Raw genomic sequence first — 252,760 nt, forward strand, 5'->3', positions numbered from 1 at the left:
CTGTCATAAAAATGGGTTACGGACATGATTTGCAATGCAATAAACTTAATTGAGTGCGCGTCAGATTTTAATTTTAACCCGTACCCCCGAATCGAAACCGGTTGGCCCCTCTATCGCAATCATCGGAATTCCCACCCATCGGATCGGATCGGATCGTATATAGAATGCACAAAAAACGGCTACAGCCGTATCTCGGAATAAGCCAAAAAGAACGAGCTGGTTCTAAGGCGCGAAGTCGTAAAGCGTTTTTGATGCCGTCATGGTTCCCTTTCGATACCCGCTTTAACGATGCCATTAAAATCTCCGACATTGTTGTCGATATATAGAAGACAGATTCGTTTTTTGGGATTTAGTTATTGCATTATAAAAAATCGTGTTAAGATTTCGTCGCCGTTTAAATGGCGCCAAATTGTTAATAAGCGTCGCATATTTCTTTTGGTCATCATTAACGTGGTATTTGTGACTTTAGTGGTTTGCTATAAATATCATTATAATGGCCATAAATCGAAATTGATTTTATGATCCGAGTGTTTACGTTTTTGGCAAATATATCGGTTTGTGTCATCTGGAACAAAGGGGGCGTTTTGTCAAAGACCTTTCACAACAATTTATAAATAAGCAGATTTTTTTTTAAATAAATATAAGCTTCAAACATATTAGTAATAACATAAGAGGGGCTATATCATCCTTAATACCCTCGGTAATATCATAATTTTTCACCTCCCCCCGTTATCTTGTAAATCAGCAACAAATTAATTTCCACCGCAGATGCAACTTTTCCTTTATGCAAATTTATTTAATTTGCAACAATTAAATTAAGATGCAAACTAATCCCGCGTAATTGCCGCCTGTCGTCAGAGTTGGCTTAATCTCCGCTTAAGCTGCACTTGAAAAATGGTTAAAAAATCAACATGAATATGAATGTCTCTAAATGTGGGGAAGGGTATAGAGCCGGCAAGACTGCGCTGGCATTTCCGTCACTTAAGCCACGGCTTAAAATGTTTCTTCATTAGAATAAGTGTCATAAAAATAAACGCATAAAAACATCTCTCCGATACCCGGCCATAAGCGGATCTAATCATTTTCCCATAAACAGCCGGCGATGCTCAACTAAAATCTGCTTAAATTTCACCTGACACGCTAATTTGGCTAATAAACATTCGACAACAAAAAGCTGAACCGAGAAAAAAATGTAACCACAAAATTCAAATGAAATTTCGAAGGCGCCAAGCCGAAAATCAACACAAAAAATGTATACACAAGAAAGTAATAAAATTATATACAATGCATAGAAATATACATATAGACCGACATTCCTAACCGACTTTGTTCATGTTGTTCTTGCACTTGGGTTTGGGTAATAAATTTAACTCAAAACCAGTGAGCTATCGACCGTTGAGTTATTTTGACGCCAAACCGAGATGTATTCTAATGCAAATTTCGAATTTTATTTGTTTGGGTTTTTGATATTTCCCACTTCCTTCCCCGCCAACCAAAATAAACCTGCTCGTCCACCCGGGAAAGGTGTAACTTTTAAGTGCCGGACAAAGCGTTAAACTTATGCGATGGGTGAGACAAGTCACTTTTTAAAGGTTTCTAAAAAAAAGTATGGAAAAACGTGTTGCGTGAATAATAAGTCACGAAAAAGTTCCGTGATAAGTGTACAAAAGGGAATTGTTTTTATATTTTGAAAACTCCTAGTGATAAATATAACAAATTGATAATGAAGTTAAAATTGCATTTTTTTTATTTTGCTTTTAGTTCTTTAAGTTAAATTTAATTAAATTAAATTGAAATTAAAATAGTACATAAACTGTAAAACTTATAACATAAGTACATATTCAAGATATTTTGACTCTTTATAAAGCTTCCCAGACAAATTCTCTTTAAACATACAAATTCCTCTTGCACTTTATAGCAGATAAATGTATTCTGATTGTTTCAGATTAAATTTAATAAATGTAAATAAAAAGTATAAATGGAAGATTCTCAATACAGACGTTACAGACCACTGCCCTTGGATCAAAACCCCATATAGCCAATGACAAATTCCCCGCTAATAAACCAAAGATTCTATCATCCATTCTACACATAAAACCAAGCCGTGAGAGCATCTCGATAGCCTCGTAGTCAGATCGCGGGCGCCTTACAAAAGTGGCAAGTGCTTCGCGTATTTAAATTTATTGCTTAACAAATTTATTTTTTGTTAAACAAATTTATAAATTATTGCTGCGAGAGTATAATAAAATTTCATTAGCGGCATTTGCCGACTCCAAATATGTGAATATCGGTCTAAGGCGTTGGCGTGGCGCGTTTCGTTTCGAGCTTTTTTTCATTTTTCGTCTTTTTTTCTTAATTTTTCGCTTAGGGGCGCGATCACAGACACGCGGCGCCAGTTGGCCAAGAGAGATCTTTGTTTGGGCCAGAGCTGTCGCAGTGGACGGAGATTGGCTAGCTGGACACTTCAAGCGCAGGTTGCTGATAAATCCGATCTGTGAGGCCTGAAAAGCTGGCCGAATTTGCATGTGTCGCTACGACACAGAAAACGCTGGTTAATTAATTTCAGACACGCCATACATCTCGGGTACTTTGCATAAATTAATATGAAATCTTTATTTATGATTTATGCGGTGTCAACATGGCCCGAACATCTATCAAATAGTTTCCACCGATCGCTGGAGATCACAGCACAAAAGAAGATGTGATGGAAATATTCGAAAATCGCCCACGCGTTTTGCACGCGACTTTGTGGCGACTTTGGCCGCCAGATAATTTATTGTTATCCGAACAGATTGAGGTCAGGCAGTCAGGAGATTTACACATTGTCACATTGTTGTAGATTCTTATCAATTGTTACACGATTTTCAAATTATACTTTGATATTTCTCAGTCGATTTTTTTACGATTTGCTGGAATGCGCATTTTGAATAGTCAAATTGGGTGATCACAAATATGTTGCCATAGATGTTTCCGGATTGCGAGATGATCTTGGGGGAAATATTTCCACAGACATCAGATGAGTTTTGGTTGAAGGGGAGAATCGTAAATCACGTCTTAAGGAAAATAGCTTGTGAATTCAGTAATGAAATGATATTTATGGTAATTATTTCTGATACCTAAAATCAGTTACCTTAAATCCCATATTATAGGTATTTCCAATGTTTTAGGTTCTTAATATTAAAATTACTTTACACAAACGAATGGTGAATGAGTTTGGCATCTTATCCCTTGAGTTTACGATTTAAGGAATGGCTGAAAAAAATCCCAAAAGGACCCCCACTATTTTCCAAATAAATACCGCATGTTTGTATTGTACTATATGTGTTTCATATTTATTATTTTGAATTCGTATCGTTTCATCGTCATTCGCAAATTGCTCATTGTAATTACTATTATGGTTATTATTTGTCAGCAGCCCATTATCATTATGATTCTGATTATCGTTAACAACATTAATATTCTCGTTAGGGTTATCAATATTAGGTTGTTGCTGGTGCTGTAGCTGTTGCTGTTGCTGCTGCTCGTGTTGCTGTTGCAGCTTTTGAAGGCCACGAAGAAGTTTCTTTAGAATCAGCCCTTCGTGCTTCTCGTCGTTCGAATAGCTATCGTCGATTATATTATTAGCATCAATATGATTGCGATTCTGCACAACAGTTTCGGTTGAAACTGTCTCTGTCTCACCTTCCTCGGTTCTTCCTTGATTTTCGGTTGAAACAAGGTCAATTCGATCGTTTAATTGCTTAAGATTATTGTCAATATTCTGATTGAACGCGCTGTGGCTATGGCTAGGGCTATGGCTATTTGGACTATCGAACTTAGTGCTATCGTCTAAACTACTAGAATCAGTCGTGCTACTTTTAGTATTCAAATTATAATGCTCGTTACTGTACAAGTAGTTGTAGTTTTTTGGCAAGGCAGGTATTGCAAGATTAACATTAGCGCTATTACTATCAATTAGTTGGTTTACGTTTAGGTTTACATTTAAGTTTAAGTTTAAGTTACTATTAACATAGGGTTTTGAGTATTCGTTTTGTGGGTGGCGGTCATCCTGCTCATCCTGCTGCTGCAATCGCTGCGAGGGTAGCTCCACCAGTTGCATATCAGCATCCTTGTTGCCCCTTGTGGCACCACCACCTGTTGCACCCGCACCACTTGTGGCTCCACCTGTCGAGCGTTTTCGCCTGTCCCGCTTGCGACGACTGGCGGCCATTATGGCCACCAGATTGAAGGCGCTGGGTGCCAACGAGGCGGCCGTGGCGGTCAGGGCCGTCGAGGTGGCCGTCGACGAGGAGGAGGAGGAGGACGAGGCCGAGGAGGTGGCCTTGGGCAGGTGCTCCACCCGCTCGCGTTCCCGCTCCCTGTCGCCCGCCTCCCGCTGCTCCTGCTCCCACAACTCCCGCTGCAACTTGTGCTGCTGCCGCTCCAAGCGGCGACGTCGGCGTCGCTCCATTATGGTGGCATTATTGTGATGATGACGGACCACAAGGTTTTTGGGCTGCGGTTGGGCCATCACGCCCACTGTGCCGTATTGCCGATGGCGACGGCGATGTTGCTGCTGCTGCTTCCTGCGCTCCAATCGCTGGCGGCGATGTTTCTGGCGATTCCTTTGCAGAATCACCTGTTGTTGCTGCAGGTCCAGCTCATTATTGTTGTTGTTGTTGCTATTGGCTTGGTTGTGGCTCTTAAGGCTATTACTCTTGCTGTTGCTGATCTTTTCGGGGTTATTGCTGTTGCTACTATCGCTATTAATACTTGTTGGGCGACGCGTCTTTGAACGCGTACGTTTTGTGACCGCCACTGGGCTTGCTGTTGTTGTTGTCGTTGTTGTGGAGCTGATTTTGGTAGTACTGGGTGGTGTTGTTGTTGTTGTGGTTGATGTAGTTGTTGTTGTTGTTGTTGTGGTAGTGGTAGTGCTTTTCAAAACTTCAGCCAAATGTGAGTTGAATTTCTCCTCACTCACAGGAAAGAAATATAGAATGGCCTTCTTCATCACTTTTGGCTTGGAAAAATCATTCAGGCCCATTGGCTTAAAGTTTCCCTTGAAACCCACTCGCAGCACTGGATTGTAAGCACTAGTAAAGTGCTGATTGCCCATAAAAATCCCCTCTTTAAAGTGACAGTCCTTTGTGGCGTTTCTCTAAAATATTACAAAAAAAAGAAGGGAAGAAGGAACTTAGTAAAAATGCAATTGTATTTATTTTTAAAGGGCGATCTTAAGAAATCTGATAAACGGTATTTGCATAAGACAGCAAATATGCATTTTTTATTGGGATTTTAAAAATATATTTAAAAAAAATCTAAAATCTATTAAGAAGCTATTTTCATAATTATCAATTTGTTGTTAAACTTCTAGCAACTATTAAGGGAAAATTACATCTATAAAAAAACTCACCTTTCCAACCAGTCTGCCTTGATGGAAGCACAGATAGTAGTCTACATCCGCCGAATAGATGGTGATTTTGAAGTCCAGGCTGAACACATCGTTGACAGCTTCCATTGTGAAGTATTCTGTAAAATAAAGGAGACATGGCAAAATCCAAAATTTAATTAATTATTGGCAAACAAACAAACGACGGCTATTGTGTAAATATTTAATGGAACTGGAACTCAAACTGGAGCCACTTGAAGCGCGTTCAGATAACCCAATTAATTGAAAAAGGTTTTTGATAAAGTTATGAAGGGGCTTTTGATTAGAACCGAGAAACTATGCGCCTTTTCAGTGGAACCCATTTGATGGAATCAGTAAATTACTGGCGCTGAGTCGTTGAACTCTCGCTTTCTTGGCGAAAGGGTTTAACCCTGAAATACTCCTAAGCCCAATAGCTTCCGATCGATTTGGCTGGGGTTACACCCCTTTTGGATTTGGGTCTTTGGGGAAAGACCTTCGAAGAGGCAGCAAATCGATCAAATTGCCGCAGAGGCACCTGCGTGCCGATAAGATAAAATGCCAAGCTGACAATTTTGTTTCCGTTTCCAATGGATTGTGCTTTAATTTACGCATAAAGGCGGTTGATCGGTAAAAGTCCCTTCCGACTTATCAGTGACGCAAGGCGGCGCCTGATCTTGTCACTTTCGCTTAGCCATCAACCCACAATGGAACGAGGGCTGCTCCTGAACTTCAGAGCTCCAGAGGCTCGCAAACCGCAGCAAATGAATTCCGAATAAATTAAGAGCGGCCGGACAAACAAAACAAAACGAAACCGCAATGGGCGCCGTTCGGCGCGGTTCATAACATCAATCAAATATTAAATTACCAATAATTTAATTAAGCACACAATATGCACAGCCACAGACGAAGACCCAGGCCCAGACAGAGTTCAAAAAGGGGGTACAGGCGAAATTGGCTAGCCTCGATAAAATTAAATTATAACGCAAGAAAAACCCTTAAATTATTATTAAATATTTTATTGATATTTATTTCTGTTCCTTTTAAGGCGGTCCCTCTTTATCTGCGGACATACGCATCCATAGAAGTACTTTTATAAATGCCAATTTAATTTAAATGCCAATGGTAATTGATGAACGCGAGTTGCATGAGTAAGAGCTGTCTCAGTTCGCTTCCAGATCTTTGTCTTTATATTTTCTTGGTGATATATAATACTATAAGGGGTACTTACGATATGTCCGCAATATGTTCTCGGCGGTCACTTTGCCGTGCGAATTGATGTGCAGCGCAAGTTCGCTGTGTTTGCTCAGTGTTAAAACATTTTTCGCGGCGCATGCTGGCCTCGGAAAAGCAGCCGCAACAATCTGGAAAAAGAGGGGAAGAGAACGAGAACCTCGATTAATGGTCGATTCATCTGCATTACGGCCACATCTGGCGACTAATCCTGCCCCCAACGCAACCCTTTTTGCCCCATAAATTTCCATTAATACGATGAGCTTTTTATTACACCGCCCCGCACATGCGACACGAAATTTTTATGGTCAAAGTTGAGCCCACTGGCCAACTGGCCATTAGGCGTGTTATGGTAGTCCAGGTAATTGGTTTCTCAATGGGATATGTTGTCCTAAGCCTTGACATTCTGCGGATAGTGGGATAACAGCGATGGGCAGCCGGTTCCCATGCATTTAAATTGGAAGAGCAAGTCGGCGGTAAATGTCCTATTACGAAATTTAATTGCTTGGGAATAGCAGGAATGATTCTGTAGCTTGGATTTCCTTCTTTAATTTTATAACTTTCATTTTGTATGGATTCCAATGCATGTCACCTGACAGAAATCTAGTTCCCCCAAATATATTTCACCACCTGACACGTTTTCGTCTCATGTCCACCATCATTGGCACGTTTTCGACCTTTGAGCAATTAAATTTCGAATGATATCACAATTATTCTCTGATAAAGAAAATATGCAAATCAGCAAAACAAGCGAATGGGCCAGACATATGACATCTATGGGCGTGGCGAGTGCAAATCGAGTATTTATCGAGGATTAGATCGAACCTTTCTCATACATCATGAAGTGTACATGAGGCCTATTCACCACACGGCACCACAGACGACCAGTAAGCATTATTAGCTATTTATGGGGGAATGGCCAAAAATAACGCTGGACTTTAGCAGGGGGCTTAATAGGGCTTTCGGCTGGGTAAGCGATGGGTTTGTATCCGCAAGCCAAAACAAATTGACCTAAGCACGCAGATCGACGCGTGCCGATCGATTTATCGGGGCTTAACCCATCGATGCGAGTTTCCCAAGTAGTGTTTACATTCTTCATATTTTCCAAGTTCGAGTTGACGTTGACACAATGTCAGTTTTCCAGAAAGATGGATGAGAGGAATGTAGGGCCTTCTGTTTGCACTTCTCAAAAAAAAAAAAAATAGAGAATGCCGTGCGACCTTTTCCATAGTTCAATGACGCTCCCCAGCGTGTATGTGTAACAATCATAATCATAATAATAATTATTATTATTTTTTATGGGCCGCCTCAAGTGGAGAGACCCCACAAAACCGAGAGCCACTCCAATGTACACACGCTTCCCATATCAAAACTCCGAATTGCTTCGCCCCCCACTCCGATTTCGATTACACACACTCAATCTCTCGAACGTATAAAAATATTTTGACATTTCTCAAGATAATTATTCAGAGTGTGTTGAAAGCAAGGCAGCTTTCGATTGAGATCGAAGATATCCAGATGCTTTTTGCCCGGCCAAAAGCCGAAATTGGAACAAGGCTTCGGCCTAAGTATTCTTGGGAAATACTAATTGATGCTAGTTCGATGGAATCCCCTACGAAAATTATTCATAACCCATAAATTCGCTAAAGCTTTACAACTACGTAGGTCGTTAAAATGCAAATCGTCTCTTAGCATAAGCACCCAGTAGTCACAGTGGGACAAAAACTCACCATCAGTGTAAAAATCAAAGTCCTGACATTGGGCAGCGTGAACTGTGATAACCTGCAAGTAGGCGAAAAATAAACGAAATAAGTATTCAGTATTTAATATTCAATAGTATTAACAACAAAATTACGCTAGCCACTATAAATAAAGAGTTGAGTGTGATTCAAAGGAGAAACATTTGCATAAATCTTACAGATTATTATTAATGATTATTATTGGTTTTATTGATTTGTTTTCAACTATATTCGTTTTGTTTTTTTCTGTTCCCCCAGACAAACTTCCGTCTTAAACAACAATTAAGTCATTTTACGGCCGATCGTGAGATCTCTAAAAGTGTATTTAAATAAAAAATTCGACACGTATCCATCGGATTTCCATGGAGAGCCCTTCCAGTGCCTCTGGCTCAATGTCACCCCATCACAAGTGACCACAAGTGGCCACTCGGAAAACGCCAGAGAAAAATGTGCTTTATTTTTTCCTTTTATTTTATCGATTCAGCCGAACAAGTCTTGCCATATTTTGTTGTACTTTCCGCACTGCATATTCTGTTTCACGACCAACTAATCCCCGGGCCCAAAAGGTCATTGATTTCAGCTTAGCACTGAACTGAACTGAACTACAAAAGCAAAGAGCAGCGCACAAGAACAGAACTCAAGACCCAGAAGGGTAGTTTCTTGAGACGAAGGTCTCGCTGTTCTGCGCTTGAAAAGTGAAAACGCAAAGAATCAAGCTCGAGAAATCAATATGCAGCGACCGAGAGTCAAAAGTTAAAACAGCCCCAGGAGGAGGCGAATTGGCAGAGCCTTTAGTCTCGAATCCGAATCCCTAACCCTCTCAGTGGGCAGTCCCGAAAAAGAAATAAAGAAAGAGCTCTACCAAATCAAATGCCTGGTGGCGTGCGATTTTTATCATTTTTCAATTTCACAGCAGACAATAACGTCCATTTAAAATGTGCAAACACACACGGGCATTCTAAACGAAATTTCACAATTCCCGCCGAAGGAACAACATTTTTTCAAACGTTTTTGTTTTCTTATTTTTAATTTTGCTTGGCAAGCAATTAAATCGACTTGAAGCTTTTTCAATTTATGCTAGCTGGCTTTCTGGGTAAATTATGGCTGCGATTTTCCAGCGAATGGTGAATCTACTGCTGACAGATCAATAGCAGTAGCTTACGAAATTTCAGTTAACTTAGGAAAGAAAAGCCTTTTTTGTGGGCTGGCAACCGCACAAAAAAAAGACAAAAAATAAAATTGAAACCGAAACTTTCAAAGTTGAGGAGTTCTCTAAGACCAGACAAAGGGCCCAAAGGTTATACACCCAGAAAAATATCAGACAAAAATCTCTACCTTATTACGATAACAATAATGTAATATTAGTTTTGGGTATAAAAAATGTATTTCCAAAAATATTTTTTTAGTTTATGTTTTCTTATTTAAATTTTTTTTAATAATTTCAGAAAAAGGATTGTAATGAAAACGAAATCCCCCCGATTTAGATAATTCTTTTTCACTGTGCACGAGCGGTTCCCATGTATGTAACTCGATATCGCTTCTATGGCCAGTCGCCTCTGTCTGTGCTTTACTTTTGTTCGCTTCTGCGACTCATAATTACCTTATTTGGTATGCAGACAGGAGCTCAGAACGGAGCCAGAAGGGTCTCTGCTGGGTCCCCAGTTTCCTTGGCCCGGCTTACGCAATATCGCAGGGCCCTACGATACCTCAGATGTGCCCTGAATACCGAATAGTTTTGTATTGAGAAGTTTTCCTTTCGAGCTACGTGCTCACATTTTTCTTGGACTGGGACCGGACCACCCGAACGGGGAAGCTTTTATTCACAAAGTCTGGGAGAAACAGTGGAACCTCCTTTCGAAATACCATCTACGTCACAGCGACCACATTTGAAATGTGCAATCTAATCGCTGGCGACATTTTCAGGCCTTTAATTAGTTTGTCCACTCGATTGTGCTGGCTTTCGGCCAACTACATATAAATCTGGAAATTAAAATTAAAATTAAACTCCAAGTGTTTTGCCCCGATCGCATCGATCGATAATATGCTAAGCACCAGGTCTTTTCAATTCCATTCGATTGGAATCGAATGCAAACTAGTTTGGGCCTCGAATCTCCGACTGTCCGACTCTCGAGAACGGGGCACGTGTTGGCATCTGGACTTTAACACTTGTTGCTTCCAACTCACAATAAATGGGTATATAGCCGCATAATTGTACCCCGTACTTCGTGTATATAAATGTGTATTTAAACAAAATAAATATGGCATCTATGGAATGCGCCGCCGATTAGATTAGGCCCCAAAGTATTTGGACAGAAAAATAAATTGGCAGAAAGATTTGGCCAGATAGTCGGACAAGGAAAGTGATAGCATTGAACTCTGATTGCGGGCACGTGTTGTGGGTAATCCATCATGTAATTAAGGTCCTGTAACTGACCGATTTTCCCTGTCAACTGCCACGTGCTCGGGTGTGAAATTTTATGCTGTCAATTGTGAATGTGATTGTAATGATGTTGATGATGATGATGATGGCCACCCCATATTTTCTTTTCTTTTTTTTTTTTTGGTTTTTTTTTTTTTGGCCTGCCCGGCTGCACTTAATGCAATTTTTTCCATTGTTTTAAGGGGTGGCTTGCAGGGAACTGACTGTTACTTAATACTCTTACATCATCCACCTTGCGCTTTTCGCCGAGCAACCCTAAACCTCATCCCTCGGAACCCCTCGAAATCCCTCGAAACCCCCGATATTCTCCGGCTGCAACTGTCCCGTCTTAATGAAGTTCCAACTGAAAGGGGATGGATACTCATATACAGAACATACTCTATGTGTACACAAGTACTCAACTGACTTTGACAGTTGCCAGTTTTGTGTTGCCATTGTTTTTGCAGCAGGGCGCCGAGCTGGTGGGCATTATGCGAAAATATTTATGTGTATAATGTGCATTTGCGACTGCAACAGGCAGTGGGAGTTGGGATTTGGTTCGGATTCGGATTCAAATTCGGTTTCGGATTGGGAATGTGAAGTATGCATTTCAATGCGACTTGAGATTCAGAACAATATGCAAATGTGATCAAGAGCCGCCAAGTGTTGGAGTGGATAATAGAAATAAGTAAGGCAAAAATTTCATACATTGCAAAAAAATGGAATCCTATGTTAAGAAGATATAATATAAGTTGCAAAATGCAATAAAATAAAGTTTTAAAATTCAGTACAAATACTTCGACTACAAATCTCTTCTGTAAATTTTCTTGGCTAATTTTTAGACAACTTTAATTAAAAGTTAAGACCCAAGATTTCTTCAAGAAAGCCAAAACAACTTTGCATACTTTTGGCACCCAAAGGGCTCTTTCCCATCCATTTCTCTTTTACTTTCCTCTCGGCCCAAGAACCTCTTGAAATTGTAGCTACCAAAGCAACGCCCCAAATATAATAGAGTAGGGAGCACCGCACCACCACAACGCTGGGAATGGGAATGGGAATCCGTGAGAGTTCAGTGTACCCCAGCGATAAGCTAATGTTGTTTTCAGACTGTTCAGTAGATATTATATAGGAGAACGAATCATTTGATGTCAAGGCTGCGGGGGAGATGGCAGCGAAAAATTCTGGAATGCTAAAAAGTTGACGTGCCGCCACACAAATCTGGCCTCATTAGCAGGCTGCCCTTCTCACCTTTGAATGCACTGAGCAAAAATGGTGGCGGGTTAGGGAATAAGAAATATTACAATCTTTTTAAAAACCGTTTATTGAAATAGATCTTATCTCAATAGCTGTTAACCAAAAGATTTTTAAAGATCCCATAGTTAACTGTTCATATTGTGTTTAAAATTGTTTTAGCACATTTTTTGCTCTGTGGACCACCCCCTTTTTGTCCCATTACCACTATAATACCGCTATATACCGAGGGGTTGTATCTAATGCGATTTTCGCCACCGGGACAGCTGCACCGTCGGAGGTGATAAGCGGCTTTCGGCGCTGCTCTCCCAGCCCTTTTGATAAGTCCGGGCTACTTAAGTGGCAGCGAATATATATATGTATTTTGTTAAGCATTCAGCAACTTTCCCAAAGTGTCAACACAGCTCGCAGACAGTGCGAAAGAGACGGCGGGAGGGCTGACGAAAGAGACGGGGCGACTGCGACGAAGTCGATGAGACGATGGCGAGTTCAGAGCAAACACGGCAAGTGCATCCCATTGAATTTGTCTAGGGACTTGTGCGCGGGCTACTCAAATATGACACCTTTTCTGGAAGTAAATAATAATTGCCTTGCACCTGAACTGCGGGGCGAAATGAAAACGCGTGTTTTGCCTTCCATTCCGGCTAAATTGCCGGCTTAAATGGCTAAGCAAATACATTTGATACGGTTTCAAAGGGAATCGGTGGGTATATATCGGAATCGAGCACCTTATCAGGCGATATGGTTCTATAAAAGCCAGTTTTACATTACTGTAAATATCTGATAGCCGTCGATTGTTGCCAATAAATCACCCAGACAATAAACCAAAAAAGATAAATCAATCGCTAAGCTGATTAGGTTTTTTTCGAAGAAACAAACTTTCTAATTCATCAAAATCTCCAATCGATGCGTTTTATCTCCGATGATTTTTGTCGTGGGACCTCCAAAAGTGGGTGTGTGTTTGTGGTTAGTTTTAGGTTTTCGATTTGCTTTTACGAAACACTAAGCCAACAATGACAACACCAATAAAACAGCCAATGCAACGCAGCATTTGTGGGTCAGGTGCAACGACAATCGGTGGGCAGTCGTCGTAATGCCCAATGCAAATATTTGGCATAAATCGAACAATTAATCAGCCCTCTCTGTCGCTCTGGGCAAATATTTCGAATTGCCCTTTCAAAGAAAGTGAACTACTCACTATCGACGTGGAAAACTTCATCGAGTTGTAAAAGCGGCCGCAGAGCGTAGTAAAATTTCATAGAGCCCTTCGAGGGGCCGAGCTTTGGGGGGTGGGGCTTTTCTGATAGGGTTTTTAGTACCACACTATGCGAAAAAGCAAAACAAACAGTAAACACTTGACGGCCGCATGGTTCTCTTTTTTTGGCGTATTGTTATTATTTTGTATACATATAGACACACACAAATATGGAGATATAGACCAGTATGTATGAACGTAGTACGCGTAGTACGCCGTGGCGTATATTTTGAACGTGTTCTTCGCTGATAAGATAGCGGAGAACTCGTTTCTTTTATTTTCCACCGGGGACGGGGCTCAGATCTCAGATCAGGGGATTATTGGGGTTGACTTGGCCCGATCTTGGCCACTTAGTCACTGGCATTGAGCCGGCCATAAAGGCATAAAGTCTCGTATAGACCGAAAATCGATTGCAAATCGAAGATCGCCAAAAAGGCAATCGAGATATAGGGGCTTATCGCATCGAAAGCTCCACTCCTCTCAGGTTAAACCCGCCGTAAACCAGACAGATTTAACTCGTACAGGTGGTAGAAGTGTGGCCGGAATGCAATAACCGAATTCTTCGCGCTATAAAGTGATGGTAATAAACAAATTCAGAGGCGACTTTTTGCCGACGGCGTTTTTGTTTATTTATAAACCCCTGATCCCAGCCGCCAATGTGACTAATCGTTTGATATACTCTATATGCCATACATCATTGTCGTTATCTCTGTAGCAAAAATAAAAAAAATGCAGGGCACTGAGGGACGTGCCTTTTGGGGTCGTTTCCTAATACCGATTTCCGATTTCTCGCTGTGGCGTCATATGTTTGGGGACCCAATTATTTAAGCCACTTTTTCGCCAACCCACTCTCCGTTTACAGCTTTTTTCCCAGCCGCGCGTAACCTAATTATAAAGCTGGATGTGACATTTTTTTCATTTAGCGGCTTTGGCCGCCAACAAACTTTTGTGGTTCTGTTAATTCCCACAAACTTTTATATATTCTATATGAACGTACCCTGAACCTTTCCGAATGAACCTGGAAACTGACACGTTTAATGATAGTTCAATATTTTTAATAGTAATTAACATAATCTGGTTGGGAAAATTCTAGGAACTACATATATATATTGGATTTTAATTATGAACTTGTTGACTTTACGACAAGTCATGCAAGAAAAGAGTGCAAGGTTGTCTGGCCTCCATTAACGGTAACAAATGAGGCGAGATTCGGTTTCTGGGCCTCTCGATTGCATTAATCAAAGCTGCACGAAAAATATGTGCCAAGTCACAGATGTATTTATGATGTTTTGGCATTTGAGCTCGTGCCTCTGGCCAAAAATCATAAATCTCAATAAAACACTCGAGGGTGTAGATTAATGTGTACATTTCGCGGGGCTCCGTTCGGTGATCTTCTGCCAATGGATCTTCTTTTGGGCCTACAAAATACCACTGCTGCTGTTCGTGCTTATCAATCGGTTTTGAACCAAGCCCGTGGGTTCTGTTTTCGGGGGTGTTATCTCAACTTATTTCCGTTTAATTAATAAAAGAAGCGAACAAATTCGAATTATCAAATCAAATATTGTCTATTTTTACAGGAAAACGCGTTTCTTATCGGCTCTCGTCTGAAAATATTTTCGATGGGGCGTGGCGCTGTTTGCCTTGTTTATGATTCGGGAAAAGGTGTGCGGACTCTGATTGAGATTAGGAGCAATTATTCTGAATTAGTCGGAATTAAAGGTTTTAGCTTGGATTTAGTTTTTCCATGCGCGTTTTGCAAGCGATTTAACCGAGGGTTGGCGCGTTTGCAATTGATTTATAACTCAGGTAAATGTCCTGAGATCAGAACACGCCACAAACCCTCGAAAGTTTTTCGAAAAAGGGGTTGTACACACACAGGAGCAAAGGAGCACGGGAGCGAGTACACACAAGCTGATTTATCCTGACAGTTTGCATGTGTTGGTGCCATAACAAGTTATAAACGGCAATTATGGACCTGAAACTGAACCTGAAGCTGAAACAGAAACACAACCGAAATCGAAACTGAAACTGAAAATGCAACCGAGACCAGACTCAGTCTTTGGCACATTTCGTACATATTTCTTGTTTCGAACATATAATTGTGCTTCTGATGTGTGTTTGAAAATTGTTTTTTAAGTGAAATTGCGTTGCGCCTGATAAACAGCCCTCCATTTATTATATATATTATTTTTATAGTTGCGTGTGTGTGTTTGTGTGGGAATTGTGCGAAAAGTAAAGGGAGCGAAGAACACAGGTCATGGTATTTGCGGATTATTCCTTTGATTGCGTATGGTTTGCCTTCGGTTTTCGGTTTGGGCATGGCGAGTTCCACTCTCTTCCCTTCGCACGTGGTTTAGGGATTTGCCGTTTTTAGTTCAACAGAAAATTAAGGAATTTTTTAGCCACGAAGAACTGATCTTAAAAATGTTGAGTTTTTAAATATAAAATATTTCAAAACTTTAAGATATTTTCATATTTATAATTAGGTATACTAAAAAATCTTATAAATCGATCTTATTTTCAAAAATTTCCAAAAGCTTAAAACCCAAATTAAACCTTATTTCCATGAAGCGATTTCTTTTTTGCTTGCGTATTTTTATTAATTTATCATTACCATAAATGTTTCTTAGGAATTCTCATAAAAATCCTATAAAAGACTGCCACGAATATAGTATGCGATTATCGAAATATTATGGTTTTTAAGAAGTGAAATTTTATCATGAGGATGAATAACACAGAAAACTGAGTCACTACTTTAAATTGAACTTAAAACTTACATCGTATACTTCTGGCCGCATTGTAGCCCCCAAATTTAAGGGTATAAATTATAATCCAACATGGGTTTGTGCGTAGTATCGTCGCGAGTCTATCATTTGACTGACGAAAGAGTTTTTAATTTTCTGCTGAGCTTGGGAGTCCGAGCGGAAATTCAGAAGTCAGAATTTGTAGAAACTCGATTATGCATATGGATGTGTACGGCGTATCTGAATCTGATACTTCGGGCAGAAAAGCAGCATCAACAAATTTACAACTACACCGCAAAAAAATGCAATCAAATCCGGGCGTGTAGATTTTATTTCAGTTTGGTTTTTTTCCGTTTTGTTACTCTTGCAATTTGTATTTCGTCAACCTCACTTTTTGTTATCTGCATGCCATATTTCGCCTTGATTTGCGTATTTTATTACTTTTGATTAACAATATGTAATTGGTTGTAATAAATATATTATTATTGGGTGTATATACTTGTATTGCACTTTTGTCAACAGCGACGCTTCGACGGCACGATATTCAGCTGTATTTTATTCGAATATATCTCTTGGGTATTTTCGCGTTGCACGAAATTTGATTTATTTTGCGGGAACTTCTTGCACTGGCACTGGGGCACTCGAAAATTTTTTTTTTCAACTGTGTTTATTTCCTTTTTTTAACTGGTTTCGGGTGTGCGATTTTTAAAACAAAATCAGTATCTGTAGCCGCGCAATGCACTTTTCACTTTAATCAGGCTCATTTGAATTAGTTGGTTTTGTTTGAGACTTGGAATTTTTCAAAAATATTTTCCAAGGCATTTGTTGCTGGCTATTGGCTTTGGGTATCCGTTGGATGCGATGTATAGCCGACGAAAGGTGAAAACAAACTGAATCTGAAACAAATCGTCGAACATCGAGCTATAGCGCTTGTCGTCGTCTCGAACCAAACCGAACCAGCCAGCCAAGCCAACCGCGTTCGTGTCGCGCTCGTTTATTTCACTCGCCTCGAACCGCCGCCGCCTCCCACACCCTCTCGTTTACAGTTTGTCGTTAATAAATTCTTGGAGCCGCAGACATGTCCATGTGGGTGATAGATGGTTCGGTGGAAAGGCTGGCCGGAATCGGAATTCCTCGCCCGCTTTGCACTTCCTTGCAGATCAGATCGCATTGGGTTGCAGTACAATCTCTCAAGTGACTTTCTGATGACTTTTTTAAAGGATCCAAATATGAAGGATCCTAGTGATCCCTAACCTCTCAAGTGCACCATTTCATACCTTAATGATTTTTTACTTATCAATTTAGAACTAGAAGTATAAACTATCTAAAAGTATTACCTACCAGCACAGTAGTTATAGCTCATTTTTACACGGCTGTCTTATTTTAAAATCTACGGATTTGAAAGAGAAATTTGTATCTAATTTCAATAAAAATGCTTTAATATTTTTTATAATATAAAATATTATAATATTCCTTATAATAAACTTCTAACAAGAAAGTGAAATTATGAAAGGTTAAGTGCATGAGAAAATTATAAAATAAGTAATGGTTTACTAAACAATATTTTAGTTCATACTTTGAGGTATGTCCTATCTTACTTTAATAAGAGGAAGATCTTGTACCATAAAATACTTAAATTATTTGTTTAGGCATTTCGGACTTTAAGTAACCAAGATACCTAATATGACATTGCTCTAATTTATGCTAATAATTATGTTATCATTTAAATTGATCTACCTGGGCAGAATTACTATGTAAATTGGGGTTTTCTTGCAGTTAATAAGCCGTTCTGAACACAAGCTTAGCCCACTTAGCTTCAGTGATCATAAATAAAGAGACCGGCTAGTTTGCGTTTGTCATTCCTTGAAAGTTTGCTCCATTTTTTCAGAACTAGGTCTCCCGGCCAGATAATGATCTCTAGGTGGCGTCCACCTGCCCCACTTTATAAAAAAAAAAAAACAGAAGTAGTCACCCACCCAGTTCCGAATTTCGAATACCAAATTCCGAATGCGCCGGGAAAATGCCAGACGATATTGGGCAAGGTCCAGTTGGCGAGCCATTAGCAAAGTTGCCCCTGCATTTTGATATTGATCGATTAGCCAGCCAGTTGTACCAGGCAGTTTTATTGATCATGCTGTAAATCAAATTGTGTGTGTTGCCAACGACCCAAAAACAAAGCACAAATCGTACAGCGATTAAATTAAGCAATGTTTATTTCGGTCACTGAAAGGTGAAATTAAAAAGTAAGCAGAAATATATCAATGGGGTTGGCTATTTTAATGTAACAAGAGGACAATATAAAAACTAATTCTTTCACAAACAAATGTGCAGAAAATGTTTTTGATTCGTAATCGGTTTGAATTTGAATTGCAAACAGAGGTGAATCATTGCGAGGATGCTGTCTAGTTAATAAGCAAATTTATTAATTTTCAGAAATGTTAAGCTATAAATACGTCAGCATCCAATGATCTGACACAGAATAACCCATGAGACCCCCGATTGTATCGAAAGGGAACTTCCCCCGAAAACGAGAACAACAGCCTTTGTGGACTTTGCTCATGTTTCAATTTCCAATTAACTCGTTACCTAGATAACTGCACAAGTTGTGTGATAGGTTCAATTAGAGCACTAGACTCTTGAGAAAATATCTGGCCATGAATGAAGTGAGACTGTTCCGAAAAATTCAGTAGCATTGCTCCCGGTTATCAAAAATGCCTAAGTGATCACGAATATTCGATAGTGTCAGCTATTTTGCTTGCGTTTTTTGAGTTATGCCAAGTGACGCATAATTGGGGGCGAAATTTGAATGCTCTAGAATTCCTATGATATGTGAGAACAATGATGAAATGGCAGAATAATCGAATAGGATCGCTCTATTTGCTTATCACGCATTATTTTCCACTTATGGCGCCCCATAAATCTGATGAAATTGATAAAGGGAATTAGCCATGCTTTTACATCCGATAAAGTCGTTTAAAAGTCAGTTAACGTGGAATTCGTTAGGAATTTTGATTTCCCACCGATACTTAACAGTTCGAACTTGTTGAGGCATGCTCTGTTAGCCAAGCTGCGTTTGTCAAGTAACAGATCTCTGTTATTCAGCAAGCAGTGCGACTCTTGACAAATCAAGCAGTGCCTCTCTAAGCCAGATGTTATTAACATTTTGGTTTGAAATCGAACATGTTGTGCAATATTATTTTAGGGGTTATTTAAAAAAATGTTAGCTCAAAAAAATAAAAAGATTTCAAAAATATTAAATAAAATTGAATTCACTGAGCAATAATTTTAGTCATGGCGGAATTCGTTTTAAAATATCAAGCTCTTTGGAATATTATAGTAGACAGTCAATCAAAATATGTGGCAATACGACCGGAGCCGATCACTTACCCAAAATATCCAAAGTTGAAAGCGCTTTCAATTTAATTTAAATTACGAATAGTAATTTAGTTGATAAGAATTTAACTGATTGGAATTTAAATTGTGTTGGTGTAGTAGATTCCCCCGACAGAAAGGGATGTTTAAAAATTCGAAGGATGACTACATTTATTTTAAGTTTAATTTTATTATGATTGCTTTACTTTGCCACAACACTATCTCAAATACATACTTGAAAAATAATAGAAAACAAAAAATACTTTTTTTGACTCAAGCCCATTTTAAAGGATCTATCTGGTGTTTTAGATTAATATTTTAAAACAAATATTTATTTACTATCATCTGTTTTACTTTAAATAATAAACAGTTAATTTGTCATATCTTTTCTTTGAGTATAAACCGACCTTGCCACTATCCACTCAACAAAAATACGGTTCAAAATTTTAATGAAGATTTATGAGACACTTTGCCGATTTGTGAAACAATGAAAATAACACAAAAAGAAAATTAGCAAGTGATAACGACAGTGATAAATTTATTAAATCAATGAGTTTGATGCGAAATTCCAGGCGTCAGTCTCAAGTGGTTAGGGAACTCAAAAACTGATAAGCAGTAAAGCGTGCGAACAAATTCTTGAAATGATTAAATATTTAAAACGTCTTTATTTTGCAGGTCACCTTTTTGGCTGGTCAAGGTCCGTAAGTCATCCCACCCAGATTGTGTTTATAGTATAAGAACAAATCCAACCGCACAGAGAATTCCACGTAGCCATAACTGCATAATCATAGATAGGATTCTTATTGTGCCAATGCGGTCCTTACTTTATTTTTTTGGCCAACACAGCGGGTCACAAAAGGCAGTGGCGCCATGTCGCGTCACAGTGAAAAAATGGCAAAGCGAGAAAAATGTGTGAAGTCTTCACGACTGCGGAAAACAAAGGAAACGAATTCAAATATTTATGAGGATGTCAGGTGTCCTGACAAGTCAATTTTAGGTTGTTTTTTCCACTCCTCCTTCCAGGCAAAATGCAGCTAGCTCTGATTTATGAGTCTGTGGGTGTCCTTTCGAGACGAACTTGTCATATCTGATGCAAATGTGTCACACTCACGACCAAGAGATAATTCCCCTTTTTTTCGTTGTTTGCCCAGGCTGGGGTTTTGCCCCTCCAAGCTCAGAGAAAATAAAAACCCTGAGAAATATTTTAATTAAAATTCACTGCCCCAAAAAAGAGAAGAAACGAAACTACCAAAACCACAGGCAGACAGGATAAACTTAAGCCCAAAGCCGAACCACCGCCGCCTGATCTCAACTGATAAACGCGAAAAAAACCAACAACAAGAGCGGCCCAAAGGTAAAATAAAGCCAACGGTGGGCGTTGGTAAAAAACGATCTGCAAAAAAAATAAGTAAAGCACAAAAAGAGGCAAATGCAGAAATGTGTATGTATGGTACAGGTATGACAAGATTTTATGCTCTTTGGTAAAGAATTTGTAGTATAAATTGGAAAGGAAATAAATTAATATCGTTGTCCTTAAATTTTTATTCTATAAATTTATTAAATAATTTTTAAATTTACTTTAAATGGTTTTCATATTGTGAGATGTTTCTTTTTAGTAAAATTTACAACATCGGGTATAAACTAAAAAATGAATAGGGGCTGTCCATATATTACGTAATCACCTAGGGGGGGGAGGGGGTCATTGAAATGATTATGTTTGATTACATGGGGAGGGGGGGGTCTTGTACAATGATTACGTAATCATTTTATATTAATTTTTTTATTTAAAGAATTTATTTAAAAACTTTTTTCCTTTAATTATATCTACAAACCAGGGACCAAAAATAAGTGTTATTGTACATTTTTCATACAAAAAAATCACGCATTGTAGTTTACAAATCCGTAATGATTTTTATTTTTTGATTTTTATAATAAAACTCAAAAAATAACTGTTATTTTTTGATTTTTATAAATAACAGTTATTCCCTTGACATTTTTGAAAAAATGAAATAATTAAAAAAAACATGATTCCCGTGTTTTATATAACTTACTAAAAATTTGTTAAAAAAGGCAACCGTGCATATTTTATACCTATATTTTTTTTAAATTTATTTTACCCACAAAATCGCTATAAATCAAGTTTGAGTTTTATTTTTGATCACGACGAATAACTGTTATTTGCCAACTTTTATTATAAAACTCAAAAAATAACAGTTATTCCTTGAGTTTTACTTTACAAATCAGAAAATAACTGTTAAAGTGTGATTTTTAAAATAAAACTTATAACAGTTACGGTCCCTGCTACAAACTTAAATAGGAAAGCAGAGAAAAAATTTTTGTAGTGGCTGTGCGGCGAAAAAAAGAATGTTTAGTGGTTCAATCACACGAAGGACGCGAAGACCTGGAATGGCTTGACGAAGAGTATGTTGGGGATAATATCAGCGTAGACGAACCGAATGTGTCATACCAAACTTCATTTATAAACAATATTAAAGATTGGGTTGCATCTCCGTTTGAATCCACAGATTAAAACAAACAAAATTTTATTCTGGGGATTACGTAATCATTGGGGGGGGGGGGGGTTGTTTTTTGATTGTTTCCGTTTGATCACCAGGGGGGGGAGGGGGTCAAAAATCACCAAAAACGTGATTACGTAATATATGGACAGCCCCATATTGATAACTTTTGTTTGAATATTTTTATTTATTTAAAAAAAAAATTGTTTTTCCTTATGATATTATTTTTTAATCGTAGTTCTAACAAAAACAAATAAAATAAACATTTAATAAATATTTCTGAAGTTTAAAATGTTTTTTTTTAACTGCAGCACAAGCAATAGTCCCCAAAATTATAGGGTATTAAAAGTGTAGATATCTCCGCGTTCCAGGGAACTGTAAGCGATTGTCTCTGGACGTGAAGTGGTGCCGAGTTAACCTCTCAACGCCGATGGTGTTGCTGATGGGTTAAGGTTGCTGGACAGTGCAGCTCCGCAGGATAACACATGATCAATCGACGGAACTCTCTTTTGAGGCCGATGCCTCGAGGGTCCCCCAATTTACCGCTCCCCATATCGTACGCATATCTCCTTTATTGTCTCCAGTTTTGTTTGCTTTCGTGTGCAGCAAATTCAATTAAACCCCGCAATATGCAATGAATTCTTTTCCCTTTTTTTTGGTATGGGAACCCGTTTTTAATTACCGAAAAAGGGGCACCCGTATTTCGTTTTCTTCGCAACTGGCCAACTGTCGCCTCGAATTGGTCACTAACAAGAGTTTCGTTAATGAAAATGTAGACAACCCCCTTTTCAGACAATTTTCACTTACCCCAGTGATCATTTTCCCCTAATTTATGCGTTGGGCATCATTGAGTTTCCATTTGAAGTGAAAGTGATCGGAACTTCTGTTAACATTAACGCGTGGCTGACTTCTGATCGAACTTGTCAAGGGGGTTGAATGGAACCCCAAGATCTGCGGTGGTTCCTAGATCCTTAATTCCGATCAAAACTACTTGGCAAATGTTAACAAATGAAGTGTACACAGTGAAGACCTCAAACAATTGTTGATCCCTTAAGATAACAAACGCGTTACCCCTATAATATGTAAAATTCCTCATTTGAAAGGGGTGGTTCATTTCACTTTCCGAAAAATTTCTAATCAAACAGGCTGACAAATTCCGAAATTTGTCAGAGTCTGAAGTTCCGCACCTGAGACACGTGTATTTGGGCAAATAATTAACAATCCTCCAGCTGCAAAGTGAGAAGTCCCAATGTGAAAACAATGGTGATTTGGAATTTGCGCAGATTTACAAAAATATATGTACTTACATGCGTACAAATTTATTCGTGTCAATAACGGATAAATAAAACAAGACAAAAATAGCTATAAGTTGCCAAATTTGAATTATAAAAACAATAACAAAATAATGTGCTCATGCTTGTCATTTCCCAAAAAATTTGCTAAATAAATTCCTGAATAATGCCAGCAAAATATAATTGAGAAGAGACGCGTGTGCCCCAAAATTGGTCAAAATCATATATCCACTTTAATTTGGAACTGGCGGTCTGGCGCCAGTCTATATACGTTATATTTATGACAGTTTACGACTTCTGTGAATCAGCATTATCAAATCGAGATTTGCGTTTTTAATATTTTCGCTGCGAATTAACGCTCTTTTGGCGAAAGGTTAAGGCCAAGGCGAAAAGGTTAATGTGTTTCTAAATGCCTCGCTAATTGGCGTGCGGTTTTCGCACTAACAAAGGGATTCTCCTCCAACGAAATGAACAGGTAAAATGATTTTATTAGAAACTTATTAAAATAGGTTTTTTGCTAAAGTAGGTCAGTTTTGAGCGGTGATCTGAAATAAACACAGCAGTGTCAAAAGATAAAAATATTTATTTAATGTTATATAATATTTATAATGTATTTATACTATTTAGAACTAACAGCTTACTACAGTAATTTATGCCAAAATTTTAAAATTTAAAAAATTCACTGGACAAAAAAATGAAATAATGCCTAAATTTTTTTACGAAATATTTTGTAAAACAAAAAAATAAAGATTTAACTTTGTTTGTTATTGCTAACCATTCTAGTCACCAGACCATTGATTTCCTGCTTGATTACCATCTATTTACGCCCTCTACAAGACATAAGAAAGTTATTTCCAAATATAGCTCGGAGATATCTCCGCCGGCCTAAAAATAAAACACTTCCTAGTTTGCATCTAAATATGTGGTAATATACACCTCCAACAGTGGTCATTAGCTTACTAGTCGCTTCATTACAAGGCCATAAAGGCAAAGATGCCACCAGACCGTGGTGATCATGCTGATGGCAATGCTGATGTCGCAGGCAAATATTTTGATCGGCACTTGTAATTTGATGCGCAATAAATCGGCGTTTCCCACCTACAAATAGAAACAGAGGCGGGTGAAAATACACACATTTCGAATATACAAGGTATAACGAAAATAACAAAAAGCGAAGAAGTTAGAGCCAAACATTTTCATTAACCGGACAACGCATGACACCCACAACTTCGATGCTGTTTGCATGCTCATAAGAAGCGGGCTCATAATTCATTGAGCCAATAGCTCCGAAAGCATTGGCAGCTGCTCTGGGCCAAGATGCCTAAAAAAATGCCTAAAACGCTGAATGAAATATTCGGGGCTTTGCCTTAGCAATTTTCGCACAAGTGCGAAGTGCCACAGCCAACGACACCGGATTATAAAATCTCTTCTCGCTTATAAATACCCCACTAACCGAAAACCCCAAGTCCGATAACCGAAAAAATCTCGAGCTGACGAATGTCGCGCTGTGACTCTTTATGATATTTAACTCAAATTTGCAGTCTGACATGCATTCCTCCTCTAATTAGTGAACTCTGATTACTGACATGGGAACTTCGCTCGAAACTTATTGGCAGTAAAGGTAATTAGCACCGAAAGCAAATATATGGAACAGGTGGCCAATGGTTTGGTGATTATAACTAAATCTAACGAGATTTTTGCATACTTTTTATAAGGATGTGAAAAGAAGAGAAAAGTGATGAAAGATAAAGTGCGAAGTGCTATGGAATTTGAGATCTATCCGGATTTAAGAAAAACCCACAAGATTATAGAGAAATAGTTTCGGTTTCGCAGAATTCATTAAGATCAATTTGCATATTCTGCATAATTTAAGATGTATTTTAAACACTGAATAAAATGAGATATTATATTAATAAAATATAACATGATTACAAATTTTAATAAGTTGGTGACTTTCACTATTCTGAACATTGAAGGGAAATTGTAGGTATATTTGTATACCCTTCTTAACCCAATGATAACGATGATCTTTCAGCATCGTAGACCGCCCCCACCTGGCAAACTAATCAACTCAGCTTGAAGTGCAACTGCATGTAGCATCTGGCCATCCAGTTAGCCAAGTTAACCAAGTTCAGGAGCCAATGGCCATTGGCCATATGAATGGCAATCGGTGGCCGTCTTTGCGGGGCAATCAAGTGAGAAAATTAAAATTACATGACCATGGTTTCGACTGGGGATCCTGGGATCCCACATTTAAAGGTTCATAACTTCCAAGTCAATTACGCGTTGCGCCCGCTGCGAGACTCTCGGCTGGATCTGGATACTGGATTCTGGGCTGTGGATTCTGGGATTCCTGGGATGTGAATTAGAAAAATTGCACGCTCAAGTGGAAGAGAGGACCTCTGGTCTGGTTTTGGTCCAGTCCGTTCTGTTCTGTCTGACTGACTGACATAACTCACGAGTGGCAGACGCAGATACTGATGCAAACAAACACAGATACGGCCTCCGCATTTAACCGCTGCTCCGTTGCAGGTGAACTAGACAAGCAGGAGCAGATCCTCAAGAGCACTCCACAAATAAAAGGGACTACTGTGGGAATCATTCCGATCTGGCCAGAACCGAACAAGACCAGCACAACCCAGCACAGGCTCGCCATCAGCGAATTAATTTGTGACGCGCGCTCTCCACGGAGCACCGCCGATATTCCCTTCTGGTCTGAAATACCCAGGGACTCCATACCCCATACCTTATACCCATCTTCATTTGCAGCCATCCCAGTCCAGTTCCAGGTTCCCAGTTGCAGTCGAGGAGCCATGGCCTGGAGGCAATTTACTCTTTTCGCTCGGTGGTGCACGCTGTGGTAGCCAAACTCGTGACTGCAACAATGCACAGTGTATTGGATTTAATAAGATCTGGTTTAATACGATCTTCTAAACACAAAGTTTATTTAAAATACCCCCTTACAAATGTAAAATTGCTTTATATAAAACTACAGACACTCTTAGCAGTTAAGAAACATATGGTCACACTTTAATTAAATCAAAAAATGTTAAATCATAAATAAAGCAAAGAAGGTGACATCAAAAATGGCTTTCAAAAAAGGTAAAGGATATTTTTGCGAAGCAGGATGAAAAACTAATAAAATGTATTTAAACATATTTTTTAAACTGAAAGAAAACTTATTCAGAATATATAATATAATAGATAAAAATAATCATAACTTAAATATAAACTTAATTATTTTAGAATCTATAGATCAAAAAGATAAAAATAGATATATTTTTTTGAGATAATTTCATAAGTTAAAGGGTAATTATAAAGTAAATTTTTTACCAATTTCCTTGTGTTTCTTAACCACTGTGCATCAACTTGCTCGTCTTCGTCATCGTCGTGTGGCAAGTGGCTGCTGCTTGACTGCAGTTGCAGTTTTGGCCTCTGCTCGAGCTTCATCTGCTTGAGCTTCGTTCTGCAGCTCCCTCTTCTGGGCCTCAGTCTTCTGGACCCCCGTCTTCTGGACCCTCTTCTTCAACTCTCTCGCCTTTTTGGGGCATCATCTTGGCGGCTTTGGCGCTGGTGTCAAACGTTTTGTAATCTGTCACGTCGCATCGTTTTAATATTTGTGCGCTCATGGCCCAAGTACGAGGAAATGCACTCGGCTGCGTGTAAAAATAGGCGTAACCCTTTGGTATTTATGGTCTGGCCGGCTGGATGAGCCGACTTTACCGACTTTACAGACTTGGCCGTCTCTAGAGTCTGCACTGGAGCACAGTGAAGCATCCGCGACGGCGCTCCCCGATCGTTTTGTTTGGTTTTCAGCAGCAGAATCAGATGCCTTTGGGGTCCTTCGTTGGTAGCAACAGGTTCAAGTGCTTCGCATTGCAGTTGGTCTGCCGCTTTGGGCCCCAGCTCCTTGGTTTCTGCCACTCTTTGATTATCTAAATCATTATTAGTTTGACCTTCAGCCCCCGGCTGGATTTGCGCTCGTGCAAGTGCTTTTCTTATCTTATTAATTATTTGCTCTTTATTGCAAGTGGAATGGGTCGGTGGGACTACTGTGCGGATGAGTCATCTGAGAAATGCCGATGCGAGGAGTGGGTAAACGGAGAGAGGGTGATTATAAGAAAGTTACTGGAAGGAGAAAGGAAAAACTAATTGAAAAGATTTAAGGCCTCTTAATATGATAATGATTAGTAGAGGATATTCTAAGTAATATTAATAGTTGGAATTGAATGTTGAATAATAAGAGAAGGAAACTTTAATTAATCATTTCATTTTATTTTTATTTTTCTTTTTAAAGATCTTTTGTGGTTTTTGAGGTGATTATTATCTATTTATTTATGCTGTTCATAAAGTATTTAAACATTAACTAAAATGAAATAAAGAAATACAAAATATGCATTTTAGTTAGGTAAATAAAAAATACCTACAAAATACAAAAATTTGTTGGCTACCTTAATATTTTTGTAAAAACCCCCCTTTAATTCGAGTTATTTTATTTTGACGTGTATTTATACGGAACCAGAACGCCAGAGATGAACGCAAAAATAAACTGTCTGACAGCTGGTTGTTCTCAGAGATCCTTCACCTTGTTCCGTTATAATTAGCCGTCGCTAATTACCACTTTCGCGAAGACCGACCACCCGAACATTGACCCACTGAACGGGCTCAAAAGCGAAAAGCCCGGCTCATTCAAATTCGATTCCCACCAGATGGCCGTGGGCCATGGGCATGGGCATGGGCATTCAGCACGCATCTCAGCGCGTCAATTTGCCAACCCTACTCAAAAGCTATAACCACATCGGTCATGCGGATCCCAGAAGATACAGTAGTTAGCCATTACAATGTCTGACAACCGTTAATCAGGCGCCACAAATCAGAAGAGAGCAGGCATATGTACATGTAGGGGGATTTCCCCCTGTTCTCTGATTGGATGGGCGCCAGAATGGATCTGCTATATTTAGATAGAGAGAAAATGGCGATGCAGACTTTGTGATTTTCCATTCACTCGCCGGTTTCGTGATGGCATCCGCTTCCCATGACTGCTCCTTTGTCTCTGCGCGAAAATATTGACACGATCGAGCCCCGATTTTGCACGCGCATGAGAATGGATAAGCTAAATACACTCGTAAATACCAGTAAATCATTATGTGTACCAGTAAAGTGCCCCAATTGCCGCCGAGGATGCGTGGGTGGGATCGTGTTGGGGTGTTAATTGCCCCAGACTCAATCAGGTGGAATGGAATATTTATGAGGTTGGGCAATCGATTAGACAAAGTCCATCCATGTATATTCATATCAATTGTCGGTGCTAATTGAGTTCGAGACTGCGAAAAGAACTGGACAAAGGCGGAAGTGATCGTGACTGAAACCGAAAATTGAGTATGAACAGATGTAAAAATATCTTCGTATGTGTAACATTATTTGGAGAATACATTATACCGCCAAAAAGTGAGAGATAAATTGGAGATATATTATATAAAGATATGCTCCAAGTTAAAAGTTTTAAGCAGATTACAAACTAATCATCATGATAAAACAATCCATAACTTATCATTCAATGCAATCAGATCTTCATCTATATACATCTTCGCTTTCAACCTATCTCTCTGTCAAACTATTCAACTTTCAAGTGTTTCTTTCCTCTATATATCTTTCAGATGATCTTTCAACAATCTGCAAAACCTCTGATCCTTCTGCTATCTATCTCATTTATGAGGACTCAAGGCCTTAACAGTATTATCAATGAGCTAAACAAACGCCTTCTCATCTCTAACAACTTTTTGTTCTGCAACCAAACCGACAAACTTTATGAATACGAGATCAAATATCTCCGACACATGCCACTCATGAACCTGATGATCTTTAGCTCGATTGAATCCTTTAACGTCACCCAACTAAAATATAATTTGGGAGCTGAAAACAAACTCTTTATGATCTTAGGTAATAACAATCCGCCCTACGATTTCTTTAACGCTTTGGACTTGGAATTTCAAGAATCTGAATATATTATGGTTATTGATGATCCCGTCTATTTGAAGAGGGACACCAACTGGTTGGTCTTTGTAAAGCACTTGTGGCGGCAAGGTTATGTGAATTTGCTTTTTTACACCTCCTTCGATGAAAAGCTCTATCACAAAATAATATTTCCCGAGACGGTGATAGAGGAGGCTTCCATAAAGCAGTACATATCCATTCGGGGATCGTTTAGGAACCTATATGGTTATCCGGTTCGCGTTGCCGCCTATAATAACGCACCACGCTCAATGCTCTATGTGGATCGCTGGGGTAAGAAGGTATTTGCCGGGTTCTACATGAGATTCATTCGAGCCTTTATTGAGTCACGGAACGGTAGCTTTGTGCCGATTCTCACGCCGAGCGATTCCCCCGGAAATTGCACATTGCACTTGCGCAATGAAACGGTGGATGTGTGTGCCGATGCCCTGGCAGCGAATCCTGCGGCCTTCAGTTTGACCCATGGATTCAGGATTGCCTCGGCGAATGTTTTGGTCTCCCATGCGAAGCCCCTGCACTCCTATCGATATCTCACAGCTCCGTTTCAATGGAGTGTGTGGTTCTGTTTGGCCGCCTACGTCGTCCTGGTGGTGAATTTCCTGAGCTTCATCCACTGGCTGAGGAGCGGAAAATGGGACTTTAGCAAGCACCTCCTCGAGGTCTTCAGCTCACTTTTATTCAGTGGCTTTTACCTGAAAGAGATTCACGGCAGAGAGAGATACATACTCTTCGGCGTGTTGTTCATAGCTGGATTTGTGTACTCCACCGAGTATCTGGGATTGCTCAAAAGTATGTTGATCTCGGAGGTGTTCGAAAAGCAAATTGACACCTTTGAGGCCTTGGTGGAGAGCAATATAACGCTGATGGTGGATCCGTACGATAAGTCGTTGTTCGCCAAGTACAACATGCCCAAGATACTGGAACCCATAATGGAGTTAGTCAGTTTTGAAACTCTGTTGGAGCACAGGAATCACTTTGATCAGGACTATGCTTACATACTGTTCTCGGATCGAATGGCCTTGTACGACTATGCACAGCAGTTTCTGAAGCACCCGAAACTTCTGAGGATTCCCATCGACTTTTCGTTCCTCTACACCGGCATACCGATGCGGAAGAGATGGTTCCTGAAGCACCATTTGGGACAGGCCTGGTATTGGGCCTTCGAAAGCGGTCTTACCAGGAAACTGGCCTTGGACGCCGACTTCGAGGCGGTTCGCGTGGGCTATCTTAACTTCCTCATCACGGAGCATGTGGAGGCCCAGCCGCTGGATGTGGATTATTTCGTCATGCCGGCAATTGCTCTCGCCCTCGGCTACATCCTGGCCCTCCTGAGTTTTGTCATCGAGATGACGGCCTGGCGCATGAGGGGATTCCTGAGATGCAAGATGAAGGCTGGGGACGAGTACCGGTTGCCCAGGAGGCGGTTATGTTGAAGTTGATTGAGTGACGGATTGATGTTGTGACGTCTGCTTTGCGTATTTTCTTACATTCTTGATGTTGTGAAGCCTTCACTAAAATTAAATTACTCCTCCTTGTGCGCTTACTCTGAAAATTAAAAAGGTTAGCAAAAAAATGTTTTTTAGATCACAAGGATTTAAAAATAAAGTAATGAGTTATGACAATCTAAACATAATTTAAAATATAAATTCATAGAATATTGCTAGCTGTTGTCTCTTTTTCTCTAGGTTGTCATGAGTTCTTAAAATTAGTCAAAAATCAAGATATACTAACTTTATAAGACCAGAAAAATCACAGAAACTTAGAACAAATACTAAAAAAAATTTAATTCATTTAATAGATTATAATTATCATTGTATTCCAAAAAACTATTATAAATTTTGTCTTCTTTATTTCAGATGATTTTTTATGCAAAATATTTAAAATGGATGCTTCTTGTAATCGCCTCAATGGTTTTAGTAACTGGACATAGTTTACCGAAAATCATAAACGAGCTTAACGAACGTCTTGTCATCTCCACGAATATTGTTTTCTGCGAGGACTTGGATAAATGTATCCCCTTCGAAAGCCCCATCTCCAGATTTTTGTACAGCTCCTTGGAAACTTTCAATATAACCACCTTCAGAAATCATGTGGGAAGTGATAATAAGCTTTTTATAATAATGGGAAATGATCCACCATACGAGATCTTGGAAAAACTTCAATTACACTTTCAAATGGCTGATTTTCTTCTAGTGATTGACAATGAAATCGAAGAAGATACATGGAAGGGTTTTATAAACTTTGCTTGGCGGCTGGGATATGTTAAAATCTTAATTCACTCCATATATAATGGAATTTCATATGATAAAATACTATTCCCCAAATTGAGGATTAGGGAAACTAACGTCAAGGACTATGCAGAATTTCGAAACTCCTTTCATAATGTCGATGGCTATAAAGTTCGAGTGGCTGTATACAACAATGTTCCGAGGAGCTTTATATATTTAGATGCCAGTGGGAACAGAATATATGCTGGATACTACATGCGATTTGCGCGAGCCTTTTTGGAATCTAGGAATGCTACTTTTCAACCAGTTCACACACCCAATGATTCACCCCAAAATTGCACTCAGTTTATTTTGAATAATACGGTGGATCTGTGCGCAGATGCTCTGGTTCGGAACTCGAATGTTTTTTCGGTCTCCAGAGAAATTCGAATTTCAGCTGCCAATGTTATTGTGCCCCATGCGAAACCGCTACTTTCTTATCGATATCTAACAGCTCCCTTTAAAACCAAAGTATGGTTTATTCTAGCCTTGTACGTTATCCTAATAGCCGGATTTTTGTGTCTGATACACTGGATGAAAAGCGGAAGTTGGGACTTTAGTCACACATTGCTCGAGGTTTTTAGCTCACTTTTATATAGTGGTTTTCATCTAAAGGCGATCCATGGAAAGGAGCGGTACATACTCTTTGGAGTTTTATTCATATCCGGATTTGTGTACTCCACCATGTATTTGGGGTTGCTAAAAAGCATGCTCATATCAGAGGTTTTCGAAAAGCAAATAGAAACATTTGAAGAACTGGCCGAGAGAAATATTCCGCTCCTAATCGATTCCTATGATGGATTTCTATTTAAAAAGCATCACATACCAAAGTCCATTTGGTCTGTGGTAAGAACTGTATCTTCAGAGACTCTACTCAAACATCGGAATAACTTTGACCAGGATTACGCCTATGTGTTGTTTCCAGATCGCTGGGATATGTTTATCCATGCCCAACAGTACTTAAGGCATCCAAAGCTTCGGCGAATACCGATCGACTTTTGTTTTCTTTTTGCCGGATATCCCATGAGCAAAAAGTGGTTCCTCAAACATCATCTAAGTAAGGCTTGGTTCCATGGATTTGAGAGTGGCATAGTGGATAAGATGGCCGAAGATGCGTATCGGGAAGCTGTTTTTCAGGGATATCTAAACATTCCCATCACAGAGCACTTGGAGGCGAAGCCATTGGGCCTAAACTATTTTATAATGCCCACGATTTCTTTGGCTTTGGGCTATTCCTTGGCTTTATCGTGCTTTTGTATCGAGCTTCTGACCTGGAAGATAAGGAACAGGAATTCAAAATGCTAGTAAACCTTTTATTTATTTTATATTTGGGCACTTCCAAAAAAAAGTCCACCAAGCCAAAAACCTTGAAACTTGAATAAAACATATTTCCACATGATTTTGCCCCGATATTAGTTTCTAATTAGTTGGATACTGAGCTTAACTACAAATTTGGAGTATAGTTTGATTATTTTTATGACAAACCCCACCAATATACGCAAAAAATCAGTTTTTGGCTATTTTTTTGTTATTTTTTGGACCTGTCTTCTGTTGTAAATTTATCCTATAGGAATGCTAATATGTGACATTTTTCTGTACTGAATGCTTCATTCACATGCTAAACTATTAAGTTAAAAGCAAAACATCCAGCAATTGAGAGATAGAGGTAAAGAAATCCGCTTTACAAAACAGTCGGAAAAAATGTCCCGAGCGACATGTCCCGAGCGAATGTGGTTGAAACTGCATAAAAAAAAAACGGCAAAGAATTTTAGAGTAAAACCAAAAGCATTTCACAGCGACATGTTTGAACAACATTTTAAAAAAATCGCATTAAAATATTCCATCAGAATTCGCTAATTTCTGGTGTTGTATGAACTTCCCCGAAATCCACTTCTATTTTTGTCCCGAGCGAATACGGCAGTCTTTTACCGATATCTTAAAAACTAAAAGTGGTACAAAATCAAGATTTTTACCAAAAATAGAGCCTGGGAAGAGTGAAAAGAAAAGCCCATAATTAAAATAAAAATCCATTGTTTTAAAATTTTTTCCAACTTTAAAGGTGTGTAAATGTCCCGAGCGACATTTTGGAAGTGCCCATTTGCTATTTTAAACCACGAAATGGAAACCACCCTGTGGCCGGGCCGAGACCCCTTCAAAATAAATAGCACTTGAGATATTTCCAAAACATTTGCCAGCCAAGTCTCTAAGCAATTTGCCCAGCCCATTGTATGCAGTCCGAATGATAACAGAAAAATAAGAATCAGGCCGAGAAGTAAGGGGTGACTTGTCCCAAAATGGAGCTGACTTGCACAAATATTGCCGAAAATGGAAATGGAATTTTCGGCCCGCAGAAGAGTGGATAAAATCCCGCCTCCTTGAGTGGGTGGATTTTCTTCGGAGCAAGGCATTTTAAAGTTCGTTGACACTAATGCCTGGCACATTTTTCGTGTGTTTTGTCGCTCCGGCGCCATTAAGTATGCAGCAGCAATGTGGCGACAATAAAGTTTATGCTACGGCGCCATGGCCAAATAAAAAATAGAAAGGAGTTGCAATAGCCAAGGATAAGTATGGATGGCCTGGAATGCACTCAGTGGGAGTTTCTGCTGAAGATAAGTCGGCTGATTTGGGACACCATTTTCAGCTCATCCAAATGATGGGCTATCTGTACACTTAAAGAAAAGAAACCCAAGGCCAAGTATTTATTAGTAATACAGTAATAAGTAGTTACACCCAAAAACTTGATATTAACGATGATAAATTTGATATTATGTAATATCAATTATGACTTTATATGCGGCATCTCAACTTGATATGCTCGAAATGTAGATAACAGACCAGTTCAAATTTCGAATGTGTCTTTCTCCCTCCAACTATCTCATTCTATTTCTTCTCACTCTCTCTTTCAAAGTCAGAGAATATCCGAAAGAGATAGATCAGCAAAATTATATTATTTTATATCAATTTGATACCGGCGTGTTTCTTTTTGTGGGCGAAGGAAAAAAATAAATTTGTGAGTACTGAAACAAATTTAAAATTAAATTTATATTCCATTTTTATTACTAAATAAAAAATACTGCGAAATATAAAAAGGTTTCATGGAAAATTGTATACAAAGTATTTGTAAAATTTCACATCATTGTTTGCTCTGTGTGGCACAGTTTCCAGACAATGGAGTTGCCAACCAGTTTTTATTCCCGTTTGTAGGACTCCTCTTAATGAGTGGGAGGGTCATGTGCGTGCCTCGCATCCATATCGCGAAAATCAACGATAAAGTCTCGCCCTTCAGCCGCTTTAATTGCCCAATTCGTGTGTTTTCAACGCGCTTCGAATCGAATCGAACTGAATCGATTTCGTGATTGTTCCGATCCGTATCGGCTTTAAAGTAAACATTTGTTTTAATCTGGGGGCGGCTTTTAATTAAGATTGCGTACGGCGATAAATGGCAAGTGTTGCAGGAGTCCCCTGAATTTACCTTTCAATTGAGGGTAAATAAAGGAAATTCACGGCTTACCCAACTTTTACTTTGTATTTAATTTTTGCGTGACTTTATGTCGTTAAAAACATGTTTATTTTATTTCTTAAATTTTTAAAACCAACGCAAATAGCGTTGTTTTTAGTAACTAAATATATAATATATATTTATTCAAATTATTTTTTTTTCAAATTTTAGACCGATATTATAAACGATTTAGGCGTTTTCTGCTAATTTTACTAATATTATGGTTTGTGGTATTTAATTTGTCGTATTCTTATTTAGGTCTGAAAAACATTTACTAAATTAACTACATATATAAATTTCCATTTTATTTAGAAAAGCATACACTCTATATTATTTTCTTCCTGTAATCTACTTTTTCCGCCATTTCTGGTATTAACTTTAATCCCGGTAGCACAGTATCACTTCCTTTCACCTGTTACCACACTTTTCCGAACGACAATTTCAATGCGTCTGCTCCTGATCCGTCAACTCTTTTATCAGCCAGACAGGGCGACACCGTAAATCAACTGGGAAGCAGACAAAAGGCCCTCGACAACAATTGAGAGCTTGGACTGGTCCGGCATTGATATCAATTGATTGACTCGCTGGATTCTGTCCCACCTATTGTTTTTTTTTGCCAGCTAATTGAAATGGCCAAGTTATTGTAGCTGGCTTTTTAAGCCTCTGCCATTTTCAGGGGTTGGTTGCTAAGTTAAACACTATTATTTAAATCAATGCCGCGCTTCCTTTTTTTCGCCGCATCGCCACATATGAGATGGCAATTTATGGGCCATGCCTAATTGTCCGTGCCGAACTTCAAAGTGGCCTCGCTCCTCGATCTTGGCCAAGTCCGTGGAATGCAATTATCGCGCTCCAAGTTATGCTAAGATAAATGGCCCCAAGTCCGGCACAGTCGGTGGAAATTGGCAACACTTTCCAGTCGTCTTTCCTTTAGCGGTCATAAACTAAACAAAACGAACGAGAAAAATATGAAAAAATTTGTGTGCTCGTTGGAGGCAACAAAAAAAGAAGCGATAAACCGCACACGCAACTGACAATTGGCAATTTTTGGTTGATTCAGCAATTTATGGCAGCAAAGGGGGCGGAGGTGTGTCCATGTCGTCGGCATGACCAAAAGACCCATATAATAATCAGGGGCACAAACTTGGAAAGAGGGACTTGTGAGAAAAGGACTTTTAATTTTTTTTTTAAATGTTTGTCTTTGATTTTTGAATGCATACTTTATGTAAATTAAGGAAAACTTTAAAATAAATATTTAGGTAAAATTATTTAAGTTATTATTTTAGAAATCATAATGTTTTAAATTTTATAACTTCCATTATAATAATATGTTGCATAAAATTCTTTGATATTTTTAAAATTTAAAATTTAAATTAACATTCTGTTATTTGATATTTGCATTATGTCATTTTACCTTGAAAAGAAGGAACCTCTTGAGGGATTATTAATTGGTAAATGTATCAAAATGAAATCCCTTGTACAATTATTTTAATTTGCCCGGGAGAATGCTTCATCATCCTGTTTCTTTTTATCCCCCAATCAACTCCTTATATTTCCAGGAAAAAGCTTCCTGCCAGTAATCAAATAAAGATCTTTGGACATCCCCTGGAGCCTTTGATGGCACTTTCGCTGGATGCCATTTGGCCGTGTCTTTGGGTCAGTCAGATGCTAAAAATACAGAGTGAGTAAAGGATGAAAACCGACCAAGGCAAACGAACAGCCGCGAAATGAAACGCTGTCCAATTAAGCGCAACAAACAACTTTACGCCACATGCCACACAACAGGCGTTTATCGGGCAGCCAGATCAGATCCCAAGCGATCGATTGGATCCTTGGTTCCGTGGCCACATCCCGATCCTTCTCCCCAGTTCCGTCACCCATGCCATTGTAATGGCCAACGATTTGTCGCTGTCCGAGCCTCAGACCCTGGGCCATAATGACAATCGTTGATCGTGAGGCAGCGATAAGATTGCACAAAGATAAAGCGCCGATATCGGAACCCGAGGGTTTCCAAAAGAGAAAAAGCGGCGATGGGCGGAGGCGACAGCAGCAGCATTTATGCTAATAAGTTGACATTTGACCACCATGACGAAATAATGAAACGATCAGGAGCCGTCAACGTGACAGGTACTTCAAAAAAAAATTACCATGGGCTAAACTTCGAAAACGAAGAGAACAATAAATATAACCATAACATATTGTATTCAGAATTAATTAAATTAAAAATTTATATATTTTTATAAGTCAAATAAACCCAGTACTTAGATCTAAATAGTTTTGTTGTTTCCTAAAATATGTGTTGAATGCACCATCTACAAATGTCACAATGTGCAACAGTGTTTGCTTAAATTCCAAATGTTAATCTTTTTTATTAAACAAAATTTGTTTTAGAGCTTGTTAATATTGAAACCTGATTACACCCATTGTGCATATAAAGCGATTTGCCCGGCAATCCTGACATTTGTTTTGACACAGGAGCATACCCGCCGGCACCGCTTGCCATGATGATCACTAATTTCCTGGAATTTCGCGCGCTCTCCTCGCTTATCGAGATGCAAATTTTTGCCGACTTTTATTGTATCTTCACACGATCTGAGCCGACTGCTTGTTAACTACCATTATGTGGTTTTAACTTGATCGTGTTGCAAATGAATTTTAATTGTTGTACTTGGTGTTGCAGTTAATTAGCAATAATTTACAATTTGCCCAAGGTGCCATTGGAAATTTATTACAATCTAGTTTAGGGATTTTCTACAAAGTAAAATTGTTAAATGGAACTATGAAGAAGAAGCTAGCCTTCATCGTTGTAGCTGCGTCTGCTGTATCTTCTCGAATCGTCCCGTTGATAATTTTGATAATGGTTGTGTTGATAGCCTCTCGTTTTTTGCTGATAGCCGCCTCCTGATCTGTTGCTTTGAAACCGGTCTTGGCGATGCTCTCGATCCTGTCGATAGTTGCGTGAATAAGACCAGCCACCCTCATGGCTATCGTCCTCTCTAGGATAATTTCTTCCCGAGTTCCGCCAATCTGCGCTGCGATCTCTGCTGTTTTTATAGAAGCTCTGATGATTCCAGCGATTATCTCTTGAATGGTAGCGGTCCGTCGAATAAGATCTCGAACTTTCGCTCCGCCAGTCACTTTTGTCAGCATGTCCGTAGTTCTGGTGGTCTGAAATTCAAGCATATCAAGCATTTGTATTGCGCTAGGGCTAGTCCTTAAATTCTATTATTTGTTAAAAAAGTTGTTAATAAATCTAGAAATCGGAGTCCATTTGTTAAATTTAAATTAATTATTAATTAGATAAATCGTCGATAAATTGCAAATTTTAATTAATTAATTTTTACTTTACTAAAAATTGAATCAATTGTCAAAATATTAAATTAAACTGTTAGTATACGTACTGTAGCTAGATTTTTGATAATAGCTTCCTCCTCTTTGGTAATGCCCATCTTGCCGGCGGTAATCTTCATATTTCTTACTGTAGTGGTGCCTACTGTTAGACTCATAGTCCTTGTAATCTTCCGTTACCCCTACACTTGATTCTTTTGATGCTGAACGCTCCTTGTTCGTACGTCGATTCGGAAGTGTCTTCAAGGAGTTCAAGTAATTCTGTCGCTCGATTTCATGTCCTCGGGCAGCAGAAAAGACTGCGGATCATATATTATTATGAATGATTAAACTGTATATGTAGGATGAAGATCAAGTCCAGGACCCTACGCACTCTTTATCGCCTCATCGGGGGATTTCTTCATAACGGAGATCATAAAGTAGCAGATCAGGTATCCAGTTCGATTTACTCCGTGCGTGCAGTGGACTCCAATTAGTTTATCTTAAATAGGGAAAAGGGAATTTGAAATAATAAGTAAGGACATTTTTTTAAACATTTTCTTAAGCAATTAAAATTAAACTTAAATAAATCCTAATACTTTAGTTACGTAACTCAATACTTCGAGACTTGAAAAATGTCTAACCAATTTTGGTGATATTTTTTCCCTGTTTAGATGCAGTGCCACAGCCTTTTTGCTTTGCCGCATGTAGCTGCAAATTGCTACAAATTTCATTGCAAACACGGCCACAGGAATGTCCCTCTCCCCAGCCCCAAACCCTCCAAGTCCCGCTCCATACCCATTTGGTAACACCCACGCGGCGAGACCGCAACAGAAAAAACCGGCCTGGCAATTTGGCATAAAAGCAGAAGCGACCTGAGCTAAATCTAGAAAACAGCGCGCTCTGCCAATAATAACATTGGCTATAAATTTCACAAAAACATGTCAGCAGGAGGGATTCGCGAGGGGTTTCCCGGGGGGGGGGCATGGACAACCCACCAGGTCGCGGTGGCCTGCCTTTGTGCACTATGCGGGTGCTTCGGGTTTTGGCCTGGCTTTGGCCTGGTTGCTGGATTCCCTGGTCATTGGCAGCGGGCGAAGCTGCCAGTCAGTCAGTACGTCATGTTTGGCTTGCATTTAAGCCAACTTACAGGCAAAACGAATAACGAAATTAAATTACGAGAACGCGCGGCGCATCCTTGTCAATATGCCAGGAACAGTGGGTATAGTTTAATATATTTAGGAAAAATTATATGGTTGAAAAATAAAAAACAAATTCAACTGTTGACTCCAAACAAATTTAGGCAGCCTTTGAAATAGAAAAATACTTTTTGGAAACCTTATAATCTAAGAACATCTAAGAATAAAAGTCTTTAAAATAAATTTAAATTAAAACTAATTTTGGGCAAAACTTATTTATGAAATAAGTTTTTTGTTTAAATATTTTTAAATTTGTGGGAAATGTTATTACTGGACATTGGATTTTAGGTGAAATCGTTTCTTTTTTTAATCCAATCTTTAAGCCACGTTTGATTTTGTACAATTTTTTTGCATTAAATCAAAATTAGATTTAAACTCAACTTAATACTGGTTTTTTTGTAAAAAAAATTTTAAACCAATTTAATGTGACTTAAAATCGTATTATTAAGCAAGATGCGAATTAAAATGACTTTAAAATCTTTACCACTGTGCTGAGACAACGGCTGTGCCTTGTTTTCGAGCCTCTACTGCCTCATTGGCCGTTGACAAGTTTCGACCACCTCGGATTTGACTTATTTTCGTGATTTGTTTCGTTGTAAATATGTTGGCAGCCTTCGTGTATTTATTTATTGTTTGCTCTACGCGACTATCCGCGGCGCCAGATCTTGTTTTAATTAAGCACTAAGACGACATCAGAATCAGCCAAGGCATTCTTGCAGTCATTTTTGCATATTGTAAGCCAAATCTGTTCGCACATACATTAGCGCCAGATGAAAGGGCCTGCGAAGCATTAGGCGCACCATCGCCCACTTTTTTTACAAAATCGAGTAAATGATTGAAGTTTGAATACTCTAAATGTGATACCCTAAGGTAAAGCCAGTAATGTAACAGATATACGACTTTTAAATTAAAGCAAAAGGGCAAAACTCGTAGAGAAGATTCCAAAAGTAAGTTTTTCAAAATTTTAGGGTATTCTGTACTGTAATAAAATTGTAAGGTATGTGTTTAAATTTTTCAGCTATTAAAATAATTTAAAATTCAACCATTCAACGAATTAACTTTTATGAAAGTCGATTATTAACAGAACATTTGATTTTTCCCATTTTTTTTTGTACTGTCTACATGTACTCGTCATTAAATTTAAAAAATATAAATGAAAAGCGGCCTGCGGATGGCTTCGCATGCCTTTGTGCATAATTGGAAATACCTTTTCCCCACTCGCGCATGACTAAGCTCCGTGCTCAGTAAGTGATTTGTTTGCCCGGCTCCCGACTGGCAGACAGCCTCAACCTCGGGCTCTCCTCAAAGGCCAAAAAACTGACTGGCGGACTGACTGATTGAGTGTGTGCGCGCCCACACCTGTGCGCCAGTTGGCTGCTAAAGGGTTAAATAGAGTATTTCTCTTGCCTGGCACTTGGCTGCGCGCACATTTCACCGCTTTGAGCCATGTTTGCTGTGCGCTTGCCGGCTGATAGGAATCTCTGGAGGCAGTGCAGCCAGGGATTAGGATACGTGGTAATTGCGGGTGCCCCCTTTGATACGATTTGTTTGCATATTTTGCGGCTCTAATTGTGCAGGACAGATATGCATCTGAATCTGCATTGTTGACGGGAAAGCGTTTCCCACGGCAGCATGGCCCAAAGATCAAGATGTGTGGGATGATTTGTCAGCACTCACCATTATCCGCATTGCTCTCAAGGAAGTCGGCCACAAAACCACAAAATCTGTAATGATATGAGAGGGATATTGATCAGTTGAAATGTGTACAATAATCTTTCAGATCTAAAGCAAAATTCGTTCTTAGCAAATGTGGGCTTAAAGTAGCTCTTCCTTTTAAGTAACACCAGTAAAAATTTCTCTGACTTTAATTAGATAGTTTTTTATAAAATATGCATGAAAATAACCTTTAGTACACAAACTTTTTCAATTATTAACATGGAATGTATGGAATATTTTGACTAGTATAAAATTTGTTAAGACATAATAACATAATATTCAATAGTTATTTTTTTAAATTCTATGTCAAAACTTAGATGTTTAATGAAACAATTACTTGAAAATATAGCAAAATTAGATTAACTAAGATTAAATGTTGTTCCACCAATATTGAGATAAATTTTGATATTTCCAAATAAAATATTTCTGTAGTTATAATTACTTTTCGGAGAGCTGTCGTGGCGGCGTCTGTTTCCCGGGGATCATCAGCTTCTGGTGACGCACATCGTGGCTGGTCAGGGCACTTGGATGGTAGTAGCGGTTCGTGTTGGTCAGATCGATTATGAGGCCCAGATCGGGGACAGATTCCAGCAGGGATTCGGGCGCCAGGCGGAGATTCTCCTCCACTCTGGCGTTGACATGCTGCAAAAAAAAACAGGGGAACAGAGCAAATACACGAGGCGCATTACAATGGGCGGCTGAAAATTGCTCAATTTATGCAAAGTGCCCAGAGGGCAGGCAATTAATAAGGGCCGAGGATCCGTGGCGTTATTTAATTAAGCAAAAACAATTTAATTTAATATTCATGTGGGGTCCATGTTCCAGTTGCCACTTTTATGCATAATTACAATGCACAAATTTCGTCGTCGTCCGTTGTTATTTATACTTTTAGAGGGCCACGCAAAGTCGGTGGTCCTGGGTCTTACACATCCATCAATTGGCCCTCCTGTCAACCGGTTTCATTGAGCTCCCATCTCCGATCTGATATTTGTTTTGGATGCTGGGGGGTATTTTAAACTCACCTGATGCAGCGGCACCTTGAATGCTATAAAGCGAGTACCCGGAACACGCTCTCCAATGGGTTTGTAATTCAACCATCTGTAATTGCCGAAACAAAACATAAATAAACCGAAAAACAAGGGGGATTTCTTGGGATATCTACCATCCTGTATCCCCGAACTATACTCACCGATCTGGTATGGCTTTGGCCATTATAGAGTCTGTTTTCCAAACGTTATTACCTAACTTATAAACGGAAATTTTAGAATTTCGTTCAAAAATCGTCTAAAATGTGTTGTAATAAAAAATGCTTGTTTCGAGAGTTGCCAGATCCCGCGAAGGTAACATATGCTGTAGAGATGACACTGTTAGCGAAACCGTGACTTGTCACCGTTATTTTTAAAAAGCAGTTAAGGAATAATGTGTTTATTAATAAGTCAAATGTTTAGTCAAACTCTCGCTTTGTCGAGTAAAGTGTATTTTATTTATACCGTCTCCAAAAGTACAGTTTACAATTTTGCGAAAAATATCTATTAAGAAATGAAAATGTATTTTTAATCGGGAAAAAAGAAATCTATATGTTTGTAATAACTACTTTTCTAAGTTCTTTGTTCTTCACTTAAAATGTAATTTTTAGATTTGGATTTTTGTTTGGTTTGTCTTATGATGGTTTTAGATTTATTTACATCTTTAAACTAAAATAATTTTGGTCTAATCATCATTTCAACATAGATAAACGAGATCGTGTTATTGTTGCGATAGTGATACCAATTTATTCCTGATTCGCTTGGTGAAATTCCATCCTTATAAAATTTTCCAGTAAGAGGGCTGTAATTTATATTTAAATTTATTTAAACATTTTTATTTTTATTGCTTATACACACCCGTAACTACAATTGTCGTACCACCAACCACCGCCAGAGCGAATTTGAGCACAATTTTCCGAAGATCTACCGTCATTATCTCGATCAATTGTGGTAAAGTGTTTGTCCTTACTGTAGGTTAGGGAATCTCCTGCGTTACCAGAGTATGTCCCAACCGAATCAAGTTTATATAAACTTTCCTCGTTGCTAACTTGGAAGTTATCATAGCGAGCGTACCCAACATCTCCATTTACATCCATAATCTTGATGTAGAGTTCGTGAGGCTTTCTCTTAGTCAAATGGTGTAGTTTCTCCAGCCCAATAAAAAATTCGCCTGTTAAGTTGCCAAAGCCATCCTTATATTCCTTCCAACTGCGTTCAAAGTCTACTGAACCGTCTTGCCGCCTCAGAACAACAATCCAACCAGTAGAATTGCAAGGGACTTCCATTAAAACATTTCCGGGAACTTTTAAGACGTAAATGCCACTTGGACCGCTCCTGGGACATTCATCCGTTCCATTATACTTCAAAAGTTCTGCAGAAACCGATTTAATCTGATTGTTGAGCCCATTGATCTGGTTATCCTTGGTCGTAATCTGTGCACTCAGGTCCTCAACGGAGTTACTTTTTATGATAAGTTCGGCTTTGTTCTTGATCTGATCAGATTGGTTCTTTATTAGGTCTTCGTTGTTTTTAAGGTGTTCAGACTTATTATTTATTTCCTTATCCCTTAGATTTATGGCGTCTTCTTTGATTTTGATTACAGCCTCTGCATTTACTAGCTGAGTCTTTAAGTTGTTAATAATTTCTGTCTTATTGTTTATTTTTTCATTATAATATTTTATCTGCTCATTTTGATCCACCAATTCCTTATCTTTTAACTTTATTATGTCGCTTTTGCACTTTAATTGTTCAGTTTTTTCGTTTATTTCCTTATCTTTGACGTTTATGAGGTCTTTAATTTTAATTTGGCACTCGGCGCTCGCCAATTGGATTTGCAAGTTGCTGAGAGCTTCCTTGGATTTCATTTGAACATCAGCAATCGCCAATTGATTCTGCAAGTCTTTAATATTATCTCCAGACACTCGATCACTTAAATCGCTGTTGGTATCGCCCGCTGATTTTGGTTGCACAACATTATCGAGGAATGGCTTTAGGACCGTAAAGCAATATCCTTTACACTTTGTTTCCAAATTTTCCTGCGGCAAATTGGCAGCGTCTCCAGGAGATGGCCGCTCCAAAATCGAAATCGTCAGAAATATTACTAAAATATCGAGTTTCATTATGTTAAAAGTGCAATTGTTGGCACCGAAATTAAACTGAGCTTAAACAGAGACGCGTCTTGAATTTTTATACCCAAACTTTTCTATATGATTGCAAAAACAAAGCAAAATAAGTGGAGCCACCGTTTTTGAGATAAAGAATATTTAGTATAAATTGACGTATGTACACTAGGGTGGACTTATTTTGTATGAAATTTCTAAGGCCATGCTCTCACCCCTTCATATATAGCATTTTTGTATCCTTAATCCATTAAAGAAAGAAAAAGTAAAAAATAATTAGTTTTAGGCGGTGCGCAACGGCTTTAAAGTTTATTACGCATATTTCAGATTCATCTAGATGCCGTAGACTTAATTTTATACATTGACAGTATTTTAAAAAGTATCTTAATCACATTCCCGAGCTTTTTAACAAGGGATGAAGTCGTTGATAAAATTCGAGTCCCTGGGAGACAATTACAACTTAAAAATAACAATAATAACGAATAATCAAGGACTTTTAGAGTAAAACTTATAAATATTACGGTCTCTGAAAAATAAGAGTCAATATCGTTGTATCCTAAATGCTGGTTTTCTTTTTTGACGAAAATTATTATTGGCGAACGCAAAAGTGATAGTTAATCTTCAAAATTGTAAAATAGACTCTCTATTTTATTGTGAGTCACAAAAAAAAATGATGAGTCGGGGATCGAACTCGGTTTTTTTTGTCCGGAGACAGAAGCTCTACTGGCTAGGCTACGTCCAACTGTTAATATTCATGAAATAAATTTCTACTTGACTCTTTTATTCGAGCGAAACCAAAAAGTTCACATGATAAAATCTGACAAGAAATGGAATGGGGTAAATTCCTAGTTTTACACTTAATTTTCAGCGAAACTTTAGGGCCATTGCGCACCGCCTAAACGATGAAATACAATTTTTCTGTTTTCGCATAAATTTATTGGACACAGAAACCTACCATTTAAGATGCTGAGCTCAGTTGACCTTAAAGAAGTCCACCCTAATGTACACAGAGAAAAAAACGGAACAATATGGAACTAATATTGTTTCATATCAATTTTTCCATAACAAAATGGTATGTTTTCATATCAATATGGTACAAAATCATATGTTTGGAAATATCATTTTGATATGAAAACAGATGGGACCAAAATTTATATAAAAAAATACCCAAAGGATGACTATTTTCGTACTTTTTTTTCCTCTGTGTAGAATTCGGGGTTTTTCATGCTGATTTATATTTTCGAACGACTGTGGGAATTTCCTTCGGCACCTAGACTGTGCCGGGTACAAGATCAGATTTTGATGACCCAAAGACCATCAATTTTGTCTGCGCCCAATTCGAATGCGATTTAAAGTCAAGGACAAGACTCGATCTATCTCAGTGACGGATTTGCTATTTAGTTTTTGTGTGGGGGCTTTTCACGAATAAATATTTCTTAAAACACTGTAAAGTAGAAATGTTCGACCCCGTAAAATAAATATTCAGTTACAATATGTCAGTCAATATGTCTTTCCGTTTAAAACGGATTTTCGGCGGATTTTCCAACGTATATTATTTTAAAAGTCACACTTTTATCTCAAGTTCCTTCTGTTAAAAGTGTCCATTAATAACAGCCCCCGTCTGTTAACTTAGAGCTGTTGTGTGTGTGCCAAAAGGTACCAAAAAACGGCAAACGCTTGAATCTTCAGGAAACCTTTGGACTTTTCTGTGATTTTGTAGCCAAGGTAAGAGTTTTAATTTAATATTAAAAGACTTTAATTAATCAAACAATATTTCTGCATTTCGTGGACAGCTCCAACTAGTAGCCAAAATGTTCGCCAGCAATACGCGTAATCTGATGCGCAGCAGCCTCGTAAGTTCTAAAATAATTATGAAGATAAAAAGGCGCAGGCGCTGATGGCTGAAAATTAAATAACAATTTATTACCTTTTACAATTTGCAGCTGCAGCGATGCAAGAGCACTTTGGTGGTGGCCGAGCACAACAATGAGGCCCTTAATCCGATCACTCTGAACACCATATCCGCGGCCAAGAAGATCGGTGGTGACGTCACAGTTCTGGTGGCAGGCACAAAATGCGGACCTGTAAGTCCCAAAGAGTCTCACATTAGGGTGGTTCCATGTGGCGGGATGTAGAAAAAACCAATGGAGATCTATAGGATTCATATTTGGGTCGGCATTATAAGTTTTTGAACAAGACACCAAATTTGATCTGCTCATACAGAAAACAGATGCCGGCAAAAAGTTATATAAATACCATTGTTTTTTTGGAAATATTGTATTCGAATTTTTGTAGCTAATACTAAAAATATTGGTATTTAAGGAAATCTCAACAAAAAAATATTATAATATTTTCAAAATTACTTCATACTAATATAAACCAAAATGTAAAAACATTTTCGTAGCCCCTTAGATATGTAAAATTTAATTTAGATTTTTCATTAGTTGAGATTCACTTATTTCATTTATATTAAATATTTTAAACCAAATCTTTTAAGTTGCTAAACGAAATTAGTCTTGTGCTAATTTCATTGATTTTTAAGACATCGAAAAAGAAACCATTGAACCACCCTAATCAAAATAACTTCTATTAGTAATTGGTCTCTTAGTAAAGCCTTACATAACCACTCTCCTTTCTTCCAGGCATCCGAGGCTCTTTCCAAAGTAGAAGGCGTGACCAAAGTTCTGGTGGCCGAGAACGCCGCCTTCAAGGGTTTCACCGCCGAATCGCTGACTCCCTTGGTCCTGGCCGCCCAATCTCAGTTCAAGTTCACCCACATTCTGGCCGGAGCTTCGGCTTTTGGCAAGAATGTGCTGCCCCGCGTGGCGGCCAAACTGGATGTATCGCCCATTTCGGAGATCATCGATGTCAAGTCGGAGGATACGTTTGTGCGCACCATCTACGCCGGAAATGCCATCCTCACCCTGAAATCCAAGGATGCCGTGAAGGTGATCACTGTGAGGAGTACCAACTTCCCGCCGGCAGCCACCAGCGGAGGAAGTGGAGCTGTGGAGCAGGCCCCAGCTGGAGACTACGCCAGCAGCCTCTCGGAGTTCGTGTCCCAGGAGCTGACCAAATCCGATCGCCCTGAGCTGGCCGGAGCCAAGGTTATCGTTTCCGGAGGAAGGGGTCTGAAGTCCGGAGACAACTTCAAGCTGCTGTACGATCTGGCCGATAAGTTTGGAGCTGCCGTCGGTGCCTCTCGTGCTGCCGTGGATGCTGGATTTGTGCCCAACGATCTGCAGATCGGTCAGACCGGTAAGATTGTGGCTCCCGAGCTGTACATCGCCGTGGGAATCTCCGGCGCCATCCAGCACTTGGCTGGCATGAAGGACTCCAAGACGATTGTGGCCATTAACAAGGATCCCGAGGCTCCCATCTTCCAGGTCGCCGATATTGGCATCGTAGCTGATCTTTTCAAGGCTGTGCCCGAACTAACCGGAAAGTTGTAAGGCGAGATTGTCACGTGTTGTAGTATAAAGATACGATTATGTACCATTGAATTGATAACTGTTGCATTTATTTGAATTTTTACATAAGTCCCCGGAAGATTTTCCTCTCAAATTTTGTAATAAAACAAGCCGAAGACCTATTCTATGTGAAGATTGTACAGTCTTATCAGTTGAGAGGGATTGTGCAACTGTTTGAGGTGAAATTTACAGCCTTGAAAGATGAAAACTGAGTTAGGGATACAAATATTGTATCAGGATTTAACCTGATTTATATTTATCTGTTAAATAAGATTCTTTGGTTTCATTATCAATTTCGCATCTTATGTTTACTTTTTCAGAAGCTTTTATTTAAGCTCTTCTAATTAAACAAATAAGTCTGATAAGCTGTAGAAGCGGTAAAAATATTAAAGCTAAAAGCTTGCCGTCGACATGTGACATTTTATTCAAATATGTAGAGCCTATCAAATACTTCCTTTTTATCAGTAGAATAAGGATTTGGAATCTATCCTTAAAAGACATAAATTCTTCAATTTCACTTCGTAAATCGTTGGTATATTTTCGGAATAATCATGTTAATTATAAACCGCAAAACCATAATAACTAAAATAAGGCCGAAAACTACTCCTATAACCAAAGTGGTCCATTCCAAAGGATTCAGGCTGTTGGTAGTGGGTAAAACATGAGTGTTGATGCCGCTCTAAAAAGGAACAGTTAAGTAATATCTTGCCTAAAAGGAAATAATTGGAAAACACTACCCAGCCGCCATTCTCGTTGATCCATGGAACCAGCTCATCTTCAATCACCTCCGAAACACTCTCCATTAATTTGGGCAGGTATTCCGGATGTCCTTGGCGCACACAATCAACAGATAGCCCGCCGGCGATGGCAAACAACGATATCACCTTACTCCAGGTAATCTCCACCCGGAAGAGCTCACGACCCACGGCTCCCAGAAGCAAACTCACAGCATCCGGAGTGTGGAACTCCCCGCCAGGATTACGGCAAATCTGACGAGATACGCCGTTGTAAACCCGCGGATGCATGCGCTCCAGTTCGTCGCCCAGCTAAGATAAAGTATTTTTAATTATTACAAATTTTTTTCCATAATTAATATTTACATATTCAAGATATCTTACCACTTGAACAGCTGGGAAAACATCTCTTACAATGCCCATGGAGGTGGAGCCCATAATGCTACGTATGCGCTGCAGTCCTAGCTTTTTATTGAACAATCCCGATCTTCTCAGCCGTCGCTTGATGTAGTGGCCACAGAGGCATCGACCCTGCAGTAGAAATATTTCAATTATATCAAAAATATACCTTAAATTTCCAACCCACCTGTGTGATGATGTCTTGCGCTGGAATCTGGGCCGCCTTCCAACCGATGGTATAGGAGAGTTTCCTGGTTACCGCATCGCTGACATTGCTCAACCTCCGCCGAGTGGTCTCCTTTGGGCCACCACTCACTTCCAGCAGGGAGGCCGAATGGAGTGTGGCAGGAAAACTAAATTTTCTTCGATTCTGGGCCTGCAACAGTCGCTCACTTTGTGTGGTGGCCATCGGAAATCCGTTGCTGAAATTATCATTATTCGTGGGATACGAGGTGCCGGGCATGTTCCGCAGGCGAGATCGTTCGAAATCCTGAGGGAAATCGCTTATAAGTATGGCAAGAGGTGGCAGATCTTAACTCATAAATCAACTTAAAGCTAGTCGAAGATCCAGTTATAGTTTGGCAATAGGGTGCCTTGTTAATTCAATTAATTGCATTCAATTTGGCAAATCTTCCGCTGGGAATCATAACCAGCTGCAAGAAAAACCAGTTACATCAAAAATAATTGGCTCAATACATAAATGTCATGTTTAGCTGATTGAAACACCATAAATGTAGCCCAAAAACATGTGAATGAACTCTGAAATGGGATTACAAGTAAAGAGAACTCTTCCCACGTGTACAAGTACTTAAAGATCGTAGGTGCACAGAGGAAAATTTGTATACTTCAAATATTCCTATTATTTGTTGCCCTGAAAATGAGGATAATCTTAATTTAAACATCGAACAATAAGGATTTTATTTAAATCTCAAAAAGTAATGATATGATTGTTTTTGAACCAAAGAAGATAGAACGCTATAGTCGAGAACTTCGACTATCAGATACCCATTACTCAGCTGAAGGGAGTGCGAGGGAGATGGAAATATGCAATATAAAGATCTGATCATAACTTTTGAATGAATTGTCCGATTTAAAAAATGTCTTCTACATTTTGATAGGTATTTTTAAACACAACAAAATTGCATTTATACTTTTCTTAAATTTTTAAAGTTGTTATATATAAAAAAAAATATATCGACGTAACTACATAAATTCTAATAAAATATACATAAATTCTAATATAACTGATTGTACTTATTTAAAAATGATCTATGTTTTTCTCAGCTTAGTTTCCATTATGACGCTCCACGATGACTGTTTGCTTGAGTCTGCCCAAAATGGTCACATTAACGGACAGATTGTCGGCTCGTTAGGTTTGATTGGCTTCTGGCTAACAGCGGTCAGAAATCCGCAATATGGCCAAAATGCTGCTGTGTCGCAGCTGTTGTCATTAGTTGTCCACAAGCGAGATGTCAAATGGCAAATGATTTGTGGGACAATCTAGCTGGCGCGGCAAGTGAATCGAAGATGGAACCGAGCTTGGATCAATGAGTTACTGGTCACTTATTCCCCGGAGAGCACTTCGCAATTAGCTTTACATAACCTGACCCACTCAACGCATTTCGTGATCAAGGAAAGTCAGTTGGAACAGCAAAGTCGTGTGTCTCTTCGGCTTTCGGGGACTCGACCATTAAAAGTGATAGCTGGGAAAGTGCGAGCTCCCAGAATAATTTGGTTTCAAATTAATCCAGGTCATAGGAGTCACGCCTAAGCCAATGCCAACGGGGAGCTTATAAAAACCCTATCACTTGGGACCCAATCAGTCAGTTATTGGTCAAAATGTCAACCAAGCGGATCGTAGCCCTTTTGGGACTGTTAGCCATCCAAAAAACCCTTGCGGATGTGTCGCACTTTTTTGCTTCCCCCTTGGAGCAATATGGAAACTATCTCCATGGCCAAGTGCCTTTTCAAGTGGGACTATCGCCTCCGAATTTATATGGACCGCCGCCTGCAGCGCCCGTAACTCCTGCCCCAGTGGCTCCCGTGGCCACCACCGAGTTTAGTCTGCCGGAGATCATCGAGAATCGCAGTGTCAAGTTTCAGGGAGCTGGTCATGGCAGCTTTATACCTCTAAGTCAGCATTATCTACCGCCGGCTGTGGAAGAGCGACCAAGCTATGAAAGTCCCAAACCAAGGTGGGTTTTAACTACAGGTGCTTAACCCCTTAAAAAAGGATTACTTTAAGACTAGGACCATATTATCTTTACAAAGTGTGTTTAGGCTTACATATAAGTATAAAATACACTTCGAGTATCGGTTCCAATTAGTTTACTAAAATTTGAATTCAAGTAACAAAAGATAATATTACCAAAGTATATCAAAATAAAAAAAAATGGATTTTTTCTATTTTAAAACTAATTAAAATTTTGTAATATGTTCATGAAATGTATTATGTATTAATATTTATCTGTTTTCATAGTGAGGAGACCTATCCAGCTTACTACTATCCCCAACCGCCTGAAGGCAGCATACTGAGTACCTCTGCACCCACAACTACCACTACTTCAAGACCCATCATTGTACAAGATCCTGGAGAGGATATTGAGACTATACATCCGCCTGGCTACGATTACCATGCTCCAGTGGCTGTTCCAGTCTTCCCGCTAAAGCCCTCCACACCGGCTCCAGTTTATCTGCCACCCGGTGAAGGAAACCAGGATCAAAATCAACTGAGACTCCGGCTCAAGGACATGCGTTGCCTTTCGGGGGGTTATTTTCGGGCTGTTCTCAAGTTGGACAGCTTTTTAGGAGCAGCACCCACTGTGGATCAGGATAATGATGATCAACTGGATAAGCGCTGTGAAATGAAACTCTCGCGAAGCTTTCTGCTCTTGGATATTTCTGGCGAGGATTTCGAGAGATGTGGCGTGAGGACCTGTGGCCAGGATCTTTGTCTACGCTTGCGTTTTCCCGCCATCAGGGGGTTAAGAACCAGTGGAGATTCGATCTTAACCCTGCATTGTAAGACTCAGGAGAGAGTGGCAGTCAAGACGCATGCCTTGAAAATGGGCGTGGCTAATGATGTGTAGGATGGGATTTTATTTTTAAGGATTCAATGATTATTCAAAGATTTTTTTCAGGCAAGCTCGCAATGGGGGTAGCTACGCCCATGGCGGAAATCAGAATGCATTTCGGACTCACGTGGAACTGTTGAGAAAAGGCAGCACTGGATATACCCGACATTTGGAGAGCAATGGAGCAGTCCAGTTGGGCGAGGAACTACTCCTTAGAGCCCACGTTTTGGCGGGAGATGGTAAATATGAGAACAATGATTACAGATATTGAATATAACAAATCAATCTTGCTGATTTCTTAGGCTGGAACTACACCAAGCTGAGTGATGTGCAATTGCAGAGGATTGCAAGTGGAGGAGAAGTACTCAACACGGTTCAGTTGGTCAGTGCGCGGGGCTGTCTAAATCCCGCCATGCAGGCAATCTGTGCCCATGCCCCCATTTTGGAACCTCCTCTCGGTCAGAGGCTCCACTTCAAGGCGGTCATGTTTCCAGGGATGCGAAGTGGCGAGGTTTTGGTGATTTCTATGCGAATCACTGGCTGCTTGGAACGCGAGGATTGCCAGGTGACCGCTCAAGATTGTTTGCCATCCGTGGGCCAACGGAGACGACGGAATGTTTCTCACGGAAATAGTACTGAAGTTTCGGAACTATCGCATCTAACCTTCCGGGTGATAATGCCGGGTGAGGAGGATATATCTCGAAGAGAAAGCGATGTGGATGACGAAATCTCGGGAGTCAAAGAAGTCTCCAAATCACTGGCACTCTTTGGCAGCTTGGGATTTGTGGTAATGCTTCTGGGAGTTGCCATTGTGGCTTTATATAAATTTGGAAAGTAGTCAAATGAAAGGAACTTTATATTGTTTTCTCTGAAGTCAATTTGGTCCTTAAAAAATTAAATACTTAGAAAATTGTTTATTTATTGCTTTACCAATTTTTACGTTTAAATTTTTTTAAAAATTTCATAATTATAAAGAAATTAAAATCCTTTTAGCAAACTTTAATTTGTTGTTGCTCGATATTTATTGCTTTTACTGAATTCACATCCAATCATTTTATGAATCCAAAAAAATTATACATAGTAAGAAGTTTAAATTTAAATTAAAATTTTTAAATTTATAACTACAACTTTATTTAAAATTTATTCCATGTTTCCTTTCTTTATTCCTCCTCAAACTCAAACCCTTTTTGGCCAAATACTTGTACATTTATCCCCTCATGTTGACGTTGACCCACCCATAAACTCCATCAATATCAATGGTATCTAAGGCGCCAATCTGGACCTGTCTCTTATCCATCTGTCTGCCAAGCAAATTGACTTATCGCCCCTGTGGAATCAGCAACGAACCAATGTTTGCCCATTTCGAGCTTAAAACAGAAATTAGCACTTAATAAAATTTTATTTATGTTCATGTCGCTTGTAATCGAACGGGCCTGAGAATAAAATCACAAAAAGAAAAGCTCAAAAAGCCAGTAGGCAAACCAAGTGACTTGACTGATTTCCAAACTGCGCGCGCAATTCGCAAATTGCGATCTGCGATTTAGTTATGGCCAGATAGTTGAAACCGAAATTTTATCACGTTTTCACGCTTCGAGCGCGGCTAATGAAACCTCGCTCACAGGCGACTTTTGGCTTTGTTATTTGGTGCAATTTGTTGTCGGTTTTCGTTTTCGTATATGATAATCCATCCATCTGGTGGCTGACAGTTAACGCTTAATGGGCATGAAAATCGCAGCCAATTAGCCGTTGATTTTAGCCGCTTTTGCACATTGGGTGGTCAAAAGTCTAGAGTTACAATTTAATTACTCTCTGGGGTTTGAAAATATACGTAGATATTTTGGAATTTTTGTGCTTGCTTCGGGATAAAATAAACTTCGTTTTTTTGTTGTTATTCGGAAATCATTTTAAAATAATACACTGTTTTAATAAAAACAACCAACATAAAACAATAATATGTAAAATATGTGAAAAAATGTCTATAAAATATTTATTTTTTGGGATATTTTGGTGATTTAATAAATTAAAATTTAAATATTCTCAATAACAGGTTCTTCTTCTGTGATCTTCAGCTCACATCCTCATACCGAAATTGGCTAGTCCTAAGAAGTCCCAGGTTCAATCCCATTGAGTGCAAATGTGTTGAAATGCTGAAACCTTTGTGTTATAAAATAATATTTCAGCTTATGTATTTTTTTTTGCCTGAAAAAGTATCTACAATTTTAAAATCGTTTTAAATAATTTTCTGTTTACAGATAAAATTCCCATAAAGCATTCTGATCTTTTTGCATTTAACGCTGACCTAACCTAACCCAAGCGGAAAACGCATTCCCTCAGCTGAGGCTTGGCGAGATGCCCCCAATTGCATCCCCATCTCCACTTTGGGGAATGTGGCCCGATGTTTTGCTGGCTTCCACCGGCGATGTTGGCTAATTAATAATCCCGACACGTTCCGGCTCGAACACAAACAGAATCGGGGAAATCTTGGCCAGCAGGCGAGGCTACTTTGTCTTTGTCGCCTAAATGGCAGGCAAAATGTTTGCCGAACATAAATTAATGTCGTCCCCAACTGGCGCTTAAGTTCGTGTTCGGTTTAGCTGCAATCCGTGTACTCCGGTCTATAAAATGAAGTGAAGTAAAGTTGAGTTCAGTCTACCCCCTCCCAATTCCATGCGAAAAAGTACACTTACCGCGGCAATTTACACTTTTCATTCAGCAGCCAAATCGGACGAATGGACCGACCGGCAGTGTGGACCTGGCCTAAACAATTTTCATGTCGACGTCTGCTTAAATTATCGACTACTTAGTGCCCGGTTTAGCAATGCCTAATAAATATTTATGAGCGCACTTCATTTTAGTCAATTTTCAATGGACAAGCAAAACGCAGTTCTATGAATGGATCGATGTTCATGACTGAAATCGGCAATTTCGTCGATCGTTAAAGGAGGCTGGTAACTCAAAAGGTTCGAAAAGGGAACAGAGCTAAAGCCTAATTAAAACATTAAGTTTCTTCAACGCGATCGATGAAGTTAATTATGTAAATTAAGAGAGAAAGAAATTTACAAAAAAATAAAAGGAAACATAAAATTATTAATTAACTAACGAATAATAAAATGCAATATCACTTACTTTAAAGCAAAAATTTGATATAAATTAAGGCAAAATATTTCTGTATTGGACTAGAGTCTTTTCTTAAATTAATTTAGACAATTCGCGTTTTATAAATTCATACAAATAAATTATTTTAAAACACACTGAATATTTTAGAAATTTTGTTTACAAAACCAAAATTAGATTAATTGAAATCTAATTATGATTTTGTTAAAATATCTTTTATCTTTTGCTTATAGTTTTTTCTCTTAATGATCTCCCTCCAAAAGGGGCTGTAGTTAATTGGAAAACAATATGAAGTTACAGAACTGTTTACTTGGCTTTTAAACAAATACAGTTTAAATGGTTTTTTATTTAATAGATCCTATACAGAAATTCTAAATAAATATACGTAACTTTAATTGAATTACACAATCACTGATTGATTTATGCACAACACCCATTTAATAATGCCCTCCCATTGGCCGAACTCCATGAAAAAATAACTAAATCAAGATCTCGGAATCAGCGAGTTGCTCGCACTCATTAGCAACTTTTATTAACCAAAAGTGTCAAATGTTTTATCTCGGGTTTGGATTGGCCCAAACCGAGTTGCCTTTAAAGCGTCGCCAGGCATTTCATTTCATTTTTTTGTTTTGCCAATTTTATTGGTTGTTCGACTCGTTTTTGTGGGCTGCGCTTTTAGCATTGTGAGCATGTTAACATTTGTGTTATTGATTTTTTACAACATTTGACAGTTACGCAGACTCAGATTGGAATTTCGTTAATTTTTCGTATTTTTCCTTTTGCCTCGAATTCGGAGCGCATGACAAACGATTTGGAGCAATTTGACTTTCGATTGGTGATTGGTTAATCAAATCAGAGTTCATTAAATTGCCATTTTACATTTAATTGCATATTCGATCGCCGGACAGACTTGACAGCTCGGAGTAATATTATATCTTAAACGACACATAAAATGCTTGAAAATACTGCAATTTATTTTAGCCGCAATCTTGCGGTTTTGCTGTATTATTATTTATTTGTTATACCCTTGCAGAGGGTATTATGATTTCAGTCAGAAGTTTGCAACGCAGTGAAGGAGACGTTTCCGACCCCATAAAGTATATATATTCTTGATCAGCATCACAAGACGAGTCGATCTAGCCATGTCCGTCTGTCCGTCCGTCTGTCCGTCTGTCCGTCTGTCCGTCCGTTTCTACGCAAACTAGTCTCTCAGTTTTGAAGCTATCGCGATGAAACTTTCCCAAAAGTCTTCTTTCTATTGCAGGTAGTATATAAGTCGGAACCAACCGGATCGGATAACTATATCTTATAGCTCCCATACACTCATAGAAATTTTTACCCTAAATCGCCCTAAAAAACTGACTTTTCGCCCGTGGATTTAGAAAATCGCCCATAAATCGTATCCGCTGGCGATTCGCCCGTGTATTTAGAAAAATTTTCTAAAAAATCCCGATGGAAATTTGGTTTAATTTAGGGTGATTTTTCTTGAAATAAGAAATATTTTCCTGTTTTTAGGGTGATTTGCCCTAATTTTAATGTGTATTTTTCTAAAATTAAGGGCGAATTTTCTGTTTTTATAGGCAAATGCCCTAAAAAATTAGACAAATTAAAAAAAATCGTGTTTGAGCATGCTTAACTGAATTTGGGAAGCATGTTTTTTTTTAATCGTCTATATTCTGGGAACTGGGACTGCTTTAATTAAACAACACCGGCGGAGGACACCGTTTCATATTATTGTATTGGTGTGTAGTTTATATGGGAGCCGGGTTAAGAGGGGGGCCCGATCTATACAGCACAGCCGTTAGAACTGAAAAATCATGTTTGTAAATGAATTAGGGAAATAAATATGAGGAGAAAAAACAACTTACTTTTTTTGGCCATGGCGAGAATCGAACCCACGACATCTCGGTTTAGAGTCTAACGCCCTACCGCTGCACCACAGACCCATCGCGCAAGACGACGAACAAACTCTGCACACATCTTATTTTCTTGAGGTCTACGTTATAATATGACTAAGGGCCGGTTTCTCGAGTGCCGGCTAACATTTCTCGAACAGATAAAGTCCCTGCTAAGGCATTTTGACTTTCTCGAGCATAAATGTGAGAGCTAACTTTGACAGGGACTCGGAGTCCCTGTTAAGCGTTTTCGGCTCGATAGAATGACAGCTGATTTCCCAAAGCCAACTAAGAATAAGAAACGAAATCACAGCTGAGTTTTCCTTTGAATTATACCCAAACAGCTGATGAAATAATCGAAGCACGCCATTTTTTGCCCTTCACAGCACAATTCTGTGCGTTAACAGCACTCTGTAATTGTTTCTCGTTCAGATAAATTAAAGCAGTCGAGAAAGCGGATTTGCTTTTACGAACAGTTTATCTGGTATTTAAGTTTTTCGAACAGATAGCTATCAGGGACTTTGACAGGGACTCGAGAAACCGGCCCTAAAGGCAACTAAACCGTATATTTTTTTCCTGACGACTGTGACAATTAGTCCCGTTTTCTTGCCCGCAAACACAAAGTATGCTTTTAACTCAGAACTCCCATACGTTTTTAAGGTTTAAAGACTACTTTAATTTAAAATTCGGACGAAAAAATGTCCTCAGTATTATAATGTTTACAAAAAAAAAAAAAACATAAAAATCAAGTTGAATCACACAGGGTTCGAACCCACAACCCCACGACCTTAGTCCTCATATAGCAAAGTTGAAAGCGCAAGTGATTAGACCGCTGGGCTACCGAATTTCACACTTTTGGAGTGATTTTTAAGGCGAATCGCCCTTGTATTTAGAAAAATTTTAGAAAAAAAATTAGGGCAATTCGCCGTTGGATTTAGAAAAGGTCAAAACGAAGCAAATCGAAAAAAATCGCCCTAAATATTAGAAAAATAGAAAAATTAACCCTAAAAATATTTTTTTATGGTCACCTGCCTTAAATTTATGGCAAATTTGTCGTGAAAATAGAAAATTTTTCTCAGTTCAAAGGCGAAAAATTTTTTAGGGCGATTTTCTAAAATGTAGAAAATTATTTTTATGAGTGTAGGAACGAAACGTTAAAAAAATTCTAGCTTCGGTGTTTTTTGAAATAAAACCTTCTACTCTTGGAAATATTATTTTTTAAATATTTCAGAATTTCGTAAAAAATATTTAAAAAATCGGACGACTATATCATATAGCTGCCATAGGAACGATCGGAAAATGAATGGGAAAGTTACACAGAAATAAATTTTAGCTTTTTTGGTTTTTATTGTATTCTCTTCTACTTTAGAACATGACTCTTTTTAAATATTTCCGAATTTCAATTTTCATTTTATCAAAATCGGACGACTATATCATATAGCTGCCATAGGAACGATCGAAAAATTAATGGGAAAATAATTGGAAACAAATTATAGCTCCGTTGGTTTTTATTGTATTCTCTTATACTTTTGAATTAAATTTAACAAAAATCGGAAGACTATATTATATAGCCGCAATAGCTGCAAAATCATATTAAAATAATACGAAATTTAAAATTTTTGCGATTTGTAAGTTAATAGGAACGATCTGCAAGGGTATATAAGCTTCGGCTGGCCGAAGCTAGCTTTCTTTCTTGTTTTTTTTTTCATTATACCCTTGCAGAGGGTATTATGATTTCAGTCAGAAGTTTGCAACGCAGTGAAGGAGACGTTTCCGACCCCATAAAGTATATATATTCTTGATCAGCATCACAAGACGAGTCGATCTAGCCATGTCCGTCTGTCCGTCTGTCCGTCTGTCCGTCCGTCTGTCCGTCTGTCCGTCTGTCTGTTTCTACGCAAACTAGTCTCTCAGTTTTTGAGCTATCGGGATGAAACTTTCCCAAAAGTCTTCTTTCTATTGCAGGTAGTATATATGTCGGAGCCGACCGGATCGGACAACTATATCTTATGGCTCCCATAGGAACAATCGGAAAAAAAAAACTTTAAAAAATTCTAGCTTCGGTGTTTTTTGAAATATTACCTTCTACTTTTGGGGATGTTATTTTTTAAATATATCTGAATTTCGAATTAATTAGTTAAAAAATCTGACTACTATATCATATAGCTGCCATAGGAACGATCGGAAAATTAATGGAAAAGTAATAGGAAATAAATTTTAGCTTCTTTGGATTTTATTGTATTATCTTCTACTCTAGGATATGACTCTTTTTAAATATTTCCGAATTTCAATTTTAATTTAATCAAAATCGGACGACTATATCATATAGCTGCCATAGGAACGATCGGAAAATTAATGGAAAAGTAATAGGAAATAAATTCTAGCTTCTTTGGTTTTTATTGTATTATCCCCTACTCTAGGATATGACTCTTTTTAAATATTTTCGAATTTCAATTTTAATTTGATCAAAATCGGACGACTATATCATATAGCTGCCATAGGAACGATCGGAAAATTAATGAGAAATATTAGAAAATTGAACATTTTTGCGATTTGTAAATTAATAGGAATGATCTGCAAGGGTATATAAGCTTCGGCTGGCCGAAGCTAGCTTCCTTTCTTGTTTTTCTTTTATTTTTGTGGCCAACTCAGCTTGAACGAGAATGAAAATGGGAAATTAGTAAACGTAAAAACGCCTCTGTTTGGCATCGCTTGCAATTGGAAATTTACACCACCCTCAGGCGTTTCAGGTAGCAAACATTGTTCAGATCATTAACTGTTGATTTTGCACTTTTTCAGCCACCAATTTGCGTCATTCAAATCGAACGTGAATAGCGTTAAAACATGGGGTTTTAGGGTGTTTAAGGGGGGAAGGCAAGGTGTTACAGGTGCTTTTCGCCAGTTAATTGCATTATTTTTACGGTCATTGTGGTATAGGGTATTATATGATCTTGTCCCACATCCTTAAAACACTTGTGCTGACAGATCGTAAATGGGTTTTTGTAATTTTGTATGGTTTTTCAAGCATATAATTAAAAAGAGAAGTGCATAAAATTAGTATTTTAGAAAAATGTGAAATGGAAAAAAAATATTTAACAGAAAATAATCTTAGCATTAACATTATAAATATTTTTAATCAAAAATGAGATATATTTGAAAATTTCAATAAATTGTAAAAATAATATAAAATAATCATTTTTTCTGTGGTTCTGTTTATAGATTCTTAGAATTGACGATAATAAATATTATTCATTGAAATTTATTTCAATTGAATGGATTACAAAATGTATGTCATATTATAATCCTGAGGCAGTGAATCATTTCTTTTTTAAATAAAGCTAGACCATAAATCTCTATTATAAACCTTGCGTAATTACAATTTTCTTGGTGAGCTATGAAAATTGGCAAAACGAATCCGAGGTTTAGAAGGTTGGAAATTATTTATAAATGGCAAGAATGCATGATAAAACAATTCGACATAAAGTTTAGAAAACCATAATATACAAGAAAAATTCTCATATTTCCCAACCAGACCTTTGAAATACAGCACCTTATATAATTGCAGTTGTGGCATTAATTTTAGCTTACAACCGTAAATAATTTCCACCGAATAGACCAACCAAATCAAAGTGTCCAACGCCTTTGTCAATAAACATTTGTCGTTCCGCTAATTGCCAACGTTTTTCGCCGCTCGACAAACAAACAAACAAACACACTTGAAAAACAAATCGAAAAGAGAAAAAATAAAACCGAAATCATTTATGGCAAAGTCAATTGCGCTATTGCTATCTCTTTCGTCGATGTGGGTGGAAGCATTACGTTGATTATCCAGCAAAATCCAGCAACAACAAAAGCAACATCCATACGCACACATTAACCGAACACGCACACAAAACAACGAAATTTAATTAAATTAAAATTGCTGTTGGCCTGTTTCGCCTTCAGCTGTTGCTTCTTAATTCCAGTTAAAAAAGGGCGTTCAACCGTAGGTTTTTTATTTTACAATTATTGATATTTATCCATATTGCTTTTAACACAATATTGCCATTACCGTATGACATTTAATGTTTTCTTTTCGTGGTTATACGTTTATTTACTCAAGGAAATAAGAAATATTGCTTTAAATGTCGTTATTTTTTATTTTATTTTAGGTCTATTAGAAACGGTTGTTATTTTCAATCAGTTACACTTGGATATTTCGAAAAAATTCAAAGTATTATTTTCAAAATAATTTCTTTATTTTATAAAAACCACTCTAGGAATATCTAATATATTGACATTTATTAAGTAATACCGCTCCTTTTATCGGCTTATCACATATTTGGCAATGGTTCGCATTGATACGGATGTTTATCTTTGATTGTCGGATGCGCAATTTGAGCTGATAATGATAATGGGTCGTTTGTTATTATCTTTTTTTTCAATTCCAGTTTACGATGAGCGAATAATAAGGGAGAACTGTTAAATTCCGGCTGAGCGGCATGGAAATTACTCAATTATTTATGCGGGGCGCGTTCTGGTTGGAAATGGAATCGAATTCAGGTTGCTGAATATTCACGGTCAGCTTTTGTCAGTTGAAGGTTTTCTTTTCAATAATCACCGGAAACCACAAATAATTGTTAATTTTTTTGCTTGAAACTAAAAACTAACCGTTTAATTTTCACAGAATGCAGAAATTTGAGAAGCGTGGCCGAAAAACGCTGCCGCAAACGTTCCGAGCTCGCCGAAGGCTAAACATGAATTGAAGTGAAGTTGAAAAAAATCTTAAAGCCAAATCAAAAACAAACTAACCGCCTTATCGATAGAAACTAGGCGGTTATCGAATCAATGTCATCGCTAAGTGTGACCGGAGGACTCGATTGAATTTTTCTATTTACTCTGGTGTGGCAACATTGAGCAAAAAATAGACGAATCACCCTGTGGGGATGTTTTGTTCGAAATTTTTGGCGCAAAAAAATAAGTAGTTTAAGATAGCCCAACTGCAAAACCTTTATAGTTTATATTAAAGAAAACAATTTTAAAAAAGATCATCAGTATTTAACAAATCATCATTTTCAAATGCCTTCCACCGTTTCTTTAAAATTGGTGATGTGACTAAAACATCGGTGTATCCAAAGAAATGTTAAAACATCGATAAATCGATATTTTCATCGAAGTTTCTCCACCTCTAGTGGCTACTGTTTGGCTCGCAATTGTTTACATTTATTTTTGGCATATTTTGGCGAATTCCCGAGATTATTCGACATGGCTGACGATCCGGAGAACTCAGTGGACAGGCCCACGGAGGAGGGAGATGCCAGCAAGCCGGAGAAGATGTTCACCCTGAAGAAGTGGAGCGTCGTTGCGATGTGGAGTTGGGACGTCGAGTGTGATATTTGTGCCATTTGCCGCGTTCAAGTTATGGGTGAGTTCATATTTATCCAAATATTATATTTAATTACTATTAATAATGCCGAATATACCCCTACATATGTCACAAGATAAAGTTTTCCCACAGGCAGAAACTTCTTCCAATTCAAGCGTTGCAAAATCTATAAAGACAAAGGGAAAGAGAAAGGCAAACCATAACAATCAGCGTTTTATACTCTTTCCAAAAGTAATACAAATCTTAGCCGAAGTTTGCCACTGTTAAAAGCAAGAATTTTTAAAATCAGAATTTCAAACAAAGACTAAAAATAACAGTTATTTGTAACTTTTATTGTGAAATGCCAACTTGGTTTTAACCTTTGTTTTTATTATGTTTGATTTATATGCACTTAGTAGGCTAGGTCAAGTTATATTGTATCCCGCATTAGTTTAATTGTGCATACTTTATGGACATATTTAAGGAAAAAGAGTGATATTTTGAACGTTAGTCTTTCCATCATAAAGGTTACAAAAAATGTTGTTCTTGGTCCCGCTTTTGAATTTGAATTTTAAGATTTAACGCTCTCCCTTCCAAATTTTTGACTGTTAAAACATAATATTATTCAACACTCTCAATTAACTGACAGCTGAATAGAAATATGTTTTTTATACATTGATATTACTATAATAACTAATCTCCCTTGCCAGACCTCCTTTTAAGGATCTTATAAAAGTGTCCTTAAATTTTACTCAAATTATTGGCAATCTCTTGAAAATTATTTGCATAAATACAAATGCCTAGTTTTTCATTTTTGAAAGTTTTATAAACATTTGAAAAAACATAAAAATCAAGGCCGCTATTTAAAACTTTATTAAAGGATTAAAATTTAGGTGGACGACTATTCATCTGATTAATATTAGAAAATACATTTAAAGCCCGCAAATAAATTTAAGCAACAAGCCTAATAAAACAAAAATAATAATAAATGATCACTAATAGCTAAAAATAAAAAAATATATCCAATTCATGTTGAGGAGTGTTATAAAAAATATCTTTAAAAGTCGCAATATGTGCTAGCCTATAAATGTTTGGCAGATAATAATAGTAATGATTTAAATTATGAATCGTAAATTGTTAATAGCAACGCTTTATCTTTAAAGGTGTTAGGCAGTTATCTGAGTTAATTAAGGAAATAGGGACCTAAAAACGTATAGGCGTTTTAAGTGTTTAAAAGTTCAGATTGCTGTTCACTTATTCCGTCATGATGCAGTTCATTTGCGTCATTTAAAGTTACATATTATTGGTTGACATCTTCCCTAGATTTATTTTTAAACTGACATAGTGACTGAGATAGTGAGGTAAATTGCTGAACATCTGATTACATTACCAGTTTCAACTGACCCAATTAATGAAAGGAACTGAAATCGAATACAATTTATTTATTTAAATATGTATAAGCATAAATACTATAGTAAATTCCCCAGAAGAGTAAACAATTTCTAGAGCGACTATCACTTGATCGTCCAGCCGTTACACGGATGCTTCTTTCGCAATTGTTGATTCGATTTTGAACTCGCTTAATTGCCGGCCGATAAGACTCGAACCTGAACCGTTTCAATCCGATCCGCTGCGAGGACCATGTAACGCTCTTCCTTATCGAGGCGATTCAGTCGAGTGTCGGCAGCTTGATTTTTGCGATGATTGCCAGTGCAAAATCGAGCAAATGCGTTTCTATATTTGCATTTCATGTGCCTCTGGAATGGCCATCTAGCCGATTGGTCATCTAGACATTCAAATACCTACATATATGAATTTATTGAGCACCGAGTGCGGGGATATATTCAGAATGAAACTCACGTTTCAGAGGCGCTGACATTGTTCGAACTGTAAACCGCATTCTGAAGGTCGTATGCAAAGCGATTTTCCCACTCATTCTAACCGATTTTTCGTTGAAAGTAAACGTAACTTGTGTTTGGTTTGAATTGTATTTTTTTTTAAATTAGTCTACATATAGATACACTTAGAGCTTAGGTATAGTACAATATATATTCGATATATAGCCGATTGGTGTATTTTTCAGGGAGATTTTGGTGTTTTCGGGGTTTTATTTTTAACTACGACTAACTACGATTCATGTCATTTTTTTACACCGATAAATTCACGCAACATTTATCAAAATGTCAACAGATTAGTGCTAAAAATCATAATTTACATAATAAAACTATGCACTTAATGATTATAAATAATAATAACAATTATGCGTGTAGAAAGGAAATTCTTTTGCTAAGCATTACAAGTTAGCTAGGACTAACAATATCAGAGCGCCTGGATGGGGTCCTTGTAAAATGTAGGTATGTTTCTTGTCAGGATCACCCACTGCGCCTACACACGTTTCTTAAGCACTAAAGGCACTAGTCTAGTATTTGGTTTGATCGCATATTCAGATCCTGTGCAACACGCCGTTTACATGTTGAAGGACAATGGCTTGATGTTGGCCACCGAGGACATGCGGCGCACACGGCCCATCATTTTCCGCTCGATGTCCTCCAGCGTCTTGCCCTGCGTTTCGGGCACATAGAATATCACAAAGAACAGGCCGACGAAGCAGATGGCACCGAACAGCCAGAAGGCTCCATGGGCGCCCATAGCAACTGCAAAGAAAAAATTAAAATCTCAATTATTAAGCAACTCTATTTTGTAGCTTTGAGCTAGCTGAACTCACCAGTGAGGTCCTGGAAGGTCTTGGTCACCACAAACGTGCAGGACCAGTTAAAGGCCGTGGCCACCGAGGCAGCCGAGCCGCGAATCTTGGCCGGCAGGATCTCGCCCATCATTAGCCAGGGAATGGGTCCGAAGCCCAGCGAGAAGCCGAGGATGTAGATGACGAAACAGCTCAGTGGCAGCCAACCCAAGTGGGTGACATCCGGACCATGGGCCTTGCAGTAGAAGAAGCCGCCCAAAACGAACAGGGTCAAGATCATGGCGATGTTGGAAACATACAGAAGGATCTGAAAATAAAGGGAAATATATAAGGAATGGTTTCTACTTGAAATTATGATTTGCAAACCCACCTTTCTGCCCGCCCGATCAATCAAAACGATGCCTATGAAGGTGGCCAAAAAGTTAACCACACCGACAATGATCGTGCAGACATTGCCGTCGATGGTGGATCCCGCATCCTTGAAGATCTGCACCGTGTAGAAGATCACCGCATTGATGCCGCTCAACTGCTGGAAGAACATCAGACCCAAAGAGATGGACAGCGGCTTCAGGTTGTTGCGCTTCAGCAGCTCCAACATGGTGTTCTGGGTGGCCTGGCGATCGGCATCGGCCTGGGATCGCATCAGGCCCTTCAGCTCGGGCTCGACGTCCGCCTCCTTGCCACGCAGCCAGGTCAGAGCCTTCCGGGCACGCTCCTCCCGTCCGCGGCTCACAAACCAGCGTGGCGTTTCCGGGATCAGGAACATCAGTATGAGGAAGGGAACGGGCAGAGCTGCTCCCAAGTAGGCCAGCATGGACCAGTTCATAAAGCTGCCCGCCACGAAGCAGAGCAGGATGCCAATGTTACCGAACGCCGTGGGCAGCAGGCCCAAAGTGCCGCGCACCTCTGGCTGCACAGTTTCGCCCAGATAAACGGGCAGTGACAGCGAGGCAATGCCCACGCAGAAACCCGCCAGGAATCGTCCACACAGTACCATCGCCACATGCTGGGCACAGGCGATGAGCAGCGAGGAAACGATGAAGGGCACCGCTGTGGCCAGGATCGTGTTGCGCCTGCCCAGGTATTCAATTAAGGGTCCGCCTGCAACACCACCTGCCAATCCAGCCAGCGGCATGATGCCACCAACCCAGGAAGCCTGCAAGTAGATAGGAATTTTGAGTGATTAGATGGGGTTTCTTCATAAAAAGTATCATTATGAAATTGGTTGAGAAAGCTGAGTCAATTAATGCTGGTATTTTAATATAAAGGTAGTATTATTTAAATGTTCAATCTATGTGTTTGAACATTTAAAAAAAGATTTTTAACTTTTATAACATTTTTTTTAATTTTCAAGTTACGGTTTTCTTTAGCCAAAAAATCTACTGAAATTATTAAAGTTGAAGAATAAGATTTAAAAAAAGGATTTTTAACTTTTATCAGATTTACAATCTACATTTTTTTTAATTTTCAAGCTACGGTTTTTTGTAGTTTTTGTGTTAAAGTTGAAGAATAACATTCAAAAAGCATAGCATTTTAATAATATTTTTTTAGTTTACAGAATTTTTAAACAGTTTTAGTACAGTTCTCATACGAATTTTCCTGGGAAATTTAAACAAAGACCTCAACCAATTTCCACGAAATAGATTCTTTCTTATCATTGTACTTACAGCATCCGGGGTGACCTCAAACGAGGTCTGATTCCTATCGGTCATCGATACAAGAGCAGGGGAAGTATAGGCGCTGCAAAATCCGACCACTAGGGAGCCCAACGAAACGCTCAAGGCGGCCAGGACCTGATAATATTAGAGATTATTTCAGTTAGTAAGGAATACATTTTTCTGGGTTGCAAAAATGAATGGGGATTTTTCTGTGATGATGTAAAGCAGGCACCTGGGAGAAGGTACAAATCGCCTTGGGCTCCTCCACGGGCACGGAGAAGGACACATGGGTGTCCGCTCGCATTAGGATCTTCATCCCGCAGCTGTTTCTCTGTCTCAGTCTCAAACTAAAACCGTTTTTGGCTGGCAACGAGGTTGCGGATATAGCTGATTTTAGCTAGGTGCTTGCTGCCTTTCACTTTGCTCCTTGGAATGGAATGCTTTCGGCGCGTACGCTCGTCAAAACTCAACTGAAACTTGTCATTTTGCCCGACTGCAGTGGCAGTTGCAGTTTTCGCTAGTTTTCAATTTTTCGAGAACAGTTTTTGCCGTGATTTTACGAGGCTCAGGCACGTACACGAAGCCACCGAGTGCTGATCAATATCGCTAATGTGACTGAGAGATTCTGTTCCCAAGCGTTTGATCAAGACCAGGCTTATCAGTTTGTTTTCCTGCGACAAAGACAAAGGCGATACGCCGGAATTCGATTCTGAAAAGCGGTTTGAGGCTGTTTCAGCGAACGTCGCCAGCTCGAGTGCGAACTGCAACTGCAAAACATCGGCCAAAGTTGCAGGTTCAGCTGTCAGAGTTTACCTCTCAGCGCACACACAATCTATTCCGATCCGATACGATCCATCCATCAGACGGCAAGCGATATTTTTAGTCCGGCCATAACTAAATGCGTTAATTTCAATTAAGGCAAAAGCGACTCCGACTCAAACGCGGAGGCGGCCGCATCGTGCGAAAATAGCTCAAATGGCCCACACGCTCGTAGCTCAATCTGGAGGCCCCTTAAATTGCTCAACGAGTGCTTTATGGTCGCATTAGTGCCATTCATAATCTCGGGACCCGGGAGGCGCCAACGAGCTTAACGAGCGGACAATACATGTCCTCCACCGCCCCTGGATTTCGCTAGAGCAGCCCAGAGGATACACTCGAAAAATTGTAATCCTATTAGTATTTTAAAGTCTTGAATAAATGCATGGGAAAGCGGAGGGATAGAGTTCAAACCCTCAGATAATTTTTATACCCGTTACTCGTAGAGTAAAAGGGTATATTGTATTCGTGCAAAAGTATGTAACAGGGAGAAGGAAGCGTTTCCGACCCCATAAAGTATATATATTCTTGATCAGGATCACTAGCCGAGTCGATCTAGCCATGTCCGTCTGTCCGTCTGTCCGTCTGTCTGTCCGTCTGTCCGTCTGTCCGTCTGTCCGTCTGTCTGTCTGTATGAACGCTGAGATCTCAGAAACTATAAAAGCTAGAAGATTGGCATTTTGCATGCAGATTTTAGGAATTCCTACGCAGCGCAAGTTTGTTTCAAAATGGTGCCACGCCCCCTCTAACGCCTACCATCGCTTAGATACGATTTTAAAAATTTTAATATTTTGGAAAAGTAAAAATGCAGTTTTATTGTGTTTATCAATACCTATCGAAATGTAGAAGAAATTTTTCAAATCGGACCATTCGTTAAAAAGTTATGCGTGATCAACGTTTTCTATCTCTATCTCCATCTCCCTCGCACTCCCTTTACCTGAGTAACGGGTATCTGATAGTCGGGGCATCCGACTATAACGTTCCCTCTTGTTTTATATTGTGAAATTTTGTTTGGATAATTGTTAGAAATAACAACTAAAAATTGAAAAACTAATTTTTATCAAATTATAGCATTTAGCAATCAAATCTTATGTTAAAAAAAAGAAATTAAAAAAAAAAATTTTTTTTGTCTGAATGTAAATTATTTAGGTTGCAATGAATGAATGAGATTTTTTTCAAGTGCTTGATGTTTTGACCCACCTGTGTCCATATGAAGATGGGATTCGTGGTGGGACGGTAGACCTCCAGCTTGGGCTTTCCATCCTCGGTTATCTGGCGCACGAAGGGCACCGCATGACGGATGTTCTCGCCACGTTTGTTGCCCATCTCGTCCATCTCGTACAGTCGACGGCTGCGGGTGGAGAAGGTTGCAAAATTGCGTGTCAGTTTTGGATTGGAAGGTTGCGTTGGCCAACAGTCATTTATTGTCCAGCTGGCTCATTGCGTAGGCGCGTGTACGGCGGATTAGCCCGAGCCGGAGATACTATAAGATCGCTCAAAATAGTCAAAGCAGCGTCAGGGGATCCCAATTTGTATGCCACTTGGAATTGAATTAATCAACGAAAGTGCGCAAATAGCTTGAAAGCGAATCTTGGGCACGCAGAGAGCTAACTATTCAATTACGCAGATTGTGCACTATTTACTATGATTTTATTTGGAGTAGCTTACTATTCAATCATTATTATTTTGAGCCATATTTACTATGCTGGACCTTGTTCAAGTTAAATGCGCCAAAATAAATAAACAAGTACTATTCACTCTTTTCTAAGTAAAGCTTACTGCTCTAAATTCTTTATATACAAAATGTTTATTATCAGCATTGAGCAAATCGTCTTTAATGATCTTTCTTGGAATATTATGACTCCATTTCAGAGAACTTATCAGTTCCTGGAAATATTTGATTAATGACAGCTTTCTATATCTCATGTTATTATATACATATGTGATAATGAAAATCGTTAACTGATAAGTTTATATCCAAAGTTCATTCAATTTTTTTCAAAAATTTTCTTCTGAAAGTTGTATAGGTTTTTTTCGATAGCCCAAAGACATTGCAATAATGTTAATTTCACTTAATTTTAGCTATATAACAAAGTCCAGCGAAATGCAAAAGAATGCGGAACATAACCCCTGTCTCTGACCTATCGGGGGATTCCAACACAATGCTATCGACCTACTCTGCGCTCGGATTCTTGGGATTGGGGATTTATGATTATCAATAATTTCCTATAGACGAGAACGACACTCACCTCTTGCGGGAATCTGTGCTGATGGAACGCTGCTGCTGGAAGTGCTGGCGCGAAGTGAGGAAGTCCTCGTCGCTCTCGCTCTCCAGATCCTTGAGATCGATGATCACCGGCTTGGTGATGTCCTTGGGGCGATGGATGAGGCGCTTGTGCTCGGCGTCTTCGCCCTCCTCGTCGCTGTCGGTGCTCGAGCCCTGGAGAACCTTGTCGAGTTTGAAGGTGACGCGTGGATCCAAGCTCTGGTGCTTGCGTCCTTGGAACTCGCGTCGCGTCTTGTGGAACTCCTCCTCGGAGGACGATTCCTTCAGCAGATCCTGCAGGAAGCGTGTGCCCTTGACGTCCAGGGAGACGTGCTTCTTGGCCTGAAACTGGCGCCGGTTGTCGTTGGCCAAAATGTGCTTCAGGTCCTTCAAGATGCCCTTGTGATCGACGCTCGTCGCCTTCTGCTGCTGGAAGCCACTTCTCTTCTCCTCGAAACTGTCCTCGTCACTGCTCTCGGCCGCCTTTAGGTTGTTGGTATTGCTATTTCCGGTATCCCTGCGCTCGAAGGACACTCGCGATCCCTTCAAGCTCTGCTTGCTGCGCTGCAGCTCGTCACCCTGGGCACCTCTCTGCTGGCGATCGCGATGCTCGCGGATCTCCAAGGAAGTGGGCGGTGGTGGCAAGGGGGTCAACTCCAAACTGCCGCTGGCTCGCAGCGGAGTCCTCTGTTGCTGTTGGTTGGTGGGTGGTTCGTTGATGTCGTCGTCCTCCAAGAGCGGGCGAAACGATAGCGGTGGCTCGTCCTCCAGCAAACGCTGTGTCCTTACGGTCTGTGGATGTCTCTGCGGTGAGACCTGAGGAAACAGGAACGGATCCTCCGGGAGAATTGTGTCCAAACTGGTGGCTGTATTCGAGGTGGACAGATTGCTCTCCACGCGATGATAGCCCAGCTCGTCCTGCAAATCGAATCGAGTCGTATCGACAGACAGTCGCGAATTAATTAAATCGAATCATAAGCATGGCATAAATATGAAGCCTCTCCATCATCCCATCATTAAACCGCCGCAAACCGACCGTAAACATTGCGATTAAGTCGCCAGATATGTTCTTGAACACCAATCTCAAAGGTTGAAAGAGGTCCAGCATTATCATCCGCCATGTGCGCACTTGATGCTGCTTTCAAAAGCCTTGTTTTTGGCTCTTATAGGAAGTTTTTATTACCCTAACGTATGGCAAAATTAATTTTAATTTGTTAAATATAACAGATCGTAAAATCATTTTATAACTTCCGGAATATAATGTTCTAGACTATTTTCAAATTTCGTGGCTCTATAATTTTTATGGATTTTTTTTAGTTTGTGATCGATTAGTTAAAAGTCTCCTTTTAAAACACTATATTATCTAGCAGTTTTTAGAATATTAACAAATATATTTAACTTTCTAGAACAAAAAACCATATTCAAATCGATATTAATCGTAGAATATTAATTTCAATTGATGTGAATTTGGATTCCAGGCTCGTTGACTACCCCAATATTATTTCTTTTGAGATACTTACACCTACTCGGGTTAGTTTTTCCTTGAGCTTGCCCATGGCGCTGCTCAGCGGTTGATGACCGCCGCCTCCGCCGCCGCCGGCTCCTCTGTTGTCGCGTCCACTCATCTTATCAGCTCTATAGCTTTATAGGTGAACTTGAACTAGTGGGTTTTTCTTGGGGAGTTTGTTTTTGTCACAGATTTTCACTTGTTTTGGTGTCTTCCACTTGGCCAAGTAAACAATTGTTTCTTCTCTGGATTAATTGGTTTTTTTTGTCTTTGCTGAAAGTAAAAATAGGAGATATTTATAGAGCGTTGCAAATTATATAATACTCCGATAATAAAGTTAACCAGTAGCTTTCCACTTTATAAAGTGCATTTATCAGTAGTTTTAATTTGTCTGATGTCTGGTCGTATCGTATTGCTTTTATAATATTGTTTGATAACAATTGACTACTTAAAATGCACAGATATACCGCAACTATATATACCTATTACATATAATGTCATTAATTGGAATGGTCTGATGTCTGAAAAAATATCGCCCAAAGCCTAATAATAGTTGGGTACTTAAAAAGATAAATGATAAATGCACTATATCAGCTGTAGCTTGTCGAATTAAAATCGTCTGATGTCTGGTGCTGCTATCGCCAAGAATTTATGGGTTGGGTTTTAGATAACGCTCGAGCCCCCTTAGCACCCAACACACCCACTTTCTGTAGTCGAGTGTCCTTGATTTCCACATGTGACCAACTTTATAGCCACTTTGGAAGCAGTGTTTTCCTCAACGCATAGTTGTTTTTATTTACTTTTCACGAAAATTTGTGTGTTTTCGCTTTTTTTTTCCCGGCAGCTTTGAATTTATTTATGATCTTTTAAATTTGGCATGCGGCATTTGGGTATAAAATATGAATATAATACGTATATTTTAAAAATTTTCCACCCACTTTCCTTTGTACATATATTAGCTGATTAATGACCGCATCGCGGAAAAAAGGGAAATATTTTCATTTGTTTGGTTTTGTCAAATTTCGTTCTACTCGTTTTTTGTATTTATTTTGACTTTTCACTTTGCGTCATGTGATGCCTGGGAAAATGTGTGGGCGCCATGACGTCGACGACTTGTCTGCGTTTTTTTTTTGGCCACCGCTTTTCCACCCATGCCCTCCTGCTTTTCTCTTTCATTCTATTACTGGACAAGTGGGTGTCAGTATATTTTGCGATTCTATTCTTTATTTGGAATTTCCTGCAAATATCAGCAGGCGTGACATAACGCTAGTAAGACTCATGTATGAGGGGGCGCGGCATCCCACCCAAAATGTTTAATTGCGACACAGGGGAAAATGTTCTTAAAATTTGTAATACAGTTTTAAAATAATTTTGTATTTTTAATTAACCAAAAAACTTGTTGTAACCAATAACTTGTTGATTCAATAGAATACATAATTTTAGCAAGAAAGAAATCGAAAAATATTATTAATCTGTTTTCTATATTTTGGTATTACTTTATTTATTTCTAAAATATTTATATATTTTCCGTGTGTGGTTTCCTCTAAAAATAGTTAATTTAAATATTTTTCCGCGTGACTCCCATTTAGTTATCCATTAATTGGCTAATGAACGTGTTGCGCTTTTCGCCAGCCTGAAACGCAATTGCAGCGCCAAATTCTTTCGCGAAAGGCGCTAAAAGTTGCCATTGACCTTGAAGGCCGCCTGTGTGAGTGGGCGGCCGGGCAAATGACACATATTTTTGGGGGCCTGCGAGGCGAAGAGATCGCAGCACGTTTCGCTGCTCTCGCTGGGCGCTCTCTTAAGCCCAGGTTGGGTTAACTCAAACCCGCTCTTTAACCAGCTGTCGCGTGTCTCTCTTAATAAAAACCAACTCACGTGCCGAATGAACCCGCTCTTACGCGGTCGAGACAAACACATTCAAACCCAAAACCCACACAGGTGCGAAGCCTACGTCAACAGTGCAACGTTGCGATTTTGTATTTTGTATTCGTATTCGTCATGATCTTGTGGGCATTTTATTTTTAAAAAACGTTTTTCATGCTGACAGCAGATTAACAGAACCGTAATCGAAACTCAAATTAACAAAAGGCAGCCGCCAGACGGGTATTATAAGTAAATTCGCTTCAATTAGCAGCGCAAAACGCAACGCCCACACTCGAATTTGAAATTAAAATATATATCTTTTTTCAACTTTGTTTTCACTTTTTGCGCGCCACTCACAAAATTCACTACACCACTCAGATATTTGTAAGAGATGAAAACCAAGTGTTCTTGTCTAAATTTAAGAATTTTCACGGTCGCCACTCTCCCAAAAGTTTCTCGACTTTTCTTTATTTCCTCGAAAATTGCATTTTACCCTTGGCAAATAGTTTTTGTCATTTCTTTTTCGTTTGTTTCTTGCTTTTACAACATTTTTTCGCACATTACGTAAAATAGTTTGCAGTCCGCAGCGGTTTCATTAAAATTTTGGTTCATAAATATTTCTTAGGTTGACGTAGTATGCAAAAATGCGCATAAATTGGCAAGTTTTTTGTTTCTTTTTTCCTTTGCCCAGACAGCCCAGAGACTGTGTTTTTTTATTTACTTAAGTAGTTTCTTTAACATTTCTTGAGAAACGCGATAAGGTGGCGACCGGAACTGCTCGGAAACTAAACTAAAAATAACCAACTGGAATTCGAGTGTAACACTGTGTTTTTGGTTAAAGTCTTTTTTGCTTTTAGTTTTAGATATAATTTTGCGGCGATTTCTGTGTCTTTTTACCTTTGGAACAAACTACTAAATGTGATATCCACTATTGTGGCACTGAAGTTCGAGATTCGAATGCGCAACGTTTATATAGCGCACACCGATTTCGTCGCGGAAGAAGAAGAGTTATTCGCTCGAGCTTTTTGTTGTTCCCCAACGGTAAAACAGGCACTCTCTTCGCCCTCTCTCGCTCATTTTCCGTTTGTATGGGTGAGTTTGGGCTGGGGAGAGTTGGATTTTGGTTTTCTGGTGAGAGAGAACGAAGGTCGAAAAGAAGGCATGAATGAATGGGGTCTTTGAGTGTGTGGGTCGCCTCCTAGTCGTAGGTGTCTCCAATGCTGTTGTTGTTGTTCTTGTTGTTGCTCCTGCCATTTGGAGGCTGCGAGAGAGGATGACGCGTGTTCTTAAAGAGAAGTCGCGACCCAGTGGCACCATGCAAAACCCATTTTAATACACTTTTTGCGAAAGGGGTTTCTTGGCTTGGAGGCATCTTTGTGCTTCTTATAACCATCGAAAATTTCATAGCGATCGGACCGCAAATTAAAGTCAGAAGAAAGAGTTTAGTGGACATCAAAAGAATTCTCCACAGTCAAACGCCAGAAGGTATGCAATGAATTTTACCTACCGAAAGGGGTTTCCTTTGAAGTCATTTTTTTTTAAATCCCAGAAAGTCCGAGGTTCACTCCTCAGCGAGTGCAAGTGTGTTCAAATGCTAAATTGTTGAGTTATTTATAACCAACTATGACCTTGAATTCTAGCTAATTCCTCACTTTTGCCACAATAAAATACCAAGAAAATTTATAAAAGTCGAGGAATTAAAATGTTAAATTTTTTTTATTGTGTGTCACTATAGTAAGGGAGATTTTAAAACAATTTTTTTGATGTTTATTGAAATTAACTTGTTTACGTCTTAAAAATATATTTGTCACAGCAAATACAAAGACATTTAAAAAACTATTTTTTAAAACGTCGATTATAATAGCTTTTAACTAAAGTCATCAATTAAAAAAGAAAGCCCCTGTGGCTCACAAAAAATTCCAAATATAAAGAAATTAATCATACTTGTTACTAAAACTGAAATCAGAGTTCCTAATCTACACAAAACATAAATCACAAACCTAAAACCACATTTTAGAATATGCCATTTTCTAAGTACAGAGATTAATTTTATATAATGGAATTTGTTTGAAGTTTTTAAAAGGGTATATTGTACTCGCGCAAAAGTATGTAGCAGGTAGAAGGAAGCGTTTCCGGCACCATAAAGTAAATTTTCATTAAAAAGTTATGCGCAATCAAATCTCCACCTCTCTCGCATTGCTACCTGAGTGACGGGTTTCTCCCTTGATTTATTTAATATAATAATAATTTGAAATTGTATACACTTCATCATGAAAGTAAGTAAAATCATATAGTAGCACTCAAAAACCTTAATTGCAAGAAAAATCGTCTAAGGATAAATCCGCAGTCGGTGTGCCGTTCGTGGCCTTTTAGTTTATATTTTTATTGATTTGTTTTGGCCGCTACGTGGTTATAGTTATGGTTATGTTATGCTCAATGACCAATTGCTGCGGCACGGATGCTGAGAGTTCCTCGGTTCCTCGGTGGCTCTGTGTGAGTGCCTGCCAATTGATTTTTATTTACTCACATATTTTCAATTGATTGTTATTAAATTGACTTTGAGGCGCGTGCAAATTTCTGGAAGCCTTGGAAAACATTTTGCGTGTGACTCCTTGTGTCCGCCAGTCGATGTCAATATCAATTCACTCACTTTAGTTTTCGGGGGCCTGACGCAAGTGCAACCAAAACAAACGATGATGGACGACGCGATGATTTGGGGGAAATAAGCGTTAAACGCGACACGAGTGCGTCGTGCTTCTGCGGCACTCTCGATTATTTATTATTATTTGATTGGTTTATTTATTTCGATTTTGGTGTAAAATGCCAAACGGGCCCCCAAAAAAGACGCGGGGGGCTCGTCTCTCTATTTCATAACATGGCATAAACATTGCGCGCAATGAGACGACACAATTTCCAAGTACCAGGCCCGCCAGCCGGTTTCATTTTATTTGCAGATACAGATACGTCTAAACGGCAACAGATACGGATACAAGGCATTGCGCGAAAAACTGGCTGGTCATATGGGGTCACCCTGACCAAAAGAAATACCCAGAACTGTATTTCAACAATTTGATATATTTAGTAATCAACTCAATAATCAGACAAAGTTTCAGATTAACTTGAATTTCGGTTGATATAATGCATTGTTGAAAAGTTTAGACCTGTATGGAGTAATCCCAAGTGAACTTCTATTAGAGCACTGACAAAAATAAAAAAGGACTACATTTATTTTGTTTAACATAATAAAATAAAATAATAGTGATGTATAGCAATAACAAAGCTAAAACAAAATTTCCTCTCACTAACAATTTACTTAATCGTTCTGATTTTTGACTTTAAAAATATCTGCTTACCATTATTAGTCACGAAAAAGATTATAGCTTAAATCAAAAGCATTACCAAGCATTTAAATTCTCACAACCGATAACATTACTATCAGTTTAAAGGTTCTTAGGCTCTCATATATAATTTTGAACATTTTAACGAGCCTCTGTTTTGAAATTCGGACCCCCCGCTGATCTGCGCCTCTGATCGAATATTTTGAACAATTAACGGAAAGTTTTTAATCACGATCATTCGTAGCACGCGTAAGATACTTCGGCATTTCCATTTCCACCACATCGACCGTCATTTGCCCTCGACTCAAAGTTACGATCGGTTCGTATCGGATTGGATGGTGTTTATTTTTTGGCATGACTCAAGGCTCAGTCGGAATCGAGGAAAAGTAATACACACAAAACAATAGTTAAGCTCTCAAATTTTGATGAATGTTGTCGTTTCTCGATCTGCGGGAAGGTCAAAAAGGCGGCAAGCAAAAAATGTTTGAATACAAAACTTGATTGACAGTAATCGAGAGAGGGAGAGAAAGATGTTTGAAGGGGTAAGAAATGAGAGTTAAGAGCTGGCGAAATAGGAATTTAAAGTGGTGAAAAAAAACGAAAGTGCAATGAACTTTGGAATAATTGCACATGTATGAAGTACTGAAGGTTTGAATTTGTAACAGCACTGGGAAAAAAGTAAAGTTCATTTTCCCAAACAAAGTCGGTATCAATATTGAAATAAAATTTTTTTCAAATATCAGAATGATATTTTTTTGTAGGTCGTAATATCTTTGAGAACACCACTTATTTAGATGATTCATTATAGCATAATGAGGTGTTCGCATTAACGGGCTTTTCGCATTCAAGGCTTTTAACTTATCTCCCTGCAGATACGCCTATCAGTTCTGTTTCCCAGCACATGACGTAATTGACACGGAGCTTTCACGTAATTACCGAACTGTACTCGCAAATCACAGACCCACTTCCTATTAGGTCTATTTTTAGTAGCTCCACCAGTCTAAAAAATAAGCGAAAACCACAACAGAAATGCCGAAACAAGCGCAGAAAATGCCAAAAGAGACGAGCCCCCAGCTGCACGTACTCACTAGAGGGAGAGGGGTATATATATAAAGAAAGAGAGGGGGCTACATAGTGGGACAGGGAGGGATAGAAAATGAAAGAGAGGTGAAGCACCTGGCAACAGAGAAACCCAAAGAGAGTGCATCAACCTATGAAATTTGTAAGGTGGCGCAGGCGCGCGACTTTATAGCTGATGCAATTGCGCATTTATTGCATCAGACTTTTCCAACGAGGGTCCACTGTAAAAATAAAACAAATTCTTATACGTGAGCGGAAATTTTCCAGACGCTAATTAAAGAACTTCGACAAAGTCAAATTGAAACAAATGGCAAAAACCATTAAAAGCTTATTTATCTAATTGGCTTTGGAGTCACATCAATATCAGCGAGTAAGAGAGAGTGGTACTAAAAAAGAGAGCCCACACACACACGTGATCTCTTTCTGCTCTTTTCTTTTTTTGGCAGCTAAAATTAGCGCTAAGATATCAAAATATGTAAAGCAAAAAGAGACCAATAAGTTAAGTTAAGCATGTGATGCCCGCCCCCTCGCTCTTATCCCTTCTTTTCTTCGTCACGCGCCCACCTAAATAAAAATTATTTTGTTTTTAATCACACGGGAAAAAATATAATGTATCTGCCGATTTAAGATTTAAATATAAATCAAGTAATGTTTTTTGGACAGAAATACTTTTTAAGGATCTTTCCTATACAGTTGATCTAATCTTATTATACAAATTTTTTCAATGATTTTGTTGCATTAATAACCTTTTTAGTGAGGAAATGTAAGTTTTTTTTATAAATGAATGAAACTGAAGTAAAAAAAATTTAAATATATTTTCTACGTTGGCATTCCGACCTGTTTTTTGCTGTGCATATATCAACTACATATTTATTGCTGAATATTCAAGTGGCTGTGTGTGCGTGGTGACGTTGCTGCTTTTGGCAAACCAGACGAGCCTCCAACTAATACCAAGAGAGCCCCCAAATACACACTCATGCAAGCCAAATTAAGCTCCACACGGTGACTTTGCTCTACTTCTATATTCTCCAATCAGACTTTGACTTTGACTCGCCCATTTGATTTGCCGATTAGATCCGATTGTGACGACTGCAGAAATTTTTATAATCCCCTCGAACGTACTTTAAACTTAGTCCAAGTCATTGATGCACCCATCCATTCCATCGATCGATCGATCGCTGCCCCCTAGCAAAAAGCTCTCGCGCTCTCCCAAAAAAAGCTTCGTTCGGCCAGCTAATCATTAGAATTTGACTTTTGTTTTCTATTTATACACGGCTAATTTTCAATGGGAAGTGCTTACCTAGTACAACAGCTAACACGTGTGCACATGAGACCTGTTTTAGTTGTATACGGAAAAAAATTATATATGACTATCAGGTCGATAATTATAATTATTTTAAGGATTTTTGATTTCAATTTTAAAGTCATTTTGCACTTGTATGTGGCCTTAATTATTTTTAAGATCTATTAATTTTTACTATAACATCTAGAGATTTCAAACAAATATTTATAAGAGGTCCAATATTTATGAAAAGTGTAATATCTGGTAGATCAGGTGCAAAATTACTTATATTTTTTCCGTGTATTGACTGAGAAAAAGTGATACAGCGAGAGGTACTCAGACATCCAGGTAATTAAGGCGAGCTAAATGGCAAGACCAGTGCCCTTCAGCCAAGGTCAAAGCCACACTGTCCGTCTGTCTATCTGGATTTCTGTCACCAACCGCCAGTGACCAGTTCAAAGTTGCGAAGTTGCGTCAGAGCGTTAATAGAAAACTTAACTCTACAATATATACACATACGATATCCACGAGATACCTATATACATATAGGAATAAACCCACACACAAAACGACGATCGACGGCGGCGTCTGGCTTGACTAGTTAGTCATACGGTTTTAGTCTGCCAGCCAGTATGCAAAGATTAAAATACTTAACTGAGTCTGGTTTTGGCGGCTTTAATTGATGGCGTTTATTTATAAATCATCTCATGAATATATGCACATTCTTTCGAGGGTAAAACAATATACATATGTAGGTTCCGTTTGGCGAGGAACTAAAAAGGGGTGGAGGGTAGATCAACTATCGTACGACAGTCTACTGGCACTAATCAAACTGTTTTCAACGTGTTAATTAACTGGCTGATGCAAAAAAGGTTTTGAAAAAGTTTCTGGAAGTTCACTTATTTCCATCTATAAGCACCAAACATTCCAAAGCATATCTATTGCTCATAAAAGTCAATAATTAAAGCACAAAAATGTCAATAGAACCTTTGATTGTACAAATTAAACAACAAAAAGGGCACATTATGTGCTAAGTAATAAATAATAGCCTTGACTTACGTGCAAAAATGTTCAACGCTGTGTAAATAATTTCGATATCGTTTTGTTTTCAAACAGAATACAAAAACAAAAGTCTGGGGACGAACTAAATTCGAATCCCATATATTCTCGCACCCGCTCGAGAACCCGCCACGTGGCCAGTTTCAACTTGCACTCCGACGGCGCGAAGAACATAGCCTCGGTGGCGCAGTTGGCAGCGCGTAAGTCTCATAATCTTAAGGTCGTGAGTTCGAGCCTCACCCGGGGCATGTACGTTTTTTTGCTAAGTTTTTTTTTTTTTTTAAACCAAGGAAATATTTAAACTGATTTGTACAAATTTTAATCACTTAAAATTTGTATATTTTCTAACATTTTATTTTTATACAAGTTGTAGTAATTTCAAATTATTTTTTTAACAATTTTTTTTTGTTTTTTTGAAGTAATTAGTTTTGGTATTATTTCATTTTAAGTGTGCTCATTTTGTAATATCAATTCTCATAATTTTTTGTTTGCTTTAAATATTTTTACCAAATATGGTGTGTGCAGCTTAATTTATTTTGTACTTACTTTGCACTTTTTTATTTTATTCAAATATTTTGACTTCGCATTTGAGAGTCCCTTCATAAATTGCGAATGTACCAACAAAATCTGTCATAAAATTACGTTGGCGTGTGGCCCGGATTATTACGGTTACAAAAGGCGGTCCCGTAATTCAGTTACAGTTAACGTAAACTGGGTAATTACACGGTCATTACGGGTGACATTAGCTTCTTCCAGCTAGCAACGAGATCGAGACAAAGCAAATAAAACCGTCCACAGGCGGTGCAACGATCAGATCAGAGCGAACAGACCCGGACCGAACCCGGGATGATGCGAGATGTCAATATTTGCCAAAAACCCACACCCACGCCGACTGAATGTCACGCGGCTGTCAGTGGGTTAAGGCTGATTCAACCAGATTTTTGCCATAGGTCGGAGTTTAAAATTCAAAATTCATGTCTCTCGTATATGTAGATGCACATTAAAAACACAAATATTAACAATACTTTACTATAAACAATTTTCTAAGAATACGAAAAAATTGATTAAAAAATGAAAAGTTTAATACATTTTTTTTATAAAAGAATTTAAACACCAGATTTTCGGAAAAAATTGTTGTATTAAAAAAAAGCTCGTTAAACGGTATTCAATTCTAGCATTTACCCCTAGTGCAGTTGCAAATTTCGAGGAACTGCAGCTACATATGTATATAGGATTAGATTTCAAACCCTCGGCTGTCTTCAGTTGTCTGTTCCTTCCATATGACACCTTTTTGCACCTGTCCGAGTCGCATGTCTTATGTAAAGCGTGCCAAAAAAAAAAACTCGAAGCAAGGTCAGCAAGATCCGGTAGCATTATATTAGCCTTTAAAAAACCAATACTGACAAAAACTTCAAACCCAATCCGGGAGACAATAATCCCCAAGATCTGTTAAAAACAGATGGAGTGCGGAGTACAAATTTTAGGGCAAGCGGAAAATTTTATGGAAAATTACCAGGGGCATTCACTCGCATCGGCAAGTCCAAATGCAGGAGTACAGAGATTCAAAAAAAATTCCTCTGAAACAAAAACGAAAATCAAAATTTTCCATTCATCGACTGCAAGTGATGTTTGAATGTGTGAGCGAGTGAGAAAGTGCCTCAGCCTCTCATCGGAGGAATACTTCTCTTATTTTTGCCCCTCTGAGATACCCCTAACCATCCATCGATTCGGTTCTTTGGTGATCGCCATAAATTTCAAGTTTGCACCGTGTTCGCCTCGTTCTCCGATCTCTTGCACATGTGATCGGTCATGTACGTATGGTATCTGTATATCTGTACGTATATAGTATCTGAATGTGCCAGATATTGCCCACTCGTAAGTGGAACGAGCCAGAAAATGCTACGCTGTGTCTTTTCATTTGGTATCTGTAGGCTATATGCAATGCATTAAGGTTCTCGAGATTTTTTTCTCTAAGGTTAGGTCTTTTTAGTTTTCAAGTTCGCTATGTTATTATAAATTAAATGGTCCATTACCAAACTCTAATATCAAAGATATTAAGGAAGTGACCTGCGATGAGTAACTTGCTAAGTTTATAAATAAATGATTTGTAAGCAAGTGATTGAGATTAAATCGTAGTACATATTTGTTTACCCAATCAAAGATCACCCACTAATTGCCTGATCTTAGAACTATAACAAAATATTTGTCTTCACTTTTGTAGTACGCTCCCAAGGCATTATCCCTTTGCTCTTAGCTTGTTAATTTCTTCTAAATGCCTGAATTATTTTACTCACCACCCGACCGCTCTGCAAAAATTAACATTTATCTACTAACATTCACACCTTCAATTCGGTCACATGTGCGACTTTCCACGAAACGATATGGCAATGTGATTTAAGATACGAATGAAAACATCACCCTCACTACAAAGTTTCCACGAGGCAAAGTGGAGATTTCCATTATTTAATTATGTTAGTGAGTAATTATATTATACAAATTTGTAATCGATATTAATTTAAAAAATATTTAGAGCTTGATGTGATCATTTTTCTCAAATGAATATAGAAACTTTAAAATAAAAGCTTTAATGTAATTAAAATCTATGTGAAGGGGTTGTTGAAAAATGTTCTCAAAATTTTATTTATTTTGAGGAAGAAAACGCTTTGATCCTATGATATAAGCAACATTAATTATAATTTATAATATTTTAATTAGAAAAATATATTTAAATATTTTAGAAATAACATTTGAAGTACTGATCTTATAGCAAGCGCAATAATTTTGTTTCTTCTGATAGTGCATATAAAAAATCCCATTAACCGACCGTTTTGATGAGGATGCACTTAAGAGAGCATTTCTCGCACAGAGCAAAGAGCGGAAAATCCAAAGAGCAGAGAACGAAGAGCTGGTTTTGGGGGCACGTTCGTTGGTTGATTTTCATTTTTTTTATCGCATTTTGTTGCTGTTGTTGTTTTGTTTGCTGGCTGCTGGGCGACAAGCCCCCGTGCATGACGTCACGTAAGCGAGACCGTTACAACAAATGCGAAACGAGTTGAGCGGGCAGGAAAGAGACCGAGATAGCTAAACAAAAGAGATGAAGGCACCTGCAACGTGACACGCGAAACGAACCACAAATAAATAATAAAATATTAATCACTATGGACGGCAGTCCATGTAGTGACGAAGCGCACCAGGAGAGTGTGCGAAGGCGACTACTATATATACACGAAGAAATGAAAATCTACTGTGATGGTCCGATTATAATGAATGATACACCTATCGAAAGGTATTGCGAAAACTAACAGGATTGCATACCAAGACTCTAAGAAAATTAATTGGCTTGGGAGAGAGAGCGGTGAAAGTGAAAAAGTGAAAATTTCGAAATTTAGAGCTGTTGGGGCCGGTGGGGATAAATGCCCCCTCGAAATGTTTTAGTTGTATTCCTTTTGAAAATACCCGTCGAATAAGGGGTCATTTGTCAAAATCCGACGCTCCGTTCAAAAGTTATAGCCAAAATAAGATTTCCTTCGTCTTCCCAAAATGAAAATTTAATTCTGTTTGTCAGTTTGTCAGTTTGTCAGTTTGTCCAAAACATGTTTTTTAAGTTTTGAAAATTTGATATGACGTTCATCACATCGATATGAAAAACTTTTGTTCTACCACTTTTGGTAGTTTAGCGGGAAAACAGCTATAAATAGCTAAAATTCGGAAATCCGTAACTTATATACTACTAAAGCTACAGACTTGTGCTGCATCTCGTTTAAAGGTATTTTTAAATGCTATAAACGCCTTCTATATGCAATTTGTGTAAATGTAATAATTAAAAAAATATGAACAAAAAACAATTTTTTAAAACTTTTTTTTTAGCTTTTTTTTATTTTTCTCAAAAACGGCTCTAACGATTTTCTTTAAAACCTTAAACTGTATAGCCCTTGAGATTCCTTAAATTTTGGTATATAACACATTACTGTAAAAAGTCACGTTTAAAAGTTATTTTTATACGAAAATAGCCACTTTTGCCAGCTCGAACAATTAACGCTCCCTGAGTATTGAATTTTGTGGGAGGGTATCCGAACTGTATTTTAGGGTCATGGAATCAGTAAATTTGCACTTAAGAGTTCCATATAGGAATCTTTTGTTCTACGACTTTTGGAAAAAGCCGCTACTTTAGCGGGAAAAAGCTAAAAATAGCTAAATTTCGTTAGTTTGTAAGTTCTACACTACTAAAGGTACAGACATGTGCTATACCTCGTTTAAAAGGTATTTTGAAATACTTCAACGCCTTTTTAACTTAATTTGTTAAAATACAATTGTTTAAAAATTATGATTGACCAATTTAAATTTAAATGTATATATTAGCTCCTATGAGAGCAAATGTAAACAAACAAAAACTTCTGATATCAAATAAAAACACCTCTTAACGAGGTAAAAAACTAGTGACGACCGCACCTTCAACATACAAAAGTTCTGATATCAACATTTGTGACGAAAAATTATTACACTCGTCATTAAATAGACTTTCTAATCTTTTCTCATTCGTCACGCTGCAATAGAAAATGCCTGTAAAGAGAAAAAGGCTGGAATAGTTTGCTAGGGCGGGCCGAATGAGAAAAGATTAGAAAGTCTATTTAATGACGAGTGTAATAATTTTTCGTCACAAATGTTGATATCAGAACTTTTGTATGTTGAAGGTGCGGTCGTCACTAGTTATACCCGTTACTCGTAGAGTAAAAGGGTATACTAGATTCGTGCAAAAGTATGTAACAGCTAGAAGGAAGCGTTTCCGACCCCATAAAGTATATATATTCTTGATCAGGGTCACTAGCCGAGTCGATCTAGCCATGTCCGTCTGTCCGTCTGTCTGTCTGTCTGTCTGTCTGTCTGTCTGTCTGTCTGTCTGTCTGTCTGTCCGTCTGTCCGTCTGTATGAACGCTGAGATCTCAGAAACTACAAAAGCTAGAAGGTTGAGATTTCCCACACATATTCTTTGGTTTCCTACGCAGCGCAAGTTTATTTTAGCCGAGCGCCACGCCCCCTCTAACGCCCACAATCGCCCACTAACGATTTTAAAATGGGTCCTGCGCCCACATCTTTAAAGATTTCCGAGAAGTATAAATGCAATTTTGTTGTGTATATTTATACCTATCGAAATGTAGAAGACATTTTTCAAATCGGACCATTCATTAAAAAGTTATACGCAATCAAAAATTATATATCTATCTCCCTCGCACTCCCTTTAGCTGAGTTACGATTATTAGTCGGGACACCAACCCGGCACAGCGTTCGCACTCCCTTTAGCTGAGTGACGGGTATTAGATAGTCGGGACAACAACCCGACTATAGCGTTCTCTCTTGTTTTTTACCTCGTTAAGAGGTGTTTTTATTTGATAATAATGACGGGCATGTGACCAATTTGTCGGTGAATCGACTGCAACGATAAGACGTAGATATTGAGGCCCCGATAAAATAGCCATCGAGGTGTAGAAAACGTGGGTCGCAAGTGCGAAAATTCTCGATCACTCGCTATGTGCCGCCATTTAAAGGCTATATTTAGGCCCGATCCCAGACAGATTCGCTAATGCACCCGCCAACCTTGAACTTATCCTTGCATAACGGCCAGACATTCTGCATTTGCATATTGCCGTGCACTCGATTAGATCCCATTCCAATTCCGATTCCGATCCGGTCCGATTCGCCTATCTATCTATATAGTCAGTCGGCTAGCGTCTGGTCAGGTGCAGCAAACTGGAATTTTTAATCAGTCGGCTGTCGACTTGTATCGGCAGACCTGAAGTCGAAGCAGTAACGAATTTGTCAGGTATGTCGGACAGGTTTGCCGGCCGATCCACAGCCACACTCTATAGGTAATGGGGTATATGGGTTAATCGGTCAGAAACAGAAATCTGTTAGGGCAACGCATTACAGTACAAACAAAAAAAAACATGCGAACGGCAAATATTGTAAAATGGTAAAATTAATATTAAATAATATCATTTTACCGAATTCTCTCTGGGAGATTCTCTGACTTCAAAAAAAGGAGTACGAATTTCGAAGTAGAGCGAGATAGCCCTTTAGAGACCTTTAAAACTGATAGAATCTTACTGATCCACAAATATTTGTTAAAAATATGAGGATGCTTTCTATGCTTTCAAAGGAGCATTACTCCAAAGAAATAACTTTAAAAATGTCTAAAAGTAGGCAAGAATATATTTTGATACAAAGACCAAAGGATTGCATACTTTAAGGAACCTTTGTAAGAGAATTCAAAACACTAGCAATTTCTATGGCAAATTTAGCAAATTTTTTTTCAAGTAAGTAAATCTAGGGGCAGTTGTCTCAAAGCTCCTAACTGTTACGTTCATGGGCAAACATTGTCGAACGCCCTAAGATCACTTGACTTAGGAACTCTCCAGGTAGCCAGACGGTCAGCTTCCGGCTCGCAAAGTCAGGTGAGCTCGGCTTAAATCGGCTGAGGTGGGCGCGTCATTGTCACGTTTCGTTTGTCTGCGATCTGACAGCAAATGCATATTGTGCAATTAACTCGTCGCGGGCTCAACTGTCGATTTGCCCTATGCATATGCATGGGCCTATAAAGCGAAGTCAAATACCGATCCGCCTGACTTGATTTACAGATTCCCAGACACACCCCTCCCCATTGGGCAGCCCTGCTAAACGATCGCAATTGAACTCGAAGAAAACTTGTCGCAGAGCGAGAACTTCGCAGATATGCAATGACGCAGTTAGTTTCGTGCGCATATTTTTCCACTAACTGTACCGTGGGTATTTCATATCGTTCTACCTAAATGAATCAATTTGCCATATTGGTATTTATTTAAATGAAAACTGCCTCCGGACGGTGCTTTGATTGATTATGTATGAGCTGAGGGAGAAAAAAAGTAATTTCCCCGCCTGGCACACTTTATTTCTTCCACTGTGCCTAGGCCGAGCCCTCTAAAAAATTTTCCACTGCCCGTAATTGTTTATTGACTTGATTGACTTTAACTTGCCACACAGACTTTTATTACGGCAAGAAAATCAAATCGTTGGTGTATGCAAATTGGAAACACTGATGCCATTCTATTGAGGGTATTCGGGGCTCATAACTTACGCAATCTAGGGCGCTTTAAATAAAACTAAGAACAAGTTTGTGACGCCCGAGTTTCACTCGATTTTCTCGAAAAACACCTGTGTCAATGTGCGAGCGATGCCGTAGGCATAAAAGGTGAAATCCAAGCGGTAGGTTCCGGCGGGCACAGGCATGTTGATCTTGCTGAGATCCAGGGCGAACTTCTCAACCGTCATGTGGTTCTGGAAAAATATGGATTAATATAGGGCAGGAAGTCAAAAGGTAAACAATTTTAGCTATACAAAAAACAACGGTTTAGTAACTGCCGAAAATCTGGATTTAATCACGAACTCTAACAAAATATATGGATCTAGAATCCAGAATTATGGAATATTTTAAGCGTTAATAGCCTGATCAAACCAGATTAAATTTATAATCCAAATCGCAATAAATTATAAAAAAATCTCGCTGAACAAAACTTAAATAGCAAGCGACAAAAATAAAGGTTATTCAGTGATTAAAATGTTAATAAATATATTTAAAAAACATTCTTTTGTATACTTTATACTGAAAGATATTTTTTTTGGAACGTATCCTATCAAACTTACCTCTTTCCAAGGACATGATTGATTAAAGTTACTCTGCTTCCGGATGGCATCGAAAATAAACCTTTCGAAGGATAACTCGTAGTTACTGCTGGACATCAGCTTGCAGAAATCGAAAAGAACGTTGTACATAAAGGGTCGATAGCCATCTCGCCGTTGAAAGCATTGTAATCTGGTTGTCAAGTTACGGATAGGAAGCTTCAGCAAGCTGACCTTCAGGGAAAGTTCCACCAGATTCCTGCGTACCACTTTCAGACGGCAGTACTCGTATTTGGTAAATCCTCGTGAAGTGGGTAGATCCATGCACTTGACATTGGTGAACTTCAGAAGACGAGTGCCCTATAAAAAATAAATGATACAGCCTGAGATAATAACCGTATAAATATCCGTACCACTGAATCCTGCACTAAAACAGCCAACAAGGCAAACCATAAAAGCCCATTTGAAAGCATTTTGATCGAATGAAACAAAGGGCTTTGGTTAAACCAAAAACAACGCCTAATTATCAAAAACAACACTAACCATTTAACGATTAAAATCCGATCAGAGATACTATAATTATTATTCTAATTTAAAAACAATTAAAAAAGCATTCACAACAAACAACGCCATTTCTTTTGACTACAGTTCACTAGTTCAAAGACCCGGGAAAAGAACAGTCCAGCAATTTTTGTGTATAGAACGCATTTAAGCCCCCGATTAGAGACCATAGTTCGTGACCAATGGCTATTGACTTCTACTTCAATTACACAAAATCATGAAATTCTTGGAAGTATGTTAACAATTTCCTGTTGTTGTGATCGTTTTTCGCTTACCCAAAAGTGCTAAAACCAGGGGAAATTGTGAGGCGATTTTCACACCAAAAAAAAAAACATAATTCCTTGACTCACGCGGGGTGTACAATTCGCTTGTTCTTTTTTTCTTCTGTGGCTATCGTTGTTTTTAGTTTTCTACGGGTCAGCAGAATTCTCCGATGCAACGCCAGCCAAAGCGGCGTATACGTGATGCCTCACAAGCCGTCCGGCGACGACGCATTTACCTTACCTGCTTGTTCTGTTGATTGTCATTTTCGAAGGTGTATTGTAAATTTCTGCCGACGCGATCGTATTTCGAAATGTCAACACCAACACCTGCACCAGGTATCCCAAGCGGCTCAGGTGATGCCCGCTACACGGCATGAAAATAAATCATGATGGGCTTAATTTATGATTAAAAAAGTTTTTAGTATTGCCTATTAAAAATATAATATTGTTTAAAATTTTAAAATATCATTGGGTTTATTTATTTACTATTATTATTATCCTAAACTTTCAAAACATCTGTTATGGCAAAACATATCACCTATTTTCCCAATTTGATATGGAGTATAAATTAATTTGGGGGACCTTTTTCGAATTTCAAATTTGTACATTTAGTAAACTTTTAAATTTTTCCCACTGTGCCTATAATGAGCCACTGATTGAACCATTTTTGCATTGACTTGTCGAATTTCGGCGGTTGTTCTGAGAAAAATTTTTTATCGCCAGTGAAAAACGATGCGTTCCCAATTCGGGCCGCCCAGTACAGTGACCTCTCCCACGAACAACAATCGAAATAACTGAAATCAAAAGCGGGGGAAAGGCTTGCTGAATTGTGATTTACTTAGCACTTATTTTTTATGTGTCCACCTTTTGTTGAATGAACGTTTTTGCCGATTTTGGTGTGAATATTTTCTGAATGAAGGCATTTCCGCTGGTCAAGAACATTCATATCGAATAACTGCAATCGGAGGACATTTTCAATAGCTTTTGGACAAAATCAATTCACAGGAAATCGCGCTGGTGTCAAAGATTCATTTACGTCACTGCCGCAGAGATTCGAAACCGTTGCCATTTTAAGCTAATTGTAACTCAAAGTCGTCAGTGACGCGTTTTGTCAAGTGCACTTGCGGATCACTTATTGCACTTTTGTATAGTTCTATTTTTAAAGTGTCTTTCAAGTCACTTGACCTTTGAACCCCATCTCATTGATTCAATTAAGTCGATTTCCATAATACCTACCAAGAGGGAAATATTAGTTTTCACCTGATGATTCATCAGAAAAATAGAAATGATTCAGAATTTACATTAAGTCGTTGTTGTTCTCTTAACCTTTGAAGACTTTGAGGAAAATTTAATTGTATATTTTTGGGTTATCCAACATGGTGGGCGTAGTTATCTTTAGCATGGAATATGGAATCTTTTTAAATCCTTTAAAATAAGCTTTTTTAAACTTGTGTAATTATATTAAAAAAATAAGTAAAATACAAATTTGAGCACCAAATTTGTCTAAAGTTTTATTCTTCTATGCCAATTAATTATTTAAATATTATATATATAATTTTTGTTATCTGTTTTATAGGTTATGCTAACCGGTTTCACATTTTTATTTTTCCAGATTCCTGCCTTCGTTGCCAAGCGGACAACAAACGGGATGTAATGGGTCGACAGGATTGTGTGGTGGTTTGGGGCGAGTGCAACCACTCCTTTCACCACTGCTGCATGTCCTTGTGGGTCAAACAGAACAACCGATGCCCCTTATGCCAGCAGGAGTGGTCCATCCAGCGCATGGGAAAATAAATCTCTCCACCTGAAATTACTTTATGCTGTATTTAAAAACGAATAATAAATAAAAAGATTAAAAAAAAAATAAAATACAAAAAATTGTACATGCCCCGGGTGAGGCTCGAACTCACGACCTTAAGATTATGAGACTTACGCGCTGCCAACTGCGCCACCGAGGCTATGTCAGACGTTCGGCTAACGCTCACTTGAACCCCCAAACGTTCTAGATCGAGAACAAAAACTGTTCTAAACTCTTAAATTCATTAAATATGGATCGTTTTATGTACTTATCGAATAATTAAAGATGAGAGAAAGCTTTTTATCCATTTTGCAACAGGAGAAACTCCCCTTGGCTCGTATGAGTCATTGGAAAGCCGTCCACCACCTGTCCCTTTGGCGCAGAGGATAGCGCGTTGGACTTCTAATCCAAAGGTCGCGGGTTCGATCCCCGCAAGGGATGAAACGTCAAGTTCAAGTAAGTTTTTTGGCGTATCTTTTTTTTTATTGATAACAACTTTCTAATTTAGATAACAACTCATGGTTTAGGCCTTGGGCTGCAGAGAGGGGGAAAGGTTGCGCTCGAGCACAGGACTGCTCAGTCGTAATTTCTCCACATTGGTGGCATTTGTGTTCAAACTTTCTTCTGTCAAACGTTTGGCGCGTAACTCTTGTATGGATGCTGTTGATGCATTTAAGTTAACTAGAGTATTACTTTTATAATAACAATATCTCACGGCTGTAAGGGGTGTATTTGTCGGAAATCATACTCTCCAGATTATAGCCAATAAAGCCCACGACGCCGGCAATGGGCAAAGTTATGTAGATGGCGTTACGCCTCAGCAGAGCCATTACAATGGGCCACATCTTGGTTTTAGTTCTTGCTTTACTAAATTTTAAGCAATTTACCAAGGAAAACACGAAATAAGCGGCGTGTTGAATTATAAAATCAGACGGACAGCTGACTGGGCTGCCAGATCGCTGGAAATAGTTCGGGAACCAGTCCACAAAATCATTCTAATTGGAAATTTGGTACTCATTCAATAAAGAGTCGGTAAAAATATGCCATGAATCCGAGCAAACGTAGGCTATTTTTGAATGGAAGTAAGGATAACTTTTTAAAACTGGTAAAACAGTTTTTGTAATATTCCATCCCTGAACCTAAAATTCGGTAACACTAACGGCTGATTGCTCAAAACTCTATGTGATTTCCTCGCTTGCGCTGAACGGTCATACACTGTTTTTTTGTGTTTTTGTCTCTCTTTTCATCGGTAGTGCAATATTGCAATGCAAATTACATAAAAACGGAATAAAATCAGGCAAAACTTGAAAAACGCGGCGAGCGGGCAGGCGGATACTTGCACAAAGGGAACGGCGAAAAAGATGCAAGAACGGGAAAAACGTATTTACGCATTACGAAGCGAGTCGTTGATTTTCCGTTTTATTTTGTTTTTATAATGCCAATATCGGGGTAGCTGCACCAAATGCAGTTAACGGAGATCTCTTGTGATGTAGGCAAAAAAATATAAACACCTATACCAGAAAACACCGATACCATTACTCTCTTCGCAATAACAACAGCAGCAACAGCAAAAACAACGGCGACTAAGTGCAATCAACAATTACAACGCAATCAGAACAAAGAACTACCAGCAGCAGCAGCAAAAACAAACGGTGGACAGCGAAGAGTAAGAGGAAGAAGAACAACAATAGCGGAGCAGACGACGCAGAATTTCCTGCTCGCACACACACACGCACACGAACGCGTTGGCTGGCACAAAGAGAGCGGGACAACAAAGAATATCGCAGAGCGTGGGAGCGAGAGAAAGGGAAAGCAAAAACTGCGGGGGAGCAACTGCATTTCTGGATTCGGATCTCGATCTCTGGATATATCCACGCGTAAAATGACCAATTCGGGACGCAACCATCATCGATTCGATGTAAGTTAATGTGATGCTAAGATCTCAAGATGTTTTAAAAGATGGTTTGGTTGTCGATCCTTTACTTCTCGAGGTCGTTTAGAGATTGGTTAAATATCTTTGAAAAAGAAAAAAATTATTTCCAAAGTGTTCCTTATTCTTAAAAGCTCTGTGGTGATGGTGATACTTGTCAACTAATTTCTAAAATAATTTTCTTAAAGTGCAGTTGTTTTTTAATTGTTCTAGTTTTTAAAATGATCTTTTGGTCACTTCCAAAATTCGGTTAATAACAACCCTTTATTACCTCTTTAAGATGCAGTTTCCTTATTGTTTTGTTTTTTTTTCTTCGTTGAAATTTCAAGGGGTTTTCAAGTGATAGATAAGTAATCAGGAAATGAGCATTTCTGGTATATGTATGTAGATCGTACCATGATTATTCCTAAAATGTCTATAAGTATTGATTGAAACGGTTCTCACAAATAAAAAGTTATTTTATTTTTATAAATAACATAGTAAATTGGAAAGTGTACCCATTTTATAAATATTTTTGAAAAAAGTCGGGCCAAATACTCCCAATTAAGTTAAATATTTATTTGAGTCTTATATATTGATTAAACTGGACAATTCTAATTAAAACAAGAGAGAACGCTATAGTCGGGTGCCCCGACTATCAGATACCCGTTACTCAGCTAAAGGGAGTGCGAAAGAGATGGAGAAAAACTTTGATCCGCCGTAACTTTTTAACGAATGGTCCGATTTAAAAAATTTCTTCTACATTTCGATAGGTATTGATAAACACAATAAAACTTGAATTTTTACTTTTCCAAAATATTGAAATTTTTAAAATCGTATATAAGCGATTGTGGGTGCTAGAGGGGGCGTGGCACCCTTTTGAAACAAACTTGGCTAGATCGACTCGGCTAGTGATCCCGATCAAGAATATATATAGTTTATAGGGTCGGAAACGCTTCTTTCTACCTGTTACATACTTTTGCACGAATCTAATATACCCTTTTACTCTACGAGTAACGGGTATAATAAATAGAAACAAGCTAACAGATTTATAAATACCTAGTTAACCAAAATGACTATACTTATTTCATATATGTAATTCCTACCGTTATCTATATAATTCAGATTTTAAGCATGGAAGTTCAAGAACACATTTTGATTTGTTCGTTAGCCTGGGGTCTTCCTTCCCTCATTTTTTTGAAGCTCAAGAGGTGCTGTTGCTCTTTTGTTTGTTTGCCCGTCCAGACAGTTAGTCAGCCACTTCAATTTCTCCGGCTCCCGCAAAACCCCACCACTAAAATAGACTGCATCTCGTTTATTTTTATGGCAAAGCGAGTTCTTTGTCCTTCGTTTGAAGTCAGGAATAAGAAATAAGGAGAGGAAGCACAGGAGTCATCGCCTTTGTCGGAACGACAGGGAGTTTGCCCAGCTTGTAAAAGTGTAAGTGGCTAATGTCTCGCCCTCCCTCAAAAATTATATGTTTGTCTTGCGACAAAAGTGCAATAAACTCGCTGACAACCCACCCCCAAGCCTTAGCCCCCTGAAGCCCCCACAAACACCCCATCAACCCACGAAACTCGGATAATGACCGGTTGCAAAGTGAGGACTTCTGACAAATTGGAAATTCTTCGCCAAGTGCAATGTGGACACAATGCAAAGTAAATAAGCAAACAGAAAAGAAGCTCATGAGCGGAATTTAGCAATTTGTTAGACACTGGCAGAAATGTTGCTAAATGTAAATACATTTAGCTTGGTATTGAGACCCTTAGGTTAAAAAGTAAAAGAAATATAATCAAAAAGATAAAAGGAATACATACCATAAGCTAAGCTATTTAACTCAATAGTCCCCTCTTTCTGTCGACTTATTTTAATTGCTGGAATAGAAGAACGAGGAAATGGAAACGAAGACTCATTTTAATTGCGTTCTCCCATGCCTTAATCGCACCGAATTGCTTATTTGTTTTGGGGCTTACTGACTGTCCATTCTTGGTATTCGGTATTTAGAGTACTTTACTTATCTAGAACCCAACCCAAAAACCAATAACAAACGAAAGTAAACAGATTGCCCGATAAACAGCTGACGGGCTTTATACCAAAGTCTGGCAGCATTGCAACCCTTGCAGATTTACCAATTGAAAGGGGGAGCAATACAAAGAAAATGAATTATACAGAATCATAGGGAATACCGATACCCTATATTAAAGGGCATACAATTTCGTTCTCTCAAGAAAAGAAACACTTGTATATTACTATCCAGTAAGTTAAAAAAAATTGTCTTAGGTAATGATGAATAAAAAAATCATATTAAAAAAAAATAAATTTATTTTTCATTTAAAAACGTTTTTAAAGCAAATTTTTAAAAATTTTGAAGAGCATGAATAACTTGGCCACGTGCTAAATATGTATCTCTTCTGATCAATTTTTTCAAAATAATTAAAATGTGCAAAATTTTATTTATTTTTTAGTTGCTTAAATACCTTTTTTCATGTTTAAACAAAATTATTCAAAATCAGAAAAGAAAATCTTTAAAAAACTTCTATTTTAAAATATTGTAAAACTGTTTTGTATTGATTTTCAAAGCTTGTTTTGTGTCTTTGTTTTTCAAACAAAAGCGTGGATTTAGCCTGACCCTTTATAAAGGGTTCAAGTATTTGAGCAGGGCATCCAAAGTTCTTTAGTTTTGTCAGGAAAGTGTCACTCTCTCTTTCGCTTGAAGACCCGCTCTCATTGAGACTTTTTAGCTGGGTTTTCGTTGTCGACCTTTGTGTGAGTGCATTGCCCCGCCTCCGCGTTGCATTTTCCCGAGAGAAAAACAGGGAGAGTGCTGGTGGGACAGCTGTTTTCTGAGCCTCGGCAGCGTTGCGTTCTCGATTCTCCACTCAGTTCTCATTCTGCGCTCTGTTGTCACCGATGTTGTCTCGCGAACAATTGCAGCTCTCCTTCGTTTTCCGTGTCTCGCGTTTCTGCATTTACATGGTTTTTCCTCGCAGCTGAGGGAAAATCGAATGAAAATCCATTTCACGCCAGTCCAACTGAAAATATAAACAAATGGTAGGGTGAATTGAATCTGAAAACTGGCTGTCTAAGTAACTGAAAGTGTGTTTTGTGCCGTGCAAATTAGTTTTCCAGTTGTTTTTGGGCTTTTCCGCCTGCTTTTTCCTACTTGTGTGTCATCAGCTGTTTTTTGTGCTTCGTGTGTATATTGTTTATCGTCTTAAAGAGTTTTTATTGGAGTTTCTCAAATACCCCCTGTGTGGGAAATGCTTTTTTGTGCTTACCCCTTATGAAGTCTATATTTATCATTGAGTGCAACCCAATTTGGATGCTGACCCAGTTTTCCCTATGCGCTGACCTTGCTTACATGCATGTATATAGCCTGTATACTATATACTTCGGAATATATAAAACGGAAGCTCGCTTGTCTGTCAGTGCTATCAACTCTCAACTTTTTGTGGGCCAGCTGACCCGGCCATGGCTTATATAAAATGCAGCCCAGATTTGTTGTCATGTGGGCTGCCTATACATATATCATTCTGCCATACGATACAAACACAAACATATGTATCTCGATTTTATATGCATTTTATTCCCCTTTTTTCGCTTGAGGAGGTCACATGGAAAGTAAATGCCCGACTGGGAATTTTTAATTTGTTTACTTTTTTCCACACGCACCAACCGCCCACTTTTCGCCCACCCTGTTTTCCTCTTTCTTCTTGTCAGCTGTTTTAGTTTTGTTACGTATTCGCCATGTGTTGCATGATCAAATAAATAATAAACTATGCAAAACGCTGCAATCAAGCGAAATGCCTTGCACTTGTCGCTTCCATCACTTAAAGCGAATTGAGTTGAAACTATTTGGAGTCTCAGCTGCACTTGAATTTGCATAAGTACGTGCGAAAGATATGGCGCCTTGGACGCGATATAGAGCTGCGCTCGAAATAATAGTAAAAATATTTTAAAAAGTGAATAAGAAATATGAATTGTGAAAAACAGTTGAAGAACTAAAATAAGTGATTTAAAAAAAATTCAATTTTAAATGTTAAATTATATTTAGTCATTTTCTAAAAAACCTTTGCATACAAAATATATAATAACCACTGAATCTCAAATCCCATTGTTCACCCTGATTGAATTCAGGCCACTTTAAGTGTTTTTCACATAAATTGATAACAGTTTGTCATCTTTTGATGGACTAATTGAATATGAACACATGAATATTCCTATATATTTATTTCAACTCCCATTCTAGCCCAAGATCTGTTGCAATCAATAATTTATTGGACCTTCAATCGCTTTATTTGAATCTCATACATATGAATGAATGCCTTTTTACAATTGTGGAAACAGCAATTTTATAACTGACATGTATTGTGTTCATAGTGTTTCTGTAATTGTTGTGCCATTTGCAGTACTTCTGACAAAGAAAGAGGAATTCGTATTGTTAGGTTAAATATGTGTATACCCTGCTCTGGGGGACTCCAGGTCTTATAACATTTTTGTTTAATCTAATCTCTCATATGGATATTATTAATTTATGATGGTTTAACTTTTTGTTTGAATTTCCAAAAATGTTAAGAATAATATGGAATTTGTTCTTTTTAAGCTCGTATGTTACGCAAAGTAGAAATATCCCAAAAGTATCTGAAATATTCCGATAAAATATTCCTAAAGTATGCAAAATACCTCCACAGATTTATAGGTATTTCTTTCAGTTATCAGCTCAATCTGTTTGTTTGTTCAAAATTCCCAACATGTTAAAAACAATCTGGAATTTGGACTTTTCTAACTGGTATATTACGCAATGTACAAGTATCCAATTTTTTAACGGAAATGTTGGAATAAAACGTGTAAACTATGACATATACCTCCTCAGATTTCTAGGTATTTCTTTCAGTTATCAGTTCAATCTTGCGTTATTGTCATTATTATTTATACACACTTATTTCTTGTTCGCGCTTCGCTCAAATTCGTCACACGTTCGATCGATTGCCTTTTTTAAATTGACTTTGATGACTTTTCATTTAAGTTGAATGCCACAAGGGGGCGGTGGATGGGTGGCGAGGGGTTCTCCCCAAAGAGCTTAAAGTTGGGTGCGCATTTCAATTAAAGCACGCCCCCAGCAACCTTGATGTCCGAAACTCTGTTTGTTTTTTGCGGTTTTGGGTCTCGTAATAAATTCCACTGTTCTATTTTCTACGTTTTTATTTTGTTTTTGGGCATTTCAACCAGTTCCTGTTGCAGTAAGTGACTTAAAAATAATAAAAAGCCGAAAACAAGCTGATCCAAAAATAAGAGACGCCGGGAGCAACGTATTGGAGACTCAATTTGTGAATAATTTAATCGAGCGTTCACACGGCGCCAGCTGGAATAATAAAAAAAAAATAAAAGAGAGTGCTGAAGAGTTAATTGAATCGGCAGAGGCAGCGGTCGCAGATAAGAACCGGGAATGTTTGCCAGCACCGGCGAGACGGGCGTCGTCGTCGACGTCGGCGGCGACAGCAGCAGCGGCAGCAGAAGCAACGGTGGCAGCGGCAACAACAGTAGTGGTGGCCCAGGCGGCAGCATCGAGCTACTGTGCCCGCCCAGCGGCAGCAGTAGCATCAGCGGAAGCGCCAGTTTCAGCAGCAACAGCGGAGCCAGCGGCAGCAGCAGCCAAACGCACAGTACCGCCGTCAGTGGCGCCACAGATCACAGCAGCAGCAGCAACAACAACAATCACAGTCCGAGCTTACAGCTAAATGGTAATGCCAGCGCCAGCAGCAACAACACAACAACAAGACAGAGCCCTCCCAACGGCAACAGCCATACCAACAACAACAACAATCACAACACAAATATCATCAGCGGCTTTTGCAGCACCATTTGGCGTTCGGCCACTTTCGGCAGTGCTACGCCTGTGATTAATCCCTTACCAACTGTGCATAACACGAAGCCCAAAAGTATGGAGAGCAGCAGCGATAGTTGCTCATTGAGCTCCTCGATAGCGCCAGAGGTTGGCCCAGCTGATCAGCAAAGGACTGCGGACACCAGTACTCAAGATCAGCAGGAGGATCAGTCCGTAAGAAATATTAAAAAACCAAGAAGATACAACCCAGAACAAATACCATTTGAAAATTGCCCATCGCTACCAATCGTTCGAAGACATTTTACCCACTTCAGCGGTCGTATAATATCATCTTGCTCCAGCATTTTGTACATACAGCTCAAGAAACCCTCTCAGAACCCAACACCCAAATCGATCTGTCTCTATATTTCGCTATCTCCTCCCTCTCGCTTTCTCTCTCGTCTTATGATTCCTCCATTAATTAATTTGTTTTGTTCCGGAATTCAATTCAATCTATTGGTTTTCATGAATGTTTTAATTTTTGGGACCACTTGAGGAATCAGTCAGTTGATTTTGTTTAGCCATCTCACATCTCCAATTGCGAACTTCACGACCTTAGAAATATATTTTCACTTTAAATTCCATCGCTCATCCGCCATGTTGTGTCCGTTGCAGCAAACATTCCTAGGCGCCACCGAACTGGACGATGAGTTAATCAAACAACTGCCAAAGGAGGTACTGCTGCGCGTCTTCTCCTACCTGGATGTCGTCTCACTATGCCGCTGTGCACAGGTAAATGAACTAGCGCAAGTTAAACGCCCATTTGGGTGCCCTGTTTTTCCTCGACTAATGAATTTTTCATGCCACAGGTATGCAAATATTGGAACGTGTTGGCCCTCGACGGTTCCAGCTGGCAGAAAATCAATCTATTCGACTTTCAACGCGATATCGAGGTGAGCTTGGGACATCTAATGGATAACGAAAGCCACGCGCAGCATCCACAATTGGAATTCTATGTATTTTAGTATAAGAGTTATTTTCTGGCTAAGGGGTATCCCAAAAAATCATGGACTTATCTGTACATACATACATAAGTAATATACAACATTTTTTCTTAACGATAGATTACGATTGCGATAAAAATTGTAAAAATTTTAGTTAATTATAATTAGTTAAATTTAATATTTTCACTATTAATCTTATGTAATTTTTATGGGATAAGAGTTTTTACTTTAGTAATATTCTGTAATAATTTAGAATAATTACAGGATTAATTTTACGTAATAGTTTTGGGATACGAGTTTTTACTTTAATAATATTCTAAATTAATGTAAAATGTATAAAATGTTCTTAGGGTCCGGTGATTGAGAATATATCGCAGCGATGTCGCGGTTTCCTCAAGTCACTTTCGCTGCGTGGCTGCCAATCGGTGGGAGATCAGTCCGTAAGGTGAGTATTTTGCCCCAACAGGTCGTTAAAGCCCCAAATACATAACCATACATTTCAGAACTCTAGCGAATCACTGCCACAATATCGAACACTTGGATCTGTCGGAGTGCAAGAAGATAACCGATATATCCACCCAGTCCATCAGCAGGTATTGCTCCAAATTAACGGCCATTAATTTGGACTCGTGCTCCAACATAACAGACAACAGCTTGAAGTATCTATCCGACGGCTGTCCAGTAGGTTTACTTGACTAACCCATACGAAATAAGCATACTTTATCGGGTTGTTCCCGCAGAACCTCATGGAGATCAACGTGTCCTGGTGCCACCTGATCTCCGAGAACGGCGTGGAGGCGCTGGCCCGCGGCTGCGTCAAGCTGCGCAAGTTCAGCAGTAAAGGTTGTAAACAGATAAACGACAATGCCATAATGTGCCTGGCCAAATACTGTCCCGATTTAATGGTGCTAAATCTACACAGCTGTGAGGTGAGTGTACTATACTCATTATTATTATTATGTTTTACAATTGCCTCTTGTTTTTGGCAGACCATAAGCGATTCATCGATCCGCCAACTGGCCGCCAATTGCCACAAGCTGCAGAAACTGTGCGTGTCCAAGTGCGCGGACCTCACCGATCTCACGCTGTTGTCCCTCTCGCAGCACAATCACCTGCTGAACACCCTGGAGGTGTCCGGGTGTCGCAACTTCACGGACATCGGCTTTCAGGCGCTGGGGCGAAACTGCAAGTATCTGGAGCGTATGGATTTGGAGGAGTGCAGCCAGATCACGGACCTCACGCTGGCCCATCTGGCCACCGGCTGTCCCAGCTTGGAGAAATTGGTAGCAGTGATCTCTATAATATTTGAATCTCATTTAACATCTTGGCTTTTTATCAGACCCTTTCGCATTGCGAGCTGATTACGGACGATGGCATCCGACACTTAACCACTGGCAGCTGTGCTGCTGAAATTCTGTCCGTGCTAGAGCTCGACAACTGCCCCCTGATCACGGATCGAACGCTAGAGCATTTGGTGTCCTGCCACAACCTGCAGCGCATTGAGTTATTCGACTGTCAGCTCATCACCCGCACCGCCATACGCAAGCTGAAGGTGAGAAGCGATAGATTAGATTATAGTTGCCACAGGTAAATAATACTTTTGCCTTTGCAGAACCATCTACCAAATATCAAGGTGCACGCCTACTTTGCGCCCGGAACGCCGCCTGCTGTGACCAGCGGCCACCGACCACGCTATTGCCGCTGCTGTGAGATTCTCTGAGATACGGCCATCGGCTTCGCCAGGAAGATAATGCGAAAGACAGCCACGGACTGATGCTGGCCCGTGTGCATCGTCATGTTCGCCATGACGACCCTCCTGACACTCGTCTCGATGATCTGCATGTACTTGCTGGGCCTGCTCGATGCGGCGATGACCACATAGCCTAGCAGAAACAGCAAAGGAAGCAGCAGCGGCGGCCTGAACGAAACCGAAACCTAATCCCTAGTTTTAGTTTAAAGCGAGTTTCAAAAACTCGCAGAAACCAGCATCAAATTGTGATTATTTTATTTAATATGCTACGTTAACTAGACCCTCATTTGTGTAATCTGTATTAGCTTCCCACGCTCTATGTTTGTTATTAACTGCAGCCCGATGAATTGCTAGCTTATATGGACCTGTATATATATATATATTTATGCATGTATGTCGACGTGCAACCCAATTCACGGCAGCTTCAGGTGGTTCCGCTGAATGTTCTGTGTCTAGCCTAGAAACTGCAATTATGTGCGATTAGTTTTAACTCTCATACACGCATGCCTGTATTAAATGTTTGCTAAATTATGACTAAATTATAAATCCATCTGGAGCATGCTCCGATTTTATCTCTCACTGGTCCCCCCAAAACAAAAAAATATGGAGTTTACCAAATTCCGAAACATGTCGATAGAACCACAAAGCGTTCAAAAAAGAAAACACACTAAGCGAGGTACGATTTATTTCATTTATAATCCACTCAAGTCTAGTGCCAGCTAAAAACTGTTCAGCAATTAGCATTATCTATGTATAGCCATGTATATTACACAACGAACAAACGACTCATCTTCCCTGAGACACAAAACAGTACCCACATAAATAATTCAATAAATCTATATACACCCCCTGGACTCACACAGATATTTATACAGTATATTTTGTAAAGTATTATCCAATGAGAAATATGTAAACGGGGCAGAAGAGTTATCGTTGGGCTCGCAGCTTGGGCCGCCGCAACTAAGTAGATAATATAGGATTTTCACAACTGAAAGGTTTCCCTCTCCAGCAGAACTATATTCAATCCTCGAGAGATCGAACCAAGCCCAAGTTGTGAGCTGGGGAATAGGATAAACGATGGCGTGACAATAACAGGCCTCGACTGCCCCCTTAACCCTTTGTCCCCACTCTTAACCCCCCCTCGACATACACAGATAAGCACAATAAAACGCAAAACGATACCAGATGAGATATTTTCCTGATTCATTTTATTCTGCTAAAAGTTAAGCTAAGCAAATGGTGTCATACAAACATATACCTACCATATATTTTCCTAGAGCAAAATAAAACCAAAAAGAAGTCAAAATCATATTTACACAAAATGAGAAAAAAATGCAAAAAGATAAAAACAAGAGTTGTAAGTTGCGTATTTTAACGGATCTGTCTGTCTCTTGTAGTGTGTTTCAACTTTGTTTTAAAACTGTTTAACGAGAAATCAACTAAAAATCACAACTGATATGTATTAATTAGAGTTAAAGTTGAACAAAAATATATGGAAAATTGCCGTTAAGCGCAATCGAGTTCCGTACCACACAAAAAATAACTTTTGGTTCAATAAAATTTACATCTAAAAGGAGAATTAAATATTATATACACCTCTATATATATGTATTACATAAAGGCTTTACAATGCAGACTAATATATTTACAATATGTACGTGTGTAGTTTTGCAAACAAAAAATAATAACAGAAATGAAAACACTTGAAAATTAACAAAAATTAATATGGCAAAACAAAAAATATGACATTTTAAACTGAGAAACGTTTAACATAAATAATATTTTAAATATCAAAGTGCCAATGTGTTTTATTTTAGAGTGCGTTCTTGGTGTAATATTAAAAACATACTCTCATCGGCTCTTTTTCCAAAATATATTTTTCAGGTCCTGTCGTCTTTTATTTCAATTTTGCCAATAAAACCATTAAAATTTTCGTATGCAGTTAGTTTTGATTTATAAGCAGTTATCTTATTATTATTCCAAAAATATTAAAGACAATTTTAACATATTTTTTCTAATTGGAAAATAAATGTATGGTCATATCATTTAACGTATTAAGCTTTAAATACTTTCCGTTACAGTTGTATATACTGAATAAATTACTTTTCGGTATATAAATACTAAAAATCCCAGCGAGGTTCACCTCGCACAGCTGGTCTCGTTTAGTCTGGTCTCACAGTCTCACCTCGCAGTTGTTTTTGTTGGGAAAAATAAACAATAATTTAGCTGGTTGTTGTGCGCGAACCAAAAGTGGAAATTATGCGAATCTCGACAGCGAAAGGGCAACGCGATGCTGGCAATGAAAGTGTAGGCGCGGCTTTTCCGGATTTTCCAGCTTATCGGCACTCGTGCACCTGTATTGGCATTTCCACCGTTTTTTTCGCCCATGGAGCTGCAATGGCGACCAAGTTGAGAACGATCAATTCCGCTAAATAGAAAGAGCAATCAAGGATAAAGAGCGGTGTGAGGAGAGGAGAGCGGTACGTGGGTGCAGGCGAAAATAGCGAGAAAGAACCGTTTTAGTCGTCGACGAAGAGTTCATAAATGGCGAATAAGAGTGCGAAAAGGCAATGAAAAGGGGCAAACCGTGGGTTATATAAAAATATATATATGTATATCAAGTGCCACGAAATGCAGTCGTTGCAAAAATCGAAAATAAATCAATGATTTAGACGCAAAATCCAGGAAAAGAAGAAGAAGCAGCACAGCTGAGTGCGTGTGTGTGAGCGCTGTTTGCTTGCAAGTGTGGGTTCGTGTGTGTTGTGAGCAAGTGAAATCAATAATATTTGCAGCCCGAAAAAAGCATAAACACTGCAATAATGTCGAAAAATTAAATTAAGGCAACAAATTAGCAGGGCCATAAATCAAGGCTGCACTGAGCGGAAATTGTGCCTTTCAACGGATCTTCTGTTGCACAGCGAAAGAAGGTAAGTCGGCCATTTTTATTGCACTCTCGTCATATCACTTCTTCGCTTTTGTTTAATAAAATAAAGACGGCAAATTGCGTTTAATTGCCTTGAACTTTATGCGGGGACTATAATATTTCATCAGTTATTTGAAGTCTTTCGCTAGAAGACAGCGTTTGAAGCGGAGCTTAGAACTGGAAATGCGGGACTTTGGTAAACAAAGCAGGCGAAGCAATAACTTATATACCAAGCGTACACTGGAAAAATAAGGGATACTATCTGATTTTTTATTTAATTTTTGTATAATTTAATTCTGCAAACTGTTATCAACTGTTTTTCGATCTTATCGCTCTATCTATTCCACTTGATATGTTTCTTACAAAGCTAAACTGATAACATGACCTTCATAATATTTTTTCTGAGTGTATCTGGGTGTCCACATTCTTTGTTGATTCTCTTTACGGTCAAAGTAAATGATTTCAATTCAAATTCACGTTCCACTGCCTTTGCTTCAATATTTATTTGCTGTCTCTTTCGCCTCCCACTTTCCCCCGCTCCCCCGCTCTCTCTTAATCAGCTGTGCTCATGTGTGTGTAAGACAGAAAGAGAAAGAGAGAGCAGACAAAGAAGCGGTTTTTAGCGCCGACTTTGCTGTATCCTTGAATTCGTATCGTCTCGTTTCGTTTTGCTTCCTATTCCTTTTTTGCGCAGAAGAAACAGACAACAAAGAAAATCATATTAAAAACGGTTGACAGTTTGAGTTTTCCGCCTCATCCATATTGATTTAATATTTGCATTGATTTGTTTAAGCGATAGCCAAATGCAGACTGCTTACATAAGCAATTAGCTGCTGGGATTTTGCTGCCAAGTGCGCATTACATCCGCAAAATCTTGGCAGACGGGTTAAAGATGTTGCACTGTAAGCGGACTAACGGTGGTCGGTGCCCCGTCATTTTCTCCCCATTCGTTGGCAGCCATATTTAACTTAAAGATCAAAGGCAATGCGAGAAGAAGGGAATAATTCTAAAGTTAAATGATATTATACATTTTAATCTATTAAGAAGATATAGTATATAGTATATATACATATATCCAAAGTTTGGCTTTTTTGATACGACCTTTTTTCGTTATAGAGAAGTTTTTAGCAAACTCGAGGTCATGCCGGCTTAGACTTCAAGAAGTCCAAGACGTCGGCATTATGCCAACACACAAAAAGGAGCGAAGAGGCTTCACTGTACATGCATGTTTCATGTAGTAGCCAACTACAATCATCATATATATATAATGATATTGGATCAAATAAACTTTTTTTTTAATTTCTTAAATTGATCCCAATAGTGATATTTATCACTACATAATGACCCCCGCATATTTCAGAATTAAACATTTTGAAATGAATAGGAGTGAAAATGATTAGATGTTTAATAATAAATGAATCACCGACATTCTTATTAATTTCACAACAATCTGGTAAAGAAAACCCTGTTATTCTGGAACATGACTCCAAGTTAAGCTTGTATTTCCCCCACTCAGTCGAAGGTTTTATTTTTCCCCAATTAAATATGACAAACAAATAAGCCCACTCACCCAAGGGAAGGACAAAGTAAAGCCTCCTGCGTGTCTGGTCGTTTTTATGGTTTTCCATGCTGTTAATGGAAGCCATAAGTGTTATATTGTACATATACACCACCTCCACCCAATTCTTTTTCCGATAAGAAAAAAACCTAGAGAAACCGCTGGCTTATCTCAAAGTCACCGAAACCTAAATTCGTTGTTTGCCTTTCGGTTTTGTAACTCCTTCCAATGTTTCACAAAATAGTACCTATTTATATATTTACGGTATGTGGTTATGCGGCGGACTGAGATAACCCGTTCCGAAATACGAAACTGGGACCCCTGATAAGGTCTGTCTCAGTTCCCTGGGGTTATTGCATTACGATTCAGGGTCGTATATCACATTAGTTTTTGTACTGATAAAGAAAGAACGGCAAGAACAGTTCGTATACTTTACTGCTCCTTTGTTATCGTGCCCGCTTCTTTAAATGAGTTTCAATGAACATATCCTGGTTATTTTTCTGGGGGCGGTCATGTACTCTCAACATTCAAACACTACAAAAAATCTATTCTTAAAGCCATAATAAAGATAATTTATCAAGTATTGCTAGAGATCTCGAAAAAATTCTTATAATTTCCGAAAATAAAACAGATTAATTACTTATTTAGTGATAGATATAAATTTAAAAATGTATGATCCTTCAGTACTCAGAACTTCGACTAAATTTATTATGTACATTTGTACAATATTTAAGTATCGTTAATCAAATTAATAATACAAATTAAATTGTACAAAAAGATCCCCCAAATTAGTTAAATATTTGTACTTTGATAAGCTACAGGGTTCCAAAAAAAATAAAAAATCTTAAGGATAAAAGAAAGACTCATCAAAAAACTTTTGTTTAAGACATCTAAAACCCGTTCTTGGATGTTAAAACGCTTCTTTCTGAGTGATTTCTGTGCCGGACTCTTTACTACGCATTATAGGTATTCTTAAAATTCGCATGAAGAGAATCGTGAAGAGGGGGCGAGATGCCAGTAAGAGTGGGAGAAAGAGTGATAGAGAGAGAGTGAGTGGCTAACGCTCAGTGACCCCAACTTTTCAGCCGTTGACTTTTTCCGTTCCCGTTCCGTTGTTTTTGTTGTTGCTACTGCTCCTTCCCCTCTTTTGCGTTTTATTTTACGTTATTTTGTTTGTCGGGTTGAATGACTTTGGGACAACAACAACAATAACAACGTGTGCCAGTGAGCAAAAAAACAAGAAAAATTAAAAAGTAACAACATTTTTCGGGGGGCAGTTCGTCACTCTCTCTCTCTTGAGAAAAACAGAGAGAGATGAAAAGCCAACGAACCCACCAAAATTTTCAACAGCTGATGAGTTAGGGAGGTACAAATCAAGAGTTTTTAGGGGGTGGCAATACAATGTCTCGTCTGGGAATCGCACCTCTCTCTTCCCAATTTTTGACTTACTTTGTGTTTAAAATAAAACCTCTGTGATATGAGGGTTGCTATAGATAAAAGAGAGGCAGAAGGTCCGGAGGGGCTAACAACGAAACATTGTTTTGATTGATATTCGTGCAATGGCTTTCATGGAATTTGCATTTCTTTCAATTCGCCACTTTATCGCTTCAATCAAAGCAAAATAAAAAAAAAGAAAACAAAAATTATTTTCCATATGAATTCTCTAAGTTGCCAACAATAGCTCTTTGTTTAGATTTTTTTGCTCTGCCGAATTTACAAAAATAAACAGCATGTAGTCATCACATGATTTTGGGATTGGTGGCAGAGTTCTTGAGTATGGTTCCCATTTTTGTAAATATTATATTCCCTTTAGATACCTAATTGCGTCATGGCACGCTAATTTCTACATGACTTAAAAAAATAGAGTTACGATAAATCAGTTCTGATGGGTTTGTTAGAATAAAAGACTATTAACTATTTAAAGACAACTTTTACATCTATAAATGATAAATTAATAGGGGTTCGAGAATTTTATTTAAGTGGTGTTTTAAATCCTTTAAAATGTACTGTACCCAATATTACATTTTTTTTTTAAATGAAAGATGGAATACAGGTATATTAAAATTAATAAATTAATATAATTTGAAAGTTTTAAGGTATCTATAGAACTTTATCTGGTAAATCCCTATCTCGACAAGGCAATTAACTTTAACTAACTTGTATTGATACCCTTCAATTATTCACGGGGCTTATTATTCAAAAGGTCTGCCTGCTATCTGACTCAGATTATCAAAGTGCTGGGTCATCGGCCATCTATATATTGTTCGAACCTCCGTCACCCCTTTTCCAATCACTCCCACAATCACCTCCCAAAATGGCCGCCACACTTGGCTTTGATGTCACAGCTGTCTACGCTCTCAACCTTAAACTTTCCTGCTTTTCCGTGGAAAGCTCATTACAGTGGCACCTCGTTCGCCAGTTTTTCTTCTTCCCTCCCTTTATTCGGGTCTTCGTCTGGCCCACCTGACGAGTCAATCACAGTCACGTGTGGGCCAAATTACAAGAACAGCTGTGTTTGTGTGCCGGAAAACATGACGGAAAACACACGGCAGACACAAAGAACTAAAATAATCGGAAAGAAGACAGTGCCAAGGGTTGAACAGTGGGTATTCGATAAGTCGAAAGTCTTTGCTTTTAGTTTCAGGACATTTTAAATTGAATACCCTATTAAAGAGAAAGTAGAGTTAGATAAAAACCCTTACATTTCCAAATTTGTATCACTGAAAATAAAGAGGGATTGCGTATTTGTAAAAATTGTATTATTCATTTTTAAGAAATAGATCAATTTATTTCTAGCCAGTATTTACTGTACAATGCACACGCGTTACATGAGCTGCCCTCAGCCGTTCTTGTGTAATTGTTTCGTCTGCCTTGAGTCTATATTTGCACGCAATCAATCCAAGGTTTTTCCAAGGGTCTCAAAAACTCGCAACTTTTCAACTGCGTTCTTTGCGATTTCACAATTGCTGGGGCGGCAAAACGCTCTATAATTTATAAGTTATGGTAAACAAACAAACACATGTGGACTTTTCTTGTAGATTGAAACAAAGTATAAAGAATTGCAGTGCACGCTCCGTATAGTACAGTGATCACTCGCTTTATTCAACTTTCGTAAAGTCAAATCAAATTATGAAAAAGAATTCGAATAAATAAAAAGAAACTGTTACCAATAACTGTTTTAAGATATAAAAGATTTCTCTATATTACTTTTAAATAATCACCGCTTTGTGGATTTGGTCCGTTCAAAATAGCGCATACTGTTTTATTGTTAGTTGAGTTTTGTGTTCCTCTTTTGCGGGCTGCTTTGCTTTCATAAGGTTTTTAACCGTTTTATTATCAAAACAGCTGATCGACGCAATTAAGTGTGTGTGTGTTTATATCTGTGTGTTGAAAACAACTGCGCATATAAAAAGCGGAAGAGAGGGAGAGAGAGGCAGAGCTAGCCCTTTTTTAAGAGAGAGACCACAAAACCGAGCTATAAAAACATTTTAATTCGGCAAAAGTATTAGTGGAAAAATTAACAATTAACTCAAACTATTCCACACATATTTATTCGCACACTTGCACGTTTCTCGAATTCCATCTTAATTAAAATTAAGCGAAGAAAGCCAGGCGTCAATCAGTGGAACTTTTCAAGCTTCCAAGCCACGGAGAAGAAAAAAGAAACAAAAAACAGCACCAAAAAACCATTTAAGCCCCAAGGGCTTTTGTGATCTCATCTTCATTTATGTAAAGCCGCCCTCTAGCGGCATTTTGTGCGTGGAAAATTTTGAATTTTTGAGCATGACTTTCCCTAAGAAATAAGGGAACATCATCTACCTGTAACTAAGTTCCCTTACTTTTATTTGTACTTCAAAGAGATAAAGAGAAGTGAGAAAGGAAACAGTAAATATTTGTCTCAAACTTGTTATCTGGGGTTGGAAAAAAAATGGGAAATGTCTGGCTTACAGATGAGAGAAAAACCAGAGAATCGATTGATCGATGGAGCTGCTAATCGGTCCACGAGGTTTCTCCATCAATTACTGACGACACCTTTCAATCGATCTGAATGAAACTTGAAAAATACTTGAAAAAATGATTTTGATCTTGTTTGGGAATACATTTCTTATAAAGCGTAATCTACAATCAATTGTAATTAATTTGACGTAAGACGGTTGACATCTACCGTCCACACTTTAAACATTTAAACTCCCAATTTTATAATATCATAGTTTATATTATAGAAACAACTTTTCCTTAGATTTGGTGATAATACTTAAACTGTACTATTGGGATGGACTATATGGATGGGATTGGTAAACATTACTTAAGTTTATTCTTTGTCTGGATGGTTGGTGTGGGGGTCAACAGCAGTTTCTTGTTTTCCTGTTTGGCCAGGATGGCGAATGAAGTCCGTCCCAGACCCCAGACTTCTTTGGTCTGGTCTTCGCTTTCGCATTGGTCTGGCCATTTCTTTGTCTGGCTGCCTGCTTCTTTGTTGTCGCCGTGTATCTGAGTATTTGAGTATCCTTCGGTTCCAGCCAGTTGGGTTACTCGAGTTCACTTCTTCGCTTTTTCTGCAGACGGACGCCTGACAAGTATCTGTGGATATAGATGTGTGCCGCCTGTGATTGTGTCTGCGGCACCTACAGTAGGTAACGGTTAAGAGAAACTTTGGAAATGCAGCCAACTTTACATGCAACTCGGCTGCCAAAAATATATCTTTTTCTCGTTTACCAAATACAAAGTGCAATCGGAGATGGTTGGTTTAAAAGTTTTTTTTAAAACAAACTCTTTGGAATAATTGCTATCTAAATAATGTTCAAAAGCTATTAAAAATATTATTTAATTATAAAATATACTACTATAATCACTACTATAATATTATTTTAAGCAGAATCCAGGAGTTAATAAAAAATGTATGGTGTATTTTGGTTCATTTCTTTAATTTCTAATAAAATGTTATAGGATTTAAAAATGAAATACCTTTAATATAGTGAATTTGTTATGTATGTTCAGTGTTTAGATTGGTTTAACATAGTTATTCCAGTTCCTAATGAATTTCCAAGCAGAATGACTTTATTTGTGGCAAATCTTTGTGAAAGAATATCAAGTACAAATCATATCAGCAAGTTGAGAAGAGCAGCACAATTCAGAATGTACGGGTGTGTGGGTTCTGCTGATAAGATTCGCATCGTAGGAGAACAGAGGAAATGAAAGACACAGATAAGCAGGAAGAGAGAGAAAGACAGAAAACGAGACGGAATCAGAATGCGAAAGAGAGAGAGAGCAGGCAAACATAAATTCTGAATGTTGTTGGTGTTGTCTGGGTCGCTGACGATTTTTGGGGCTTGCTATATACGGATATATAATCGCACATGCTCGTATACATTCAAAAAGCGCATGCGTTGTTGTTGTTTTTTGGTGCTCCACCTCTTCCTCTTCTTCAAGAAATCTGCCAACAAGTACCCAAGTATATATCGCTATATAAACGAACCAACAGCTATTTTTGTACATAAGGCAAAACAACACTCGACAACATGGCATCTCGAACATATGGAAACGGGTTCTCTATCTCTTTTCCTCTTTTTTTTTGTTTTGTTTAATCTGCGTGTGTGTCTGTATCCGTGTTTTCTGTATCTGTGAGTGGCTTTTGTTATTGAATCGCTATCGCAACAACATTTGCTCTTGCCCCACTAAAATGGAAAAGCAGTCTAAATTAAGGTAAAAGGTTTCATAACAGTAAAATAAAATGGTTAACAGTGCAGAAATATCCTATAAATGAGGTTCTATTATAAGGCAACTTAAGTTCCTAATCCTGTACTTCTCATAACCCAAGGTTCACTGTAATTTATAGTTGTCGTTTTGGGAGCTACCTATTTACTTGGCTTATCATATGGGTTTATTTATTTTTTTCGATACTTCGCCTTGGTATTGGTGAGCTCCATATGATTTTTGTGTACATTTTTGGCCTGCGCAACAGCAACATGTTGCCACTGAGCTAGCCCAGCAACATGTTGCCTAACAAATAAACCCACAAAAACTAGCCAAATGTACGACGTAGTTTTCCCCGCCACCGCGAGGGGCATATACATACATACACACCAACCGATACCTATGTAGTATATACACGCGCGTATATAGTATATACATAAACAAAGCGCTACTGCTGGCTGGCTGCTCAGCTGTTTTAGAAAGTTGCCGTCAGCAGCAGCGAACGGTTCGCAGCGCTTGGCTCCTCCGCTCATTTTTTCCATTCATTTTATTTCGAGACGTTGAAGCGAGCACACGCGTCACAATCCATAAAACCCAATAAAATACAAGAGAAAAAAGGAACATCTATTTTTTCCCAGTGTTTGCGCCGCGTGTGTGTGAAGTGCAGAGACTCTCCAAAAGAAATACGAAAAAAGCAAAGGCCAAAAAATCTAAGCAAACAAGTTTGTTTGGCTAATATTAAACGCGTTTACCTGCGAAACTGCGGACTGTATAAGCCCCATTAAAAAATAAATATATACCCACATCGCGCTGTTCAAAAGCGTTGCGAATTCAAATGCAGCTAAGCGAAAGCCCAAAAAAATGTGGCCACTGCCATTTTCTCAGCCTCAGGACTAGAAGCCAATTAATCCAACAAAATCAAAGGCGACAAAAATCCGCCGCCGTTAATACCTAAAATATGAACATATGAAAATCAGTTGATTGTGTTTCAATTTATGAATTAGCCTGATCGAAAAGTACAGCGAAATTAGGAAGTTTTCGAAAAGTTTTTACAGCGATTACAAAAAAAAAGGTTGGTGCACAAAAACCAAAATAATTGTATGGCTTTAAGTGCCAAGTGTGTGTGTGAGTGTGTTGGTGGCCACTCAGCTGGTTAGCTGCGCATGTGTTGGTGACGTAATGCCCCCGAGCACATCCACTAACACTAATACAGCGCAATTGGCGAAGCTCTACAACCCCCACCCACACCCCCACCCCATCGCCTCCAACCACCCACACAGACAGTTGCCAATAATTGAAGATCGCTCACACAGACAGTTGAGCCTTCCTAAAAGCAAACTTACAGGTGTAACTTCGAAAAACCTCTAAATAAATAATAAAAAACTATTAAATACAGTTAAATAAAAGTAGTAAAAATATTTTATGAATTTCAATTGGATTTTTCGTAAAAGTTAAACTTGAATTAAGGAGAAATAACCTAAAAGGATATGGAATAACATTTTATTCTTTATTACTAGCTGTTTTTAACTGAGAAAGAGTATTAAAACCTTGTTTAAAACCAATCCTTTAAAGTTAGACTTTAAAACCTTTTTGCCATCGATTTTTTCTGAAGTTATGTAAAGTTGAACTTATGGATGGTGGACTGTAGTTGGTCACTTGTGTAGGTGAAGCACTTTGGGAGACTATGCGACGCCCCCTTCGATGTTATTTGACACACACACACAGCTACACACATAATTTACTGAAAAGGCAATTCAAATCATGCTCTCTGGCCCCTTCTCCGCCCCTCTCCGTCACCTAGCTAGCGCTATCTCTATCTTTCCACTCCCTGAAATGTTGTTTTTGTGTGTTGTGAAGTCAGGAAAAACTACTCGAGTTTTTTTTTTTTTTTAATATAATTGACACACATTTTCTAATTGTGGCGTTGCATTTGCTGTGTGTCAACACTTTTGTTGCTGCTTTGCATGGGGCATTTATCATGTATCACAGGTCCGCTTTTGAACTTCTTTATTCGTGTCTCTTTTGTAACCTGTTTGACTCCATCAGCTGTGAGGAAATAAATGGAAAAGACAATAGGCAGAAGTCATGTAATAAAAAACTGTAAGATCTGTAAGAATAAAATGCGCAATACTTGAAGCCTCCCACGTGTCCGGGTTGTTAGATCCAATCTATAAGAAAAATGGGGTTGGGGGGATTACGAGACAAAGAGATATCTACATTGTGTATAAAATGTATGATGTTCTTTTTATTAGGAAAATAAAAAATTGGACAAAATTATTTATTTAATGTTCTTTATAGAATAGATTCTTTATAGCGAGTACGCAACTCAATTTTATTAAATGTTAAGGTCATATTAAGTGCAATTTTAAGAATTTAGAAAGAACAATTAAATAGCCAACTTTCACTATCTCTGAACCTGCTTTTTATATAAGTGAAAGTATTTTTTCTTTGTTTTTTTATTTTTGGCAGATAAGCAAAACAAAAACGAAAATAGCTAGGCCAAAGTAAAAGCAAAATAAATAGCAACAGCTGTTCTTCTTGAAAAATTGAACTTTGGTTAAAGTTTTGAGGGGGTTTTTACACGTACACTCGACCAATTTATATCAATTCAGATAGCGCAAAAAATATATAAATGAAATGTAACGAACTCGGACCCACACACACACTTGCATGCATTTGTCATAGTAATTTTATACGTGCGCAGTTGGAAATGTAAATGAAAGAAGGAGAGGGAGTAATGGGTGTGGGGGGCGGCAGAAAGAGAGGCGGAATAAAGAATTGGAGTTGGAAAAGTATCAAGTGAAAAAACGGTGAGGAGCGAAAGAGACGGAAGAGGATGGGGGTTAAAGGAAGGCATTAACACGTACGTCTTGCGGTCATTTGCTTCTCGCGAGCATAAGTGCGTGTGTTCTTTTTATTTTTTGCTCTCAATTTGCAAGAAATATTTTGGCTAAAAATAAAAACGTGCTCGTCCTGTTCTGGCTCCCTCTCGTTCGCTCTCTCTGTCGCCCACTCCAGTTGCTGGCCCCAACTCCCCACAAGTGCGAGCGAGATGTGCTCACGTGCTCTCACATTACACACACTTGCTCACCCACTCACACACACGTGGGGAAGAAGAGCACCATAACTGGACTGCGTTTGTTTACATTTTTGCTTTGCCTTTTTGTTTTTGCTCGCTTTGATTTTGCCTCCGTTTTTATTTTTATTTACTGCGCACATGTGAACATCAGCAGGGGAATGTGGGTGAGAGAGACAAAGAAAAAGAAGGGAAGGGGGTGAGAGGGGCGAAAAGACCTCAACTTTATTTGTTGTGTAAGAGAATCAGGGTGCCTCACTCTCTGTAAAACAAAAAACAAAAATTAATGTGCAATTAATTTATTTTTGAATGCTTATCCAAGAATTTCCTTTTCTAATAACTGGCTTTTATTTTTCTATTGCAGCAAAATCAAAAAATAATGGAATTTTAACAAAGTTTTGAAAGGTAAGTAAAGGGGGATTTAATAAGGAAAACCTTGACTGCTTTTGGATTTGATATCGAATACAGTGATGATTCGTGTGTGAGAAATGTATGGTCAATTGTAATTTAAAGCATATGGTATTTACTTAACTTATTTTCGGATCTTTTAAAACATCAATTTGGTCAATTGTGTTAGGTGCTACAAATTTTTTTTCTGACTTTATTACCATTAAGTTTAAAAGGGTAACATGTTTATAAATATTTAAGAAGAAGATTTTAAAAGGCTCCGTTATTCAGAATTTTATATACCGTTTCAAGCAATTCCCTATCCGATGACCACGCTGATAACTTAAGTCACCCTACAACATCTTCTTTGTTCCGTAGGAGAGAAACAGAGATAAATAGAGAGGATGGGTGATAAAAGGGGTGGCTACATGTAATGCGATGAAGGTGCGGCCCCCTAGAAAACACAAAAAAAAAACCAAAGCTCGCTCAGCTGTGAAGGTTTATGATTGGGAGGGTCACCACCACATGAGTATTGAAACACGTACACAAGCACAGAATGGGCTTTTAGTAAGGTCGGCAGCGAGGTCAATCAGTGTTTGGAAAAGCGATTGTCTTGCTGTCTTCCTGGGAAATGAAAATTTAATAAGATGATTCTCAGAAAATCGAATCGAATGCATGATTATTATGTTGGCTCTTTATAAAAATTGTATTTAAATAGTTATTGTGCTTTTTTTTAATGGTTGTATTATATCAGGAAACCTAAGTAAACAGCTTTAAGTCACAATTTATAATTTTATTAAAATCAAATTATATCCTATTTGGTTATTCGTAATTGTTAGATATAACGAATAAAAAATGTATCCTAAGGTATTTTAAGAATGGTATAGATAGGATAAGATATAACATTTTCTGACAGACATTTCCACTCGATCTCAACAACCTCGGTACAACTCGACTTCCGTTTTAGATGACACATCCTCCACTTAACGAACTTCTGCAGCTAACGAGAATAAGTATAATTAAACTTTACGCTGACGCATTCGCCGAGATGACTAAAGTGAAACACAATCTTATAAGATGATGTTAAAGGCAAATAAAATACGTTTTCTTTGTTTGTGGCTTTCGTTGCACTCACGTGTTAACTGTTTTTTTTTTCATTTTTGATTTCATAATGCCGAAAAAGGGGGACGCAGAAAAGGAAACCCCGAAACAAGCGAAAGGCGAACGGAACTTGTTTTTTTGAAAAGTAGCAACATAACAATTTTCCACTCGCGGTCGTTTTTCTTTTTTTTATCTGCTTTGAACTGGTTATTTATTGTGTTTTTTTTCTGCAGCGCCCCTGGTGGTGGTTTTCGTTACCTGCCTTTCACTCCACTTGGCGCGCCTTAGAAATTTGTATTCGGTATTCGGTTTTTATACCCTCACAGAGAGGGCACTATATTGACTGTTTTTAAGATTTGTATCTTTTTCTTGAAAACGTATTACTATGAAACTTAGGAATCATTTAAAATAGGGTTATTCTTAGAAATGTTTACAACATACTTTAAAATTGAATTTTTTTGTGATCTACAAAATATGTAATAACAAAGAAATTAAAGAAAAACTCAAAAATCGTTGTTTAACTTTTGAATGTTTATCTTTTTTGTAGTTTTAACCAGAAAACATTTCTGAGAAAAGCGTATAAAAACTTCATTTTCGATTTTATTTCCCGTTCCACCATTCGTTTTCCTTTTGCAATTCGCCGCGCCTGCATTTTCCGCTTGGTAATCAAATTTTGTAATGTGCGTCAAAAAAAGAGAAAAACACGTAATAATAAATGAGAAAAAATCAAATGAAACGAAAATGTGCAATAAATAAATAATTCAAGCAAGACAATCTACGAACACAAATGCAGCGCGCGTTGCAAAATCAAAAAGCATGCCAAGGACGGTGGCCGAGCTAAATGAAATTAGTCCAACAATGCGCCCCCTGCCCACCCTCTTGGGCCACCCCTTCACCAGCCCCTTTTCAACCTGCTCTCGATCGCTTTGCCAAGAAGTGCAGAAAATAATCAACAACAGAGTGTGCCAATCGAGGAGGGAAAAGGTGAAAAAAAACCATATGACAAACTTTTTTTGATCAACTTAATTGCTTGTTTCTTTAATTCGCTGCCAATTACTTTTGCATCTGTTTTTACCTTAAAAAGCAATTATTTTAGCGAGAATTAAAGATTTCCTAGTGCAAGTAATTATTTACAAGGCTACTGTCTATAGAAAATCGTAGAGTACAGCAATTATTTGGTTTTTTTTTCATGCTTGTCATTCCTAAATTACATAAATATTTTGTTTTTATTGTATAAATTATTTCAATTGAATTTAGTTAATATGGATTTAGTAAATATTTTAAAAACCTTTTGAATATTAATACAGCAGTTTTAATTTTTTTTAAGTGTAAAATGTATAATTTGTAAAAATTTTAAATTTAAACTTTATTATAAATATTCAAAATCGTTTTGGGGAATATGACTACTTTTTTTAGTACTTCCAAGTGTTTACGTAAATAAAATTGTCCAAAAAAAATGCAATGACGTCTTTTGACTCAGTCAAATATATTTTAAGAAAAAAATACATGTCAAATTACATATTTCCCAATGTGTCCCATGCGATTTTCACGTTTTTCATATTCTGACATTTCCTTGAAAGTCGTAGCCCGCTTCGTCCAACTGCGTCATCGAGTAAATTTTCATTTTTCGGATGGATAGCGAATTTTCCGCCGTTTTCCGCCTGCGATGAGAGCCAAATGATAATGGACAGCTGAAAGGGAGGAAATAAAAAAAATTTGCCATAATGTAATCGAAATATTATTAAACTCTGGCGTTCCGTTCGCTTGTCCCCATTTCCATACGGGTTTTCTCGTTTGTATGTGTTGTCTATTGTGGGCCAAGAGTATTTTATGTATATAAACGCGAATGTGCCATAAACAAAACTCAACACACACACGTACAGCAAACATTGCAAAGCAATACAAAAATCAGATGTTTTCTAACACAAACATTGGGAGAGGACAAAGCTCGCTCGCTCTCTCGCTCTCTTTAATTCGCCTTATGCATCTGTGTCTGTCTCGCGCGCTACTTATATATTGTGTATGCAGGTCAAGAAGAAACGCAAAAACAAAAGCAAAAGTAAAGACAAACATGTTTACCCAAGAGAGCGCGCGCTCTCGCTCTCTCGACCGAGACGTTGGCAACATGTTGCAAGCGACTGGCTGCATACATGTGCACTACTTGCATGTTTGCCTCTTAATTTGGCTTTGCTTTTCGATTCGCAAATCGCGATTTCGCTGTTGCCAAGCAAAGTTTTAGCAAACGAAAAAAAAAGGAAAAATAAAAACAAGCGCAGAAATAGAATTGCGAAACGCAAGATGATTTTGTGTACGAAACGGCTTTTTTACACTTCCCTAGGTTTGTCTATAAATGCAATAATAATCATACGTAATTTACTAATTATAATAAAACAAAATATAAAACAAATAAGAATTTAATTATTCTACAATTATTATTACTGATAAGTTTATAAACTTTATTTTGCATCTTTTTTTAGAGGTATCAATTAATATAACGATGTTATTAAGTAAACTCAAATTGTTAAAAACATTTTAGAAATACCAAGTTTAACAGACAACATGTGTTAATATTATCTGAATTTAATCTTTTTTGAAATTTATTATTTTTATTAGAAATTATAAATATTTGTAGAGCATTCCCATAGAAGGTGCCACAGAACGACCTTCAAAGTTTCACACAGATACCCACCAATACCAATGCCATGCTTTTGCAAAGCTTGGCTCAATGACGTCACAACGCTAGCAACATGTTGTTGCAGATCTCTCAACCAGTGCGTTTTTTTTCTGAGGGGTTGGGAAAGGGGGTGTTTGATGCATTGTACATTTCCAAACGGCTGACATGTTGCTCCTAACTGGGTCTCCGGTTAAGTAACGACCTGGTTTCCAACTCTGCTCTTTTTTTTCTTGCCCATTAGTATGTATGTGCACTGCACATGATTATTTCAGGCCAAAATGGGGCCGTGTCAGTGTGTCGCAGTTAAACAATTGACCAAGAGAATTGTACTGGCCTTTTGTTGCTTCCGCATCGGAAGGATAAACTAAAGTAAACCATGTCAGCTGTACATAAAATCTAAGTATATAGTGGATGGACGGACCTTGGGGATTCGATTCAAGTTGAGGGTGCTCCTTTCGTCATTCGACCTTCGGCAATTGCAGTGGGTGGCGGTGGCTGGGCAGCTGCATCTGTTGCTAGGCTTATTTATAGAGCAGCCTTGCGGATTTCGTAATGGAGTCAAGGATACATAACAGAAGTCTGCCAGCCTAGTTTGGGATAATTTTAAGCTTCTATAAGTTAAACTTAAGTAAGTCACAGTTTTTAGAAGTCAAACTACTTTTACTGGCCAGAATAAGTTATGTAACATTTGCTTTTTTTAACCCGAACTTTAAATTTAATTACTGCATATTATTTCCTCCAAATCTTTAATACTTCTCACTTTTTTTTTATAAAGTTACTATTCCAACAATAATTATTTTTACCAAACTTGGTTAATTTTATGTATTTGTTAATTGGACAAAAAAAATTTAATTTAAAATGGGTAAATTATTTTGAAATTTCCAATAAGGGAAAATACTAATATCTTGAGAAAACATAGAATAAAAATATCGAAACATCTAAAAAATATCAAAATACCTAAATATCTACTTTTCTGAATGGTACTTTGATTTAATTTAAAAGTAGGTTTTAAATAGGTAAAATGTATGGAATTTTTCAGGAAGGAAAAATACTAAAATCTTGAGAAAATAATATATAGGTAATACCTATTAGGTATTCAACTTAGAATAAAAAAATATCTATTTTCCATTTTATAATATTTTTAAAATAAATCTTTAAAACTATCCCCTCTTCTCATTTTGCAGTGTACTTCTGGTGCAAGAAGCAGCAGCAGCAATAGCTAGAGGAATCGGAGGAATCGGAACCGGAAACAGCTTCAGATCCAACGGACAGGCAACCAACCGACCGACCATGATACCCACCAGCGTCACCAACTCGCCGCCGCCAGCGGGATTGGGCCAGAATGGAGCATCTGCCTCCTTGGGCTCGGCAACGGCGGCGGGCGGAGGAGGGATGCTGTCCGGTTTGGGGATCTCTGGAGGAGGAATGTCCACAGGAGCAGGAGGAGTGGGAGTGGGGGCTCAGAACAACTATAGCTCCGTTGTGCTGGGCCTGGCCTCGCTAATCCTCGAGGGCAGACCAATTGCAGACGATGAGTATCAGCAGCAGCAGCAGCAACAGCAACAGGTGGGATCCGGAGCAGCAGCGGCGGGACGCCTCTCGCCACGCCCCTCCACTTCTCGGGCAGCCATCAACATCACAACGAATCCCTATGGTTCCATGGGAGGATCGGAGAATAGAGCTGCTGGCAATGGAAGTGGATCGACCGGGTCGCCCAGCAGTAGTTCCCTAACCCACCAGCGCTGGACGCAGAAGCTCTGCCAGCTGCGTCAGATTTCCCCGGCTGCCCAGACGATGAGCGCCGAACCGGAGTTGGTTTCCCTGGCCATCAATGATCTCAACAAGGATCACGGCGGCGACTACGAGATTGTACGACGGGTCATGCTCAATCGTGCTGGAGGAATGGGTGGTCTGGTTAGCAGTTCCGGTGGCTTGGGTGGTGGTGGAACCAACAACTCCAGTGCCGCCAGTTCACCGGGCTCCAATTCGTCGGATAACATCCTCCACTCGCTGCAATCGCTGGCCACCACATGTCTAAGAGGTGGACCTGCACTGGCACCGCCACCTGTTGAGCCAAGACCCCTGAATCTGGCCTTTCTATGGTCAGGATCGGGTGGTGGTGGCTCTGGTGGCCGAGGATTGGGATTAGGAGCAGCAGCAGCAGCTGCAGCAGCGAGCATTAGCAACACACCAACAACAACGGCAACTGCCACTGCCAGCAGCGGAGCAAGTAGCTCCGCATCGCGGCCCAAACACGGGCCGCACTGTGATCAGTTCCTCAGGAAGATGGGTCTGGCCAAGGGCGAGATGCCGTCGGAGGCTGAGGAGCACATCTGTGATATGTCCTACGTGAATATGACCGTAAGTTGGAAATTTATTAGAGATTGTAATGATTAGAAACCTAACGAAACCTACATTTTTTAACCAGGAGTTAGTTAATTTAACCGACAAAAAAGTACAACAATTAAGTAAATTTACTAGAGATTTAATAATCAGTGAAATACTTTTTAAGGCCAAATTATAAGTTTGAAAAAATCAAACTTTTTAACCAAGAGTTAGTTAGTTTAACCGTCAAATCAGAACAAACTAAAGAAAACAAATATATGTTACCATAGTTCTTAAGTAAATTTACTATAGATTTTAACGGTCGCTGAAAGACTTTTAAAGACAGAAGTATAAGTAAACGAAACCTAAATTGGTTAACCAAGAGTTAGTTAGTTTAACCGTTAAATAAATTCAAGATCAAAATGAATTTGTTATTACTTAATTAAAGCTATCTTAGAACCAGATTAAGTCTTAATTATTATTGATTTGTTTCAGTCTAACCATTTTTTAACCATTACTAAGTTTATATGTTAACACACGATATTTACCGCTTAAAATCTCTTTTTTCCAGTGCAATCGTTGGCGGGCGTACTGCATGAAAATGGAGGCCATCCTGGCTAGACGCGAACCCGTTTGCATCGAGGTTTACCTGGGTCCCGTGAGCCATAAGCTCTTGCTGGAGCAGTGGATCATCAGCGGCAAGGAGAAGTAAGTCTTGACTGAGTGAAAATGAACAACAAACTCAAAACTAATATAATTTCCCCTCCCTTACAGAGTTCCGCCACCCACAATGACGTTGCCGTCGCTTTGCAGCGCCATTAGGAGTCAGCTGTACTTCTCGCAGATCGTGGCCTGGTGTGATCTCCTCCGCAAATGCGATCCTTCGGTGTACGACAGTGGCCGCGTAATCTTCTCCGGCTGCGGCAACAATGCAGGAGATTTGGCCACCTCCTATACACCGAACGGTGGTGGCCAAAAGAGACCTCGTCTCAACATCTTCTACAGGATCAAGCAGCATACGACCAGCAGCGGGAATAGTGGGCTCCACCAGGAGGATGGCTTCAGTGCCAAGGCCAATGTGCACAATTTTCCCAACGTCAATGTTTCGGAGAGCTACAGCATCTCGGTGAGCGTGCGCAGTTTGCCCAGGATAAATGGTGGCCTGCCGCATGTGGAGCCACTGCCGCCTAGTCCAGCTCCGCGTGGCCGCAGATCCTGCGGAGGAGTAGGAGGAGACCCGGCCAGTACGCCAACTGGAGGCGGTGGTCTGCATGCCGCCACGCCGACTGGTTTGGGAGCCAGGATAAGTGCGCTCACCCCAACGACAATGGCCAGCGGCTCCAACTGTGATAATGGAAAGCCAGGAATGGACGAACTCGATGGGGATTCGAGTTTGAGCCACCGGGAGAGGCAGCTGCAGAAGTATCGCAAGCGAATGCAGCGAAGGGACAAGAAAAGGGAGAGAAAATCGACACCGGAACGGGAAAGTAATCCCCAGCAAACCGAGGAGCCCATGGAGGAGGGCGAGGACTCGCAGACGCAGTCGCAGTCCCACTCGCCATCAGATAGCCAATCCCTGTCCTTGACGCTGCAGCAACCAAGGCGCATAGCCATGATCTCGACGGGCACGCAGACTTCGCTGAGCAGCTGCCAGCAATGCGGCAGTGAGAAGACTCTACTCTGTCTCAGCTGCACGGGAAAAGGAGGAGGGAGGGCAGAAAATGGAGCTGGAGAGGTGGAGGAGGGGGATGACAGCGATACAACAGCCTCCGAAATGGAGGAGACCTCCCATTGCAGCCTCAGTAGCGGCGATCTCATCGTGGGCACACCGCGCAACAAGGCGGAGCTTCTACTCCAGGCCATCCAGCGCACGCCAAAGAACCGCAATCGAAAGCCTCATCTAGGGGGCTCAGATCTCAATGGAGGGCAGAACAACAATCTGGTGAAGGTGACGCCCGCCAGCAGTGGCTGTCAGGTGTGCAAGCGCCAGAAGACGCAGCACAACTTTGCCAATGGAAAGGCAGCCACCAATGGAGAGCACAAGAGCAATGGTTTTGCAAGAGAGGCGGAGAAGCAGGTGAGCTTTTGACACATTCCTCTTGTAATATGTTAAACTAATAGAGTTGTTTTCATAGATTTCCTCCACCGAGCTGACTCCGAATATTGAACGCTGCTCCCTGAATCCCGCAGAGCGCTGCAAGACGCCGCCGCCCGGCGTGGCCGAGCACATTGTGGTGCAGTTCAAGACGCCGCTGAGCCAAGTGCCGGCAAAGCTTCAACCGGATGCAATGGTGCCGCTGCAGCAGCAACAGCAGGGCAGCAAGTGCTCACCGAAACCGAGTCAGCTTCGATTGAATTGTGGTTCCGGTTTGCTGGAGAGCGAGACGCCGCCACCCATTGTTTCGCCGCAAATGCGCAAGGCCCTGCCTAAAGTGAACCTGACCACGATCTTCTGCAGCTCGGCCCCCATTGCCATTGGCTGTCCCGCCTTCAGCTTCGATCCCGCTGCTTTGAGTCACGCCCATTCGCAGTTGCTGGCTCCGGATGCCAGCGCCACGCCACCCGTGCAGAAATCCTTCTCTGCTCCCACTTTGCCACATGCAGCTTCTCTGTCCGTTTCGCCCAGATTCGCCAAACAGGCTCTGGCCGCCCACAAGCGGCGTTCGCGTCATTTGAGCGATCGCAGCGATCGTAGTTCATTGGGATCCGATGAGCAGCTGTCGGATGAGGATCTGGAGTCGGGTCTTTGTAGTCCAGCGGGTGGATCGCCGTTGAAGTGTCGCGCCAGGTTGGCGGCTCATTTCGCAGGACGTCCTCTGCTGGGAAATCTGGAGGAATCACTGTTGCAAAGGAGGCTCATGCCCAAGATCGAGGTGATGGGCTTCAAGCTGCAATTGGGAGCCTCTGGAGGCTTTTGTCCCACCCAGCTGACCATCCCGGCTGTTTCCTACTTCTACGAACTGCATGGCGAGACGCTAAGCACGCCGTATTTGGTGAGTTTGCATTATTAAAGTGAAACTTGAGGAGACTACGGGGCACAAAATACTCATGTATATTGTTTTCATTTGATTAAATTACATTTAATCACTAAAAATTACATTGAATGACTTCAAAAGTTTGATTTTATCACTCAAAATCCCGTCCCAGTCGTCAAAATACTCATATATATTGCTTTCATTTGATTAAATTACATTTAATCACCAAAAATTACTTTTAATCACTACAAAAGTTTGATTTTATCACTCAAAATCCAGTCCCAGTCGTCAAAGAAAATACCTAACACCTTGTTTATCCTTCAGTTTAGTTAGGTTTTGCAGAAAAAATGGAATTAAGGAATATGGAAAATGTCTTTTTTCAGTGCGAAATTCGTCTGCCGCGCAAGGGCTACTCGGTTCCGAGGACGGGCACGGTGCAGGCCACACTGCTGAATCCGGCGGGCACGGTGGTGCGGATGTTTGTGATACCCTACGATATGCGGGACATGCCACCGCTGCACCGCACCTTCATCCGGCAGCGCATTCTGGCCGAGGAGCTCAACCAGGAGCAGGATGCTGGACCAAAGATGCCACGGAGCCCAACAGTCACTAGTACGACCAGCAAACTGGGGCACTTTATCAGCGCCGAGCAAATGAAGCGACTGCGCTACTCCATTCATCTGAGGTATGTAAAAGGGGTTTTTTAAGTGGCTGTAAACGATGCAGCGGCAGCCTGAAAAATCGATGAAGCTGTAGCAAACTGGATTTTACATAATTTTTGAAGTGTTTGAAAACGATGCAGCGGCCGCATGTAAAATACATCAAGCTGATCCGTTTACTACCTACATTTTACATAATTTTTGAAGTGGTTATAAACGATGCAGCAGCCGTATGTAAAATCCATGAAGCTGCAAAGTTTACTACACGTTTTTTACATACTTTTTGAAGTGGTTGTAAACGATGCAGCTGTAGCCTGTAAAATCGATGATTCTGCAACTTTTCTACAAGTCTTTTACATACTTTTCCAAGTGGTTGTAAACGATGCATCGGCAGCGTGTAAAATCTATTTAAATGTACTTCCTCAAGCTATTCTAAACTAACAACGTTTTTCCATCACTAGGTTCCAGACATCTCGTTCCGGACGATTGTGCCTGCATACGGACATCCGACTGCTGATCTCACGCCGCACCGACTGCGATACGGCGGCTGCCCACGCAAAGGGCGTCTTGGAGGCACCCAACGAGCTGGTCACGGACACCATGATGCCCGCCGAGCCGCGCTACAGTGCGCGACAGGAGAGCGCCGGCCGGATTTAGTAGCTACTGCGAGCCCTGGGCGGCACCTTTGAGCTGCTGCGCCGCCTGTGCAAGCAGCTCCAGGAAAAGTGGCAGCGGCGGGAGACGAGGGATCTCTGGCAGTGGCCCAGATACCAGTTGTAGGCGACGGAGCAAGAGGAGACGAGGACGAGAACGGAGGGCAGGAGGCGAAACAAACTCCTGTGTGTGTGTTTGTGTGACAACCAACCAACTGCTTTACTAGTTATCGTTTAATTTATCCCTAAGTTTAGTTTCTTTAAAATTTATTCTTTGGTATTCCACCTCGCAGGAGGTTCTATTTGTTTAGTTTGAATTTGAATTACTGGAAAATGTGTGTGAAAACATTGCGAAAGTAAAAAATGTTGAATATGAAAGCAAACGAATCGGTCAGCCAGGCATAACTATCTGTATCCGTAACCGTAACTGCAATTGTATCTCTATCTGTATCTGTATCTTTGGGGGTCCACACTAGGAAGAAGAAGAAGAAGAGCGAGCGGAGCAATTAGCAATACTAAAAACAAAACTATGCAAGGGAGAAAACTACGTATATAGGACACGCATACGCGTATGCAGATATCACATACAATATATATATTGAAATATATATTTATGTACCATATGTATAATCGTCGTGTAGCGTCAGCAATTTAAAAGGCAATTTGTGGAGGAATTAGCGATTTGCAGTGGGTTTTTGGGCGGAGGAGCAAGGTTGAAGTGCGCTCATATCGATCGTTGTTGTTAGTGTGTAGTGTGTTTTTAACCACATAAATTATAACAAGGAAACAAAGCCTTTCGTTGAGTGCAAGTTTGAAATGAATTTACCTTCTGGTTTCGATTTTAATTTGGTATTTCCGTTTCTAAGAGTGTCTATTAAGCGTGCCTGTGATACGATATGAGCTGCAAGTGGGGGGTATTTCTAATAGAGTTTTTAGTTAAATACAATTGTCGTTGCCCTTTTTTTCTGTTGACAAACCACAGATAAGTTTTTCTGTTTTGTTTTCCATATGCAATAGGTGCTTGGAGTTTATTTGCACGCCATGCAATCGAGGGGTTATAGAAATGGGCCCCTCGGCAACTTCAAGCACATGAGTACTTCTATAATACGACTACTATACGGATCTAGATGTGTTGAATTCTAACCAAATTCTTATTTTTCAATTGATACCTGACTATAACTATTGTATAACAACGTACTACACAGCTATTAACAAATTTTCAATCTAGGTGGTATGAAAACAAGTAAAACATTAAATTTAGAAATGAAAAAAATGAGGAAAACTCGAAAAAAAATACCAAGCGAAACAATAAAGCAAAGTCGATGGGCATATTAAACCCATCGATCGGGAATCATACAATTTACTTTGTTCAATTTGTTTTAAGTAGAGAGCTTAATGTGCGCTGTCAATAGCAATTATATGTGTAACAATAACACCAATATACAATACAATGATTCAATAAAGGGAACGTGTGTTTTTTATTGTGGGATGGGGGAGGTTTGAATACGGAATTTTAAAATTTAATTTCTAAAAAAATATATTTTTTGAAATTGTTTTAATCAGGGGTGTCACAGAAATCTCTTCCAACCGAAGACGGTTGGATTTTGCATTGATGCACGTAAGAACTTTAACGGATTTCGGTTGGAAATAATTTCTGTGACACCCCCGAATATGTCTTAATAAAAAGTGCGCTTTATCAATTGTTGGAAGGCTAGAAGAATTCTAAAGGCCTGGAAGAACTAGCTGCATAAGTCTACATGATTTTATTTTGGCTCTGCAAAATTAGATTAAACAAAAAACAAAATTTTTTATATATATTTATATTTATTTATCTTTCCTTAATTGTTTTCCTTATTTTTCTAAAGCTAAAAAGATGTTAATATTTTTTCAATTTTTGAATCAGGGCGCCTTCTTTTCTTCCTCTTTCTTGAAACTGTGGTATAACTTCTTAGTTTCTATGTTTATAGTTTTCAAAATTTATAGCAAGTCGAATAGCTGAGCACTGCTTCATCGTATTTTTTATTGCAATAGCTGAGCACTGCTTCATTGAATGTTTATTGCAATTCGGACAGTTTTTTATCGCAAATTTTTTTTCAAATTAAAAAACTTTTTTCGTATTTAATTCTTTTCTTGTTACTGTTGTGACTTTTATTCAATTTAAATTTTTACGCTCTACTTATTTCTAATAAATTTTGGCGTTTTAATAAGCAAAAGTAGACGATATAATTTTCAATTTTTATAGCAAGACGAGCTGAGCACTGCTTTATTTTTATAATTTTCTGTTTATTATTGTTTCAATTTAAAACATACTTGTGCTCTTTCCTGTTTATTGCTTTTAAAATGCGTCTTTTCTCTACTTATTTTTTTATTGATTATTTTAGTTTAGGCTAGCAAAGTCAAATTTTCAAAATATTATGGCCATTCCAACAGTTAGCACTGCTTCATCGTATTTTTATAGCAATTCGGACAGTTCTCCGTTATAGCAATTAGAACGGTTTACTGCATTGCACTGCTTTATGGCATTTGTATAACAAATTTACCGCTATCGATATTATGTATGGTCTGAACCTATCGGCGGCAGTGTGACCGCATTGTAACCGCTATAAAATACCGCCGTGTTTGTTATACAAGACTTGTGTTCAATTTCTTGGTAAATATGCGATTGAACTGGTTTTCCGGCGCCTCGCGGCTCTTGAAATACGGCCGGAATGGAAAACTGCTGACTCGGGGAAAGAGCAGCAAGGCGACCTCGAGCAGCCTGGACGCGCAGCATCAGGATGATGCGACCGCCGAGGCGGGGAAGTCGGAATCCGTGGAGGAGTCGCCGGAGCAGCAACAGAAATTGCCCACCCGTGAGCCGCTGGCCAAGAACTTCTTCATCGGAGTGGTGGACAAGGAGCTACTGGCCTATCCGGAGGTGATAGCCCGCGACGAGATGGCCCAGCTGCAGAATGCGCTGCTCCCGTTGAAGAATTACTTCGAAGAGCCCCGTGAAGCGGAGGAGGAGAAGCCTAATCCTCCCGAGAACCTCCGTCAGCTGGGACTCTATGGCCTGAATGTGCCCACGGACTACGAGGGACGGGGCTACGGCTGGAGCGCCAGTCTGATGGCCAGTGAACCCGATTCCACGGATATCAATGTAACCCTGGGACTGCAGACCCACCGCGTGGTTGTGGATCTCCTGAACGAAGTGGGCACTCCGCTGCAGCAGCAGAGATACCTGCCGGATCTGGCCACCGGCAAGCTGATAGCCACCGAGGCCATCTACGAGTACTCGCCGCCCGAGGAGGACTACTTCAGCACCCAGGCGGAGCTGCTGCCGGAAACCGGCAAGTGGCTGCTCCACGGCGAGAAGGCCTATGTGGTCTGCACGCCCGGCGAGCGTCAGCTTTTCCTGGTCCTCGCCCAAACGCAGCAGCCGAATGTGCCCGGTGCCCTGGGTCGTGGCACCACCATCTTCCTGGTGGACTCCCAGCAGGAGGGAGTGCGTCTGGGTGAAAGGCATGCCACCTTCGGCTGTCGCCAGGCGGAGATCCGGCGGGTGCACTTCGACCAAGTGAAACTGGGCGCCGATCAGGTGGTGGGCCTGCCGCACGACGGCAATCGGTACTCCGAGCAGCTGGTGCGATCCTCCCGCTTCAGGGGAAGCCAGGTGGGCGTGTCGCTGGCCAAGAAGCTGCTCAACGAACTGGCCCAGTACACTGTCAGCACAACTCAGTGTGGAGTCCAACTTAAGTGAGTATAAAAAAAGATTTAAGATCACAAGAAAAGAAGAAAATAAGCTAACTTTGGCAAGCTCAAGTTTATATACCCTTGAAGATAATTTCTGTCATATTAAAAATGTATCTCCAAAGTATTATCAAAGAGTTACAATTAGACTTGCGTATATGTTCATCGTTCCTTAAAATTTAATTTGATATTCTGAAAAATAAATAAATTATAAGTCTCAGATTATAAGCAAATACGATAAAAATCAGGGACCGTAAATAACAGTTATTTGTGATTTTTATTTTAAAAGGCCTACTGAGATTTGTACAAGTTTTAATCAACAATTTAACTGATTTTTATGCACTTTATAGACATGAACAAATAACAGTTAATTTGCTTTCCAGATTTGTTGAAATGCATAAACTTTGTGGAGAAGAGTAAAAAGAACGTTATTTTTGACGTTTTAAACCAAATATCGCAGTAGTCTTTTTAAAATAAAAATCACAAATAACTGTTATTTACGGTCCCTGATAAAAATCAACAAAAAATGTATCCTCTTATTGATTAAAAACGGTTTTTATTTTTATTTAACTTAAACATCTTCAAATATTATATTTTTTATATGCTTTTAACAGCAAGTCATACAGAAAATTATAAAGAGTTTAAAATTAGTAATGTTAAATTTTAAACTTTTTATAAAAATACTACGATTTTACAAAATATATCTATGTATAAAATAAGCAAATACCTATTTCAAAAGGTTATTATAAAAAAGAAAAAATAAAACAAGAGGAGGTAAAACGTTTTTATAAATATTGTTTTTACATTTTTGGCACCCACTTATGTTAAACTTAAGATACATTTTTATTATTTCCTTTATTAATCAACTTGTGTTTATTTAAATACAGGGATTTGGAGCTCACCCGAGTCCACTTGTCGCGAGCCATGTGTTCCGTCTATGCGATGGAGAGCATGCTCTTCATGACCGCCGGCCTGCTGGACGAGTTCCGTGCCCAGGATGTGACGTTGGAGAGTGCGATTACCAAGTACTTTACCCTGCGGCAGCTATACGAGATTGCCTCCCAGAACCTGGGACTCGTGGGACCCAAGAGTCTGCTCAGCGGCGAGGCCACGGAGCTGGGACTGCGAGATGCGGCTCAGCTGTGCACGCAGGGTGAATCAATGGACACGCTGGGCATGTTCATTGCCCTCACCGGATTACAACATGCGGGGGTGAGTTTTTGGTATGGATAAAATTCAATAAAGGTTACTCACGCACGTGATATTTCCAGCAAGCCATGAATGCGGGCGTGCGAAAGTCGAGGAATCCCCTCTTCAATCCCGGACACATATTCGGCAAGTTCCTCGACACCAACAACATCGACAATCCCAAGACCAAGATGCAGCTGTCGGAGCATGTGCATCCCTCGCTGGAGGCGGCAGCCCAGTGCATTGAGCACTCGGTGGCCCGTCTCCAGATGGCCGTGGAGCTGATGCTGACCCGTCACGGGAATGCGGTGGTGGAGCGCCAGAGCGAAATGCAGCGCCTGGCGGAGGTGGGCACCACCATATATGCCATGTGGGCCAGCGTGGCGCGTGCCTCCCGATCCTACTGCATTGGACTGCCGCTGGCGGACCACGAACTGCTCACCGCCACGGCCATTTGCTCGGAGGGCAGGGACCGCGTGCACACCCTCTGCACGCAGGTCTTCGGCGGCAATTTCGTCAACAACGACAACAACCTGGTGCGACTCTCCAAGCAGCTGACCAAGAGCAAGGGCTACTTCCCCGTCCATCCGCTGACGTTCAACTTCTAGGCCCAGCCGGTAGTTTAGTTTATTATTGCCTTAACCATTAAAGAGAATATTTGTTATTGATAACTCACTGGGGTTTAAATTTAAATTGCTATGGCTTTTACGATTTTTTCTCTTCCATTTTAAAGAGCCATAATTGAAATGATTTCATTGCACTGTAAGTATGTTTAATCATTTGGTTATATCTGGAAAAATATCTATCTATCTTTGTTACGAATTATTTAGTAATAGGTTTTCCCAATTTTAACATTACCATTATGTATTGGGTATTTCGAATTTTGTATATAATCCGATGTCTAATTAAACAAAATTTATGGGATATCTGTTATAATACCAGTGATATTTAAAGTTTAAACTTTCAACTTGAATGACAAACAAAAATTTTAACTTTTTAACTTCAAATACTTCATGATATTAATTTTATAGATTCAGGAAACGTGGTTAATTATAGAGGTCCAAAAGTATCCAAAAACTAACTTAAGGACCTAAAAAGACGGTTTACATATTTTAACAATTTTCAAATCTTTCTTACCTACATACAAATGTAGAAACATACATATGCATTTCTTTTAAATCCGATTAGGCCAACCCAATTAAACAACAATTTTTGGAAACCAGCGTAAAATGGCTTAATCCGCCGAGTTTACCAGCTGTCCGACCTTCCCGCTGCACTGGAAATTGGATTTGCATTTCGTTTAAGTGGTTAACCGGGCGAATTGATAAAGAATTGACAATTTGGTAAGCGGCGGAGGAAAACGGCTAAAAGCGATGTGTGTGTGTGAGTGACCGTCATGTCTGTGTGTGGACAGGTGGTAGAGTAACCTGGGAACTGTACTTTCAAAGCGAAGCAAGTTGGTTACTTTTAGTATTTATCAATTAAAAGGTGTTTAAGCTTTTTAGGCTTAAAATAAACAACCGCTGAATTCTTAATAATTTCAATGACTATTAAGTGATTAATAGATAAAAGAGTGTGTGTGATTTTTTTTTTTGTTTGTGCCAGCCTACAACTACAACTGCAAAATTTGGTTTCAGTTCCATTTTGTTCCGCTCTCTCGCCTCTGTTAGCTAACATAGCTCTGCTGGCCGCTAACAGTCACCCGCGCACTCGCGCGTCGGCAGAGGGTGGGCAGAACTGCAGACGGAGAGCGAAAACATAAAGAGTTTGTCTATCGGAGCGTTTGGACGTGATCCACTCAAAAAAAATCTAATCCATCAGCGGACAAAGTAAACAACAATTATGATTGATTCTTGAGCGGCGGCCGTGTCCCTTTGAATATTCACATTTAATTAATCAATTTTAAACCGAAATCGAAAAACAAAGAAAGTTGAAGTGAATTGGCAAAGCCTCGCGAAACGCTGAAAATTTGCGCGTGTGCGGGTGGAACAGTGACACTCGTGTGAAAATCATCGCCAAGGAAAAGGCGGATAAATAAAAAGGAAAAACGCCTGCGGCGAAAATTATCGTATTTGTGTGGGTGTGCAAAAAAAAATTAAGGAGAAATATCAAGAGCAAAGAAGTTCGAGAAATCGCTAATAAAGTGTGAGTGTGTCTGTGTGAGTGGGTGACAAATGATTGGGCAGCGAAAAAGAGGAGAAGTCAATCAGCGATAAGCAGTTAAAACAAATAAAAGCGGTGAGTTAAAAACAGAGCAAAAAACATAAAATGTAATCAAAAGTGTAATATTTCCTTCCACGGAAACGTATATTGCACCCCTAAATAACTCCCGCAGAGTTCGATATTGCACCCCCTCCCCTTTTCATCACCCCACACCCCGTCCTCACCCTCCTTTAACCGCAAACAAATAAAATGGGCAAAAAAAACTGAACATGAAGCAAAAGAAGCGTCGCCGATTTCAGTCCTTCATTCCATTTCATTTCGTTCCACATGGTGCATAGACGTTTTGTTGTTGTTGCTGCCGCCGCTGCTGCTGACTTTGTTGTTCTTGTTCTTGCTGTATTTCGGCTTGACTTCGGCGGTGACAGTGAGCAATGGAAGGCAGCGAACTCTGGAAACGCCACTAGCAGTGGCACACGACGCGGCCAACACGCACACACACAGTCAAACAAACATTGCTGGCCAGGGCAAATACAACATAAAGTGGAGACTCAATTTGGGGGAACCAGCATATGCTAAACTAAAAAATAAAAAACATTTAATTTTAATGGAAACATTAAAAATACATATACATTAAATACATATGTATGCACCTATGAATGTACGTACATATGTACAGTGGATCCGACGCATAATTGGACAAGCACAATTATAAAAAATTCTTTAAAAAAATGGGTTATTTATTTATTGTTACCACTATCACCTTTCTATACAAAAATAAAAAATACAAAGTAATCGATAGAAAGTCAATAAGGTAGATAAGAAGTCAAAGGATAAACTCTGAACAAGCTTTGTAATTCTATCATTGAGATTTGTTTGTAATAGATATCAAGAGCAGAAATCATAATTTTACTACCAAAAAGTGTTAAAATCGCTCAACGGAAAGCAATCCTCTGTGGAACTTTGTCAGTTGATTGGAAAACTCAATTTCAAACGAAAAATTGTAAGGGATATCACTGAGTTGGTCGGAAAAAGCGTTTCTTCTGTCCACGACAACTTTAAGAAGATTCGGGATAAATTTAGATTTGCCAATAAAGGTAGGAGAGGCCTAAACAAAATTTAATTTTAAAGTAACTGAAAATTTTTAGAATTACAAAAAAGTTAAAAAATGTCTTAAAAGTTGATGAAACATCCAACAAAGTGAGTTATCTTTTATAAAAATCGTTGAGGCTCAGATGACACTTTCAATTTTTAGCGTAAATTTATTGTGACAATTTTTCATTTGTGTGAGTTTAAAGAAGTGCCAGCGAGTCAGGACTAATATCATATCGCGCTCTTATTATTGGTGTTAGTGGTAGAGTAACCAAAAAATATTTGATTCTTTCTCGCGCTCGTTTAAAGTCCTATTAAAGAAAAATTGTTACAATAAATTGACGTTAAAAATTGAATGTGTCATCTGAGCCTCAACAATATACAGAAAAATGGATTTCAAACCTTTCTTATGAGATGAAATATTATTTATTTTGCTAACAATTTTTTGGTAAGTTGTTAAACGATTCCAAAATTATTTATTTAACCAATCTTTTTGCAGTTATTTGTACAAATGTAAGGAATGTACATTCATATTTATAAATGCCATACAAAGAAAAAAAAAAGTCCATCTTCATGATTGGTTTTCTTAGTTATCTAACCTAAACCTGAAACAATCCCCAATCCCATTAATTTTCAAATAAAATGTAAAGTAAAGCTAAATAAATTAATTCGATGAAGGGAATCTCCACTGTACCCCGCACGAATACAATGACAAATGCAGGGGCAGCGACTGAGGCAGCGACGGCGGCAGAGGCAAAGACACCTCGAGGAGTCAACTCACCTCTCGAAACCGATTCCTCTGCTTTAATTTTTTTCTTTTATTTTTCTTTTTGCTCTCATATTGTATTTTATTTTATTTAACTTTTTTTGCCCGCCCTGCTCGCATGTGTTATGCGTGTGTGTGTTTGTCTGCCCGTGTGTGTTGGGCTCACACAAACACAATTCATCAGCGGCAGAGAAGTCGGCGTCGTTTATTGTTGTTGTTGCTGCTATTATTTGTTGTTGCTGGTTCTGCGCGCTTTTATTTGAGATTTGCGCACGAATGGCTTTTGCTTTTGCTCTTGGAGTTGTATATAAATTGTAAAGTGGGTGGGGGAGGGGGTGAGTGAAGGGGCGGCGGTTTCAGGCTAGTTTCGTACTAGAGTTCGCGGACACAAACACACACACATGTGTACGTTCATCAGAAATACGGGTATACAACATAGAGAAAAAACAAGACGTATAAAAAAATGGCAAGTGGATTGGGCTTTAGATTTTGTTTTATACGCTTTTCCCTCGGCCCTTTTTCCCTGTACTCCCTCCCTTCTTTTGACTGAATTTTTTCACTCCTCCCCCACTTCCACCTCCTTTGCTTTTCTTTACTCTTCTTGGCATATTTCGCTATTTCCCTTCGCATGTTAATTGCCGGCGTTGAACTTTTAGTTGTTAATCAATTGCCTCTGCTGCTCTTGCCTTTGCTTCGCATCAGTTGTTTGCTTTATAAACACCGCTGGCTTTTTTGTTGGCTGAATTTCAAATATAGAAATTTGGTTAACGACACCAAACGTAAAAGTAGTGCTAAGGTAAATGGCTTCTGATTAGAATTATACAATTATTTTTAGGCACTGAATAATCTATTTTACTATTTACGCCTAATAGCTCGGATAGTATATTTTATAAATGAATAATACAATAAAAAGACTTGAAAATATCTATTGAAAAATCTTAAGAAACATATTTTCTAAAGACTTAATTTTTTGTCGAGTTTTTTCCACTTTAAGCCAATCAATAAACTAAGCCAATAACGGTTAACTGTGTTGATTTAAGTCCCGCATCTTAGTTTAATTCCAATTTCCCCTTTACATTTCCGATTCCCTTTTGGCCAGAATTAAAAGAGGTTCCCGCCGCCAGATGTCGCTACTGCTAGCCGATTTCGGCTGCTGCTGCTTCTTCTTCGCTCTGCTTTTCCTCTGCCCGCAAATCGATTTCGATTTGGTTCTGTCTCTGTCGCACACACCCTCGACTTCTGTTTGTGTGGCTAAGTGTGTGTGTGTGTGTGCAATAAGCTTAACATAAATCATTATAACGGCACATACAGGAGGGACCTTACATGCCACACCGACCCCTCTCCTTTATTCCACACCCCCTTGCTCCACCCAAACCCACCTTTTTCTGTATGTCTGCGTGTATATGTATTTGTTCGTTTCGGCTGTCATTTCATATGGAATTCTATATGGGAACGCACAAAATCGATTTCTAATCGTGTAAATAAATGGCGACAAATGCTGCGACCTCTCCTTTCCCTCCTCCACCCCTCCCTCTACCACCTTGCTATACTCCTCCCCTTTCGCATAGCAACAAAAAGCCGGAGGAAAGAGAGAGAAAGAGGAAGATTGTATGGGCAATTGTTTCAAAACCAAAAGTCGGACACTGAAAAAATCAGCCTACTTTTCTGTTTTTATTTATTTCCTTACCAATTTATCATGGTAGTGTGTTTAAAAATAAAAGATGACTCATTATCTAAAAGCATCCAAATAAGTAGTTTAATTAATATTAAAAATGCAATAGAATATATTTTAATTAAATTCCTTTTAACTTAAAGATAATAATGAAGGGGTTTTTGAGAAAAAACAAGAGAGAACGTTATAGTCGGGTGCCCCGACTATCAGATACCCGTTACTCAGGTAAAGGGAGTGCGAGGGAGATGGAGATAGAGATAGAAAACGTTGATCACGCATAACTTATTAACGAATGGTCCGATTTGAAAAATTTAATCTACATTTCGATAGGTATTGATAAACACCATTAAACTGCATTTTTACTTTTCCGAAATATTGAAATTTTTAAAATCGTATATAAGCGATTGTGGGCGTTAGAGGGGGCGTGGCACCCTTTTGAAACAAACTTGCGCTGCGTAGGAACTCCTAGAATCTGCATGCAAAATGTCAATCTTCTAGCTTTTATAGTTTCCGAGATCTCAGCGTTCATACAGACAGACAGACGGACAGACGGACAGACAGACGGACAGACGGACATGGCTAGATCGACTCGGCTAGTGATCCTGATCAAGAATATATATACTTTATGGGGTCGGAAACGCTTCCTTCTCCCTGTTACATACTTTTGCACGAATACAATATACCCTTTTACTCTACGAGTAACGGGTATAAAAATATTTTTTTAATTTTTTAATAATTTGTTTTTTTATTAACAAACTTTCAAAACTATAAAAAATACGATTTTTGGTTTATTGAATGCTTATACTGTTTAAATAATCTAAAAATATTTTTCTCCGTGCAGTCGATATATTTCTGGTTGCACCTTGAGCTTTTTCGATGGAAAGGGAAATGGTGGATGAGAGGCAGGCCAAAGTCAAACAGGATTGGAAACGAAAGGTGGGAAAAGGGATAAGGGGAAGAAGGATGGGGAGTTGGAGTCGAAAAAGAGCAGCAAATATCAGCCACATCCACGCTGTTTAACTGCCAGAGATAAACGAAAGGACTTTGGGATGAGAACTACCCGAAAATTCGGAACCTAAAAACACACAGAACCTCCACAGCAGCCAACAGCAAAGTGAGCAGGGAATATGAGCCGGAACCTACAACAAAAAAAATTAACGTTGGGGATTTATATTTGGGGAAAATATATTTGATACTCACACTTGAAAGCACTATGATTGATATACAATGTTGCTAAAAGTAAAAAAAATAGGGTACATATATTAAATGTTCTCAAAAAGTCTCATACTAAGTCCTAAGATAAATTTAGTTTTATTTTATGATGTTTAAATGAATAATAGAACTTAGATGTATTTTTGATCCTGAGATCAGAACCTGCTGAACCTACTCTGACTGCAAAAGGATATAAAACAGACTTGACATTTTGTCAATTGATTTTTGGGGAGGCAGAAAGGTTATGTTGTCAAATAGAAAAGGGGTTTACGGGGTGCTGAGCAATTGCATTTTGGAATGCATGCACACACATTTTATTTGTTTTTAGTCCTGGTATTCTGGCCTCTCGCTTCCCCAATTTCAAACACAATTCAAAGTGCCAGCTGAAAGTGCAAAAAATCGCACCCCAAAATCGGGGAGAATAGGGAGAATGGGCTTTGTACCACCTCTTTATCCCTATCCCTCTGTCTCTTTCCGATTCTTTGGGGAAACATCGATGGATAACACAAAATTGAATTTACTACTGTGTGGTGCTGTTGTTGTTGTTTTTCTTGTTGCCTTCGTATGTGTTTTTGTTGCAATTTGCTTTGCACGCTTGGAAAATATTGGCAGTAATTGAGTTTATGGGTGAAAGAGGAGGAAAAAGGCAGGTCAACACTATCCAAAATTGAAATACTAAAGATGAGTAAGCCACCTATATATTTTCCAGGCCCTCTTTCTCACCCATTCGTAATTTTCCATTGTTCACTCATTTGCCGCTGCTATCTCCCTCCCACACAATTTTCGCCAATTTTCATTGCTATTTTCCTTGTGGTCGGAAATTCTCTTAGTTCTGCTTGATTCCGTTTATTTGTGGAGCTTATTTCATGTTACGAAATATACATACATATATTTTTCATCAGTTCGGTTTTTAATTGAATCGGTTATTGGAGGTTGGGTGATATATTTTGGGGACTTTGAATGTCCGAAATTGTGTGGCACAATCAATGTTGTTGGATTTGCAGATCAATGCTATGCATAAATTATAATTAATAGGGTTTTATATTTAATTTTTAGATAATTTTAGATATAGGTGTTGGTATTGTTTGAATAATAAAATCATTTATTAAGATGTGGATGGTATATGTTTAACTAAATTAACTTTTGTGACATTATTTTATAACTTTTTTAAAAGCCGAATGAAAGTCCTAGGATTCTGATAGTTACTTTTGTTTTCAAATTAGTATTATTTGATACCAGGTTGGAAATCACTTTCCTTGGTCCACATTTAATACCTTTGCCTAAAGGTCAATTAAGTTCTCTTCCACTGGCAAATGTGGGTTTAATATTGGAAATAATAATGTTATTTTCAAAGCAATCAATGTAGATAATCCTGTTATTCACAAACTTTTGGTTTCGCGTATTTCTCTCGAACATCTCCATCTCGGTTTATTCCTTGTGTGTCGGGTTGCTTCTGGTTCGGCCATCTAAGCGAAGCTCTAAGTGAACTTTTGCCCCATGTGTTTGTTGCCTGTTGGGCGATTGCCTGCAAAGGAGATCCTGGATAAAGGAGGGCGTGAAGAGGGGGGGCAACTAGGGTGAGAAGGGCGGTGGGATGGGCTAAGGGACGAGGGTCGAGGTCTCGAGTGGGCAACTGTTTGGCTTTGGTTTTGGCCCATCATCCAGTCACCCCAAAGGCATTTGTGCTCTACTTCATTATGTGAATATCTGTATATATGTTGGACTGCACATGTGTGTGTCCGTGTGTATCCGGCGAGCGTCGTTGTGTGCGTGTGTATCTATGGGAGGGCAAAAGGTATAGCCAAAGCTATTGCTTCGTTTCGCTCATGTCCTCGGTTTCGTCGTCTATTGAATCCTGCTTATTTCTGGAAGGGAAGCGCAAGTGGCGGCATTTTCGTGGCTCTCGAATGGCGAGTGGGCAAACGACAAGGACGCGGGGAGGAAGAGGGGAGGAAAATGAAAGGAGGAGGAATGTCAGGATATCCTCAACGGGCGGCGGCCTTTAACCAATGTTGTAATTATATGCTCACTAGTTGGCATATGTGTCCACGTTTCTGGTGTTTTCTATCCATATACAAAGACACTAGGCAACAAGGTTCTAGCAAGTTCTAATTCAATCAATCGGACAAACTTTGACGTAGAAAGGAAAATTAATTTAAATTGTTTAAGGCCTTAAAGGCTTAACTACAATAAAATTCTCATGTCTTTAGTGGGTGGACTTTCCCAATTGAGTTAGTAAAAAAAAAAAAAATTTAGTAAAGGTAAATTTGTAACTTTGTAATCATAACTTAGGTAATATTGTTTAAGTGGTTTAATCGCTACAAAAACCATTAAATGTAAAACCGAAAAGGAACTTAGTTAAAAGACAGTTTTAGATCTTATTCGAGACTTAAACAATTTAAAAAAGGAATACACAAGCAATATATGATTGTGTTACTACTTGTGTTTTTCTAGGTGTAACGCCACGTTTTGTTTTAAATATTTAATAGGAAAACCGGGCCATGTTGACCAATGTAAAGCGAGGCATTTCTGTTTGCATGAAACGCGAGTTCAGAGTGGGCTCTTGTTCTGCTTCTTCCTGCTGGGAAGCTCACCCGCCACTCCCCCTCCGCCAAAAGCCCACCTCCTCCTCCTCCCACTCTTCTGCTGCAGCGAAAACTTTGCAATTTCGCTTTTGTGCTCCGAAACTCATGAGTTTCGTGTGTGAGTGAGTGAGTGTTGCAAGTATCTGCAACTGTTGTATCTGTATCTGCGCAGCGAGCATTTTCCTTGTGCCATTGTGCAAATTATACAAATGCCGAGGATGCTGAGATGCTGAGACGCTGGCGACGACGCTGGTGTCACCATCGCCATCTCGCCATCCATGCATCTGCGAGATACATTAGACAGTTTGCTGCGTGCCAAGCGGCCACATTTACAGATACAGCTACAGATACATTTTGCTGCCATGGTACAGCTGCAGATGCGGATACACATTCTGTATCTATTTCTGTGCGGCATACGGGAAATCGTTGTAATTTGCATGGCTCAACTTTGGATGAGCTGTCGCCGACGGTGCTCTTGCATCCGCAAATGTATGCACGAGTATCTGCAAGTCTAGTATCTATGTATCCGTCAGCTGCGTGGGCGTGGCACCCCGCCGCTGCTCATTAGATTTACTTGAGATAGTTTCCACCACTCACAAAGATAACTCATCGATTTAATGTGCAGCCACCATCACCACATCTCACATCCGCTTGGTTCGCTCTGCTAATTAGGAAATAAGTTTTAATCTTTTAAGACTCATTTGCCCAAAGGGTCAATTACCAAGATATAGAAGGTATTAAATACATAATCCTTTGTTTGCAAGCTCGACTTGTGCCACTCAAATCCAAATGTCTTTTGTACAATTCGAATGAGAATTAAATGGCCCAATGATTTATTGATTGTTTTGATTTGGTTTGCTAAAATCTTGCAAATCAAAAACCACACACGGAAGACCAAACTAAGCCTATTAAATGTTGCTTTAAATTGTCACACATCGAAGCTCTAACTAAAAGTTTTCGCCCTTTGATTGCCATTTATTATGAAAACAGTTAAGGGCTTAAGACCTTAAAGCTTGACGATTTTAAATTGATGCGGAAAATGAAGTGAAGCCTTTAGTTGATGCCCTGAAAATCATTCAAGGTTTCTAAGATGATAATAAAGAAGGCAAATTTAAACTGTTAAGGTTAAGGACATTGCCTATCACAGAATAGTTTACATGCTTAATGGCTGAGGCCAAGGATTGTGTACCTCAAACATGTGTTTACTAATGCCAAAATTAAAGTCCGCTTTTGAAACTTTGTTGACCACTTTGTGGTCCCTTTGGCAGCCCGACTATAAAGCCCCAACTAATCACAGTGGAACGTGCCTTGCTCTAACTTCTGACTGTCTAAAATCTCGAAAAAAATATGGAGACAGTGCGGACACACAATCACAATCATCTGCAAAAAGCTGCGCTGTGCCAATTAAGCTGACTTTGAGGAACTTCGTGGTGTCCCTTTTTTTCTTCTTAGCCTTCTCTGCCTATCTGGACCTCTTTCCTCCTTCCGCCTTCTGTCCTTTTGGCCCCACTCATTTGTGGCTCTGCTGATGAAAATTAACAAAAAGCTGAAACGTTGTTGGCTTTGCTTTTGGGCCCCTTGGCGCTCATTTTATCTACGGTGCACGCAGGCTACAGTGAACGTTATAAATGGTAAAATATCGTCGATAACTATTTATGAATCTATCATGAAAAGTCAATTTGTTAAGTTAAATTGGATGTTAAATATATTGGTTAAGTACTTTTAAAAGGTTTTCCATATTTAAAGGTATTTTTGCCCTACTTTTAAATCTTTATTATTTTTTTTATTAATTATTGGAATTGTTTTGATCACCCTTTAAGATGTCGACTGTATTTTCCGCTGACCGCAGGTTCCTCTTCCTCCTGCTTCCTCTTCTTAAAAATGCTCTATTTCTTGCTCTTTCTGGCCGCACTGTTACCCTCTCTTTCCAACACACACACGCGTGTGCTTAAATATTTTTTCTTCCGCACATTTTTTATGCACGTGTGTGTGTATTCTTTTGCAAACTGCAGCTTCATCGTTGGACAGGGATGTGGCCAAGGGGGGGCAGGGGCTTAAGGGGTTGGGAAGAGTCGCAAGGGGGATTTCAAAAACTTGGCCTGTGTGTTGTTGCCTCTGACTCTGGCGTTTTTCTCTGCACGACATCCCTGCTTGCGCCTCTCGCTGCTGCTTCTCTTCCTCTTCCCCCTGCTCCCTCTGTCATTTCCTTTATTCCGCTGTCGCCCCTGCCTTTTGGCACCCCCCTCTAGCACCCCCTTTTGGCCCACGGCTATGGCAGCCAGCCAGGCTGACGAGCAAGTTTGAATTGTAATCCTGGTTGTTGTAGTTGGCACACGCTCTTCGCCTCTCCTCACCGCCACGTCTCTCCTTTCTCCTCGCTTGCTGCTGCAGCAAGTTTCTGCCTTCTCCCTGCTCCTCTTTCGCCCCCTTTGGACCACCCCCCTCAGCTCCTAACCCCCTTTTATCAAGCTGCGTTCGACAGCATCAGCCTCTGCTTTTGTCTGCTGCCGCCACGTCGCCGCTTCATGCACCTTCTAGAGCTCCTCTTTATCCTCCCGCTCCCCCTCCACATCCCTCTTATCCACCGCCTCCTCTTTAGCCTCTCCACCTTTGGCACTATGCACGTCCTTCTTGTCGTTGCCCTTTTACATTTCACTCCGGTTCGCAGGTCCCACAACTTTGCCTGAAAACATTGCGAAAAATGTGCAATATTATTGATTATGCTTGGTAAATCGATTATGTCCATAGGGGACATAAGGTAAGGGAGAGGTAGACCACACCATAGCATATATTGCATTACTTAAGCAATTATGCTTTTTTATTAATGGTCATAGCAGAGAAGATTTTGTTTAGTTCTTGTACCATATTCATTCTGGTGTTATATTAGAAAATGCTCGTTAATATTAAAAGATACAAATAAAGTTATAATATAAGATAAGGGGAAATGAGCCTTGATAAACTTACACAGCTTTTGGTTTTAATTTCTAGTTGCATACCAAATTTCATATCAATCGAATGAATATTTAGTCAAAAATGCTATGATTCTTACGAATTAAAAGCCGGGTATTTAATGGTCGACTACAGGGCTCCTGCCTAATTTTTTTAATTACGCTCTACTTGCAGTTTTAGCACCTACACCTCTTTGTTAATGAGTGCGAAAGAGAGTGGGCGGAGCCAGAGTGAGGGAGATGGAATGGTTGCATGGAAAACTCATGCGTGTGCCTGCAATTTTCCGTCATTTCCCCGCTCCGCACACACCTTCCGCTTGCGAAAACGCAATTTCACTTGACATTATTCAACAATTTGCATTGCTGCTTCCGCAACAGAAATAAAAACAACAACTACAGCCGCAAAGTTTTGGCAGCAACAACAACATAGGCAGGACAACAAGAAGGAGACACCTTTTCATTGAGTTTACACACAACCATTTGTACAACTCCAGACTTATTCACCCACACAGGCACACATGGCGAAATTTGCTTGCTCACTTCCATTTTCCCGTTTCCTGTTACCCTTTCCATCTCTCCCCTTCCTTCCTCCCCTCATTTTGGCATCATTCATTGCTTAATTTCTCACTTGTTCCTTTTACACACACATGCACCGGCATATTAAGGTGGCCCCATTTCGGGTTATGTTGTAATATTTTAAGAAAATTAAAAGGAATATTCATAAAAGAAAAAAAAATAATTCCAATAGAAGTTTGGAGTTCTTTGAGCAAGTCCCCACCTAAGAAGTTAAGAACTATAATGTTTTTCAAATCAAAACCAACAATTATTTAACCTACAAGTGGTCATTTGTTTAAGAATTGAGTTAGTATAATTGCATCGCGTTTGTATTTATTATTTAATGTGTCTTAGGCAAAATAATATTCCAGGAGGATCGTCAAACATAATCATATCTATTTTGACCAACTTCTCTGTTGAAGCTGTTAATTTATTTGCCACATTTATTATTTGGACATTTAAATTGACCCACCCTAACACGCACACACTTCCTTGAAAGTCGAAAAGGAAGCCGTGTCACCTGATTTAGTTGTTATAGCAATTTTAATTACCAGCACTTGAATGAAGGAAGCCCGTTTTACACAAGCAACAAAAATTAAAGGCGAAAAAAGGAGAAAATTTAAACAATACAAATGCTGGCTATCTTTCTCCAACTTCTGTTGCTGCCCTCTCCCTTCCACTTTGGCCCCTAACAACGACACCTTCACCTGACTAACTCACCCTCTCCCTCTTCTCCCCCTCTCTCCTTTTGCCGCTCTTCCACTCCCACCCCCACCATTATCCTCCCCCTCCCCCATGCCAAAGCCTGTGGGCACGTTCGTTAAATGTTGAATAAATTTTCTCATATAATCGCAGTCGTCGCCCCGTGCTCTCTGCGGCTCTCTCTCTCCCCGGCCACACATTTGCTCCCTCTCCCAATCAGCAACCAACAACAACAACAACAGGCAACTACCGCACAGTTGTCTCCGCAGCGCTGCCGGCGTCGCTGCTGGCTTTGCCGTCGCAGTCGCTGCCGCTGATGTTGAATGTTTGATGTTGAATGTTGATGGTGTTAGTTTGCTTCGGAAACTCGTCGGTCGCGCAAGTAGAATCCCTAACGAAAATAAAACAGAATAAGATAGTGGATCTAAAACAAATGCTAGGATATTAGATGGAAAACAAAATAAGAGTGTCGTAAGATATGCCGTCTAGGCAAAATAATTCGAAAAGTGTGTGTGCTCAATACTTGTGAATGTGCCAAAGTAAGAATCAAATAAATACGAAAAAAATAAATAAAAAAGCAGCCAGAAAAAAGGAAGTGCGACAGATTCAGATACAGATACACAAAGCTAAAACGGAATTCGTTTGGGCCAAGTTCTGCTGCTTCTTCCTGCTCGGCGTCCTCTTCTTCTTTTTCTATAAACGCAGCCAAGCGTGCCAGTGTGTGTGTGTGTGAGCGCGCATTTTCTTTTGTCCATTCCGCCACCTTATTCTCCACGCTCTTCTTCGTACAGCCGCCAAAGGAGACGGCGAAAAAAAGGATTAAGAAAAAAAGGCAGCTTGTGGATTATTTTATTCCGCTCGAAACTTGATCAAAAAGCTGTCGGACCTCTTGAAATAGAAACCAGCTTCAAATCAATAAATAATGAGTTCCGATTTGGTAAAATATTCCCGAAAATGGGACATTAGTTTTAATTTTAATCTTATGAGGACTTACAAGAGACTTGAAAGCTAAAAGATGGTTTAAGGCCCTTTTAAATGTTTATCAAATGGTGGAGTATCTAAACAGATACTTTCATTAAAAAAAATCAAACTTGTGTGGTGTGATTTTAGAAATGCCTTTTTGAGCTTTCACGCAAAAAAAAATTGAACACGCCATGGATCAAAATGATAATTTACCACCACTACTTATAACACCTAAAAAATAAAAAGTAAAGCACCACTTAGTTAGATAGTAAAACTTTAATGATAAACGGAAACCAGCACCTTTTGAGTGCTACTTAGTACTGATTGATTACTTACGACCTGCAATTATTTGGTGTCACTGTTTGCTATAAATTTAATGACTATTTAAATTTAAATGATAGGCTTACAAAAATGTTGGACATTTTACGTGCAATCATTTGTTTTTACTAAAAAATGTGCTCTCATTAAGTCTGGCCAAATGAAACCAATATAGTGAGTTTAGTCAAAAAATGTAAAGTTTTAGATTTGTTCTGTTTTTTTAACGTGTTTTAGAAACAATCTCCAAATAAACGATAAGAAAATGTGCAACTTTCGGTTTGTATTGCCCGAAGATTTCTCACGATATTTGTTTTTTTTACGCTCAAAATGTGCAATAAGATTTATTATGACCACAATTGCAGTCCGGCATTTCAACTTGCTTTTGTTGTATTTTTATGTATCAATAATTACAAAGAGCGAGTGAGAGGGTGAGAGAGGGAGCGGGCAGACGAGAGGCAGAGCAAGAGGAAAGAGGCAACAACAACGACGCTTGGGAAACGAAATTGAAGCACACGGATGGAAATGGAATGGAATGAGGGAGTGCGAGCGAGAGAAGGTGATGGAGTGGGCCAGCGAGGGGGAAGGGGAGCGAGGAGGGGGATACGTAACGGCCAGTCACAGCAGAAAGCAACAACAATAACAATTGCAACAACAACAACGGGTGAACATTGGAGACATGTTTGTGCGGCGGCGCTCATTTATTTTATGTCTCGGCTCTGTTGTTTTTGTTTTTGCTGCTTTTGCGCTACTTTGGAGCTGCCTATCCTGCTCCCCGCCCCCTGGCCCTCCTCTCCTCCCACTACCCCCCTTCATATGTGTATGTGTGTGCATGACTCGCTTGTTACTTTGTTCTTGTTTTCTGTTTCTGTTTCATTTTCTGCCGACTCAACTTGACAACCAACCAAACTGAACTCAAGCTCGAACTGAAAAATGCCGCAAAATCGAGAACTTAACGGATTAAAACTGAAATACAGGGCAACTTGGCTAACCGCCATTAAAGTATACAAATTTTCGTATTAATAGTTTGAAACAAAGGCCAATAAAAGGGATTTTCATAAGTGAACTTAAGAACCTCTTTTAACTGAAAACATAGGAAAAAGTTATCCACTTGAGCAAATGCCACATTATAACTTCAATAAATGATTTAGTTGTGGAATTGATTTTAATTCTATTATTCTATATTCTATTAATTCTAGTTTCATGAGATAGGATCCATTAATTGCCTTCTTGCATTCTTATCAATTTCGTTGGCTTACGAAGTTCCACTGTTAAATCATTGGGGAAAAAAAAGATAAACAAGTATTGCGTGGGCTCAATGAGCGAACGAGCGAATTGCTGATATGGCTGTGAAGTCATCTGCTCGTTATATGGAAATGGAAACATCTTTCCGGATCATCTCGACATATTAACGCTTAACCCTTTGGTGGCGAAAACCAATTAAGTCGAGTTTTTAAAGCCTAACCACGCGCATTTGAGCCGAAGTCGGCTGGAATTCGTGTGTATTTCCCTCACACAGAATTGTTTTTGGTTTTAGCCAACTAACCAGCGTAGCTGCCTCTGCCGGCGTCGCTGCTCGGTCAGGCCTCCTTTCGTTGTTGTTGCTGTTATTATTTTTGTTGTTTTAGCTCTCGGCCATTCCTCTCCAATGTCCGCTGTCCGCTGTCCGATTCCCATTCGTTTCTAAAATACAATTTTGCGCTGTTTTTGGACGCGTTTTTTTCGCATACCCTCGTACTGGGGTAATACAATTTGCAACAGATTTTTGTATGGCATTTAAGCCTCAATCAATAACAAAAAATTTGTTTAAAGTTTTGGTATCCAATCTGTGGCTTACATACAAAAGTCGGACTATCTTTATACTATAGCTGTTATAGGAAAGCTTTCAAAATGCCATTATTTGTACAAGATAAGAACGTGAAATTAATTTCTGTCCGGCTGAACTAAGCAACTAGGAAACTTCACAGAATATTTCTTAAAACATTGTCGCTAATCTGGATTCTTAGAGAATTCCTATGAATGAAACTTAAAATATTACAGTTTCCTGTTATTTAATCAAAACTGATAAAACTGTAAGTGTATAAAAACTTCGGTTTGTCGTAGTCAAGTCATCTTTATGGTATTTTTTTTCGTGCTGTTGCGGATTTGTGATTTCGATATTTAGTTGGATTTCTGTCTGTCCCCCTCCCATTCGTTTCCCTTTCCACCCGTTCCGCCCGCTTGTCCATCTGTCAAGTTTTGTTTCGTCTGTTGTTTTGCCGTCGGTTTCGCTTCGCTCCTCGCTGATTGCTCTGTGCCCCCGTCCTCCTTCTCCGTCTCCTCCCCTTTCCTGGCCGCTGTCGCCCCTCCCCTCACCCCCTTTGGTGCTCCTCTTCTTTCGTTTGTTTTTGGGTGTACGCCGTCTCTGCAGCGTGTTTCTTTTCATATTATTTAATTTATTTCGTTGGTTTTCATTGTGGCCATGCTCGTTGTTGCCCCCTGTTCCTCCTTCTCCTCCTTCCCTTCATCAGCCATCTCCCTCTGCTCTTCCTCTTTCATCTGGGTTCATCTGTATCTACAATTCGTCATGTCGTTTGTACCTTTTTCTTCTCTGTTCAGCTTCATCATCATCCCTTCAACGGATTTTTGAGGCATTTCAGTGATGAATTTGTTTTCTTGTTTAATTTTAGTCATTTGCCGAGCACCCTCTCCACCGCAAATGCACTTCTAGCACTCACACACGCACATGGCACACAAATGCAACCAAATAAATGCCCTTTGAGAAATGCATCTGCTCTTTGATCGTTTTGAATTTACAGTTTCCTCAGATGCACTTTTTCATTTTTATATGACTATGTCACTGTAAGAAATTCTAGATCTCAAATTAAAAAAAAAAGTGAACGAATCTTTCGTATACGAATAATTGGATTAAAAAAATATGTGTTTAGGACTTTTCCTAAAATAATTATTTTATAATTATTTTGAATTTTAAATATACCTATTTGAGTGTTTTTTCTCTCTGTGCAAATGTATCTCGGTGTCAAAGTGGTCAGCGAAAACTGCTATGCCATTTAATCACTTGGGTAAAAACGAGAGGGTTGTGAGTACTGTATAGAGCAATTAATGGATTTTGCAAAGCAGATTTCCAGTTTGCCGTGCACACGATAAACAAGTGAGAAGGGTTTGTTTAGTAAACGAGCGAGCTGTGATACATTGGGGCACTCAAAACCCAACACATTAGAGGCGAACGTTGAAATCCCAGGCAATCGGTTAATTAAATTACAAATGTTTTTACATTTCCCAAGAGTTGGAAAGCGCAAGCTCAAAACCCAACGATAACAACACTTGGCCATTGAGCGATAATTTACGGTTAGGTTAGGTTCGTTCTGTTGGTAGTTGCTATCTGATTGATTGCATTGCCACAGAAATACAGTGGAGCTTCTGCTAGGAGCATCAACGACTTCAAGAGGAAATGGTTTTTAATTAGTTGGGAACCTTTTTTTTATTCTTCTTATTATAAATTGTATTAAATTAAATAATATTATAATAATTATTAGTGATTATAAGAATAATGCTTAAGATTAGCGTGTTCCTGACATCTGCGGACTTTTCATAGAAGATTCACTGTAGAAAAGTACATAGACGCAGCAGAGTTCTTTCGATTTAAGGCGAGTTTCGTTTGCTTTTTGTAGCCCGGATTTATTGAAGCGCAGCGCACAGACAGGCTATCCCCATCCCTTTCTGTCTCCCCGATTACCTCTACGTCCCTCTCGCCTCCTCCAACGCACCGACTGACTGACTGTCAATTGTTTTCTTGGCCTCTTTGGCCCCTCCATCTCTTTTTCGCCCACTTTTTCCGTCTCGTTCTGCCAACTGATTCAATTGAAAAATGTTGACTCTTTTCTTATTTTTTTTCCTCTTGCCTTTCGTATTTTTCGAATCGGACGCTGCTGTCGTTCATTAGCTTTCTTGGTACAGAATTTTTAACCCCCTGTCTGCCGACTGGTCTCTTAACCCCCCGGCGCCCCCTTGGGCGAGAAGTGCTAAATGACCGGCAGCGTCGAGAAGTTGACCAAAATGCTGCGAACGCCATTGTTTATATAAAGTAGTGACTCACAGGCCCTCCGTCTCTTTCCACTTTTTAGGAACAACAAAAAAAACAACAGAAACCAATAGAAAATACATAATTGTTGTTGCTTGTCTGTTTAATTTCAACAGAGAGTGAGGAAAATTGTAGGAAAATACCGAAATTATAATTGTGCATTTCATTCCTCGGGCTCCTTCAATTTCGTTTTCCTCTACAAGTTTTTCTTTTGAGCGACGCCGTCCCATAAATTTCAATAATCATTTCGGATTCATTGTGTGTTTGTGTTAACCAGGCCAAAAAGAGGCAAACGGAAATCTAGAAATGAAATCATAAAATCAAAAGAAATACACAAAAATCATTAAATTATCTATCTATCCTATCTTCTTTCCCCTGTGAGTGAGAAAAATTAAAACAGATAAATGAAGAAAAGAAATGAAAGCAAAATCGAAGGGCGACAAAAGTGAATAGTTTAATAATAATGAAAGTAAACAAACCGGCAACCAAGCGGAACTGGAAGAACTAAAACTAACTTAAAGTTCGAGTTTTCATTCATTTCAAGAGGTGAGTTTTACTTATACCAACGAAAAGAGCTGAAAATGGCATATGCCTTGAAAATAGTTACATTTCACTTTCTGGATGGATCTATTAAAGTTATTCAGACTTCAATAGAAATAGTCTCTACTTTTACTAAAAGAGTAATCATTTTTATACCCTTGTAGAGGGTATTATAATTTCAGTCAGATGTTTGCAACGCAGTAAAGGAGACGTTTCCGACCACATAAAGTATATATATTCTTGATCAGCACCAATAGCCGAGTCTATCTAGCCATGTCCGTCTGTCCGTCTGTCCGTCTGTCCGTCTGTCCGTTTCTATGCGAACTAGTCTCTCAGTTTTAAAGCTATCGCGATGAAACTTTCCCGAAGGTCTTCTTTCTATTGCAGGTAGTACATATGTCGGAGCCAGCCGGATCGGACCACTATATCTTAAGGCTCCCAAACAAATATAAGAAAATTCATTGTAACTTTGTAGGAAGTAGGCGTTTTGATTCTTGACTACTTAGAAACAAAATTGAAATAAATCGAAACGCTGAATCTGGAATCCCTGGAACTGCACCGAGTGAGTATTCTTTTATCTACAAGGGTATATAAGCTTCGGCTGGCCGAAGGTAGCTTCCTTTCTTGTTCATTTTAGTATTCTACCAAAATTATTATTTACACTTGTAATTTTATTCACTAGCCTTAGGGGAATGTGATTTAGGAAATTTAATCTTGAGGACACGCACAATGTTTATCGAACTAACTATTACCCCTTAATCATAATATATTACACTAAAATTACTTCGAAATGGAAATATATGAATTAAATGCATTTGAAAATTGAATTTAGAGTAGATACAAGTTTCCATTTTGGCTAGAAAAGATTAGGAACTGATAAAAAAGCATTTCTAAGTTTTCCATTGAGATTTTCCAATTGTTATAGTGCTTGTAGATATACAATAATGTGTTTTTATAGGTTTTACTTTATTTTTTATAAACGGTTAAACTGTTTTCTATTTTGAAATTATCTGGATGTTGTCCATCTGCTGGTGTTACAAAGTAACCGCATTCGCTTTCCTCTTTCTCTCTGCTCACTCACTTTGTCCTGTTTCCCACCCCCGTTATTTCACCCGCGTTCTGCCTTTTGTTGGGATAATCTGATTTAAGCATTAATTAAATTGCTGTGCGGACGGACGCATGTGTGTGCGTTTATGTATCTTTTTATCCGTGTATCTATCGCCGTCATTTTGCGACCGTGTGTACGAAATAAAGCACAGATACAAATACGAATAGAAATACAAATACAAACACTGTTCACTGTCCATATTAGATTACGTGCAACAAGCTCTTTAATTGTATTTGCCGTCTAATGAAATCACCGCAGCGCAGAGTAACATTTAAAAGCTTTGGCCAACGAACAGCAAAATGCGTACAGTTGTGCAACGCCGGTCATTTGATTGGATTGGATTCGATTGGATTGTAATCGCAGGATTTATAGAGGGGGCACAAGCAAAAGAACCGGGCACAAACCGCGTGTAGTTATCCAGTTATTTTGGGTAAAAATGCCCTGTGTCAAGTGTGGGAAATCAACGGAAACATTTGTAAATCGTAGCGGAATGGTTGGAATCGGGGCTAAAAACTAATCCTATTCTAATTCTGAATTTTTTAGATTTTTGTTTTAAAAATAATTAATTTTCTATAGTAACAACCAACTGATAAGACTTTTACTAGCACCCTAATCTCAGTCCAGTTTTGAATCCCCAATTTTTAATAATAAATAAAGTATCTTAACTATAACAAGAAAGGAAGCTACCTTCGGCCAGCCGAAGCTTATATACCCTTGTAGATAAAAGAATACTCACTCGGTGCAGTTCCAGGGATTCCAGATTCAGCGTTTCGATTTATTTCAATTTTGTTTTTAAGTAGTCAAGAATCAAAACGCCTACTTCCTACAAAGTTACAATGAATTTTCTTATATTTGTTTGGGAGCCTTAAGATATAGTGGTCCGATCCGGCTGGCTCCGACATATGTACTACCTGCAATAGAAAGAAGGCTTTCGGGAAAGTTTCATCGCGATAGCTTTAAAACTGAGAGACTAGTTCGCATAGAAACGGACAGACGGACAGACGGACAGACGGACATGGCTAGATAGACTCGGCTATTGGTGCTGATCAAGAATATATATACTTTATGTGGTCGGAAACGTCTCCTTCACTGCGTTGCAAACATCTGACTGAAATTATAATACCCTCTACAAGGGTATAAAAATGCTATATCTAATTATAGGAAACTGTAATAACTGAAGCCTTACTGTACCGCAACCATCTTCTCATCTCCCAAAAAGTAATTTAAAGCTGATTTATGATACATTTTTAGGTACAGAAGTGTCAGAGGGTTAAGTTAAATCCTTGAAGAAGTGAACATGTCCCCGATATCAGTTGAATGTCCAGTGGAAGAAGAGAAGGAGGGAAACGGAACAAGGGGAAGTGAAGGAAGTCGAAGAGAAGGACGAGGGTCAGGTAGAAGCAGGTGGCTGGTATAAATTGGCAACTGCACATGGTCAACTGCACATGACTGGAAATTGCATCACGTTATCATCATTTTGCGAATGCCAAGGAGGAACGAAGAGGTGGGGAAGGGAAAGAGTGGAAAGTGGAAGGGAGTGCACTGGGTGCAGCCACAAAATGCGCCCACTCCGCCCACCGCAAAAGTGAGTGAAAGAAAGAGAGGGGCACTGAGAGAAAGAGAGAGACAATGAGTTCAGTTCAGTTCCTCTCTGTTTGTCTCTGCTCTGCGTCTCCTTTTTGCACTCTTCCTTCTCCTGCTCTTCTTTGCTCCTCCTTGAAATTGCTCTTGCACCTCGTTGCTGTAGTTGCTGTTGTTGCTGTTGCAAATGGCAAATACGTCAATGTTGTTGCTTTCCTTTCGTCCCTCGTCCTTCGCCCCCTTGAAGGCTCTCACTCGCACACTTGCGCCCTCTCACTCTAATTTATGGGTCGTGCGCGCCTCTCGTTCCACTTGGAGCTTTTGTCCCCTGTCCAATGCGCCACCTCTCCCCTCTCCCACCGCATTCCACATGCCACATCCCGGGTCCCATGCATTCCTCTTACTCCTGTAATCCTGCAGCAGTTACAACATCAACCACACCAACATCGTTACATAAATACCAACTACAGGGCGGTCTGCCAAAGTGATCATCAATCGGGCATTCCAGAAGTCAACCTAACTTATAAAAACTGAACCTAACTACCATAATCTCCTTGTAGGATATCTTTCTATTAAAGATACTTCATCTTATCTTAATTTACCTTAAATGTACCTCATGGCATTTAAAATAAGTTCTATGTGATTACCTAATAAAAAGTATTGAACCCAGTACAACTTTAATGGAACCAAAGTTAAAAATTAATATTAAGCACAAAACGTTTTAATTTAATTCTAATTAGCAAACTAGACGGTCTATAAGATAATATTCTTCAAATAAAACGAATGAATTAAGAAATTATCTAATATCCTGCCCAAAATTATGGTTCCGCTTAGGGAATCTTGACTGTAAAACAACTGCCTGCGGTTGTCATTGTTTTTGTTGTTCCTCTAGCCTCGCTGCATAAATTCATTTGTTTGCTCCCATTGCTGTTTTTGTTGTTGCTTGTCTTGTTGTTGCTGCTGCTTCTGCTGCAGTTGTTGTTATTGCTAGTTCTGTTTCGCTGCTGGCGTCGCAGTCGGCGTCTGCGCTAAGTTGGACTTTATTTGGTTTTATTGTTGTTGTTGCTAGCCGCTCTGCCCTTCTTCCTTCTCTTCTTCTACTTCCCCCTCGGCGTTGCCATTTTCAATTTTAGTTTTGCTGTTCCGATGCCGATGCCGCTTCTTCTTCTACGCCCATTCGCAATTCTCGATTCTCATTCGGTTCGTTTTACTGCCACTTCACTCCGGCTAACCCCTGCCACGCCCCCACTTTTTGCACCCACCCACCCGCACAACTCCCCCTTCCCTTTGCACCACCACCCACACGCCAAAGTTGTGTGTCCTTGCACGCTCGTTTCCTGTTCGTTTTGTTGGCCTGTTCGTCCTGTGTGCGACAACCCACGATTTCTCCGCCCCTCCTCCTCCCACTCGCTGCCTCGCCCTTCCCTCTTTGTCTCCCCTGTTCGTTACACGCCCCGTTTCGGTTCAGAGTTTACATTTTATGTGTGTCCTTTTTCCTTTTTTTTTTGCACAGTTTTCTTGCCCAGGCGAGAGACCCAACACCTCCCAATTTCCCCACCCCTCGCCGCATTTTCCTGGCAATATATCCTTCATGATAATGTATTCCAGCCCGGAGAAGTGCAAAACAAGAATAACAGAATCGGAGCAGAGTTCTCGTTTCATTTCCAGTGGGTTTTGTGTTTTCAAAAATATTATTTACAGCCTTTGTGCAAAGGCATTAATTACTGAAATATATTTTACAAGACGACAAATTGTTTTTGATTAAAGCAGTACATTTAAAATACAAATATCAAATATCTTTTTCCTTAAACTTGTTAAAACTTTTACGCTTAGGGATTATTATTAAAGTGATAGGGAAATCAAATATCTAAAGATAAATTTAAAATTTAAACAAAGTAGATTAGGAGACTAATTGCTTAAATAGATAGCCGAAACCGCTTTATAAAGTTCACTTGGCTGCTTTTTGTGTTTTAACCAAGCTTAGCTGCTCACTTGATAATTAGTTAAATTGCTGCAAACCGGCTGGAAAAGTTCGTAAACGTATTTATAGTTTGATATTTGCTCTTTAAACTTAACAAAAACTACTTGCTCGTCAAGAGAGATGGAATTTACTTTGAGCATTTCCCTTTCATTAAATGTTTACCAAGTATTGGTTTTGTAATCGGCTTTAAAGGCTTTATTTTCTACAAAATGCGGCACATTTTAGAAATGAGTAAATACCTCTATTAAATAAATTGGCTGGAAAATTGTTTAATTGGAACATTTAATGCAATTCAACGATTTTGCATATTTTATATCGTTTTGGCCAAATCGCACAGTTTCAAGAGGTGAAAATGGAAAGCATTTTCAGGTAAAGAGTTTAAAGGCAGAATGAACATCAGGAAAATGAATGGAGAAAAACAACAAGACAGATTGAGGAGTTTCCTAAAAAATTATGCACTTTTACTGCATTCTTTAAGATTTAGGGAGGGAATTTTAATGCATTTGGAAGACTTTATGGAAAGTAGTTAAAATCGCTTTGCAATGGAGCGATTTAATTTATTTTGAATTGACTTAAAAATCCATATGCATTAGTAAAAATCCAATAAATCTTGTAATTGAAAAGACTTCCAATATTCGTTATTTCGAATGAAACCTAAAACTAAGAGCAGTAAATTGATTGATACAAAATGGAAAAAATAAGAGGAACTGGAACTTGTTGCTGCGGCTGAAGTTATTGCATTCTTGTTGTTGCTGCACTCGATCTGAAGGCGTTGCAGAAGCGTTGAAAAGAGGGACAGGAATGAAGCAGAAGGGGAAGGGGAAACGAGACTAAAGATCGCGCCAGACGATGACGCAGACTGCAGTTCAGGCTTGTTGGACGCTAAAAAAGTGGCTGGGGTATATTGCTTTTTGAGTCAATAACCTCACTCGCTACAAGAAAAAAAAGAGGAAGAGTCAGAAGCACTCACATTCTTCCCCTCTCTTTCTCGCGCTCACTATGCCTCTCTTTCCCACACATTCCCACACTGGATGGGGCAAAAAAAAAGCCGCCAACAACAATAGGGCAGAAAAGAATACGAATAAAAAGTAGAAGAATCCACAGAAGTTAAGTCAGAAGGCCAGAAGAACCAAACTTATGCCTCAAGATTCCGAAGCCCCAAGTAAACGATTAAAAAATGCATCCAATCTTTTGCCTAGGATCAAGATACAAAATACTACTTCTTAAACAAAAACACAAAGATCTAATAGTTACAGAGTTTTTAATTCGAAATTGGTAGGAAAAAAACCTGACTCATCATCGATAACTACATATTTACCATTTAAACCGCTGAGATACATTTGTAGCCAGTGTAAGATAAACCATATTTGAAATACACAAATAATTCTCTTGGATATGTGAATTTGGATAAACCAAAAAATAAGAAATAATGGTGAAATTTTCCATACTTCAAAGATCATTTATTTTATACATTTGTGTTGTCTATGCTAAATGTTTGACAACATTATAAAATTTCATATTCTTTGAAGTACGTATAGTCACAAAACTTTATGTAATTTCGAATGAAATCATATTACGGGATCAATTTAAGTTTTAGAACTACGGGTTCCATTTGTTTTTCGAGCAATTGATTAGCTTTTCAAGCTTATTGACCAAAGAAAAAACAGCCGTAAACTTTTTTTAATGCCAAATCAAACGAAACGGCGGTGCTATCTGCGTGTGTATGGGTATAAGATACAACACGAAGGCAAACACACACACGTTCGAAAAAAAAAACCAACAAAAACGGCAGGGAAAAAATACAACAAATAAAAAAGAAATGAAGGCAACTCATGAGCGATGGACAGACAGTCGGCCAATTGAGCTAGAGAGAGAAGATAATCAAGAGCAAATAACAATGGGTATTTCAGAGGGGCAGGAGTACAGGGGTGGTGGGTGGCAGGAGGAGGGGGTGTTGGTGGTGGAGTGACGCCAGCACAATATGAGAAGAATTTCACATTTGTTCGCTGCTGTCACTCACAAATATTGATGTGAAAAGAGTGGCAGAAGGAGAGGGGGAGGAGGGAGTGAGAGGCGACGAGTCACACACAAATACACACAGTGCAAAAAGAAATAGAAACAACAAGAACAAGAAAAACGCACACCTTCCCAATCGCCTGCGTCGAAGCCGACTGCGCTGCCACCCCCGCGACGTCGGCAGAGGCAGCGAAGTGTGGCAGTGTCAAAGACAAATGCCCGAATCATATTGCTCCCTGTGCCCCCTCTCCCCCTCCCTCCCTCCACACCATTTCTCCTCCTTTCACCCTCCCACTTGCGGTGAACCCAAAAGCAATGCCCAAGTTGAAGAAGAAGGCGAAAGGCAAAGTTTTACAGTGCTACTTCCGCTAAAACCAATTTTATGTAACTTGGCATTTGCAAATATGACGTATGTTGCTAAAATATAACAATACAATTAACTGTTACAAACTGAAAGTATAACCGTTTGTAAAAATAAGCCAGCAAAAAGAAACCAAGCTTTCCATTTACCTATTTTAAAAAGTCATACAAAATATTTTATCAATTAAACTCTTTTAACTAAGTTCAATGTCAGGTCATCTTAAGCAAGTTCCACTGTACCAAGTCGGTCTGTCCGTTCCGTTTGTTTTATTTCTTGCTTGTTATAAATTGCCAGCGCTCTTTTGCAGACTCCCCCCTCTCTTCATCACTCTCCCTCTCTTCTACTAGCACCCCCTCCCCTTGATAAGAGCGCACATCTGTCGCCTGCCGATGCGTGACAACAAAAAAATAAAATAAAACCGAAAGAAAGCAGGAAAATAGAGTGCGCAATTACAGTTATTAGCGAGCCACAGTGGGACCCACCTTAGCGGGCTAAACGTTGGCTCATTAAAGTGATTAATACAGCTAAAACTAATAATAATAAGCAATGACAAAAACAAAAGTGCAATTATCAACCACGGTGCGTGGCAACAACAATTGTGGGGTTTTTTCTCGCTCTCGCTCAGTCCTCCGCCCGCACTCTCCCTTTTGCGTTCCATTTCCACTGGTCCGCCGCCGCTTGCGGTTCTTCTGCTCTCCGGGCTCTCCACACGCTCATTCGCCGCGAAATCACAAACACAGACGGACGCGTCGCCGAGCGGCGCTTGTAAATATTTTTGTTAATTATACATTTAAATAGCGGAAAATGCAATAGCCAGTGTAAACAAATGCCGTTAACTGCTGTCGCAGCGCAAGTAATAAAAACGAAGTCATTTAACAAAAACAGCAGACAAGTTGTCTGTAAAATCTCCATAAAGCGACACAGACAGACAACTTTACGAATTTTATGAATGAATTTGCCAAGTGAAACAAAAAAAAAGAACGTTGCTTAAAAAAGTGCAAAATGCTGTGAACGGAATTTTTTCTTTTTTTTTCGTCTTGTGTATGCATTGGTTTCGCAGTCGCCGCCTGCAGTCTGCGTGTGTCTGTGTGTGCGGGTGTCTTGGCTTTTCTTTTCATTTCTTTTCCTCTTTTTTTTATTAGTGGCAGTGGTAAATGTTGCGCATGACTTGTAAAGTTCAAGTTTTTTCTCGAGGGGGATTTTTTCTTTTATTGTTTAACAAAATGCAATCTTGTGCGTAAATTTTGAATTCGCCGCCGATTTTCGCCGCTCTGCCGATAGAGTGCAGGTGTAGTGGTAAAAGAGAGAGACTTGTGCTTCCGTTTTGTGCGTGTGTTTGTCTCTCTCTCTCGCTGGCGTGTAGTTTTTTTAGTTTTGTTTTGCTTTCCATATTTCGGCCGATTCCGCTTTGTGCTCGAGTTTCGCCCAAGCGTTGCGGCATTGCCAACATAGAGAGTGGAGTAAGAGCGAAGGGCGAAAGAAGCTGAAAATCGAAACCGATTGATGAACTGTATCTTGGGGATTACAAGTGTTGTGATTTCAATTAAGATTCAGATTCTATTTGATAAAAAATATAATGAAACATTTAAATTTGATGGAAATTTCCTAATTATTAGTATTTTAATTTTAAATTAGTAATTATCAGGAAGCTTTTTATTTTTTTTTTAATGTGTTTGAGTTGTTAAATTGAGCATATTATTCTAAATAACAATATTTCTCTCAATTTTATTGCAGATTCCAAACGCATGTTACGCACAGTAGTTGGTCCTGAGATCTAGGGGATTTTGAACATGAACAAAAATGCCGGCGATGGCAGCGATGGCAAAAACTCAAACAAAAACTCGAATGCGGGAGGGGGTGCTGGAGCCGGGGGGCCGCACGACCCCACCGGCCTCCTAGATGCAGCTTCCCTATTCGGTGAGTACTTACTCTCGAAAACTCGTGAGTTACGATCTTCATATAATATTTTTTATTTTTCCCACCTTCTCAGCTTACTGGGGACGTGATCCCACTGGAGCGGCAGCTGCAGCGGCCTCCAATCCGCTCTTCAACTCGCAGTTCAATGCTGCCGCTGCCGCCGGATTGGGTTTATTGCCACAAGCCGGAGGCGCTTCTGCCAATGACCGTTATTCCATGGCAGCTGCTGCGGCTGCGGCGGCGGGAGCCCATCATCACCAGAACACGATGGCGGTGGCCGCTTCTCAGGCCGCCAGTTTGGCCGGTTTGCATCCAGCAAGTGAGTAAAATGTCGGCACATTCCGTATTTTAGTAGCGCACCCCAAGAAGATATTTGTGACGGTGCGAAATTAGCGACTGCCTTGGCGCAAAGCGTTAAGACGACGTCGTTCCATGAATCTCCATAAAAACTCCACGCGAGTTCGATTCCCGCCTGGTGAAAACAGCTTTTATCTAAATTATATGGAGTAAAACAGCAAATGTCTTGTTCATTGTGCAAGGCATTTGAAGAAAATACTCCTAGAGCATTTACATTTAGTAGCTTGCTGTTCGCTTTACACTGCCCAAAACGCTTTTCCTAGAGCAGGGCAGTGAAAAATGGTCAAGCACAAATATTTTAGTGTAATTTTTATTGCTTTTGACTATTTCTATTATTTAACTTATAATTAAAAAATCTAAAAGACAATTTATTATAATAATTAAGTAAATTTTATTTATTCTCTTAACAATAGTCAAGTATTTAACGTGCAAATATCGTAGTGAGATGTTTAAATTTCTTTAAGTTCAAACTAGTTACTCAGACAAATTTTTACGTCTTTAAAAAGTTGTTGAATTAGTTGTAATAAAATAATACTTGTAATAAAAAGTTTATTCACTTTTGGCTCAAATTAACTCTATTGCAAATGCAACAATTGATTTAACAATGATCCAAACCCCCTTTCTAACTCACTAATTACTCGATTTACAGGCTGGTGGTCGATGGCCCAGCTAGCTGCCCAGGATTACTTCAGTCGCCTGCAGGCCTCGGGCCTCTCACCATTCCCGCATCCCGATCTGGCCGCTGCCTTTGGGCCCGCTGGCATGGGAATGGGCGGTGGAGCTGGAGGAGCGGGTGCTGGAGGTGGCGGAGCAGGTGTCCTCGGCCAAGGCGGAGGCGGTGGAAATGGTGGAAGTGGCAACGGGGGCGGTGGCTCTTCATCTGGCTCCTCGGGCAGCAAGTCGAATAAGTCGCGCAAGGAGAAACGAGCCGCCCAGCAGCAGCAGCAACAGCAGCAGAGCCTGGCCAACAGTCTAAATGCGGCAGCTGCGGCGGCAGCAGCAGCAGCGGCCAACAATCCTGCAGCTGCGTTGGCCAGTATGCATGGATTCGGAGTGGGAGTGCCGGGCACCAGCATTCCGTCGGTGAGCACAGGCAGCGGTTCTATATCCACCAATAGTGGAGGTCATGGGAGCTACAAGGTGAGATTTACTTGAAAAATTAGATAAATCTATATAGTAATACTAATGATTTCTTAATTTAATCTTTTAGAGCACGGCCAGCGCTTATGGAAAACCCTCGACCATGACGAGCAGCAGCATGGCAAGCAATCCGGGCTCCGCCTACGATCCGGTGACCCTTCACAAGGAGCTGCTGGCCATGCAGGCCGTGGCAGCCGCTGCTTCCGGCTCGGGCTCAAGCGGTTCATCCGGCAAGAAGTCCGGTGGAGGCGGCTCCTCATCCTCCTCAATGCACGGCCATGGATTGGGAATGGGGAGTGGCGGTGGCCTGATGTCCAGTGGCAAGGCTTCGACCAGTGTAAGCGCTAGCAATTCATCGTTGGGAGGAATGCATCCCAGTCTGGCCAGCAGCAATCCGCTAATGTCCCCGCATGCGGGACTGGGTTCGTCGTCATCTTCATCCGGCAAAGATCGTGACAAGAACAATCCCTCGCTAAACGCCCTCAACTCGCTGTCGCAGTTTGGAGCTTTGGGTATGACGCCGCAACAGAGCATGCAGGCGGCCATGAATGCTTTTGCGGCCAGCACTGGAGTGTCGCCCTCTGCCACCATAACCTCCTCGCCGCATCACTCCTCCCAGCAGCAGCAGCAACAAATGGGCGGCAACAGTTCCGCGTCGGGATCGGGTGGCAAGTCCAGCGCCAAGGATTACATGATGGGGTAATTTAAGATTTAAAAGCATAACTATTTCGATACTAAATGTATTATTCCCCAACAGCACTGGCAGTGAGCATCCGTCTCTACTCGGAGTTCGTTTGCCACCGGACACGGAGATAATCAAGTACACGTCCTCGATTGTGGGACCCAAGATACCTGGTACTACCTCGCGCGGTCGCAAAAAGACAATTTCCGAAACTGAACAGCAAACAACACAACAACAACAGAAACAACAACACCAAGCAGAACAACACCTACTCCAACAACAGCAACAAGCACAAGCACAAAAAGAGCTCGACAGCACCACAAATGCCATTTCCTCTCTGCTTGCATTTCCAGGTCTCAGTCCCGCGAAGCGGGCTAGACTCGAAATGGAGTACGCAGCGATGGCTGCCGCCGCCCAGCAGCAACATCAGCAGGCCCAGCAGCAACATCAGGCGCAGCAGCAGCTCCACGGAATGCTGGGAGCAGCCGGGATACCTGGAATGGCCGGACTGGTCGGTCTGCCGGGCATGAGTGGTTCTCCTCTCGATCAGCTGAGTGTGAGCAAGGCCAGCTCTTCGAATGCGGCCACAACCAGTACCAGTTCCTCCTCGGCAGGGAGCAACCTGCTCAACCAGAGCTCCAGTGATCGCGTGGAGGTGATCAAACTGCCGCCAACAATCACTTCCAACGGGGCCTACAACCTCTCGAGCAAGGGAAAAGAGGTGCACGACCTCACCACCGATCTGGCGCCCACTTCTGGAGGTGTGAATCTCAGCCTAAAGGCCAATGCAAACGCCAACGCCTTGACGCCCAGCGGAGCCGTGGGCTCAGCTTCCAATCCCATCACCATCGATGACTTTGATGCGCCCCTCAATCTTTCCATGAAACCCTCGGACAAGAGCAACAGTAGCAGCTCTACAACTCCCGCAGGAGGGTCGTCCTCCTCCTCCAGCGCAGCGTTGGCCAATTTGGCCAGCGACTACCAGGCGGTGGCCACTGGCCAGAGCGGAAATAGCCTGCAGAGCTTGAGCTCAATCACGGCTGCCTTGGGAGGAACTGGAGGCATGCCAGGCGGTTCCATTTCGGGCAGCGGAGGAACCTCCCCAGCTCCGGCAGGTTCCGGCACAGGAGCCTCTGGTGGCTCGGGATCTGGATCTGGATCCGGCGGGGGATCGTCCTCTTACAAAGAGGGAAGACCTCGTAATCTTGGACGCGGTGTATCCAAGCCGAAGAAGAACACGGTGGCTTCGCTGCTGGCTCAATCCCGAGCTGTGGGCCTAAAACCCATGCTGGCCACCCAGCAGCTTCTTCAACAGGGTGCTGATATTGTGAGTTAATTACAAAATAATGCATGAAAAATTTCTTGATTTAATAATTTTCCAGGAAAAAATTCGTCTGGCGCTGAGCGAGGCCAATGCTCATATGGAGACCTCCACGGATTCCGAGAGCGTGGCAGCCGAAAGCGGACTCTCAGAATCCGAGAGTGAGGACGCCAATATCCTGAACGTGGCTGAGCTAAGGGTGCCACTGGAATTGGGATGGAAGCGAGAGACGGTGATCCGTGGACTGACCAAACAAGGCCAGATCCGCGGCGAGGTCACCTACTATGCACCGGGAAGCACGGCGCCTTTGAAGAGCAACGGACAGGTTTTTGCTGTGAGTTTGTAGGGCAACTTTTTTGAATCTTTTAAAATAATACAGACCATAACACTGACTACAAAATCTCAACAGTAATTGGATAATAATATTATTCATAAAAACATAAAAATAACAAATTGGCCACAGCGCACACAACATCACTAAGCATCTAAGAACATAGCTAAATTCCTAAAATTTCCACAGATCCTGGATCAGCAGCCATCGAATCTGAGTCGTGAGAACTTTAGTTTCTCTGCACGAGCCATTGTTGGGTCATTCCTGCAGCCCGCACCACCGCCGTACGCCAACGATGGCGAGTACATACGGATGACGGACGAGGATGTGGCCAAGCGGCTGGAGGATTTAAAGGTCTTCACCCGCCAGACACTTAACGTTGAGCAGCGCATCGAGATCGCCAAGCAGCAGCAGGCGATGCGTGATGCCAAGAAGTTGCAAAAGGAGGAGTTGGCCAGGAATAAGGAGAAGGCACGCCAGGAGAAGAACTCCAAGTTGGAGCAGCAGCGCAAGGACAAGGAGCTCAAGAATCAGCAGGCCGTCGAGGTAACTTTTGAAGGTTAAAGTCTTGTGAAGATTATCTTCTTATGCGAAACATATTTTTAGGAGCGCAAAAAGCGTCAGGAGGAGCTAGATCGCCTTAAGCAAGAGGAATTGCTTAAGAAGCAACAGGTCAGTCTAGATTACGTTTGCCTGTCCACAATCAGTGCATAATTTGTGTTTTGTTTTGCAATAGGAGAAAGAGAAGCGTCGTCAGGAGGCCATTTTAGCTAAGGAACAGGTACACATGCCTTACCTTCTGTCTTGTCCTTGATCCTAATCCGTTCCATATCCGTCTTAAATTGGGGCTTACGATTTTCCAAGGGGGTTTTCAATTGTTTTTAGAACTAATTTTACTAGCACAATTATCCTTTGTATTTATTAATATCCTAAGAGCTATCTAATCTAAATTATGTATAGAAATTGATGATTCTCACTGAGAATTGGTTTAAAGTTTTGGCTTACCTTTAACTTTTATTTGATTTCAAAATTTGTCCGAGTTTCTTTCACGCTTTCTTTTTATTCATCCAAGCCCAGCTTTGCCATCTTAGTTTCAGTTGATACTTTTATTTCTATTAACCTATTTGTTCTATTTCTATAACATAGGAACTACAGAAACAGAAAGAGATGTTGTTGGCTGCCGAAATGGTAAGATATCTGGGAAATTGATATGAAGGCAGGGTTAATCAAAATTAAAATTTGTTTTCTCTTCTCTGAAAAGGAACGCGAGCGTCGTCGCCAACACATGAGCCTCATCCGGATGCTCGAGGTGCGGCGGAAGTTCGAGGATCGAGAAAAGAAAAAGCATCAGCTGGTGCTGGACCGCCTGCTGCTCCGTGAGCGTCGCATGGCGGAGCGAAAGCGAGATGCAGAGATCCTGCAGCTGATACGGCGACCCAACGAGGACTCGGAGATGCCACAGGAGCTGGTAATCCCGGAGCTGGATCGCATTGCGGGCAACCGCCTTCCCGGCCAGGCGATGGCCGATCTGCTGATGGTCTTCGAATTCCTGCACAATTTCGGAGAGACTCTGGGCTTTGACATGGAATCACTGCCAACGCTGCAGAATTTACACGATGCTCTGATTAGCGATAGCAGTGCGGACGCCGAAGAGGAACTACTGTCGGTAATGACGCATCTGTTGGTCTGTGCCATCGAGGATCCGGGTGTTCCCAATCCCGGCAGACACACCACTTTGCTGGGACAATCGCTTCGCAATGCGGACATAACCAACTCGAATGTGTCTGAGATCCTGAGGATCTATCTGTATGCCACGGCCACGGGTGAGGTGCGTCAAATGCACGGCATCACTGTGGACCGCGAGCGCGAGAGGAGAGTTCCCGATCATCACCAGGTGGATACCGATTCCACCACGCACTCACACTCGGCAAAGAACCAGGAGTACTACAAGCTGCTCCACGAAAACGACACCTGGAAGCTGTCGCACTCGCTGAAGGATCGTCCCTTCGTGGCACTGAATCCCACGCGTAAGGCGCAAATGCTGGCCCACCTTTGCAATGATCTGCTGATGAACAAGGCGGTGCTACGCCAGATTGACGGCAGCCTCGAGACCTGCGCCCAGATGCGCAAGGAGAAGTACATGACGGACATGAAGGTGCGCAAGTACAAGGCACTCCACATGCGCAAGGCTCGAATCGAGGCCTATGAACGAGCCCAAGCGGAGCGCGAGGCGGCGATGCAGGCGCTGATGGCGCAGCAGAAGCTGGACGCCGAACGCCTCAAGGCGGAGGAGGAAGCCAAGGCCGCAGCAGCTGAGGAGGCAGCAGCTGCAGCTGGCACCGAGGAAGAGGCAGCTAAGGCGGGTTCACCCAATGGCGAGAAGCCAAAGGCGGAGGAGGATCAGGATGAGCAGGCGGCAGGCACCAAGGAACCCCAGCAGCAGCAGCAGCCCATGGATGTGGATGGCGTGGCCGATGAGGAGTCACTTGTAAGCCCCGCCAAAAGCATCATCCAAGCGGACAACACTCTTACGCCCAACAAACAGGACACGGCTACGCCCACCTATCAGATCAACGGATCTAGCACACCCACGACTAGTGGAGCCACTGGATCCGACATGAGTGCCCTGCTGCAGGCCAAGAAGAGCGGAGCACGCAACTCCATTAACGATGAGCACCACCATGATGTTAGCATTATCGACGATGATCTCTCCGACTTGGATTCGGAGATCACGAATGTCGAGGAGGACGAGGACAATCGCTTGAGTGCCGATGAGTTGCAGAAGAAGCTGGACAAGATTGTGCGGGCTTCTTTGAACTGCAAGGAGGCGCTGGAGAAGAGCACCAATCAACTGAGGGCGGCCTGCTTTGGACAGGATCGCTTCTGGCGTCGCTACTGGAAGTTGCCCAAGGCGGGTGGCATTTTTATCGAAGCCCTTGAGTCGGCCCAGAATGATATTTGCGGCTATCACGAGGCCTTGGAGGCCATGGATGACAAGAAAGATGCAGCTGGCGAGAAGGAAATCGCAGAGGAAGAGAAAGCAGAAGCGGTGGAGCCAGCTGAACAGCCAATGGAGGTGGATGAATCCCTCACGCAACTGGATGATGGAGCTCCAGCTCAGAATATTGAGCCATCTGAGACCAATCAACCAAACTCCCATGTAGAAGAGGACGATGACGATGATGATGTGACAGAAATTAACAAGGTGGAACCGGAAATCGTAGACCTGGGCGACGATGACGATGATGCAGCTCCGCCGTTGCCCAAAGTAGAACCTCCTAGGCCAGAGATCAAGGTTAAGTCAGAGATGGAGCTAATGGGCCCACCGCCCACGACGATGATATCCACCAAGACGGACTTTGAGGCGGAAATCAAGATACCCGCCATGCCTGGCATCCTAATGCCACCCACCCTAAACAACAACAACAACAGCAATAACAATAACAACAACAACAACGGAAGCGACAACTGTGATAAGTTGGAAACTGGCTTGAATTTGGGACAGCAGCAGCAGAACTTTGGACAGGCTGTGATCAAGATGGAGGATATGAAGAAGGAGGATGACTGCATTATAGTTTCCACATCCAGTGTAGACGATACGCCCAAGTGGTTCTCCATCGTGCGACGCGAAGTTCCGCTGATCAGCGAGCTGCCCGCCGAGGAGGGTGGAGTTGTGGGCCAGGAACTGCAGCACAGCTACGCGAACCAGAACTGCTCCGCCCAGCTGCAGCTGCAGGGTCATCCCTGGGATCTGATCAACAACATGCAGTACTACTCGATACCCATGGACGAGTGCAAGGTGGACACCAGCAAGCTGGGCAACGAGTGCATCTTCTCGCTGAGCGGCCTCGATGAGAAGCAAATGATGGCCAAGGTGGAGGAGTTCAAGGCCCTCAAGGTGGAGTCAAAAAACGGTCTGGGCTCTCCTCATCGCCACCACGCGACTGAAGATGATGAGGAGCGGGCCAAGCTGAAGTTGGATGGGAATATGGAGGCCGAAATGGAAACGGATGCGGCAGATGAACTGGCTGGCAAGGACAAGTTTTTTCGCTTGCGCTCTGATGCGCCCCCGGATACGGGAGGAGGGGCAAGCGAGGGAGCTGCTGATGTGAAGCCCAAGATTGAGCTGCGTTTGGATGAGGCTCTGTCGCAGGCGTATTACCACAACATAGCCAATATGTCGCTGAGCAGTGTGCAAACGTATATACCCATCGACATACCGCTGCCGCTCTCCATGACTCCCGATGAGCACCGTCTGCTGGAGCAGGTTAAGCTGGCGGGCTTTCCGGAACGAGTCCATGGGGTTTATGTGCCGCGAAGACAGCGCTACGGCTGGTGGCAGTTGGACGATGAACAGAAGTTGCGCCAAGTGCTCAAGACCCTGAATCCATCTGGCCTGAGGGAGCGCGAGTTGCAGGAGAATCTCCAGCGATTCCTGGGACTCGAGCAGCCATTGGGTGTGAACTATCAGCTCAAATCGGATACAGAGTTTCCGGAGGAATTCCTTATGCCCGACAAGAAGGGCGATTGGAATCCCAAAGTCGCGAAACGTGTGGAACTGGCCCTCATTGAGCAACTGGAATCCCTGGAGGACAAAGTGGCCAGTGCTTCGATGCAACTGAAGAACTGGCAATTGCCCAATCGCGTGGAGAGTGAACTCACCTTGGACTCGCAGGAGGATGTAAGCGAGGAGGATTTCGTGAGCATTATACCCATGATCCGGGAGAGGATTATCGATTTGGAGGCGAATATCGAAAGGCGCTACCTGAAGCCTCCGCTGGGCTCGCAGACAGGCGATGCCCACTTGGCGGTGATTGCCCAGAACCAGCATACCACCACGCAGACGCAGAATTCCGCATCGGCGGCAGCATATCTCCTGCAGATGCAACAGCAGCAGCAGCAGCAACAATTGGCCCAACAGCAGCAGCAGCAAGGATCCGGAACGGGCAACAACCTGAATCCGTCATCCTTCAATGAGCGCACAATGGCTCTGGCGGCGGCAGCAGCAGCCTCCGGAACGGGCAACGCCACTGGAGGAGGAGGAAACGCGGCGGCCGGCGGAGGAGTTACTCCCTGTGAATCGGGCAGCGGGGAACCGAACTCCGGCAATGCGTCACCGGCCAGCAACTGCGACAGCGACCGGGATGAGAAGGTGGAGCATATCCCCAAAGGATTGGTGCAGTGGCGCGATGCAGTGTCTCGGTCGCACACCACCGCCCAGCTGGCGATGGCCCTGTACGTCCTGGAATCCTGCGTGGCCTGGGACAAGAGCATCATGAAAGCGGTAAGACCAGGAGGGCTTTGGAATCCTTTGAAACCCCCCGAAAAAGAATGCTTGGCACCCGCCACTTTTATGGTCCATCCCATTGTTGTTTTGGCTGCACATACACTAACCTCTCCTCTACTCACCAACCCACATATTTGTACACACCGCATTGCATAACCACCTGATACTAAACACACTAACCGTATTCACCACAACTAAAACAAAGGAGTTGAAGAGCTAAGATCACGGTTGCTTTTTTTAAAATATATATATTTTTTTAAATGATAAATGCACTTTGTACCTTTTTTAGATGTAGTTTTTAACTTTGGCTTGTTGTATGACTAAAGTTGTGAATGAAATTTTTTTAAAATTCAATTTCCTGTGATAAAAGTGGAGTTTTTGAAAAAGTTTTATTTTGAATTTGTTTACGCACTTTTAAAAGGCAACCGTGATCGCACTTGTATTTCTTGTTTTTCAATTGTAGCTAAGTAGTTTCTAAAACATTTCTGAATATGAAAAATTGAAATTGCCTGTGAAATTAATTCGAATTTTGTTTTGTTTCTCCTTCCGATTTTATTTGTCTTTCTTAACTGTCTCTTGCTGAATGTTTGACTTGTTTGTTGCTTGTGGTGTTTCATGGTGTTTGAAAAAAAATTCAAAATATTTTACGCTTTCATACTCACACACACACACACGTACATAATCCACCAAATACATACACATATACATGAATGCTCTTCAATGTTAACTTAATGTTAAAAAAACATCCTCCACTTTGTGGATGTTATGTATGACGTATTTTACACCCTACAAACAAAACCCACCAAAACCACCACGACTGTTTTCCCCACCCATTTTTGGAGAATTGTTGTTTTTTTCACCGAAAAGTATGCAACAAAAAACAAGTCCAGCAAAAAAAAGAGCAGCGCCAAAAAACAGCAGCAGAAGAAAAACAAGAAGGTGCCGCCGCTGACCACCAATGGAAAAAAGAGCTCCAAAGAAACTCCAACCAAAAAGCCAGAGAAGAAAGCTCCCCTGAGCATTAAAATCAACCTTAAGGCTCTGGCGCAAAGTGGCCAGGACTCGCAGCATCAAACCCAAACCCAATCCCTCTCCCAGTTCAAGTCCCCATCCCCATCCTCCAATCCCATCACTAGCGACTCCGACTCGGACTTTGGCACACGGACGAAGAAGAAGGGCGGCGGCAAACGCAGACGCTCAGGCAACCAAACAAACTCTAGCAAATATTCCAATTCCTTACAGAATTGCCAGTTCTGCACGTCCGGCGAGAACGAGGACAAGTTGCTACTGTGCGACGGCTGCGACAAGGGCTATCACACCTACTGCTTCAAGCCCAAGATGGACAACATTCCCGATGGCGATTGGTGAGTACCTGTGTACCAGTCCTCTATCTCTGTACATCCTCCATCCTCACAAGTCACTGTCATAGATTACAAGTTAAGAAAAGAAAGAAACACATTAATCCGCGTTGTCTTGTTGATCGTTGATCGTTAACCGTTGAGAAACTGTGGCACTGTTACTCTCTGTTCCCTCCCCCAAAACGAAACCCCCGATGAAGAAGATCCCCAGTTGCTAATCTCAGATCCCCTCTATCCTTTCAGGTATTGCTACGAGTGCGTGAACAAGGCCACCAATGAGCGCAAGTGCATCGTCTGCGGCGGCCATCGTCCCTCGCCGGTGGGCAAGATGATCTACTGTGACTTGTGCCCGCGTGCCTACCACGCCGACTGTTACATACCGCCGCTGCTGAAGGTGCCGCGCGGCAAGTGGTACTGCCACGGCTGCATCTCCCGAGCGCCGCCGCCGAAAAAGCGCAGCGCCGGCGGAACGGCCAGCAGCAGCAGCAAATCCAGGAGGGACCGGGAAAGGGATTCGGGTGGATCGGCCAAGCGACGCAGCGACAACAGCAAGACTCCGGCCATGGAGATGCAGCAGATGCAGCCACTGGCAGGCGGGGATCCCCACCACCACCATCATCATCATCAGCAGCCGCCGTCGCTGAACTCCTCGCACGATGAGTCGATGAATTCGCTGCCGGCGGCTCCTCTGAGGTGAGTGTGGGGGCCTGCGGGCGGCTGAGGGGGCGGCGGATTGTGAGGTCCAGGTTCCAGTTTATAATGCCTCTGCTCTCTGCAGTCCGGCGCACTCGGTGGCCTCGGCTACGACGTACGATGACCAGCACCATGCCAACAACTCGGTGGACGGCAGCAGCAGTCGCTTCCAAGCGCATCTCATCCCTCCGCCGAATAATGGCACTGCGACCCTGCTGGAGGATGTGGTGATGCCCAGCAGCTATCCGGTCTATCCGCCCGTTGTGGCTGGCAACTTCTCGGCTGGATTGATTAACCCAGCGGTGCCAGCGGTGCCACCGGCGATGCAGTTTGCCAATGTGGTCGCCATGTCGCCACGGGCTGTCACGCCCACCCGCACCCGAACGCCCACACCGACGCCAGCGCCCACTCCGCCACCACCGCCGCCGACACCGCTGCTCATGCAGGCCTCGCCCACAGCCACCGCCCTCCATGTAACCGCCTGCCAGTCGCCGCCCCAACAGCAGCAGCCGCAGCAGCTGATGACCATGCCCTCACCACCAGCCATTGGAGTGGGAACAGGAACAGGAACGAACCAAATGTCGCCACCGCCGATCAACATACACGCCATTCAGGAGGCCAAGGAGAAACTGAAGCAGGAGAAGAAGGAGAAGCACGCCACCAAGAAGCTCATGAAGGAGCTGGCCGTCTGCAAGACGCTATTGGGGGAAATGGAGGTGGGCAATTAATGAAGTCTTTAAAACTAAGTTGTATAAATAATATATAATTCATTCAGCTCCATGAGGACTCTTGGCCATTTCTATTGCCCGTAAATACCAAGCAGTTTCCCACATATCGAAAAATAATCAAAATTCCCATGGACTTGTCCACGATCAAGAAGAAACTGCTGGATTTGAGGTGAGTAAATCAAGATAAGTTCTACAAAACGATGTGATTACTTACTTACTTCAAATTTAAATAGCTACAAAGCCCGCGAAGACTTTTGCGTGGATGTGCGTCAGATCTTCGACAACTGTGAGATGTTCAACGAGGACGATTCGCCCGTTGGCAAGGCGGGGCATGGCATGCGCAAGTTCTTTGAGTCACGCTGGGGCGAACTGACCGACAAGCACTCCTGATCCAGTACCACCGGCCAGCCGCAGATCCAGATGGCTACCAACATCGGCATCACCACTAGCACCCCCAACAACATGGCTGGCACAGCCACGCATCCCATTGAGATGGTCACCCTGATCGCCACACCGCAAGCGGAGGAGGAGGCCGTGGAGACGACAACAGCATTAACTGAAGCAGCACAATTTTGGTCAAGAGATTAGAGTAGGCTAAGCAGAGATTGTACATAATTAGGGGATAGTTATAGTCTAGAAGCGCAGCATACACACACATTAAAATATATTTATATATAGTAGATATATAAAACACACACACGCGAGAGTATTCAACGTCCTACGTCGGTCAAGAAGAAAGAGGAAGCTTTGATTAAAATCAATCATCAGCCAAGGCGAACAACAAGTATGCAAGTGAAAATTGTATTTAGTTTGTTAAGCATCCGAGGGCGGCAGCAACAGCAGTATAAACAATAACTATTAGCCGACATAAAATAGCAGTTAGAAACCGTATCGCATAAGAAGCCATCTACAGTGGGCGCCCGGACAGGATGAACGCTGACAAATGACAAATGAACACGTACAAAAACTGTCTACCAATTTCCGATCCGATCCGATCGATCGATCCATCGTTTGAACAACAGTATTTTGTGCACAAAGCTGCGTCGCTTTGTCTTCTACACTTCTAATTCTAACTCTAATTTTAACGATTATTCTTTAAGCACCAACGAAGCGCTCATTTAAGTTTTAAAGTGTATTTTGTACTTATAGCAACTCCGACATCTGTATTTAAACGTAAATTAACTAGAGCTAGCAATTTCCCAGGCATGAATGCGAACAATTATACTCAAAAGGCGGTGCGAGGATGAATTGTAAATGTAAATGGAAGCAAATTAAAATTAAATGTATTAAATTATTTATTCTGTGTAAATTTTCCACACTGTAGTTGGTACTCTGAATCGTAATTTTTGGCAAATCGCAAATACAACTCAAAATCAAATCGAAATTGAAAATAAATTTAAATCTAAATTTAAATTATCTAATCGAAACGAAATAAAAGGACGCCGAGGAGAGAGTGGAGTGGAGTGAAGTGAGGTGGACATATCCTAGCGGGATCTAAGCGCAACTCCAGGACAGTATTAGAGGCAGTGGGATCCGGCAAGCGAAGCATCTGACATTTTAGCTGTACATAAGGAGTATTCAAAATTCAAGCCGATGCAAGCAATACAGATTAGCCTATATAAACGGTGAAATTGTTGGGGGGAAATACAAATGTTACATTACTATATATACAGAATAACAATTAGCAAAGCAATGATATTTACACGAACTACATTTTTGAATAAATCGAAACTCATTTGCAGTGCAGCACAATAATTGAATGAAATTGAAACAGAAACATAGAACGAGGAACGATTTTAATGAGAGCGAAGGCGGCCAGTCAATAGTTTTTGCAACAAGACGATAATAATTTAAAACACCAGACCAGAACTACCTACCTACAACTCACAGAATGCAGATAACAGATAACCAGTCGAGCACCGAATTAGTTGAGCGAGAGCATGTATTTTTTAGCACAGCCATTATAGTTTGTAAAGAGTTCGATACAGAATATATAATTTGGATCCGTGTTTACCAGACGACAGTGAGTAGGAGAGAGATGCATTCGCAATGAGTTGCTTGTGTAAATAGGAAGCGAAAGCCCCCTGAACCCATGCATGTACATTGTATATAAGATATATAGACCGCATTAAGGTATAAGCTCCAAGTTCAGTACCCTTCCCCGCATTACCGATCTGGTACAGCATGTTATTGGCATTCATACAGTTGTGTCACTTCACTATGCAATAATTGAACAGCAAACAGCATTTGCCCAAAATTTAAATCGAAAATCCATGGGGACGATTCTGGAAGCTCCCTGCCATTACAATAACTGCATACATAATGGAATCTTGATTTGTATTTATGTGTGTTCGTGGTGATACAACAGATATAACAGAAATATATATATATATTTTAAAATTACATGTACCCAACTTACGCATATGAGAACGTAACTTACTCATTAATAAATATTAAACGATGGATATACTCGATAACCATATTATGATTGTGAGGGGATAGCCGCCAGCTATAACCGCATATGCTAAAACAAAACAATACTGAAAAATTACAAAAAAAATTCATACATTCTGGTGGGACATTTTCGACATTTGTGCACAAGGAAAATATAAGTAAATCATATAAAACTTACAAAAGCATCACGTTTTTTAATAGAAAAGGGGAGGGAATACCTTATAACAAAATGTGGATTTCTTTAAGGGCCGTTTTCTCGTCCGTTTGTTAAATTTAAAGTAGGGTTAAAGCAATGATTTCCCATACGATATCAAGGTTTTAACCCTACTTTAAATTTAACAGACGGACGAGAAAACGGCCCTAAGAGTTTTTTTTGTCATTTTGCTTTTACACTTCACAACCACTAGCAAGTCTAAGATTTATTTTACAATATAATAGGTCTGCTATTTTTCTACAATATCTATTCGGTACTATATTTCATATATTTTATGTTTTTTGGAGTTTCTTATTTAAAATGTTTATAAAGAAGAGACAGTTTTTTGATGGCCAAGAAGCTGGGTACCTGACACACTCCACCGACAGCTGACTGAGCTGATCCGATCTGACCAATCCACATCTTGAACCCATGCTAACCACAAGCTTTTGAGCCTGGCCATTGGCTTGAGTTTACCGTTGCATTGGGACCATGCTTCGTTGGCTGTGACAGGCCATAATCATACAAATTAAACGGGCAGCAAAACGGAACAATCTGCATTTTGAAAGCGCATCAAAAACTCACCGCAACTGTCGGATCGTCGGAGATCTCTCAAAGGCGGCCTTTTACGAGCGCTTCTTTTTATTTCCCCCTATCCAATTTACGGCCTAAAATCAATCAGACAACAGCATAAATCATTTCTTTTGTTACTTGCGCTAAATTTGAATTGCTGACAGATTGGCAAGCATTTGGGGATCCATTTTTTATGGAGGTGCGAAGCTGTTTTACCAAGAATTCTTTCGGAAGCATAAACATCAAATTTTGTTGTGGGAACCGCGGAAACCTGAGGTGTTAATATCTTGGCTGATTTTAATCCCCAGCAATCAGCGCCCCAAACGCTTGACAAAAGATGTGCTTACTTTTTCTGAGCCCTAAATTCTGTTCGGCCGTATTGACAGTTGGAAACTCGAAACGCTTTAAAAATCACTGATTTATGTAATTATTCGCAGCGACAAGAATTTCGTGCGCAACCCAGCAGCGAACGAAATAAGAAAAGAACCCAAAAGTGGAAAGGGACATCTGCAGCGGAGGACCACGACTGGATATTGGGTCCGCAGCTCCAGCCACATTATCAAAACATCATGGAAGATGACCAAATTAACTGGGCTTCAGCCGAAGACGACAGACTGCAAGTCCACACTGAGCGAAAATAATATATTAAAATAAATTATTGTAAATAAATGGAAAATTCTTTCTCTTGATAATAAGACTTAATAATTTCGCCTCAAACCCAACAGAACTCTTTACCCCTAATACCTCTAATATTCTAACTTTCATGAAATTCCTAAGGAATAAAAATATAAAATCAAATAAGCATAATGTAAAAATGAGCTTGTATAGGTTATAGGCAATTTGATAATAACTCCTTAACCAGAATAAAAATAAATGAGTTTCCAGAATAGGAAGTAATGTTTTGGTTTTAGTTATGCAATAAATAATGATGATATATTAAAAAATGTAGGTACAGCAGCTTGAAAAATTTCAATATCTTATGAAATTACTATTTTAGCTAGGAATGTTGTATATAAATTGTATTCGAATAAATTTGATATCAAGAAGGATAATACACAAATTTGTTAGAAAAATAAATTTCTTATAAGTTTATTAATAATAATATATTATTTATTAATAAGTTTATGTTTAGTTTCAATTTATCCATATATTTAGCAATTTTCTTTGCTGTGCACAGGCATCTTCGATCGCATCTCCACTGCAATGGCGACTACTTAGCGGGGCTACCTGGCCAGAGCCCCATCCCTTCAACCCTCCCCCCTCGTTGTCTGCTGCTAAAGGGCAATAAAATTGACTCCATCGAAATTAAGAACGAACCAAACAAAATTGTATTGAAAAGCCTGTGTGGAACTGCAGTCGGGGAAGGGGGAGCAGCCAACTAATTTAGTGCCCTGCACCGAAACGAGTTTACCGCCGATGCATCCTCCTTCCATTCTACTCCATTCCCGATATACCCATATCCCATATACATATGCATAAATACATATGGAAGCAGTCGCGGTTGTGAGTTCGTTGCCCAAAATGGAGATTTCGGAGCTCGCGGCCAGTCGTGGGTCTCATTTCTGTTTTTGGCGGCCTCTTGATTGGGACATTAATTAAGACACAAATTGCTATACCAAAATGTGCAGCCCATGGAGCAACAATATCACCGGTGCATACCAAAGTAAGTACTCCATGCATATTTATGCTGGGATGAAAATTAATGACAGCTCAATGGGGGCATTGGTTTCAAAATGGTTTCTGGGTTATTCAAGCAGTGAGTACAGGAAAAAGTAGGTAGGTTTCAAAATTAATTAAATTACTACTATGAATTGTTCAGGAAATAAAAGAACATATTAATATATTTCAGAGTTACATATGAGTATCCATATCTTAATAAATTCTTATCCTATATTATATTTTTTATAAGATTTCTGCATAATCATTTTCTTTAAATTAGTTGTACCTCAAATAAATGCAATTATTAAATATTTGCTTGAGAGGCTTTTCTGTACATTTATTTTATAATGTTGCTCTCTTACTAGAAGATTGACATAGGTCGATAAATACGTACTACGTACATATAAATTTCTTTTCCTATTTTGTATTTATATTGCTGATAATATTAACTAAAATGTGCTTATGCATATAGGCATCTGTATTCCCCTGTCTTGAAATTTGCCCAACAATTGCCTGTTCATGCAGAAATGTCTCCTATAAGTGTTGTATATAGAGGGAGGGGCAAACTGAAGGCCAGGGATCGATGGCTACTGGCGATGCTGATGATGCCATCTGTGCCGGGCAGCCTGACATGGCAGTTGCTTGTCCCTCGTCCGCGTCCTCCTTCCCTAATCGCTCTCCTCCTCGTTCTCCACTCGGCTCCTCACTCTATTACCGCTCCGAACCGATCGTCTTCGTACTTTTCTCGGACTTGGACCTCAAGCTGGACTTGGACTTGGACTTGGAGTTGGACAACATCATATTGGTGACACATGAACACGATTGCGGGCTTCCAGGCAGGAGTCAGTCTATAAAGTTGGAAAGCAGTTGCTGCTGCTGCTGCTGCCGTGCTGTGGATGTTGCTGTTGTGCAGTTGCTGTTGCTGGCTTGTCTGGCTGTACAACGTGCAACATTTGCATTTTTTTAATTTGCTACAACTGCAACGTGCTGCGAGTGCAACTCCATCTGCGTTTCCATCTCTCTTGCCATCTCCATCTTTTCATTGGCGTGCGCTCGGTTGGCTGGGTTAAGTTGAGTAAGGTCCGTGCCATTTACGGACCTCCTTTATCGGGAAATGAAAACATCAGGGCCCAGCCCCGGAGGCGTTTTTTGCGGCCCGAAAAGGAGCCACAGCCAGCAGATGGCCGGGGGTCAGGTCGTCTCGAAGCTTGCACAGAAAAAAATAAGATCACAGATCAGGAGGTTCGCGATCTTTATCTTTGTGAAATGATTACGATCCTCAGATGATATTATAGTGGACTTTCCCAACTTATAAAGCCTAAGATACCCTGCAGGAAACGGAATCAGTTTTGGACCATTAAAATACTAGTTGGGTCAAGAAGGTTAACTAGTTCAAGTTATGTCCATTTCCTTGTAACGAAGTGGTCCATTTTTCATATGCTTGTCGTCGGAAACAACTAGTCCATTTGCTACTAGTTTTGCACTAGTGACTGTTAACCAATTTACGGTTACAGCTTTTAAATTACACTAAAAAAATATTTTCACGAAAAAACTAAAAATTAATCTATAAACCATCAAGTGATTGGACTTCACAACAAACTTACTTTTTTTGAGGCAAGTCGCCCTCTCTAGGACTTGAACCCGAGACCTTTGGATTTGTAGGCACACTAACTGATTGAGCCATACACGCATCACATTTTGTAATGCCCTAACAAGGCTTATGAATTTTAGTGTGACATAATTCAAAAACAGTGATTTTTCACTTATATATTGCCTCGGACAGATTAAACAACGTTTAAAATAGAACTATAGCATCACCTAGCAAACAAAAAACAAACATAAAATGTACAAGAACTGGGGATTGAACCCAGGACCTTGAGTGTTTGATTTGTTTAGTGTTAAATTTCCAAGACATTTACACTCTAGGCTATATTTTTCGATCATATGTGTTTCATTTGCAACTAGTTAAATTTCAGTTGCCTTTTAACTAGGCCCTAATATGTATTTGTTCTACCAGTTAAATATTTTTAAGGCTTTTTTTGTCAGAAAGATACTAGTCCGAGACAAGTTTCTTTTTGACTAGTTTTGTATTAATCATTTTTTCGACTAGCACAAATTTTCTAGACCCTGTGTAGTCTAAATGCATTCAGACAAATTCCGGTTGCTTTATTTTAGTTGTATAACTAGTTGTTTTTCAGACTAGTTCGCATTTTTCCTGCAGGGTAATTTCTTGTATGACATTCGGATCTCTAAGAAAAAAACCCCCAAAAAAAATTGTGATGAAACGATGATCAATTTGATATTATGTGGCATTTATTTTGACTTTATATGCGGCATTTCAATTTGACATTCTCGAAATATATACAACAGTCCAGTTCGAATTTCGAATGTGTCTTTCTCCCTCTCACTCATTTAACTTTAAGAGCTTTTTCGCTCTGTTTCGAATTGAGAGAATTTGTTCTTCTCTTTCTCTTTTTCGACGTCAGAAAATCTGCGAGAGAGAATTCCTCAAAATGATATTATTTAATATCAATTGTTCCAGTATTGAATGGTAAAAACGATATGCATATAAATACCAGAAATTTATCATGGCCATGTCGATTATCAAATTTTGGTTTCTTAAATATTACTCTAATGAAAATAGCACAGAAATAGGGTACAATTAGAAACTTTGAAAATGCTACAAAGAAAATTGATGAAAATAACAGAGTTTGAACTCAAAAAAAGGCGGCTAAACACTTATTAACATGGGAATTATTTTGGCCATGGAACAAGGCCACGTTTAACACAATTTGATACATTTTTTCTGTGTGTCCCAAAGAAGCCCACAAATTGCCGAGGGAAACGCTGGCTTTAATGGCCCGGCTAATCATGATTTCCGTTCGCACTATTTAAGCCGCTCACAAATCATGATGCGCTCGGTGTCAGATCTTCAATCTCGGATCTCCAATCCGAGAAATGAGCCAACAGCTCGGGCGTTGGCGGCTCCACGCGTTTCATGTGTAATTGTCTTCGTAATTCTAGAGAAATTGCAGCCGCTGACTTGGCCACTTGATTTATGCGTAGGGGAAAAGGAAATGGCAAGCTGGTGGAAAAAAAAGAGTTTTTAATTAAAAATATTTTATGCTCGATTTCTGACGAAGCTGCATTAGTCCCTCTCACCATCTTCATCGCTCTTTCCTCGTCCGCCATATTGTCGGCCATTAAAACAATTCTACACATTTTCCACAGCCCATCGCCAGCTGCCGACCACTTGGCCCAGACGAAGACCAAGACCAAGACCAAAACCAAGACCACGTCCAATCCAGTTGGCCGACACCCATTAGTGCTCAACATGGAAGCTTCGGCGCTCATTCGATTTTAATTGCCACCTTTTGCCGGGGCCCTTTCGTGGGATTTTTCGGTCTCAGTTTTGGTTTGGTTTTTCGTTTTTCGCTCCTCGCATTTGGTCATTAGCGCTGGGTCTGCGTGTAAAATGGCAGCTCATTGCGGTTGTCCACTAAAAACCACTCCAATGCACTTAGAAAAAAATTTAATGCAAAATCAGGGAAACCGAAACACATCCTGATTATTATGCTATTTTGTAGAAAACTTCAAATTAATTCGATATATAAATATCTTCAATAGGTACTTTCATCTATTTGAAGTCCACGTCAAAAATAGATTAAATTATAAGATATTTAATATAAAAAAAATTTATAAATATAATTATAGAATAACTCCAAAATATATTTAAATTTAATATATTTAATCAAAGATATTAAATATATATTTAAAAATACAAATACAAGAAACCTAAACCTTAAAAAAAAAATATATAAAATATTTTTAATATTTTATTTTTTTCCCGTTTCTTTCTCTGCTGTTTCTACAAAGTTGTCGACATATTCAGGTTGATTCGTTCGGTTCAGTTCAGTTCGGTTTGGTTTGGTTTGGTTAGGTTTGTAACTAATCCGTGAGTGGAGGGATCACATGTGCAAAGTCATCAAGCAGGGGAATGTGCCCAGCCCTGATAATGATGATATATGGCACATTATATACACCAACTCACGAACGACGGCTAATGGAAATTGTTTAAACTGCTTACCAAGAATCTCTCGAAATATTTCCTTTGATTACCTTATATACTCATAGAAATTTTTACCCTAAATCGCCCTAAAAAACTGACTTTTCGCCCGTGGATTTAGAAAATCGCCCATAAATCGTATCCGCTGGGGATTCGCCCGTGTATTTAGAAAAATTTTCTAAAAAATCCCTATGGAAATTTGGTTTAATTTAGGGTGATTTTTCTTGAATTGAGAAATATTTTCCTATTTTTTGGGTGATTTGCCCTAAGTTTAAGGCGTATTTTTCTAAAAGTAAGGGCGAATTTTCTGTTTTTAAAGGCAAATGCCCTAAAAAATTATGCAAATTAATAAAAAACGTGTTTGAGCATGCTTAACTGAATTTGGGAAGCATGAATTTTAATCGTGTATATTCTGGGAACTGAGACTGCTTTAATTAAACAACACAGGCGGAGGACACCGTTTCATATTATTGTATTGGTGTGTAGCTTATATGGGAGCTGCGTTAGGAGGGGGGCCCGATCTATACAACACAGCCGTTAGAACTGAAAAATCATGTTTGTAAACGAATTAGGGAAATAAATATGAGGAGAAAAAACAACTTACTTTTTTTGGTCATTGCGAGAATCGAACCCACGACCTCTCGGTTTAGAGTCTAACGTCCTACCGCTGCACCACAGACCCATCGCGCAAGACAACGAACAAACTCTGCAGACATCTTATTTTCCTGAGGTCTACGTTATAATTTGACTAAAGGCAACTAAACCGAATATTTTTTTCCTGACGACTGTGACAATTAGTCCCGTTTTCTTGCCAGCAAACACAAAGTATGCTTTTAACTCAGAACTCCCATACGTTTTTAAGGTTTAAAGACTACTTTAATTTAAAATTCGGACGAAAAAATGTCCTTAGTATTATAACGTTTAAAAAAAAAAAAAAAAACATAAAAATCAAGTTGAATCACACAGGGTTCGAACCCACAACCCCACGACCTTAGTCCTCATATAGCAAAGTTGAAAGCGCAAGTGATTAGACCGCTGGGCTACCGAATTTCACACTTTTGGAGTGATTTTTAAGGCGAATCGCCCTTGTATTTAGACAAATTTTAGAAAAAAAATTAGGGCAATTCGCCGTTGGATTTAGAAAAGGTCAAAACGAAGCAAATCGAAAAAAATCGCCCTAAATATTAGAAAAATAGAAAAATTAACCCTAAAAATATTTTTTTATGGTCACCTGCCTTGAATTTATGGCAAATTTGTCGTGAAAATAGAAAATTTTTCTCAGTTCAAGGGCGAAAATTTTTTTAGGGCGATTTTCTAAAATGTAGAAAATTATTTTTATGAGTGTAGTTATGACTGCAACTTATTGGCTGCCTTCGCCTCGTCTTCGATTATTATATGTGATTTTTCGTTTTTTGCAGGTGTTCCAGTTGGAGGACAGGAAATATCGTAATTGCTGCAAATTTCGTAGCTCTTTCGTAATTAGGATTGTTTGTGGTAATGATTTTGGTCATTCGTTTTCTTGGCATGCAAGCGCTGGCCTAGAATCAATGAGTAATTTATTTAATTTGGCTGCCGATTTCTTCTTGGTAAATGTATTAAATAATTATAGGAAATTGTTAAAGTTCTGCAGTTATTTATTGGTAGTATAATACTTCAGCTCTGGCACATTTATCTATAAATATTAGGGGTTTATTTGTGTGAGTTGGTGAATTTGTATTTTTTGCTTTAAATATATTTTAAATAATAATACTTTATTTCTAAATATTTGTAATATGAAGTTTACATAACATATTTTGTGTAATTTTCATCTCTTAATATTGTATTTTATTTTGGGAATTAAATTCCATTAGAACGAATAGTTAAAACTCAATAATTTACTTTCCCCCTCTGGAATGCGGTAAAACAGTATTAACTTCTGCCCCAGCTCATTGATATTTATGAACCACAGATGAATGGAGTTTGCCACCCTCATTTCTCCATTTTCTGCCCCTGCGAAGCGCATTCGAGGGTTTCTCCTGTGTCGTTTATTAACTGCCGATTTCCGGCTGGCACTCAACGAACGCTAAATGCCTGTGAGCCGCCTCACTGAAAATGCAGAAATGCCATTGTTCCCGCTACTAACTAAGTAGCCACTAACTAGCTAACTAACTAACTAACAAGCAGCTAACTACAATTAAAAGCTGGCGAACGGCGATAAATAAATATTTGCTTCTCAGCCAGCGGGCATCAAAAGTGTTGAGAGCACGCAATAATCAGGCTGAAATGCCAGATACAGATGCAATTAATTAACGCTCAGAGCAGCGCGATTGCAAAATCAGCTAAAACTAACACTAAACAATTCCCACTCGGACTCGCACCCAATTGTTAATTGTAATTGGCTTTAATGATCTGCGAGAGTTGCGGCTGAATGTTTTCGATTTTGATTCGCTGCAATTCGAGTGACGCGAACGCATTTTCGCAATTCGCACAATTGTGTTAATTAGCTGTGGACCATGGCGGCTCTGCACTCCCACAAAACCCCCCTCGGCTCCCCTGGAAAAGAGCCCCTGCTGGCCAGAAATAAGATATGGCCGCTAATAGGCTACAACTTTATTGGTCAGCCTCGGTTTTGGCATCGGACTCCGGTTTCAGTTCCCTGCAGCCGCCGTTCAATTAAGTTTTAATGACGATGCCAACTCCAATTGCGTCGTGTGGGTTTAATTAACTTAATGAACCTGGCTCACTCACACTTGACCACCGTCGCAGTTATGGCTTCTCTATATAGAAACTCTATTTGTACACGGAAAATAATTCACATTGTTATAAGGAAAACTAAAAGAAGGAGGTTTTATATGTTTTATGATTGTTTTTATTTTAAATATTTAAATTTGTACACAAAAAAAAAAACACGTCGCAGTCAATTCGATATGCGCATGGTAAATTCCTGGTATGCATTTGCATATTGTTTTTACCAAAAATCTCTCTCTGAGACTTCGAAAAAGAGAGGAAGAAGGAAGCGCCTAATTAGTGCTTAAAGTTACATGAGTGGAAGGGAGAAAAACACATTCGATATACGAACTGGCCTGTTGTTTACATTTCGAGCATATCGAATTGAGGTGCCTGCATATTAAGTCAAAATTTATACAACATAAGATCAAATCGATCATCGTTTCATATCAAGTTCTTTTAGGTGTAGCATTTTGACGGATATCAGAATTTTTCTATATATTCTTCCTCTCGCGTTTCCTTATGTTCGCAATCCAAAAGTGTATTTTATGTAATATACATTTATTTCTCTGTGTATCTGCAACGGATGGATACGCTGCTAGAGACAATTAAGAGCTGCCATTTCTGCGTCAACTGATTGACAACGACTTTGGCCTTGGTAATTGCCATCGGTCGACAATTTACACTCTGATTTCGATCAATTATTGTTTTCCGCTGCCCCATCCATCCAGTCAACCATCCACAGATCCATCGGCGCTTCCTTATATAGAGTGCTCCATGTGCGGGTTCATTAACAAATATTAGTCTCAATATTGTTTTATCATTTTCAATTTATGACGACTTTTTTTCTCGACTTTGGCAAGCATTCTTCGGATGAAAAATGCGGGTAGCCGCTTTTCTAGTGGATATAATTATTGTATTATGAGTAATTCCACTAATTGGAGCGTTATTTGTGGGAGGAGTCGGACAATGACCTTAGAAAATATAATTATTTGTTAATTGTTGATAGGAATAATTTTCAAAATATAACATTGATAGTTAAACAGAAAAGTAGTGACTATAATGACTTCTCAGAATATTTTCTTGATTACTTATTTTTCAGGAAGTCTAAACAAGGTGTATTCTGTTTTTTTTTGATTTCCCAGACCCTCCAAAAAGTTCTCTGATGTTCTGCGTGGGTTTTTTAGCCGAAGAGCCTGCATAATTTCAGCCTTGCCTGAATCGCTGGGCTCCCATCGTCTACACTCATAAAAATAATTTTCTACATTTTAGAAAATCGCCCTAAAAAAATTTTCGCCCTTGAACTGAGAAAAATTTTCTATTTTCACGACAAATTTGCCATAAATTCAAGGCAGGTGACCATAAAAAAATATTTTTTGGGTTAATTTTTCTATTTTTCTAATATTTAGGGCGAATTTTTTTCGATTTGCTTCGTTTTGACCTTTTCTAAATCCAACGGCGAATTGCCCTAATTTTTTTTCTAAAATTTGTCTAAATACAAGGGCGATTCGCCTTAAAAATCACTCCAAAAGTGTGAAATTCGGTAGCCCAGCGGTCTAATCACTTGCGCTTTCAACTTTGCTATATGAGGACTAAGGTCGTGGGGTTGTGGGTTCGAACCCTGTGTGATTCAACTTGATTTTTATGTTTTTTTTTTTTTTTGTAAACGTTATAATACTAAGGACATTTTTTCGTCCGAATTTTAAATTAAAGTAGTCTTTAAACCTTAAAAACGTATGGGAGTTCTGAGTTAAAAGCATACTTTGTGTTTGCTGGCAAGAAAACGGGATTAATTGTCACAGTCGTCAGGAAAAAAATATTCGGTTTAGTTGCCTTTAGTCAAATTATAACGTAGACCTCAGGAAAATAAGATGTCTGCAGAGTTTGTTCGTTGTCTTGCGCGATGGGTCTGTGGTGCAGCGGTAGAACGTTAGACTCTAAACCGAGAGGTCGTGCACTCATAGAAATTTTTACCCAAAATCGCCCTAAAAAACTGACTTTTCGCCCGTGGATTTAGAAAATCGCCCATAAATCGTATCCGCTGGCGATTCGCCCGTGTATTTAGAAAAATTTTCTAAAAAATCCCTATGGAAATTTGGTTTAATTTAGGGTGATTTTTCTTGTATTGAGAAATATTTTCCTATTTTTAGGGTGATTTGCCCTAAGTTTAAGGCGTATTTTTCTAAAAGTAAGGGCGAACTTTCTGTTTTTAAAGGCAAATGCCCTAAAAAATTATGCAAATTAAAAAAAATCGTGTTTGAGCATGCTTAACTGAATTTGGGAAGCATGAATTTTAGTCGTGTATATTCTGGGAACTGGGACTGCTTTAATTAAACAACACCGACGGAGGAGACCGTTGCATATTATTGTATTGGTGTGTAGCTTATATGGGAGCTGCGTTAGGAGGGGGGCCCGAACTATACAACACAGCCGTTAGAACTGAAAAATCATGTTTGTAAACGAATTAGGGAAATAAATATGAGGAGAAAAAACAACTTACTTTTTTTGGTCATTGCGAGAATCGAACCCACGACCTCTCGGTTTAGAGTCTAACGTTCTACCGCTGCACCACAGACCCATCGCGCAAGACAACGAACAAACTCTGCAGACATCTTATTTTCCTGAGGTCTACGTTATAATTTGACTAAAGGCAACTAAACCGAATATTTTTTTCCTGACGACTGTGACAATTAATCCCGTTTTCTTGCCAGCAAACACAAAGTATGCTTTTAACTCAGAACTCCCATACGTTTTTAAGGTTTAAAGACTACTTTAATTTAAAATTCGGACGAAAAAATGTCCTTAGTATTATAACGTTTACAAAAAAAAAAAAAAACATAAAAATCAAGTTGAATCACACAGGGTTCGAACCCACAACCCCACGACCTTAGTCCTCATATAGCAAAGTTGAAAGCGCAAGTGATTAGACCGCTGGGCTACCGAATTTCACACTTTTGGAGTGATTTTTAAGGCGAATCGCCCTTGTATTTAGACAAATTTTAGAAAAAAAATTAGGGCAATTCGCCGTTGGATTTAGAAAAGGTCAAAACGAAGCAAATCGAAAAAAATTCGCCCTAAATATTAGAAAAATAGAAAAATTAACCCTAAAAATATTTTTTTATGGTCACCTGCCTTGAATTTATGGCAAATTTGTCGTGAAAATAGAAAATTTTTCTCAGTTCAAGGGCGAAAATTTTTTTAGGGCGATTTTCTAAAATGTAGAAAATTATTTTTATGAGTGTGGGTTCGATTCTCGCAATGACCAAAAAAAGTAAGTTGTTTTTTCTCCTCATATTTATTTCCCTAATTCGTTTACAAACATGATTTTTCAGTTCTAACGGCTGTGTTGTATAGTTCGGGCCCCCCTCCTAACGCAGCTCCCATATAAGCTACACACCAATACAATAATATGCAACGGTCTCCTCCGTCGGTGTTGTTTAATTAAAGCAGTCCCAGTTCCCAGAATATACACGACTAAAATTCATGCTTCCCAAATTCAGTTAAGCATGCTCAAACACGATTTTTTTTAATTTGCATAATTTTTTAGGGCATTTGCCTTTAAAAACAGAAAGTTCGCCCTTACTTTTAGAAAAATACGCCTTAAACTTAGGGCAAATCACCCTAAAAATAGGAAAATATTTCTCAATACAAGAAAAATCACCCTAAATTAAACCAAATTTCCATAGGGATTTTTTAGAAAATTTTTCTAAATACACGGGCGAATCGCCAGCGGATACGATTTATGGGCGATTTTCTAAATCCACGGGCGAAAAGTCAGTTTTTTAGGGCGATTTTGGGTAAAAATTTCTATGAGTGTAATTGAGTATTTCTAACCATTTTTGGCGTATCCAATTATATTTCGCATATGATCCCCTCGTTCCGCCGGAGGAGGGATGCGAAGCTCAAAAGTAAGTTATTTCCTGGCGCTGGCCGAGGACGCTGAGGTGCTGGCTCTGTGCGCCATTTGCGGAATCGGACTCGGAATCGCAGTGCTCGCGGTCAGAACGTGAGACACGGGCAACGTGAATGGGCGGAGAATCGTCGGAGAATTGGCGAGTGGAGTCGCGATCCAGCCCCAAAGATGCAGCGGGTACACAGAACCAAATTTTTAATTCAATTATAATTAAGTAAATGAAAACTGTTTTTAAGTTTTATTTTATCAATATTTTTATACAAAATAAAACTATTATTAAAATTATTTTTATATAAATATCCAATGAAATTAAATAATAATAATTTATTTATATTTTTATCCGATTATAATATAGTTATATTATTATTATACTACAGCAAAAATGATTGATTCTGCAAGTTTTGTCCTTAAAAATCTACATTTTATTTCTCAAAAAGTAAGGGAATAAAGTTGCATCAGATATCTTCAAATGTTCTAATATATTGTCCCCGAATTCAAATGTTCCTGTTATACTATTTTGACTAATTTATTTTGTTGCCGTGCATGAGTAGAGAAACCATCTGGCGGAGGAAAAGCGAGAGCCAGCCAAAAGGCACGAAGGATGCTTTAAATGGAATGGCTAACTCTTCTTCTTTGGGCCTAAGTAAGTTATAAATAATAACTGGCATGTTGTAAATCAAAATTATCAGTTTGCGTTTGGCTTGCCCTTCTGCGAGTGGGTTTCCCTGGTTGCGGCTGGTTCCTGGCTCTCCTGGCCAAAATGGCCAATGCAGACAAGCAAATTATGGCCATGGCCCGTAGTCCCAGTCCCGGCTGGCTGTCCATTGTGATTACACGTCTGGTTGGTCCGATCGCTCTGGACGCGACTGTAATTATAAGGAGGGGACGGAGACTGGGGATGAAATTGCAAGGGGGCTGGTCCAGCGTTTAACTGCATAATGTTTACCCTGCCAGTCGGTTTTTCAAGTGGTATGAAAGTGGAACTTAAACCGAAACTTGGCTGGCCTATGAGCTCATCCCGTGATCCGTGAGTCAGAAATTGAGAAAATGTCACCCCTCCGTGGGGCAGCTATGCCATGTTCACTGGCAATTGAGCCATGTTCGATTAATCTCTTTGATTTATGCTCACGTGAGCCGCCATGCCGGCAAAAACCGAACATTAACAAATGTCGCCTGTCTGCGCCCTGTTTTCTGGCCCCCCAGTCGCCTCCATATTTGCCCATAAAGCCATGTGTTATGCGACTTTAATTGGCGTTTATTGTGAGGGACGAGACGCCTGGCTGTGAGCAGCACAGCAAATGCGGCAAAAGTCGATGCCAAAACGGTCCGAGCCAGGCCCCTGAGTCAGGCCAAAAGCCAGGCGAAAAGGAGTGCGAGCTGGCTGGGATCGGATCGGGATCGGGAGCTGAAGCTGCAGTCTACAGCACACTCAGGAAAAATATCCAATCAAAGGGCGGTATAAACCAGAGGTTCGGTAGGACTCGGTAGTAAAAACAGTAATATGCTTTACATAGATGATTTATATTTATGTACAAAAAAATTTTAATTCCATTTCATATAATCTTTTTATATTTTATAACAGCTATTAAAAAACTTATTTATAGAATAATAGTTTATCCAGCGGATACATTTTTAATATGCATATTTATATGGCATTAAAAATATAAAACTTGAAGAAATGACTGACTACTCTTGTGTTTATTAAACAAATAACTATAAACTCAATAAAATAAAAGCAAAAAAAAACAACTCTCCTCAAAAAATTATAAAAATAAAATGATTCCAATTTAAGTTGAGACTAAATAAACTAATGGATAAGGGACGCTTTAATTTAAAGTTTTGTTTATAATTTATTTAAATAGCTTAAAAATTGTATTCTCTTATTATCAAGACTTTCCGAATCCTCACTTCTCAGTGCAGTTTCTAGGATGGAACCTCCCTGCTCCCCTTGGACAAATGTTAGCGGCATTCGAGCCGACTTCTTGGTCCCCGCCATTTGTTGTTGCTGTGGAATTATGAAGCCATAAATATGAAATTCAGCACATTTATTAGCGTTGTCAAATGTCGTGGCCCAAAGTTGTAGTTGTTGCCGTAGTTGTTAGTGTTGTCAGTGTGCGACTGCAGTGCTTCGCTTTGGCGAATGGCTAATGGCCTTAGCTTTAGCTTTAGCCATAGAGTTTGCTTTTGGCCAATAGTCGGGCTTGTTTTTCGGCTTGTTTAAACAGCAGTGGGCTTCCTCCGCATCGCGCATATAGTTTTATTTTCGTTTTCGTTCCGTTGACACCAAATTTATTGCAGGTAATTTGTGCCGAGCTGTGAAAAATCTTTTGTTCCAAAAGGTTTGGAGGGGTTACAGAGTTACGGAGTTACAGATTGGACAGATTATCGTCTTGGTAAAAATGCGAACTTCTAGTAAATATTAACTGCCACTAATCAGGGTTTCAGTGCAACCCGCTTAATGGCCATGGCTGCAGCCAATTTGTTGGTTTTCCACTTTACCCGAAAGGTTAATAAGTTGAAATTCCCGAAAGAAACGAAAACAAGAGAAACTCAAGCGCTGATCGGAGCTTGTTATTAAGAAATGAAATTTTGTTGCTTTATTAGGTTTTCATAATCATGGTCTTCTCTCCTCCACCATGTAGACCCCTCCACTCGATTGCAATTTCAACTTTAACTTTGCTGCTTAAACATTTTTTATGGCGAGTGAGTTACGCCCCCTTCGGCTGGGGTGTAATATTTTTGATTGCCTTCGGACACGAGATGCCTTCAGAAAATTGCTTAAGTGAAAAAATGATGGAGTCGCCGGTTCGGCGTGGCCAGAAAATTGATTGGAAAAACATGCAAGACCATTATTTGGTATTTCGAATGTGCCATTAAATGGTTTCCTTAACTCTCTATGAGTTAAATGGGCTTATGAGTAGCAGTGCTGCCGTTTGGTCCTTTTTTCGGACAGATGTATAGTTGTTTTTAAAACTTATCATACCTACGTAATTCTTGAATCTAATATTTACATTTTAATATTATAACAATCAAACTAAAATCAAAAATAAGAAATATTGTTAAATTAATGAATAAATATTAATTTTACAAAAAAAGCATGTGCGGAGGGTGATATATCGCACCCCACCCGGGTGAAATATGAAAGAAATTTTAGTATTCAAAAAGTATTCAACAAAAAATTTGTTCTGATATTACCCCCCACAACAAAATCCTTGATCCGCCACTGAAAATAAGTATTTTTAATTTTTAAATTACATTTGTCTACATATGTTTTGTTATTTCAAGAAAAGTATTGTGATTCCACCAGGTATTTATTCCGCTTGTAATCTTGCCTAAGATATTTTTCTTAAGATCAGTTACTAACATCTACAAAATATTAACCACATTATTATTATTAGCAAAAAAAATTTGATTCCAAAAATAAAGCCTGTCAAGAGCTTTAAGCCCCAAAGCGAAGGCAAAAAAGGATGTCCTCTTCCAGGAATCGAATCTTCTCACGCTGCTTGGGTGGCAATCTTCGGGAGCAGCGGCTCCTCAGATCTTGTCCTGGCCCATAAATAAGGCTGGCGGGGTAGTTGACAAAGGGATGAACATTCAGTGCGGGGCAATTTGTGAGTTGACAAAATATCGAAGGCGGCCGAAATCAAAGGACGGCAGGAATTGACCTGCTTTCCGTATCGGCATTTGTATCTCGGCCGGCTTGTGTGTAAATATTTGGACAGATATCCTGGCTAAAAAGGACCTTTGACTGCTTCTTCTAAACCGATTTGTGTGAGCCGATCATTGTGCAATCGCCGTTGTTGTTGCTGCCGTTCTGACTGCCATTGACTTTTATGGACAATTGGCGCTTTGGGTGGGCTAATCAGGGGAGTTGGAAATATGTTGCCACTTGTAAAACGCTTCGCCTCGAAATGGTCAGCTGGCAGCAATGTGGCCAAGTTAACAAGTTGTTTGGCATCTTGTCCGGCCGCCGATCGGCCATAATAAAATAATTGTCATCAATTGCCAGTCGACAATGCCACACTCATAGAAATTTTTACCCTAAATCGCCCTAAAAAACTGACTTTTCGCCCGTGGATTTAGAAAATCGCCCATAAATCGTATCCGCTGGCGATTCGCCCGTGTATTTAGAAAAATGTTCTAAAAAATCCCTATGGAAATTTGGTTTAATTTAGGGTGATTTTTCTTGTATTGAGAAATATTTTCCTATTTTTAGGGTGATTTGCCCTAAGTTTAAGGCGTATTTTTCTAAAAGTAAGGGCGAACTTTCTGTTTTTAAAGGCAAATGCCCTAAAAAATTATGCAAATTAAAAAAAATCGTGTTTGAGCATGCTTAACTGAATTTGGGAAGCATGAATTTTAGTCGTGTATATTCTGGGAACTGGGACTGCTTTAATTAAACAACACCGACGGAGGAGACCGTTGCATATTATTGTATTGGTGTGTAGCTTATATGGGAGCTGCGTTAGGAGGGGGGCCCGAACTATACAACACAGCCGTTAGAACTGAAAAATCATGTTTGTAAACGAATTAGGGAAATAAATATGAGGAGAAAAAACAACTTACTTTTTTGGTCATTGCGAGAATCGAACCCACGACCTCTCGGTTTAGAGTCTAACGTTCTACCGCTGCACCACAGACCCATCGCGCAAGACAACGAACAAACTCTGCAGACATCTTATTTTCCTGAGGTCTACGTTATAATTTGACTAAAGGCAACTAAACCGAATATTTTTTTCCTGACGACTGTGACAATTAATCCCGTTTTCTTGCCAGCAAACACAAAGTATGCTTTTAACTCAGAACTCCCATACGTTTTTAAGGTTTAAAGACTACTTTAATTTAAAATTCGGACGAAAAAATGTCCTTATTATTATAACGTTTACAAAAAAAAAAAAAAAACATAAAAATCAAGTTGAATCACACAGGGTTCGAACCCACAACCCCACGACCTTAGTCCTCATATAGCAAAGTTGAAAGCGCAAGTGATTAGACCGCTGGGCTACCGAATTTCACACTTTTGGAGTGATTTTTAAGGCGAATCGCCCTTGTATTTAGACAAATTTTAGAAAAAAAATTAGGGCAATTCGCCGTTGGATTTAGAAAAGGTCAAAACGAAGCAAATCGAAAAAAATTCGCCCTAAATATTAGAAAAATAGAAAAATTAACCCTAAAAATATTTTTTTATGGTCACCTGCCTTGAATTTATGGCAAATTTGTCGTGAAAATAGAAAATTTTTCTCAGTTCAAGGGCGAAAATTTTTTTAGGGCGATTTTCTAAAATGTAGAAAATTATTTTTATGAGTGCAGCGGACTGTCAATATTGACAGCTCATCAGATAGTTGGCAGCGCACCTATACTCGTATATATCACTCCTATAGTCCACGGATCGCTTACATGATCATCGCACATGCGCATAATCATTCATAATTACACTGGATATCGGGCCATGTCTGCTTCCTCTTCGCGCGTCATAACCAGACACTGATGTCGCCCGATTTGGAATGGGATTCAGTTGTGTGTTGTTTGTTGTCCGGGAATCTTGGAGCACTGGAGCACTGGTGGCTCTAACTGCTCTTAGCCACTGGCAGCCGCATGCCGGGCGTGTTTGGGTTAATCGCTGATCTCTCCCCAGGGGAAAACCGCGACCAGAAGTCGGTCACTGCGCAGTTATGATAACAAGACACCCTATATAAGGCGGGTCCGGCGAGTGCCGCTGGATTTATGAATTAACTCTGGATGAGTTGTAGTATTTCTGATGCGGTTTCTAACTTGTTAAATGAGGAACTCATCTTTTTATACCCTTGCAGAGGGTATTATGATTTCAGTCAGAAGTTTGCAACGCAGTGAAGGAGACGTTTCCGACCCCATAAAGTATATATATTCTTGATCAGCATCACAAGACGAGTCGATCTAGCCATGTCCGTCTGTCCGTCTGTCCGTCTGACCGTCTGTCCGTCTGTCCGTCTGTCCGTCTGTCTGTTTCTACGCAAACTAGTCTCTCAGTTTTTGAGCTATCGGGATGAAACTTTCCCAAAAGTCTTCTTTCTATTGCAGGTAGTATATATGTCGGAGCCGACCGGATCGGACAACTATATCTTATAGCTCCCATAGGAACAATCGAAAAAAAAAAACTTTAAAAAATTCTAGCTTCGGTGTTTTTTGAAATATTACCTTCTACTTTTGGGGATGTTATTTTTTAAATATTTCTGAATTTCGAATTAATTATTTTAAAAATCGGACTACTATATCATATACCTGCCATAGGAACGATCAGAAAATTAATGGAAAAGTAATAGGAAATAAATTCTAGCTTCTTTGGTTTTTATTGTATTATCTTCTACTCTAGGATATGACTCTTTTTAAATATTTCCGAATTTCAATTTTAATTTAATCAAAATCGGACGACTATATTATATAGCTGCCATAGGGACGATCGGAAAATTAATGGAAAAGTAATAGAAAATAAATTCTAGCTTCTTTGGTTTTTATTGTATTATCTTCTTCTCTAGGATATGACTCTTTTTAAATATTTCCGAATTTCAATTTTAATTTGATCAAAATCGGACGACTATATCATATAGCTGCCATAGGAACGATCGGAAAATTAATGAGAAATATTAGAAAATTGAACATTTTTGCGATTTGTTAATTAATAGGAATGATCTGCAAGGGTATATAAGCTTCGGCTGGCCAAAGCTAGCTTCCTTTCTTGTTTATAATAAAAGTTAAAGTTGAAACAATTAAATACAAAATTAAAATTATTTTATTATTGTTATTTCAGTAGTAGAATTCTAGAACTACAAATAATATATATTCCACTCATTGTTATAGTTTAATTTTCTCCTACTCAAACTGGTATTTTTGGTTAATGCAATCTTTCAATTAAAATTCAATCGAATAAAGCGCTTTACAGTCTTTTTAACCCCCTTTTTCAGGGCCCTTCTCCAAGCAATATGGTTAAGGAACCGCAGTTCAACATCCAGTTATCCTTCACCATCCAGCCACGTCCTTCAGAACGGGGGATGAAACAACCCTTGGCCACTTATGGCCTCTAGCCATCTCGCTCTCCGCCATCCTTCCTCTCCCTCCCTCCACTGCACCCGTACTGCCGTCTAAACGTTTCTAATTTGCTGATGGCTCACAAGGGAGTGTTCGTCCTGGGCTCGTCCATCTCCATCCACATCTCCACATCCTTCGCCCCTCTTTTCGACGATGGCGTAATGCGGCATTTTCCATTTTCCACCCCTCGTCTTGGGCTTTCCCGCTTTCACTTCCTTCTGCTTTTGTGGATGTTGTGCTGATGGAATAATAAAACCGCGCGTGTTTTTACTACAAATTGACGCTGCTAAAGATCAAATGGCAAATGCTTGGACCCCTATTTCCTCCCTTTTTTTGTTGTGCACGGACAAAAATTTAAATCATTCTTATAATGGTATTAGTAGATTGAATAACCCTGAAGAATATTTTGTTTGCAATTATGATTTAATTTATTTTAGTTCTAAAGGTAATATAGTTTGAAAAATATTATAAACTAAAGTAATTATTATTTTTTTTATTTATTATTATTTTAAAAAAAGAACATTAAAATATTGAACACATTAAAAATAATATTTTTGAAATTTAATATGTGGTATTAGTTTGTAATACTTTTTGTAAAAATTAAAATACCACTTTTATCCAACTAAAAGTTTTGTTCTGTGTGCTTTTATTTGTGTGTGAAAGCTCCACGTGTAGATTGAATTGAATTGCTCGGGGGATTTTATGGCACGTTGCGGAAATCGTTTTATTATCCTTGTTGGCTGTTGTTCATTTCGGACTCGTTGGCAAAGTGCGTGGGTGGCACCGCAGCGAGGCAATTTATTATCTGACGCCAGCATGTGTAAATAAACTTGGTGAGCCACCATCGTATCATCCCATCCCATCCCATTCGGGCTACTCCCCCTTTTCGCCTGGATTTTCCCGACCCCCAGGACAACCGCAACACAAACACAAGCACGAGCACAACAATTGCGTGGCAGTGTCACGGATTCGCTCGTAACGAGCTAAACAAGATCCGGCGGGGGCGATAAGGCCATAATCAAATTATGCACAGGACCAAAGGGGATTCGGGTTGATTTTAAGTTAATTAAAAATCATGACAAAACAACGCCCTTCCGGGCAAGGTTGTTAGGTTTGCTTTGGGATTCGCTGGGGTTTTCCGGGTGCTGAGCTTTTGGGATTGGGTGATAAGCGTGTAAGTGCACAGATTGAATTAATTACGCCCGGTGGGTGGTGGGTGGCTGTTGGATTGTTGGTATCTTCCTCCTTTCAGGCAGCTCCAAAATGGTGGCAACCCAACGTGGTGACCCTAATCAAGCGTCGTAAAAGTTGGGATGTTTAATTAGGGGTCTGGCGGAGGGCCTTCCACTCTGTTATTAGGGGTAAAATTAATTACCCAGCGAACCAACGAAATGTTCAGTTTTCTCTTCCCCTTCTGCCCCTCTGCGTTAAAATGAGATTTTAATTAATTCAGTTATTAGTCTAAATATATGTTATTGCTCGGTACGTGAATGGAAAGTTTTTTGGTCGGTGTAAAAACTACGTGTATATTAAACAATCATCATTATAATCATCATCATCATTGCGGGCAGTAATCTATTAGATCTATTAGAGGCGGAAAATTATTCAAAAATTTGGTTCATTTTGGGCACAGTTTAGTCTAGATATGATCAAAACATTAGCTTAATTTGGGCATTTTAATGGAAATTTGTGTACTTTTTTGAGAGTCATGATGGATGAATGTTTTTAACTAAATGTGTTTTTTTAACAATTTAAAAAATTTCCCAAAAATTATACATTTTTTAAAGCATCGTGCTTTAGGTTTTTATTAATCTGCCAAAATGATTTTAATTTTTTTATGCAGTTCTATAAGTACATGCTTGTTTCCTAGACAAAAAAGTAATTGGGTGCACTTTCTGAAACTTTTAACAATAATTGTTTCCAACTGAGTTTGATTTCCGTTTTCATTCACTGAAAAGTTCTGAAATGAAAACTGTTTACATTTTCCTCTCCTTCCACCCGTCAATGACTTCAACAGCTGCCAGGTTTTCCATTCAATTAGGGAGAATGAAAAGCAAATAGGCGTTTTGGGGCGTCAGTAAAACGAAGGCGGAGTTTCCATATACCTCACCATGAAAAGCTCAAAAGGTTAAGTTGAGAATTTAAACTTTTCCAACTATGGCCAGTGCCACGCCTACTTCCACCCACAAACGGACATTAAATCGAATGATAGAACAACTTCAGGAGCCCTCGAAGAATTCAAAGTGGCACGCAATATGCACAGCAGACAACTGCGATTAATATTCGCTTTCTATGCACTGAGAAAAATATTATTTTTTGATGAGAGTAGATTTCGGAGTCCTGATATACAATAGTAAATTAATATTGATGGAACCAACTTAAAATTTTACTAACTAAAAAAAAACAATTATCTGGTTTATATTTCTTGAGATTATTATTTTCATAACATCCCCAATAGAAGAGTTGTTTTCTATACACTTTCCTGTTCGGAAATTCGGCACAACTCGTTGGTTATATTTTCATTAGCGACTTTTAATAACGGGTTGCAGCACCTGGGAATCGAGCCGCCTGCTCGGGAATCGTTAAGTTCTCCCACCGGACTGGCCGTCTAATTATTCCAGCACCTCCCGCTGTTTGTTCTCCGGCTGCATTGTGAGTAATTAAAATAGCCGGAGGACCTCGAACCCGGTCCAAACTTGGCCTAATCAACATGGCCGGCGACACGAAACGGAAGCGCATGGCAGCGTTTAGCGAATGCCAACACCGTCGCCATTTCCACACGCATGTGAACGCGGCCTTTTGGGGGTTGATGTGGCCAAAAAGGTGTGGTACGGCATTCAGAGGGTTAACTAGGCCTATGGCAACCATCGAGGCCATGTAGTTAACGCTAATTATGGCCAATATTCAGTGAAGGAGTGTGTTTATTGGTTCCTGGGAAAAGTCAGTCGTAAAGCAGTAAGTAATTAAGAATGGGGCTTTCTTAGGTGTTATTTTATTAAGTCTTTGTTAATATAACAAAAAACATATTTATATATAGCTTAAAGCAACTTGCGTTTTATTCGGGTATTATTATTTAGTTTTTAAAAATCGATCTTGATAAAAAAATCATTTCTATTCCAATTACACCTCATATAATTGATTTTTTTTAGTCTTCTTATGTATCTTATAGTTAAGTAATACCTTTTAAGTAAAAATGACTTGCTAATTAATTAATAGCCTTCGTTAGTACGTACTCCCGTCCACAGAAATATAGAACTCGTCTTTTGAAAAAACTGATTAGACATAAGAAATCCAATATTCTTTTAAGGTATACCTTAATCTATAGATTGTATTATATGCTGGAAGGAAGTTTCGAAAGACGTTATAGCTTTTACAAAATTTTTATTAATAAAAAAATAGAAAATATTTTAATGAATATCTAAATCAATAAAAAAGTTGGCGGGGTAGAGAAAAAGAGTTTGTTAGCCCCAAAAAGTGGCAACCCCTCCACATCCCCCAACCGATTTCAGAGAATTAGTTTCTTGTTTGCGTGTCAAGAAAACCATGTCAAATTCCTTCTAGTAATTTGGGCACGTGAAGAACTAATTACTAATTAGTCGTAATTTTAGTTAATTGGCCAAGTTCTGCACTCCGTTAATTATGGCCTATCGAGGGGGTTCATCTATCGGACGGAAACATTTACAACTTTATCATAATGCGGCCATAAAATGCAACAAAATCTGATTGGAAACTCGAAACGGGCAACCAGTTTTTCCAGCGGCACTTCATTAGCAGAAAAGGGGGGCAAACGTACGTACAAACGTAGAACCGAACCCAACCGAACCGGGCGATGGCGATACATTAGCATTAAAAGCCACTTAAGAGGCGACAGGAGCAGCGTCCTCTCCGCCCGATCGCAATTATAATACGCCATTAGGCCCGGGACTTCGGGAATGGCTCCCCAGCACTCAGCAAATCAAAGAGCGGCCTAGGTCCACTGCCTAAATGAGGCAAAAAATTAAATAATTTAATCTTGTTATTGCTGGAAAATCAAGTTGTTGACTTAAAAATCAACTCGCGTGAAGATCGTGCAGGCTGCCCGGCCAGCCCCTCGTTTCTCGGGTATGGAGAACTCTGGTGAAACTGGTTCCAGGAGTTCCAGGCCAGAAGGATCCACTTTCGCACAGAAACACACAAGCATACCAGCACACACTCGTGCACTTCTTATGACTTCATAATCTTAATTAACGTTTTCGCGTTTTGCTTGCCAGACTCTGGGATCCCGAGATCTTTGGGTCCAGCTCCCATGGAACCCTGGGTCCCAATCAAGTGAAGTTGTAGCCCGAAAATAAGAGAGAAAGAAAGAAGGGAACGTGTTCGTGGGGTGTTGTGCTGCCTTTTGCCTTGGTGCTTAATAAATGCAAGGCAGGTAGAGGATCCCCGATTCCGATTCCAATTCCGAGATCCCGACTCCCAGACCCTGTCCAACCAGTTCGTGTCCGAGGAGGGCAGGGGGAGACCCTTATGTATCTGCTGGTTTGCTTTGGGCCTCACTTAATGATGCCTGGAATTCAGCATGGCCGAAACGAAACCCAGCCGACGATCGTTCTTCTGAGCTTTTTGCAATAAAGATATTTGCTGCAGAATTCCGCTGTTCAATTTCAAATGGAGCAATTTGCCGGGCTCCCAAAAAGAGTTTTTGCCTTCTTCTTCTGCAGACGAAAGAAGGTGAAATGGGTGGAGAACATTCGCGTTTGCGTTCGTGTGTTATTGAAAAACATTTATCATGTCCTGTCAATGGGCATGTAACCGATACTTAACCACAAATGTTGCCACATCCTCATAAATCCACTTAACACACACGCTTACAAAATGGCCGGGCAGCATCTGTGTGGCAAGTGCAGGATGTTCGGGATGTTCAGGATGTGCCAGGATATAGCAGAATACCCTGCTAACGAGGGGTTTAGGCTTATGGCTTATAGCTTAGCCCTCGGGAGGGTGACTCCTGACATCCTTCGCCTCCTCGTCATCGTGTAACTCGTAACAACTGACGATGACATGTATGTGTCTGCGGTTGTGGACTCGAATTCGGATTTGGATTTGTGTCTCCCATCCCCATTGGCCATTTGATTGCTCTTAATGGGATTTTTCCCTTCCTAGAATCCCAAACCAAAATTCCTGGCCATTTTGGCATCTCGGTGAAAGTGCAGCAGCTGCTTGAGCAAGTAAGTGGATCTGTCGGCTCCGATTCGCTTAATTGCTTATGAATACTTAGCTCTCTGGCTACCAGGAATGTACTAATCACCCATGCTGATGGCTGAGACCGATGAGATGCCGGCTAGAAATCTGCAAATTAAATTGCATCAGCTCTGGAATAGTTTTTCTCACATGCGGGTAACTCGAGGGGGAAGTGGGTCAAATTAAGAAAGAATTTCGCAAACGCGCAACTTTCTAATGCGAATGTGAATAATCAAAGTGGGAAGAGGAAGGGAAAAATAACTTTTTTCCACACTCAGAAAAAAGTTTTTTTTGTCAGAAACAAAATACAAACGTACCAGTATTAGTAAAAAATAGGGCAAATACTACGTTTTAAAGCTGATTTATAAAAACATGTAATTTTCAGATACAATAAAGAGAACTTTAATAAATAATAAAAAGGTAAAAGTACATTTTCTTTAAATATTTCATTTAAACAACTTATTTATTAATGGTAAATCGGTAACTTTCTCATTCTGCATATTTTATATACACTGATATTATTCGCGATGTTTTTCATTAAATATATTAAATATTATATTTAACAAAATTGAACGTAAATATATTCAAATTAGATCTTTGCATTCAATATAATCATATTTAATTTTACTATTCCATTTTTTATCAGTATAAAAAAGTTGTAAGTTCCAATAAATGTATTAAAGGAATTTTATATATTTTTTTTCATTAAACAAAATACAAAATTTTTTATTATCATAACTATTATATCATATAAAATACTTTTTATTATTTTAACAACTTTTATATACTTATTTTATAAAAAGAATTTGCCTACATTTTAGCAAATTTATAAAGTCAAGTTGAAATTTTCTTTGACCTCACTTGTTAGCCTGTTTAGAAAGTTTTAATCAATTATATTGTCTGTGAGCAGATAGGATGTCAAAGCTGATCGCCCTTGTTTATCGAAAACTAAAGATACAGAGACGCCCGCTTTAGCACGATTTAGTGAACTGATTGAAAAATTGTTAGCATTTGACACGCCATTTTGTGGCCATTAAAAGATAAAGTCGAAAATCAACAGACAGCCATCAAAAGTCGCGGAGGAGTGACAGGGGGAGGACAGCCCGAGTAAGCCGAAAAACCTCAAGTTGGCCAAGAAAGATCCGACCGCGGGCAACGTTTTGCATTCGAAATCAGCTTATGGAGGAGGGAAACGTGTAACCGCCGGGCAAATGGCACGCAAAAAACACAAAACAGGGGAAAAAGTGGCTGCAGAGAGATTCTTTTGTGGCAGCAGATTACATTAATGCGACGATTACAAGCGGCAACGGGCATAATAAATGGATAATGCTGGAAAATACGCTTTTCAATTTCCACAGGGCGATTGGCGGGAGACAAGTCTGGGATCTGTTTATATTGATTGTTTGCCCAGAACTATGAGATTATTAGCACTTGGCTGCAGCTGCCGCTTCGCATTCGAGAGATACGGCAGCACACAGTTGCGCATAGATACAGATACTTACGTATTACATATAGGGGCTGATTGGAACGCCCCTCACAAACGCACAAATACTCGAACACCGGGATACAGACATGGGATGTTGCGTGTTCTGCGTCCATTTTCAAATTTTTGCTGCTTCATCATCGCATCTCATCCACGTTGTAATCCCCCTCCCGATATCTCTCCCTCTGACTGGCTGATGATACGAAAGTAAGTATAGGGTTTTACATCCCTCCCCCGACTCCGCAGCATATCGCCATTCCTACACTGAAATAATTTTAGTTTGTTACTCGAGAGTCTTCTTTTTATTAGTTTTTTTATATATTTCCAAAAACTTTTTCATTTTAGCACTTTTACAAATTGTGGCATTCTAATTTTGATCCAGAAAAAATTTGAAATTGCTATAACTTAATATTCAAAGCGTTTGTGGCGGAATTTTGTTCTAAAGGGGGTTTTTCAAAACAAATTTTTAGTTGCAAACTTTTTGAATACCACATTTTACTTTACGTTTTATTCAAACAATCTTATTTTGCACTTAACGATTTAAAATAAATATATACTTTTGTCTCTGTGCATTCGAATATTGCTGGCGGCATCATCAACAACGGGGGCAACATTCGGGAAAATTTATGACCCGCTGGGCATTAGGAGAACATCGATTTAGTTTTCCCTCCCCCTCCACCAGCAGCGACCACATTATCAATTTCAATTTTTTGTTTGATTTGGCCTTAATGTATTTTCCAATTGTGCGCGCACATGACGATGTTCGATGTTTGCTGTTCAGTGCTCGCAGTCCAATATGTTGTAATTTGTAACTGATGACCAGGACGCAGTGCATCATTTGTAAGGGGAAACACTCGCGTCACGGCCAAAAATGGAGGCGCTAACGCACATTTGCCAAACCGAAAGTAAGGACGGAATAAGAGCTGGGCATGCGATTGCGTTTATCTCGGGGCAGACGGCAAATTATTCCTTATTTATAAAGCTCCATTTTATCGGTTCCACTGGCAGCTGGCTTAAGGCAGCTTCGTTTGTCCTTAAAGGCTTTGCCTAATGGAGAGGCACAGTGGAGAGATGTCGGAAGATCTAAAATTAAGTTCACATAACTTTTCAGGGACAAACTAAGAAGGTTAATCAAAGGTTTTTATGGCCAACAGCTTTAATAATAAACTTTATAAAATGCCTGCTTTTAAAAATACCACCCAGAATTTATTTGTATATGACTTGTTTATAAAGTTCAGCGGAATTTATGAGGCCATATTCCCTGGCCGACCTGAAAGCACACTGAATTAAGCCCAATCATCCCATTGTGCGAGGTGCTGCTGTCCATTTGTGGCCTCTCCTTAAGTCCGATCCGGCTTAGAAGTTCGATTCGAGACCCGCTTGCATATTCATAAACTCGGGCTTTGCCTGGGGATTTGCTCCATCTGTGCCTGCACCTCTGGTCCACCCTATTTATGGACTGCTCACATTTCGTTTTTGGTTGGCCAGTCGCTGCAGCGAAGACGTCTCTATAGCGAAATTAGGATCTGGCCACGGCATATGGTCAGTCGCCATATTTAAAGATGAGAGTGAATTTGGGTGGGGGTTTCGTCTGTGGACTGGCGCCGTTTTTTGTTATTTTAGCTTCGGGTTCCTCAACTTAATTGCCAGAAACAGGCACTTATACGAACGGGGATCCGGGGGCAGTCTACCTCTAATTTGTTATTGTCCCAATATCAACAACAAATCAATCAATCGATCATTTACAAAGCGTTCAGCGATCAAATTTGATCGGTTTTCGTTCGTTTCGTTCGCTGGGGAAAACATCATAAATTATAAATTTACAAACCAAAAAAAAAAAAAAAACAACCATATATACACATTTTATGTAGATGTATGTGCATACATACCGCGATCGTTTGGGACTGAGGCCACATAAAAGATATTGTATTATTATTTATGTTTTATGTTTATGCTTTTCCATGCGGCTGCCCGGGGCAACTCCATTTTTTCGTGGGCATCTGCAGCACACCACCATTTCAATATGGCTGTCGTCGATTTGGTGGTTCCCCCACTCCCCCAAGATAACCCCATCCCCACTTTTTGGGATCCCCAGCTGCTGCAGCTCTTCGAGTTTCGATTCGATTTCTTTTCTTTTTCCTTCGAAAAAATCACGTTGCGCTCATAAAATATTGTTGACAAGTTTCTTTCGGCCCCGCGTTGTTCTGCTTTTGGCCCGGCCTTTGTATTGAAATGAGCTTTTGATTTTATACCCGAGAATTTGCTGTTAACTGTTACCAATTGCGCATAAAATTTTATAATATACACGTCTCCCGCCGTCCGATTTTTTATTATCGTTCCGTTTTGGTCGCCGATTCGGATTCGGATTGGGATTCGGGCTTTTATTAAATGAGCAGAAAACAAAAGCAATCAATGCCAAAAATAAAAGAGCAGCGAATGGGGAGCAGATAAAACGAAACAACATTTATAAGGCGGATCGTAAAATTAGTGAACATGTTAATGGTTGATTGGGCGTCATATATCTTTCGGCTTATGGCGCTTGGCCATATGCATATTGGCCAGATGACTTTTCGGCCCGAGCTTTGATCGCAATCAAAATCGGTACACTATACTATATATATGATGGGGCCGTAAACTTGATTGGTGTGTCTTGAAAATGTCATAAATTCACTTTATTTTGGGCATTAGAATTGAGTGTTTCCGGGGCAGCTTTTTTCTCCGATTTCTATTGAGTGTGGGAACTGAAAGCCGAAAAATATGATCAGGAATTTATAAGGTTTTGGTATCTATAATTTTTAAAAATTCTAAGGAACTCTTAGATTAAGCTACAATATAAATTAGTAACACACACTGCATCTCTCCCACCGCCTCGATATCATCCCCACTTATTCCCTTTGCAATAGAAAAGACACCAAGGAAGATGGCCTAATGACAGTCGACAGCTGCAGAAAACTAAAGCAATAAACAAGGGGAAAATTGGGAAAATGGTAGTTGTAGGAAAACGTAGCAAACAGCACGCGCACAAAGTTTTTATATGAAAGAAAATTAACTTTTTTCGAGACAAGAAGAAAGGACACATATATGACAAACAAGGCTGGACAATGTGAGGGAAAACCGAGGCAGGAAAAGTCAACAGCAATAAAATTACAGCCTGCAGAACACGAGCTGACAATGGCCAGAAAAAGAGACCAAATCAGGAGCAGGAGCTGAGGCAATAAAACCGAAATCAGGATAATGGCAGGCAGCTTGATGTCAGCAAATTAAATAAATCCCCAGAGCGGCAGATGTCTACAGATCGCTCGCGGGGATGGGGTACGAAGATATGATATCTGCCCGCAAAAGGACATTTCGGGCTATAAAAATCAATTACATAATGAACGGGCAGGGGAGAGAGGAGAGGGAATGACGGGCACAAAACAGCTAAGCTGACTTTGGCCAGTAGCCCCCGAAGAGATAGGGCCAACAAAGGAGCAGCAGCCTTCTTTTGACTTCTGTGCGGTTGGCAAAATAAAAACAAACAATGTCGTATATGCATCCTGTTGCCAAAACTCAAAAAATGCAGACAAAGGTGTAGGGCTCACACAGGATGCGCAGCGGGACGCGTGTTTGTTGTCTTCCTGCTCTTGTCCTGGCCCAGACGAATTCCATTAAGCAAAACGGGCCGCACACAAAAAAGTAAACAAGAAAAACAGCAGTGGTTGGGTGACACTTGCCAAAAATAACAGGATGCCTATGCAGATCTGATGAATGAGGAAATACGGGGGATATAATCATATTTTATTCGCTCTGGCTGCTAGTCAAAACATTTCTCCGGTTTTTAATGCTTACATCTTTGTACATACATTTATTATATTTTAAATAATATATACCGAACAACATAAACATTAAAATAATTTTAGAGAAAATCTTTTATTATTCAAAAATATAAATATATTATTTAATTATTTTTTGGAAAATGTAAAATATTTTACTTCAAATACCTTTTAAAAAGGATGGTGAAGGCTGTGTATTTTCAAATTAATATTAATAAATCCATTCACAAATATTTATAAAATGTATACAATAATTATAGTTAAGGAATACATAGACATTTTAAAACTACAGTTGAAGTTGAGTGAAAATTGGCCCTAAATGAACAAGACCGCGAAATAAAGTCTTCGGTACTTTGCAATTGTGAATGGTATTGTTAAGTTCCTTAAACAACTATAAAATAAAATAAAGTCTGACACATTTTTTTTGTGCAGCTGAAGCGTTTTGTGTGGTTGAGTGACAATTGCCCCGAAAAAAGCTTGATCAAGAGGTCGGGATAAGGGGGATACAACCCTCTTTGTTTTTTGCTGCTCCTGCTCGTTTAGCGAATTGAGTTTTTCTACGCAAAATATAATGCAGGACAAAAACCCCAACAGTTGCCCCGACAGGATTGCGTGACTCAAATGTTTTCATCATTTCGGTAAAAATATAATTTACCATACAATGGGCTGAAGGTATAAATTATATTGCCAGGAACAGCAATAACAACCGAACGAGGACCAGGTCCTTTGTGAGTAATGCACTGCTCTAAGCACTACCACCCAACTTTTTGTCGAGGGTGTGTGGGAGCGTGGGTGTTGCCAACCGTCATGAAAAACTGAAATGTCAAGAATTGTGACAGCTAAATGATTGTTGGGCCAATATGGATTACAGGTCCCAGAGGATGGGGGAAAATCGGGTAATTTGTTGTAACTGGTAACTGGTGGGGAAAACGGCGGAAAAGGGGGCTATCCAGTTTACCAACTGCACGTAATTGAAGTCTCGTTTGCCAGACAATTGCCGGACAAGTGATTGAGACAGACGCCCCAACGGGAATGAAGTTTTAATCAAAGCGTTCCGGAAAGAACAATTGTTGAAGAAAATCAATGGTTAAAAACAGAGCTTATTGTTGTAATTGGTGGGCTGGAGTTTGGAGTTTTTGCTCAAAGTTTGCTTTGAATTATGGGTAGACCCATTTTCTTTTTTATTTCTGAAATATTTAATAATATTGTAAGTATTTTGAGTAATTGCAGTAATGTTTTCTATTTATTATGAATCATTAAAAATGCATTGGAAACAGTTTAAAAATGTTGTTACATTAAAGATTGTCAGAGAAATCTGTTTAGGATATAACCATACTTTTTTGTTGGTTATTTCGCTATCAAGGAAAAAAACGTACTCATTGGTAGAAGTTTTCAAAATCTCCTCCTGCATCCCTCTAAAACACTTCAAGCGAAATAATTACTTTCTGTGAAGTGGTCTGCTTATCGTACCCCAGCCAGTTCTCGACCCTTTTCATTCGGCCGGCTCTAATCTGGTCCAAATCAAGAGGCCAACTCAAGCAGCTGCTTAGCAATTTGCATGAGTCAAAATATTTGCTTAATAAACGTCGTTTGGGGCTGGAGTTTTTATTTGAACTTTTATTTGGACTGCGCGCCACATGGAAAGGTGCGAAAAGCAATCATTAAGTGGAGAGATGACTCGCCTTGAGATGCGATTTGATCCGAGGATGAGCCAAAAAGCCAAGAGCTGGCAAAGGCCGGTTGTTAGCGGCATCATTAAAATGCTTTAATTAATTTTTTATTTATTTGCTTTCCCCCGCTGTTCGGTTTTTGGCCAGATCTCTCGGATTTTCGCCTTATTTTGGCAGAACCCATCCTTCAAATGAGCCCTGCATTTTGGGTGGTCCATCGCGGAGGCGGCGCCTGTGAACTTGGGCCTGTAAGTGGGATATGGACAGCGGTACTCCGACACCAACGCCGACACCCATGGCTAATTGATCAGCGCTCAGCGGGCAGTCGCCTGATTTGGGTATGGGTATGGCCGGCAAATTGGCCAAATTAATTTTGTTTTCGCTGGAGCTGTGGCCGGTGATCTCTGTTTTGACTGGCGGCAACGCGCGCGAGGAATTCCACGACCAAGAAAATTAATTAAAATAACAATTTACGCCAGAAACATGTAAATTTCCAGCTAAACGGAGAGTTGAGTTAGTTGGTGCACGGGGAAAAATTATTTGAATGTTAATTTGTGAGCTAAATTTACCATATTAATAAATTATTTCATAATATAAAATATCGTGTTGATATTAAATAGTTGTTAATTTAATACTCTGATTCAATTGAATACTTTGAACTTGAAATCATTTTGAATATTATGAAATTTTTAAGCCTTCAAATTATTACATTTTCAAAAACGTAAAACTTTTTAAAATTAATCAGTGAAATGCCTAACTAGGGCATCTTCAAATATATGTTTGACCCAACTTCTCACCGTGTACCTATTCGTTTTCGGGTTTTACGAACTGTCAGCCTGTCAGTCATAAAAAGGTAGTTTATGTGCACCTTCATTTCCATTTCCATATCCACATCCACAGCCACATCCACTCCCCCAATCCCCGATCCAAGCCATTAGTTCTGCGTCAGCTGCTGGCCCTGCTGCCATTGGGCCATTGATAAGCATCGTCTTAGCATTTCTGGTCGGTTTCTGGGCCTCCAATAAAATGTCACGATGCAGGGCGATAAGCACCTGTTAGCCCCCTCTTCACCTGTGCGATTGAGTGTCTTCGGGTTCCGCTTCCAGCCAGATGCCATACCATTTACGAATACGTAGGCATATAAAACGCACTATTTTATATACAGCTCGGCCATAAATTCTGTTGGCCATGTTTGACTCGCTCACTTTCCTTTCCCTCCGTCGCTTCTTGCGGTTGGTTTTATTATCCTATTTAAGCCACATTAAAATCAACGGGGTGCGCGACATTTGACAAAAACAATTTATTGGACATTAATGCCCGCCGACAGTTGCAGTCGGAGGAGAGAAAGAGCCGAGGTTACAAAGGGGCAGGATGGAGTGGGGCAGCTTCCTGGCGGGGGGTGCGTCCATAAGTCTGAGTCTGTGGGAAGCAGGAGAGGCCTCAAGGAATTCCGAATTCCAAATGGGAGCGGCGGCTTCAAATGGAGCGGCTTGGCCGATTTGAGCCTGTGATTCAGCCATTTGCTAATATTTCAGGGGGGAGTACAGAAAACGGGAGTGTCCTGAGGGGTAGAGGAAAATGGAGTCCTAAGAAATTCATAATCCTAAAATAAAAATATTTTTGTTTTTCTACTTAGATTAATATTATTTTTTATCGAAAACGGTTAAGTTGGAAGTTAGACTTCAAATTTATAATTTATATTTTTTACTTCTTTATTTTCTAAGTTTGAGGAAAAGGACCAATATTAAACGAAATCTTTAAAAATTACAATAATATTTAATCTTTATCCCTAAAATTAATAAGCTCCAATGTTAAAAGTATAAAACCTTTTAATTAATAATTTCTAAAATACAAAATTCTTTACTTCTTTATTTTTTAGTTTGAGGAAACGGATCAATATTAAAAGAAATTTTTACAAATTACATTAATATTTCTTTATTCTCTAAAATTAATTAACTTTAATGTTTAACATATAAAAAATTTTTCTTTTTAAACCTTCTAATTTGTGTCTTTTCTTAAATTAAGAAACTGAATTAATACTGTCGGGATTTTTACTAGGGAACAGTCTTTATAAATTTCAATACATTTTTTTTCCCATTTAGAAGCCAGCTCTTAGCTTGGCTTGTAAAAGCAACGCAACCGGATAATGTAAATAATCTTAACTATGTTTGCAGTCCTCGAGAGTTAGGCCATTAAATGTAAAGCACTCGCAGCCGGAACCACCCGAAATCCTTTCTCACCCACTCGAGTCGCGTTCGACATGGCCACTCAACCCACATCGCGTATTTATCGCCCGCACGGCTTTCAATTCCCGGAATTATGCGATGGGGGTATGTGGTGAAGGACAGAACCATGTTTGGAAAATCGAAACCCAAAACCGGAACCGTGACCAAAAACGCAACCATAACGATGCGACGCCATTTTGTCGGTGGCCAAAGCAAACACAATTTCTAATTGCCACCCTTAGTTTGCCGAGGGGTTGAAATTGAAATTCATACACGTTAGAGGACGCAGACAGTTGACTGTCTATGATTATGATTATGTCATTTGGCTGAGAAATCCACAAGCACACACACAGAGGCTACCACAAAACAGGAAGCAGGATATTTCTGGGTGGTTCCTGGAACATAATTTAGTTTTCTGTTCGGGCTTATTAGCGTGCACAAATCAATTCTCAAGGGATTTGCACAACAAATCCCTTTGTGGCCTGTGCTCGGCCTTTCATCCATGATTTATGTCACGCGTCCTGGGAAAGTCCTGTGAGTCCTGCGTTTATTGTGTAACAGATAGGGAAATGGGAAGGAAGGGTTCTGTTTTCCGTTTGACTGTTGCCTGTCCCGATAATGGCCTTGCCACAACGGAAAAAAGGGGAAATGAGATCGAGATTCGTCAGGGCTCGAGTGGCGGGTGAAAGGCGCAAAATTGTCAGCGGGGCACGTTCGGCCAAAAAACCTGGGAAGCGAAAAGGACCTTCGGACGGGCAGCCACTTTAACCAGTAGCTTTAAGTTTCAATTAAATATAATTAACTAAATTATGCGGGTCGATCGTATTCGGAATCGGAATCATAGCAAAGGGCGGCAAAAAGCGAAACTTGAAACACGCATAATAGCTTACTTAGCTGGCCTGAAAGACACGCACTTAATCAGCGATCTACGCAGCGAACAAAAGCAATCTGGCCGAAAGCGAACTCGAGTGAACCGGGCTAAAAACTGGGCTGCACTTAGAAAAACTAAATGGAAACAGCTTACACTAAACAATCTTGAATTAACGTAAGCAAGAATTTAAAAATATAAAGAAATTTAAATTCGAAAACGGTTATATAAAAAGATCAGTAGTTTTAAATTACAAATAGATAATGTTATTTAAAATGGCTTTACGGTTATGGCTGAAAAATGGAACTAAAATTGCATTATCGGAAATGTAACAAAACACAAACAATTTTAATGCAAATTAGCACGGAAATAAATCACAATTGAAATATGATTTAAAGGACAATGTAAATACATGTTATTCTTAATTCAACCTAAAATAGTTTTAGGAATTAAATACATATAATAAAAAATCCTAACATATTTGCCAAATTATATTTTTTAAAAATCCTTTGGAAAACATAATAGTACTGACAATGTAATCTTGCAAGTGACCAAACTTTGTTTACTGTGTGGAGAAAAAACCATTTAAAAATGTTGTGGCTGCTGCCGTTGCTGCTGATCATTATGCGATCAATGTTGATCATTTTATCCCGCAGGCTGTTGACAGCCCCAGCGCATGGACATGACAGCGAAGAGCCCGAGAGCTCTGCTCTGCGTCTGCCAGATACCCAGATGCCCAGATCCACAAACCAAACTGAACCGTACCGAACCGAACTGAACTGAACTGATCTTCGTCTTCATCATGGTGTATATAATAATTACCAGGGCATACACGCACAGGCCAGCCAGAAAACCAAAAAACGAAAAAATACAACTGAAACAGAAAAAGGCTACAAAACTCTGGGCTTAATTTTCTCGTCTCCCAGGCAGAAGTCTTTAAATGGCCCTGGTCCGTAACCGACATTTTGTTTCGCCGGAGAAGGGTTCTGCTGCTGCTGGTGCCTTATAAAAATGCAAAATTATGTACAAGCCCGAAACGACGTTGTTGTATATTGATCCTGTCTGTCGGGTCTGGAACTGGGTTCCTCGCGGGCCGCTTTATATAGTTGTAGCTATCGCTGGCATGGCTGCACTTCGTGGTAGCCTCATCCTCTGTCCTTCCTGCCTCTCCAGCTGCCTCTTTTTATTTTTATTTTCATTCTGTTCTTTTTTTTTGGGATACTTAAGCACGATCGCCGTTTGCCTGCTTTTTAAATGATTTCTGTAGGTTTTTTGTGGGCCCTGCTCTGCTCCTTTTCTTATGAACCAATCAACGCACACACTCGCATTCGGGATGCTTTGGGCTCCTTGTACGGCGATATTCCGCAAATTGGCGGCCATAAGCATTGCAAAATTATCTCGTCGCTGTCTCTGTTCGATTTGGACAGACGACCGGCAACCGACGTCGGACGTCCAGTGTCCAGCGTCCAACGACATCCGACGACCAGTAACAACAATAACAACGGACAACAACCGATGTCGGTACCCAGAAATATTCCGCAAAATGTCTCTCTGTTCTTGAAGGCCCCCAGTCTCGAGTCCCCAATCCCCACGACCATTTCAAAGACACACAAACCCCTATCGAAGCCTTTTTCTTATATCTTTTGAGCTTAGCTCTAGATTGCTTATTTTCGTTTCAAATGTTGGGAGAAGGAAACAAGGGTTAACGATTAACTTCCAGTGAATTTTCGGACACGGGCGATCCAACTGGTTGGTTAGGGAATTTCATTTGTATACAAACTAGTGAGGATGTGAAATATGGAGTCCTAACGCCAAGTTGTGCTTTTAAATTCTATTAACAGATTCGTTAATGCTTAAAGAAAGAAAGAACTTTAGTGATTAAAAAATTACTTGTAGAAACCTTTGATTGTAATAATATTTATAAAAGCTAAAGTATTGTTTATAATAGGTATGTTCCAAAGCCATTTACCTTTCCATTGAGTTTTGTAATCAAGTTCAAATAAAGTGTATCCTTTAAAAGCTCTTTAAAATTATTTATTTATCACAAATATTTATATTCTGGTCCTATGGTAACCGGTATTTGAATGAGGATTCCCGCACTGCGTTGCCTGTTTCATTAGCAAAAATATACCATCACTTTAGCAGCCACTTAATCATCTGTCTATCACTCCAACCCGACTACTTGATTTCCCTCTTAATAATCCCCCCATTAACTTCGTGTTCTATAGCCATTTCCTTGGTCATTCCCGAATGCCCCTCCCATTTCTATTCGATGTGCTGAAAACTCATTTCGATATTTATGACTGGACATTACATGAGCCGCATACAAAGTTTCGCCAATATTTCACGCAAATTGCAATGAGTTCGGTCCGCGGATGCCATTAGCATTAATGGGGCTTCGAAATAGTTCCGGTAGATCGGCGCAGAGTGGTTCAGGGTCCGGTTGTAACAATCTATGCTATAAGAGGCTTAGTGGGCGCGGTGGCCATAAAACGCTTAAGAAGCCGTGGCAATGTAAGCGGAGACAAATGGAAGTTCCGCGCTTAGTGTCAAAATATTTTGTGCGGCGCAGCAAGACTTCCTGGCGGATACATCGATTGATCGACCCCCGATGACTTAACGCTTTGGCCTGAGATACCTCCGATATCTTTGTATCTTTGTATCTGCGAGTCTCGTTTGATGCAATTCATCGGTGCCGACAAAACACTTTCTCCCCCGGGGGAATTCTTCGAGTGGTTCTCTGACCGATTCTTGCCTCATTGGCTGTTCACCGCATTGAGGTCCTGTGCCCATTAATTTCGGCCATTGTCAGGCCATATAGTTTATATAATCTGCTCGGGCCTGTGTCCTTTTTCTTCGTCCCCCCGACCACTTGTGTTTATGTGTGTGCGTCTGGCTGTCACAACAATTATGTCGGCATTTGGTCAAACGGCTGAGGGAGGACAAGAAATGTCAAAAGGATTTTTATTGACTTTTTATGTTGTTAACTGACCGACATAATGCCCAGTTTTGTGGGTGATTACCGAGCTCTAGCCTGGGTGGTCTAGGTCCTGGCATCCCCGAGAACAAGTGCAGGCTCCGATTTCTCGTCGGCATTCGATCGACTTTGCTCTGATGTTTGCGGCACATTGCACCCAGCACATGTGTCCTGTCCGGGGTCCTGTTTTAATGATATATTACTTGTAATTGCTGAGTCAGTGGGTGACCATCGAGGGATCCCCCACCTCCTTCCTTACTTTATTTTACTTTATTTTACTTTATTTTACTCTTTTCGATTTTCTTGAGGAGCCGGTGAAAGTGTCACGGCGACAACAACAGTGAGAAATAGGAACAGCAACAACAACAACTTGGTCGCAGAACAACGAGTTTCTCCCCTTTGGGCCTCCTGCGATCATTAATCGATCGATCGCGCGTTGAAAGGCGATCGCGAGGAACATCGACGACAACGACAATCAGCAGCAACAAACAACTGAGGCAGTCGAAACACACAGGGCAGCAGCAAGAGCAACAGCAACAACCACGGCAGCAATGGCCACGTCAACAGCAGCCAAAGTAGCAGCAAACAAATGCAACAATACAATAAATATCCCCAAACGGAGGACAGCAGAACAAGGTGGCAGAGCTTCAGGATCGATACCATGAATTTGGAATACTCTTTAATGAAATAACTGTCTAAGTAATATTTTAGCATAATTTACTGCAAGTTTTTCAATTGTTTTATTATTTTTATATTTAAAGATCGTGTTAGGAAGAGGACTATATGGAGTTTATTGAATTCATTTTATAGGAAATTGTAATAAATTATTCAAAAAACTAAAAATAAACATGCTGGCGGCTATATACAAATTATTGGATTGATTTTTAATAAATTATACAAAATGTTCCGATCTTTTAAGATTAGCATATGTGTTATAAATTTTGAAATATCAATTTCGTAATGAATATTATTAGAATATATTACAATATATGTAGGTTACATATAACATAAGCTTTTCAGGCAGCTCTATAAAGCGCAGGGTATATGCGTATTGAGGACACCCAACGGCAGACGAAGGCTGATCGTCTCCGATCGTTTCTCCTCCACCTCAACGGCCATATCATCCTCAAGACTCTGGGTCCTCTGCTACCAGTGACAGTACAATCCGGCTTCTGGGACAATCCGCTGCCGAAGGGTTCCAGCAACTCTGTATTTTCCAGCGACTTTCTGGGCGATGCTATCAACGCATTGAGCATTGAATTACAGTCACACATAAACTGCAGGAGTGGCCGGCCGGCGGAGCTCGCATTCTCATTCCGAATCCTATACGGATCCGTATTCGTATTCGTATCGAGATCGGTGTCTTCGCTTTGCTTAAATGCTCATTTAAAGAGATTTACAATGTATGCCACTTAAGTACAAGCCGAGTTCTCGGCTCTTTGGTCCGATAAGAACGGATTGTTGCATTAATTTTGCTGTCCATATGGCAACACGTACATATGTGTTTGCACAGGAAGAAAATATAACATAAGTCATTTCGTTTTTAATTTATTAACCATTAAAGTTAAATATTTTATAAAGAAAAAAATACATTTAAAGAATTGTTTTTAAGACTTGAAATGTATTCTAAAATATGTATGGTTTACATAAATAATAAAATTTGAATGATCTTAATAAAGCAATAGAAAATAGATTGCGAATTAAATTCGATTTAATTTAATTTAAATAATTTAATTTTTAATGTTTTTTCTCAGTGTATGTAGGTGCTGCAGCGGAGGTGGCTGAGGTTCTTAGATTAATTGCTGTAGTCATTAAAAGCGGCCACCAGGCGATGGCATCTAATGCACGATCCGTCGATCGAACATACATCAACATCAGCATTGGTCCTCCCCATCCCATTCCCCATCCTCATAACTATCCTATCCCATCCGATTCGATCCTAGCTGCGATCCTGGCTGCAGTTCCCTAGATGTGTGTGCACCTTTCGAGGGCGTCGGCAAATGCCTTGTTATCCCGATTGCTCTCAATACAAAGGCATAAATCGTCTTGTTTTGACAGCGAAATCGACCGCAGGCAGGCCGTCCGGCCAGAAAGGCAGGGCCGAAAGGCAACTCCTGTTTATAGACCTGGCCCACACACACACACTTACCCACACTCATGTTCGGAGGCGACTCCTTTGACTTTGACCGAAACTAATCATTGTTGCGCCAACAAGAAGTCAACTGCATTCCGCACTGCGAGTCCTACTATGTCCTGCTGTGTCCTGCTGGCCATGTGTTCCTCGGCCCGCCTGCCTAACTAATTTTTTGTTCTCCGCAGTCAAAGAAAGGTGTCCTGATCCTGATAGCCGTATAGCCATATAGCCAGAGCCCTGTGCCAAATTAAATTCTCTGCGGTTTGCAACATGCGGCGCTGGCAATTGCGGTCTGCCAAATGTTTAGTACGAGCCACAAAAACTCTCACGATTTGCTTTTTCAGCTACTCTAATTGCCTGGCTGGCTTTAATTAAAAAGCCAAATCCACAGCCGCCGCAAACTTAACACTAATTAGATTGCCAACTTCGAGCCCTGTCTATATAAGGCAGCTTGCCGGCATTTCCCATTCGCATCGTTTGTTTAATGGTGTAGATTGTTGCACGCTGACAATTGGCAGCAGCAGCAGCAGCAGCAAATGTTGCTGCTGTAACAGCAACAGCAACATCGGTAGCAACAGCAACAGCAATTGCAACTGCAATTGGCAGCTGCATTTGGCTCACAGAATGTCGCGCCTATATTAAGTAGATGGTAAATTGTGCTCTACGACTGCTGCATTCTTCTGTCAGCTCTCGATTCAATTCGATTTGGCTCAGTTTGGTTTTTCTCTAAAGGTTAGAAGGCGCCAAAGTGAAACTTTCGAAGGCTCCGCGGAATGCTGAGGCACTGAGTTGTGCCCAAATAGTTGCTGCAGAGCCCCGTGGTTCCTGCTTATATGGTTAATCGGAGTCGAGTTTCGGCTTAATTTGATAGTTCGCCTAGATATGGCATACAGCTGAGAAGCATGTGTTTGGTCTCAGATACATTTTTTGATAGGAAATAAAAATTGTTTGACATTAAATTGTTTTTAAAATAAAGATGGGCTAAAGGTGGGCTGTTCTTATAGAAATAAAATGTGGGTCTTTCAAATTATACCACTTTTGTTGTGTTAAACATATTTTAAAAATGTTATATAATCAAATAAAAACACCTCTTAACGAGGTAAAAAACTAGTGACGACCGCACCTTCAACATACAAAAGTTCTGATATCAACATTTGTGACGAAAAATTATTACACTCGTCATTAAATAGACTTTCTAATATTTTCTCAATCGGCCCGCCCTAGCAAACTATTCCAGCCTTTTTCCCTTTACAGGCATTTTCTATTGCAGCGTGCCGAATGAGAAAATATTAGAAAGTCTATTTAATGACGAGTGTAATAATTTTTCGTCACAAATGTTGATATCAGAACTTTTGTATGTTGAAGGTGCGGTCGTCACTAGTTTTTTACCTCGTTAAGAGGTGTTTTTATTTGATATCAGAAGTTTTTGTTTGTTTACATTTGCTCTCATAGGAGCTAATATATACATTTAAATTTAATTTCGTCAATCATAATTTTCAAACTATTGTATTTTAACAAATTAAGTTAAAAAGGCGTTGAAGTATTTCAAAATACCTTTTAATCGAGGTATAGCACATGTCTGTACCTTTAGTAGTGTAGAACTTACAAACTAACGAAATTTAGCTATTTTTAGCTTTTTCCCGCTAAAGTAGCGGCTTTTTCCAAAAGTCGTAGAACAAAAGATTCCTATATGGAACTCTTAAGTGCAAATTTACTGATTCCATGACCCTAAAATACAGTTCGGATACCCTCCCACAAATTTCAATACTCAGGGAGCGTTAGTAGTTCGAGCTTGCAAAAGTGGCTATTTTCGTATAAAAATAACTTTTAAACGTGACTTTTTACAGTATTGTGTTATATACCAAAATTTAAGGAATCTCAAGGGCTATACAGTTTAAAGTTTTAAAGAAAATCGTTAGAGCCGTTTTTGAGAAAATAGCTAAAAAGTGATTAAAAAAAACAACTTTTAGCCATAAATTTTAAACTATTGCAATAAGCCAATTTTACCCTAGGCAATGCGATTAGCATTTTAAATTACCTTTTTAACGAGGTATAGCACGAGTCTGTAGCTTTGGTCGTTTAGAAACTATAAGCCGTCAAAATCTAGCTTTTTTCAATGATTTTCCGCCAAACTAGCGGGTTTTTCCAAAAGTTGTAGAACAAACGTTGTTCATATCCTGCTGCTAAGCACAGTAAAATTTAGTTCAGGATCCTAAAACCACGATTTGATGCATACCCACAAACAAAGGGACAAATTATTTCATTTTGGGAAGAAGAAGAAAATCTTATTTTGGCTATAACTTTTGAACGGAGCATCGGATTTTATCATATGACCCCTCATTCGACGGGAATTTTCAATAGAAAAACTACTAAAACATTGCGAGGGGGCATTTATCCCCAACAGCCCCATCAGATCCAAATTTCTAAATTTTCACTTTTACACTTTCACCGCTCTCTCCCCCAAACCAATTGATTTTCTTGAGGTCTTGGTATGCAATCCTTTAAATTTTTGCAATACCTTTCGATTGGTGTATTACTCATTACGATCGGACTATCACAGCAGATTTTCAATTTTGCGGCTATATAATAGTAGTCGCCTTCGCACACTCTCCTGGTGCGCTTCGTCACTACATGGACTGCCGTCCATAGTGATAATATTGATATATACATTAAATATTGACTTTGCCAATATGAATTTTTTTGGTACTTGAGAAAAGTTATGAAACTTCTATTACAAAAATATAGAAAAATTATAAAAAAAAAAATTTTAAAGTTGAAAACCAATTTTGATTATAAACAAAATAAATTGAAATAAAATATTATCATTATATGCTCTAATTAAATTTAATTAATTATTTTACAATAATAACCCATCTAATAATCACTAAAATGATCTAACTATTGAAAGTTATTTTTATAGACTCACTTATTGTCAAGATTCCCAATTAAATTCGACTTATTTTACATCTCTGTAGCACCTGAAAGATATAGTAATTAGACGATGCTCCGTTCGAAGATGCATCGCTCACATGTGCCAGGAGTCACTCAACTCCAATCCACTCATCTTAACGCGTCCCCACTCTCGGCCAAGTGGATGTGGCTTTATTTTTCGCCCGGGGGCCGAAAGGGGCAGCTGTTTTTTCGCTGCTGCTGCCAGGGAAACCATTGATGGGGATCACTTAATCGATTTTAAGCGCCTGCAAACATAATTTCCATTTCAGAGCCCGACAACAACAGCAATTGCACGGCTATCAGCGGCAATCAAACTGAGCTTAAGACGCATGGACCGCTCATCTTCTTATTTTTCGCCCCGATTCTTCCGATTCTCCGCCATATTCTGCAGCGTCTTCTTCTTCTTTTTGGATGGCCAGTAAATGCAAAATTAAAACATAAATCGTGCGCGCCATTATGGTTATTACAAAGCAGCATGCCACAGCTGTGAAAGGGGCAGGGGGCGTGGCAGGAGGGGGCTGGCCAAGAAGGGGGAGGGGTTTTCCAGGCGTGATTGAGTGGGGCACACACACACACACCGTTCAAGAAAAATTGCACTGAAAGTACGCGGCAAACGATCGTTCGATCAAGTGAAAGATTGCTGTATACACTGAACAAAAAGTGGCAGGATAAATTTGATTTTCGCAGTTAAATTTTCATGTAATGTAAAAAAAACATTAAAAAACTACATTTTTCGATTTCTTTCCTTGCAAATATACCATGAAATCGTTAAAAGAAGAAACCGAGAAAGAAAACAAGTATTATTTAATAATCAATTTTTTCATAGGAATATGCTAATCAAAATATTTATTGTTAGGTTAATTCTGAGACTTTTCTTTACGTAATGAAAATGCCATAAACTCAATAAATAAACACAGTTTTTAAAATTCTATCCTCTTTTCCTAATTAAAACAAAATTTATAGAAATGAAAACAAATTAAACTAGAAAAGCCAATAATAAAAAAATATGATTGTAATAAAACCAAGTATATAAATCCAGAGCATTTCTATAAATTTCTGTCCGTGCAGGCGGGAGGAGTTGCCGCTTGAAACTTGCAATTCAGCCATAAAGTGGAGAATTATATATGAGGAGCTGGCCAGCACTCTTGGCCATGTAACAGCCATGGCGGCTCGACTCGCGTTGTTATTACAAAGGCCGCAAAAAATGGTTAACTCGGCCCTGGCCAAATTGCAATGATTTAATAATGCTGCCAGATGAAGACTTACTCACTCACTCACCCGCAGAACCGCTGAGCCGCTAAAACCACCAAAACCACCGAAACACTCCACTTCGTGGGGCGGAGCCAGCAATTGGCCCTTGGCCCTGGAATAAAATATGGAAAATAAAACAACTCGACTGCGGAGCTGGTTAAAATTGCTTAAGCGAGCAAAAAAGCTGCGTAGATCACGTGCTTATTAAATAATTTATTTAAGCACCCAATTCAATTTAATAATAAAAATGTAGCCGCAGCAACAAGAGCCGCACAACATGGGCACAACAAGTGCCACTTACCGAAGGCCGAGAGCCAACCACCGATCCCCCCCGATTCCCCGATCCGCGGAGCCACTGAACCAATGAACCACTCTGGACTTGGACAGGCAGACGGCACCACCGCGGACATGGACACCATGGCAGCCACCATCAAAGTGGTTAATTGCCGCGCGATTTTGTTCTTGCCCATATGCAATTTCCTTGTCGTCTTCGTCTGCTTCGTTTTTTCACGTTACCCTCTTATTACACGGCAAAAATGGTTACGTTACAACTTTGTGTTAATAAGTAACTATTCAAAATTCGACTGAATATCAAGCACTAATTAAAATGTATTGTTATTTAAATATTTTTAACGTTCACTATAAGTTGTTTTCGGTATTACCGGTATTCTTTAATGAGTAAATAAATTAATCAAGTATTAGGTTAGGTATCAAGTATTAGAACTATTTTAATAGTTTAGACAGCGTCCATGATTGACATGCGATGCAAAGTAGAATGTTCTGATTTCTTTTCCCATAGGTACCCTGTGGATAGAAGAAGAGAAAAGTAAAATTAAGTATAGTAAGGGCCGTTTACTCGTACGTCTGTCAAATTTAAAGTAGGGTTAAAGCCTTGAAATCGTATGGGAAATCATTGTTTTGACTCTACTTTAAATTTAACAAACGGACGAGAAAACGGCCCCAAGTAAAAGAGAATACATTAATTCCGCTCGATTTTAATGCCAGTTTTCATTAAATTTGAATATTTTTAGGACGCATTCGTTATGGCTCGCATTATTTTTGAATATTTGAAGATGATTCTAAAAGTCTTAAAATTAGTCTCTAAACACAGAACAAAAGATTTTTACTTTGTTATAATGATACAAATATAAAATGTAGGATTTTACTTACTTTTCTATTTAATTACAACGTTACTTGACGTAATACATTTTTATTTAGTTTTCTTATAACATTAAATATATTCGTAAACCTGTGCTTGTAATTATAGCTTTAAGAAAGGTCCAAAGTTCTTAAAAATCGCCTAATTGTTTTCTGTGCACACTTCTCTTCTTGCTTGCTTTGCAATTAAATGGGTGGCAGCCAAAAGTGGGCGTGGCCGGCTGCATACGCGCTTTTCATTTAACTCTCGACTGCCTGCCACTCCTTCCTGCACTTGTCGTTTCTTCTTCTCTCGGCCGGCTAGCTCATTAATTTAATGGTTTAATTGCAGGTCTCTGTCTCTCTTCCCCGGCCAGCGACACCCCTCCCTCCCCCTCCATCCGCCTGCTTTTAAGTGGCCTCGTGGAAATGGGTTTTAATATTAAGCTGGATCAGGTTCCCAGTCGCCATCATCGTCCTATCATCTCGCGGATGATGTTCATTAGGTTTGGCTCTTCAATTTGCAAATTTATGTCTTCATAAGCCATCACTTGGCTATTGTTGTTGCCGTCATAGCTATAAGTCCCAGCAGCTGGTTCTCAACTGATTCATGTCGCGATCCTTTTTTGGCCTACAGATCGAACGTGACTCAGTTGCTGAAATCTGGGGACCATAAAACATAGTTAATAAATGTAAGGGATTTTAGAATGATTGTAAAGTGTTCGGGGGAGGATTAGTAGAACACATGATAAAAGGGGGAAATAGAAAATATAAAGGTGAAGATAAATAAACATTTAAATCTCACAGAAACACATTTAAATTATTTCCCAATAATGATAGTCCAGATAAATCTAAGCTACGTTCTAATATATTTTATCAATCATCATTCGTCTGGGAAATCCAATACCAAAAGTCATGAGGATACTAAAAAACCTGAGGATCCCACAAACATTTTAGATTCCCAGATACCTTGGGCAATTAATTTTTTGCGCAAAGGCCCCTTCCCACACTCAGTCGACTCGACCTTTTGAGTGTGAATTGTGCAAACAAAAAGCAATCGAATGCGAGAAAACTCGACGGACAACCCCATAATTCAGTGATATTTAATCTCAAACAAATAATAATAATAATATTTTCCTGCCAAAGCAAACAACGAGGGCCCAGAGCGAAAAGCTCACGAAAAGTGGCCGGGGAAAAGCCAGTGAACAGGGTTTTGAGCCAACAAACGCCTCGAACGCCTCAAACACGCCCACGCCGACAACAGCATTTTGGTCAATCAATATCGTAAAATGCAATTTATGATTTGTGGCTTCGATTGGCCAAAACAAATAGCGATGGAGAAACAAAAGCCGGGCCGAAGCACGAGAGGATTGAGCAACAACGGCAACAAACAAGCAACATGCCACATGCAACACCAAGGAGACAGCAGCGGCAGCGGCAACGGCAACTTGCGGCAGCAGCAACCAAAAGTTATGGCACAATTTTCACATCATTTTCCCCGCTCCCCACTCCCCGCCGATCTTTGAGTTATGGGATTCGATGCACTCGGACTCCAAGTCCAAGTCGGAGTCTCCTGAGTTGAGAGGCACGTAAAATAATTTAACCAGCGTTTAACCTTAGTTTTTCGCCACTCGCCAGCGTCTGGGGATCGGGATCGCAGGCCATTGTTGTTGCAAGATGCTGGTTGTTGGTTGCAAGTTGCTGGCGTGGTGTGGCCGCAGTGCCGCGATGTTGCAGCTGTCCGAGCGTTGATTATGATGAAGTTGTGCGCAATTTGTTGGCCGTCTGTTGCCCACCAGGCACAACGGAAATTGGAGATGCGAGATGGAAGATGCAAGATCGTTTTTTCTTCGCCTCTCTCGCTTTTCCCGGGGAGGGTGGTAAACTTTGGCCATGGCCAGATCGCTTAATTGGCCGCAACTGGAACCGAGGTGGAACCAAAAGCCTTCTAAAAACTGAGCCATGAGGAGCCTCGTTCTCTCAACAGTTTTCGTTTCGCCCCGGCACACGAGACTAATTAAATTGCGAGCCTCCTAAGCCAGGGTCATAAATAGCCGGTCTACAGAGCTTGGAATCCTCGAGATGAACAGATGTGCTCTATATGGCTCCGCCCCAGAGTTTTGAGACTCCTTGAACTCCTTGTGGAGAGTGGAGAGTTTCCTGCTCTCCCTCTAACAGCTCTACCCATCTCCCTCCCTCACCAAAGCTTGCTGTCTTTGTCTGGCCTGAGAAACTGGTTTTCGAAGTTTCGAATTTCGAGTTTCCCCAACTTCGAAATGTATCTGACAGATACAAATGCCGCCACAGTCGCAATTATGACTTAATGTCGGGCCATTCGATCAAGAGCAGCGGTTCAGAAAACAAAAAAGGGGTTTCTATGGAGAGCCAGCGGAATGCGCAATTTCCTGTTAAATGATACGTGCTATGAACGTTTAATTTATGCCACCTCTGGTTTAATATTAGCTTTGTTCTGCCTCGCTGACCCGCTCTTCCATAACCACCCCTTCCCCCCCTTCTGCCCGCCCAAAATGGCCTGATAATTCCCCCCTTCGAGGGAATTTTTAATTCCACAGCGAGGGCCACGCATGCGCAGACCATAAATTATGTGCAACGTTTTCATTTCCCCATGTGCAGTCCAAATGGGATCATGATTAAAGCACTAGAGCATTTTCCCACCCCTTTCCAGGGGGGGCTCCAAGATCCATCCGAACCTCGTAAGATCCATCCAAAGCTTTGCGGAACGCTGAGCACTGAAATTGCCGTCTCAATCTGACGATTCCTCGTTGAGGTAGTAGGATACCAATTCAAGTGGGTGGTTGAGGGTTGAGGGGGGGGATGAAGGGGGAAATGGGGAAAAACCAGGTGGAAAAGGGCTCTCAACGCTTAGCGCTTTTTAGCCGCTCGTTGGTCGCCAGTCGTCGGGTTCTCTGGCAATTTCAGCGATAAAACAAATAATACATTGCACCTACTTATTTGCCCAGACTTCTCCCCCTTTTCCTCTGTTTCTCGCATTGTTCTCGGCCCTCGGTTGTTTGCTCTTCTTCATTGTTGTGTTCTTGATTTGTTTGCCAGCTTGCCAGCGATAATGAAAAGGTGTAAAGTGTCAGTTTTGTTTGCTGTGCCCCCATTTTGTAATTGTTTGTTTATTATTGTTGTTAGTTGCTTATTTGCAGTGGCGCCTACTGCCGACGAGATATGCACAGGTGTGCAAAGGTGTGTGCGATATGGCAAATTGAAGAATCGAAGGTGAGGAGTGGAAAATGCATAATGACAAAGTGCAAACAAATGTTTTACTTACATATTTATGGATTCTTCTTAGTAAATTATTTATTTTTTTAAAGAAAAGTAGACATCCAGATTGAATTCTACAACTACTTAATTTAAAAATTAATCTTTTGACTTCAGAAATATAATTTTTACTAATATGTATAAGTTAATTAAACTATTTCTTAGATATAATTGTTCTATTTCTTAGTATCGAATCTTAAAAATTGGTATAATTTCTAAATTATATTTCTCACAATATCTTAAATGAGACTTAATCTAAATCATTTTTAATTCTTTGTAATTAAAACATTTAGAAAACTTAATATCAATTAGAACTAACAAAGTTGCCTGATTGCTATCTGATAAACACCTTCCTCTCGACCATATCATACTTTAGTATTCCGTCTTTCAAAGGCATTTTCTCTATTTCCTAATGCATATTAATTTCTTTGGATCTTCCGACTTCTCGACTGACTCTATAGGGTCTACGTGCCGTCACGGAGTAGCTGGAAATCAGCCATGCTTATAGAACATAAAAGAGATGAAATATGCCACAAGGCTTCCGAGTGAGTTATGTCAGTAGGGAAGATAATTCCCCATTCAGGTATCTATGCTTATTTATAGAGAGCTCCCAGTGCAATCTACGCAAATCGCACCTTTCAAACTGTTGATCTAATCCGAATCTGTTCACACTTTGCATTAATATTCGATTGTATGATCACTTTTGATGGGTTTTAATAAGTGTTGGATCTAGTATGGGTACTATTATTAGGCAGCCACGTTTCACGGACGAGTGTGAGAAAAGCAAGCTGTACACATAAAAATTCAATTAGTGGGATTCCGGAAGTCAGCTGATTGTCAGCAACTTTATTCGTGGTACTATATTGATTTTAGGTTACTTCTTGACCGTTTAAAAGTACACAAATTAGTTTTCTGTGTAAAATTCCCCAGCTGTCGAACGAAATGAAAGTCGACAAGGCGACAAGGCCATTAATTTGGACCCCAAATCGGCAGTCAAAATCGAGCGTGCCACACGCTTTAGCCTTTGGGCTTCTTTAGCCTCCATTTTCCCTACCACGCTCCTAATTAGCTTTGGGTCACTACGGCCCAGCTCTCCGGTCAGCGAAAGTTGCAAATTTGTGAAATTGATTTATGTTGAAAATCGAACAGGAATCGAAGGCCATCAATCAAGGGGGAAATCTATTTGCGGAACCAACCAACCTCGAGCCAACCAAGCAGGGGTGATTAATTTCAATAAATTCGAACAAGCCGCCTAGGAAAGATCGCAAAATGGGTCATGGATTCGCAGAGTCGCAGTCAGAGTCAGATTCAGAGTAAGAGTCAGGGAGTCTGGGCTTTTCGGCTCTGGGGGATTACAACGTCTCCCGAATGTCTCTGAGAATTTATTATTTGCACTGTATCCAAAGGCAGCCCCGAGAATAGAGAGGGTGGGCGATGCGATGGTGGTTGTTCTGCTGCTCGATCCTCGGCGAACGAACACAACTCATTTGCAAATTCCAACGAAACACTGTTCCGCAGAATTTTCAACGATCATTTAGAATTCAGTTTGGGTGCAGAATCGCTGCTGCCGCGAAGTCTCAGCTTTTGAGTTGCGGTTGCATGCCCCACAGCCCCAGCATTCAAACTGGCAAACAGCACTGAGAAAGGTGTATGTGTTTTTGGCAGTCAAAATCATATATTTTCAAGCCTTATAGTAACGCAAATAAAATCTCTAACGAAGTTCCAATTTCTATTTCTATATAACTTGCAGGCGAACCATTTTTTATTTCATTTTTAAGGTTTTCTTTACCTCAAAAATGTTTAAAAAATGATTTTGTGTTGGATCCTTATTTAGATTAAAGAATATTGAAAGATATATTACAGATCGTTTAAAATGATCACCATTTATTAAATTTTTCTGATCGTGAAAATTCTATTTTAAAGAACGATAAGTCTAATTTATATAATAAAACAATTTTGTATCCAAAAATGTAAGATTTGTTGAATGTTTTTTTAAATTTTCTCTCTCTGTGGCAGGCATCGCTGCCCCCGTCTCGTTCTCAGTCCCATTCTGGTTCCCCCGCCTCGGTTTCAGGTTGAGTTTTAGTTTCAGGTTCAGGTTCAGCCGGAGCTTGAGCCCGAGCTTGAGGTTCGGTGCATGTTCAGGTTCGAGACGGGGCTTTGAAGATGCGCCGCGAGTTGTTCGAGACCACCCAAGTGGACGCAGCGCTAAGGATGCTGGATGGTGGATACTGGATGCTGGATGCTGGGACGCTGAATGTTGAATGTTGAATGCTTTAAACTGCTGCAAAGGGCGCTGTGCGAGTGTGAGTGTGTATCTGTGTCTTGGGCCGCAATAAATGCGCAAATAAAGTCACAATTAGAGTTGAACTGGTGGGAACGTCGAGCGACCGCGACAACGGCGATCTGGGCAGTGGGCAGCAGGGGCAGGGATGCTTTTGGCATACACTTTTGGTTAATATTTTCGACTCGCCAATGGACCCGGTCTCCAGACCCTCCCCCTTCCCATCCCATCCCTTCATCTGTAAGCCCCTTCTCCACCAGCTTCTGTGGCATATTTTGAGATGCGTGAAGAATGCCTCCATCTGCGGATGCAGCTGCATCTCAACTCCAAACTGCCAACTCCGTGGTGCTAAAGTAGAAATTCTTGTACTGTCCATGGTTCGTATTGTTAGTCGGGGTCCTTGTCTTCATCTCAGGATTCTTAGGGGCTCCTTGGGCGGGGTCATTGATTTGTTACGAATTTATTAGTCAGAAGCTGCTTGATATTCGTTGAATAAGTTGAAGCAAAGTTTATAAGGAAAGAAATAGTCATTAAATTAGGGAACTCTTTTAGAAATATAATATTATTCTACCTCTTTTTGTATCTCTTGATATTGTAATAAATTTAAATATATAATCTGGGAATATTATTATTACAGGTCAGTGCACAATTTTTGCCCATTGATATAGCCACTTTCTTTATAAACATCAATTATTTTGGAGCACATTTTCGAGCGCCAATCTGTAGATGCCATGTCCACTCCCATTGCTCGAAAGCAATCCAATCGCCGCTGCTTCACACGCTCCCCGGTTGTTCCGCAATTAAGCCAAATGTATCTGGATAATTGCGGCGATGTTCTCTCACTATCGCCACCTTGTGGATCGGCTCCGTGGATGCTCAGATGCCCAGATCCTCAGCGGCTCTTGGATCCGAGAAGCAATTAACCGGGCTCATCCGTCCCATGGCGAGAGTGGCCGAGCCCCATCGATCGCGGATCGAGGGGGTCCGTTATCGGGCGCACTGGCGATAATTGCGCCAACCAATTTGTAAGATACTCTTATGACAGATACAGATACAGATGCGGACGGGGCAGTATAATGCAAGATCTATGGCCCATACCGCAACGGCACAAATGAATAATGCAGGCCTGGAAAATGGCCAACGCATTTACTTCGCTTAATGCGATTTTTATCGATGGCGGGCCATGAAACTCTGGGAACTCCCATTACAAATCACCGTTAATGAAGTCCAGCTCGATATAATCTGGCGAAACATGGAAGCGCTGCTGGAGCCGAGACGAGGAATTTGCGAGTGCCGAGTTGACTTGGAAAAGTTGTTGATTGTTGATTGCACCGTTTTGAGCCGAGGAAGAAAGTGTGCAATCCAAGGCTGCTCCGAAGGCTGTCAGCGCAATTAACCCGGAAGGATGGGTCATTACAAGCGGATCGCATATCGCATATTGTAGCTGCCACGCGTTCGAGACTCTCACAATGACCGGTGACACAAAGGACACACGACCTGTGACCTTAGGACCTGCTTCTTGATGCCCTGACACGCGTGGCGCGCGCATCAGCCCAAGGACTTTTAGTAACAGTAGGCAGGCATGCTTGAGCTGGAGATCCTTGCCGGTTTTATGACGATATCTGGCGACCTTGCACTGCGTTGGGGGGTCCAAAGTCCCGGCACAACCTTGAGCACAAACAAATCAATCAGTCACAGTAGCTGCTGTCTTCCACGGAACACTTTGTATTATTATTTGCTACACTCCACCTTCAAAGATTCCCAACTCCTTCTTAGTTCTACACTCTGCACAGAAAAATTAAACATTTAAAAAATTAAATATTTTTTGACACACAATAAGAAATAAATTAAATTAAGTTTCTAAATCTATTAAGATTTTATGTGCAACCCCTTGAACGTAGATATTATGAATGAATATACTTACTTGTTTAATACTTATAACTGTAAAAAACACAGGAACTTTATGAGATGAAATTGATATATGTTTTTTCCTCGGTGGATTCTCAGTTGGCCTGCTGCTGTCGTTGTTTGTCCGGGATGACACTAATCCAGCTTATAATTTTATTGGGCTTGTGAGCAGCACTTGGCGTGGGTGTCCATATCCCCCGGAACCCCCTCCGCCCCCCTAACCCCCTTAACCACCAACGGTAGCGAAATATTCTGACACGCGGCTTTTGACAAACCCAATTCATCATCGCCGCAAACTTGAAGAGGGAATAAGTCCAAGCGGCTTAGTGTCCATGGTTGTGATGCATGATCGTTTAATTGGATGTGGACTATGTGGATGAATTCACTACAGTAGAGCCCGGCGATGGAAGGCCAAAGCATACACACAACTCAATTGCTGGCAACTCCCCCGTACAACCCCACCGGTACAAATTAAGTTTTCATGGGCCGGACGAGACTTTTCCAAATTGAATTTTTCAACAATTTCATGGGAAATGCACCGCTCAGGTGTTCGGGCCAAAGCCGGAGCCTTTCCTATCTGGGCATGCGATATACTTTATGACTCAACAATCGATGGAGCCGCCGAGTTCATTCCTTTTGCGAAGGAACTGCCGCTTTTGGGTGTTCGTGTTAATAATTTAGTCGCTTATCGGCGGTGCTGACGTTCAAAATGGTTACTGGTCGGGGTGTTGGGCCCCCTCCTGAAATATCATATCATATCCTAGCCCATTCCACTCCATATCCCCTGTCTGTCAGCGAGTGGATAGTGAATGCCCCCTCCCCCTTCCAATTAGCGGGTTCTTGGCACTTGGCATTAGATACCGCGTTCTAGGCCTAATTGGCAGGCGTTGAGTTCGGCTTATCAACGCAGCCACTCGATAACTTGCCGCAGACAATGGCCAAAAAGGGTGGGGCAGAGGGGGTTCGAGGGGTATGAGGGGTTTGGGGCAAACTGGAACCTGAACACGAAGACCACACACGACGCATGCGCAAACGAGATTTAAATGAGTCGCAACTCTCTCACGATTCTGAATTTCAGCGAAATCCGCAAGGGCGCAGTATGCAGTACATTTTGCCATCTCCCTCTTTTGGGTGCCCGGAATGCCACGCATTTCAGAGATACTTTTGGCACCTCAGCGGCGATTAAATGCACACGCACGAACCATACTCAGAGAAAAACGCAGATAGTTTTCCACTAGATAATGAGTAATCTCCTACTTTTTTATATTTTACACATATTTCAAGTGATTAATTGCGAAATTAGAATTTTATCTGGACAGTTTATGGATTTTCATAAATCTCTGAAAAAATTAAAATTAATTTATGAAAAAATTGATTTATTTTAAGAAAATGATATTAATGATGGTCAAGATACAAAATTAAATTTTTTAAGAAAAAGATTACCTTTCACTACTTTTAAGACCAAAACTTAATTTTACAAATCTTGAAGAGAATAAACCAAACATTTCTCCAAGTGCAGCTAACGAAGTCGATCGTCGAGAACCTCGGTAAGCGGCTTTTGGGCCGACTCTCCCTTTTAATTGCCAAGTACAAGGACCACACACGCGGTCCGCTGGAGAGGCGATTAGGGGGCATTTTAAATGTAAATCGACAGTCGGCAGCCCAACAGTCGCACAGCCATTTGTTGTCACAACAAAGGGGCAATGAAAAATGAGGCAACCAACAGGTTGCCATCGCCGTCGCCCCTAAGACCCGATAAGATGACGATGACCTGACCGCAAAGTGCCCCCAAAATGCAACCGCAGCAGCATCGCAGCATCCCAAAATATCCCAGCAACGTGGGCCCATCCCAAGCCCCTGGATTTCCATCTCCCTTGTTCCATGTGACACTAATGTCCTGTACGGCATTTGTCGGTGTCGGCATCTCGTTTGTCCACCGCCGCTTATCGGATTGCCCCGAAACAAATGGATGGCTAGAATAATAGACGAAAAACCCCTTAACATTTTCTGATTTTCTGATTCTTCTATTCTCTGACTCGCTGACCCCTCGCCACTCGCCTCATAATTTACGATCAGCCGCAGAAAAGCCTGTAAGTGCTTTCCTCTGATTGTAATAACAATATTTTGCTTTCGGCTTTCGCTGCATGATTAACTGAAAAGCCGAGAAAACCCGATCGGCGGCTTGTCAGCTTGTTAAGTCGAAATGGATCGCAGATTGGCATAGAAACGAAAGCGCGAAATGCGTTAATTTCGCGGCCAATTGACGTGTTCGATGCTCTGTGGCAAGCCTTCCGGCGGTCTGCACTGAAAAAAAGTTTAAACTGAGTTGTGCTTAAATATTTTATGTGTTAACAAAATACAATGGTCAGAAAAAAATATCTTTACGAGTTAAGAAAAGGCCATGGCGATCTCACCTTCAAAACAACAAACATTTGATGATTATATTTAGAGAGTAGGCGTTTTTAAAAATTTCGTAAATGTTGTTTTTTTTTGGTACGCTGCAAGAGGGTAGAGGGAAAATTTAAAAAAACGTAAGTATATATGAAATCATTTGATCAGTATTTTTAAAAATTCAAGCAAAAAATGGTCTAAACATGGAATGTCATACGGCCTTAGGTTTTATAATAAAATTCCTAATCGATTGGCGTTCAAACGAAGAACATTGATTTTATAAAAATTAACCAAAAGATATGTTTATTAATTAACATCTTTCTTAAAGTGATGCTGATCATTTTTCTTTTAGCTGGGTTTTTTTTCCCTCTGTAGTTGTTCGCTTTTCTGTCCACTGATTGAGTAAAGTGCGCGGCGTGGACGTGCCAGGGAGCTTGTCCAGCGTGTTGCTGCTGCTTTTCTGATGCGGCTGCTGTTGGTTTTAGCCGCTAATCAGCGTTTGCCGCTCGACTGATTCAATTGACTTGGCGGCCGAGTGGCGAGCGGGGAGCGAAGCATGGGGAGCGGCGATCGGAGGAAGTGCACCTCCCATGTGGCCCCCAACCTGCTGCTCACTTTACGCTTGATTTGATAAATGAATAGTGGCGGGGAAAAAAATAAAAAAGCAGCAGCAGCAGAGACCGAGGCTCAGCTGGCTGCCTGCAAATATTTGCACTGCACTTAGCACTCGGCCCCCCTTGGCCCCTGCCCTCCTCCCCTCCTCCCGTTTAGACGGCATTTTGAAAGCTTCAATCAAGCAAAAGCCAAGCAAAAGACGGCGAACGCAAAGGCAAAAGCGGTAGCAACCGGCGGGTTGAGCTCGAGTCGCCTCAGCGGTTGCAATTATGTGGAATGAGGTGCTAATTTATGGATTTGAAGAAAAAAACACTTTTTCCCCCAGCCGAGCAATTTTCGCGTCCATAATTTACACTATTCCTCTGATTGCTCAGTTAGCTAACGGTTTTCGCCTGCATTATGCATTTAAGTGGAACTAAACGCTTCGCTAGGGGGCGTTGGCGAGGGAAATACGGAAAATGAAATGGAAGTTGCGGGTGCAAAAATTCTACAAAATGATGCCATTAGAATAATTATATCCAGGCTGAAGATGATGTCATGGGTGTTTTTGTGAAGATGATTCAAGGTAGTGACTCAAACTGTCGATTTGTTTCCTTGACTCAGACATAGTTGGCATACTTTTGCGTACAATATAAAGTTAATTGAGGTGCTAAATGGATAACGAGCAGTGCATTTTTGCATAAGTGTTTACTTATTAATGTGCAGTTTTTGTACTGCTTTAAAAACTTGGGAAAATAAACAATTACAAATTTTTCAAGGTTAAAAAAACATAGTTAGAATAATATTATTATTTTTATAAATTAAGTAAATACTTTATAAAAATGTAGAAAGCAAATTTCAAATAATATTTGCCTTCAAATAAATTGAATAATTCGAAATGGGAAGGATTTTTTATAAACCAATACCTGCTATGTATTTTGTATATTTTTTGTCTAATAAATAATTACCAACCTTTGATGATCCCATCGTATATCTTGATTTGAATTAATATGCAGGCTCATTTCATAATGATAAGTAAATATCCATTTCAAGTATTCCATGCCGCACTAATTGTTCCTACGTGACCCGAACTCGGACTCGAAATCGAAATAGAGAACTATGTAGAGCCGAGTCCAACGGATATCATCCTCCAATCGTCCAATGGGAGAGACGCATTAATTTAATGTGAGTTTCAGGTCATTGGTAGGAAAACCGAAATTGATTGCCCCAATCTGGGCGAACAATCTCTCAGTTCTCCCTCTCCGTTCTCCCAGTGCCAGTGTGTGTAAGTGAGAAACCTTGTAGATACAACCCAGCCATGTGTATCTGTATCTCGCCGTTGATGGGTCCATATCTAAGGCATCTTTCATGGGTTCGTAGGTAAGGTTTAATTTCGGAGTTCGGCTTTTGGTTTTCGGTTTTCGGCATTTTTGAGGGCGTGTTTGCTGTTGTTGCTGTTACCCCAATCATTCCCTCCACTAATTATTTATTACGCTTTAGCGTCCGCGCAGCGAGATATAGATACATTTTCGTCGGGGCTCCATTCTCAGGAAATTTGTTTATTTATGGCCGATGGTGGCTTTGTTATTAAAATGTTATTGGATTTCTCTCGCTTTCCAGCTGGGAGAGCCCGAGATTGGGCCGAGATCATTAGGCAGTATACATATACATATGTGGTGTGGGGTGTCGTGATAAATGATTTTCATTCTGGCCGACAGTTTCCCTGCCTGCCATTTGCTGTTCTCCCCGTGACTTTAATGTTCCCTTCTTTTCTGTAGCCCATAAATTGGCTTTATTTTTCATTTCAGGCATTTTCAGGTGTCAGCCCCGATAAAATGGCCGCTTTGGAGTGTTCACGATCCTTTGAACTAGCGCCGAAATTCGGGGGAGAGGTGGAAAATGATTTTTCCAGTCAAGGCCAAGCCACCCAGAAGGTTTTGGCAGTTGCTGCCGGTCGTGTGACTCTAGTGGCCTTGATTAAAAACAAAAAATAGACAAGGCAATAACAGGGAGAACATCATTAGAAGGCAGGCGAAAGCACCTTAATTAGCCGGCCGGCAAGGACGAGTCAAGGTCGCCGGTGGGAACTCATTTGCAGTTGCTGCCGTTCGCAGCTTCCGTAGCCTTCGTCCTGTTTTCAAAACACAGTTTCGAATCCCGGCCTTGTCCTGGCAACCGCACAATTATTTGCAGCCGGAAAAAGGACCTCCTGCCGAGGATGCGTTGCTAATCGCCTGCACTTGTCCCCGTCCTTGGCCAACATCTGTGAGCCTCCGTCTGAGCCTGTCTAATATGCTTAGAGCATATCCCGGCCGACTTTCATGCTTTGCGGTTTAATCGAATTTACAGATTTCCGAGGGGTTATGTTTAGGGTGCTGTTTGCAAACACCGGTCCGCTTAGGTTTTTATTGGATTAACCGCACACAAAACACACAAAGGTGTCTTAAGTCGCTCTCAAACCCTTATCCTTTGGCTTATGCAATGTTGTTTGGCCAGATTTCCTGGAAAATTTGTCTTGGAAATCGCCAATTAGGTGGGCGTCGAGCAAGAGATTTAGGACACCAACAAAGGCCTAGATTGCAATCGAAGTAATTTCTGCAACTTTCACCCGGCCCAAGGGAAAATTCCACCACAAAACTAACGAAATTAATGGCCTTTTAAGCAATAAAATAAGATATTAAACACTCAAGAGCAATTAGCGCCCGAAAGAGAAGAGCAAACATCAATAGCAAACGGCAGAAAGCGGCTAACAAGCTTGGCTAAAACTGACAAATTAGCTGAGAAAACAATTTGCGGCGAGTGGCAAATTAAACAAATTACAGCTTTGCCCGCGACTTGCAGCGGAAATTAGCCAGCAAAAGCGAGTGGGTTAATTGATCGAAAACGAGTTAAAGAAGCATGCAAATCTGGGCAGATGAAGTCATAAAATTCTTACGACTCTCGAAACTTTTTCAGCTCGATTCTGAGCCTCTGAAACGCCATCCGACTTAATAAAATTAATACGAATCGCCAAACAGCGGCCAGCCAAATAGCAATAAATATGAAACTCGTTTTTTTGTTTCGGCCAATCCGTCCGATCTATTAGCTGGCTATTTTCCCTGGGCAAATAAAGTAGTCAAATTTATAATCAACAAGTTCATTAACATTTAACCCTAACGAAATACAGCGAAGCAACAACAGCCACGATAAAAACAACCGAAGGCGACAACTCAACGGATGAACAGCAACCTAAAAAAATATATTTTTAACAAATTAAAAATTGTTTTAAGGCCTGAGGCATTGTGCGTATTAAGCGGGGGGAGGTCGGGTCCACAGGAGGTGGAAGTGATGGGAGTTGGTCCGAAGTGAAGTGAAGGCAGCCAGCTAACTGACAAACGATTTACGAACAGAGTTAAATTTTAATTAAAGCCAGCCCTCAAAGCTTGAGGAAACACAATGTAACGAACGGCGATATACCCTTTATACAATATTATTAAAAATATATATTAATTTAACAAAAAATGTTTATAGTTAATAAAAGTTAAACGTTAAATTAATAAACATTTTAAAATGATCTTCAGCATTTGTCAGAAATATTTTTGAAGTTTTTCCAGTTTTTAAAGTTTTTAAGATTATATTCCAAGAAATCATATTACGAAAAGAAAACTTCCGTTAATTCTAGGCTAATATTAACTAATAAATCACCACCCAGAGAAGAAGTAATAATTCACGCACTAATCTCTATCTAGATAACTTTTGTGTACCCCAAATAAATCATGCTGACCATATCGAATATCACACGGAAACCTTTTATCTTCCTAAGTGGCGCACTTTCCTCATTAAGTCCTGTGTTACTTTCGGCATATCACTGCGGCTGATCGCCGGTTCCAATTACGTTTGGTAACTCTATATCCGAATAGTTCCCAGAAGAAGAGCACCTCTCCGGATTGGTAGGGTATGCAAATGACGGACCGACGGACCTCTCATTTGTCCCAAAGGGGAGAGGGGAAACAAAAAGTCGGATTCGTGTGTACGTACGAGTATATTATGACTCGCATGTGTGGCCATTAATAACTCCCGATCGCCACTCGCCGGCACTCAGCGCAGCGGACGGATTTACGCATTTGGCTGCGTAAAATATGAATTTTAAATTACCCTGCCTCAGTTTCAGTTTCCCGTTTCAGTTCCCATTTCCAGTTTCAGTTGTTAAAGCGAAGAGAAATTATTGGGTCTTGGGCGAGGAGATGGGGGATCTTGAGTCTTGGAGCCCTACAAGGCGTTCATTTAATTTCGACCAGTTTTCGTTTCAGTTTTAATTTCGATTCCAGTTTGACAATTGAGTTGTAGCCTGCGATTGAGACCCTTATGCAACTGGGATTTTATTAACAAGCCACTTTTCGAGATAATTATATCTGTAAAATATTCCAATTACTCCGTGATCACTTGTATCACAACTTTCAGACTGCCGTTTTCTTTATAAATGGTTTAATGATTTGTATTTTTGTTTTGTTAACATAAAATGGTAAATGTATTGGTTTTGGTTAAAATATATTTGTTCGATAATAAATTTTAAAAATAAAAGTTATTTATTTGGTCTTAAAATAATTTATACAGATTGAATTTCTTAAATATTGTATTGAATAATTTTTTAATATTTCGAATTCCATTGATAAGATCACAGATACATAAATTAAATAAAAATGCAAATGATATAGAAATAAAAAATCCATGTATCGTAATGAGCTTTTCGGTGTGTTTTGGCACTCTGACAAGTTCGTTGTTCGAGTCTTTTGTTTGGCCTGCAGCAACGCAGCTGGGAAAAAGCCATTAGAGGTCGAAAAGTAACCGAAACAGAAACAGAAACAGTAGCCAAAGTGGTGGAAAGGCAAAGCTCATTAGCAGTTACCATTTTATCCAAACATACGCATCATTATCATTAAGGGCAAACGGGAAAGCAACAACAGCAGAAGCAGCAGCATCAGAAACATCAGAAACAAGTTGAAAACTTTAATTAACGCATTTTTACGCAACTGTCGGCGGCAGTTTAACCCTTTTTGTGGCCAAACGCTGAGCAAACACGACAACGGTAATAATTGAAAATCATGGCAATCAAAGCGGAAAGTGTGGAATGGAATGGAAGGGTGGCAGTTGAGCGGAAAAATCAACAGCTGCCGACGGCAACAACACAGTGGGCGAGAGAGGGAGAGATAGTGCGGGAGAGGGGGAGTGCGAGAGAGAGGCAGCAGCCATTGTTGTCATGCGTGAGAGAACAGGGCAGAGTGAGCGAGAGGCAATACGGGGCGGGAGCGAGACAACCGTCTGTCCTGAGTTCGAAATTCGAAGGGGAAAAAGAGCGGGCACTCTTCCAGTTTCCAGTTTTTCCAACTTCGACTTTTAATGGCTGACCGCAGACTGGAAGGTGCGTTCGAACCGGTTAAGACCGAACCGAAACGGTTAGCGCCTCGCAACGGCATTTCAATTCATGGATATGCGCTGTTAAAATATTTATTAATTTATATTCGCTTCAAGTCCATTTGATACTAATAAAAATGCGCATAAAAATTGCATAAATTTGGGCCCATTGATTGGGGAACAGGTTACCCACGAAATGTGCTCTAAATATGGATTATGGCTTATTGTCTGGGCGTTAGTTTATTGGCCGGTAATGCTTATGTCACAATTGGCAACAGGAAATAGGTGGGAGTGGTGGCAAGATTACTCTCTAATTAAATCCTTTGCCCCATAAATCAGAGGCCCACATGGCATCGATCGCCTTTATTATGCAAAAATTAACACAACAAATACCGCTGGCCATAAGGCAATTCATTAGCGATTTCGGTATTTGATTTCGGTTTTATTCAGCTCGAACAGATTCGTTGATTTATGTGCCATATATCAGTGGCTATGGGTTCGGATTCCCTCATCTCTACACTATTTGCAGCACATGTTTCACATTTGTAGATCTTCGCTTGATTAGAGCCCCCAAAAAAGCTCTATTGTTAATGTCCAATGCCAAATGGCGTTCGTTTTTAACACCTTCTGAAGTTTATTTTGACAGTTAGCGATGGTTTTTTTCTCGTTTGTCTGGCAAATCGATATTCGATGGGCAAATAAATAAATTAAAAGTCAATTAAATATCAATCAATTGCGTCAGCTGTTTTTCAAGCCACATTTAACTGGTTAATTGGAGGGCCCCCGAAATAGATTGTCATTGCGTATTTAGCGTGTTTTTGTGAAAAATCGCAAATGATTCTAGCGGGGGTGGGGGTGATCCAAAGTTCCCCCCATTTAAATTAAAACAATTAGCTTTGCGGTTTCCCTCTCCCTCCCTTTCGTTCCCCTCTGCACCCAGCGGAAAGGTGGTGTCGATAAAGTTGTAGGCTGTAGAAAACGCAGATTGAAACGTCGCGGCCAAAAACAAAATCAACAAAAACTAAATGCTTATGAAAAGTGTCTGGGGAAAGAGACGGCATCACGGCTCTCCCCTCGTGGAAAAGGCAGCCATTTTCCTGGCTTGCCTGGCGTTGGAGTGACCAGTGCGGCTATATGGCCCCCAGTTGGTAACGCCCCATGAGAGAGGGAGAGCTTGCGCCTGCGCAGTTCGCTGGGGACACAGTTGTCAACCGACTGACAGCTCCAGCATGCGCATAATAAAGTCATATTGCCGCCTAACAAGCCCCCCGCGCTAAATTGGCAGGAGAGAGAGAGCGAGTGGGAGTGAAAGAGAGAGAGCGGCGACTGGGAAGGAGTGAGTGAGCTGGCGAAACCGGTTCGCACAGGCAGGTGACAAGGCTAAGAGAGAGCGAAAATCGATCAGTGCAGGCATACGGCACATCTTCCACTCTCATCTCCTCACGTCACTGTCACCAAACTGCTGTCACTCACTCACTCACCGTCTCGCCCTCCCGCTCGCACACACGCCGCCAGCCACTTGCGCCCAGCTGCCCTCTCGCTCGCTCCTCGGACGTCTCTTTCGCCCGTGACAGTTCAATCGGCTCTCGCGTTAACTCTCCCTGACGTCGGCGCTGCGATTCCGAAGTAGTCAACTAATTCAGTCGTTGCGCTCGATGTGAACAGACGTGCGTGTCGGAACAACAGCCGAAAATCAAACACGAATCAGAAAGCAAAACAAGCGAATAAACAGAAGCAGTAGTAAATAGACAATCTGAGCAATCGGAAGATCAGTGGCCCCGCGTCAAGTGACCCAGTGACAAGTGTCTTGTGACTTTTGAGCCAAGTTAAAAGCGAAACCAATGGCCCTGGAGGATCGCTGCAGTCCACAGTCAGCGCCCAGTCCCGTTACCCTGCAAATGCAGCATCTCCACCACCACCAGCAACAGCAGCAGCAGCAGCAGATGCAGCACCTCCACCAGCTGCAGCAACTGCAGCAGTTGCACCAGCAGCAACTGGCCGCCGGTGTCTTCCACCACCCGGCCATGGCCTTCGATGCCGCTGCTGTGGCGGCCGCCCACGCCCATGCCGCTGCACTGCAGCAGCGGCTGAGTGGCGGAGGATCACCCGCCTCCTGCTCCACGCCCGCCTCCTCCACAGGAGGACCGCTGACCATCAAGGAGGAGGAGAGCGACTCCGTCATCGGGGACATGAGCTTCCACAACCAAACGCACACCACCAATGGTGAGGAGGAGGAGGCCGAGGAGGAGGACGACATCGATGTGGACGTCGATGACACGTCCGCAGGAGGACGCCTGCCACCGCCCGCACACCAGCAGCAGTCTACGGCCAAGCCCTCGCTGGCCTTCTCGATCTCCAACATCCTGAGCGATCGCTTCGGCGATGTCCCGAAGCCTGGAAAGCCCCTGGAGAGCCAGGCAAGCATTTTCCGGCCCTTCGAGGCTAACCGCTCGCAGACAGCCACGCCCTCCGCCTTCACCCGCGTGGATTTGCTGGAGTTCAGCCGCCAACAGCAGGCGGCAGCTGCAGCAGCCACGGCAGCCATGATGCTGGAGCGGGCCAACTTCCTCAACTGCTTCAATCCCGCTGCCTATCCCAGGATTCACGAGGAGATCGTGCAAAGCCGCCTGCGCAGGAATGCGGCCAATGCCGTCATCCCGCCGCCCATGAGCTCCAAGATGAGCGATGCAAACCCCGAGAAGTCCGCTTTGGGATCCCTATGCAAAGCGGTCTCCCAGATTGGACAGCCCACTGCAGGGCCCTCGATGACCCAACCACCGCTGAGCAGCAGTGCCAGCAGCCTGGCCAGCCCGCCACCTGCCTCCAATGCCTCCACCATCAGCAGCACCTCCTCCGTGGCCACCAGCTCGAGTTCGTCCTCCTCGTCAGGATGCTCTTCGGCCGCCAGCTCCCTGAACTCCTCACCCAGCAGCCGCTTGGGAGGAGCCTCAGGTTCCGGAGTCAACGCCAGCAGTCCCCAGCCACAGCCCATTCCTCCGCCATCCGCCGTCAGCAGGGACTCCGGCATGGAGTCCTCGGATGACACGCGATCTGAGACGGGATCCACCACCACCGAGGGTGGCAAGAACGAGATGTGGCCTGCCTGGGTGTACTGCACCCGCTACAGCGATCGTCCCAGCTCAGGTTAGTATCTTTGATATTTAAATGGGTTTATAGAAAGAAAGAGAGAATTATTATATTCTTAGAAGAGCAAGAAAGTTAGGAACTTGTTAAACAAATATTACTATTATATCTTAGCCATTTTTCAAAATATTTTCTTAAATATTACTATTAGAACCTAGCCATTTTTCAAGAGATTTCCTCATCTCTACTGAAAGAATTCCCTTTTCAATGTTGTCAAAACAAGTAACTCCCAAAGGTTCGGCATAAAGAACTCCGTAATATAGGCTACATGACGCATGAGATTGGTATTTGGTATATGGTTACTGGGGACCTGGAAGACCACCCTTGGGGAGCCTGTAATAGTGGCGGCAGCCTTTCAAGCGGCTCTGTTTTGTGTCATAAATCCCAAGGACACTGCCACAATTAGGCGACACGCGGACAATGGCAATGAGAGCCCGAATCCGACTCCCATTTCTATAGCCATTCCCATTCCGAATCCGAATCCGATTTTGGGCCTCACGCAGCGCAGCGCTCCGTTTGAAGAGCGACACTTTATGTGACAACATGTAGCGCAGGCTGTCCTATCGGAACTGTTAGATCCTCTAACTTCGAAGGTCACAGGTCACGCACACACGCCAAGCAGAAGCAGCGACCCTAAAAACACGCTGACGATTGACAACGAGGTCGGTGGAAAGCGGGGGAGAAGTCATGGGGGAAACCCCGATACCCGAGAGCCGAAAGGAAAACTCATCTGAGATTTTCCTTATAGCTGCCTTCTTAGACTGTGTGTTAATTGACGAGTTAAGTGCTTTTTTATGGCTGGCAATGGTTTTTTAATTTGGTGTCGATGCAATCGATGGCAGCCCCATAAGCGAGGCGTTGATAGCCCCACTCGGCGACTAAGAATTAATCAAACGATCTCCACTTACTGGCGGTCAATTAAATTATAATTTACAATGTGTGGAAATCTAATAAGCACTCGGGTTCCGAGTTCTCTCCTCCAGTTGCCAATTAGCCGGTGACTTGGACCTGGTCGCTAATTAGAGAGCCGGGCTGTAAAATCATTTGCCTAAAATATGCCCGACCTTTGGGTTCGTTAAAGTCGGAGTTCTTCTTTTGCGCTGACAGCTGACAAATTGAACACTTCCCCGCCAGCACGCGAAAGAGGAATTCCGCCCAGACATATGCTAATTAAATCATTAATATTATTAATAGTGTGTGCCGCAGTTATGCAAATAGAACTAACGTATTTCTGGTGTTCTCTTTCCTTGGTATATTTCAGGACCCCGTTACCGCCGCCCCAAACAGCCAAAGGATAAGACCAACGACGAGAAGCGACCACGCACCGCCTTCTCCAGCGAGCAGTTGGCCCGCCTCAAGGTGAGATTCCATGCCATATAATACATTATCCATATCCATATCCCATTCCCCGTCCCTGTGTTGTGTCATATTTGCACCAAAACATTGACACCGCCCGCTGCTAATGCATCCTGGTCACCGCATCCTGTCCGTACTTAACCAATTAGCCACGCTCGCCCCGAAACCGCAAATAATTGATTTCGCCTACCTGGCCCTGGCCCTCTAATAGCATCCGAAACTCATCCAGAATTCCTTTTTTCCACTTACAGCGGGAGTTCAACGAGAATCGCTATCTGACCGAGCGGAGACGCCAGCAGCTGAGCGGCGAACTGGGCCTGAACGAGGCGCAGATCAAGATCTGGTTCCAGAACAAGCGGGCCAAGATCAAGAAGTCGACGGGCTCCAAGAATCCGCTGGCCCTGCAGCTGATGGCCCAGGGCCTGTACAACCACACCACCGTGCCGCTGACCAAGGAGGAGGAGGAGCTCGAGATGCGCATGAACGGGCAGATCCCTTAAGCATCCGGAGCGGAGTCCACCGGTTTCCAGGGAGCTCCAGGGAGCTACTCCTTCTGAAAGGGGGCGTGCAATATTCGAGGGCGTACAAATGGTTTTTCATGTGATATAATTGTAGCGTATATATGTTTTTTGTATATATTATTATGTAACCCTAGCTAAGCGTAAGACCTATCCGTAGCGAATTCGAGCCGTAAGTTGTTGGCGTATTTATTTAACCACCCTTGGCTAGCCGAAAGTATTATGCTGTATTCACTCGTAATCTCCCCCGAACACAAAAGGCTTGTCGCTATCGCCGCACTCTAAAAAGCTTCGACTTTCGGACATTTATTCCTACACAAAATTATCTATAGTTATTATTCTCCAATAATTATGTGCTTACGAACCACTTTGTAAATTAAGTAACTTAACAGTTCCCTAGCCTAATTCCTAGTTTACACACTTAAGGATCGCTATGAATGAGTATTTTTAGTTTGTAAGCGAAATGTTAACGAGCCACTAGTAGCCGACAAATGCACCTAAGAAAACAACAAGGAAATGTTTGTGCTAAAGCAAGTTCAAGAAAAGAAAAAAAGTAAAAAAAATAAAAGAATAATGGAAAAAATTAAAATATTTATATATTTATTTCACTGGGTTTTAAAGATGTATGGGAAATGCCACCCAGATACCAGATCACATGTGGGTTAATCGCTAATCGGTGACATTACTTGTAGCAGAGGGCGCCGAGATCCTTTGTTTCTCCCCATTCCCTTAATAGCTGTCACATCAAAGGCTGTGGGACCTTAAATCACGAACACTTGTCGTCGGGCGAGGGTGCCGCTAATTGCACAATCACATTCCGAATCAAAACGGCAGCATCGCGGGCTTCTTCGATTCCATTCCGTTTAATTAAAGGCAAATCCGCGCAGAACTATAAACAAATATCTGTGACGAGACAGAAGGCAACAGAAAAACCGAAAAAAATGAGGCAGCAGTCAGCCGCAAGTTGGCATCAAATGATTTATTGGCACAGATCTCGCGGCGAGCGGCGTTAATTTGCTGAAAATAAATGCAAACGCGAAATGCAATGCAAAATTGTGGAGGGGGCGAGATGGGCAGCTGACATTTACTGGCAAGCGTTGATGTGCACTGCAGTCGAATAGGCGAGTATATACGTACTCATAAACGGGCGAATAAAACGAATATGAATTGATGCCAAACGCTAATTGCACAGCTTGAGGCTCAGATCCGTTCGCATGTCTCGGGGGGCTTCAGCCAAGGCGGATTCAAATCGCCCGAATTATAGAGGCGCAAATCCATTTGTGCACGTAATGAACCAATTAGACAATTTGCCCATTAGCAATACACACAAACATCGCGCAATCTGTCTCGCCATCTGTCTGTCGGTCTATCTGTCCGTCGTCCGTCGGTTTGTATCTGCAAATCGAATTAAATGGAAGCGGAAATCAAGTAAACTTTTTTATTAGGCACTCTATAAGTTTGCCGGGTATATCTGGACGGAGTGAAACATCGCCTTAAGCTTTTTAAATTCCTTATTCAACTAAAGCATTCAATTTACCTTGTACGATGTTATCTCCTCGTATCTGAAAATCTTATTCAGTGAAAGTAGTCGTCCGGATAAGATTTCTACAAAATACCTCTAAAATTGTTGTGGCATTAAATTTGTATATTGTTTTGGTTGCATCTGAAAATGTTATTTCAATTAATAATATTTATGTTCTTATCTTTAGCTATTTTATTAGGCACAAAAGTGAACTATTAAAAACAAGCTTAAACATTTATTATCATTGGTAATAATAGTTATATTAATTTACAGAAAATTAATTCCCAAAAAAGTGTAATGGTTTTTTCAATTACAGCTTTCAGACGACTATATCTTGCAAAATGATAAAAAAATGTCCCATTTAGAGTTGAAATCATTAATTTACCTCATACTTTAATATTCAAATTCAGATAAACTGCAATGTTTTGCACCATTTCATTTAGCTCTCGCTTTAATATGCGATTTAATTCTAATGAATCACTTTCAATAACAGTATTGATTCATCGATTTGATAGTTACCGCCGCACGACTCTATCAATTTTGTAACGATGGGGTCACCTGTAATTGATTACCTGCAACCTAGCGTGTGCAATGTGTGAGTAATTTTCTGTCTAATAGTTGGGCCAGCAAAACGAAGGCAAATTATATACTCCAACGATCGATTACCAACGGGGACTATTGAGATATCATCTAAGCACGTCGGGGTCACCAAAAGTCAATAGGATTCGAGATACCAAATGTATTTCAAAGTGGCAGGGTGCTTCCAAAAGTCAGTCTTTTAACAACGGTTCTTTTTAGTTGGTTCGATATCAAAGCAAACACTTTCAACACTTTTAATTAGCAGAAATTGCCAAGTGACACACTAAATTTCACTTTCAGACAGCTCAAAGAATGGAATTTCAATTGCGCATACAATGTACGGGGTATTTAGTTGGGGGAGCAGATGCAAATGCTTATAAAGACGGAGTTTGGGGGAGCGACGATGAGATCCATCGAGCGAGCTATTAAAAAGCCACAAAAACACATATGCCGACTCCATAAGTCAGTCGTCTGTGTGGGCGCAGCTTCCCCTCTTAACCCGATCCCCATTTCCATGCCGACCGTGATTTATGCCCCTTTGACGCAGGCTACAAATACAAAATGCAAGCTACAAAACTTGCACGGCGAAAAAATAATTATAAAATAATTCCAAGTGCCTCGGGTTTATCACTGATAAATTATCAGCAATTATATTTATTCCAATTACATTTGTCTATTTAATGTGTCCGAAATGATGTTGAATTATTTCTGTTAGCCTTTATGCAATTGAAGATTTGGTTCATGTATTTTGAATTATTAAAATTATAGTCTTCATCTTTACGTCACAGAAATCTTAAGATTAGAAGGCTACCAGAAAATGTTATAAAATACATTTTTTATTATTTCTTCAAATGTTTAATGGTAGTATTTAGTATAATATTAACTTCATAATTTTAGATATTATAGGATTAAATATGAAGTGAAATTATAGACAAATTAAGTTTCTATATATCTTTAGATAATTTAAATGCTATTCTCTTTATTAAATATCAAGTCCTTTTTTTCAGCATTTTTTCTGCATGCTTGATATTTTCTAACAATATCTCTTAATATTTCTCTCCGTGTGAAGATGCTGCTCAAGATGCTGGAGTGAATAGTAGTGCTCCTTTTGATTTGGAGACTACGGACACGTGTCTGCCACCCCTGCAGCCCCTGCCCCATTTCCCACATGCCTCATCCCTCATCGCCACTAGCCGCAGATCGCTAATTGCGCTTTTTGGGTGGTGCATTTTGCAGTTTTGTCGCCTTAATTGCCGCGATGCCGGCATCTAGTAAACTGCGAAATGGGCGACGGCAGATTTATTTGGCCCATCGCAGCGCCACTTGTTTCCGCTTCGCTTTATCAATTGATTTACGAGATTTGGTCCCCGATGGGCATATGAAAACGAAAATACACAAATTCGAAACAGTCGTACTTAAACGTTACGATTACGAGCGCCTGATGTTCGCCATTTGCCGAGTGGCAGGGTTGTCAGTAAAACTAAAGCTGAAGCTGGAGCTGGAGCTGTTGGCATTTCATAATCGCTGCTGCTGCCAGAGTTCCGTGGAAAGTGCACTCAATTATGGCCAACAGACAGGCGCTCCAAGTCGCGGACCGGCTCTCCCGCCTGTTTTTTCCACACTTTTTTCCACCACGGCGCTACCAATGGCATGAGGAGTATCTCATGAGTATCTCACATTATGGGCTGCCAAGTTTCAGCTTCAGCTCCAGCCTAAACAAACATTCAAATGCCCGGTCGGTCGGGCGGCTCGCACACTTGGCTTGGATTTTCAGCAGAAGTCAACGCCAACATGGATGGCCAGAAAGGCTGAGACTGAGGCTGAGTCTTTAAGCCCTGGCATCATCATCATCATCGTCTCCTTCAACTCGAGACGTCAATGCTCTGTTGACTCAACGCATTTGATCGGCCTGCGTATGTGGCTGTGTATCTCCGTAGCCCGGTATCTAAGTATCTGGGTATCTTTGTAACTCCGTATCTGAAACCCCCACCCTCAACCCCTTTGAGCATTTTCCCCGAGCTGGCGCTTAGCACTGGCCAAATATTTGAGCCGCGCTCCGTTGGCCCATTGTAATTGATTGTCTTTCGTTAGTCGCACTCTGCACTCGGATTTTCGGATTTTTGGAAGCGGACTCCGTGAGCGGTTACAATTTGCTGCCTGCTAATTGCTCAGCTGCTTGCGCCTTTGTTTGGCCGGCGATTTGCACCTTCTTAGCTGCTAACTGCTCTCAATGCCCAGCTAATTGAGTTGGTCAACACGGGCGCCTCGTTCGGCTATCAATGGCTCAGAACTCCTACGTTACCAAAAGTGATCAGCAAAAGTATCTGGAAAAGTATCTTTGGGTCATACGAATTTATCTGTGGGCTGATACTAATGGAACACATTTTCAGCTCGAAAATCCAGTTGTAGTTGTGTTGTAGTCCCTGAAAAGTGATAGCAGTCATATATATCGTGAAGTATTATAAAAAGTAATCCTTTCATAGTTTCAAATAATTATTACTTTCACCAAAATGCCAATAACTGTAGTTTTTATTTATAGGTTAACATTTATTTATATATCGTGTATTTCACTTCAAGAAAAAACGTATATTTAATGCAACTAAAATGCAGTCTAAACTTTTTAACTAAAAGATCATTCAATTCAAATCCCTTAAATATTTTGTATTTTCTGGAGAATGTAATACATTTTATTTCACCAAAGTCTATCATCCATTGAGGTTTACAATTACTTTTAATTTCAAATTTTACCTTAAGAAGCTAAAGACAAAATTACTCCAATATAAAAAAGAATTTCATGCATTTAATTAATTTTTCAAACTACTCATTTATTTAAAAGATCTCTCCCTCATTCAGCATGGATAAATTCCTTTTCTATTTTTGACTATTAACAGCTTAAGGCATGTTTAAACCCAAGTTTTCACACTGATTGAAAATAAATCTTATGGGAAAGCTATTCTAAAGGCACATATTTCTTCTTCTTCAGCTGCGGCGCCTTTTGCTAGAGGTCCCCGGATGTATTTTCAGCCATCAAACAGCCAAATTAATTGAGCATTTCGTTTATGAGCACTGTCAAACGGCCATAAATATATTATTAGTATTATATTATGAATAAATGCATGTCGATGGGTGAGAGCCAGGAGAGCCGTTTATTACTAGACAAAACACATCCATGTTCGCATGGCTTTCTGGTTTTCACCTCAGCGGTGGGTCTGCGGCGCAATGATGACATTATTAACATTATTTTGTGCTTATTAATGCCTAATGGCGAGCCGTAAAACGAACATTATTTTATGTATGCAAATGTCATTGAGGTGTCTACCGCCAGGTGGATCGCCACTTGGGCGAGGGGCCAACAATTATTAATTTGAACCGCAGGTCAAGACACCAACGAGCCAAAGACTCCGCCTAATTGAAATGCACCGACAACCTTGCAACTGCGGGAATGAGTGACTGACTGACTGAATAAATGACCGACTGACTAACTGGCCAGAAATACATTAGCCAGAAGATACGAAAGCGCAGAGGTGGTCAATGCCAGGGAGACAAATGATCCCCAACAATGGGATCTCGCAAAAAAGCAAGCCACAACTCCACCGATAATGACAATATTTTGGCATTTGAATATGACAAACAATAAGACTTCGAGTCGCTCCTTTTGGATCGCAGCGAGTGCAGCGGAAGTCCGTCATTTATCATGCGATGAAATTCGCGTTATGCGAAATGTTTTTCGTCTTGATCCAGCCAGCATTGCAGCATTACGGATCGCCTGGGTTTTCGGGCCTGCAATCATATATCAAAATCTCACGTACACATGCGTGTTAGGTTTGTGGGTGGCCAAGAAATCGCCGTTTAATTAATCAAGCCGGGCAAACACAGAACGCGTCCCGGTGGCAAAGTAAATATTTGGCAAAAAAAGAAACACGCCAATTAAATGGAAATTGTTTGCGCAGCGATAAAACATTTGTTTTCGATTTTAGAATATACATAAGCGAAGAAGTTAGTTATACCAAATTAAATGATTCGGTATTTTATATGCAAAGTGTAGTTTTGGAAATGCTAGTTTAAATAAATAAATATTAAAGTGAATAAAAGTTTTACATATATTAGAATCTCAAGTTTATAAAGTTTTGTTTTGGAGTGAAAATAAAACAATATTTCCCATTGATACTTTAATGAGATAATCTTAAAATATGTTTAAAACCAAACAGCATAAAAGATAAATATACGAATAACATACTAAAGTACTTAGTATAGGATGGTTAAGCCTCAAATTAAAGCCTAAAACATTATGAGACTTTTGATATAATTTTTAATTACAGTATTTTCCTTTACTTTCACCTGTGCAGAGTATCCCAAGTCTCGACTACCCTTTTCGGCAGTTAAAAACTTGTTGTAAAAGTTGCCAAACAGCAAAACAAATTGTTTTCCATATGCAAAGTGAGCAAACGACACAAAAAGCCAGGCAAACACCAGGATTAATTGGTAGCAGCGGGCTTCATAAACAAATTCAGCGCTGATTCCCGATTAGGGGAGTAAAATCCTTAGCACTTGCAATTGAATTCGCTCAGCTTACACCCCAAAAAAAGTGGGAAAAAAACCCACTTTTCACACCCCACCCCCTTTTTGGGTGGCTGTGTAAAAATAAACATTGTTCGCGCAAGTTGTAAAATTTTCAAATTAAAAACGTGATCTCAGCGCGAATTGGAAAGTAAATTATTTGATTCTGCACTTTTCAGCCAGTGCCACCCCAAAAGCCGAAAAGAAGCGGGCCAAAAAAGAGAGAAAAGCCAAGCGAAAGTGCTGAAAGCTCAATAAGGCAAACAAAAAACACGACAAAAAGGCGAGGAAAAGCGGGCGAAACTGCAGCCTGAACATTGGCGCAATAAAACGAATGAAAAGCGTGGAAAGGCGGTGGGAAATGGGTGGCTGAACCCCGCTAACGCAGCAGAAAAAGGATGTATATGTATCCTGGCAAATGTGTTGAAAATCGCGCGCCGCCGTTGGTTATCTCTCCATTCAGGAGTCAGGACGTTTCGGCGGAACATTTCCGTGCAGGGCCTCTGAGCACGAACCTTGGCCATAATTCATGGGTGGAGGGTTGGCAGCCAAGAGGGGGGTTGAATTTCCCGCCCCCTTCCCGCCGGAAACGGAAATGCGCCACAAGCAGCGGAGCTTTTTTGCCTCACTGTGCCATGGTCGACGCCTTAATTGAGGTACAAATTGAGCTTTTGTTGCCCGCTTCTTTTCGCCGAAGAAGAATTGGCCTGCGAAGAGAAGGAAAAAGTGGCCAGGAAAATTCACCTCCTCGAGAGTGGGTGGTGGGGCGAGATTTAAGGCGCGTTTCCATCGCACTCTGGTCCCCCTTTTTTATTTATTTATTTTCTTTTTCGAAATGCCTTTTTCTGTTGGCCATAAATCCGAGTGCTGCGAACTGAGCGTTTTAGTGCATGCCGGGTAATTGCAGTTTTATAGCAACTAGTTTTCGAAACGGACGCGACTTTGATGTGATTTTTATGGGCCCAACTCCAAAGACCCTAAATCCCCGAGTCACCAGCAATCCCAGAAATCCCAGGGCCCCAGTGTAATTAGTGCGATAAAAGCCAGAAGTGGTGTAATTGAGCCGATCTCCGCGTCAAATTGATGGGGAAAGCCGTCTAATTCGCTGGAAAGATATAGTCTGCCCTTATTCGTTAGCCATCATCCAATTGCTTTAATTGAGATCAAAACAATTAAGTGGGTGAGTCATTGGGGGGAAGCTCAATCTTTAAATTTAGTTTAAGCTTCAATGGTAAATAGCCAATAAGGCTTAAATAAATATAATGATTAACTTTAAGTCACTTTGAAGTATTTAAGATCAGTTGATGAAATAAGCTGAAGATTTCCTCATCAAATAAGTTCCTCAAACTATCAATCTTGTGATTTTTCACCTAAGACCCATTTTAGACATATCAGCGAAGTAAATTAATTTAAAGCTTTAAATGTGTATTAAATTACCCACGTATCTAAACCACACGGTTGCCCTTGAACGATAGAGTCGTATCTAAAAGCTCAACTTGTTTCATTAGCTTCATTAAAAAGTATCTCGAAAGCACTTATCAATTATAAGGCAGGCCCGAGGCCCAGCCACAAACCTTCGGCCTAATCAAAATACATAAATTATTACACCCTTCCCAAGGCGCTAACTCAGCGAACGGGTTGAGCGCGTCTTCTCTTAAGTCGGGGAGCATCTCGGGGAGTTCTCTTCGGTTCTTCGGTTCCTTGGTTCTTCAGCTCCTCGGTTCTTGGGTTCTCCGGCAGATTTGCGAACGGCAGACCCTCGGATTGCCTGACCAAGATCATTACAAGCACAATGCTAAACGCTGTTTTACTTTGCTGCAATTTGGCGCCGCATCAGGCCGAGGAAGATCTTCGCGATGATGAGGTTCTGCCAGCCCCGCGATCCTCATCATGACGATCTTGTCCACGATGATGGGGATCGGCGAAGAGTCAACGCAGCAAACGAGCCGCAAAACTACTGTCGATGTTGCCGCCTTCCGTTGCCCAGAGCAGCCTGTGGCGCAGCCCCAAACTTCGTGTGTGGTCCCGAGCTGCAGTCTTCTGGCTGGAAGACTGGGCCTTTTGTCTGCAGTCTTCTGGCTGGATGGGATTCTTCTGCCTCCTTTTCGCTCTCTTAACCGCTCTCTTAGCTCGAAGCCGGTCATCACAGTAGCCGCCTCACGTAGCCGCATCGATCGCCAAAGTGTCAATAATTTTAAGTGCAGTGCATTTTTCGAGGATCTGGAGCCTCTCTTCGCCCGGCGATCTTCGCTCTTTGTTTCCGCACAGATGCCTCTGCCTACTGCCGCCGAATCGCATACATATTAATCACTCCTAATGGACTGCAATTGAATTTCAAGTAATCATCGAGTGGCCCGGCTTGGGGCTGGCTTAATAGCCACTCGCTCGCCAATGGGGCAACTCGTACAGTCCGAGTCCCAGCCGGCAACTTGGGTGGTCCAGATGCCGTGTCTGCGGCGAGTCGGGTATGTGCACTGCCCGAAAAGGGGTGGAACTTTTGATTTGGTTCATCAGCTATCAAAGTTGATAGGGAATATTTAAGCAGAAATTTATGAGTGTTTTTGTTTGATATTTCTAAGGAAAAAGTATTTAAGAGCCAAGTAAGTTTAAAAAAGAATAATCTTCAATCCTAGTCTTTTAGATTCTTTGCAATAAATTGGTAAAAAGATATTACTGTTGCACCATAATTTATCTAAATTATTCATGATCCATCAATATATTTTTTTAAGATCCTGATAAAATATTTTTTTTATTTTTTATATTTATAATTTTAATTATTTTATATTTATAGGCACAATAATTGGAACCGCCTTGTTTGTTCAAGATATCTATTTTACTCGTTGCCCTTTTTTTTCAGTGCACAAAATCGTTGTTGTTCCGGCCGCTGCCCTCCTCCTTTGTAGCTTTTTCAGTTGTTGTGGCTGCCGCATTTTGCAACAGGGCCAAAGGTTTCTGCGAGTCGGAGACGCGGAAAAGCATTTTACACGCTCAACGCTCCGCGATGCTCCTACCGCAGATGAAGAAGATGATGATCATCATTCAATATGGTGAATGGTGATCCTCATGCTCTTCTCTACTCTTCTCTGCTTTTTATTTATTTGGAAAAACCGATTTTGATAGGCAACCGAAAACATTAACGACTGCAATTTTTCATAATGGGTAATTAAGCGCAGTTTGAAAATTGATTTTCGTCGGCCTTAGTCGATCTTCCATGGAAGCAGACTGGCCGCCGGAGATCGAAGATCGCCCCCCTCGATACGGTAGCCGGATTGGGTCCATTGAGCAACCTGATGAGCATCATTAGTTAAGCGTCGAATTCCAGGTAAATCGGGCCAGAGAGTCACCTGTGCACCGCATCTTCTCTGGGGACAACTCGCAGCGCTGGACAACATGTACTGCTCGCTGATCACTGCTCACTGCTTTTTTGTTTTCGGGTTTCGAGAAATTGAAAAATTTGAATCGACCGCCACGGCAGCCATATAATTTCTCCCGATCCGTGTATTCGCATCGATCAAGAGGCCTGGAAACAGAAAAACCAAAAAAATGAACACAGGCCCGAACACAATTTCGGTAAAAACTCCAGAGACAACATGACATGGCCTGGGCCTTAGTTTAGTTACCATTTACCATTTACCTTTCCCCGGTGGCCTGTTCGCCGGCTAATTGACAAGATCGTTTCTAATTAGACCACCGGGCTGGCTAATTCACTCCCAGTCTTTTGTCCTCCTCCTCGGTTATCGGTTAGCCGGTCAGGTTTTGTCCGCTTTTTAGCCAGCTCTTTGCATACGGCCAAAGTGTCGCGTGGAGCAACTTGGCCCGCTTTGTTGGGTAATTTACACGGGCAGGTGTCGGCCAAGTGGGCAGAAAATATAAACACAGGTGAGCCGGGGAGACCGCGACGAGTGTGGCCCTTTTTTTAAGGCCTGCGTGTCCGCGTGCTGTTGGCGATAAATTATGGCTTAATTAAAGTAAAAATGAAAAACCAAGAAATATACATACCACTGCAAGCAGACATACCTACATATTAATACAGTTGAGCGGGAATAATTAAAATAGCCATGGCCGCACATTCCTCACTCACCGAACATATTCATCTTCGGCTTATCCGGGCCCAGATCTCTTGGCCCTTTCAATCCGAAGCCAAATCGGGATCAATGGACAGCCAGTGGACAGCAATTCATCAGGCGGCGCTCGGTGATTAATCCAAAAGGGAGAGGGTTGCACGAAAAGTGTTGAGCTGGATCGAGATGGATGGATGTCCAGGGGAAATTAATCGACGGACAATGATCTTGTGACTCATGCAATTACCATGGCTTACTCTTATCGCGGGGCTAAGGAGTGCTGAGAGACGGTTGACAATCGCTCGGATGAGTGTTTTGTACACTGACAAATGGGCGACAACAAATCACTTGCGTTGATTGGCATCTGAGCAGATCAATTGAGAAATAGGGAAGCGCTGGGGATGCGTTAAATATTCGTCCGGGCATCGGGATGTTATACCGTGATGATCTTGAAATTCAATTCTTCATCGATTGGCATTTTTTGATCTATTGATCTATTTAAAAAAAATCAAAATGTAATCCCTTAAGAAAAAAAACAAAATAAACAAAAATATATTTTTTTAAATCTTCCCGAAAGTGGATCGTTTGCTTGAGGAATCGATTTTAACAGAATAACGTCAATAAAAACATGGGAACTAATTCCTGTTCCTAAATCACAATTTTTGACTAAATCTATCAGAATTTCGACGGAAACATCGCTCTTTTATTATTCTATTCTTATTCTTATTCTAGCCCCAATTGAATGACATTTCATTCAGCAAACTGTTCTTAGTTATTTTTAAAATTTAAAACAACCTTTATTAATCACCAAATTCGCTGACAATATCTTTGACCTTAAAAGATCACCCACCTGGAAAAAGAGCCTTCCTTATCGCTCGATCGCATGTGTGCCGTGCTGCTGGCCAAATGGATCAAGATCTCGGTGGTCCTGCGATCTGTCATCTGCATATGAGCCGGCCCAAGAAGATCATCCAGAGAAGCCCTTGAGTTGGCGGCAACAGGTTTGCTCCAGATTTCGGGCAACTGCCCGTGTGGTCCCTCGATTGAGCCATCAGCCGTCGGACACACGAAAAAATGGAAAATGAAAAGCAAAAAAGAGTGAAGACACCGAGATGGGGACCAATCTACCCTCCGTGCCAACTGGCAACTGCCAACTTTTATTAACCGAAGCCAGCAGGGCGTGGAGTGGCACTCGAGTGCCAAATCATGACAACGCAGATACAGATACATTTCGAGCGCAGATTCAGATTCCGATTCGGATTCGGGCTCAGATTCAGATTGATCCTGCAGTACGTGTGGCCCGATGAAGCGCCCCCAAAGTACCAGGAATCAAGCACTCAACGGCTTAAGTGTGGGCCCGAAAAAAAGGTCGCACGATCATCATACCGATACATCAGCAGCATCCCGGGATCTCCGCGCCAGCTGCAGTCTCTTAATTTGACACAAAACAAGATCAAATGTCACTCATCATAACTGCGAGCACGTATGCATATTAGCATAATACTAATGAGCAACATCGATCTGCCCTGTCTGGGCTTGAGTTTCGGTTTCTGTTTCGGTTTGGGGATCGGCAAGGCAACGGCATCAGAATTGGGATCCTCACTCCTTCAGCCGAAGCAACCTTCTACTTTTAATATGCAGGCGCGCATGCGCTGACCGACTTAAGATTGCCAAGTGGCAACCACAAGAGCGACAACAACCTCGTTGCGACATCTTGTGCAACTGCACTGGGAGAAATATTAACGAAGTATTGATGGGTTGTTGGAAAAATATTAGAAATCTTATATATATAATATGGAAACGATTTTTCTATTCAACACTTGTAAGATTAGTTCTCAAAAATAGAAAAATTATAAATCTAATTTACACACAATAATAAAGGTAAAATTCTTTATTTGTTTTCCCCAGTGTATCGCACAGTTCGAGGACCCCAAACTGCAGCAAGCCGCTTCCCGGCTTTTGGCCTGGTCTAATGCGCACGTTCGGTGCATAATGAATCGAGGGTTGTCTCAAACCTTCATAATTTTCGGTGACATTTCCTTCGTTTCCGCGGGGCACTTTCAACAACCTTAACGTGGATTTATGACCTTTAATTTGTATGTCCGACTCGACACTCGATTAATTGGACCTCCCCGAAGCCTGGCTACTGTGCATATCATTTAGGGTTTTGGGTTCCTATAATTTGGGTTCCTATTTTCGGGGTTCGGGGAGGGCACTTTCACTGTTCGCTTGACGAACATTGATGGTTGGTTCGGTACTCCTGCTTCCCACCTGCTTCGCCTCGATCACCCCTTCTTTCCCCTAGAGGAGCCCTAGGTAACCCTAATTGTATGCAGAGGACGTGGTGTCTGGTGTTTTTCCCGGGGAGTGTACTATTAAAAGGGCTTCTGGGAATGTGCGACCTTGCCACCGTTTGTCATTTGCCAATTGTGAATTCTCACAGTTGCGGTCGTCCGCCCGCTTTGTCCGTCGATTTATGCAAGTAATGTTTTGATTTGTACCCCTCAGGTGCGGATACACACCCACGATTGTCCCGCTTCTCCAGGTCCCGGTCCAAGTCCAAGTCCCAATCCCAGACGCGATCAATTTCTGTTTTGACAGCTCTCCGGCTGTCAGGGGAGTTGAAGTGTGTCTAATTGACGGTGGTTGGTGGGCAGGTCACAGATGTTTAGCCATGCTTTAAT

At 40.3% G+C, this 252,760-nt stretch overlaps 17 protein-coding genes, 2 long non-coding RNA genes, 3 other non-coding genes and 1 pseudogene across 32 annotated transcripts; 14 read left to right on the forward strand and 9 right to left on the reverse strand.

The window, feature by feature from the left end:
- Window positions 1-3,241: 3,241 nt before the first annotated feature.
- pyr (pyramus) lies at window positions 3,242-19,433 on the reverse strand. The gene is made up of 5 exons (XM_070212085.1): window positions 19,415-19,433; window positions 8,350-8,401; window positions 6,618-6,750; window positions 5,393-5,508; window positions 3,242-5,137 (listed from the first exon to the last, which is right to left on the reverse strand). The coding sequence occupies exons 2-5, from the start codon at window positions 8,350-8,352 to the stop codon at window positions 3,242-3,244; spliced, it is 2,148 nt and encodes a 715-aa protein (XP_070068186.1). The 5' UTR covers window positions 8,353-8,401; window positions 19,415-19,433.
- A 524-nt stretch (window positions 19,434-19,957) lies between these two features.
- On the forward strand, window positions 19,958-20,928 carry LOC138912752 (uncharacterized). The gene is made up of 2 exons (XR_011418308.1): window positions 19,958-20,014; window positions 20,075-20,928. It is a non-coding gene; the product is annotated as an uncharacterized lncRNA (long non-coding RNA).
- A 7,763-nt stretch (window positions 20,929-28,691) lies between these two features.
- On the forward strand, window positions 28,692-32,980 carry Ir48b (Ionotropic receptor 48b). The gene is made up of 2 exons (XM_017138912.3): window positions 28,692-30,779; window positions 31,076-32,980. The coding sequence occupies exon 1, from the start codon at window positions 28,865-28,867 to the stop codon at window positions 30,650-30,652; it is 1,788 nt and encodes a 595-aa protein (XP_016994401.3). The 5' UTR covers window positions 28,692-28,864; the 3' UTR covers window positions 30,653-30,779; window positions 31,076-32,980.
- LOC138912210 (uncharacterized) lies at window positions 32,171-32,791 on the forward strand. Its single transcript, XM_070212086.1, has one exon. The coding sequence runs from the start codon at window positions 32,171-32,173 to the stop codon at window positions 32,789-32,791; it is 621 nt and encodes a 206-aa protein (XP_070068187.1).
- A 4,699-nt stretch (window positions 32,981-37,679) lies between the features above and the next one.
- On the reverse strand, window positions 37,680-42,575 carry LOC108055539 (RNA/RNP complex-1-interacting phosphatase homolog). The gene is made up of 7 exons (XM_017138911.3): window positions 42,417-42,575; window positions 42,250-42,325; window positions 41,670-41,869; window positions 41,189-41,235; window positions 38,707-38,814; window positions 38,387-38,632; window positions 37,680-38,153 (listed from the first exon to the last, which is right to left on the reverse strand). Exons 1-7 carry the CDS (start codon window positions 42,437-42,439, stop codon window positions 37,777-37,779), a joined length of 1,077 nt encoding a protein of 358 aa, XP_016994400.2. The 5' UTR covers window positions 42,440-42,575; the 3' UTR covers window positions 37,680-37,776.
- A 103-nt stretch (window positions 42,576-42,678) lies between these two features.
- On the reverse strand, window positions 42,679-44,459 carry LOC108055538 (angiopoietin-related protein 7-like). The gene is made up of 2 exons (XM_017138910.3): window positions 43,111-44,459; window positions 42,679-43,054 (listed from the first exon to the last, which is right to left on the reverse strand). The coding sequence occupies exons 1-2, from the start codon at window positions 44,370-44,372 to the stop codon at window positions 42,922-42,924; spliced, it is 1,395 nt and encodes a 464-aa protein (XP_016994399.3). The 5' UTR covers window positions 44,373-44,459; the 3' UTR covers window positions 42,679-42,921.
- A 1,536-nt stretch (window positions 44,460-45,995) lies between these two features.
- Window positions 45,996-47,975, forward strand: wal (electron transfer flavoprotein subunit alpha wal). Its single transcript, XM_017138922.3, has 4 exons — window positions 45,996-46,097; window positions 46,166-46,225; window positions 46,316-46,456; window positions 47,015-47,975. The coding sequence occupies exons 2-4, from the start codon at window positions 46,184-46,186 to the stop codon at window positions 47,822-47,824; spliced, it is 993 nt and encodes a 330-aa protein (XP_016994411.1). The 5' UTR covers window positions 45,996-46,097; window positions 46,166-46,183; the 3' UTR covers window positions 47,825-47,975.
- Window positions 47,976-48,354: 379 nt separating this feature from the next.
- Buffy (BCL2 family apoptosis regulator buffy) lies at window positions 48,355-61,821 on the reverse strand. 3 transcript variants are annotated; one of them, XM_070212639.1, is made up of 6 exons: window positions 61,709-61,795; window positions 49,525-49,628; window positions 49,163-49,465; window positions 48,961-49,107; window positions 48,580-48,888; window positions 48,355-48,521 (listed from the first exon to the last, which is right to left on the reverse strand). In XM_070212639.1, the coding sequence occupies exons 3-6, from the start codon at window positions 49,436-49,438 to the stop codon at window positions 48,357-48,359; spliced, it is 897 nt and encodes a 298-aa protein (XP_070068740.1). In that variant the 5' UTR covers window positions 49,439-49,465; window positions 49,525-49,628; window positions 61,709-61,795; the 3' UTR covers window positions 48,355-48,356. The 3 variants fall into 3 exon arrangements, with proteins under 3 accessions (XP_070068740.1, XP_070068739.1, XP_070068738.1); XM_070212638.1 differs by lacking the exon at window positions 49,525-49,628 and having other exon boundaries at window positions 61,709-61,821; XM_070212637.1 differs by having other exon boundaries at window positions 49,163-49,628.
- On the forward strand, window positions 50,569-52,895 carry LOC108055546 (uncharacterized). Its single transcript, XM_017138921.3, has 4 exons — window positions 50,569-51,170; window positions 51,455-52,060; window positions 52,116-52,288; window positions 52,352-52,895. Exons 1-4 carry the CDS (start codon window positions 50,815-50,817, stop codon window positions 52,885-52,887), a joined length of 1,671 nt encoding a protein of 556 aa, XP_016994410.3. The 5' UTR covers window positions 50,569-50,814; the 3' UTR covers window positions 52,888-52,895.
- Window positions 61,822-62,207: 386 nt separating the features above from the next.
- On the forward strand, window positions 62,208-90,318 carry Roc2 (Regulator of cullins 2). Of its 2 annotated transcripts, none has more exons than XM_017138918.3 (2): window positions 62,208-62,462; window positions 90,065-90,302. In XM_017138918.3, the coding sequence occupies exons 1-2, from the start codon at window positions 62,303-62,305 to the stop codon at window positions 90,244-90,246; spliced, it is 342 nt and encodes a 113-aa protein (XP_016994407.1). In that variant the 5' UTR covers window positions 62,208-62,302; the 3' UTR covers window positions 90,247-90,302. The 2 variants fall into 2 exon arrangements, with proteins under 2 accessions (XP_016994407.1, XP_016994408.1); XM_017138919.3 differs by lacking the exon at window positions 62,208-62,462 and adding an exon at window positions 81,773-81,812 and having other exon boundaries at window positions 90,065-90,318.
- Window positions 64,372-74,192, reverse strand: Tret1-1 (Trehalose transporter 1-1). 2 transcript variants are annotated; one of them, XM_017138915.3, is made up of 8 exons: window positions 74,117-74,192; window positions 71,367-71,626; window positions 69,830-70,764; window positions 68,781-68,931; window positions 66,774-66,899; window positions 65,477-66,262; window positions 65,128-65,413; window positions 64,372-65,056 (listed from the first exon to the last, which is right to left on the reverse strand). In XM_017138915.3, the coding sequence occupies exons 2-8, from the start codon at window positions 71,469-71,471 to the stop codon at window positions 64,869-64,871; spliced, it is 2,577 nt and encodes an 858-aa protein (XP_016994404.1). In that variant the 5' UTR covers window positions 71,472-71,626; window positions 74,117-74,192; the 3' UTR covers window positions 64,372-64,868. The 2 variants fall into 2 exon arrangements, with proteins under 2 accessions (XP_016994404.1, XP_070068736.1); XM_070212635.1 differs by lacking the exons at window positions 68,781-68,931; window positions 69,830-70,764; window positions 71,367-71,626; window positions 74,117-74,192 and adding an exon at window positions 66,997-67,500.
- On the forward strand, window positions 80,154-80,226 carry TRNAM-CAU (transfer RNA methionine (anticodon CAU)). The gene has a single exon. It is a non-coding gene; the product is annotated as a tRNA-Met (tRNA).
- LOC108055544 (uncharacterized) lies at window positions 86,898-88,679 on the reverse strand. The gene is made up of 3 exons (XM_017138917.3): window positions 88,042-88,679; window positions 87,653-87,988; window positions 86,898-87,286 (listed from the first exon to the last, which is right to left on the reverse strand). Exons 1-3 carry the CDS (start codon window positions 88,099-88,101, stop codon window positions 87,140-87,142), a joined length of 543 nt encoding a protein of 180 aa, XP_016994406.3. The 5' UTR covers window positions 88,102-88,679; the 3' UTR covers window positions 86,898-87,139.
- Window positions 90,319-90,337: 19 nt separating the features above from the next.
- TRNAM-CAU (transfer RNA methionine (anticodon CAU)) lies at window positions 90,338-90,410 on the reverse strand. Its single transcript has one exon. It is a non-coding gene; the product is annotated as a tRNA-Met (tRNA).
- Window positions 90,411-90,618: 208 nt separating this feature from the next.
- Window positions 90,619-90,691, forward strand: TRNAR-UCU (transfer RNA arginine (anticodon UCU)). Its single transcript has one exon. It is a non-coding gene; the product is annotated as a tRNA-Arg (tRNA).
- A 29-nt stretch (window positions 90,692-90,720) lies between these two features.
- LOC108055555 (small integral membrane protein 12-A) lies at window positions 90,721-91,197 on the reverse strand. The gene is made up of 2 exons (XM_017138935.3): window positions 90,966-91,197; window positions 90,721-90,910 (listed from the first exon to the last, which is right to left on the reverse strand). The coding sequence occupies exons 1-2, from the start codon at window positions 91,093-91,095 to the stop codon at window positions 90,774-90,776; spliced, it is 267 nt and encodes an 88-aa protein (XP_016994424.1). The 5' UTR covers window positions 91,096-91,197; the 3' UTR covers window positions 90,721-90,773.
- Window positions 91,198-91,453: 256 nt separating this feature from the next.
- On the forward strand, window positions 91,454-102,321 carry LOC108055554 (F-box/LRR-repeat protein 20). Of its 3 annotated transcripts, none has more exons than XM_017138933.3 (9): window positions 91,454-92,168; window positions 98,659-98,775; window positions 98,853-98,936; window positions 99,338-99,432; window positions 99,491-99,668; window positions 99,728-99,916; window positions 99,977-100,270; window positions 100,327-100,539; window positions 100,600-102,321. In XM_017138933.3, exons 1-9 carry the CDS (start codon window positions 92,133-92,135, stop codon window positions 100,705-100,707), a joined length of 1,314 nt encoding a protein of 437 aa, XP_016994422.1. In that variant the 5' UTR covers window positions 91,454-92,132; the 3' UTR covers window positions 100,708-102,321. The 3 variants fall into 3 exon arrangements, with proteins under 3 accessions (XP_016994422.1, XP_016994423.1, XP_016994421.2); XM_017138934.3 differs by lacking the exon at window positions 91,454-92,168 and adding an exon at window positions 95,067-95,210; XM_017138932.3 differs by lacking the exon at window positions 91,454-92,168 and adding an exon at window positions 97,468-98,217.
- Window positions 102,322-102,895: 574 nt separating this feature from the next.
- On the forward strand, window positions 102,896-126,230 carry atos (atos homolog atossa). The gene is made up of 8 exons (XM_044392893.2): window positions 102,896-103,664; window positions 114,353-114,393; window positions 119,335-120,511; window positions 121,047-121,183; window positions 121,250-122,552; window positions 122,611-123,468; window positions 123,834-124,135; window positions 124,571-126,230. Exons 3-8 carry the CDS (start codon window positions 119,441-119,443, stop codon window positions 124,764-124,766), a joined length of 3,867 nt encoding a protein of 1,288 aa, XP_044248828.2. The 5' UTR covers window positions 102,896-103,664; window positions 114,353-114,393; window positions 119,335-119,440; the 3' UTR covers window positions 124,767-126,230.
- On the reverse strand, window positions 112,376-115,739 carry LOC138912291 (uncharacterized). The gene is made up of 3 exons (XR_011417817.1): window positions 115,511-115,739; window positions 113,044-113,080; window positions 112,376-112,958 (listed from the first exon to the last, which is right to left on the reverse strand). It is a non-coding gene; the product is annotated as an uncharacterized lncRNA (long non-coding RNA).
- Window positions 117,251-117,732, forward strand: LOC108055542 (uncharacterized; annotated as a pseudogene).
- A 1,169-nt stretch (window positions 126,231-127,399) lies between the features above and the next one.
- On the forward strand, window positions 127,400-130,372 carry Egm (acyl-CoA dehydrogenase family member enigma). The gene is made up of 3 exons (XM_017159015.3): window positions 127,400-128,497; window positions 129,379-129,703; window positions 129,763-130,372. Exons 1-3 carry the CDS (start codon window positions 127,419-127,421, stop codon window positions 130,285-130,287), a joined length of 1,929 nt encoding a protein of 642 aa, XP_017014504.2. The 5' UTR covers window positions 127,400-127,418; the 3' UTR covers window positions 130,288-130,372.
- A 1,057-nt stretch (window positions 130,373-131,429) lies between these two features.
- Window positions 131,430-171,429, forward strand: tou (bromodomain adjacent to zinc finger domain 2B toutatis). Of its 5 annotated transcripts, none has more exons than XM_044392850.2 (17): window positions 131,438-131,917; window positions 158,052-158,234; window positions 158,308-158,553; window positions 159,241-159,731; window positions 159,802-160,430; window positions 160,489-161,740; window positions 161,796-162,068; window positions 162,255-162,611; window positions 162,672-162,737; window positions 162,802-162,846; window positions 163,212-163,253; window positions 163,327-167,349; window positions 168,220-168,716; window positions 168,954-169,403; window positions 169,489-170,119; window positions 170,179-170,300; window positions 170,365-171,429. In XM_044392850.2, exons 2-17 carry the CDS (start codon window positions 158,108-158,110, stop codon window positions 170,519-170,521), a joined length of 9,408 nt encoding a protein of 3,135 aa, XP_044248785.2. In that variant the 5' UTR covers window positions 131,438-131,917; window positions 158,052-158,107; the 3' UTR covers window positions 170,522-171,429. The 5 variants fall into 5 exon arrangements, with proteins under 5 accessions (XP_070068643.1, XP_044248785.2, XP_044248788.2 ...); XM_044392853.2 differs by having other exon boundaries at window positions 168,595-168,716; XM_044392852.2 differs by lacking the exon at window positions 162,802-162,846 and having other exon boundaries at window positions 160,489-160,586; window positions 160,767-161,740.
- Window positions 171,430-235,741: 64,312 nt separating this feature from the next.
- en (engrailed) lies at window positions 235,742-239,948 on the forward strand. Its single transcript, XM_070213066.1, has 3 exons — window positions 235,742-237,483; window positions 238,745-238,842; window positions 239,091-239,948. Exons 1-3 carry the CDS (start codon window positions 236,181-236,183, stop codon window positions 239,337-239,339), a joined length of 1,650 nt encoding a protein of 549 aa, XP_070069167.1. The 5' UTR covers window positions 235,742-236,180; the 3' UTR covers window positions 239,340-239,948.
- The last annotated feature ends 12,812 nt before the right edge of the window (window positions 239,949-252,760 follow it).

This window comes from Drosophila takahashii, chromosome 2R, assembly GCF_030179915.1.
Source record: "Drosophila takahashii strain IR98-3 E-12201 chromosome 2R, DtakHiC1v2, whole genome shotgun sequence".
Lineage (NCBI taxonomy): Eukaryota > Metazoa > Arthropoda > Insecta > Diptera > Drosophilidae > Drosophila > Drosophila takahashii.

What these genes read in the sequence shown, in the direction of transcription:
- pyr (XM_070212085.1), bottom strand. An exon ending in GAACATATTGCGGACATATC is followed by an intron (nt 5,509 to 6,617) that starts GTAAGTACCCCT and finishes TTTATTTTACAG; the next exon opens with AATACTTCACAATGGAAGCT. An exon ending in AAGGCAGACTGGTTGGAAAG is followed by an intron (nt 5,138 to 5,392) that starts GTGAGTTTTTTT and finishes GTAATATTTTAG; the next exon opens with AGAAACGCCACAAAGGACTG.
- Ir48b (XM_017138912.3), top strand. Translation starts at nt 28,865, where the DNA reads ATGATCTTTCAACAATCTGCAAAACCTCTGATCCTTCTGCTATCTATC.
- LOC138912210 (XM_070212086.1), top strand. Translation starts at nt 32,171, where the DNA reads ATGTATTTGGGGTTGCTAAAAAGCATGCTCATATCAGAGGTTTTCGAA.
- LOC108055539 (XM_017138911.3), bottom strand. Translation starts at nt 42,439, where the DNA reads ATGGCCAAAGCCATACCAGATCG. An exon ending in GCCAAAGCCATACCAGATCG is followed by an intron (nt 42,326 to 42,416) that starts GTGAGTATAGTT and finishes CGGCAATTACAG; the next exon opens with ATGGTTGAATTACAAACCCA. An exon ending in TGAGAGCAATGCGGATAATG is followed by an intron (nt 38,815 to 41,188) that starts GTGAGTGCTGAC and finishes TCCCTATTTAAG; the next exon opens with ATAAACTAATTGGAGTCCAC.
- LOC108055538 (XM_017138910.3), bottom strand. Translation starts at nt 44,372, where the DNA reads ATGAAACTCGATATTTTAGTAATATTTCTGACGATTTCGATTTTGGAG. An exon ending in TACGACAATTGTAGTTACGG is followed by an intron (nt 43,055 to 43,110) that starts GTGTGTATAAGC and finishes TATAAATTACAG; the next exon opens with CCCTCTTACTGGAAAATTTT.
- wal (XM_017138922.3), top strand. Translation starts at nt 46,184, where the DNA reads ATGTTCGCCAGCAATACGCGTAATCTGATGCGCAGCAGCCTC. An exon ending in ATCTGATGCGCAGCAGCCTC is followed by an intron (nt 46,226 to 46,315) that starts GTAAGTTCTAAA and finishes TACAATTTGCAG; the next exon opens with CTGCAGCGATGCAAGAGCAC. An exon ending in CAGGCACAAAATGCGGACCT is followed by an intron (nt 46,457 to 47,014) that starts GTAAGTCCCAAA and finishes CCTTTCTTCCAG; the next exon opens with GCATCCGAGGCTCTTTCCAA.
- Buffy (XM_070212638.1), bottom strand. Translation starts at nt 49,438, where the DNA reads ATGCCCGGCACCTCGTATCCCACGAATAATGATAATTTCAGCAACGGA. An exon ending in TTTTCCCAGCTGTTCAAGTG is followed by an intron (nt 48,889 to 48,960) that starts GTAAGATATCTT and finishes ACTTTATCTTAG; the next exon opens with CTGGGCGACGAACTGGAGCG. An exon ending in TCAACGAGAATGGCGGCTGG is followed by an intron (nt 48,522 to 48,579) that starts GTAGTGTTTTCC and finishes GTTCCTTTTTAG; the next exon opens with AGCGGCATCAACACTCATGT.
- LOC108055546 (XM_017138921.3), top strand. Translation starts at nt 50,815, where the DNA reads ATGTCAACCAAGCGGATCGTAGCCCTTTTGGGACTGTTAGCCATCCAA. An exon ending in TATGAAAGTCCCAAACCAAG is followed by an intron (nt 51,171 to 51,454) that starts GTGGGTTTTAAC and finishes CTGTTTTCATAG; the next exon opens with TGAGGAGACCTATCCAGCTT. An exon ending in CCACGTTTTGGCGGGAGATG is followed by an intron (nt 52,289 to 52,351) that starts GTAAATATGAGA and finishes CTGATTTCTTAG; the next exon opens with GCTGGAACTACACCAAGCTG.
- Roc2 (XM_017138918.3), top strand. Translation starts at nt 62,303, where the DNA reads ATGGCTGACGATCCGGAGAACTCAGTGGACAGGCCCACGGAGGAGGGA. An exon ending in TTGCCGCGTTCAAGTTATGG is followed by an intron (nt 62,463 to 90,064) that starts GTGAGTTCATAT and finishes TTATTTTTCCAG; the next exon opens with ATTCCTGCCTTCGTTGCCAA.
- Tret1-1 (XM_017138915.3), bottom strand. Translation starts at nt 71,471, where the DNA reads ATGAGTGGACGCGACAACAGAGGAGCCGGCGGCGGCGGAGGCGGCGGT. An exon ending in TTGAGGTCACCCCGGATGCT is followed by an intron (nt 66,263 to 66,773) that starts GTAAGTACAATG and finishes ATCTACTTGCAG; the next exon opens with GCTTCCTGGGTTGGTGGCAT. An exon ending in GACCTTCCAGGACCTCACTG is followed by an intron (nt 65,057 to 65,127) that starts GTGAGTTCAGCT and finishes TTTTCTTTGCAG; the next exon opens with TTGCTATGGGCGCCCATGGA.
- LOC108055544 (XM_017138917.3), bottom strand. Translation starts at nt 88,101, where the DNA reads ATGCTTTCAAATGGGCTTTTATGGTTTGCCTTGTTGGCTGTTTTAGTG. An exon ending in TTTTAGTGCAGGATTCAGTG is followed by an intron (nt 87,989 to 88,041) that starts GTACGGATATTT and finishes TATTTTTTATAG; the next exon opens with GGCACTCGTCTTCTGAAGTT. An exon ending in AATCATGTCCTTGGAAAGAG is followed by an intron (nt 87,287 to 87,652) that starts GTAAGTTTGATA and finishes ATATTTTTCCAG; the next exon opens with AACCACATGACGGTTGAGAA.
- LOC108055555 (XM_017138935.3), bottom strand. Translation starts at nt 91,095, where the DNA reads ATGTGGCCCATTGTAATGGCTCTGCTGAGGCGTAACGCCATCTACATA. An exon ending in CAAATACACCCCTTACAGCC is followed by an intron (nt 90,911 to 90,965) that starts GTGAGATATTGT and finishes ATGCATCAACAG; the next exon opens with CATCCATACAAGAGTTACGC.
- LOC108055554 (XM_017138932.3), top strand. Translation starts at nt 97,606, where the DNA reads ATGTTTGCCAGCACCGGCGAGACGGGCGTCGTCGTCGACGTCGGCGGC. An exon ending in ATCTATCCGACGGCTGTCCA is followed by an intron (nt 99,669 to 99,727) that starts GTAGGTTTACTT and finishes TTGTTCCCGCAG; the next exon opens with AACCTCATGGAGATCAACGT. An exon ending in TAAATCTACACAGCTGTGAG is followed by an intron (nt 99,917 to 99,976) that starts GTGAGTGTACTA and finishes TGTTTTTGGCAG; the next exon opens with ACCATAAGCGATTCATCGAT.
- atos (XM_044392893.2), top strand. Translation starts at nt 119,441, where the DNA reads ATGATACCCACCAGCGTCACCAACTCGCCGCCGCCAGCGGGATTGGGC. An exon ending in CAAGAGAGGCGGAGAAGCAG is followed by an intron (nt 122,553 to 122,610) that starts GTGAGCTTTTGA and finishes TTGTTTTCATAG; the next exon opens with ATTTCCTCCACCGAGCTGAC. An exon ending in CGCTAAGCACGCCGTATTTG is followed by an intron (nt 123,469 to 123,833) that starts GTGAGTTTGCAT and finishes GTCTTTTTTCAG; the next exon opens with TGCGAAATTCGTCTGCCGCG.
- Egm (XM_017159015.3), top strand. Translation starts at nt 127,419, where the DNA reads ATGCGATTGAACTGGTTTTCCGGCGCCTCGCGGCTCTTGAAATACGGC. An exon ending in CAGTGTGGAGTCCAACTTAA is followed by an intron (nt 128,498 to 129,378) that starts GTGAGTATAAAA and finishes ATTTAAATACAG; the next exon opens with GGATTTGGAGCTCACCCGAG. An exon ending in CCGGATTACAACATGCGGGG is followed by an intron (nt 129,704 to 129,762) that starts GTGAGTTTTTGG and finishes TGATATTTCCAG; the next exon opens with CAAGCCATGAATGCGGGCGT.
- tou (XM_044392850.2), top strand. Translation starts at nt 158,108, where the DNA reads ATGAACAAAAATGCCGGCGATGGCAGCGATGGCAAAAACTCAAACAAA. An exon ending in GAGGTCATGGGAGCTACAAG is followed by an intron (nt 159,732 to 159,801) that starts GTGAGATTTACT and finishes TTAATCTTTTAG; the next exon opens with AGCACGGCCAGCGCTTATGG. An exon ending in AATTGCTTAAGAAGCAACAG is followed by an intron (nt 162,738 to 162,801) that starts GTCAGTCTAGAT and finishes GTTTTGCAATAG; the next exon opens with GAGAAAGAGAAGCGTCGTCA.
- en (XM_070213066.1), top strand. Translation starts at nt 236,181, where the DNA reads ATGGCCCTGGAGGATCGCTGCAGTCCACAGTCAGCGCCCAGTCCCGTT. An exon ending in CAGCGATCGTCCCAGCTCAG is followed by an intron (nt 237,484 to 238,744) that starts GTTAGTATCTTT and finishes GGTATATTTCAG; the next exon opens with GACCCCGTTACCGCCGCCCC. An exon ending in AGCAGTTGGCCCGCCTCAAG is followed by an intron (nt 238,843 to 239,090) that starts GTGAGATTCCAT and finishes TTCCACTTACAG; the next exon opens with CGGGAGTTCAACGAGAATCG.